The 243,562-nt window shown below is 38.4% G+C and overlaps 2 protein-coding genes and 1 long non-coding RNA gene across 9 annotated transcripts in view; 2 read left to right on the top strand and 1 right to left on the bottom strand.

The window, feature by feature from the left end:
• Positions 1 to 4,273, top strand: part of LOC140500862 (uncharacterized) — a 17,877-nt gene extending 13,604 nt beyond the window's left edge. Inside the window, exon 2 of the long non-coding RNA XR_011965917.1 lies at positions 1 to 4,273. This exon is cut by the window's left edge and continues 5,298 nt beyond it. This is a non-coding gene — a long non-coding RNA (uncharacterized lncRNA).
• Positions 4,274 to 53,745: 49,472 nt separating this feature from the next.
• Positions 53,746 to 178,897, bottom strand: RNF182 (ring finger protein 182). 5 transcript variants are annotated; one of them, XM_072603883.1, is made up of 5 exons: positions 135,431 to 135,542; positions 126,658 to 126,738; positions 94,606 to 94,683; positions 62,845 to 62,974; positions 53,746 to 57,179 (listed from the first exon to the last, which is right to left on the bottom strand). In XM_072603883.1, the coding sequence occupies exon 5, from the start codon at positions 57,015 to 57,017 to the stop codon at positions 56,274 to 56,276; it is 744 nt and encodes a 247-aa protein (XP_072459984.1). In that variant the 5' UTR covers positions 57,018 to 57,179; positions 62,845 to 62,974; positions 94,606 to 94,683; positions 126,658 to 126,738; positions 135,431 to 135,542; the 3' UTR covers positions 53,746 to 56,273. The 5 variants fall into 5 exon arrangements, with proteins under 5 accessions (XP_072459984.1, XP_072459986.1, XP_072459983.1 ...); XM_072603885.1 differs by lacking the exons at positions 126,658 to 126,738; positions 135,431 to 135,542 and adding an exon at positions 178,745 to 178,897; XM_072603882.1 differs by lacking the exon at positions 126,658 to 126,738 and having other exon boundaries at positions 135,431 to 135,568.
• A 43,078-nt stretch (positions 178,898 to 221,975) lies between these two features.
• Positions 221,976 to 239,080, top strand: MCUR1 (mitochondrial calcium uniporter regulator 1). 3 transcript variants are annotated; one of them, XM_072603880.1, is made up of 9 exons: positions 221,981 to 222,731; positions 225,366 to 225,485; positions 228,427 to 228,530; positions 230,969 to 231,070; positions 232,190 to 232,231; positions 234,138 to 234,209; positions 235,132 to 235,185; positions 237,623 to 237,734; positions 238,205 to 239,080. In XM_072603880.1, the coding sequence occupies exons 1-9, from the start codon at positions 222,179 to 222,181 to the stop codon at positions 238,258 to 238,260; spliced, it is 1,215 nt and encodes a 404-aa protein (XP_072459981.1). In that variant the 5' UTR covers positions 221,981 to 222,178; the 3' UTR covers positions 238,261 to 239,080. The 3 variants fall into 3 exon arrangements, with proteins under 3 accessions (XP_072459982.1, XP_072459981.1, XP_072459980.1); XM_072603879.1 differs by having other exon boundaries at positions 221,994 to 222,731; positions 237,620 to 237,734; XM_072603881.1 differs by lacking the exon at positions 235,132 to 235,185 and having other exon boundaries at positions 221,976 to 222,731; positions 237,620 to 237,734.
• Positions 239,081 to 243,562: the final 4,482 nt, after the last annotated feature.

The raw sequence follows: 243,562 nt of genomic DNA, 5'->3' as shown, positions 1-243,562 counted from the left end.
AGAAGCAGAGGAAGGGAGAGGGAGAGAGAGAGAGAGAGAGAGAGAGAGAAAGAGAGAGAGAGAGAGAGAGAGAGGAAGGGAGGGAGGAAGGAGGGAGGGAAAGGTAAAGAAAGAGGGAGAGGGCCCACCCACAGGAAAGGAAGAGCAGAGGTGAGGCCTACAAGAAGGGCTGAGAAGACCTGCATACCCTAATATACTGAAAGTATGTATGTCCAATCTTTTAGTTCATGTGCAACTGACTTCCTTTTTCACTAAAATCTCTACAGCTTGGTCCTTAACAAGGTAGCACAGTGGACAGAGCACTGACCTGGAGTCATGAAGCCCTGAGTTGAAATCTAGCCTCAGACACTTAAAACTGTGTAATTCTTGGCAAGTCACTAAACCTCTGTCTGTTTCCTCAGCTGTGAAATGGGAATATTAATAAGTAATAATAATATTAGCTTGTGCATCCCAGAGTTGTGAGGATCCAACGAGATTGTAAAGTGCTTATTAGCACAGGTTTTTGAACATAATCAGTACTGAAATGCCTGCTTGTTTCCTTCCCTGCCTTTCCCTTCCTCATCATCCTTCGAGGATGAGAGAAAAAAATCATACATTTAACATATCAGATCAAAAAGTCACCATTGGGATTTTGTCCTTTTTTAAGTAATAAGTCAGTTTTGAATCAAGTAGGTCCAATCTACTAACATCAGAAAGCCACCTCCTTAATTCAGTCACATGACTCATTACTGCACTGCTTTGTTATGGTGTTGCCATGGGTAGCTAAACAGACAAGTTCTTCACATGGGAAAAGGGAAGGGTAAAGAGTAAAAGATAATATCGAGAGAATAAGGGAACATGGTGGCCTATGTCCTTCTTAATTTGGAGGAAACAGCTCTTATTCCCTAAGGTTGACCTTGACCAGAGACTCCAATAAGTTGTAAATTCCCTTTTTATTTAACAATCAGAGTAACAAATTTGTTTGCTCATTTTTCCCTTTTTTTGAGTGGGTCCAATAAGTATTTTGTTCATGTAAATGATCATAGAAATAAATTGGGGCTAATTTTTTTTTCATCCACTGTCTTGTGAGTGGGTCAGAGGACTTCATTCTCTGAGGCTGCCATCCAAAAGGTCACAAAAACCTCGATTTTACTGTCACAAGCTCACCACTTTCCCTTTTCATTTTCTTTTTAACATGTGAGCTAAGAAAATCCCCTAAAGGCTAATTAAATGGTTTATTTTCTGCCCTCCAGTGTATTGTGCTAAATATATTTGCTACTTTGGATGTCAACAGCAACAGATACTTCTGAAAAGCTTATGCAACATTAAAGATTAAGGAAAAGAGGAGGGAAAAACACTAAACACTTTGGTTAAATATGTTGGGTTATACTAAGCTCTAAGAAAGAAAAAAAATATTCTACTATTGTGTGATAAATATTCCATTTAATATTTCCAGGGAGAATATAGGAGATTGCTACTTAATCAAAGAATTTTAATGGTTTAAGAAAATATTTATCATTTTATTTGGTGTTGTGGAAGAAAGGAAGGAAGGAGGAAAGCAAAGGAGAGATAGAGGGGAAGGAAGGAAGGAAGGAAGGAAGGAAGGAAGGAAGGAAGGAAGGAAGGAAGGAAGGAAGGAAGGAAGGAAGGAAGGAAGGAAGGAAGGAAGGAAGGAAGGAAGGAAAGAGGAGAGAAAGGAAATTTTCAGAAATCAGAGGACCTGAACTTATCTCCTGTCTTGAATAAATACAATCACTGTGACCTTGGTCAAATTATCCTCAACTGTAAAAAGAGTGGCTGTCCTCTGATGTTCTCCTAGTTGCCCATCTATGATCCTCTGACTGTCTCAAGTACTGTCATGTGGAAGAGAGTTTGCCTTGATTTATCTAGTCCCAGCAGAGAGAACTAATACCAATGGGTAGACTTTGAAGGAAGAAAGATTTTTGACTCAACTTTAGTAAAAGCTTCTTGATGACTACAGCTGTACCGAAATGGAATAGCTGCCCCAAGAGACAATGAATGACCTGTTAAGTGTTTAAGTGGAGGCTAGATGGTCACTTGTCAGGGATGTTACAGATGAGATTCATGATGGGAGGAGGTATTGAGCCCTTGCAAATCTAAGCCTCTAGGATTTGACATTTCCTTGCTCCACAGCACTAATGTGAGAGGTGCCAAAACTACCCAGGGAACAGGGTGACTTCCTGAAGGTTCAGAGGAAATGTGCTTCTCCAGGTAGCCTTGTCAAGCTGACTGGAAAGGGAAAATTATCAGTTCCCATTCAACCCATTCTATTAAACAGCGTGTGTGTGTGTGTGTGTGTGAGTGTGTGAGTGTGTGTGTGTGAGTGTGTGTGTGTGAGTGTGTGTGTGTGTTAGTACAGAACTTAATCACTTGCCAGAATTCTGACTCTAGCATTCTATCCACTGCACCACCTAGTTGCCCCATAAAAATAAATCTAATAGCATTAATTAAGCAACTGCTACATGCCAGGTACTATGCTAAGTAGTAGTACTTTACAAATATTACCTCATTTGTTCTTCACAACAGCCCTGGAAGGTAAATATTATTATTATCCCTATTTTACAATTGGAGAAACTGAGGCAGACACAGGTTAAGTGATTTGCCCAGGGTCACACAACTAGTAAGTATCTGAGGTGAGATCTGAACTCAGATCTTTCTGACTCCAAGGCCCAGTGCTCCACCCACTCCTCTACCTTAAAAAAAATTTACAATATTTCCTTTAAACAACACTGGTATAATTTCTAGCTTACGAGATGGTCCTGTCAAAGCTCATTTTGATCCTCATTCCCAGTTTTTAAGGAAATATCTCAAACTAATTGGAACTCTTAGCTTATTCTAGCAATATTAGCAAGTCTTAAGGGAACTTTCATGGGAACTTTGAGGTATTTTCTGAAAACTCTTCGTCTCGTAGACTCTCAATGATTATGAAGCATCAGAACCTTTTAGAAATAATACAAATATTATTGACTTTTGTCCTTTGATTTCATGGTTATTGTAGGTAAAGAGATCAGGGAGTAGCAGTATAGCCACCCTGCCTAGGTGGGTTTCATTAGCCACACCATCCTTTAGGCCCTTACCACTGCAGTCCTTGGTCAAATGGAGGACTTCCAGACTTTACCATATCCATCATGTTCACTGCCTTGACGACCTAAAGACCCCCACCTCATTCCCATCTTAGCTGAAACCATCCCTCAGAACTATAATCAAGGGAGGGAGGTGGGGACTTCATCCCAGGGTGCCGAAATTTAAAAGGCATTGATGGTCCTTGTGCGCCTTTAACAGACAGAGACAACTAATCTTAGAACCTAATTAGCAAGAATAAGTACTTAAAACAGAAACTTAAAACAATCAAAAAAGAAAAAAAGTTTTAAAAGAAACTTAAAACCCTTCTCCCTCCCTCCCACGGAAGCCCTGTTTCTTCCCTGGCCTACTCCTTTTCCTTCAGTAGTAGCCTACACATCACTCTTGCAACATGAATGACTTCCTGTTCTTATCAGGGCCATTGGCTTGTCCCAGATACAGCTCATAAGTGTCATAACTAAAGAATCTATGTTCTCCGACTCTAAAGCCAATACTCCATCCATCCTACCTAATTATGCACTTAAATATTTTGCAATAGAAAGAAAGTCCCTACATAAAAATAGTTATAATAACAAAGAACTGGAAACAAAATAGATGCCCATCAATAGGGAATGATTAAACAAATTGTGGTACCTGAGTGTGACAGGGTATTACTGACATGTTAAAAAAAAAAAAGTGTATATAAAGACTTGAGAAAGAAGATTTCTATTAACTGAGGAAATATGAAGTAAGCAGAACAAGGGAAACAACCAGCACAATCCTAATAATGCAAATGAGAACAAGAAAAAATAAAAATTGAACACTGTGTGGCTATTCCATGCTGATCACGCCTCACTCCAACGAAGAGCTGTTCAATCTTCCTTCTCTTCTTCTCAGAAATGGGGGGCTGTGGATGTGGAATTACAATATGTATTGCTGGATTTGATGATTGTTTTCATTACTTTTGCTGAGTTGGTTTTTTGCCCGTTCTCTTTCTCTTTTACAAGAAATAGCTCTCTGGGTAGATGGGGGAGGGGTGTCTGTGGGTGCATGCACATATACTGTATGTATATAAACGTATGCATATACTTACATATACATATATCTATACATATACACATATACTTATATTGTGTGTTTATGCATATATACTGATATCTACAGGTGATACAAAAACAAAATTTATCAATAAAATCATTTGTAAAGATTTAAATATGTTGGGTTGTGTTTTGTTTATATAGACATACTTTTTTCCTTGGAAATCCTGAACAGACTGTAACCAATGCCTATGCATAGGTGCATATATATATATATACATATGTATGTATGTATGTATACACACACACACACAGCTCTCACGTTTCCATTCTATAACCACTGCTAAACGCATTTGACTCCAATCCTCTTGGCATTTCATACACCATGACCTGAGTCCTAAGTACACATACATTAGTCCCTCATGTTGATTTCATTAATTCCTGGCCACAATGCTGGGGAAGATGCAATTAATAGAAAGGCTATCAGTGGAGCAGGGGCTTATCCAGGATATAGAATATCTCCTTGGCCCAGGGAAAGGTTCTTATGTTACCGTGTTGGGGCAGAGTGACTCAGGGAGAGAGTCAGAAGGGATCTGGAAATGTCTTCTATCATCTTGAGTTCTAAAAGACCTGGAGTTCATATTGCATCCCTTATATCCCCATCCCAAACCACCTTCGCTGAGTTTAAATCCTGCTATTATGTGATATATTTTATTCACCAGGCAACAGGGTGGTGCAGAGGATAGAATATTGGGCCTAGAATAAGGAAGACCTGAGTTCAAATCCAACTTCAGACATATACGGTGTGGCCCTAGACAAATCTCAACCTCTTTGCCTTGATTTCCTCAATTATAAAGTGCAAATAGTAATAGCACTTGCCTCACAAGGTTACTGTGAAAATCAAAGGGCAGAGTGCCTAGCACATAGTAGGTGCAATTTAATATTTATTCCCTTTGTCTTCTCTCCCCACCACCCACTCCATCAAACAGCAAAACTAACTTGTTTCTTGATCCTGTTTATTAATGAAGCTGTCAATCCCAACCTCAGGGTAGTGATTGAAGATTCCATGGACCACACCACATAAGAGGTAGGTACTTGGGGTTGTCACCAAGTCCTATGTCTCCCTCTCTCCCCTTAGCTGGGCTTCTTTTGTGGGTGGCAAGATTTGTCTCCTAAGTCTAGGTGTTTACTGTAGTTTTATCTAGTCAGATTCTTGACTCTACTCCCACCCATTTGGGAAACTCTACCCTTTATCCCCTCCTCTGGGGCATGTCAATGGAACTCACAAAGGCATACATATGGTTCTTTCATCATTCTTTTTTTATTACAAAGGAATAAAACAAAAACATTACCTCTTCCAGGCTTATTATACACTATACATTCTTGTACACTCATTAAACTAGCCTGTGCACAGTTCATATGCTTGTTTACCTATCTCCCACTTCCGTGCTTTTGCCCTCTCTCATTCCCCCAACCAGCATGCATTCCCTCCTCACTTTTGCTTCTCAGAATCCCTAATTTCCTTCAAAATTCAGCTCAAGGGCACCTTGTATATGAATCCTTTCCTAATTCCATCGCTCCCCAACCACCCCAGCTATTCAGTTCTTCTCTCTCTCATCCCCCAATGAAATTGCATTCATTTTGCACATACTTTTACAAGCACATGTTGTCTCCCATAATAGAACATAAGTCCTTTGAGAGCAGGAATGGTTTTGTTTTTGTCTTTGTATCCCCAGAACCTAGCTTAGTACCTGGCGCCTAGTAGCTGCTTAATAAACACTTGCTGATTTCTTGATGGATTGAAAGCAGCTATGAGGAATCCTCTCATATCAAGCAGCATCAAACTTTCTTTTATCTTCAGACAAGCCAAAATCCTAAGGCCCAAAGAAGCTTGGCTTCTGGCCCTAGGCCTGCCTCATATACAAGGAACACACAACTTCACTACAAAATCAGTATTAAATCTTATACAATGAAAGTTTCTGGAGGGTAAGACTCAGACTGACTCTGTGCCAATCTCCAGATTTTTGTCATGTTCCCTCTTGCCTCCATCTGGCTCATGTCTGATGCCCGTGTCTGATCCACAACCCCTCCCCAAAGCCCTCCTCTGCCTTCTTGGCCAGAAAAACATCCTCTGGATTCATTTCCTTCTCATCCTTTCCTCCCAGACTCCTGCTTATACAGTCAAGGGTATGTCTCTGCCCTGTTTTAGGCATAGCAAAGAAGCCATGTCAGAGGCAACTGGTAGCATTGTAGATAGAGCACTGGGCCTGGAGTCAGGAAGACCTGAGTTGGTCTGACTTCAGACACTAGCTATGTGAACCTGGGAAAGCCACTTAACTGCTGACTACCTCAGTTTCCTCAACTGTTAAAAGTTAATAGTAGCACCTACCTCACAGGATGTCTGTGAGGGTCAAAAGAGATAATATTTGTAGCAATGCCTAACTAGGTACCTTGCACATAGTAGGCACTTAATAAATGTTTCTTGCCCTTTCCTTTCCCTGCCCTATCCCTTGTTATAAGAGGACTGGAACAGCCTTCATTAAGACTAAATGAAAACCCATATCCATTCTGAAAGCAAAGTTGAATATATTTCTGATTTCTCATTTTTAAACTGCCAGCTTTCCTCCTAACTTTGCTTTCATTAGCATATAAAAATGGTAGATTAGGGGAGGGGGCAGGTAGAAGTACCATGGCCATGCTGGGCTGGACTCATGGCCACTGCAGAGATATAAATGGTGAGAGTGGTTATAAGACTGATAAAAAAAAAATGAAAGAAACCTCGCTATTCATTTGTAAAGTTCTACTGCATTATTAAATATACTGGAATTTACAATATAAGCCAGTAGGAAAAAACAATCCCTTTTATCTAATAAGCTCAGAGTGGTTTATTTTGCCACTAATCCTCAGAACAGCTCTCAGGGTTAGAGAAATAGATATTGTCAGAGCCATTTTGTGGATGGTGAAACTGAACCCCAAAGTTCCACCCTTGTTCCCCATGGGTGAACACCAGATGGTACCCCACCCAGTGTCCGATGCAGATGAATTGTTAATGATTCTGTTAATAATGAAAACACAAGTTGTTAGCTTCCAGGTCAGGGCCCTGTCTGATTACCTGCACAATCTTTTTCTTACCTAACTTCTACTCAGCTGTAGCCACAAGGAAGGTAGACTTGTCAGTGGATGAGAAACGGACACAAGTCAGGCGAAACAGCTATTGTCCAGTCACTTGCTATTTTTAGAATCATAAAACGGGAAAAGACCTCAAATACCACATAGTCTAACTCTCCTATTGTATAGAAAGAGAAACTGAGGTTCAGAGACATTTAATCATCTGCCAATGATCACACCGCCAGTTTAATGCTACAACTGGAAATAAAAGCCTAAGCTTCTAAAAAAAAAAACAGTCCTATGGTTTTGGCTTTGTTTTTCTATCAGAACACATGGTCTCTCTTTTTTGAAAATGACACGGTTTATTTTATGCCCCCTCCCAACATGCTCCAGGGGGGAAACATTCCTTCTTGACAGGAAATAGACAGTTGAGACTAGTTTCCTATTTTGGTATAGTCTGTGGTAATTGAACAGACTCTGCAAGGAGATAGTCTCAATGACATTGTGATTTTTCAAATGTCAAAACACGCAAAGATCACCAAGTTAAATTTAAATCTCAGGTGGCTTGGAGAAAATTGTCAAGTTAAAACAACAGCAACGTCTTGTTTTATCCAGCAGTAAAGCATGTGTTATTGTGTTATTTTCATTTTCTGTGATCCTGAATACTCTCTTTCTTCTCCTTGGCTGGATCATCACCTCTCTCCTGCCCCCTAACCAGGGGTACTCTCCAAGATGCTGTCCTGGGTTCTCTTCTCCGCCATCTCTGTTGTCTTTCTCTTTTTGGCTCAGCTCGCTTAGGTTCAATAACCATCTCTAGACAGATGATTCTATAAATCCAACCTTAATCTCTCTCCTGAAGTACAGACCTGCGTCACCAACTGTCTGCTCCATCTAGATGTCTCATCTGCATTTCAAATACAATGCCTCCAAAATGGAGCTCATTATCTTTTCCCTCTAAGCATACAACTCCTCCAAATTTCCCTTTTTAATTCCAAGGGTACCACTATGCTTCCAGTGCTCCAGGTCAGCAACCTCAAAGTCAGGTTTCACTCTTTCTTCTTCCTCACCCTTCTTTGAATATTTTTTTTCTTTCCTGACATTAGAGAATAATGGGTATGTGTGTGCATGTGAGTATGTATGTGTGTGTGTGTGTGTATGTGTGTGTAAGGACTTGCCAAGCCCTTTTCAGAGCTGTTCATCCACCTTTGGTGTCCACCTGGCACTCAACTCTCACCTGTGACTCCAAGAAGCTGTAGAATGTGCAGTGGCCACACTCTAGTAAAACCATGTCAGCAGATGGGCCAGACCAGGCTGAGTATAACTGACAGGCCTCCAACCCGGAGGTGAGTTAGGGGAATGTCTACCTCAAGCACGTGAATGAGAACAATTGATTCCCATGGCCATAAACACAGTTGAAGCAGATATTGGGGAGTGCTTAGAATTTGATCAGACTCTGAAGATGCCAAGGTCATCCACTGTATTGTGGACCATTGCTTATCATCTTAACTTTTTTTGCCTTGCCACTTGACTTCCATCACTCTAGAAGAGAGAGTGAGGTTGCCTACTCTGTGCAACTCTGACTCACTCAAATCCAGTTCATACACTAGTGAAGTCATCAACCATGAGGTCATTGGTCTTCTTCAAAAACAAAGGACAAACAACAAAGAGCATGTGGGTGTATCCAGTTGTTAAATATTGTCACTTCTAATCCAGCCCATCTGACCCATCCATCCCCTTTTCTCCATTCACATTCACAAGTATAGAGCCTTGCTACAGCTTCCTCAGACTATTGTAATATCCTCCTAGCAATTCTTTTCACTTCCAGTCTTTCTTCTCTTCAATCCATCTACAACATAGGACAAAAATAAGTTTTCTAAAAATCATGTTACTCCCTTGTCAGTCAATAAACATTTATTAAGCACGTACTATGTGCTAAGCACTAGAAGGTACAAAGAAAAGCACAAGATAGTCCCTGCCCTCAAGGAGTTCACAATTTAATCAAAAAGATAACACATATAAAGGTGAATTATATATATGCATAATTATATATGTTATATATCTTTAATATATAAATGTATAATATATTACATATATACATGCATACACATATATTCAGTATATATATACACTATATATTTATATATATAACAACATATATCTGTATATACACATACACATATGTATATAGGTATATCTATATGCATGTCTAAATAAAGATTATGTAAAAACAAAATACATCAATATCATTTATAAAATTTAAATATGTCAGATTGTGTTTCGTTTATATGTACAAACTCTATTCTTTGGGAATTCTGAAGAGCAAAGTGTCATCAATGCCCATGCATGGGTGTGTATATACAGCCATGTGTTTCTTCTCTTTTTTTTTCTTTTTTTGGAGGGGAGAAGATAAGACAGTTGGGGTTAAGTGACCTACCCAAGGTCACACAGCTAGTAAGTATCAAGTTTTTGAAGCTGGATTTAAACTCAGGTCCTCCTGACTCCAGGGCTGGTGTGTTCTATTCACTAAACTGCTACTAACTACTACTAATGTGTTTCTATTGATAACCTCCACTAGAAATGTTTGACTCCATTTCTCTTGGCATGTCATAGACCATGACCCTACTCTCTGTCTCTCTGATCCAGGCACATTCTGCCCACTGCCCTAACTGCCTGTGTGCTTCTCATCTCCATAAGTATTACTCAGGTGGGCCCTGGGCCTGGCTCATATCCAAAGAACATACAACTTCACTATGAAATCTAACATCACAAAAGTGGCTGGAGGATAAGACTCAGACTGACTCTGTACCAATTTCCATTTTTTTGTCCTGTGCCCTCTTGCCTTCATCTGACCTACATCTGATAAGCTCATAGTCATGTCTGATCCACTCCCTCCAAAAGGATTACAAACTTATTCTCTTTTGGGCACACTGGTGATGAGAGTCTCCAGGTCTTCATAAATTTTTTCTATGACCTCATCAGGGTTCATCATGATGAGAGTATATGCACTGATGGTGGTGGTGTGGGGCTTTCCTGCAAGTGACAATTACATTGTTATGAGCCTGTCCCTCACTCCTTTTGGGGAGGTATACAAGCTTGTTGATTAATTTAGTTTAGATTGCAAAACCTATGCCAGCTCCCTGGAGCTCCCCCTCATTGTGGCCATTCCAGAAAAGCACATTTTTAGCTCTGATTTTGGTAACTGTTCTTCATTTGCCAGCCTTGTTTCACTTGAGGCTGCTATTTGGATGTGATGTACCTGCTGAGTATTCTCACAACAAGACCTGTTGGTTTTTCAGGTCAACTGGATTTCAGGTTATCCATAAAAATACCCATATTCCATCTACCTATGGTAAGTAGAATCATCTTTACAAAAGTTTTTGTACATTTTTCTGTGTTTTGGCCACTGGATAGGATCTTTGCCCGCCATGGTAAGCAAGCTAGGATTGGGTGAAGCAGACACTTTTTAGGGCACCTTTTCTAGCCCCTTCCCCACACCAGGAGATGATCAATGCATTCCTTAAAAAAAGCCACTCAGACACCCAGGAGGCTGTCAAATCCCACTTCCGCTTCAGTCTAGAAAAAAGACAATCCTATAGCCTGGGCCAACTGTATGCAGAGTTGTGACCACAGCTCCCAGTGTATCCACAGCTGGTGCATTGTCATTTACGGACTTTGAGATAGGTAAAAATGACAAAATGGTATGGGTGATATCTTTTGACTCACGCATAAATCGGATTTAAGTGAGACAAAGTTGCTCAAAGTCATGGACCTCACTCTGTCTTCCAGAGTCATCAAAGTTCAGTGGCAAAAAAAAAGTCATGACAATTGGCCATGGCCCAGGATGCAGTGGATGACCTTGGCGTCATCAATGTCCAACCAAGCTCTAAGCACTCTGCAGCACTTGCTTCAGATGCCTTCATGGTAATTGGAATAAACTATTCTCATCGGCCCATTCCACCTAAGGAAGTCCTCACATGCTTGGGGTACACACACCCCAATTCACCAATAGGTTTGAGCCCATAGGTTATTCTTAACCTGGTTTACCCATCTGCCAAAATGGTTTACCAGAGTATGACCATTATGCATGCTACAGACAGATGAGAGTTGGAGAATCAAGTGGACACCAAAGGTGGAAAACAGCCCTGCAAAGGCTTGGGAGCCCTCGTGCCACAGTTACCAATCTTCCCTGAATGCCCCCACATCCCAAAAAGTCTCAAAAGTTCTATAGTACCAAAAAGAACTTTGGGAATACATAAAGAATGAAAGTGAGGAAATACTGGCTTAAAAGAAAACACATGATTTTTAGAAGCTGCTGGAAAAGGGAGAATATTTGCAATGAAAGTAATGGCACTAAGAAAATTTTAATGAATAAATGTCTTAGCCTCCCATTCTCACAAAAGAGCCTATGAATTCTACTGAGTTTTTATTCTTCAAAAAAAAAATCTTCCTAGCCTTAGTAACCTCAATGATATATTGAAAGCACCTTCCAAAATCATCCAATTTATCTTCATAGCAGTTTTTAGGCAAGCAAAGGTCATGGACTCATTAATTATTAAGAAGTCATCACTTTTTGATTTAAAAAAATAGCTTATTTATGTAGCAATGTACAAAGCTTTTTCCTCGTTTTCTTCATCTTGTAAAGTAATATGCAAGAATCTTTCACACCCTAAACATATTACATGCTTTATTTAGGTGGGGTTTTTTTATTGAATTATGCCCATTTTACAGATTAGGAAAATAAGCTTCAAAAGAGGTTAAATGCCTCATCTATAATTATATATCTAGAGATACATGAACATTTGTGATAGAATAATAAACCATGACTAGCAAGTATATATAAAAAGGAAAGAATGTAGAAAAAAGACAAAGGTAAGACCCAGATCACTTCTTCTAGCTCTTTTGTACATGCTCTTAAATTTATTTGAGCGTCAATCAGGAAAGATTATGGGAACTGAAAAAGTCTCATTACTCCAGCACTCAAACAGTTCTTGTAAGATTTTGTTGAGTGGACAACCTAAAATGAGTTTTGTGGATATAGACAACTAATCAGGGATTTGACAAAAATTAAAAGGAATTTTCTAGCCCAAAACAACATACTTGGCTGGAGTCAAGAAATTTAAGCTGGCATAAGAAAAAAAGATCAATAATAAAAATAACCTGAGGCTTCTACTGGCTTTTGCTTAAGTGTTTGTGACTTTTAGCTCTCAGCTTTGCACTAAAACAGTTTTAGCTCTCTGTTGCCAAGGGAGGCTTACTAGGCACTACACTACAGCAGATGCTCCTGAAAAGACTGAATAGCTGAAGAACAGCATATGATAGTAAACAGCAGCTCCACAACTAGGCTACTGATAAAGAAACCCAGAAGACATGACATGATGAACAGAGGTGATACAACACCTGGCAGAGAACAGAGAGAAGCACAGTGACAACACCAGAAGATATTAGCAGCCCTACAGTGTCACAGGTATCATAAGTTGTCCCAGACACATATTTTCCTAGTACATGTAGGCAAGTAATTGTTATGGGGAGCCATGTATGGCTCCTACATGTATTACATATTGTGTACTCTATGTGTATGTGATGTGATCCATGTATTTCACTGTCATTCATGTATACCCTCCCCCACTGGTGATATAGTATTTTATGGAAGAATGTGAATATGTCTCAATGGTACAAGAATAGTATCTTTTCATATCAGTTTGGTGCTGTTTGACCAAATGTTTTTAGCTTTGAGTTAATGTGTCCTCTGGTCTTATAAAAGTGAACCTATTTTTGGAAGATCATCAGCTATGGTTCTGAGTACAAATTAACTCAGAAAGAAACTTGAATCCATAGTCACTTTCTGTGGCCCCATGTATGATAGAGGTTCCAGGTGCAATACAAATATTGGAGACAAGATAGGAGCTCAGGTCCTGACATTGAGTTCAATGTTCTTTCCTCTAGACCTCCATCACCATCATCATCATCTTGACAAACTGGTAATTAAATGTGAGCCTAGTCTTCAGTTTTCACTTTGCATCAATTACATCACATTTTTTGAAATTCCAAATGGAAATGGAAATTTCAAGTTAAAGTTGCCATTATGGCTACCCAAATGGGTGACTAGAATAGACACTTATTCTGGTTATACCATAATGTTGAGGGGGAAGAGAAAAGGAGTAAAGAAGGAGAAACCAAGGACAAAATTCTGCTCTTTAATGAACATGACCAGAGCTATTGCTAATTAGCCACCCATCATTAACTCAAATCAGTGTAAAAACAGAAAAACAAAAAAGTCCAATGATGGAAAATTTCCATTTAGGTGGAAAATATGCAGATTCGAATCAAATAAAGACTTTAAAGACTTCAAATACAACTTAAGGGATGAAGATTGTTGGCCAGAAGTTTCAAATTACTGTCTCTGCCTGAGTTCAAGTTGCAGTTCAAGATGTAGTAACAGCAATCTGATGGACTTCTTATATGAAGAAAGACACAGTACCTTTTGACACTTGGTGTTAAAGGGACATTGACAAGCTGGTTGATCCCATGGAGTTTTGCCTCCACAAGGGAAGTCCATGTAAGCAAGAGAAGTACCCCATTTTGTTTGTAATGTATCTTTCCCAATATTTATTCAATAACCTCTCATGAAATGTCTACTGTATTTAAAGCCCTGTGTTTTACCCGGAGAGATACAAATAAAACTTCACCCATTATATAAGCATCAGAAGCCTTTTCTCCTTGTAGCAGGAAAGCTGTTTTATTAGTACTCAACATGGAATTTTGAGGACCTCAGAGAGTCCAGGCTACCACTAACAAGGACATATGTGCAATTCCCTAAGCACAGTCCCAAAATTTGATTAGGGGATTGTCATAAGATATCAAACTATGCTAATTCTCAGAAGCATTTTGGCAAGTCAATATCTAACTAGCACGACATTTGGTAGGAAGCACTTCCATTTTGTAGGTTCTTGGGACATTTTATGTTTGCTCTTTTTCTTCAACATAGAAAAGATCAGCCGCTTTTTATAAGAAAGGCTCTATCTGCCAGTTAGTGGCTTTCTGAAAGCATTCAGCCTCATCATCATTATTCACTGCCCGAGAAGCCCTTGTCTCAGGACAAACATTCTTGTTGCTATGGATATTCACAATCAGCTGAACAAGAGTTCCCATTGACTCACAGTTCAGCCCCGGAATCTGAAACAAGGAAACCAGTCATGACCTGATCCTCAATTATCTGCCATTTAGAGGCGTGTAGAAAGAATAAGACATCACGTAAGAAAGACATCCAAGCTGACGCTTGACTATCCTCCCCCTTCTCTCCAAGTCTCTAGGATTTTCATCCAGATGTTATGGGATTGGATGGTCACAGAGCTAAAGTCGTTTGGGCATCTGACAACACCTCAGGAAATTTTGAAAAAAGAATATCTGCCTTAATTGATCATTATTAGAATCTTAAAGTCTTGGGATTCTCAAAACAGTTCAGACATGTCATGGTTACAGATGCCCAAATGGTTATTGCAATCTCCTCTTTTACCAGTTTTTAGAGACATCAACAACATGGTATAATGGAAACAGAAATGGATTTTCAGTCAAAGTCCTAGCTTCAAATTTTGGCTCTTTTGCTTATGACCTATGTAATCTAGGGCAGGTTACTTAGCTTCTCTGAGACTTAGTCTCCTTATTAGTAAGATGAGGAAGGTGGATGATCTGCATAGCCCCTTTCAGCTCTAAATCCTGCCTGGCCCATAATAAGGCCATATGAATGTTAGCTGTTATTGTAGCTGTGGTGTTTTACTACTGCTATCATCACCATCATTAGCCACAACCCTAAGTTTCCATTTGCAGCAGTCACTGGGAACCTGGGAATACCTAAATCTTCCATATGATGGTCATGTGTCCAGAAGGATGACAGCTCTAGAATTCAATAAAAAAAAAAATTCCATTGCCAAAGTCACATTCCTCAATGTTCATTAAACTATCATTTAGTAAGCACCTGTGATACGCAGAGCTCTGCTCTGAAGGGGAATGAAGCATTAATCCGTGTCCCTGCCTTGGAGAAAAATCACATACTTGATATCTCTTTTATCTATTATTTTGGCCATATTGGGCTGTGGTGAAATTGCCTTTTCTCTCTGTTTTAAAGTCTTGTAGAAATCCATTTCAATGCATCTTGAGAAGCCATGTTCTGGTAGAGCTGAGATTTTGTAACTCCAAGTTCAGTCAGATGCAAATTTGTATACAGTCATGTATGTGACAGCTATTAGGGGTCCCTTCAAAATAAAATAAGGAACAATGAGAACACTAACCTCAAAGCCCAAAGAACTAAGGCTGATGGGGGAAATGACAGCATTCTAATTGGAAAAAGACAATTCGAGCTTCATGTTGTCATCATAGGGACACACTATTTTTTTTTACTTGTCTTTTTGCTTCTGTCCATAAGTCAAGTCAAAATAACACACTTTTATTAATCAATTAATAACAACTTATCAAGCAGTAGGTGTGCCAGGCATTTTGCTAAGCACTACAATTACCAAAAGAGGTAAAAGTAGCTCCTGGCCTCAATGAACGCCTAATCTAATGAGGGAAACAATATATACAAAACAAGCTACATACAGGATAAAGATGAGATAATAAATGGAGGGAAGGCTGTAGAATGAAGAGGGATAGCGAAGGCTTCCTGTAGAAGGTGAGATTTTAGTTGGGACTTTGGGAAGCCCAGGCAGTCCATAGTCAGAGCAGATGAGGGAGAGTGTTATAGAGAGGCAGCCAGAGAGAATGCTGTTTGCGGAACAGCCAGAAATCAAAGAGTATGTCTTGAGGAGTAAGGTGAAAGAAGACTGGAAAGGCAGGAAGGGGCTAGCATATTAAGGGCTTTGAATGCCAGACAGAGCACTTTGTATTTGATCCTGAAGGGAATAGGAACAGTTCAGAAGAAATTTAATATTTCATTTCAAAGTAGTCTTGCTTATCTGGGTTTCCTTCCATTCTCTTTGGTGAATTTTTAAAGTGCTTCAATGACCCTCTTTTCTTTTGTCTTTTTTTTCAATATTAACTCTCCTCTCTCCCTCCTTTATCTGCCTCTCTTCCAAACATAAAAAGAAAAAAAATCCCTGTAACAAACAGTCAAGCAAAGCAAATTCACAATCTGCCGTGTGCAAAAAGTATGTTTCACCTTGATTTCATCACCTCTGTGTCAGGTGGTAGATAACATGCTTCATCATCAGTCCTCCAGAGTCACAATTGGTCACTACAAAGATCAAAGTTCTTCAGTTTTTAAAACCAGTCTCCTCATTTTACAGATATAGAAACTGAGGCCTAGTGAGATTAAACATAGATGCCCAAGTAGATGCCACTTACACATGGTAAGTGGCAGAAGTAGCTTTAGAACCCAAGTCCTTAGATTCCACTCTTTCTATTCCATCACATTAATGTCTTCTCAGACCCTGCTGAGATAATTCCTGCCTCCATTTATAATTAGCCTCTGGCTTTTTCAGTTCCAGACAGACTCATCGGTCTTGGCTTTGATCTCTGTTTGAATTACAATATTGACCTCCTGCCCACACAGTAAAAGACTCTAACACATCTCATCCTTAGTGTAGGTGACCCCAAACTTACTGTTCCCAGTCCCTCAAACTATAAGAGTACCCACAGTGATGGGGCTGAAGGGGACAATAGATGTGCATTTGTCATTTCAGAGATCCATAGCACTTGTCATGGAATAAGATTTCTGTTCCAAGGATGGATTACTGTACCATATTTGGGGAAAGTCTATATTGTAATATGATCACAGTCTTCCACCATGGAAATCTGTGAGCATAGATTATAATACCACAGGAAATCTACAGGGAATTAAACATGACTTATGGGAAGTAAATCTGACAATAAAACAAGCTAGTCTCCAAGGGCAGCTAGGTGGTTCAGTGAATAAAACACCAGACTCGAAGCTAGGAAGACCAGAGTTCAAATCTGGCTTTAGATACTTACTAGCTATGGGATCTTGGGCAAGTCACTTAACCCTGTTTGCCTCAGTTTCCTCATCTGTAAAATGAGCTGGAGAAGGAAATGGCAAACTACTCCAGTATCTGCCCTTGAGTTGCTTACATGGTTGAGGGAAAGGGGTAAAGAATACATTTACACACACAGTAATTGGGGATAATGAGAACATTATCTCTTAGAGGCATCAAAATGGGATTCTACAGATGATTCTGTGTGAGCTAAGTTTTGGAGGAAACTAGGAATTCTAAGAGACAGGTAAGAAGGGAGTGCATTCCAGGTATGAGAGAAAATTGGTTCAGAGACACAGAGATAAGGCCTTTCTGATTTCTTTAGCTACATTAATCTCTGTCTTGTCTGGGCACCTACCATATGTGTGTGTGTGTGTGTGTGTGTGTGTGTGTGTGTGTGTGTGTGTGTGTGTGTGTGTGTGTGTGTGGTATATAAACACATATAGTCTCTACAGACATGGTCTCTTATTGCTTTGTATGCATTATTCTTTCCCAACTACCAGGCAGACAGTGTTTAGGCTTCTCTTGTTTCTCCCACAGTGAAGGGTACATCTTAACAAAAGATGGTCAAACCTGGAAAAGATCTTTAGGATCATCTAGACCACACTGCTATTTTGAATTTAATAACAGTAACACATTTATATGGTGCTTTGAAGTTCAGCAAGCACTTTCCCAACAATTAATACCCAAAAAAGGAGATCAAAGAGGATGCCAAGAACTGTTGCCCTGTATGTGTACCTTCTCATCTTTAGAAAACCTTTATGAGAATGACCTATGCATATGCTGTACTAGACTAAGGACAGCCTAAATAAAAATATAAGAGGGAGATAATCAGGCTTTCACAACTTCATACAGCAGGCCACCTCTTGGAAGTCACCTGCGACTGAGAAATCACAGGATCCGTCATTCAGTCATATCCTACTCCTTGTGACCCCCATAGACCACAGCACACCAAGTCCTTCTATCCTCTGCTATCTCTCAAAGTCTGTCCAAGTTCATGTTTGTTGTTTCTATTACACTATCTATCCATCTTATCCTCCACCAGCCCCTTTTCCTTTTGCCTTCATTTTTCCCAATATGAGGGTCTGTCCCAATGAGTTCTGTCTTCTTATTCTGTGGCCAAAGTACCTAGGCTTCAGTATTTGTCCTTCCAATAAATAGTCTGAATTAATTTCTTTTAAGAATTGACTGATTTGATCTCCTTACAATTCATGGGACTCTCAAAAGTTTTCTCTATTGCCACAATTCCGAAGTGTTGATATCGCAGTGCTCATTTTTCCTTATGGTTCAACTCTCGTGGCGTGGAAAAACGATAACTTTGACTATACAGACCTTTGTCAGCAAAGTGATATCTCTGCTTTTTAGTATGCTGTCCAGATTTACCATAGCTTTCCTTCCAAGGAAATTTTAATTTCATGGCTGTAGTTGCTATCTGCAGTGATCTTTGAGCCCAAAAATATAAACCTGACACTGTTTCCATTTCTTCTCCTTCTATCTCTCAAGAAATAATGGGGCTAGTTGCCCTTTAGAGGTCATCTAATTCAATTCCCTCTCTTACAGATGAGGAAACTGAGACCCAGAGAGAGTAAATGACTTGCCCACAGATAGTGAAATAAGATTTATACCCAAGTCTTCTGTCTCTACATTCAATGTTTTCTCCACCATTCCAAAGATTTCACTGGAATATTTATTACAAAAAGGACCTGATTCCATATGACAAAATGTAGCCTTAATGGTTCCCTTCTAATGAGGGGTTTCTCATGCATGTTTTTGCCAGGCCTAGAGGCCTGAGGGCTACCCGAGTCTTCTTACCTCTATCCCGAGGTCTTCGGTTGGCCAAACCGGATGCTCGTATGAGAGAAAGGACGTTCCAGAGTCGAACAAGGGTTGAGCTTTATTTCAGGGTCTAGTTACAAGTGCAGGGGAATTCTTCCTTAGGAGGGAGCGAAGAATCTCCCAAGGAGGCAAAGATCTTACAATAAGAGATTGGAAGTAGAAGTATAAGTGGGGAGAGAGGGGGAAGGGAGAGAAGAGAGAGGAAAAGCGGAGCCTTGTTGTCCTCACACGTGGCCCCTCCACCCAAGAGCACTTTCAGGCTTTCCTGATCCTACTTAAACCCTCCAGCAGCATAGTTTGCATCTGAATACCGTGCTGTTAGATAACAATAGTGTGCCCAGATCCGGGACAATCTCGAGGGCGGGGAGAGCTCTCTCCCATCACGTTTCTCATGGGAAGAGGCGGAAATACACGAGATAGCTCGGTTCACCTCTATTCCCAGTCGTTTCCTGGGGGGTCTCGTGAGAACTCTAAGATTTAGAAGTTCCCACCTTTACCCGCCCGAGACTGTCCACCTGGAATTGAGCTTCCATTCCCAACATGTTTTAAGATCATACAAGACTCTGTAATAAATGCAACCACAGATATAATTGTTTAGCAGCACTATGATTATTGTTAAACAAGACATGATTCTAGGAGACATATCCTCACCCAGAAGAACCATGGAAAATGTCCTACGTAAGGTCCAAATGTCCAAAGGATTCCCTACACCTCAGGAGGACCTGAATATTCTCCTGTTTGGGGATGATATTGTGCTGATGGCATCAAGCCCCAGAACATTGGAGGACTTATTCAATGAAATCTATGATTATTTCAAAAGAAATTATCTTAACCATACATACAGTGAAAACCAAGTAGATAAAAAATGTTTCTGTCTAGAATAGGGCCAATTCGTTGAGTCAGAACATCAGAATATATATTTTGGAAAGGCATTTCATATGTATAATGAGTTGAGCTCAGAAATGAATAGGATGATGAGATCTAGTGCTTGATGGCACTTGGGAAATTGAATGGAGCATTTAATTATCCCAAGCTGCTCCCAGACACAAAAATCCATCTTTTTAATACAAATGTTCTCCTGAAAATGTCGTATGGTTGTGAGACTTGCAGTGTCAGTTTTGGGGGGAAAAATGAATTTGTGGGTAATCAAAAGGGAATGGAGTGATTAATAAGCTCAAATACCATTTTCTACAGGCTTTTTTCCTGCATTCCCAACTGCTAGTGCCCTTCTATCACAGGTTACCTTCTGTCTGCTCTGTAGGTATCTTGTGTAAAACTATATTTGTACCTGTTGCTTCCCCCATTAGAATGTAAAGCTACTTGAGGGCAGAAAGTGTTTTTGCTTTTTCTTTGTAATCTTTGTAATTTAGTACAGATATATAATGAGCTTTAAATTGTTGTTTGTTCATCAGTCATGAAGAAGACCATCATATCAGGGAGGTAATGTCATGACATGCAAGCGAATTGGATTTAAGAGAGGCAGGGCTGTGCAAAGTCACCAGCCTCACTTTCTCCTTTGGAGCCATCCGGTTCCAGTGGCTAGTTATAGAGCAGAACCATGGGAAATGGCCCAGGATGAGTGAACCCTAAATAAATGTTTGTTGGTTGACTAACTGATTGATGGTAGCTACAAGAGGAAGGAAATGCTGAATTGTCAGCACACTTATCATCCCCAATCAGAAATATATCCAAGTTCTCTCGATATGTAGGTAATCCTTCTAAGATTTTGACCTTATATGGGACGTATTTCCACTAAGAAGATATACATAAATGGAGTTAAGAGATATAACCAACAAAATGTATGACCAAAAATGGAGGTGGGCTTCTCATGTGGCAAGAGGGGGAGACATAAGAGATGGGAAGTCTGAGTATTAAACTTGTACCCACCAAATATAAAAAACATCTAGATGAAAGCACAATGGGTAGCTTCTCCAAGAAGGACCTGTGACATATCATGGAAGACAAAGGAAGAGGATTATATAGCATAAGAAAGTAAGGATGGGTTACAATTTGTACTGAGAGAAGAAATACCCATAGCAATAAGCTCACAGATCTATGCTTCATAGCCATTGTATAAAGTATTGTTGGCAGTATAGAGTCATCTACTAGTACACCTGGGTCTGTCTAGCACAAGAATCTCTCCACCTGTACTGTCGATGCGTTTCTTGTCCCCACTAGGAACAGAATGCTCTAGACCAGAGGTGTCAAACTGACAGTCCTGCAAGCCCCTTGACCTTCAAGTGGGCATCAACACTCTTCTAGACCAGAGCACCTGAGACCTCCTCATCCCCACCTAATCCATTCAGTTTGGGAGCCCTGTCCTGGGACTAGGCTAGAATCAGTAGATAATTAAATGAAATTAAAGAAAATCCATTCTATTCTGCCATCACCAGGATACTAGGTCTAACCCTGCCATCAGCCCTGCCACCCACAAATATTTAATTACTCAGACAACAATAATCAAATCAGTATTGCCATTGCTTCTAGAAAGGAAGTAAAAACATATTGCCCCACGGCTCCACTTACAATGTGATCAAAACTCATTCGCCCAGTCACCACCCACCATGTGTCTTGAACCTACTATTAAATGTAATTAACTTGAGATTCACTTTTTAATTTACATCCCCATTTCTTAACACCTTATCTGGCCCATTTTGTTGTTGTTTAGTCATTTTTCATATGATGTTCTACTCTTTGTGACCTTATTTGGGGGTTTTCTTGGGCAAAGGTATTGTAGTGGTTTGCCATTTCCTTCTTTAGTTCATTTTACAGAAAAGGAAACTGAGGCAAACTGATTCCAGGCCTGGCATTCTATCCACCGAGCCACCTAGCTGCCCCATCTGGCCCATAGCAGGTGCTTAATAAATGTTGCTTGATTAATTGATTTCACAGAGATGAAGTTAATTTCTCAAGGACACACAACTGATAAGTGACACTAGGTCTTCTGATGCTCTTTCCACCCCACTATCCTGTGAGTCACCAAAAATAACAACCCACCACTAAATGCTGCCGCTGTTCAGTTGTATCAGTTATGTCTGACTCTGTGATCTCATTTGGGGTTTTCTTGGCAAAGACACTGGAGGGGTCTGCCATTTTCTTCTCTGGTTCATTTTACAGATGAGAAAACTGAGACAGACGGGATTAAGTGACTTGCCCAGGCTCACACAGTTTTTAAGTGCCTAAAACCAGATTTAGACTCAGGTCTTCCTGATTTCAGGCCCTTCCCTCTCTCCGCTGTACCACCTAGCTGCCCATTATAGTTAAATAACACTTAGGTAGGATGAGTATTGTTATACCCCTGAAACCTTCCTCTAGTGAAAATGAAATGTCTCTCCTTGGATTTCACGCAGCAAGTAACCCAGATTTCTCATTTGCATTTATCCTACTCCACTTCATATCAGTTCTTTGCACACTCATCCTTCTCATTAGATTGCAAACTGCTTGAGAGCATAATCTATGTCATATCTAGTTCTGTATTCCCAGAATCTACCACGGTGCTTGGCACATAGTAGGCACTTAATGTTTGCTGAACTGAATTTTGAAGAACTGAATTTTACAAATGAAGAAACTGAGACTGTGATTGCCTAAAATCCCAGTCTAGTTAAGTGTCAAGAGCCAGGACTCCAACTTAGGTCCACGGGAAGGCAGCATTGTTGTACGGTGGAGATCACACTGGCTCTGAATTAAGAATATTTGAGATTAAATTCTGCCTTGGGACAGTCACAGTCTCCCTGGCCTCACTTTCCTTATCTGTTAAATTAGGAGGGGTAGATGATCACTTTCTACATCTGTGGTCCTACATCCAGTACTCTTTCTACAATTATTTCAAAGAAACTATAGATCTTTGACCTAAAGCAAGGCATCCCCATGATTACAGCATCCAAAGTCATAATGAATAAACATCTTTGTTCACCTTGCAATCCATTTTAAATCAGTATTTTGATGGTGGTAACTTAGTATATAATTTAAAGCATAAGGGAAAAAAACTAGATTTGGGATAAAAATGCCAGAGTTCAAGTCCCAGCTTGGCCATTTACTAGCTGTATGGCCCTGGGCCATGGGCAAATCAATGAGCCTCTTTGAGGCATCAGTTGCTCATCAACAAAATAGCAGTAATATTTGCTTACATAGGGTGAGTTTTGAGAAAAGCACTTTGTAAATCTTTGAAGTACTATATGAAAGGGAGATACCATTTGGTGGGGCAAGAGGTCTCAAACTGCAATGTCACCGGAGAGGGAAATTTCTGATGGGGCAGCTCCCTGCATTTGGGGAGATCAGCAGCTCATCTGTAGCTGGTGATCTTAAAGCACTAAGGGGTTACATGACTTGCCCGTGGTCCTTAAGCCAGTATGTGTCAGAGACAAGATTTGAACCCACCTTCCTGACTCCAAGGCTGACTCTCTATCCATTATACTTTGATGCCTCTGTATGTAATTTATAATTACAGTCATAGCAACAAACAATAAGTGCTCCACGAATGTGAGCTATTTCTACTCAATACTTGAAAAAATAGGTCCTAACTAATTGCAGCAAGTACAGTTTTTAAGCCCATTTTCATATTCATTCATTCATTCATTCATTCAACAAGCATTTATTAAGAACCTAGTATATTCCTGGCACTATGCAAGGCCCCAAGGTAAAAAAAGAAAAATGAAATATTTAGGGTCAATCAAAATCTGGCTTATTACAGGCCCCCATACGAGTCACTTCCATGACCTCTCAGACTCATCAAGCAGATTTCTCTGTTCACCAGAGGGCATCATGACATCCGAGCATTTCATCTCTTCTCCATGGTCTCAGTGGCTGTTTTGTAAAAAGGATGACAAGCAGCTTGCCCTCTCAGTCTCAGAGGCTGCGGGCCCATTAAAATGAAGCTGGAACTGGGGAGAAAGAAAGGCACTGTTGTCTATTTGCAAACCTATTATCCAAAGTACAACAACCATTCTGTCAAGTACCACCCTACTGAATTCTCGGAAGTGTTCCTTAACTGGTCTCATTATCTTGATGTATCAAACAGCATTATCAAAAAGAAAAAGAAAAAAAATAGAAGGTACTTTTTGGAATTGTTTTGTTTTTACCCAAGACAATGGCCAACATGGAATCTAATCTTTGGAGATCGAGAGGTCAGACTCATGATTTGAGTTCCAATGTGGCTTAGATTTCCTTGAAAGCTCAGCTGTTGCCTCATTTTTGTATATTTATTATACAGTAGGAAGTTCTTCCACTACAATCCAAATCCAATGAGTCATTTGGCTCAGAGGCCCTTCTGGATTTTCCAAGGATTTGTAAACAAGGAACCTGGCTTCAAATCCTGGTTCTAATTGTCTAACCTATTACCTGTGGAACCTGGAGGGAATTAACTTCTCTGAAGAGTCTCTACCTTAACTTTATAGCATCATTTTTTAAAAACGACTGATTTTTTCCCTATTTACAGTTTCCTCTATTCAAGTCGTAGATATATAAGAATGAGCAAGCATCTTTCTTTCCCCCATATTCTATAATTAATTCAAAAAGCCTTTGCTAAGAGCTCATTATAAAATACTTTTATGTAGCAGTTTAAGGTTTGCAATGTGTTTTAAACATACATTTCCTCATGTGATCCTCAAACCAGCCCTGTGAGGCTGGTACAATTATTATCCCTATTTTACATAGGAGGAAATGGAGGCCTGGTGAAGGTAAGTGACATACTCAGGGTCACCCAGCTAGTAAGGATCTGAGGCAGTATTCAAATTAGCACAATGAAAAGGGCCATGAAAAAAAAAAAAGGTTGAAAATATGTTTTGCCCTCAGTTGGGAAACCCTGAAACAATGAGAGAAATGTACTATGATAGTACCAAATATTATAAGGGATCAGATTTCTTGCCATCTTGGAGAGGGAGGGAGACAAATTTGGAATTCAAAATTGGATAAAAAATGAATGTTGAAAATTGTCTTCACATGTAATTGGAAAAAATAAAATACTATTTGCAAAAAAAAAAAAGAGAGAGAGAGAGGATAATATAAGAACCAACAAGTGAATGCAACCTACAGACAAAAACACATTATCATGTCTGCTTAATGATGGCAAATTCTTGGAGATGAGTGTTTAGCAGAACCTTGAAAAAAAGGTAGAAGTAGCCTTAGCAGAAAGGCATTGAAAGCAGTGAGAATGGCTTGACCAAAAGAATGTAGGCTGAAGTGAGCAGGACACATACAGAGACTGGTAAGGAATGTAGCCAAAATGAATCACGTAGATGGCTGTGCTGGTCAAATAGTGAAATGAGGATATTGGATGGGTCTAGTGGAGTCAATCAAGAGGACCTTGAATGTGTGCAGGCCAATATTATCTGTTCATTTTATAACACAATTGGTTTTTTGAGGTAAGGTTTAATTGTGAAAAAAAAGTATATTTGTTATAAGGATATAAAAGTAAGGACCATAAAAGTTCCCGAGCTTTTATACCATTTAAGATTAAAGTAAAACCAGAGAATGTTGCTGTTAAAAGGTGCTGGGGAGCAATTGATAAATGGTCAAAGGATATGAACAGGCAGTTTTCAGAGGAAGAAATGAAAACTATAGTCATATGAAAAAATGCTCCAAATCACTATTGATTAGAAAGATACAAATTAAAACAACTCTGAGGTACCACATGACATCTATCAGACTGGATAACATGATGAAACAGAAAGATGATAAATGTTGGAGAAGATGTGGGAGAGTTGGAACACTAATTCATTGTTGGTGGAGCTGTGAGCTGATCCAGCCATTCTGGAGAGCAATTTGGAACTATGCCCAAAGAGCTACAAAAATGTGCATACCCTTTGACCCAGCCATATTGCTTCTAGGGTTGTATCCCAAAGAGATCATAAAAATAGGAAAAGGTCCCATTTACAAAAATATTAATAGCAGCTCTTTTTGTGGTGGCCAAGAACTGGAAATCGGGGGAATGCCCATCCATTGGGGAATGGCTGAACAAGTTACGGTATATGAATGTAATGGAATACCATTGTACAATAAGAAATGACTAACAATCAGACTTCAGAAAAACCTGAAAAGACTTATACGAACTAATGCTGAGTGAAATGAGTAGAACAAGGAGAATATTATACACACTGAGAGCCACAATGTGGAAGGACTGTTTCTGATAGACTTAGCCCTTCACAGCAATGTAAGCACCTAAAACATTCCCAAAGGACTCGAGGTAAAATGCCATCCACATCAAGAGAAAGAACTATGGAATCAGAATGCAGAATGAATCAGATTATTTTCTCCCATGTTTTGTGTTGTTTTGGTTTTTCTCATGGTTTCTCCCATTCATTTTAATTCTTCTATGAAAACATAACTAATGTGAAAATGTGTTTAATAAGAATATATATGTACAACCCATATAAGATTGCAAGCATTCTGAGGGAGGGAGGAAGTAGGGAGGGGAGAAAATTTTAAACTTATAGAAGTGACTGTTGAAAACTGAAAACAAATAAATTAATTTTTTTTAAAAAAAAAAGCTGTTGGGGGAAGTGAGATGGAGGGATGCTAGATTTGGAGTCAGAGGACTTCGGTGAGAATTCTAGCTCAGCTACCACCTGCTACCTGGATGACTTTGGGTAAGTCCTTTCGTTTTTCTAGGCTCTTATTTCCTCATTTATAAAATGAAAAGATTGGACTATATGATCTTTGTGGTTTCTTCCAGTTCTAAATCTGTGATACTAGTATAATCTCAGCATATTCAAACCAAGGAGTACAGGACCAGAAAAGGAAAACTGGACTCCAAAATATTTCATGATTTCCCCCACCCCTTTACCATAAGCTGATCAGGTTTATCTTCATATGTACCTAAATAAATACAACCCAGTACAATGGAAAGAATATCAGACCATGAGATCAGGAGAACTGCTATCTCTCTCAGTGAGCCCAGGTAAATCTTTTCACTTCTCAGTTTCTACATCTGTAAAATGAGAGAGTTGGTCTAGGTTATCTCTAACGTCCCTTCCAGGTCTAATATTTTTTGATTCCATGAGAAAGTAACTGTCCATCAAAGTCCTTCGTGTCACTTGTGGTATAGGCACATGAAAGAGCAGAAAGAAAGGTTGGGTCACATTTCATGTACCAAACAGCAAATATCCATCAGATTCCTACTGTGTGTGCTGCAGTCCACCCTCCACTCAGCTGCCCAAGTCATTTTTCTAAAGCACAGGTGTGACTACATCACCCCTTACTAAACTCTAGGGGCTCCCTATCACCTCCAGGATTAAATGCAAAATGCTTTGTTTGACATTCAAAGCCCTTCATAACTTAGCCCCCTCTCACCTTTTCAGTCTTCCTCCCCATTACTCATCAACACATGCTCTTCAACCCAGTAACATTCATCTCCTGGCTGTTACTCCAACAAGATACTTCAACTCCCAAATCCAGGAATTTTCATCAACTGGAATGTTCTCCCTTCTCATCTATCCCTCCTGGCTTCCCTAGTTTCCTTTAAACTTTAATTCCACCTTCTAAAGGAAACCTTTCCCAAGCCCACTAAATTCCAGTGCCTTCCCACTGTTAATATTTCTTATTTGCCCTGTACATAACTTGCTTTGTACATAATTGTTTCCTCCATTAAATTATAAGCTCCTCAAGGTAGGAACCATCTTTTGTCTGTCTTTGTATCCCCATTGCTTAACACAGTGCCTAGCACTTCATAGTAGGCACTTAATAAACACTTGTTGACTGATTGTTGTATTGTCAGTTGAGGAAACTTTCTAAAAGTATGAGACAAAATCTTTATATGCCTGAAGCTGACAATTGACTTAGAGACATAGGATTGTGTGTGTGTGTGTGTGTGTGTGTGTGCGTGTGTGTGAAATCAGATCTGCAATTTCATCAGTATAGAGAACTCTATTCCCCACCACCACTTCCTTCACCACCTTCTACCACCACCATCATAGAGATCAGTGACTCATTTTCAAGTTAAATTCTTAAAGAGTTGCCTAGGGCACTGAGAAGTAGCTGGGATCAACATAACATGAACTTGTCATGTGTGCATGTGTACACACACATATGTGTGTGAAATAAAACAGAGACAAAGAGAGACAGAGAAACAGAAGTTTGAATTGGTCTAGAGAGGCCATTCACAGAGCATAGTCACAGTTACATCAGTGCTGGAGTCAGGACAAAGAACTTAAGCTTTCAGATGACAGAGTCCCTTAATAAGCTGCTGAACCAGAGGACCTGATGACTCAGTGCATGTGCAAAGGGGATTGACAGCCACTTGGCCTCTTTGAGATTTCAAGTCATGTAAGATAGATGTTTTCAAGTTGTGTTGGAAGAGGGTAGGAGGAGGTAAGAGGAGAGGGTAGCTGCTTCCATGTGGCTGTGACCCTTTACAGGTCAGTTCATCCTCATTACATATATAATGTGTAACAGAACTGACTCATTAGCAGATTATAGCAATATGATTCACTCATGTGAATTCTTCACATGAAAGAGCCTGAGAAGCCTGCTTCTGGTAGAATCATAATAACTTGTAATAGAAGTGCCTTAGAGAGACTTGAGCATGCGTAGACATTGTGTAATAGGTTCTGATTGATTAACTACAAGATTGACTGCCTTGCCAGAATCAGGGGCATCTCCAAAAAGGCTTAAGTCAGCATTGGCCTTGTCTCTTTTGGCTACACCCTTAGTGAATATTTTTGACTCCTCCACTCATGCTATCAGGAAAGAAAAGCGCTATAAAGGGAGAGAGCTTAGATCTTCTCTATGAAGGGTGGTGACCCTTGAATACAGTCCTGGTTTCTAGGTCTGCCTTGGTGTTTGTTATTTAATTTTTTGCAAAGGGAGAATGGAGTCCTGGCATCCCTATATCTGGGTTTCTGCAGTAAGTGCAGGAATGATTCTCCAAGGAACAAGAAGCAATCTTTCGTAGTTACCATCAGGACTTATCCCAGAAGCAATCTTTGGTTGTTATTTTTAGGACTCATCCAGAAGTAATGCCACATCTGGCCATAAACTTGGTGGGACCAATGTAAGTTTGAGCTTACTGTCTCCAGAAACCAAGGTGGTGCAAGGGAGAATGTGCCTCGGAGGTGTTGCAGAGAAATGTTTGTACCCTGTTATTGCTGCATCTTTCCTTCCTACGACTCCCTGCCAAGTCTGAGAGTCTGAGTGTAATCTAGCATGAAAGTCACCCAGAATTATGAGCTTGTCCTCTTTCGGCACGTTGATGATAAGGGTCTCGGGTCTTTATAAAACTTTTCTTTAATCTCATCAGGATTCATCATGGTGGAAGCATAGGCAGTGATGATGGTGGTGAGACACTTTCCTGCAAGTGGCAATCGCATTGACATGAGCCTGTCATTCACTCCTTTTGGCAGGTATACCAGCTTGTTGGCCAGATTAGCTTTGATTGCAAAACCTACACCAGCTTCATGGAGCTCCCTTTCACTGTGGCCACTTCAGAAAAATGTGTATCCACCTCCAACTTCAGTAAACTGGCCTTCATTTGCTAGCTCTGTTTCACTCAATGAATGGAATGAAATGAGGCTGTGTGCCTGCTTCCATGCACTTTAGCATGATGTTTTCAGCCATGTTGTTAAATGCTTTCAATGAATATGGCATCAAGGTCAATGGTAAACTCTTCGATTTGAAAAGGCTACAAGCCAAGACCAAAGTGGAGGGGATGCTGGTGCATCATTTTCTGTTTTCAGACAATTATACACTCAATGCAGCCTCTGAAGCTGAGATGCAACAAAGTATGAATCAATTCTCTATTGCTTGTGCTAATTTTGGTCTAACAATTAACACCAAGAAAACACAGGTGCTCCATCAGCCTTCATCACACCATCCATATGTGGAACCATCAGTTACAGCAAATGGAGAAGTTTTGAATGCTGTGGATAAACTCACTTACTTGGTGGTGTACTTTTGATAATGAGGTTGATGTGCACATTGCCAGAGCTGGCTCAGTGTTTGGGAGGCTCCGAAGGAAAGTACGGGAGAGAAGAGGTATTAGACTGACTACCAAACTGAAGGTCTACAGAACCATTGTGCTGACTTCATTGTTGTATGCCTGTGAAACATGGACAGTCTACCAGGGCCATGCCAGGAAACTGAATCACTTCCATTTGAATTGTCTTAGAAAGATTTTGAAGATCACCTAGCAAGATAAGGTACCAGACAATGAGGTCCTTACTAGAACTAAACCAGTAACCATTCAAACTATGCTTCAGAGAGTGTAACTCTGATGGACTGGCTACATTGTTCAAATGCAAAACATATACTTGCCAAAAGATTATTTAATGCAGAGCTTACACAGGGTAGGTGATCACATAGTGGTCAGAAGAAGCAATACAAGGACACTCTCAAGGTCTCTCTCAAGAACTTTGGAATTGATTCTGTGATATGGAAGATACTAGCACAGGACCACTAAGCATGGTGTGCCCACATCAGAAAGGGTGCTGTGCTCTATGAGTAAAGCAGAATTGAAACAGCTCAAAGGAAACACAGGATGCACCAGTTTGGAGTATCCACCCCAAATGTTCACATGGACTATCTCTGCCCAATCTGTGGTGGAACATTCCGATCTCATATTGCTCTGATCAGCCACAGTCAGACACATTGAAACTTGACTTTATCATAGTGAGTCAACCATGATCTTTGAATGAAATAATTCCTTTGTAAAGTTAATTGATGTTAAGAAGTTAAATGGAAATGGGGTGATAGTCATTAGCACCTAACAGTGGAGAGAAACATAATAGGTAGGGCTCCAGCCAGTGGCATTAAAGACAACCTCCCAATCCCTCAGGGTACCCTAGAACATTGAGGGGGATAATGTCACTTTCCTGGCTCTAGGAGAGTGAGCCAAAACATATTCACTACATACATGTGTAAGAAAGATTGATTGGGGGGACAGTGCTGTTAGTCTTATACATTTGATGAGTTTCCCAATTCATTTGAAGGGCACATTCATAGAGAAAGACATGAAACCCTAACCCCTTCCAGAGACCAATTACAGATCTTCTCTAATAAGTCACTACTGAGTATGGCTACATACAATTTGATTTGTGACCATCAAGTAGAGAGGATTCTTGTCAGAAGAACTGTCTTTTCCTCTGTTCTCTGAAGTTTGGCCCTTACTTTCTTTCCCTAGGTCTTGGGCTGGAGATTTGCTTCACTCCATCATTCTGTGTGTTCTGCAGCTCCAGAATTTGTTTAGAGCCATTTTTTACAGGTATTTGAGTGGGCTTGGGGGCAGCGCTCCAGAAAGTGCATGCTGTTATTCCGCCATCTTGGCTCCACCCCTCCTCTTCTTTTTTTTTTCATACTAAAGACGCAAAATCTAGTGGTAACTAAACAACCTCTTTGCTGTTACTGGCATGTACTGTCCTAAAGAACTGGGAAGGGAAGGATGAGGGTCATTTGGTAGACATCCCATTTTTTAACAAGTATTTATTAAGCAATTTCTATCCTAAGTGCATTGTGCATTCAAGCAGGTGTTTATTACCCTTCTTGTATTTTCTCTATTAACCCAAGATGATCATAGCTGAAACAGACTTCAGGGGCTTATAATCAACCTTTTTATTTTACAGATGGGAAAACTGAGGTCAAGTTGTTTAGGATCTCACATTGGAATGTAAACTCCTTGAGAACAGGGACTTTTTTGCTTTTCTTTATATCCTTAGCATTTAGCATAGTGCCTAACACTTAATGTTTGATGATTTCTTGTTAACTGACTTAACCCAGGTCATGAAAGTAGTAAATGGCAACGGTTAGATTTGATCCCAAGTGCTTTGATTCTACCAAGGGTTCTCTTTTTGTCTCATGGACTCCTTTGGCAGTCTGGTGAGACTTATGGACCCCTTCTCTAAATAATGTTTTACAATGTATAACATAATAATGATAACAATAGCTAACAGTCATATAGCATTTCTTATGTGCCAGGTACCATGCTTTACAACTCATGTCATCTGATCCTCACAACAACTCTGAAAGGTAGGTGCTATTGTTTATCCCATTTTACAAATGAGCAAACTGAGGTAGACAGAGGTTGAGGGACTTGCCTCAAGGTCACACCGCTAGTATCAGAGGTGTGATCTGACCTTAGGTCTTCCCAACTCCAGGTCCAGCTCTCTAACCGCTGCACCACGCAGCAGACAAATGCCAAATACATAGTATTACAAAGGAAACAAAGGCTAGTGGAACTAATGATATAATTTTTTTTCCATCCAAGTTTTTGAACCACCAAAAATCTATCCAGAGACCCCATTGGAGTTCATGGACCTTAGATTAAGAACTCCTGATCACCAACCAAGGCCCTTTCCATTAAGACATATCAGGGGACAAATGGTCTCAATGACTCTGAATTCTTTAGTAAACAGTGCTGAGCTCTATTCACTTGATCTGATTGCTAGTCATGTCAATTTTCAGTTAGCACCTACTATGTGTCAGGCATTGCCACACTGGTTCCTTCTCATTTGAACCACACCCTCTGTGTGTCTGTCCTTCGTTGCTGAAGACCATGCCATCAGAGAAATGATGACATGACTTGCACTTGACTTTGTTTTGAGTGAGAGAGGGCTGTGCAGGTCACCAGCCTCACTTCTCCTTCAGAGCCACCTGAATGCAGTGATCAGATATTCATCAGGATGACTGCAGATGGCCCAGCAAGAGGCAGTTAGGGTTAAATGACTTGCCCAATGTCACACAGCTAGTGAGTGTCAAGTGTCTGAGGTGAGATTTGAACTCAGGTCCTCCTGACTCCTGCACTGGTACTCTATCCACTGCACCACATAGCTGCCCTTGAACCACAGCAAACATCATCAAAAGGAAAGCACCTAGCTGGTCAGCCTCCTAGCAATATACTGCATGCCTTTATTGGATGAGCAGAGTCATTTCCTACTTCTTAAGAAACTAAGTGATCTAGAATTGAAATGTCCAGAATTTTCTTCAGTCTTATTATTCTATTAATTGTTGCAAAGCTTATAGGAGGAAAAAACCCTGAAATACAGCCACATAAAAGTTGGGCATAATTTAAATAAATATAGGACATAAGTTTCTGGTCATGACAAATAAAAACACTTAGGATTGGTTCCTCTTCCTTATACTCAAGATAGGGCAACTTACCCATCTAGGAGATGGGAGTAGGGAGGAAGAGGAGAGAAGTTACGCTTCACCTCCGTCTGGGTCTGATACTGTAGCTAGTCATAAGGGGGACCTCTAAAAACCTCCTCCATACATTCAGCAACCAATGGAAGAGCAGCTGAGTATTGTAGCAGAGCTCAAGAGGAAGACCTCCAGAGCTATGTATTTTTCATCTTTATCCCTTCCTCTCTCTCAAGCTGTACATAATGCTTCTCAGTCAGGACTGGGGCAGGAGAGCTTTTCATCCTGGAAGATAGAAAGTAGGACTTGACTGACCTTTTTTGGTTCATTGTAATTCATAAACCCAAAGTAACCTGAAATACACAGGCAGTCTCTTTGTTACCAGACAGAATTGCCTGCCTTACATTTTGTCATGGTTTCAACGTACATCGCCTGGGCTTTTACAATGTAGTCTTCAGCACTAATTGGTTAATGGAGTCATGTCAAATACCTGCACAGCCAGCAAACTCCTTCTGTCTCAATTTTACCTGCATAATTGGAAACAAATGAAGCCAAGTAGATGTTCAATTATTTCTGAATTTCATATCAGAACCAAGTTCAGTATATCATTGTGAAAGGGGTTTTGATAAATAACTTGGCTACGAAGAACCCTTTAAAAGAAAATACTGACTCTGATATTCCCGAGATCTGTGGATTATGGGATCATTAATCATTCCTGTATGTTAGCGTCTCATCTCAGCTGGAATGAGTTTCTCTCTCATGATCTTGACATGTCCTTTAAACCTTGATCTAAAAAAAGATATTAAAACATATATTACAATTTACATTTTTGCGTAATTTCTAAAATATCAGGAAGTATATTACATTTTGAAAACAATGCTTTTTTAAAAAACTTAACAAAAATTCATTGTCTCCTCTATTTTTCTTCTTAAACAACATAGTATGTATTCCATTTTTCTGCTTCTACTTTTGTTGCTTTGGCTATTTCATGAAGATCCTTCCTGATTTCTTTGCGTTCTTCATACTTGTCAGTCTTAATTGCATTATAATTTTTTATTACATTAATTAGAGTGCTGTTGTTGTTGAGTTGTTTTTCAGTCATGTCTGACTCTTCATGACCCCATTTGAGATTTTCTTAAAAGAAATATCAGAGTGTTTTGCCATTTCCTTCCCCAGTTCATTTTATACATAAAGAACTGAGGCAAACAGGGTTAAGTGACTAGCCCAGGTCCACACAGCCAGTAACTATCTGAGTGAACATTTGGACTCATAAACATAAATCTTCCTGATTCTAAGACCAATGCTCCATCCACTGCACCAGTACCACAATCAATTTAACCACTCCCCTAATGATGGGCATTTAAGTTTCTTTCAATCTTTGCAATTATGCTATAATGCTGCAACGAAAATCTGAACAGGTAGTTCTTTTTTGTTTGTTTATTTGTGTTATATTTTCAGTGTATATTACAAGGACTATTTTTCAATCACCCCTTAAAAGTGGGAATTGTTACAATAGTTATCCTTGAGGTGAAAAGTCAATTTTACTTCTCTACACTTTTTATTCCCTAATATATTGAGGTAGCATTAATGATATATAGGCTAACTAACTCTCCAGTGATATGACAGCAGTCATTACTGATCCTTTGGAGTATTTGAACTATAGGTATACTGACTGGCAACCTAGATCAATCATGCTCTTGTTTGATCATCAAATATCTCACAGCATCTTGCCCACCCTGGACTCTACAATTATCACAGTCTCCCTGTATCATTTATGTAGCAAAGCAGAGTGAGTTTGAGTGAGCCAACAGAAGTCATCCTGGGTGAGCAGGCTCAGAGTTGTCATTTATCGTTCCATTTCAAGGACTCCATAGGCCAGTTCATCACAGGGACAGCTAAGTGGTAAAACACATAGAGCACTGGGCTTGAACTGAAGAAGACCTAAGTTCATATCTAGCCTCACAAACTTCCTAACTCTGTGACACTGGACAAGTCTCTTGATCTCTATTTTCCTTTATCTCTTTAACTGTAAGTTGGGAATAATAATAGCACCTACATTTCTCAGTGTTGTTGTATTTTTTAAGCATTTAGCATATAGTAGGTGCCACGTAAATGCTAGTTATTATCATTATTAGTAACCTCACTATACTTTTATACATGTAGTTAGTTCCCTGTAGCCTACAATGGACCGTGTCTTCACTCATGCATAGGTTAAGATAACACAAAATTCTCTGACAGATATCATCTCGGGGCTAATCAGAGGATCCCTGAATAAAGTTGCCAGCATCAAGTGAAGCATAATTCAGGGAGGATGTCCAACTCAAAGACCAAATGGAAGGGAAACGCACTCTCCATGGAGATATTGTTCACATGCTCCTATCTGCGAGCTGCATTGTGTTGACTGAATCAAGCTTTAGCCATTTTGGAGATCCATAACCGCTCCATAGTCTCAGAAATCTTCTAAAGACAAGGCAAATGGATAAAGAATATCTATTACCCAGTCTGTGGCATGAAGCTGAGTAGCACATGGAGCTGGTTCATCAGTACACCCCTCCAAGACAGGCGCTGAAGATAGATGATGAGTTGGTTCATCAGTACATCCCTTCAAGATGGGCACTGAAGATAGATGATGAGTTGGTTCATCAGTACATCCGTCCAAGATGGGCACTAAAAATGGATGATGAACTGGCGCCAGAGGTAAAGAGGAAGAAGACAATAGGCTGAACTTTATTTGGAAATTTTTGTAGAGGTTTCACCATTCCCAGTATGGGGAAGATGAGTGAGTTGCTCTGTTCAGAAAGAAGGCAATTCAGTGCTGAATTATGGTCACCAAAATATGCTAATGTACCTAGGTCATATGTGAATTCCCAAAGTTCTCCTGAGTCCAAATCCAGCATATTTCCCATTGTGCCTTAATTGCTCTTGTTTTCTGGTGAGGCTCTTGGCCTTGGAAATCTGTTCATGGGCCAACTTTGTAAATCAGTATCATTAAAGAACCATTTCCTACAAAGCATGTCTTTTGTTTTTGGTTTGTTTGGTTTTTTTGTCTCATTTGGCTTTCAATTATTACACTATCTTTTATTTCTTCAATGTGGTGCTTTTTTTGAGGCAGTAAAAAAAAAATATCTATCTTTTAAAAATGAATGCTCTTCCAATCAATGATTCATGGCTATGAATCTTTGAATATCACAGACTATAAAGAATTAAATTTGGAAGTGACCCAAAGGTTTAAAATAGATAGAAGTCAGCTATAACCTATTAACAGTAGAGGCTTGACCACAATGTCCAAGGGATAGTATTATCTAGGAAATATAGCCAGAAAAGGGAGTAGATAGTCTTGTCATGAGATGACATAATAAATGTACTTCTTCAATTACCAGAACTATACTTGTATACAAGGAATGTTAAAAACAAAAGAATGGCCTCCAGTACATTAAGTAGATACATTTTTGAGGATCTTTTTTCTTCATTTAAAACAATTTTGTTTATATCTTTGTTTTTATATCATCTATATTCCCAAACATACCCTTCCCTTCTCCGTTAAAGAGATATTCTATATAATAAAGAATTTAAAAGTGGGGGGGAAAATTAGCTCAGCAAAACTAACCAAGATATTAATCAAGTTCAATGTGGCAAGAAGTACTCTATACCCATAGTCCCCCACCCCTACTAAGCAAGGATATGGCAGTGTCATATCTCTTCTTTGGGGCCAACTTTGCATAACTTTTCATTTATTCACTCATTTTCAATTCATTATAATGCAAGCCTCTGTTGTTCTGAATCATACACATAATTTGAATTACTTCTTACAATTTCCTTGTAAAATTTATGTTTTAGGTCTTATCCTTTTTAATGCTTCACTTGAACATTGTGTTTGAAAGTCAGATTTTCTATTCAGCTCTGCTCTTTTCATCAGGAATGCCTGAAAATCCTCTATTTTGTTAAATACTCAGTTTTGCTAGGTAGGTTAATCTTAGTTGTAATTTTAATTCCTTTGCCTTCTAGAATATCATATTCCAAGCCCTCCACCCTTTTGATATGGAAGTGCTAAATCTTCTGTGATCCTGACTGTGGTGCCACAACATTTGAATTGTTTCTTTCTGGCCGCTTGAAGTATTTTCTCTTTGACCTGGGAGCTCTGTAATTTGGCTGTAATATTCCTGGGAGTTTTCATTTTGGGATGTCTTTCAAGAGGTGATTGGTAGATTTTTTTTCAATTTCTATTTTACCCTGAGGATTTAAGATATCAAAGCAGTTTTCTTTTATAATTTCCTGAAATATAATGTTTAGACTTTTTCTTTGATCATGGCTTTCAGGTAGTCCAATAATTCTTAAATTATCTCCGTGATCTATTTTCCAGACCAGTTGTTTTTCCAATAAGATATTTCACATTTTTAAATTTTTTATTCTGCGTTTTATTGTTTCTTGATCTCTCCTGGTGTATTTAGCTTCCACTTGCCCAATTTTAGTTTTTAGGGAATTTTGGTTTCAGTGATATTTTATACCTCTTTTTCTACTTGGCCAATTCTGGTTTTTTAAGTGTTATTTTCTTCAGTATTTTTTCTGCTTCTTTAACCAAGCTACTAATTCTTTTTTTCTGATTAGGCAGCTAGGTGGTGCAGTGGATAGAGTACCAGTGCAGAAGTCAGGAGGACCTGAGTTCAAATCTCACCTCAGACACTTGGCACTCATTAACAGTGTGACCTTGGGCAAGTCACTTAACCCCAATTGCCTCATCCTGGGTCATCTCCAGTCATCCTGATGCATATCTGGTCATTGGATTCAGATGGCTCTGGAGAAGAAGTGAGAATGGTGACCTGCACAGCCCTCCCTCACTCAAAACAAAGTCAAGTGCAAGTCATGTCATCATTTCTCTGATGGTATGGTCTTCTTCAGCAACAAAGGACAAACACACAATTCTCTTTTCATAATTTTCTCACATCACTGTTATTTCTTTCCCCAATTTTTCCTCTATCACTCTTTATCTCTTTCTTTAATTCTTCCAGGAATTCTTGTTGAGCTTGGGTACAATTAGGATTCTTCTTGAAGGCTTTGGTGGTAATTGTTTTCACATTGTTGTTTTCTTCTGAGTTTATGTCTTGGTCTTCCCTGCCACCACAGTAACTTCTTATAATCAAGTTGTTTGTGTTTTATTTGCTCATTTTTCCAGTCTATTTCTTGACTTTGAGCTTTATGTTAAAGTTGGGCTCTGGTCATCAGTGGGGTGGGGAGGCATAATCTCAAGCTTCAGGCTTTTTATGCTGCTATTTTCAGAGGTAGGTCTGGAGGTCTGCAAGTTTTTGGTGTTTCCAAGGAGATGTATGGTGGCTGATCTCCTGCTCTATTCTCTGGTCTTTACCCAGAAAGGGTTTGTGAGTGGCATAGCCACACATTCTAGCATTCTTTTTGCCTTGGAATTGCAACCAGGGCCCCTGCTCCCTTGTGGTCAGCTCCCAGTACTTTTCTCTTCCACTGCCACTGCCAACTGCAACCCAAAACTGCACATGGGCAGTTGAGTTGCCAATCAGTGCCAGCAGTACCCAGTGCCAGGAAAGAATCTCCTCTAACTTCTTTCAGATCATTTGTCCAACCCCCTTGCCACCTGTGGGCTGAGAGCTCCTAAAGCTACTGCTGCTGCTCTGGCTGCTATTGCTGCTACCATGTGTGGGCTCCAGACCCACAGACCTCTTCTGCAGATCTCCTAAATTTTGTTAGACCAGGAAAATGTCTCATACTGACCTTTTGTTGGTTCTACTGCTCCAAAATTTGATTTGAGGTATTATTTTAAAGTTTTTTGAGAGAGAAATATTGAGGAATATTAAGGGAGTTCCACTGGGTTGTTTCTAAATCTGCCACACTATCACCTTCTTTCACCTTCCAAGATCTTTAAGAGATCACATCCAAGAGTTGAACAGGATGAGAAAGAATGTATGGTTTGCAATTGTTATCAACAGGAAACACCTACATCAATGGGACACTGGAGTTGGGGTCAGGAGGAGCCTGGTTCAAATCCGATCTTAGCTGTTTGCTGATTGTGTGGCCCTCAGCAAGTCATTTAATATTTATGTTCCTCAGTTGCCTTATCTATAAAATGAAACAGTTGGACTTGATAACTTCTATGGGTCTTTCTAACCCTGAATCCATAATCTCATATTCCGACATTTTAATTATCTTCAGTGTATACTCCTTGAAAATAGGATCAATATGCTAGCTATCTGCATCATTTGTTCCTAAAATAATGTCTTCCACATGGTAGGCATTTAATAAGTAATTGTGGAATTGAAGTCTCTTGAATCTTTAAAATGCCACATGTATCATTTTTCTTTATTTTAAAATTCACCCAACTTTTCAAGAAAAATTAATATGCATCAACTTGTCATCTAACTGGAATTTGGGGGAGATCCTCTATTATTTAAAAAAATGTTTTTAGGTTTAGAGAAAATTGTTTTGATCTATACTACACAAGAAAATTTCCTTGTAAGCTTAGCAATGTCATGATTATAAATCTGTTGAAACCCAGAAAAGTGCCTAAAGAATAGATCTAATAACATAAATTATGGTTTTAATATTTGTATTTTGAAAAATTATTTTCCCAGAGCCCTACAGATCTACAGAAAAAAACTATAGGAATGAATCCTTTGAATCTATTGTCTTCATCATTTTTGTCACTTAATAATAACCCATTATGTTCAAAAACCATAATTTGTTCATCCATTCCCCAACTAGGGAGTACCTACTTTGTTTCCAGTTCTTTGCTATAATACTGAAGTGTTGATAAAAGTCAATTCAGTCATTAAAGCAACATGAGACTGAAAAATGGAAAAAAACAAAGATCAGCAACTAAGTATAAATTATGGAGAAATCCGCAAGGACACTGATTCACAAAATTGCTACATGGGCAGCTTTCTTTTTAGAGTATTAGTTTCATGAGAAAATGTGAACAAATGTGGCATAGTGAAAAGAATTCTGGACATGGAGTCAGGAGGGTCCTGGGTCCTCATATACCTTAAATATATTAGAATGTTTTTATATAGTTGGTGACCATATAAAATTTAGCAATCATGCCTGCTTTGTTCTTGCTGACCAGATGAACTCATTCACCCTCCTCATGATGTTGGCAGAATATCATAGATGTGCTAGACTCAGCTGTATTCAGCATTCCCAGCTCTGCACAAAAGTAGTCAGAGACGCATGAAGATTAAATTCAAAGCAAACACTGGCACTGCTTCTGGTAACAATGTGAAAACAATGAAAGCTAGTAAAAATCCATACTGATGAAATCATAGGCTCAGATGTAAAACAAAACAAAAGGTCAATGGTAACCTGATGAATCTTGTAATGTTGTGTCTTTAAAGTCCGATTTTGGGTTCCGCGCCACAGAAGATTAGAAATGGACTCCGTTTGTTTTGCTGCAGGTTGGAACTGCTTATCTTCATGGGACTAGCCTGGCCAACAAAGTGAGTTCCTCTTCGATATGATTGGGAGGGGCAGGGTACCATGGTGTGCCATGTGGAGAGCTGGGCTGCATTCCTATCCTACTTTTCACACATACTACCTGGAACATCCTTGTCAAGGCATAGCTTCTCATGGCAACTTCTAAGGCTATAGATTGCCTGTGTGCACACCAGGAGATGAATTTTCATGCAAGGAGTTCCTAATATTGATGAAATCCCAGATCTAGCCTTTAAAAAAAATGAACAAACAGTCACAATAGCTCACACTTGTCTAATGTTTTAACATTTCAAAAGCACGTTATCATCACATTCCTTTAAAGTAGCACAACATCTTCATTTTATATGCCAAGATGTATTTGGGGGGTTCAGGGAGGACACACACCTCTGGTGTGAGGTTTATCTAGCCCTTTTCAGGGCTGCTCATCTACTTTTGGGGTCCATCTTAACCCAGCTCTCACCTGCAGCTCTAAGATATATAGCATGTGCAACAACCATACCTTGATAAAACCACCTTCATAGATGAGCTAAACCAGGTTGAGGGTATCCAACAGGCATCAAACCTGCTGGTAAGTTAGGAATATGTCTACCCCAAGCACGTAAAGATGTCCCCCAGCAGAATGGGCAGGTGAGAACAATTTGTTCCAACAGCCATGAAGGCAGCTGAAGTAGGCACTGTGGAGTGTTTACAGCTTGCTCAGACACCAAGATTATCTACTGCATTCTGAGCCATTACCAATTGTCTTCACTTTTGTCTTGCCACTGGATTTCAGTTGACGTTGGAGAGAGTGAGGATGATGACTTTGTGCAAATCTGCCTCACTTAAATCCAATTTATGTACAAGTCAAGACATCATCCAGGACATCGTTGGTCCTTTTAAAAAATGAAGAATGAACAACAATATTCCAGGAAATTTGGACACAGAGTGGTAAAGTGAATGAGCAATGGTCCTACAGTAAGTTTCAAAGCTAAAGTTTGAAACCAGATTTCCTAATATCAAGTCCAGTTCTTTCTTATACCTGCAGTTAATCTAGATGTGAGCTTTCATTTATTCATGCCACTGAAATGTGCTTCACTTGGATCAATGGCTTCTTTCCAATTTGGATTCTATGAAATTTCTACATCAAATTCTTGTTGTTCATTTTTTGTTCTGGAAAAGGACCAGTGACATCAGGAGGGTGATGTCTTCACGTGCAAGTGACTTGGATGTAGGTGAGGCAGAGCCGTGCAAAGTCCATCAGTCTTGTTCTCTCTTACAGTCATTGAAGTCCAAGGGTAAGACAAAGACCAAGATGACTGGTGATGGCCCCAGATACAGTGGGAGACCTTGGCCTTTCTAAGCTTCTTGTTGTTGTGTTTGTCCTTCGTTCTCAAAGAGGACCATGACATCAAGATGAAGGCCTTTCCCAGGTCTCAGTTTGTCTGAGGCAATGCCCATTCAGTAATTAAAGGCTCGGTAAGAACTGAGGCAAAAGATGGCCTAGTTTGCCTTCATGAAAGAATCAGTCTGGTAGGGGAAGACCCTCAGAGTTTCTGGCCTGAACGGAAACAATTGCTAGTTACACTCATTCTCAGCCATCAAAACTCAAACAATGAGCAAGTGAGGCTTGGGTTGAGATCTATTACTGTCCATTCAGTGAAAGCCAGAGTGATTTGATTTTAAAGGCATAGTCAAGTAGGTTCATTTGAATCACAATAGGTTTTAACAAAGCCTAGTTTTTCAGAGTTATATTTCAAGAAATCATGAATGAAAACTACATGAAACAAGAGCTGATTTCCCGGTTTTGGGGGAGGAGAGAAACAATGATAGAATAAATTTATAGGGGAGAAAAAATCTACCCCTCAAGTCCCAAGATACCTTTCAAAGCATAACCATTCAAAATCTATATTCCTTTGGATGGAGCACGCACATGTAAGTTATGATCCCCAACATGGATAGGAAAACAAAGAGGAGAAGGGATAGGAGGAAGGCAGTTAATGAATGAATGATGTTTTTTTACATCTTTCTGTTTCCATTTTGGATATTTTTCTGCTTATTTCTTGTACACAATGAGGGACTGTTTGGAATACTCAGACAAATCAACCCATTTCAGTTTTTTAAAGTGTCATGAGTCAGAAATGAATCAGAACAAGCAATAGGGCTTTGCTCTAGGGTATCTAAGATCTGGGAAACATGACCCCAACCCTATAATTCTCCTACACCCCTCAGGCCTACAAAGGTCCTGTACTATGGCCTTTAACATCTACAACACAACCATCTCACATCTTCACCTACCACTGGGCTATCATCTCTCATTCAGTGGTTTCATATCCTTATGTTCCTCTCACAGGGCCACTGGCTAGCCTGCTATGCTTGTTCTCTGTAAAGATGTTCTCATAGCATCCCATGATAGAGGAAGTTGACCACTGCTCCTCCTTCCTACACCACTGTAGACCTCACCAGTGACCATCAGCTACCTTCCCCTTTCTCCTGGAACTTTTAGGGAATGGGGGTTGGGGCTGCTTAGTGACTTAGGCCCTCTTAGATCCTCTGGGGACAGGTCTTCTCTCCTCTCCACCTAATGCAATTGCACCCAAACAAGGATGAGTGACCTCTAAGCCCTGACCACAATGAAAGTTCAGAAGGCCCATTCTGAGGGCTAGCTAAGGTAGAGTCCTGGGGTCTTCCTTCTTTCTAGCTGATCTCTACCTTCTCCAGACCTTGGCCACACTGTTGTTGTGCAAGTTAGCCAAGAAATGACTGCTCAGAGATTAGCAATGATTCCAGGGTGTCCTGGGTGCTCTGCTGACCTCCACATAAATAAGGACATGTTACAGGGTCTTTCCCTACCAAAGTCTTATATCCTAAGGAGTTCTTTCCTATAATCTATGCATTTGCCCCAGAAACCAGAAATTCTAGTGATGACTTAATAAAGAAGGTGGTTCAAACTACTGGCTAAAATTAGATTTTGGTATCATTACCGAAAGTTTAATTATCCATGATATAGGCAATTCCCATCTACTACAAATTTAATTTGCCAAATGGCCATTCTACCCATTCCATACTACCTAATTAAAACTCAAAGTTCATTTCTCATTACCTTCATGCTGTGAGAGACAAAGACAACAATGAATATACAGTAAGATTCAGTTGAAAGCCAGTTTTAATAACTCAACTCAGTAAGCATTTATGAAGTACCTCCTATGTCCCAGGAACTAGGCTAAGTACTGAGGACAAAGAGACATAAATGAACATGGAACCAGCCTTCAAGGACTTTACACATTATAGTGGTAGAAAAGGAGAAATCAACATGCACAGGGATAAGTAAATTTTTAAAAATATGTAAAGTAACTTTGGCTGAGAGAGATGGAAAAAGGTTTCCATCCCACTGGAAGCTGTACCTTAGCTGACTCTTAGCCATATCTAGGGATTCGTGAGGCAAAGGTAAAGAAAAAGAACAATGCTGGCATGGGGGACAGACTTTACAGAGACATAGAGGCGAGAACAGAATGATGCCGAGAGAGGAATGATTTGTTAGTGTTTTTAATTGTCTTTTTTTAAAGTCCATGCTAATGAGCTGATAGTGCAGCTAGGTGGCACAGAGGATAAAGTGCTGTGCCTGGAGTCAGGAATACTCATTTTCATGAGTTCAAATCCAGCCTCAGCAGCGTGACCCTGGGCAAGTCACATAACCCTGTTGGCCTTAATTTCCTCATCTGTAAAGTGAGCTGCAGAAGGAAATGGAAAACTTCTCCAGTATCTTTACCAAGAAAACCCCAACTGGGGTCAGTCACAATTGAACAACAACAACGATCTAGTACGTGTTGTTTTGTTAAGGAAATAACACAAAATGGGTCCCCCACAGAACAGCTCATTCCATTACTGGGTGACCCTAATTGTTAGGAAAGTTTTGTGGTTGTTTTTTACATTCATGTAAAATCTACTTCTGTGCGGCTTCCAAACTCTGATCCTAATTTAGCCCTCTGGCACTTGTACATCCCTTCAGATACATGAAAATAGGTTGCAAAGATGACCTCTAACATCTCTTTTGATCTATATAAGGTCCTACGTCTACACTAAGTTTTCTCTTTTCCAGACTATACATTCCCAAGTCCTTCAGCCAAACTTCATGTGGCATAGCCTCCAATCTCCATTGCGGTCACCCTCTTCTGAACACTCTCCAGCCTAATAGTCTGCCTAAAATGTCACCCTCAGAACTAAACACAGTGCTCCAGCATCTAACCAGAACAGAGTACAGAAGGACTCTTCACCATCTGTTTTATAAACCCTATGCTTCTCCTCATGTATCCTCAAATAACATTTTTTTTTGGCTGCAAACGTTTCATATCCAACTTGAAGTTCATGAAAAACATCTACATCTTTTTCCCATGAAGTTTTGCCTAAACATGCCTCCCTGATTCTGTAATTGTGAAGCTGGGTTGTTTGTTTCTTCAGCTCGTGTAGGATTTTACATTTATCCTTGTTGACTTTCATCTTCTGAGATTCAATCTATTATGCCAACCTATCAAAATGTGGGTCCTATCATTCAATATGTTAGTTGTCCCTCCCAGCTTTGTGTCATCTGCAAATTTTATAAGCATGACATCTATCCCTTTATCCAAATCAAAAAATGTTTTAACATGGGGACAAGGAGAGATCCCTGGGCACTCTAGAAGAGTTCTCCCTCCGAGATGAAATAGATACATGACAATAACATTCATTTATTGAATACATACAACTTTGAGGTAAGCTCTAAAAGTCAATTTTAATGTTTCAACTTGTTATGGAGAAATCTACCCAAAGAAGGCATCTGTTCAAACATCTCCAAACAGTTGTTTAAACCTGGGCTATCAATTCTAAGACAGTAAGCCACAATCGTTGCGAGTGAAGCTCATTCCTGGCTTACTAGCTCTTCATTTCAAGTCTGTGATATGATAGATTTGCATTTTAGAGTGCAAACTTTGAAATATATGAGACCCTATCAAATAATCAACGTGTTAACTAACTTTATTTTCAAGTCTATTTTATGACATAAAGCATCACAGTACTATTTTCCATCACTATGTACATATATATATACATATGTATATATACATATATGTCATGCATATAAAATTTGAGAAATACAAAATCTGACAAAAAATAGACAAAAGTTCATGTGAAAAAGATATAGATGTTTTTCGTGAACTTCATATATAAGTGCATGTATATGTGTATATACATACACATATGTACACATTATCCACACACACATTATATAAATATATATATATATACATTAGCTATTTGATACCAAGTCCTTGGTAAATAATGCTACCTCCAATTATACCAATATTCCTAAGAGAAAATATTTTATACCTTATAGTGATCTCCTTGGCAGCACAATTTTTGAGAAAACACTGTGAGGGGAAAGCAGGAACTGTCCAGATTCCTGTTTTCCATTACCACAGATGATTGAGTTGCCTGTATATGACTCATTATCCAGGTTTGGAAATTGCAGTGGCCAGGTCCCTACCAACACGACTCGCTGGAGTATGCAATTACAGTGGAAGAATAGGGCGGGCACAGTGAAAGTGTGTTCTACCTCCCAGCATTCCAAGGACAGAGAAGAGTGCAGACAAAGGCAAGAGTGCTCCCAGTTCAGGGATTCATTTTATAATGTTTTAAGTGTCTACTATGTACAGCACATTATGCTATGTACTGCTGAGATGAAAAAAATCTTACCTTGGAGTATCTAGAAGATAAAATAAGTTCACAAATGACTATAATAATAAAAAATGGTGGGAGAGGGTTGCTATGGACTTCTGATTTATCAATAATTATGATAGGTTGATAGTAATTGCGAAAAATTTTTATCAGTATGGATCAGAAAAATCAGAATTAATCTGTTTTGTTGTTGAATGGAGAAAATAAGTAGAATTTTAATGAAGTCTGTGTGAATGCATTTATATCTGTGTGTGGTATCATTTATATTTGTCAGTCTATGGGAAACTGTTAAAATGACCCAAGAAAAAACTTACTGAAGAGATAACAATCCATCATCAAAGACAGCCCATCTACGCTGAGGCATCATTCAGTGCTGGGCCAGATAATCAAGAGGAGACTGATGGACTTAAGCCAAATAGTGGCACCAAGCTAAGAAGAAAGAGGTTTTAAAATAATACAAGCATGCTTCATTGTATTGCACTTGGCAGATATTGCTTTTTTTTTTTTTTTAAACAAATTGAAGGCTTATGGCAACCCTCCACCAAGGAAATCTATTGGAGCTGTTTTTCCAACAGAGTATGTTCTCCTCATGTCTATGTCACATTTTGGTAATTCTCACAATATTTCAAACTTTTTCATTATTATTATAACTGCTATGGTGATCTGTGATCAGTGATCTTTGACGTTACTATTGTATTGTTTTGGGGTGCCACAAACCACTCCCATATAAGACTGGGAACTTAATCGATAAATCTTGTGTATTCTAACTGTTCCACCAATCAGCCATTCTGTCTTGCTCCATCTCCTCAGACCTCCCTGTTCCCTGAGATACAATAATATTTAAATTAAGCCAATTAATAACCCTACAACGGCATCCAAGTGTCAAGGGAAAGGAAGAGTCAATTGATGCGGCAAATTTCATTGATGTCTTATTTTAAGAAATTTTCTCAGTCAACTCATCCTTCAGCAACCACCATCTTAATCAATCAGCAGCCAACAACATCCAGGCAAGACCCTCCACCATAAAAAGATTATGACTTTCTGAAGGCTCAGATGATGGTTAGTATTTTTAGTAATAAAGTATTTTAAGGTATATACATTATTTTCTTAGACATAATACTCATATATATAGACTATAGTACATTTTAAACATAACTTTTATATGTACTAGGTAAACCAAAAATTTCGTGTGACTTCCTTTATTGTGATACCTGCTTTATTGTGTTGGTCTGGAATTGAACTCCCACTCTCTCCAAGATATGCCTGTATAGAAAATGTTCAGCTAAAAGGGGCTATGCAAATCCCCTCTGAATTTCTGTAAGAAAGCAAAGAAATAAGAGACATTGCATAAAAACTGCAATGACTCCTCTTCTTTGTGACACCATCAGGAACTTGGTTACCCCTTCATGTTTTAGCTATCTATAGGCAGATATGGATTGTGTGAGAATGTATAGAAACATGTGGAGGGGGAGAAGAGGAGGAATGAATTGGGAACTGAGAGAAAGAGTATATGAATGAGTTTTAGGGTAAATCAAATTTTATGATCAATAAATCTTTGAACAGCAGAACTCTGTGTTTGTTGTTTTGTCCTAAATCTGCTCTCCACCGTTCTCACACTTTGTCCTTGGCAGCATTACGTGAAAGCCTGTCTATCTTTCAAGACACACAGAATTTCAACAGGGGGAGATGGTCACACCCCAGTCCTATTCTCACATACTGAGAGCAGAGCCATTGCATGGACTCAAAGGACATCACCTGACCCCTTTAAGTGGGTGACTAAAGTTGGTTCTGGAAAATAACTTTAAATTTTGTGGTTGCTTTTTTTTACTCTTGCTTCTTCTACATGCAAAAAAAAAAAAATCTATACCAACAAATCAATTGGACTTTAGAATAGCATTAAAAGCTGAACTAAATTAAAAATCATGCTAAATGAAAGTGATCCCAGCAAATTATATTATTAAACAGCTGATTTCTTTTTTAGGGCATCATCTCTAATTGCTTAGTGATGTGGCTTACTGTAAAAGTTAGTAGATTCCTGATGAAATTACTGGCTGAAGTCATTATTATATGACCAAAAGAAGAAGAGGACAACGACAACGAAGACAAAAAGAAGCATAATATTTCTCAGATGGTGCTCTAATCAGCAATTACCACCTGACTGGGGAAAGCAAGGGTTCTCTTTTACAAATATGTCTTTCATAAAAATTTAATGTTGGCTTTGGAGGGGAAAATTTTAGTAAACAATATCAGAAAATTCAGAGAGAATGGAAAGAAAGGGATATTGTGGCATTTTGGCTGTCTTTAACAAAGCCAGCTGCTCAGCTATTGACTAATGATGTTGCTTGGCATTAACATGACATTTTCATTGACAAACAAGTTATTTTAATTTCTTTAATACCTCCGGGAAGAAGATAAGATTTATTATCTCCAGTTTATGAGGCAAAGGACTAAACTTGGGAAACAGAAAGGTTAATTGACATGCCAAACTGTTACGGTAGAATTTGTGAACAACAAAACCAGAGTTCAGAAATATCTACCCTGAATAAAATGTTTGGGCCATTTTCATTCATTCATTCATTCATCAAAATAAATATTAGCTGCCTTCTCAGTGCCATATTGGGGGAAGGGAGTAAAATGTAAGGTTTAACTAAAATATATTTCCTACCTTATAGCAGGCAGATAAAAGACAAACATAGATTAATATACAATGTCATAAGAGTCACAAGACATAATGATGTGCAAGTTGCAAAGAAGAAGGTCCTTACCTGATGGAAATTGGGAGTGGAGTCAGGGACTATATTTGAGTTAAGCTTTACAGTATGGGTAGACATTCAAAAGGTAAAGAAAGACCTTTTCAATCATTGAAAATAGCATGGGCCAAGGTAGAGAGACAGCTACAATGTTAGAATTCTTTGGGGTACAGAGAGTAATTGAATTTTACTGGAGCATAGAGTGCCTAGAAAGAATATGAGATAAGGATACATGAGTGGGGCTGGCTTCAGATTGTTAAGAGCCTTGAATGTCAGGTAATGGAGTTTGACATTTACTCAATAGGTAGTAGAAAGTTGCTGAAGATTTCTTGGTATAAAGACAGAACCAGATCTATTTTGGCGTTATTGTGTAGGATGAACTGAAAAGGGAAGAGATATGAATCGTTGTTATAAGGCAAACTATAATAGTCCAATGCAGGTGATGACGAGAATGGTGGAAGTGGGGATAAAAAGAGGGTACAGGGCTAAAATTCCACCTTCTAAAAGAGGTTTTCCCCAGCCCCTCTTAAGTCTCATGCCTTCCCCCTGTTAATTATTTCCTATTTATCCTGGATATAGCTTGATTTGTATATATTTGCTTGCATGTTACCTCTTCCATTAGAGCTCCTTGAAGGCAAAAATTATATTTTGCCTCTTCTCATATACCCAGCACTTAGCACAGTGCCTGGCATCAGGCCACTGGATCCAGATGGCTCAGGAGCAGAAAGTGAGGTTGGTGACCTCGCACAGCCCTCTCTTACTCAAATCAAAGTCATGTCATCATCTTGATGTCATGGTCCTCTTCAAGAATGAAGGACAAACACAACACAACAAGTAGACACTTTTAAAATGTTGACTGATTGATATGAGAAATAAGAGATAGAGAAGAGTCAAACAAGTAGAGTATTGACTGAGAAGGGACCCTAATAAGACTAGTGAAGTCAGAAGGAAGACTAGATTTAGGGGTAAAGATGACCATTCCTATACAGAGAATGAGTTTGATGTGATAATGAGAGATCTAAGTAGATTTCTGTAAGCAGCTGGAGATATGGTCCTGGAACTCAGGACATGAGACATGGAATTAAGAGTCATCTACATCATTGACACTATGAGAATAACTAAGATTGCTGAATACGAGAGCAGAGAAGACAAACAGATAATGTGGTTGACAAATAACTACATTAACTTATTAGCAAGAAGACCAAGACAGAGAAGAGTCTATTGAAGAAGAACCATGAATATGTTGTCTCTGCAGCCAAGAGGGGAAAGGGTTTTGAGTAGGTAGAATAGCAGCTCCCTGCCCCAGAGACTTAGCCTTGCCTCCAGCCCCAACCCAGAGACCTTCGTCTGGGAAGCTGATCATTCCTAGATGGGACCTGGCAACTGCCTCTGAAGGGGGTTGCAGCCCTGCTACCTTGGCTCCTGTGAAGACACAAAGTACTCACCACCAAAGTCCTTCACACTGTTAAATAGTTAAATAAACACCCCAGAAAGAGGTAGGGTTTTAGTAATGGAAATGACAAGAAAGAAGATGCACTACCATCCATCTGCCTCACCCCTCTATCCTAAGGGTCCCTAAGTAGCCAAAACCTACTATCTATACTGTTTATCTCCCCATTACAATGTGGGCTCATTGAGAGGAGAAACTGTCTTCTATTTGCATCTGCCAGTATACAGAGTGTATAATGGTTTTTTGGTTGGTTGGTTTTTTTTTTATTCATGTCATTACAAGGAAAGAGGACAGTGCATAGTGAAGATGTGGAGGCATCAAGTAAAGAAAGTTTTCAAGAAATTTAGCAGCGGTGGAAATGGAAGAGATGAGCTAGTATCAGAGTCAAGGAATAGAGAAGGGTGATCAGAGGGAGAAAGTGAACTTCTGCAAAAGAGATGACCAAGGAGCAAGGTAAGTCACTAGGTTCCATGTTCCCTGGGACTGTGCATCCTCATCTTCACTCTACTCCCTCCTTTACTATCTCTTTCTCTGTAATCAAATCAGTACCATCATTGCCTTGGAAAAGTGTACCAGCAAAATGCCCTATTGTTTCTTTCAACATTTTCAACTTCATTCTCATGTCCTGAGCTCCAGGACCGTACCTCCAGCTGCCTACAGAAATCTACTTAGATCTCTCAGTAGCACATCCAACTCAGTGTCTCTAAAGAAATGGCTATCATCTTTATCCCTAAATCTAATCTTCCTTCTGACTTCACTATTCCAATTTAGGGTCCCCTCTCAGTCTCCAATACTGATTCCCCAAATTATAACCCCCTTCCCTGGCCACCATCCCCTCTACGTATGGTCTCCCCTATTGGGATGTAAGCTGTCTGAGGACAGGGACCATCATGCTTTTGTACTTCTATCTCCAGCACTTAGCATAGTGCTTGGCACATGGTGTTTATTTTCATTCATTCACACAAAGAAATGGGATCAACAACACTGGAAGAGGAATTCACTTTAGCGATGGATAGGAACATCTCTCCTGCGATCAGAAAGAAGGAAATAGTAGGCTTGATGTTTCTCCCAGCTTTACCTGCAAATAGGATAAATGTGTCATCCACAACCTAGTCTAAATCATTGATAATAAGGTTGACCTAAAGAGGAGCAGACACCATCTAGAGTGCAACATGTAGGAGGCTAAGCAAGAATCCTTTCATAAATCTTACAATGTGAGCTCCTCAAGAGCAAAAACTGTCTTTTCTATTTGTATTCACCAGAAGATGTAATATATATATTTTTTATTCATACCATTGCCAAGAAAGAAGAGTTTTATTTTATAAGCACATTTTAATCTAGAAATCTTTGTAGAAACCAAGTCTTTGTTTTATGATAAATCACTTGTATTATGGAGAAAGGATTTGACCTTTCTCAGCTAGGTGGTCCAGTGGTTGGTCTCGGACTTGGAGTCAGAAAGAACTGAGTTCAAATCTAACCTTAGATATTTACTGGCTGTGTAGCCATAGGCAAGTGACAACCTCTGTTTCCCCATCTATAAAATGGGGATAATAATAGCAACTACTTCACAAGGTTGTTGAGGATAAAATGAGATACTTAAAAAGCTTTTTGCTTTATATTTGCAATTATATATTTGCAAATCTCAAAGTGCCAAAAAGTGCTGGCTATTATTATTATTAAAAGGAAAAACAGAAGTCCAATTCTCAAATCAAGCCCAAGGTGCCTTATCATAGCTCTAGACTTGATAGGGCTCTCCTAAAGAATTCCATTTTGTCTGCAAGAGTATCATATGAAATTCAGTCAGATCTCTTGCTGAAAACCAGTCCAGTGAAAAGCAGACGAGGTTAACCTACACTAGCTTGGATGCTGTCATGCTTTTTCTAGGTGCTTACAAACCATTCTAGAATTCTGCAGGTAGGGAGATTTGTTTTCTAGTACCTCTGTTTGCTACGATTCCTCAAAGATTATCATCATGCTTTACTGACCACATCCTCGGCTTCTTTGAGCACTTCAGTTTAATTCTTTCAGGCCAGAAGGTGAAGCACTTAAGCTATTTATTTTAATTTAACATATTTTCTAAGCACAGCTTAGCACAAAGTTCTTTGCTAAGCACCAAGGACAAAGCCCTAAAGGAACTTTTATTTGACAATTCCACTGGGATTAGGGAGCAGTTACGTGGCACAGTTGATAGAGTACTTGACCTAGAGTCAGGATGACCTGAGTTCAAATCAGACTTCAGGCTTACCAGCTGCATGAGCCTGTGCAAGTCACTTTGCCTCAGTTTTCTCATCTGTAAAAAAATGAGCTGGAGAAGGAAATGGCAACCACTCCAGTACCTTTGCCAAGAAAACCTCAAGTGGGGTCATGGAGAGTCAGACAGCAAAAACAAATCAGAAATACTGGGATTAGGAACTGTCTTGAAATCTTGACTATTTGAGGATTCATTGATTCCTAATCATGTCATTTTTATTCTTAACAGATTGAAAATCACTCCTATTGAGGAAAAAAATTAGTTTAAATGAGAGTGGGTTTTCTTATCTCTATTTTTATCTCTTGGCATTTCACTATCTCCTCCAGGCAGTGAACCTTATACTTTCTTTTAGCTCTGAAAATGGCAGGGGGGGGGGGGGGGGGAGAAAAGGGAGAGAACAGGAGGGGAGAAAAAGAGAGGAGAGATTTTTTTCTTAGCATTCTTCTCAAACCTTATTGAAAGCAGAAATTCAGGCTGTTTGTCTCCCACAAGCTCTCTCTGATTCTTAGTCTCAAAATGGTGCTTTCCTTGAGTAAAGGTTTCCATTAATACTTAAGAGTTTACCGTAATTTATCACCCCCGCACTTTAAAAACAATTTAAAGTAACACAATTAACTGACTCTTTGCTACTTTTATGCCAAGAAATATCATATGTCTGTCACTATTTGTAATCATTAGGTATTGATTAGCATATGTTCCTAGCCTAATTTGCATAAAGAGTACACTAATTATATACTCCCTAGTTGTCTTTTTTTCTCTATGGGTAATCCTATTTTGCTGAATGAGGATTTTAGCTACTGCCCAGCAGCCCCAACCGAGATGGATTCTATGCTGTTTGGCATCTCAGCAAAATTAGGCAAATTAACTAAACAGCAAAAGAAATGCTTCTTCTGTCCCCTCACCTTTGGTTTCCTTCTACAAGAGAACCTTCTAAGGAATCCTATCCAACAAATCCTAACTTATAGGAGGATGTGATGTTCTGAAAATGCACGTGCTTGCATCAACCTAATTTTATACAGTTCCAAAATAAACACAGGACTTCATCTTTGAATCACAGAAAACAAGCATCCAGTTTGGGAATAACAGTGATTTAATGACAAAACAAAACTGTATCACAGTGATCATACTATTGAAGCATCGTCCTTTCTTTTTTATTTAACAACATGGAGAAGTTATTATTGTTATCCATTTAATAGGTTTTCAAAGTATTGGTAAAATTGACTTCTGAACCAAAGTTAATTCACTGGTCACTTAAAAAAAAAAAGACCACCATTTTGCATGAGGATACATAAATTGAGCACTGCTGACACATTATTTACACAAAGAAGCTAAACAGATAGTTCAAATTTCCCAAACTTTCTAGAATCCCATCAATGTATATAACTCCACCTATCTACTGGATGTTACACTTCAGACCAAATAAATATTTTTTTAAAACCCTTATAGCTATGAAAATTCCAACATAACATCTTCTAAACATGACAATTACTTCAGGAACAAATAGTTTTCTGGGAGTTGCACTCACATTGAACTTTTATCTAAACTAGATTTTTATGGATTCATAAATTTATTTAGCTATACATACATACATATATATGTATATATAACTCATGATAAATTCACTAGGCCAGATTCCACATATTCTATCTGGCCAAACTGACCTTGGCATAAATAGTCTGAAAGTTAACGATTATATAATTAAATGATAACAGCTATTCTGGAAATAACCATTTGTTTTAGCTGACTAAAGAAATGGAATAGGGCCCACTGTAGCTACCACCTCACGACAAAGATCTCATCACAAACTAGAATAAGTAGTATCTTAGTAATACTCCTTCAAAAAAAGAATATGCAGACATGGTAATGCTAATTGTCATCAGGGGGTTTTAAAAAGGTTTCTGTTTTCCACTGGGTACACCTAGTTGTGGTTGACAATGCACTTTAAAACCTAAAATCTGCCAAACAATTCTTCTCAGAAGTATATGGTCAACTTCCTCTAATTCAAGGAAAATGGTCCCTTCACTCAGGTCACATGAACTCATGTCTTTCATTGAAATAATTTGTGTAAGAACTTGGTCACACTATAAATCAGACTGCTCCGATTTTAGAATATCAGGGAAAGCAACCAATGAGGTCACAGATGCCGGCCTCCAGTTCTATGACCATTGTTTGAGTTCTTTCTAGTATATACCTCGCAAAGCCTTCTGTTCTGCATCTAGCTTGTTCTTTATCCCATGCCTATCCACGGATAACACACAGCAGTCATATATATGTATGCATGTATGTATGTGTGTATATGTATGTATGTATGTAAACCTAAAGCCTTCACACTTTATTGCTACTCAGTACAGCAAAATAGAACATGCATATTCTCAATTCTACAAACAACGAGCTGGAGTATTTCATTCTCCATCTCCAAAACCTGAAAATTAAATAAGTCAGTGTCCTTTGACAATGTCGTGGTAAGACATGGGGGGAGGAAGGCAAGGGGATCCAAGTTTTGTTTGGTAAGTCACCCTTTCTCCTCGCTTAATGGGAACTGATGGGAAAGGAGCCCTGTTTTCTCATGACAGGAAATAAAGGCTGAAGGAGGAATGGAGTAAAAGATCAAATATATTGAAGCAAAAGAAAAAAAGGTCTCTGGTACCTCTCACAGAAGGGTGGAGGTTCAAAAACTCTGTCTTCAAAACATGGCCAAATTCTCCTAGGGTTCAAACTTCTCATTGTTTTCAAAGAGAACTCTGGAGTGGAGGAGAGCAGCTCAGCAAAATGAGTCCAGGGCAAGGGTGGGGAACCTGCAGCCTCCAGGCCACATGTGGCCCTCTAGGTTCTCAAGTGAGGCTCTTTGGCTGTCTCACTTTCACAGATGATAAATCCTTTTATTGAGGATTTTTATTTTTATTTTATTAAGGGGATTTGGTCTGTGAAGTCTGGATTCAAAGGGCTGCATTTGAGGATCTAGAGAGACATGCATCCTCAAGATCGCAGGCTACCCACCCCTAGTCGGAGGGGCTTTAGAATGCATATTAAATGGTAGAGCATGACTTTAAGAGAAAAGAAAGAAAAGTGGGGTGGATGAATTGAAGGAAGGCGGCAATAGAACTGTCAAAGGTAAATGCACATTTCAAAAGTGGTGAAACTTATGCCCTCCTTCCATAAACATAACAGTGATGATTATGCAGAGAAGCCTGTTCATCTTTAACTTATGGCAAAAATCTCTGCTACTATACAGTGGAGGTATACTGTCCTGCCATTAGGGTGTCTGTGTGACAATACTGCCTGAAATGCTGCTCTGTTCTTCCTCTAGGTAGACACCATTCCCTTTGAGCTCCAAGAAGGCTTAATTTGGACACATCTGTCTCTTTCTTAAAGGCCAAACCCCCAAGTTGAAGTATCAGATTTTACTATCAGTATTAAGAAAAAAAATAATAAATAAACCAAAGGATACAGGCTGATGAGGAAAACAGACCATTAAAATGTAATTCATGTGTCTGGTAACATTAGAGACACAAATCCTAAATAAGAACACTAAAAAAATTTAAATGAACTAAGCTACAAACATGGCAAAGCATATTAAACTTCTGATTTTTGTAGTATCTATTATGAAGGCGATGACATACAGTCTAAAAATTCATGGCATACACACTGGCAAAAACCGTACACCATAAGAATAACAAGGCTGGATGGAACAAGGCTGACAAAGACAACCCCAAGGGTGACTTTCTTAGAGACCAATAAGTAGATCCCCAAGGGCAGGGAACTGAAATAGAGCAACCCTAGCAACCAAACTAACACTCTGATGGATGTCTGGAAGAGCAGAGAGGTACAATTCCACACTGTCCAGTTATGAGACACGGTAGCGACAGAGTCAAAGCTGGTGGGCCTGTAAAACTCCACCACGGGGGTCGAGCTCATAGACTGCGGGCTCTCTCTTTGTACTTCCATAATGGTGATCACCAGGCAGTTGGAGGAAGTGTGGGTAGGACTGACAAGGGAGGCCAGCCTCTTGGGGGTCAGTAACAACTCCGTGGGATTGTCCGGCAGGCATTTCTTCCCCTTTCCTCCACAAGTCAAGTTCACAAGGATGTTGTTGTCATCGGGGAGGCTGTTAACCTCGTCATCGGGCAGGCAGGTCTCAAACCTACAGAAAGGACACACGATGACACCCTGAGGGGAGTCTCCAAAGTCGATGATCTTGTAAAGGCATTTGGCACAGACACGGTGACAGCATTCCAGGACTTTGGGTTTCCTCTGCCTCAGGTTGTAACGGTTATAGCAGATCTTACACTCAAGCTCGTCCGAGACAGGAGACTCGGCCGTATCCTCTGGAGGCTGGCTGGCCATCTCTGGGCTGTCTTTGGTGGCCTCCTCGACCAGCAGGGTCTTTCTAGGCAATCCCCGAGGGCATCATACCATTCAGATCAAGCAAGATTCACATGTTCATCCTCAGCTTCTGCAGGCGATTTTGTTGCCTAGAATTATGTGGAAAAAGGCAACGTGAAGATTCTGTGAAGGAAAGAAAGATTCTGACAGTAAACAAAATATTAACAAATAAGTTTGAGTTTTTTTTCAAATTTACATGCAAAGTAGGTACTTCAATTTATTAAATTTATTTATTTAAAGGAGCAACGAGGTAGCATGGTGGATAGCGTGCTGGACCTGAAGACAGGAAGACTCATCCTTCTGAGGTCAAATCTGGCTTCAGACACTTACTAGCTCTGTGATCCTGGTCAAGTCACTTAACCCTGTTTGCCTCAGTTTCCCCACCTGTAAAATGAGCTAGAGGAGGAAATGGCAAGCTACTTCGGTATCTTTGCCAAAAAAACCCCAAATGAATTGGACATGACTACAAAACGACTGAACAACAACCAAGTGCTTAAAAGGACGCCTTCTAGGCTTTGATAGACAGAATCGATTTCCTTCAAACACTAAACTTCTTTAGTGTGCAACACATCCTTGGCCCCAGGACAGCAAAGATTCTATATTTGAAAAGCTCTCTTTGGAGGAAGCTCAGATGTATTCCAATCAATGACTACATGCTGGTGGATGAATTGTTAAATGCCATATAGCAATAAAAAAAAAAAAAGAAAAGAAAAGATGAGAGGAAACTGTCCCAGAAAGTTAAAAAAAAAAAACAAAAAACAAAAACTCTGGCTTTGTTTGAAAAATGTCAAGGGACCTGAATCAAAGATGTAATTTACTTAGGATGATGTCAGTAACTCAAGAGTCAGAAGTACACACAGTAGGAGCTTAAATTAAGTGTTTATTGACTGACTGATTGATCGTGGTCCAAATAGTCTCCTATAGGGTTTGACAGCCCACAAAGGAAAGGGCTCTTTCAGGTAATGCCTAGAGAAAGTTAAAGGGTGCTACGATGAAACAGAGAGCCAGCAAGGTAGTGCAGCAATAGAGCACTGGGTCTGGAGTCAGGAAAACATGAGTTCTAATCTGGCCTAAGACACTTACTAGCTGTATGATATTCATTTATTATTATTCTTTATATGTTTTATTGGGGCATCTAGGAGGTACAGTGGATAGAGTACTGGGTCTGGAGTCAGACAGACCAGAGATCAAATGTGACCTTAGCTGTGTGACCCTGGCCAAGTCACTTAACTAACCCTATATAAGTGCGTAAGACTGGAGAAAAAGATGGCAGACCACTCCAGTATCTTTGCCAAGAAAACCCCCCTGGATAGCTGGTCCACAGGGTCATAAGCAGCTGGACATGACTGAACAACCACCACAGATATGCTTTGTATTGAGAGGAGAAAAATCCTAGGCAAGTCACTTCATCCTGTTTGCCTCAGTTTCCTCATCTCTAAAATGAACTGAAGAAGGATATGGTAAAATACTCCAGTATCTTTGCCAAAAAACCCAATGGAGTCACAAGGAGATGGACATGACTAAAAATGACTGAACAGCAACAGGATGAAATGGAAGTGAAAACCAAGCACCAGAAAACTGTACGGAACAGGCTGTTCTTTGTGTATCAGCACAAAGTAATTGGGCATTCAGTTGGAAATCTGACACTGGATGGAACATCCTTAAACACCTACCTGGCTGTGTACTCATTCACCTAGTCAAGAAGGGAACAGGATGTCCCTGTTGTGAACAAGGAAAGCTTAAGTCTAGAGAACCAGAGTCTGGCGAAGAAGACAGTAGTTTCATTTTTAAAAAGGGGAAAAAATACAAACACACACAGAGACACACATAGACACATACAGACATACACAGACACACATACACAGACGCATACACACACACAAACACAGATGCACACAGACGCACGCACACACACACACACACACACACACACACACACCCTATGTATAAGGGTAGAGTGGTAGCCAGAGTTGGCCTCAGAATCAGGAAGACCTGGATTCAAGTGTTGCCTCTTGTCACACACTGGCTATAACCAACCCCAGAACAGGTTCCTTAACCTCTCATTATCCCAGGAAATTCTCCATGATTACAAATTATAGAGAAAGTGTTCATCTGAACTGACAGAAGAATTTTTCTCCTCCCAATATAAACCATATTTGTTGCTGCTGCTCAGTCATGTCCAACTCTTCATGACCCCGTGGACCAACTGTCCAGGGGGATTTTCTTGGCAAAGATACTGAAGTAGTTTGCCATTTTCTTATCCAGTCTCATGCAGGAAGAGTTAGTTAAGTGACTTGGCCAGGGTCACACAGCTAAGGTAATATCTGAACTCTGGTCTTTCTGACTCCAGGTTCTATGCATTGCACCACATAGATGCCCCAATAAAACATATAAGGAATAATAAATATTCAGTTATGATAATAAAAAAATAAATCAAGTTTCCCTATCCCAATGAAATCACAAGTCTACCCTTATCCTCTCCTAAGAAGTCACAGCTTAGCCACACACAGAAGATATGTAGCATATCATAGTCGAAAGAACATGGGCCTATATGAGCCTTGGTACCACCATTTACTACCTGTGGGATAGTAATAAAATTATGCAATCTTTCTGGTTTTTAGTATCATTTTCTTTTAAAAACAGGGGACTGAACTAGATGATACCCAAAGTTACTTCCAGTTTTAAATCCTAAAATCTTCTCCTAGTTAGGTAGCCTTATGTTATACATATTAAAAAATGAATAAAATAAAAATGTTCCCTATAGGTCTTCCATTATCACTACTGACCTTGGAGAGATGGTTATGTGCACAAGTTCAAACAGATAGTCATCTCACAATTATCTTTAGTAACAGAAGGGTACAAAGAGGTGAGATGGGGGAGAGCTGGGATGAAGCAATTTCTATCTGGCCTTGGGATATTCTTATTTTGGCAGCAGATTTAGCCTTTTAATGATGTGTTGTTTAGGCAAATATAACAATTCATTTGTATACACCAAGACATAATAGTGAAGGGCTGCCAGAACCCTGCTGGATAGCAGTGGGCAGTCAATATGGAATGAAAAGCTTTCCATGGATCATTAGGGAGGCAGAGAAGTACAGTGGGAGGAGTCCTTGCTCTGAAGTCAGTGCTCCTGGCTTCAAATCCTTCCTCTGAAATCTATGTGACCTTGAGTAAGTCATTTATCCCCTCTGGGCCTTCCTTTCCTCATCTGTAAAATGATGGGATTGGACTAAGACGCCCCTTTGAGCTATAGGTCAATGATCCCCATCATGGGCATTAAAGGAAAGCGGCTAATCCAAAAGTAACTGTAGAATCCGAAAATCATGTATGTTTGGCTTTGTAATCCATGACATTATTTTTATAGAACCTGCTTATTTACTTTTGTCTTGGGTTGACATTAAAATAGAAATTGTATTCACTAAGCATGTAACAGATGGCTAGCTGGAGATGTGCTCAGGAGAATTAGTGTCATTCTGAAATTTTTAAATTTTTGGCTCATTAAAAGAAAAAGGACAGATACAATCTGCAAACAAAGGAAACAGAGGAATGACAGAGTCTGTGTATGTATATATGTATGCATATATATGTGTGTATATAAGCACATATATGTGGGTATACACACAGGTGTGTGTGTGTATATAATTTACTACCTTGCAAGTAGTACTCATTCATGAATTAGCCACTGACCATATGGTGACTAACAACACAGACCCTCTCCCTTGTTCTAGTGGGCCACCATCAATTCCAGTCTTCCATACACCCTCCTGATCCTGATCCTGTACCTATTCTACATGACATCAGAATCTGGCAGAAGGATGCCAAATACCATTGTCCATTTTCCACAGCATTCTCGGGAGATTAGGCTTCCTAGAGTTCATGGGTAGGGGACAAGAAGCAGCAGTCCATCCCCACTGCCACTCTCAGCCATGATACATCAGTAACACACACTGTGATCCAAGTGTGTAGGGTATCTCTCTTATCCTCTCCCCACTGATGGCTGAACACCACCCATTTCCCTTCTCTCCTCTGGTTCTGTCACTCTTCTCTGGCAGGTCTTCATCACCTCACACCCTGATGACTGCAATAGCCTGCTGGTGAATCTACCTGCCTCAAGTCACTCATCACTCCAATCCATCCTCCATTCAGCCATCAAAGTGATTCTTCTAAAGCCTGGGTCTGACCACATCATTCCTGTGCTCCATAAACTACAGTGGCTCCCTATCACCCTCGGGATCAAATACAAAATCCTCCATTTCATGTTCAAAGCCCTTCATATCATGTTCCCTTTCTAGCCTTCAATCTTCTTACATCTCATTCCCTGTTACATGGCCTTCAATCCAGGGGCTTCCTTGCTTTTCTACAAACAAGACACACCATCTGGCTCAGATTCCAGCTTTTTCTCTGGCTGGCCTACATACCCACAACGCTCTCCCTCATCTCCACCTCCTGGCTTCCTGTAAGTCCCAAATGAAATCTCACTTTCTACAAGAAGGCTTTCCCAATCCCTGCCTTTCCTCTGTTAATTATTTCCTATTTATCCTGCACACACATAGCTTGTTGTGCATAATTTTCACTCGTTACCTCCTTCATTAGATTGTGTGTTCACTGGAGGCAGGGACTGTCTTTTGCCCTTTTTTGTATGCCCCATGCTTATTTAGCACAGTGCCAGGCACACAGAAGGTGAATACTAAGTGGTTACTGACTTCTCCAAAGAACATGAACACAGATCCTAATCCACCACATGATCTTACTGCTTCTGACCCAACTTTCCCTTTCCAAAAGTTTAAATTCCCTCCCAAATCAGACCTAGATTAGCAGAATTTAAAATAGCAGCAGTTTCCCGTATTATAGGCAAAACTGAGTGAATCAGAAGAGAGGTAGGGGTTTATGGGAGAAAGCATGACAAAATGTGTGGATGTGTGGGCGTAAAGGCACAAGAGAGAATGTGCCTAAGTGTGTATTCAACAACTTGTGTGTGTGAGTGTATGTGCATGGGAGAGAGTGTGTATGAGAGAGAGAAAAATATGAGTAGATATATAGGGTAACTACAAGATTTAAAACAGGAAGATCTTTAAGACTTTGGAGGATACCCTGTATAGACATATGTACATAAATACATACATACATACATACATATATCCTACATATTTGTATGTGAAATATGTGGGTCCCAGCATATTCACAATTGTCTTAGTGGTATGTAGCTAACCCTTCTATGGTACTCTAAGGTTTGCTAGGTGCTTTACAAGTATCACCTCATTCTCTCCTCACAATAACCCTAAGAAGTAGGTGTTATTAGTATGCCCATTTTAAAGATAAGAAAACTGAGGCAGAAAATAGTTAAGTGATTTGTCCAGGGTCATACAACTAGTAAGTGTCTGATGCTGGATTTGAACTCAGGTCTTCCTTAATTCTAGGCTCAGAGCTCTCTACCCATTGTCCCACCACCTAGATCCTGCACGTGACAGCTCAACTTTTGTGTTAAACTTCCTACCATCAAAAAGTTTTAAGTTCAGCTTAATAGCACTGGTAATATCTTGGACTGGATTATCCATATCTTTCTGCCTAAAGAGCTGTTACCATTAGTGACTATTCATCTTTTTCTTACTGAAATACTATAAATACCACACTACCATGGTATAGGGTGGTTATGTTTATTATTGTTTCACATATCCAAAACATTTCAGAGAGGGGACTGCTAATTAGATGGGAAGATGTTTTACAATATTCAGATACCTAACATGAAATTATCTCATTTAGTTAACAGATCAGTGTCTGTCATACTTACCGTGTTCTTTTGAAACACTCCATGGAGAAGGGTCTCTGACAGTGCTGCTTCCAGCAGTGAAAGACCAAGGGCCTTGTCTGTCCAGAGCTTCAATGGCATGCCCAAAAATTTAGCCGTTTACAAACACCTCCTGGAACAACACAAAAACCTAGAATCAGGACACCTCTGAGAGGGAAAGAATCTAAGAAAGCAATGGGGCCAACTCATGACTAATTCAGAATCCCTTCTCCCCAGTAAGTCAACATCTTGCCTTTCCTTCACAACCTCCAGTGAGGGAGAGGGAAGGCATTACTCCCACTTTTTAAACTCTTTACTTGTTAGGAAGTTCTTCCTTCAATCAAGCTAAATCTGCCTCTTTACAACTTCTAAGTGTTAAAATAATAGCTTGATTTCTGAATTTGGAATCAGGAAAGATACAGAGTCAAATCCTTCCTCTCATACTTTTTGTGACATCATTGACAAGTCACTTGACTTACCTTTGCCTCCATTCCTTTATTTGTAAAATGAGAATAATGTATCTGTAGTACTTACCACTACCCAGAGTTATTGGGAGACTTACAGGAGATGAAAATCACAGAGAGTTCTATAAATGTCAGTTATTATTACAACTGCTCTGAATTCCACCTTCTGAGGCAAACAGAACGTTCTTACCCATAAAAGTCCTTCAGATATGGAAGACGACTATCCTTTCCCCACCTAAGTCCCCTTCTCCAGTCTAAACATTCCCAGTTTTGTCAACTGATTCTCAGTATCTCAATATCTTTCACAAACCTGATCATCTTCCTCCTTAAAATTTGGCATCCACAACTGAACAAAACATGCCAGATGTGGCCTAACCAGCACAGAGGGAAAACGGGATATTTCCTTTGCGAAGGTTAGCCAAGCAGATAGGTTCCTTCAAAAATAAATTGTTCCAAAGAATTAGAAAGGTGGAGTGGGGGTGCCCCAAAATTGAAGAATGGTTGAAGGAACTGTAATATGTAAATGTGATAGGCTACTGTAAGAACTGATAAAAAGAATGGTTTTGGAGAAACCTGGAAAGATATGTATGAACTAATAAAAGTTAAGCAAGCAAAATCAGAATAATTAATAAGGTGGTAACACCAACATTATAAAGACAAACAGCTCTAAAGATTTAAAAACTCTGATCAATGAATGCAATGACCTACTACAATTAACCATGACACTTACGCCTCCTGACAGAAAAGTGAAAGACTCAAGTTTCAAAGTGATATCTATCTATCTATATACATACACATACATAAGGTTCAAAGTGAGATATATACATACACATATACACACATATATGTGTGCATACTTATATGTATGTGTGTATACACACATACATATACATACATCCATGACATATGTACATACACATACACATATATTCATATATATAACAAGGCCAATGTTGGAATTTGTTTTAATATGCACATTTGTCAAAGCAGTTTTGAGGTTTCTATCCCTTTTTTGGTAATTGAGAAGAGGAGAAAGGAAAATTTTGTTAATTTAAAAATAATAAAACAAACTTTTCATGCCCCAACATTTACTTCACTAGGGACAGGTATGGTCAGAATGTTAATTAAGACTACAAAATATATTGATTTTAGACTTCTAGGAGCAGAGCAAAGATCATGGAGTAAAAGCAGCTGAACTCTCCCAACATTCTCCTCCAAACAACTTTAAAATAATTCCTCAAATTGAATTCTGGAGTGGCTGAGCCAACAAAAGGTCAGTGTGAGACATTTTTCCAGCCCAAGGCAACTTAGGAGGTTGGAAGGAGAAATCTATAAGAACAAGGAGTGGAGAGGCTGGTCCAATGCCCACATGGATGAAACATCAGTGGTGGAGCTAGGTGGTAGCAACAGGGGAGGCAGCAGCTTCAGGAGTTCTCAAGCCAGAGACGGTAAGGGAATTTGGCACAGGGTATTTCTGTGCTAGGACTAGACCCCAGGTCCAGATGCTATTTGGCAAATCCGTTCCCTATACCCACTTCTGGGTCATAGTTCAAGGTTGAAGAGGAGCATTTTCAGGCAAGAAGAAGCAAGGGCTATTAGGAGCAGTATCATTTTTGATCCCAAGGGAGCAGGGGTCTTTCCTAGGTAAGGATCAGAACATGGACCAGGAGAGTAGTGACCACACCTCTCCCCTGATCACATTACTTTGGAAACACCAAAAACTCCAAACCTCCAGAACTACTTTTGGGACTCCTCCTCTTACCCCATGCTGGGAACAGAAACCAATTTTAACATAAAGCTTAAAATCAAGATACAGGGTTGAAAAACGAGCAGAAATAAAAGAGCTTGACCATAAAAAGCTACTACGGTAACAGGAAGATCAAGACACAAATTCAGAAGAAGACAATGATGTTAAAACAGCCAAGCCTCAAAGAAAAATGTGCCATTAGACACAAGCTGAACAAAAATTCCTGGAAAGCAAAAAAAACCAAGTATTTGCAAAATCAAAGTGGTAGAAATAATCAAGTAAAGAAATGAGAACAAAGGAAGAAAATTATGAAAAAACAATTAATTGCTTGGTAAAAGAGGCACAAAAAATGCTGACAATACAATACCCTAAAAAAGAGAATTAGCCAAAATAAAAAAAAGGTACAAAAATTCACTGAAGAAAATAATTTCTTAAAAATTAGAATTGAGCAAGTGGGAGCTAATAACCTCATAAGATATCAAGAAACAAAGTCAAAAGAATGAAAAAAAAGAAGAAAAGGTCAACTATCCCATGGAAAAACTGACTTGGAGAATAGATCAAGGAGAGACAACTTAAGAATTATTGGACTATCTGAAAGCCATGATCAAAGAAAGAGCCTAGACATCATATTTCATGAAATTACAAAGGAAAATTGCCCCTATATTCTAGAACCAGAAGGTAAAATGGAAACTGAAAGAGTCAACTGATCACCTCCTGAAATGGATCCCAAAATAACAACTCCCAAGAATATTATAACCAAATTCCATATACATACACAATTCCACGCATATATAAGTTCCCTCCCCCGTTTTATCTCTTTGGGATACAGACCTAGTAGTGGTCAAAAGAGAACACTGTACATAAAAACAGCAATATTGTACAATGATCAACTGTGAAGGACTTAGCTATTCTGATCACTACAATGACCTACAGCAATTCTAAAAGATTTAGGATGAAAAATGGACAGTTAGATGGCACAGCAGACAGAGTATATCATGATTCAGGAAGTCAGGAAGACTCATCTTCCTGAGTTCAAATCTGGCCTCAGATACTTAAGAGCTGTGTGATCATGGGCAAATCACTTAACCCCATTTGCCTCAATTTCCTCATCTATAAAATAACATGAAGGAGGAAATGGCAAACTGCTCCACTATCTCTGCCAAGAAAAACCCAAATGGGGTCACAAAGAGTCAGACACAACTGAAAAATGACTCAACCACTACCACTATGATGAAAAAAGCTATCCAGCTCCAGAGAAAGAACTGACGGAGCCGAATGCAAATCAAAGCATACATTTTTTTTACTTTATTTTTCCTGTGAGGTTTTTCACTTGGTCTGCATTTGCTTGTGCAACACGGCTAACATGGAAATATGTTCTGCACAGCTTTCCATGTATAATCTATATTAAATTACTTGCCTTCTCAAGGAGAGGCAAGAGGCAAGAAGGGAGAATTGAAAAAAAGAATGTTAAAAAAAATTACATGCAATTGAGAACAAAATAGGACAAAAAAGGAATGTTAACTTTAGCAATGAGACAAGGAAAATAACTGGACAAACAAAAATAGGCAATGAGGAAACAAAACTGTCACTCTTTGCAGATGATATAATGGTACACTTAGAGAGCCCTAGAGATTCAACTCAAACGCTTGTTGAAACAATGAAGAACTTTAGCAAAGCTGTACGATATAAAATAAATCCTCATAAATCAACAGTATTTCTATGTATTACCAACACAACCCAGCAGGAAGAGATAGAAAGAAAAATTCCATTTAAAATAACTGCAGATGATGTAAAATACTTGGGGTATCTACCTGCCAGGATAAATCCAAGAATTATATGAACACAATTACAGAACACTCTTCACTCAAAGACAGATCTAAACAACTGGAGAAATGTTAACTGTTCATGGGTAGGCTAAGCCAAAGGAATAAAAATGACAATTCTACCCAAGCCAATTGACTTATTTGATGCCATACCAATCAAACTTCCAAAGAATTATTTTATAGACCTAGAAAAAATAGTAACAGAATTTATCTGAAAGAATAAAAGGTCAAGAACATTAAAGTAATCAATGAAAAAAATGTGAAGGAAGGAAGCCTAGTAGCACCATATTTCAGACTCTATTACAAAGTGCTAATCATCAAAACAATCTGGTACTGGCTAAGAAACAGTGGTAGATCAGTGAAATACTCAATTACACAGCAGTAAATAAATACAGTAAACTAGTGTTTGATAAATTCAAAGATCCAAGTTTTGGGGTAAAAACTCACATTTGACAAAAATTGTTGGGAAAACTGGAAAGAAGTTTGGAAGAAACTAGGCATTGATCAATATTTCATACCACATATAAGATAAATGATTTAGACTTAAAGGATGACATCATAAGTAAATTGAAAAAGCAAGGGGAAATGTCATATCTATGGATAAGGGGAAGAGGTTATGACCAAACAAGGGACAGAGAAATCATGGGAAGTGAAATGGATAATTCTGATTACAGGAAATTAAAAAGGTTTTACATAAGCAAACCTAAAATTAGAAGGAAAACAGGAAACTAGGGAAAAAAATTTACAGCAAATTTCTCAAATATATGGCAAATTGAGTCAAATTTATAAAAATGCAAGTCTTCCCCAGTTGATAAATAGTCAAAGGATACACATAGGCAGTTTTCAGAAGAAAAAATTGGAGGTCTCATAGTCACGTGAGAAAATACTCTAACTACTGATTAGAGAAAGGCAAATTAAAGCACATCACACCTATCAAGTTGGCTAAAAACAGAAAAAGAAAAACGACAAATGCTGAAAGGAATGCAGAAATACTGCGATACTAATGAACTGTTGGTGGAGTTTGAACTGATGCAACCATTCTGGAGAACAATTTGAAACTATGCCCAAAGGGCTATAAAATTGTACATATGCTTTAATACACAATAGTGCCACTAGTAGGTCTATATCCCTAAAAGATCAAAGAAAAGAGGAAAGATTTATTTGTTCAAAAATATTTATAGCAGTTCTTTTTGTGGTAGCGAAGAAATGGAAATTGAGGGGATGGCTCAACATTAGAATTAAATGGGGAATGGCTGAACAGGGCATATGATTGTGATAGAATACTTTTGTGCTATATAAGAAATGATGAGCAGGATGGTTTTAGGAAAACCTGAGAAGACTTATATTAACTGAAGTAAAGTGAAGTAAGCAGATCCAGGAGAACACTGCACACAGCAACAGCAACGTTGTAATGATCAACTATAAAAGATTTAGCTACTATGATAAGGAAATGATCCAAGACAGTTCCAAAGGACCTAGGTTGAAAAATGCTATCCATCTCCAGAGGGTAATCTGATGAACTCTGAATGCAGATGGAAGCATACTTTATTTTTCTTGTTTTTTGAGTGTGTATTTTTTTGCAACACAAATATGGAAACATGTTTTACATGACTTCACATGTATAATCAATATCAAATTGCTTGCCTTCTCAATGGGGAAAAGGAGGGGTAGGAAGAAGGAACAGAATTTAGAACTCAAATTTTTAAAAAAGCATTTAGTAGTATTTCTTTTTTTTCCAGTTACATGTAAAGATAGTTTTCAGCATTCATTTTTGTAAGATTTTGAGTTCCAAATGTTTCTCCCTCCCCCTTCCACAAGACAGCAAGCAATAAATCTGATGTAGCTTATATATGTACAATCATGTTAAACACTTTTCCACATTAGGCATGTTGTGAAAGAAGAATCAGAATAGAAGGAAAAAAACACAAGAAAGAAAGAAAAAACAAAAAACAGTGAAAATAATATGCTTTGGTCTGCATTCAGACTCCACAGTTCTTTCTCTGGTTGTGGATGGCATTTTCCATCACAAGTCTTTCAGAATTGTTTTAGATCATTGTATTGCTGAGAAGAGCTATGTCTATCATACTTACCATCGCACAATGTTGCTGTTACTGTGCACAGTGTTCTCTCCCTGTTCTGCTCGTTTCTCTTTACGTAAGTTCAAGGTTTTTCTGAAGTGCACTTGCTTATCATTTCTTATAATACAATAGTATTCTATTACATTCATATAACACAAATTGTTCAGCCATTCCCCAATTAATGGGTATCCTCTCAATTTCCAATTCTTGGGGGGGCAGAGTCAAGATGGCGGAGTAGAAAGACACACACATGCTAGCTCTGAACCCACAGGCCATAAAATATCTGTAAAAAAGAACTCCCAACAAATTCTGGAGCAGCAGAAGCCACAGAACAATGGAGCAGACGAGATTTCTGTTCCAGAGAGCCTGAAAACCTCTCGCAAAAGATTCTTCGTGCCCCAGACCTGGGGCCGAGCCCAGCCCTACCTTGGCCGCGTGGCACCAAGAGGAGCAGATCCGAGCAGGCTTCAGGGATGGAATCTCCAGCAGCCACGCAGGTCCCTCCACCCACAGGTGACAAGGGTCAGTGAGAGGGTCTCTTTGGCTGGTTGAGAGGGGAGTGGGGTCCCCCCATAACTCAGGCCCCCTCGGGAGGCAGCAGCGGGGGCTGTGGCAGACAGGGGCTCCCCAAGCAGACAGGAGCTCGGATCCATTGTTGAAGGTCTCTGCATAAACCCCCTGAGGGAACTGAGCCTGTGAGGGGGCCCTGCCCCCACCTGAGCACCTGAACTTGATCTCACACTGAATAGCAGCCCTGCCCCTGCCCAAAGCCCTGAGGCTGGGAAGCAGCATTTGAATCTCAGGCCCCAAGCACTGGCTGGGAGGATCTGGAGGCGAAGTGGGTATGAAGAGAATATTCAGAAGTCTTGTCACTGGCTGGGAAAATGCCCAGAAAAGGGAAAAAAAATAAGACTATAGAAGGTTACTTTCTTGGTGAACAGGTATTTCCTCCCTTCCTTTCTGATGAGGAAGAACAAGGCTTACCATCAGGGAAAGCCACAGAAGTCAAGGCTTCTGTATCCCAGCCCACCCAATAGGCTCAGGCCATGGAAGAGCTCAATTTCCAATTCTTTGCTACCACAAAAAAAGGTGCCATAAATATTTTGTACGTATAGGTTCTTTTCCCATTTTTATGATCTCTTTGAGATATGGACTGGATAGTAGTGATATTGCTGGATTAGGGGGTATGCACAGTTTTATAGTCCTTTAGGCATAATGAAACGCAATTTTTTTAAAATAAAGGTGAAAAAATTAGCACATAATTGGTACTTAAGAAATAAGTTGAAATAAAATATTAACAAAATAAACTAAAATATATGCACATATATTTATACACGTATGTATTTCCTTCTCCCTTTCTCTCTAACCAAATACTGTAATCAAGTATCTCCACTATTTTTCTCAACCTCCCCGAGATCATTAGTAAATGTTCTGAAGCCATTTCATCATTTTTTTCTCTCTAATTAGTTTTGCAAGATTCAAATATAGGTCCTTCATTTGTCCACTGCTCTTTAACCTTCAATATTGCTCATCAATAATCCTGGTATTATTGCAAATCAATATTTAACCTGAATGGAATACCTCCAAATCTCTTATCCAATAATTATTTTGATGAGTACAAGGAATACTGACAGAGGAAGAATTCACTTTTTAAAAAACAAACACCACCAAGTAATATTAAAATCACCCCACAGTCAAACACAAAATGTTGACCATCCTAGAAAAAGATTTTAACTTTCAAAGCATAGAGAAACATCTAACTAAGCCATGTTACTACTAATCACTTGCCCAAAGTTATTCTCCTGAACAATTGGCAAAGTAGTCATTTCCTTTTCCCTGAATTATTCTGACATTCACTTTTTGATTACAAATCTAGCAGCTAATTTTGAAATGTCATTCTAAACATTTTAACTAATTTAAATAACTCAAATCTGCTTTAACTACTGTCTTCCATTAGTTTATGCCTCTGTTCCACTCCTCATCTGATCAAACTTGACAATCATGATTCCATATTTCTATAACTGCTGCCATGTCCAATTATTATAAAAGAGTTCAACTATCCAGTAAATAGTAATTCTCTAAGTTTCTTAATGTTCATCCAGGAGAAAAAGGTAGAAATTTGAAATAACTTTAAAATGTGGAGGAGGCTAGTGTTGTGGGGGCAATTAATAGTCCCAATAATGCTCAGTTGCAATTAGGTAAGTAAGTCATGCAACAAATGGATATTCAGCTAAATTCAGTGTTTCTTCAAATAATTCAACCCACGTGACCTTTTTCCTTATTCTTCCATTTGTTTCCACAGCAAAGAATGGGAGGACAAAATAAGATAATATTTGTAAAGCACTTAGCACAGTGATGGACACTTAATAGGTGCTTAATAAATGTTTATATCCTTCCCCAATCCTAACCTGGAAATCAATATGCATTTCAAATACAAGTATACGATCTTTTTTTTTCTGGTTATTCTCCTCAAACAGTTAAAAATCTTTCTTTTCTTCAGTTGGAAGAATTATTTCCAGATCAATAATCAGCCAGTCAATGTATCTCACTGATTCCAACCATGTCATCAAGTAAGAATTATCCAGTAACTTCCTTGATGAGTAATAAGGAGTGCTAAAAAAAAAAAAAAAAAAAAAGCTCCCAACCCAGGATAACAGAAGAATTCACTGTTTAAATACTCTTTACCCATTTTTATCTCACATAATCAGTCTATGGCACAATTTTTATAATCTTTAAGTGAGTTGTTTGATTTTTGTTAATAATTCTATTTCCAAGAGAAAATTTGTGAGAGCACTTTCCCTGTGCAATTCCGTTCGTCTTTATGAATATCAAAGCAGAACAATCTTGATCATAATATCCTGGATCTTAAAAGATCTTAATAAACCACTTAGCCTAGAATCTTTTATTGTGGCTCCAACCATACTACTTTAAGCCCTCCTTATGGATAAACCATCTTTACCCAGATTCTATCCCTTAGTTTTTCACAAGAGAATCATCCCTTTTCAGAGTCTTTCATAGATATTTCCAAGTTTTCTGCACTTTTGGTCCTTGAGACGCATGTAATCATATATTCCAATTCAATATAGAGCAGGTGGTGTATTCAACTTAACCTCCATCCCCTAAATTTACACATCACTGTATAAATTTCAGTGCTTCCTGTGTTACCATTTTACTGCTTAGAAAGAGAGTCTCTCGACAGGGCTCAAAGTGCATTAGATGACACTACATAATCTCCACAAGAGTGAGGTATAAAGGTAGCTATTACTCCAAATCATCGATGAAAAAACTGACATGGAGAGATAAAGTGGCCCACTGGAGATTATACAGTGAGCTAGTGAGAGCCAGGTCAAGGACACTGGCAGCATTATAAAACTCCCATTGTCATCATGAATCTTGGATATCCAGTCTACTGCTCCATTCTCAAAACTAGATCACTTATTCCTTTATGACTTCATGTCTAAATGTCTTGAGCATTTTACTTTCCTAAAGAATTCTTCAGAGCAGCTAGTATGTAGACTTCAATTAGCCCAAGTCACAGTTATATAGCCCACCAGCTTCTTCAATTTTATTAATGAGAAGTAATTTATCTCACTAATGTGGACCAACAGTGACTGTCAAGCTCCTATTTATCCTCTTATTTCATAGATTCCTCCTTAGTTTTCACTCTGAAAAATGGTCATTATACCAACTGACCTGTAGTACATTTATTGGCAGTGCCTGCTTTTAGAGAGATTGTCTAAGATTCAGCGCTCTCTCTCTCTCTCTCTCTCTCTCTCTCTCTCTCTCTCTCTCTCTCTCTCTCTCTCTCTCTCTCTCTCCTTTTTGTGCAAACCTGGAGCTACAATCTTCAAACATTTTCATTTCTTGGCCATCAGTTCTTGTGACATTCTAAATTCCCTGACTAATCATTCTGTCTCCAAAAGGAAATTTATGAGAGCAGTTGCCATTTGTAACCCTATCCTTCTTTGTGAACAATCTCTCCTTTCCAGCCATCCACTCTTGCTATCCATAAATCACAACTATTCACCATCTCTCAGATACCCTACCATCCCCTTCATGGACTTTGTGCTTCTCATGTCCTTGTATTTTAAAAAATTATTTATGGAACTTGGATCTTAAACAAAGGTACAACGAAAGATGTGGCATTTTCCTCCATGGGAGGTCCTATTTTTCCACTGAGATTCACAAATAGGATGTGAAAGTGTAAAGAGGAACTGAGAGATCATCAAGTCATCAATAACAGGCTGATCATCATGCAGATCACATAATCTATTAATACTCTATTATTAACAACAATTGAACTTCAGCATATTGTGAGATGTGGTCCCAGGACCAAGGTTTCTGCTGTGACTTCTCATTAAAGCAGATATTTAGTGTTATAGCAGCAGGTCCCAGCTTAGTAACAAAGATGAGAATAAGCTCAACAGGATGCCAAGCATTTGTCCTTAAGAGATCAACAGCAGACACTAAAGGAATTCATCCTGCATCACCAATCAAATTGACTGGTTGCCTGGCAGCAGAAGGACCAATTCCAAGACAGCTTTCCTCAGAGAGACACATTCTCATAAACACTCCTGCACTTGGCCAATCAATTCAATTTGGTGGGAAATCATAATCTACTCATTAGGTTATAGCCAAGGAAATACCCTAAAGGTTTAGTTTGTTAAATCTGGATATAAAGCCAGGAACAATTACTGTTACATTGTTTGCCAAAAGCCTTTCACTGATTAAATTAAGATTTGGAGCTACAACTCCGTAGTAGAGAAATACTGAGGGGGTCAACTAGATCTGCTCCTAGAGTTGGTTGCCAGGCTTGTACAATCTATATATCAATACCCCATACACACCCTTTGGACACAGAATATGCCATAGTTTAGGATCAAAGCAGCCAGAAATATCAAAATGATATCTTAGCACCCTATATCATAAGAGTATAAATAGCTACAGACTCAAGGAGATTTTGAGTTGCATTTGATCAGACAAAAATATATAGAAAGTTGTAGTCTTTTATCAAGTAAAGCAGAATCTAAACACAGCTTTATTTCTGAAACTAGGAACTAATTTCTTGAACACCAAAGGGTTCAAGATTTCCTCTAACTCAAGGGTTAGTAACCGGTTTTTGTCTCATGGACCCCTTTGGCAGTCTGGGAAACCTAACCCTTCTCAGAATAATATTTCCAAATGCATAAAATACATAAAATTAAAAATAAAATCAATTATACTGAAACATAGTTATTAAAAAATATTTTTTTGGGAAAAACATTCACAGAACCCACGTTAGGCACCTGAATTTTATTTCATTCCACTTAGATAAGAAATAATATACAACATGCAAGAGGTTCTTGGGTTGCTGGTTCAGAGCCCTTCTTTGCCTCCACCATGAAAACAATATCCAGAATGAGATGTAATTTATAAAAAGTCTGATGGCAATCAAATTAGGATCTTTTGCTATTTTTGTTTTACTAAAAGTGCCTCTGACTGAATAATGTGATGAAGGAAGATCTTCCCTACCCATTGATTGGCCTACCCATTGAAGGAAGCTTGATTAGAGGAGTTGTTTTGTAGGAGAGTCCCAAGTACCTTTTGTTTTTTCTACTGAGGCACTATGTCAGAGGGTTATGCCCTCTGGCTCTGAAAAGTGTATAAATACTCTGGGGATGAGGTTTTACTTTGGGGATTATTGGAAGTGTTAGTTTGGCCAGAGGAGGACTCTGGAAAGCTTCTAAGGAGTCTTCCCCCACCCCAAGTACCCCCACTTAGAAAACCCAGATGTTGGTGCTCCCTCTGTGGTAACTACGTTCATACAGTTGGACCTGTCTGTTGATGGTCAGGCAGAGGAAGCCATATCTGTTGATCTTTGATTCCTCTGCATTTTTTTTGAAGTTCAGGGTGCTGACTCCCTTGAACTAAGTGAATGATATATGTGCTTGGTTAAAGTAATGATAGATGTGCTTGATTAAAGTGATAGTTAGCCACTCAAAAGTTGCCATTCCTTTTATGAATGCAGATCTAAAAACCTGTGGTAGCAGACCCCGCTGTGTATGTTGGAGTGCTTAATGTTACAAAAGGTTAGTACATGAGATGCAAGTGGAAGATAGACAGTGATGACTTTATTTCTTAAAACTGATCCATTTTCTTTTGACTCATCATACAAAACTCCAGCATTCAATTGCATCAAGGAGAAACAAAATATTAAAAGAACTGACAATTTTTAGGTAGCACAGTAGATAAAGGGCCTAGAGTCAAGAAGACCTGAGTTCAAATCAAGCCTCAGACACTTACTAGCTGTGTGACCTGTTTGCCTCATTTCCTCATAATGGAAATGACAAACTATTCCAGTATCACTGCCATGAAAACCCCAAATGGGGTCATGAAAAGTTGGACATGACTGAAACAATGAACAATGTACAATTTCCAAAATGACAGTCTAATCCACTTTCCCCCTCCTGTTCAATTCTCAACCCAGTTCATAGACCATATGCATTGTCTATCAAGGTACAGATACAGATATATATGTGTATATATTTGTGCAATACATATGCATACATGCATACACACACATACATACATATAGATGGACCATTTCTATGGGCTTTCTCTCCAAATACATATCATGCTTCAGACAAGATGCAATCTTTGTATAGTTGTCTTTTCCAGTTTGGGAGGTTAAGCCAAACTCCTTTGAATGGTTATGGACTTTATTTTAAAAACTCTGCAATGTTCCTGGGCTTGCTGGCAAGAGATTTGGACCTTGTGAATTGCTCTGAAAGTATAAACCTATCATGAATGTGAAATACACATTCAGCAGTCCTACAAAGTTGTCTTTACCTGCCAGGAGAGTATGCTACAAATTATCTTTAATATATCACACATTTGTTAATGCATACTTACGAGTTTTTGTGTTTTGTGCTTCTTTTGTGGTAGAAGAAATAAATAGCTGTCCTAGGCCTAACATTTACTTTGTATATTGACTATCTTTTCTACAACAGATCCTGTGAATCACTTTCAGAAGAAACCCTAAACATGAACCATACCAAAGTCTTATTTTATTATTTTACATGTTTTGCCCAGAACCCTAGGATATGATCAATAAGTGAAGAGTGTGAGAAAAAAAAATCTCTTCTTTTTAGGATTAAGTTCCCCCAAGACTGAGCACAGGTCCACTCGTGACCAGAGTTGGAACCCCCCACAGGAAAAAAGTCTCCTCATCCATGGGTGACATACATATATATTCATTTTTTACAGACTTAAATGAGCATAGGTTTTCTTCCTTATAGAAATCAATTTTCTTGAGGGCCAGAATTACTTAATTTTTCTCTTAATATCCCTAACATCTAGCACTGATACTTAATAAGTGGCTATGGACTGATACAATCAATACAATGTCATCTACAATTAGAATCATCTATAGGGAACTCCTCTTCCATTTGCACTAATGACAAGTATATATATCTCCCTGTTTTATTACTTGCTTAATATTAATAATCAGAAAGTCATCAAACAAAGTTGCCTCTGTTTCACTATATCTATCATAGAATCCTGGATGTCTCTGATGTGGATAGGGGACATGTTGTTGAAGAAGAGCCCATATGGCAGTGCTTTGCTCTACCAATTCAAATACTTGTATAATAAATAGTATTTACTAACCATATATAGTAAACAGCAAGTACAATGAGATCTTACATTCTTTACCTCTTAGTAAATTTTCTGTTACTAAGATGTGGTCTGCTATAGAACATCATTTGAAAAAGCCTATCTGTTCCTTTCTCACATTTTCATTAAAGAAATCCTCACTGATGTGTAGGCAAATCTCATAAAAATTCTGTAGAAATGGAAAAGTAGGCATGGTGGGCTGTGCCTGATCAAAATAATTTCCTAACAAGCTTAGATCCAAAATTGGAATGAAATGAGATACCCACAGGTCATTCACTAATTAACAAATGGAAATTTACTTAGAGCACAGAAGAAATGACTAACAAGAATACTCAACTCAGAGAGACGTGGTCCCTCTCATTTTCCTGTGGAAATGTGTCTGGTAGCTACAATAAGATAGAGTGACTCATAAGGCCCGGGAACATCCACCAAGTCCGAAGAGCCTCAGTTCTAAGGGGGTGGGGCTTTTATGTCATTAGTTAAACAGAAAGCCAAATCAATAAGGCCTGGGTACACCAGGATATCATGGCAGCTTGAGCCTTAGTCTCATGGGACAAACAAGTCTCAGGAAGAGCTTCCCTAGATTCTAGGGAAAGAATTAACAACTTACAGGGAAGGGGCAGGGAAGCAGGGACTCTCGCCTACCACAGTAGCTGAATAGGTTGACAGTATTGATATTTCCTTGGTAACTTTTTTAAATAAGATTTTTATTTTATTATTAACGTATGTAGTTGTAGCAATTGTGCATAACGTGTGTTCCAATTCTTTTTTTCTCACTGTATCACCTCATACAAGTCTTCTGATATTTAAAAAAAAATTCTTCCTATCCATCATTCATTATGGCATATCTTTATACACCACAATTTGTTCAGCCTTTCATCAAACAACAAGGACATGATTCTATTGCAACTTTTTGCTATTACAAATAATTATGAATATTTATATCAATAGGCTTTTTCTTTTTTCAACAGGTTTCACTGGATCAAAGGATATAAACAATTTTGGAACTTTTCTCACATAATTCCAAACTGTTTTCTAAAATAGTTGGACTGATTCACATCTCTACTAGCAGAATATCAGTATGCCTATTTTCTTGCATCTCTAACACTGAATTTTTTTTCTTTCTTTCCTTGACAGTTTTATGGGAGCTATTAGCTGAGAATTTTTGCAATTTGCAAAATTTGATTATTAGCAATTTTGAGAACTTCTATGATGGTTGCTAATTTCACTTTTTTTAAAAAAGTTTTTTCATACCATTTAATTATTCTTTACAGGAGGATAGCTCTTAATATTATAGACCTGTGTCCATTCCCTGTATATATTTTATGTCAGCCTTTATATCAGAAACATTTCATGCAATTTTTTCCTTGTATTTGTTTCTTCTTATTCCTGTTGCATTCATTGTATTTGGGTAAAATTTTTATTTTTGTAATACTGAAATAATGTTTTTTATTTTATGATAGTCTATATTTTGTTACTGGTTAAAATCATACCCTATACACAGTTGTGAGACATTAACTTTTTCTATAACTTTTATAGTGAAACTTTTTATATTTGTTTCATTTATTGTGGCATTAACCTATTTTCCATTAAAATGATACACATATTTACCAGAAATTTTTACCGAATAGAGAGGTTTTTTGTCAGGTTCTTTGTGTGCTTGAGTTTACTGAAAAATACACCATTGTGCATATTTCTACACCTATCCTATTACACTCATGAACTTTTCTTTTTCTAAATTTAGTCTCCAATAGTTTTGATAATTACTGGTTTTACAAGTCAATAAGCTTTTATTAAGCACCTAACTATATGTCCGATATTGTGTTAAACACTGATGAGAGGAATATAAGCAGAAAAGACAGTTCCTACCCAAGGAGCTAGCATTCTAAAGGGAGAAAAGAAGACATCAAAGTTTAGGGGTAGGGGAGGCACAAGGGACTTGGGAGAGAAAGCTAGAGTCAGGAGTAGAAGCCAGAGAGGAAAATATAATTACAATCTAATTCGGCGATGCCAGGCACCTCATTCCTACTTTTTTCTTATTGTTTCCTTAGACATATTTGACCTTTTCACCCCCGCACATGAATTTCAGTGGCAGAAAGGAAGGATATTGATTGGTATAATTCTTTAAACTACATCTTTGGCAATTTGTCTGGAACAGCATCAAATCTATCAATTAATTTATCTAAGATCATCCTTTTCACTATATTGGCATGGCCTATCCATAAACAATGAACACATCTCTACTTATTTAGGTTCCTTTAATGTTATAAAAATTGCTTTGTATTTATAACTTAATTTATAATATTAATTTATTATTTATTAATTTATTATTAATTTATTATTTGTTAATTTATAATATTGATTTATTATTTATTAATTTATAATTAATTTATTATTTATTAATTTATAATATTGATTTATTATTTATTAAATTATAATATTAATTTATTATTTATTAATTTATGATATTGATTTATTATTTATTAATTTATGATATTAATTTATTAATTTATAATTAATTTATTATTTATTAATTTATAATATTAATTTATTATTTATTAATTTACAATATTAATTTATTATGTAAGGGTATGTGTGATTGAGTAGGTCAAGGCCGAGATATTTAGTGCATTTTATTATTTAAAGTGGTCTTTGTCTGTCCTGAGTTTTGCTAATAACATATAGGTATGCTGACACTTTTCATGTATTTATTTGGGTTTTTGCTACCTTGTTGAAGCAATTAACAGTCTCAATTTTTTATCATTCAAGTGTTCTATGTAAGCCAATTTCTATTAAAACCATTAAAATTCAATTGGATCTGTTATCTCCCTAATGAAGGTACTTTTCCTAGTGATGTCAGCTACATCCTATCTATGCCTTCCCATTCTATACAGCACTTGCCTATGTCCCCCTGCAAATTAGTCCCAAGGACTGCCTTTCTCACTTTCTTTTGAAATAGTTAGTAAACCAATGGAGCACATGGACTTATCTCTTAACACATGCATAAGCCACCTTTTTTATTCATACTTCTGAAAATAGCATCTTTTATACCTATTCTTTGTAATTCTTTGTAAAGGGCTCCACTGCCCTTTGGATGACTCTCAATTTGAATTTTTCTAAGACTGTAGTATTCCATGAGTCACAGTAATGCAACAATACTGGAAGAATACTGGTATTAAAAAGATGAACTTTTCTTTCATGAAGAAACTTGGGGTCATTTTAAAAACTGCAGTTTCCCAAAGACAATTCACTTCCTCTTGTTTAATTACAGATCCAATTCACTGCCCATTTGGAGTGCCTGTCTAAGATATATACACTGCTGAACAAGTTCTAGAAGTCATCTATTCCACTATAAATGCAAAGTAGATCTTTCCAGCTTTATTATATACTATATCTCTTTACATGCTCTACAGCCCAGTCAGTCAGCCAGTCAATAAGTATTTATTAAGAACCTACTATGTGCCACACACTGTATTGTATTCTGAGGATACAAAGAAATACAAAAGGCCTTTACTGCTCTCAATGAGCTCAATCTATTGAGGGAGAAAACATGAAAATAACTATATATAAAGAAGGTGTATGTATGTATATATAAATATATATATATAGGATAAATTGGAGATACTCAACAGAAGGAAGGAACTAAAGAGGACTGGTAAAGATTTCTCCTCATGGAAGGTAGGATTTTACTCAAGAGCTGAAAGAAGTCAGGAGGTAGAGGTGTGGAGGGAAAGCATTCCACGTTTGTGGGACAGCCAGGGAAAGTGCTCAGAGTTGGAAGATGGAATGTCTTGTTCTAGGAACATCAAGGAAGCTGGTGTCACTGGTTTACAGAGTACTGGGTTGAGGTTGGGGAGAATATAAGGTGTAAGAAGACTGGGGGTAGGTTGTAAATGGCTTTGAGCATCCAACAGATAATTTTATATTTGATATTGGAGGTAGAAGGAGTAAGAAATAATGGAGTTTATGACACTGAAGTTTATAGGGAAATTACACGTGTTCTTCAGGAAGATTAATTTGACAGTGGAGTGAATGATGGACTGGAATTAGGAGAGATTTGAAGCAAGGATACCAATTAGGAGGCTACTGCAACACAACAGGTTTGCAATGACAGAAGAACCTGCACCAGGGTGATGGCAGTTGTCAGAAGAAAGAAACAGTCATATGCAAGAGATATTTAGAGGGTAAAATAAACAGGACCTAGCAACAGATTAGATGTGAGGTATTAGAGAGAGTAAGGAATTAAGAGTTACACCTAGGTTGTGACTGGGAAGATGGTGGGACCCTTGATGGTGAGAGGGAAGTTTGGAAAGAGAGAAGGTTTGGGGAGAAATATGAGTTTGGCTTTGGACATGCTGATTTTATGACGTCAACCAGACATCCAGTTTCAGAGAGGCCAAAGACATTTAAAGATACAAGTCTGGACATTAGAAGAAATGTTTGTCTAGACCTGGACATCTGAGAAGCAATAGTGCAGAGATGGTAATTAAGTTCATAGCAGATGATAAGATTACCAAGTGATGTAGACTAGAGAGAGAAGAGAACCCAGGACAGAACCCTTGCAATACCCACATTCTCAGTGTGCATGACCTGGATGAAGATCTAAGAAAGGACACAGAAGAGTAGTCAGATAAGGAGGAGGAGAACTAGGAGAAAATGGGGTCCTGAAAACTGAGAGAAAAGAGAGGAGAAGAGGGTGATATATAGTGTCAAAGGCTGCCAAAATATCAAGAAGAATGAGGATAGGGAAAAAGCCATTGGATTTCCCTTCTTACTGCTCCTCCTTTCAAAGGCTGTCCTTTCAAAGGCTGTCCTTTCAAAGCCTGGAATGCAGTCTCTTCTACCTCTGCTTTCTGAACTCCTCAGTTTCCCTCAGGGATCAGTTCAGACATCACTTTCTACATGAGGACTTTCTTGATACACACTTTATCCTCAAAGACATTAATGATGTTCCCCCAAAAATGACCTTATTTTTTTAAATATTTTGTATGTGTTTATTTGTGTCTATCCTGATGAGATTTTTGCCTTTGTATCTTCAATACCTACCCTAATACCTGATTGGCAGTTAAGTGGCACAGTGGACAAAGCACCAGGCCTGGAGTCAAAATGACCTGAGTTCAAATCCTGCCTCCAACACTTACTGTCTGACTTTGAGCAAGTAATTTCTGTCTACCCCAGTTTACTCGTATGTAAAATGGGGATAATACTACCTACCTCCCAGGGTGGTTGTGAAAATCAAATGAGATAATAATTACAAAATGCTTAATATAGTGCATAATAAACACTATATAAATGTTACCTATCATTATTATCATCATCACCATCATCATTATTACTATAGAGTAGGTGTTGAAAAATTACTTATTGATGGAGATATCTTACCTAATTTTGACATATGCCCTGGAGACACTTTGGTGGGAAAAGTCTTTTACGTACTATTTTGTTCTACTGATTCAAGTACTTTAACAAATAATAAGCATAGTGGGACCCTCTATTCTCTATGTCTTTCACACAATTATGTGATGGTAAAGAAAGATTTATCTGAACTATCACATCCACACATAATGATAATTTTAGCTTATTCTGCCAAGGTTTATTCATTTAATTTCTTTTTTTGTCTTATTGCTATAGCTACTATTTCTTTTACTGTGCCAAATGATGGGCATCTTTATCTCATTCCTTATATTATTATGAAAACTTTCAGCATTTCTTAATTACAAATAATTCTAGGTTGTGGTTTTACATTAGGTCATTTGATCACACTAATGGTCCTTCCATCACAACATCTTTTAGTGTTTTTAAGATAAGTGAGTAATGTATTTTAGCAAAAGCTTCCTTGTATCTACTAAAATAATTGCATGGCCTTCCTTGTTTTTCTTATGAGTGTAAATCAATTATTCTAATTATTTTCTTAACATTGAATTGTTTCTCATATAAATTCAACATTGTCAAAATGAATAATTTAAGATAAAATGTCATAATTCCTTTGCCAATATTTTATGTAATATTATTGGGTTAACATTCATTAAGGTACAGATGGTCTATAGTTTTCTTTCTCTATTTTATCCCTACTCCATTTCTGAATCAGGATTATATTTATCACAAAAAAAGAGTTCCAAAGTTGTGGCAATCTTATTCTTTCTTTCTAGAGATTTCTCCTTGCTTTTTTTCTTAATCCCATAGAGTATATATATCAAAATGGAGCCTTCTTTTCTTCAGTCTTTCTATTTTTCTTCTTGCAAGGTAGTTACTATGAGAGTTTGTTTCCTTAGCTCTTTGTTTTTGTCGTTCTTTGGGTTATTTGATAATGTTCTGAGGTGGCAGGTATAGGGAACATGGTGTAGTCACAATTCTTCATTCAATTATCATTGAATTATTGAAATATCATTATCTGGCCAAAACTCCAGTAACTTCACTATTGAAATGACCATCCAACTATTCTCACATTCATTTAACTCCTTCCTATAATACCTATTTTTCTTTCCATACTGTTCTCTTGGATTTCCATTTAACAAAATTCTCTAACCATATAAATAAAGTTTCCAAGGAAACTAACAATACAATCTCTGAGAACTGATTTCTAAATTTTAGATGTAAACATGAAGATGATTAACTTATGTATACCTAGAAGAATGAAAAAGAACAAGTAACAGTACACGCTTTCTTCAAAAGCAATAGGAGATTCTCTAACTTTGGCTACCTTCTGGTCACAAATTAACACTGTTAGAACACTGTTCTAGAACCCATGACTAGAAGTACTATTCTATCACAATTTTAATGATGCATGTACCATCATGTACTGTATCATGTACTGTCAAACTAATTTAAAAGTATCACAACTGGCAAGCTGCTTCTTGTGGTAATAATAACTCAGCTCATTGACCGCTATTTTACTTGGAAGTATCCAGGCAGAAGTTAGATGACTACCTTTCTGGGATGTTGTAGAGGGGGATAGAAGCACTGTACATTAAGAGCACGCATTAATAATGCAAGGAAATTCCAAAAATCAGATACAGGAAGGAAGAAGGAGCAGGAGGAGAAGGCACTGTGCTAAGCACTGGGAATACATACACAAGAGGCTTATGTTGTAATGGCAGAAGGCAGCCCATAAAAGCTGAAAAGGGGAATGAGTCTAAGTCTTCTGGGGCAGAATGATCTTCTAGAGTAAGAAAGCTGCTGGATCATGGTGGAGAATGAAGATCAGGATCAGGAGTGGAGCCCCGAGAGAAAAGAAGTGAATATGGAATATTCACTTAATATGAATTAATATGGAATTTCTGGGATGAACAGGCAAAATTGAAGAAGGGACTCTTTGGCAGAGTGCTGGATCATGGTAGAGAAAAAAGTCTGGAGATTAGAATACGAGCCCAGAAAATAATGAAGGAGTGTGCTGACTGCAAAATAATTCTAATCATATAGGGGAATTTATGGCACCCTTAAAGGAAAAGGGCTTCTCTATGTTATATTCTAACAGAGAAGGAAAGGAAAGTTGGGCGTAATCTGATTTGCCCTCTAGATATGGGAAGAGGATATTTCAGAGGGTGAAAAAAAGAATAAGTATGGCCTTAAATTCTATAGGGGGATGCCACCCAAAAAAGAATGAAGAGCTCTCAAGAATGAAATTCTGAAGATACCAACGATTCCAGTACAGAAGAAGAGGGATAATGGTCCAGAGACCAATGTGGATGCACAGAAAACTCATCAACCAATTTAGATTTTTAAAGCCCCATATAGGAGATAAGAAGCAAATAAACGTAACTAAGGATAAACAGAGAGAAGACAAAAACAACTGAATTATTATTTTGCTTGATTTCTCTACCAAGAAAGGTCTTCAGACTAAGAAGACTAAGAAGAAAAGTCTTCAGACTAAGAAGAAAAGAATTAGAGCAAAGTGTTGCAAACCAAGATGAGTGAGGAGATGGCAAGAGAGCTCAAAGAGCCAAAAATATTAAACACAGTCAACAACATCCTATAAACTGACAACTGATTGATGTGTTACTAAACCCCTTCAGGTAACCTTTGCAAAGTAGTGGAGAGAGGGAGAATTGCTGTAGAATTGGAGATGATAGGCAAAGGTCCTTATTTCCAAATAAGGAAAGAAAATGGAGTCTGCCAATCTAAGTAGGTAGGGTAGAAGAGTGAGACTTGGAATTGGGAGTCAGCAAGAACTGCACTCAGAGCCTTCCTCTGATGCTTGTGAGCTATGTGTTCCTAGTCAAGTCACTTAACCTCTCTCAGGCTCAGTCTCCTCATGTATAACTGAAAAGGTTAGCAAGCCTCTAAGATCCCTTTCAGCTACCAACCTATGATCCAGTAATCAAGAATCCTAAGAATTTTACATGGATTCTTAACAAAGATATAGAATGTTGTAGAGGATTTCCCATATTGGTGAAGGTTGGTATAGAAAAATTCTGAGATCCCTTTTAATTCTGTGATTCTTGAAATAAAATTAAAGGGATTGGCAAGTACTTAAAAATTAAGTAAGTGATCAGTAAGAGCAAGCATGGATTCATCAAGAACATTCTGGTCACTTAAGAGAAAATGAGAAAATGTGTCAAATGAGAAAAAAATTTATCAGAAAAATCTGACAAAAGTCTGAGATCCAAGATATATACAAAATCAATACAAAATTTTACATAAAGAGCTATTCTTCAATAGATCATAAAAGAATATAAACGGTATTCAAAGTAATTGCAAGCTACAAATGACTCATTTAAAAACAGGCTCCAAATCACAAATAATAAGGAAATGATAATTAAAGCAACTTTGAGGTTTGACTTCACAAGTAGGCAAATGAGCAAGCACGACAACGAACAGAAACAGTTGATGAAAGTAGGGCTGTGGAAAGAGCTATGAACTGGTCCAACCATTCCAGATACCACTTTGGAATTATTCAAGAAAAGGGATTAAAGTTTCCACTTCTGTTGACACAGTGGAATGGACCCTCCCCAATCTAGCTTTGCACCTCATCACTCAGCTGGAACTTGGTAGACATATAACCATAGGAGGTCAGACAGAAACAAAGGCCCAACATTTACCAAAACAGCCATAACAGTACTCTTGGTGCTAGTAAGGAACTGGAAATGTTTCCTCATCTTCCTTAAATCTAATGACCTATTCCTTCACTCCCACTCAACCAAACACAAGGATGGTCACACAATGAATCTAGTCCTTGTCCACAAGTGTTCTGCTTTCCTAATTAGAAACTGGAATTCTCCTAAATAACCACATTCTCCTATTCATGCCATCTCTCCCTATCCTACACCTGTTCTTTACCCTCTTCTATGACCTCCATTCCCTCTACCCCACAGTACTTTCTCAAGTTTGTACCCCTGCTTAGACTTCCTTTTCCAACCTCAAGCCAGAAAGTAGCTGTTTCAATTTGTGGCATAGTGGACAGAGTGCTGGGCCTGCGGTCAGGAAGACCTAAGTTCAAATCCATCCTCACCCACTTAGTAGCTGTATGATCCTGGTCAACTCACTTGACTTCTGCCTCAGATCCTTCTCCCCATTCTGTAAAATCAACATCACCAACTAAACGTCAACTAAAATTGCTTTCTCTGTAAAATGGAGATTATAATTACACCTACCTCAAAGGGCTGTGACAAAGATCAAATGAGATAATAATAAGGAGGAGGAAGAAGAGGATGATCTGTAAAAGTGCTTAGCATGGTGTTTGATATGCAGTAAGTGATATATAAATGCTTATTCCCTTCCCCTTCCTTTGCCACCACTAACACTTTCTCTTCAATTCTACACTGTCCTCTACTCTTAAATCCCTTGGTGTCTTATCATATTGCCACTCTTCTCGACAAACCTCACTTTGAGATTAGCTACCATTCACATCCTCCACTCTGATTCATGAGGCTGGAGGAAATCTCAAAATTTTGCTGACTTAGGTATATTACAAATTCATGTCAGATAATCTCAACTGGACTCTCATTGCAGCAAGGTATGCCTTTGATTTGTCCCCAGATGATTCCCATTTCATTCCTCAGAGGAGGTATTCAAAACTTTCTCTCCCATCCTCAAACTTCTTCCCTACTCTCAGCTGAGGAACATGACTCATATTATTGAACAAACTGAGGCCCTTTGACATGAACTCCCTTTTCTTTCATTTTCTTAAAACTTAAAACTTCCTTGACATCATCTCTCACTCTCTCCTCTGACAAAGGAGGGTGGCCTTTCTTTTTGCCAGGGCTGACTCACATGTGTACTTGATCTCATGCTCTCTCATCTTCTCCAGCAGACTGTATGTTCAATCAGGCCCTCCTCTCTCAAATTTTCAGTGTTTCCTCATTGGCTCCTTCCCCACTATCTTCAAATTTGGCCAAGTCTCCCTTATTCTTAACAAACTTTATCTAGATCCTACCCTATCCTCAAGTTATCATCCAGTGTCTCTTCTCTCTTTCTCAGGCAAAGTTCTTTAAAAAGTTATCTACACATTTCCAAAGGATTCATGATGAAAAATGCTATCCACATCCAGAGAAAGAACTAAAGGAGTCTGAATGCAGAATGAAGCAGACTATTTTCACTTTCTTTATCTTTTTCGTGGATTTTTTTCATTTTGGTCTGTTTCTTCTTTCACAACATGACTAATATGGAAATATATTTTACATGATTGCACATATAAAACCTATTAAAAATTCTTACCAGGGGCAGAGCCAAGATGGAGGAGTAGAAGGATGGACCTGTAAAAGCTCTCCCTTATAAGCCATAAAATACCTGTAAAAATGACTCTAAACAAATTCTAGAGCAGCAGAAGTCACAAAACAACAGAGTGAAAGAGATTTCCAGCCCAAGACAGCCTGGAAGGCTGACAGGAAAAGTCTATCGCACCAGGCGTGGAGCAGAGCACAGCCCAGCCATGGCCATGTGGCAGGGACAGGACCAGAGCAGGCTTCAGGATGCCATTATTATCTGCAGCAGTTCCCAGATTGCTCAACCCACAAATGCCAAAGACAGTTTCAAAGGTCAGTGAGAAAGCTCTTTCACCTTGGTGAGAAGGGAACATGGTCTAGCCCCACCAGCAGCAGCCACTATAGTGGCAGCATCCATTATTGGAGCCCTCAGCTTAAAGACCCTGGGGGATTTGAGCAGCTGATGTGGGTCTCAGCCCTGAGTTACGATCCTTGGGTGAGGAGGAGCACTAGCTGGTGGAGCTAGTGGAGGCTTTGGAGAGGGAATTCTACTCAGATCCTGGGCAGAAGAGTGCTTGTGGTTGCTGTCAGACCAGAGTGCAGGCCAAGAGAGGAGTAAACTCCTCTTCCTTGATTGTGCCACCTTGGAGGAACTGAGAACTTACAGGTCCCTAGGGTATACCCTCCTCTTGACAAAGGACTCAAAAGTCAAGTAACTGGCTGAGAAAATGCCCAGAAAAGGGGAAAAAACAAGACTATAGAAGGGTATTTTCTTGATGAACAGGTATTTTCGTCCAAACTTTTGGATGAGGAAGAACAATGCATACCATCAAAGGAAGACCTAAAAGTCAAGGCTTCTGCAACCAAAACCTCCAAAATAAATATATAATGGTTTCAGACCATAGAAGAGTTCAAAATGAATTTTGAAAATCAAGTAAGAGGGGTGGAGGAGAGATGGGGAAGAGAAATGAGAGTAATGCAAGAAAATCATGAAAAGTGAATCAACAGCTCACTAAAGAAGACCCAAAAAATGCTGAAGAAAATAACACCTTTAAAAATAGCCTAACTCAGCTGGGAAAAGACGTCCAAAAAGGCAATGAGGAGAAGAATGCTTTAAAAAGCAGAATTAGCCAAATGGAAAAGGAAGTTCAAAAGCTCACTAAAGAAAATAGCTCTTTAAAAATCAGAACAGAGCAGATGGAAGCTAATGACTTCATGAGAAATCAAGAAATTACAAAACAAAACCAAAAGAATGAAAAAATAGAAGATAATGCAAAATATCTCATGGGAAAAACAACTGACCTGGAAAACAGATCCATGAGAGACAATTTTAAAATTATGGGACTACCTGAAAGCCATGATCAAAAAAAGAGCCTAGACATCACCTTTTATGAAATTATCAAGGAAAACTGCCCTGATATTCTAGAACCAGAGGATAAAATAAATATTGAAATATCCACTGATCACCTCTGTGAAGAGATCTGAAAAGAGAAACTCCTAGGAATATTGTAGCCAAATTCCACAGTTCCCAGGTCAAGGAGAAAATATTGCAAGCAAACCAAACAGAAAGAAAGGATTTGAGTATTGTGGAAATACAATCAGGATAACACAAGATCTAGCAGCTTCTACATTAAGGGATCAAAGGCCGTGGAAAATGGTATTCTGGAAGTCAAAGGAACTAGGATTAAAACCAAGAATCACCTACCCAACAAAACTGAGTATAATACTCCAGGGGAAAAACTGGTCATTCAATAAAATGCAGGACTTTTAAGCATTCTTGATGAAAAGGCCAGAGCTGAATAGAAAATTTGACTTTCAAGCACAAGAATCAAGAGAAGCATGAAAAGGTAAACAGGAAAGAGAAATCACAAGGGACTTACTAAAGCTGAACTGTTTACATTCCTACATGAAAAGATAACATTAGTAACTCTTAAAACTTTTCTCAGTATTTGGGTAGTTGGAGGGATTATACACACACACACACACACACACACACACACACACACATACACACATATAGACAGAGAGCACAGGATGAGTTCAATAGGAAGGGATGATATCTTAAAAAATAAAATTAAGGGGTGAAGGAGGAATATATTGGGAGGAGAAAGGGAGAAATGGAATGGGGCAAGTTATCTCCCATGAAAGCAGCAAGAAAAAGTTTTTTCAATGGAGGGGAAAAAGGTGGAGGTGAGAGGGGAAAAGTGAAGCTTACTCTCATTACATTTGGCTTAAGGTGGGAATAACACATTCAATTTTGTATGAAAATCTATCTTACACTACAGGAAAGCAGAGGAGAAAGGGACAAGTGGGGTGGAGGAGGATGACAGAAGGGAGGGCAAATGGGAGAAGGGAATAAGGGACAAGGGACAAGGTCAAAAGAGAGATAGAATAAGTGGAGGGCAGGATAGGATGGAGGGAAATATAGTTAGTTTTATACAACATGAGTATTATGGAAGTCTTTTATATATATATAGCCTGTATTGAATTGCTTGCCTTCTCAGTGGGGATGGATGGGGAGGGAGGAAGGGAGAGAAGTTGGAACTCAAAGTTTTAGGAACGAATGTTGAGAATTGTTTTGCATGCAACTGGGAAATAAGAAATACAGGTAATGGGGTATAGAAATCTATCTTGCCCTACAAGAGGGAAGATGGGGATAAAGTAAGGGAGGGTGTGATAGAAGGGCGGGCAGATTGGGGGAAAGGGTAATCAGAATGCATGGCATTTGGGGGTGGGGAGGGAGAGATGGGGAGAAAATTTGGAACTCCAAATTTTGTGGAAATGAATGTTGAAAACTAAAAAAGAAAAAAATAAAATAAAATAAAATTCTTACTTTTGGGGGGAGGGAGGAGTAAGATAAAAATTTAGAACTCAAAAATTTTTTAATAAATGTCAAAAATTGTTTTTATGTGTAATTGGAGAAAATAAAATACTATTTTAGAAAGTTGTCTACACCCTCTGCTTCTACTTCCTGCTCTCTCTCTCTTATTCCTCTCTCATTTACAATCTGGCTTTCCACATCACCAACTAAATGTCAATGAAAACTGCTCTCTTAATTGCCCATCTTTACTTTGAGCTTTAGTCTACATCACCAGCTGCCAATCTGACATCTCAGACCAGATGACCTTAAAATCAACATGTCCAAAACTTCATTTCTTCTCTTTTCCTAAAAGCCTCTCTCCATTCCATTCTTTCTTATATACTTCTACCAAAGTAATTTTCTTTAAGTGCAGGACCATGTGACTCCTCTAATTCCAGTAGGTAGCCCTTGCCTGTAGGACAAAATATTAACTCTACTTTTTAGCTTTTAAAGCCCTACACAGCCAGGCCCAAATCTATCTCTCTAGACTCACTGGACAGTACTTCCCCTCCCTCACTCTGGGATTTAGCCAAACTACGCTTCTCTAATCCTCATGCATAACGCTACATCTCCCTGCAATGTCCCTTTGTTCTCACTATCCCCCTTAGCTGAAATGCACTCCCTCTTTACCTCTACCTCATACAGTCTCTCCCTTTAAGATTCAGTTCCGATACCATCCTCTTCATAAAGGTTTTCCTGACTCTCCCTAAAAACTAGTAACTTCCCTCCCAAACTACCTTATATCTAGTGATTTTGTATATATTTATATTTATCATCTTTATGTTTATGCTGTACACACACACACACACACACACACACACACACACACACACACACACACGATGTCTCTATCACTGGAATATAAACTTAAGTCCAGTAGGGATTGTCTCATTCTTTGTTTCCTCAGTACCTATCACAGTGCCTGGAACATATCAGGCATTTAATAAACACTTGTGGATTGACATCGAATAAAGTGGGTACCCATCAAGTGGAGAACAGCTAAGAAAGCTGTAGTATATGAATATGCAATAGAGGACTGTTGAGCAGACATCAGCATTCTAGGCTAATGTAATCCCCCATGTGGAGAGGCGCAGTGATGTATAATGGAAGATCCCTGAGTTGGCTTAGACATTCTGTAACTGATTCTGCTCTGCTAACCAATGATAAAGAGATGGACAACTGAGTGGTTCTTGGATAGAACTGGGGAGCATTGCACAGATGTTTATCAGCTAGGGCCAGTCACTTTGTCTGACTCCTTCCTACCTACTTATATCCTGGTTAGAGACAATATAAGAGGAGAGAGCTTGGGCCTCAGTTCTTTGCCTCTGTTTTTTCATGTTTTAGGTGAAGGAGGATGGAGAAAGCTTTGACCTGGTAAGCTTTGAAAGGTCAGGAGGGAAAGCCACTAGGAGATGAAAGAGTTTAGAAGCCAGGCAGTCCAGCTCCAAGTCCCTCAGAAATGACCATCAGGATCCAGCAGTAGCTGATACACAGACACATCCTACTACTATGCATCATATGAACATGAGCTTGGCAGGACCAACATTTTGTAGACACTGCATTAAGTCTGAGCCCGACCTCCCTAGAGAGGTAGTACCTATAAGAGTGTGCTCAAAGGTGTTGAAAGGAAATGTTTGTACATCTGTTCTTGCAAAGTGGTAAATACGCTTTTATCAAAATTAATCGACTGAGTTAGCTAAAAAGAACAGGGAAATTAAATTTTTTCTCCTTTCCTCCCCTCTGTTCTCCCCAAAACAGCAAGCAATCTGATACACGTTATACTATACACATACAATCATATTAAACACACTTTCACATTAGTCGTGTTGTGAAAGAAGAATCAGAACAAAAGGGAAAAACCACTAGAAAGAAAAAAAGGAGAAAATAGAATGCTTCGATCTGTATTCAGACTCCACAGTACTTTGTCTGGATATGGACAGCATTTTCCATCATAAAATCTTTTGGGATTGTCTTACATCACTGCATTTTTGAGAGAGCTATGTTGCTGTTACTATGTACGTAATGAAATACTATTGTGCTATAAGAAATGATAAGCAGGCAGATTTCAGAAAACCTGGAAAGACTTACATACATGGATGCTGAGTAAAGTGAACTGAACCAGGAAAACACCGTACAGAGTAAAAGTAACACTGTGCGACGATCAACTGTAATAGACTTAGCTCTTCTCAGAAATACAATGATCTAAGACAATTCCAAAATACCATGATGGAAAATGCTCTCCACATCCAGAGAAAAAAACCATGGAGTCTGAATCCAAATCAAAGAATGTTGTTTCCATGTTTTGTTTTTGTTTTGTTTTTTCTTTCTTGTGGTTTTTCCCTTTTGTTCTGATTCTTCTTTCACAACATGCCTAATGTTGAAATATATTCAACATAGTTGTACATGTATAACCTATATATAACAGATTGCTGTCTCTCAGGGAGGGGGGAAGGAGAAAAATTTGGACCTCAAAATCTTACCAAAATGAATGTTGAAAACTATCTTTACATGTAATTGGAAATAAGATAAAATACTATTAAGAGGAAGAAAAGAAATGACTGATATAATGATAAAAGGCATATATAGAACATTTTTTTAAAATAACAAGTCATAAAAAATTAACTTAATTTCTTTTTCTGGCAGGATTATCAGATAAGTAGAAAAAGAGAATGTGGTAGGCATAGTATACTCAGGTTTTAGAGTAATTTAATGAAGTTTCATGGTATTCTTGTGAACAAGCTAGTGAGAGATAGACTATACCATTAGTACATGTGGAACTGAATTTGGTATCTAACTCAAAAGAGTAGCAATCTGTGTATCAGTAATCTAACCTTGGCCCAATTTATCAATGAATTAAGTAAAAGCATAGATGACATGCTTATCAAAGCTGTGAATGGCACAAAATTAGGGAGGTTTCCTAACAAACTGTATGACCCAATCAAGATCCAAAAGGAGGCTGTAAGGTTAGAACAATGGACTGAATTAACAAAAGTGAAACTTAATAACAACAAAGTCCTTCATTTTGGTTTAAAAAAACAGTTGCCTAAAACTAGAATGGGGAAACCATGGTCAGATAAGGATTCTTTAAGAAAGCGTATGACTTTTTATGGACTGCAGGTTCACTACATTAACAATATAACTTGGCAGCCAAAAGAGCTAACATGGTCTAGGTTAAATTAAGAGAAAAGAGACCCATAATGACAGAGTTCCATGGTACTCTAGTCATATCCCATCTGGGGCATTTTGTTCAGGATTGACAGCACATTTTAAAAGAGCATTGACAAAGTGGAACATCGTTGGAGGGTGAACAGGATAGGACTGAAAAACATATGGGATGAGTCCTGGTTAAAGACTAGGGAATGTATAGTCTGGATAAAAGAATCCTTAGACTTAGATATGATATTTTCAAGTTTCTGAAGAACAGTTATGAGAAAAAGAGACTCAATTTTTCTGCTTTGCCCCAGAAAACAGAAAAAGAAACATCTAATATTAAACTGAAATGAGGAAGATTATAATTCAAAGTAGGGAAAAAATTCCTATCAGATCTATCAAAAAATGCCTGAAGTATCAGTGAGTTTTCTATCACTGGATGGCTTCAAATGGAAACTGGATGGCTACTTGTTACAGATGTTAAAGAGAATATTCCCAGTTGAGCTATATGAGTCTCTGAAGTGCTCTCCAACTTGTAGATTTTGTGAACACAGGATTTAGTGAGCTATAAAAACATTTCCAACTCTAAGACTCAGATTCCATTATCTATGCATTCCATAGTCTTTCATATGTAATAAAAACCATGTCTTGATTTTCCTGAATGTCAGTTTCATAAAGCTGTATTTTAAAATCACAATCCATACCATCTAAAACAATGATACACACAGATGTACTTTGCAAGAGTCTTTAGAAAATAAGACACATCAATAAACACACAAATTATATTCATTGTCTTTAATCATTTAGCGTTCCTAACTCTACCATATACTTGTCTACAATGAGTAACAGATGCTTATTTAATTCTTAATACTTAATTCTATGTAAAACACAGAATTCTCAGAACTCATTTACTATTGTCTCTCTTTAAAAAATTTCTATACCTTAATCTGAAATGACATACTTTTTCCTTAGAACTTTTATAATTCCCTAGTGTCCCTTAAATATTTTGAAAAATGGCTATCAACATTATCTCTCAGTGCTTCCATTAACTCCTTCAGAATGACAAATAATTCTTTCTAGAGAAGAAAGAAAAACATAAATTATTCATCAAGGTAGCTGCACCAAAACAAAGGCAAGAAAAAATCAAAATATTCTTATTTCAAATAGTAAAATGTTTTGGCCAGTTTTCACCTTCTTAAAATATATACATATATATCTGTATTATGTATATTGTTTGTATACACATATACACATATACATATATATTATTGTATGTAAATATACATGCATAAATAAAAATCACTGATATTCATAAAGTTGCTCCCAAACAATGGTAGATTTATACTCACCAAAATGCAACTCTGCTCTGATTTGTCAAGTAATGAGCAACCCTGCTAATGAATTGTTCCAGTCAGTAGCATATAGATCTGGGGAAGGAAAGAAAACAGAATAAGAAATAAATCTGCTGTGCTAAATCTTTCAAATTTATATACAAACGTCCAAACTTCAGGGAAAAGAGATACTCATCTACCGTATTTATTGACTCTGGGAAGTTTTTCTTAATGGGCATACTGATGTCAATTTTTAATCCCTTTTTCACTTTGTACCAAAGCTGCAGGATGTGATATATTGACTGGCATATATTCAATTGTGTGGGCTAGAACTGAAGTTAAAACTCCCAGTATATTCTTAATATGATAAAAATGATACTTATTAGGAAGGAAGGATACTAAAATGTTAGGGAGGAGAGATGGAAGTTACTCTTCAAGGCTTTCTCTGCAGTTATCTAATAAGCAGAGAAACTTAACAATCTACCCTGCTTCTAATATGTAAGGGTTGTTTTATTCTTAACGCTAAGGTGAAATATAAGAGTCAGACCCCCTAGGTTCCAAGGCTAGAAAGGAAACGTTCTTTTTGCCTAAAGCAACTAGAAGCATAATAAGAAATGAGAGAAGATAAATACCCGGAAATCAGTTGGTAAGAGGGAGTTAAGGTTCATTTCACTCTATTTTCAACAAGTTTCTTTTTCAGGGAACAACAGTATCTCCAGGAAAAAGTTTTTTTATATGTGATGGGAAATATGGAACTGAAGGAGCTGGAGATGTGGCTCTAAGAAGCCTTCAGCACATGGTCAATAATTAAAGACATGAAAATAAAATAGGATTGTCCTGGGCTTTTTAAGACAAGAATGCAAGGAGAAATACTAGGTGCCTAGAATGTAGACTTGGGGGGTGGGACACACAGAATAAAAATGCACCCCCTGAGAAGTAATTTAAGGGATGTGAAGAGGAAAGAGGGGACAAAAGAAGTCAGCACAAGAAAGTAATCTAAGAAATGGGAAAAGAACAAGATTAATTGAATTATCTCTGAAACCAGGATCAAAAAAAAAATCTCAAAGGAAAAGGAGATGGTCAACACTTTCCAAAGCAGCAGGCAGCCCAAGAGGGATAAAAATGATGGAGAGTTTCTAGATTTGGCCCAAAGGAACTCCTTGGTAAAAATAACAGATGCTATCAGGAGGATATAAAGCAGATTATAAAAGATCAAGTTGGGAACTGATGGAAAAGAAATGGTGGCAATGAATACAGCAAGCATGATGGTTTGAGTTTAAAGGGAAGAAGAGAGAAAGAGAAACAAGGTGAGGAGCTAGAATGGTCAGTGAGGTCAAGGAACCACCATGATAAACACAGGGGGGTTTTCAGTTCTGAATGTTCACTTTTAATTGCAGGCTCCATAAATATTATTGATCATTTGTTTCAAGCAAATAGGACCTGAGTTCAAATCTGACCTCGAAAGACTTACTAGTTGTGTGGCCCTGGGCAAGTCACTTATCCCTATCTGCCTCAATTTCTTCATCTGTAAAATGAGCTGGAGAATGACAAACCACTCCAGTATCTTTGCCAAGAAAACTCTAAAATGGGGTCACAAAGAGTTGGAAAATACTGAAACAAGTGAACAACAAAAGCCTATAGTCTAAGTGAGAAGATGATTCATGTACACAAATACCTGTGATATCATCAGTATTAGGAACTCCAGGAGGAGGGAATGTCCTCTACCAATGCAGGTCAGCACCTTCTCTGCAGGTTTAAAAAGCTACCTGGGCACTGGAACACAGAGCTACTATGTGTCGAGTACATGGTCTTGACTCTCTGTCAGTAGTAGGTACTGATACCCTCCTCCAATTAAATAGTAAGGGCATGTGGTCATTCAACCTGTCAGTTTTGCCTTACAAAATAAATCTGTACCAAAGACACTGAGCTAAAAGAAACACTGTTTAACACCAAAGATCCACAAAGACTTGCAAGAGAGAGAAAACAATTTCCAGGTCTGGTGATTCAGATTTTTCTTTTTAAAAACATAATGCAGGGGCCGCTAAGTGGCACAAGGGATAGAGCACCAGCTCCGAAGTCAGGAGGACCTGAGTTTAAATTCAGTCTCAGATCAGACACTTGACATTTACTAGCTGTGTGACTCTGGGCAAGTCACTTAATCCCAAATGCCTCATCCAAAAAAAAAAAAAAAAAGAACTTGTTGGAACTATATAATCAGACACACTTTGGGGCAATGAAACAAAACTGCTATATAATTAATAGGTACATAAATCACAGAACCAGCTCTAATACATTTCAATAAACATTAACCATGGATACCCTCCCACCTCTATTAACAGATCCTGAGTCCAAGCCAACAGGCTCCATGTTTTCTTATCCCAAATGAATGTGAGGGAAGAGAAACACCAAACTGCCTCATAACTCTTGTTGAAACTGCTAAAACAATACTGAAAAGTTAACAAAAAAGGACATCCTTAGAGAACTCCTTAAAAATAAGAGCACTAGACTTAAAGTCAGAAAACTAGACTTTTTTGTTCACCTTTGCCTTGCTACAAACAAGCTCTGTGATCTTCAGCAAGGCACTTTTCTCATTGCAAGTACTGACTACATAGGTACTATATGTAAGGTACTGTGGGGGATAGAGAAATCAATAAGTTAGAACTGTTGCTCTTACCTAGCTTATACAGTCTCTAAGTGGTGAAGTGGATACAGTGTTGAACTTGGAGTCAGGATGACCTGAGTTCAAATCTAACCTCAGAGACTTACTAGCTGCGTTACCCTGGACAAGTTACTTAACCCAATTTATCTCAGTTTCCTCATCTGTAAAATGAGCTGGAGAAGGAAATAACAAACTACTCTAGTAGCTTTGCCAAGAAAACCCTAAAATGGAGTCACAGAGAGTCAGATAAGACTGAAACAGCTGAACTACAACGAAAACCTACAGTCTAAGGGAGGAGATGATTGATGTACACAAATACCTAATGTGACAAGTAACATGAGAGATGACAGAATTACAGAATCTAGAACTGAAAGGGACTTTGGAGGCCAGCTGGTCCAATCCACTTCTAAACAAGAATCTTCCTTACAACATACCTGACAAGTGGTCAGATCATCCAGCCTTTGCTTGCGGGTTTTTATGAGAATCCACTACACACCATGGTTCTTTTGTACTGTTCTCTTTGCTAAGCAGCTTTTCCTTAAAGCAAATCTAACTTTGCAACTCTGCAATTTCTACCCATTGCTCATCTTTGATAAACTGCAAGTCTTATCTCTCTCCCACATGAGAGTTCTTAAAATACTTGGTCAGCTATCGTGTCCCTAAATTCTTGTCTTCTGCAGGGTAAATATCCAACTGATCCTTACATAGCACAGATCCAAGGTCCACCATCAATACGGACTGTCCTCCTCTGGATACTCAAGATTATCAATGTCTTTCCTAAAATGTGGTGACCAGGATTTTTAATCCAAAAGTAAGACATTTGTTTATCCTTTTGAAGTTCATCTTATTAGAATAGGTTCAATAACATGTCCTCTCAAGGTATTTTTTTTAATTGTAACTCTGGCATCCAGTGTGTTAACTACCCTCTTCCAGTTTTGGGTCAACTCCAGATTTAATAAATATGCACCTCTACCTTTATACAGTCATTCCTACAAAAATACATACATTAAATAGCACAGGCTCAAGCACAGAGCTCTGGGACACTCCTTTAGAGCCCTCTTCCAAATAAAATAAACCATTAATGAATACTCTTTGGGTATAGCCATTCAATCAGAGTTGAATCCACTTAATTGGTGGGGCCAATATCTCTCCATCTTGACCATAAGAATAGCAGGAGACTTTGTCAAATACTTTGCTAAAATCTAGGGAAGCTACATCTAAGAACGTTCTCCTTATCTACCCTGACTAAAAGGAAAAAAGATTAATCCAATGTGAACAGCTCTTGATGAAGCCATGTTCATTCTTTGTTATCATGATTTTCTCTTTAATAATACGTACTATAATTTTGCAAGGAATCAAAAGTTAAGTTCACTGGTCTAAAATTTAGACTCTACTCTCTTTCCTTTTTTTGAAAATTGTGAAAACATTTGCCAGTTTTCAATTCTCTGATACTTCTTTCATTCTCCAATATATTTCAGAGATCACTGACAGTGGTACAGCCAACAACCATATCAGTTCTACTTAAGGCTGCAGTTCATGGGGGCCAAATGACTCAATCTTATCAAGGATAAGTGGGCACTCTCTAACTTTTTCTTTATCTATCTTTAGCATACTCCCTCAAATATTTTTGTTCTGTTTCTTCTAGGCCAAAGACCAAGAGAAAACAGAAGTAAAATAAAAGTTGAGCATCTCTGACCTATCTACGTCAATTAATCAACCAATCAACCAAGCTTTTATCAAATAATTATCATGTACTAGGCATTAGAGATACAAAAGAAAAAATAAATTAGTCTCTGCAACCAGAGAGATCACACTCTACTTAGGAAGTCAACACACAGGGGGACAAATATAAAATGTAGATAACAAAGACAAGGCATTCACACCTGGTCTCTTGTTATTTTGTTTTTGTTCTAGAAGCACAGGTGTGAATGAAATAGGCCTAGACCTCAAAGAATTTACTTACTACTGAGAGGATACAGCACAGACATCCTGGAAACAGGGTGTGTATGCCTAAGCCTGCAGTATTTTGTACTCAAGCATAGGAAGCACAGTACTTACTACACTTCTTCTAAAGTCCAGTAGATAAAAATTCCAATAAATAAAACATTAAGTGAAGGGACAATATTTTATATTAATAACTGACTTTAAATATCTAGCTTTCCTTGTAGGTTTAAAATATGGCTTAGTTAATCATTTGTTTATTCACAGCTTTTTTAAAGAGACTGGAACGCAGACTGATGCACTTGCATTCTGATCAAGGAGAATATATGGTCTCACCTCCTGACTTCTCATCTTACTCATTTGATCATAAGAATTTTTTACATGACAATAGCATAAAACCAGTGTTTGTCCTTAGCTACATCAGAAGAGAAGGAAGGACCGTAAGAGAAAACAGCATGAAAAATGTTAATCTCATAAACTAAAGTAGAGAATAATATTTGTTGAAAAAAAGGAGATTGGGTGTATGTGAAGTTTTATATCCCCCAAGTAAGAAAACATTATGGAGCATTATTTATTGATCAGTAAATTGCAAAAGAGATAGTGACTGCAAGACATAACAGAGAAAAGCAGGCAACATCCACTATAGTGGAGTTCTGGTGTGAAGTCAATAACTCCTCCAGTCTGTGGCTCAATGACTGGATTGTTCTCACATCAAAATAGCAGGCCATCGAATTCATTGCTTGACAGCTTAATTCACATCGAGTACAGGTGCCAATAAATAGGTTTGCACAGAGAATATACAGTCTACCCAGAAAGAAATAGGGAAGGGAATCACATATCAAAGAATTTTACAGCTAGATAGAACCTTAGAGGAGAGTCTTAATGGGGAATCCTAGGACCTGGGACAATTGAGCTGCCTTACTTGAGAAAAACTGTAAAGTATGACTAGTCCAGGGAGTAGCTAAGGAAATATGCGATAATTGTTATAGGAATTGGGGAGGTCAGGAAAATGGGACAAGAGAGGAAGCTTGTGAGCCAGGTAGAGAATTTACTGGGGAAAATGGAAAGTGACCTGTTGGACCGCAGATGACAGTATGAAAAATCTGAACAGAATGGAATGCAATTTAAATGGAAAAAAAAAGTGTTTACTGAGTGATGGTGGCAGAGGGAGGATCTGAAAGTGGTTTTAGGGTTCTCTCAGAAGGACCCAAGAGCCCACAGCTGGAAGAGTCTCATCTTCCCATAGACCCTGCACTTTCCCTCACATATCTCAGTCCCTTGTTCTCAGGCCCACCATGTGCTATTTGAAGATGAAGATCTCATCATTTGAGGATTTCAAGCAATAGGTGTATGGGAAAACATGCCATATGATAAATCAGGCTGGTGATTTAACAAACTTGAAAAATCTTAGTAAATTAGCCTCTCAATACAAGGAGGACATCAATAACTATTTGACAGATACTGTTGATGATGAATTTCAGAAACAAAATCAGAACCATGCTGAGGATCCCATCTCTGAGCAACTGAAGTTGAGGCATAAAATGAAGAATTTTGACAGCTCTTCTGACGAGCCAGTAACTGGAGATACAATACAAGGCCCTGTCCAACTGGGGTGTGGCTTCTGTAGCAAAGATAGTGCATCATGTATGGAACTGGTTGGTGAATATGTTTTAATTTCCCCCCAAAGCAGAAAGAGTCACATGTCACAGGCACCTTGTAAGGCTCCCAGATTTATGGTAATTTTAATTTTTTTAAATTATAAATTTCACCAAAAAAAGGGGGGGTGGAGGAGGATTTCCATGCACACAGCAGAATACCAAAAGAAGATCCTAGTTGTAAACCTAAATTTCTATTTCATACCATTTGTTTAAAAAAAAGTATCCATTACGTTGAGATCTCTCTTGACTATATGTATTTCCTTCTGATTTCTTCTATAATTTAAAAAAAAGTGTCAATAAAAAAGAAAGTGGTCTTGGGGAACCGACCAATTGCTTCTCCTGAACTCTTTCTATTAGGGGGTACAAGAGCAGAGACAGCCAGCCTTGAAGGAGACGTCAAGAGGTGTGGTATCTTTAGAACGAAGCCAGGATTCAGTGAGCATCAAAAGACGCAAGGAAAAGATCAAGGAAGAAGGAAGTTTAATCATAAGGAAAGGATCTTATAGTCACTATGGAAAGGGAAAGTAGAGGAGGAAAGGTTGGAGAGCTCTAGGGCTCAGTTTACTACTGGGGGGTAGGGTGTAGCAACTGGAGGGAATAATGGCGGCCAGTGTGCAAAGCCATCACCACTGATATCTCCTGGACATCCAGCATGGTTGGGGTGCCCAGGCTAGATGGAACTGAGAGGCAGTGCCTCTTGATGGGTAGGCAGGACCCAGTGAGGGATGCAAAATCCTGGGAGATGACAATCTGGAAAGTAGATGAGAGACCATGCTGATTGGGTCATCAGCATTTAAGCCAAGTTATCAACTAGGACAAAAATGTGGTCACTCTATTCTAGCTCCACTCTATATTCACCTAATCCAATACTTTTACTTTAAAAATGGGGCAACAACCCACAGACCACACAGTTAACTAGTGATAATGCCAAAACCTGAACCAAAATATCATGACTCCTACTACAGTGCTCTTTGGTCCTTTGTTTTTAGAAGTTCTCCTTCCTTAGGAGCCAGTTACACATAGTGAAGGCTGTCACCTACAAATAGCATGAGGGTATTATTGTGTGATTCAAAGAAAGGAAGAGAAGCCATCTCCAGCCTCTTTTCCTCCCACCCTTCTCCAAGGGAGACTTCATTTCCTGCCAAGAAAGGAAAAAAGAGGTTGGAGCCAGAAGTTCGACAACTCTATTTTCCTCTAAGAGGAGGCACTGGGCTACAATTATATCTATCTGCTCCCTTAAATATTATCAGTCTAGGGGAATGTAGTTTTCATGTTTCAGCTAAACTTCTGACTGCTGTCCAATAATGGGAAAAGTCCTATATCAAAGGCTTGACTCCCATTCTACCAAATACCAGTTCCACAATGAATACATATAATGAGTAGCAAAGAAATCCATTTATCCAAGTCAACAGCAAAACAGTAATCAGTAAAGTATCCATTATATATATATATATATCTGATAATACCGAGTGAAGTAGCTCTCCCTTTGGGAGCGAAGGTTACTCATCCAACAGAGAGAGTGCCTGATCTCATCCAAGGGAAAATTCCCTGAAGGGGAAGAGCAAAGGGAATGGGTAAAGAAAGAAAAGGGAAGAATGTGGCAAGGTAAACATAGGGACATGACAGAGACTACTAGCTTTTCTCATGTCAGCTTTTTCCCAGAGTCCTATTCTCCCTTCAGCAACCTGAAACGAAGTTGGCATTGTCCATCTCTCTCAAAGCTGGAAGCCGAAAGGTCTTGAAGTGACTGACTGCAGAATACAAAACGATTCGAGCTCACAGCAAGAAAAGAGACCAAACTAAAGCTTTCTTCTTTCTTGCTCTTGCCAATTCTGTTCTGCCCCCCTCATGAAGGCACAGGGCATTAATCTCCACCAGTGGAGATAGGGTCCCATGCCAATGGTCTTTGGGACTCAAGTTATATGCAAGAGTGAGCAATCATAACAAAAAAAAAGTGGTACACAGTTGGGTACATAATGATGGCATTTGTTAAATGTTTTATTAGATTGAATCATATGCTATACAAGGGAATTAAATACACATTTAATTTTTGTGTGTGTGCAGAGCATGCCACTGGGAGAATTTCTGCTATCTCAAATCAAAACTTTACACTTTTAATTTGTCATTTTTTGGCTGGGAATTACATATTGCTAACAGTCTTCATTTCCATTGATGTTACTTTAATGTAGTTTTCAGACACAATAAAACAGAATGTCTAGATCCCAGAAACATATCTGGCAACTATAAATTGCCTGTCTCTTGACTTCCTCAAAATAATTCCTTGCCTTAGTGAGATTCCCAAGTTGTTAGGAAGAAAAGAACCCTGCACAGCTGGAAAAAGAGAAAGGGGCTGTCAAAATACAGGGAAGTAAAAGACCTGGACTTTGTTTTCTTCTATTTGTGTGAGCCATTCAAAAAGTATAAGTCTGATGGAAAGGTGATTGTTAAAGAGATTATTATCATTTTCATTTCACAGCTGAGGAAACTGAGGCAAACAGAGATTAAGTGACTTGTCCAGGGTCACCAAGCTAGCAAATGTCTAAGACAGGCTTTGAATTCAAGTCGTCTTTATTCCATGTGGAGTCAAGAATATGAGATAATTTGGGATAAGAGATACTAGCAATTGAGGAAATCAGAAAAGTCTTCACATACAAGATGGTGTTTGAGCTGCAACTTTAAGTAAATCAGCAGAGTTGTAAAACTTTCTTCTCCAGTGATATTCAGCAGCTAATGAGTGGGATCAAAAGAACTGTGCAGTAGGAATAATCCAGGGCTGAGGCACAGCAACTAATGAGTTGTAATAGAACAAGGGGGCAGCAGATTCAAGAGCAGAGGACAATGGAGTTGCAATAGCTAATTACTGTATTAATGTTTGAGAGGGAAGAAAGTGAAATCAGAGAAGAGGTCATCGCTGGAGCTAGTAAGTACTAAGAGTGTGGAGGAATTAGAGGCATGGATAGGAGCACAGAATAGGTTTAGGAAGGATTATGGGCAGTTAGATGAATGCCAGTTTCTAAACAAGGAACATTTGTGGAAAATGGCAAGATACAATGTGTAACCATCTCTAGGTATAGATGAGGTAGAACGAAGGTGTAGGTCATGGGATTTAAGGAGGGTGAGAAATGGTGTATAAGGGCAGGAGTTTCAGAGAAAAGGAAGATAGTAAGCCAGTTACTGAACTTTTTGAAAAAAGAGCAAGAATGGCTTGGGGGTGACTTATAGTTGCCATAATTGGGAATGAATGGAAAATTTCAATTGAGTATACTTCGAAGGAGAGGATGCCAAGTAATAAAGGTAAAGGGAAAGCCTGGAAGTAAGAGTGGGACACAAGGACCAGTATGGCAGGGGTATGACAGAAGAGAACTTAACAGTCAATGCCCCCCATTGACTGCATTTCTTTTATCTGCCAACTTCGTACCTTGCTAGTTCCCTTGCTTTGGCAAAGCAGCATTTTGGGGTTTCCTTACAGTCCTTGTAAAGTACCTTTCAGCCTCCATGCTTATGATGACCTCCCTAAGAGGCCTTATGATGTAATGGAAAGGACATAGAGCCATTGGACCTGGATTCAAATCCTGGTTCTATTGTTTTTTACCATTTGTGCAATCTTGAGCAAATCTCAACTTTCCAGGATCCCAGATTTCTCATCTATAACATGAGAGAGCATATGATCTAGGTATAAAGACTGATACTATAAAAAAAATTAGGGAAGCAAGGAATAGTATATTTGTCAGATTTATGGAAAATGGGAAGTTTTTGACTAAACAAGAGATAGAGAACATTATGAAGTGCAAAATGGATAATTCTGACTACAGTAAATTGAAAAGTTTTTGCCCAAACAAACCCAATGCAACCAAGATTAGGAGGGAAGCAGAAAACTGGGAAAGAATTTTTAAACTAGTGTCTATGATAAAGGCCTTATTTCTAAAACATACAGAGAACTGAGTCAAATGTAAAATAATACAAGTCATTCCCCAATTGATGAATGGTCAAAGGATATGAACAGACAGTTTTCAAAGGAAGAAATTAAAGTTACTTACAGTCATATGAAAAAATACTTTAAATCACTACTGATTAGAGAGATGCAAATCACAACAATTCTGAGGTACCACATCACACCTATCAGATTGGCTAACATGACAAAACAGAAAGATGATAAATGTTGGAGAAGATGTGGGAAAGCTGGAACAGTAATTCATTGTTGGAGGAGCTGTGATCTGATCCAACCATTCTGGAGAGCAATTTGAAACTATGCCCAAAGGACTACAAAAATGTGCATGCCCTTTGATCCAGCAATATCACTTCTAGGAATGTATCCCAAAGAGATCATAAAAATGGGAAAAGGTCCCACGTGTACAAAAATATTTACAGCAGCTCTCTTTGTGGTGGCCAAGAACTGGAAATTGAGGGGATGCCCATAAATTGGGGAATGGCTGAACAAACTGTGGTATATGAATGTAATGGAATACTCTTGTGCTATAAGAAATGATGAACAGGAAGACTTCAGAGAGGCCTAGAGGACTTATATGAACTGACGGCGAGTGAAAGGAGCAGAACCAGGAGAACTCTGTACACAGCAACGACCACAGTGTGTGAGGAATTTTTCTGGTAGACTTAGCCCTTCCCAGCAATGCAAGGACCTAAAAAATTCCCAATGGACTCAAGGCAAAATGCCTTCCCCATCCAGAGAAAGAACTATGGAACTGAACCACAAAATGAAGTAGACCATTTTCTCTTGTGTTGTTTTGTTTTGTTTTCATGGTTTCATTCATTTTAATTCTTCTATGCAACATGACTAAGGTGAAAATGTATTTAATAAGAATGTATGTGTAGAACCTATGTAACATTGCACACCATCTCAGGGAAGGAGGGGGAAAGGAGGAGAGAAGGTGGGAGAAAGAGGGGGAAAAAATCTAAGATATATGGAAGTGACTGTAGAAAAGTGAAAACAAATAAAATAAAATGAGAGAGCTAGGTTAGAGGATCTCTAAGATCCTTCCCAACTCAAAATTTTGATTCCTACCTGACACGACCTTATCAATGCACTTGGAGCACTTTATTTAAGACCAAACTGAAGACACTCCGAGGGGCCTTCCTGGGCTCACCCACATCCCACTGTTCACTCATGTCCTCACACTGCATTCCCTAAGTGCTTTCATATGATTGGCACCTATTTTTTTTACAGTTGTATTATTTAGCTGTAGAGTGTGAGTATGTCTCTCCAACCAAATTGTAAATTTCACAAAAGCAAGAATCATTTCCTCAACTTGCTTTTATATCCATTTACTCAATGTTGTGCACCTGTTGAGGAGTCAGTGTATGACCAACTAAATGAAAGATACGATGCCAGGGCCACACAACATTTCCACAACAAAGATTATACAAAGGCATAGAAAAATGGCCAGATTTTAATAAAGACTGCTGTACAGACAACAAAATTTCCTATACATTTATGCCTACTAGCACTGGGAGGCAATTTTAGGCACAGTGCCACACACATTTAGAGAAATTATGATTATCACAGATATACCTATTGGGTACAATGAATGTCAGTTGCCACTGGTCTTCCTCTTACCCTCCAGTGAAGTTAAATGGCTACCCTGGGATGTTCCATCACACTAGGCACACCCTCTAGGTCTGCCTGTGGTGATTATACTCCTTGTTTCTCTAGGTGAGTTTAATACTTCAAGTTTGCCTTGTTTTGCTGTTTGGTCATTTCAATAACATCTGACTCTTCATGACCCCATTTGGTTTTCTTGGCAAATGTACTGGAGTACTTTGCCATTTCCTTCTCCGGCTCATTTACAGATGAGGAAACTGAGGTAAAACAGGGTTAAATGAGTTGCCCAGGGTCACACAGCCAGTAAGTGTGGCAAAATTTGAACTCAGAAAAGAGTCTTCCTGACTCCAGGCCCAGTGCCACTGCATCACCTAGTCGTCCTTCCCTTGTTTTACATATGTGGAAATGATCTCAAGATACAGAGATTACTACTAACTCTATTATTTTTATCTGAAAATTCTTCTTATCTTTGAAATAGAATTCTGATAGAAACAGCCTGGAATGACTCACTAACCTACACTTCTTTTATACTTCATGCTTTATTGATTATATATACAAATAGATTAAAATAACTCCTGTTTTGTTAAGTAAAAGTACTGAGATCTAAATCCATCTTCTATAAGCTCACTGAAATCCTTGGTACAATAGTAGCAGCAGACAGGGCGACAGGAATGATACGTACCTCAGCCTGTTCGCTTTTGATTCTGATTTTCTCTGCTGTAATCTCCTTCAGATTTTTCATCGTGTAAGCTGGAGATTAGGAGTATTTGATAAGGAGATGCTGAGTTCAAAATATTGTTCTTGAGGTTTTTTTATGTGTCAATGTGATATCTAGGCAACTGTGGGCAAAAGTCTGAAAGTCTGTGAGATAAAGCTTTGGCTTACTGTTTGAGTTCTCCAGGATATTGTGAGGTCTGTATAATTAGTGCTATTATTGATGATACTGATAAATAGTATTGAGGATAATAAAATCTGAAGGTGAGTGTCAAAATTAATTCACAGGGCTTTTCTGGTAAATTATAAATGTTTTTCCATATTTATAATTATAACAATAATTTCTATGAAGATTGCTAATAACCTAGAGATACAAAAAAAATTTATGCTTCATCTACTGGTATTAGAATCTTGCTTCCTCAATCTCTCTCTCTCTCTCTCTCTCTCTCTCTCTCCCTCTCTCTCTCCCTCTCTCTAATTTCCACTAAAACAAACAAAATTTAATCAATGTAAATTAATTTCCATGCCAGAGAGACAGAAAATGGTTGGTGACTCTATCAGTGAGCAAACCCTTGCCGAGGATAGAGACGTGTTAAGCAAGGTTAACTTGGGTTCAGAATATAAACTTGTTTCTAAAATCTCATGGAGGATCAAAAATGATGAATAATATTGCTCATAAATGGAAGTTATCTGACTAGCAGCTAAAATCTTCTGTACGGGTTGCCCCTTCCATTTGAAAGTGAGCTCCTTCTCATGATAAAAAATACTCTCCAACCCCAGAGAGAGAACCGATGAACCTTGAGTGCATATTGAAATATAATTTTTTCATTTTCTTTATTTCTCATTTTTCTTTTTTTTTTTTTACAACACAGCTAATATAGAAATATGGCTTGCATGATTTCACATGATTCACATGATATAACACTTGTTTTCTCAATGGATGGGGGAGAGGGGAAGGGGAAGAAGACAATTTAGAACATTTTAAAAACTGGAAATTTTTTGGAAAATTAATGCTAAAATAAATAAATAATAGTTTTGTAGGAGAAAAAAAAGATTAAAAAGAAATGTGAACTCCTTGAGAGCAGGGACAGTTTTATTTTTCTAATTGCATTCCCAGTACTTAGCACAGTACTTTAGGTACCATAAATGCTTGATAGATGCTTCATTGATTCATTCATTTCTTTAAAACACATCCTAGCTCCCTGTTGCCTAATTTAAGAATTCAATAGACACTAAATGCTGCAAATTGATAGAACAACTGAGAAAACTGTACTGATGGTTTCGTCCTAACATTATCTGACTGTCTGAACTTGAGATTTCCACAACTATTCTCACCCTTCTCTACCTTATTTCTAAATTAATCTCCTCTTCCTGCACCCAAGCACATTTACTCCTCACCTCTATGTGATATCAATCCCTTCTTCTCCAGTTTGAACCTTGCTACATCTTTTTTTTCTTTGTTCTGACCTTTGCATTTTTGCCTATATAAATGATTCTATCTTAAACCTTAGGCATCCCCTTTATAGGCAGTGCCCAGATCAATACAACATACATTGAGGCACTCACAATAAATGCTTCTTCACAACGATACTATCATTTTATCACATTTTACAAAGATCATAGAAATCATGATAAATGCAAAAAAATGTATCTGATCAGGACCAAATACTAAATTCATTAAATATTTAAATACCTTTGACAGTTTATTTTGTCTAGTGAATGTGCACTTCTGACAAAAACAAATTACAGGACAGGGTTTTCATTCATGTGTTCCAAGAAACCACTATTCAGTTTCCTTTTGTTTTAACTATCTACTGGTAGACTATAAATTAAATCTCTCCAGTATTATAACTCCTTCCTTAAAATAGGAAAGGGCTCAGCTTGCTTCCTAATGACAATGCAGATTATACAAACTAAAGTCACTGAAGATTTAAGTCACAGAACACAGAATCATAGAAGTATAAATCTTGATAGAGCCAGGTGAGCCCTCAGAGGCTCTCTGATTATACAGATGATGAAACTAAGGCACTAGGTAACTAAGTGGCTTGCCCAAGGTCACACAGGTAGCTAATTATCAAAGATGGGATAAAAAAAAATATGCTTTATCAGAGAAGAGGTAGTTTACCTTCCTAATGATATTTATAGATTTCACACATCCTAAGTTGAAGTCAAGGACTCTGATTTTGTTTTTCCAAGAAAAAAAATTTTTTTTCAGTAACAACGATTAGTGAAAGTAAGTAAATGAAATTTTCTGTAGGCCTAATGATTTTTTAAATTATTTGTAAGGACACACTCTATTTCCAAGAGTAAACAAGAATAGTGGAACGCACCATCTATCAGACTTATGATATATTTATGAAGTGTTTATAAGTCTGAATACTGTTTTTTAATAAACAAGAGACAGAGAGCATTGTGAAGTATAAAATGGATAATTTCAATTACATGAAATTTAAAAAGTTTTAAACAGTGACAATTAAAAGATTAATCATTCCACGCACCTTTAATATAAATGTAAGAAAATGGCTCCATTTTTATTGATTTATTTAATTTATTGATTTCATTTATTGATTCATTTAATTTTGAAGCATTGTTTCCTTTTTAAAAGAATAAAGTCACAGACTGTAAAATATCCTAAGAATAAAAAATAAAGCAATAGACAAAAAATACTATGAAATTTCTTTATCTATCGTAAAAAAGGCTTCTAATGTAAGAAAAGAATAGAAAAACCATGGTGGGAAGAGCCAAAAAAATCAATATTATGTTTGTGTAAACTGTTTCCCGTATGGTAATAGCTGCATTGAAAACTTGAAGACAAGCTATTCCTATAATCACATTAGATAATCTACAAACATACACACATACACACACACTTGCAAGCCTTACAGCACTATATAAATATTTTCTATGTTCATAATTATGAGCTATATGTGCAAAGTTTAAGTGTTCAGCTATCCTGAAGTTAGTTGCTAGTGAATGTTACTTTTAAAGACACTTTCTGGATGAAAAATATTTCACCCAGGACAATCTACAGAGTTCATAATTTAGTCACTCTGCTTGTAATACAAAGTATTCACACACATTTAGAGGAATTTTTAAAAATATAATCATACATACTGATCATCTTTTTAATCATGTATATATAATTATCCTAATTACAAAGAGCTCTTGGATTATATATCAAGAAGAGAGTTTATTTTAGAATAGAATATTTTATGCTACCTATAAGGCTTTTCTTATTTCCTGCAGTTAGGCAAGATAAAATAAGAGGCACTAGAGAATGCTACTGCTAACAATATTTTTTATTCAAATTTCATGCCATAAATTTCACATGATAAATGTGACTGAGCAATCAGGTAAAGAGGTTATTTACTTTTGGAAATGGTATATGGTATTAAGTCTGCAGAACCTTTAAATATCATTACTTTCTCCTCCACAACAAAAATACTTTCATATTAACTGTCTCTCTATGTGAGCACACAACTGTTACTTTTAAAGATCATATTCTGTGGCTGAAAGAGCTTTCAAAAATCATGATCTGGAATTAATAATTAAGTAATTTTAATTGATTTTAGCCCAAAAAATGACAAAACTAGGGAGAAGCTATCTCTTTCAGTTAATAATCTAGCTATTATCATGCAGACCTGGAAACAGACAACTATCTCTTCTCAATCCCAAGCCCCACTGCCACCATCATGGGGAAGTATTTTAATGCTGGCCTGGGTACATTCCATGCAACAGAAGTAGCTGAGACTCAATATCCAAAGCCAGAAGGAGAGATCATAATTCTTCTGGGGTTAAATTCTCACAAAAGATGTGTTAGGGATACAGAGTTGGTGACTTGATGGTAGGAAAAATAGACAGAAGAGGGATGTGGGGCAGAGTTCAATTATATAAATGGAATTGAAAATAGTTATCTCTATTACTGATGAGCATGGGGATCTGGGTCTCACCAAGCTATACAGAGAATAATTCAAAGTAATGACTTAATCTTATTTTGCTTAACTATAACCCCAAACTCTGACAATAATCTACGTGGACCATGCTTTTTTTAACCCTTCAAAAACTTTTTCTTGTGTATACACTCTTTTTTCTGAAATATTTTAGCCTGTTTCAAATTACATGTCTCGTCTTTGAAAGCAAAAAATAGTGAACGGTTCAAACTTTGCTTTGATCTGTAAACGGGGCGAAGGTTAGGAAGAAAAAATGTTTATGATTTTTTTTCAGACCTTTGTCAAAAGAAATTATGAACATAAGTGGTAGGGCAGTCTGAAGCATATCTTACGTGGCTTACAAGATCTCTACTATTTAAAAACTTCAATTTTAAACCATATTTTGTGCACAATAAACAGTTATACTGAGTAACCTTTCTACCCACACCACTATCATCATTAACAGAGTAAAAAGCTTTCAATAGTTCCACTGAGATCCCATGGCTACAAGGCCCCCACACCTAACGTGCTACCCCTGTTAAAACAGCATGGGATACCTAGATGTGCCAACAAGTCTTCTGGGGAAACATCTTCTATTTAGGAATGTGTGGCTTGTAGTAGTTCTGCTGGCAGTGCATCAAGTACAAAAGGACTTCCAAATCAAATGCCAAGTATGTGAATGGAGGCTTTGATTCTCGGGCTTTGAAAATTTCCTACTGATAACTGGAACAGCTTCTCTGTATGGAACTATGTCAAATAATGTACAATTCAACTAGATAACTTCTAGAAATCTCACTGCTCAGGAAAGATGAAGAGGAATCAGGAGTCTAATGCAAAGTCAAAAATAAATCCCTAAAAAACATTTCATTTTCATAAATTCACAGGGTTGGACCATATGACAACACCAATAAAACAAGAAACTATTCTGATCTTAAAGATTCTTGTGGACCTTCTATAACCATTTTAAATGTTCCATCTAAATGTATACTATGAGAAAATTACATTTTTCCTTCCTGATATCTGGCTTAAATGTCACTTTTCATCTTGTATGATTCTCCATAGTAATAGACCACTATCTTCCATGTTATCTCCTTCACACTGAGAAAACTCGCTAGGCAAAAATTCAAATCTGCAAAAGACATAATTGAGTGAGTGACTATTTGCATTGCAAAATAATGAACCTCAGGGATCTTTCTTTTAACTAGTGAACATCCCTAGTGATTTTGGAATATGATTCAATTTATGAAGTTTAATTGACATATAACTTTTCAGGAAAACATCCATTCTGCAAAGTGAAATAGACCTCTACTAAAAACCTATTGCCATTTCTCATCCTTCTTTGCCTCTGGCTATATAATCCCAATCTTTTAACCTTTCAGTATGGCTCCAATTTCTTGTGAATAATTAAGAAGAATATTGAGAGGGAAATTATAAAGTTCTCTATGTCACTTTAGTTGTAGAGGTCAGACTCAGACACTAACTACCCAGGTATAATCATAAGGAAGACATCATGGTTTTTATATATGAGGAACAACCAAATTTCCACAGAGGAATTCAGGTGACTCCTCTACAGACAAAAGTGTGACTTCTTAAAGTAGGAGGCAGTCTAACAATGGCACAGCATCCCAGTGAGCAAAACAAAGCAGGGTACAGGATGAGGGGATCAGAGGAACAAAGTTCAGGTAAGGATCACCATGTGAGATAATAAACAGAAGATAAAACACAGACCCTGGCCTGCTACATATTTCCCCAGGTTTCAAATTCAGTTCTAAGGTATAATGGTAACACTTCTGATATAGACCTGTCTCTCAAAGGTTGTGTCTAGGTTTACCTGCACTCTCTAGCAATATTTCCTGAAGTCACCAACAGAACAAGAACCAGGTCCTCTGATACCATGTTTAGTGATCTCTCTGCTCCCAACTGCCTCCCTGGAGCTCTGTAATGCTTCCATTCCCTGATGTTCCAAATACAGGTCAATGAGTAGCTGGGGTTCTTAGCCAAACTCTGTAAAGCCTATAGCATTACTCCTGCTAGTATTATAAGCACATAGTAGATACACTAAATGTTGGCTCCACTCAGCTTTCTGCTCTTGTCCCAGAATCCAAGCCACAGAATTTCAGTCAGACCATCCTTAGCACATTAAATAAGGTCCAATTAAAATGTGGTGGTTACAGATCTCCTTAGGGATGGGAAGGCACCATTCTAGACTTCATACTTCCTGTTAGACCAAAAACCTTCTTAAATAACTTGTCTTCAAAATCTCAACCCTGTTAAGAATGAATACTAAAAGGGAAGCTACATACTGAGGAATATTTTGTCCATAACACCATGGTTACCAAGTAAGCTGTGAGTAGGCCTACTAATTCCAGGTCATGAGTTGTCAGTCACCAGTAAGCTTATGACCAGAGTCTCACAAATCCTCTCTAGGACTTTGCTGTTGCTAGTGTTTTTTTTTAAATAACCAATTCACATTGGCAGTGCTTTCTTTTAAATGGTCCTGATGCGTGTCTCGCATTTCTTCATACGTTGGCTGCCATTCAGGGTCAGTCAAAATCTATTCTACATGAGATCCATAAACTTTTCTTGACTAAGCATCCAAAATAATCATGGAAGGTTTTCATGGGTAAGGATTGGTTGGTTTGGGGTACCTCACCTGGGGTCTTTTACTGTACAATATAATGCTCAGTTCAGCTACTCTCCCAAAAGTAGTATGGCTTGAGATGAGCTAGGCCTGATTGATGAACACATGCCTTTTTCTTAGTCAGCATCTGTAAGTAAGGTGGATTTTAGTTATTCTTTCTTACAGTTACTTCCCAGGAACCATGATCATGGTTCAAAACGTCTCCACCACGCTTGAGCATCATTATACAATGATAAATAATATAAGCATCTGTGCTTAAATTGTAAATATCCGCTGTGACTGCGCAGTGAGGTATACGGATGAGGTAATATATAATTGTGAATCTGTTGTTGGCAATATGCTTTCTTTGTCTATTGCCCTGTAAAGCAGGTGGGCACTGGTCAGTAACTGGAGAACACTTAGGGTTGAATGTACAAGCTAGAAAGCTGTGCGTGCCTTGATCAGCCTCCATCAAGGATTAGGGACAGTCTGTGTTTGCTTCAACCAGCCCCCATTGAGGTTTCAGGGGATTTAGGGGAGTGCACAAGGCGTGCTTGTCTCAAGTGACCCCATCTAGATATAGGGGCAATTGCCCCCACTTTACTCTGGCCCCTGCGAGAAGGGTGATTAAGGAATGCTGTAGGAGCTGGTGCTCCCATTATCAGCAACTCCCTTTGAGAAGACCAGACTAGAATAAGGTAAAGCTTATTATTTAACCCCTCTAAAGCTGTCTTCCTGTCTGACCAAATTAAGAGGGAACCTGCTAGTGGGAGAGGTACTAGAAGCCCTCCTGTGTTTCCTACTTAAGAAATGGCATCACAACTTGTATGTCCTTATCCTGCATCTGAGCTCAATGCCAATCATTTCTGTTCAAAAGGCTGAGGGCATTGATGACATACTCTATGAAGGAAGACCCAAATACCCTCTAATGAACTTTTCTGTGACTCCCTTCCATTTACAGATTGATCTTTCTGTATTCTCTCCCCCGATCTCCCTGCCCTGACACAAAGAAATCACCCTGGCCTCTGCTGGACAATACTTTCATGGGACCTCTTCCTGACCTATAATATTCACTAAACAGATAATTAGGGCACCTTCCAATATCTGGCTGATGTGACACCGCATGACACCTTTCAGAAGTTCAACGAACTATTGTCCATCCATACCCGAACTATATATGATTTCCCATACACACAGTCTCTGAATTTTTCAGCATTAAAGATGAGAGCTCCAACTTGTGGGTTCAATAATGGCTTTCACAGTCAGTCAGCTGTCAAATTCAATGGGCTTCTAGTAGCCAGAATCTCTCCTGATACAAGACTACCCTTGAACCATCTAGGTTGGCATCAAAGTGTAATGCAAAAAGTTTACTTGTATTCACAAATGCCAACACGAGCACTAGGCATGTACTCAATTTGATAAAATGAAGAAGGCTTCTTCACATCCACCTTTGGTATGGAGATCTGTCAGTAATCCACTGAACTGCCTGGCAGATAATCCAGGGAATGCTGATTTGATATCAGGAGTTTTGAATCTGGAGTTCGATAATTATTTTTTCTAATATTTTGATCGTATTTTTAATATAATCAGTAGCTAATTAATATAATTGGTTGCAATCCTATGTATTTTATTTAGTGAATTTAACAAATATATTCTGAGAAGAGGTCCACAAGTTTTATCAGGCCATCGAAAGGGGTCCATGCCACCACAAAAGTAAGAGCCTTTATTTTATATCTTAGGATTTAAGCTCTTTGAGGTCTCTTTTTATATTTGCATCCCTAACGCTCAGGATAGTACCTGACAAATACTAAATACTTAATATTGTTTTTTCATCCATTACTTCATTCATCCTGAAATAATGACTTTCTGTACTGATTCACCTTAGTTCTTTATTCAGGGTTCAAGAGTCCACATATATCCTAATCTTCCCCGTCTTTTGTCATATCACTGCTATGGATGATGGATATGAACAATGGGACTCGGTAAAAAACACCATGGACAAAAAAGTTATTTTCAGTGATTCCTTAGGTTCTTCATCTCTGGTAGAATGATTTTCCAGAACTCTTAGACAAGTCAGGAGTAATGGATATTAAAACATCCCAGTTCCAGTGTTGAGTGTCTTCCCAGAATGATCTTTCCATTCCTCATGCATCAGGTAGTTTCTAACCTCCAAATCTCTCAGAGACCCTGCTGAAATTGAGGGTTTAAGAAGCAACCTGGGAGAGTTGGGATGAAGCAAATCTCTGTGCTCCCCTGCCAGCACTATCTTGTATCCTCCTGTGAGCATTTGGTCAAGGTTTTCAAATTCTAGTCCACTGCTTACAATCTACAGGAATTAGTGAGTGCTTTAATTACACTGGACCTGTTCCCAGTCAAAGCAAAGACTCAAGAAATGGAAGAATTGGTTTAATGACTCAACCCAAAGAGTCATTAATGGTTCAATGTCAACCCAAAAGGAGATCTTCAGTAGCCTGTTCCAGGGATCTGTGCTCAGTTCTGTGCTGTTTAATGTTTCTAACAGTGATAAATTAGGTACAAGAAAACAACCTCAGAGGTATAAGATGGGGGTAATGAGGCTAGAAAAAAAAAGACCTAGAGATTTTAGTAGACTACAATATGAGTCAACGGTATGAAATGGTAGCCAAGAAAGCAGGTAGGCTCTTAAAGTGTCTTGAGAGGCATAGCTTCCAGAAATAAAGAGTTGATAATTCCACTATACTCTGCCCTGGTCAAATCACAGCTAGTGAGTTATTCAGCACTATTAAGTTCTGGCACCACATTTTAGGAAACATAATGCGCTAGAAAATTTCCACAGGAAGATACCTAGGATGCTGAAGAACAACAAATTCATGTCCTGTGAGCTTCAAATAAAGGAACTGCAGATGTTTAGTCTGGAAAAGGGAAGATTCATTGTTACAAAAGAGAATTATATTGGGGTAAAGGTGGGGTGGAGAGTTATTAGGAAGTTACAATATTTTTAAAGTGCATCAATAAAACATTAATTTAACAAAATTAATGGAAGAAAAAGAAGAAATGGATGGTGGGGTAACATTATAATTATTTTGAAGTATCTAGATTAATCGGTTTTGACTATTTTTTCTTTTTCCTCTTAATTTTTTTCTTGAAAAAATTCTTTGTTAAAATTAGTAGTTCTTTGGGAGACTCAGGAGAAGGGAGAGAAAATTGAGACAATGATTCAAGAAAGTAATTTGGAACTATGCCCAAAAGTTACTAAACTGCACAACTCTGTTACCCTAATGATACCACTATTAGGCCTATGCACCACAAAAGAAGCCAGACCTGAACTCATGAAGAGGTGCCTTCCTGACTCTAGATCTAGCACTCTATCCATTGTGCCACTTACCTGCCCAATAAAAAGGAATACTATTATCCTATAAGAAATGACAAAAAGAAAGGTTTCGGAAAAACCTGGGAAGACATGTATGAATTAATGCAGAGTGAAGTGAACAGAACCCGAAGAATTTATACTAAAACAGCATAAAAATTAACAATTCTAATAAAAATAATGATCAATCATGATTCCAGAGGACCCATGATAAAACATGCTAATACACAGAATGAGACAAACATTTTTTAATATGGCCAATATGGAAATATGTTTTGCTTGGTTATGCCTATCTGTTACCAGGCTTTTGTTTTTCTTTTTCCTGGGAGGAAGAGAGGAAAGGAATAGGGGGAAAGGAGAGAAAACAAAACTTCGTTAATTTTTTTTAAATTTTAATTTAAAAAATAAATGTAAGTAATATCAAGAAAAGATAGAAATAAAAATTTATTTTTCAAAAGAATACCTAGAAGAAAGAATACACAAAGACAGTTTAAATTGGTCATAAAACACCAAAAGGCAAGAAATCATACAAGAAAACAGGCCAAACAAAATTTGCAAATGACTGGAAAAAAGACCTTTAATTATAAAGGAAAGAAAATTCAAGTAAACATAAGACTATTTCACACTCATTAGTAAATGCAAAAGCAATTGGAATAATACACTAAACAGCAAAGACTTTCAAGCTAAAATCCAAAATGACAAACCCTATAAACTTGAATCTAATCAGAGAGGTGGGAGGAGTGACCTGGGGTGCAGTAAGAGACCACTTTCTTTGAGAAAGTGTTAGGCTTCCATGAATAGCATTCTGTCCCAAGAGACGGGATATGCAAGTTCCTAAGGTCAGCTGGCATCCAGATGGGTAGGGGAGACATGGATGAGAAGGCACAGCCAATGGGATGGAGAACAGTCACAGGCAGGGTAGACTGTAGAATCGATCAAGTGCTTTAAGACACAAGGTAATTTCTTCAATGGAATACTACTTCTAACTGCATTACCTGCCTCATGAATTGATACTTTTAAGAAAAAAGAACAACAGGAAAGAGAGACAATGGAAGAAGCAAAATTTGTAAAGCGAATAACCCAGGAATTGATTAAAACAGAGTCTTTGATGTAGTGCTTCAGAAGCTTTAACCTCCTGAGGAACAAAAGGAGGGTGAAGAAGGAATGAATAAAAATATAAATATAAATATAAAACATGAGTAAAGAAATAAGCTTTCGGAAAAGGGAAGGAAATTAATGAAGAAAATAAAGCCAATAGAATCTTCTTATAACAAGGTATAGAAAAAAACTAACAAACATAAAAAGTTGGAAAGGCGAGGTGAGTTTAAACTAACGATAGAAATTAGAGAGGAAAAATAAGTGGGAAATAGAGGGGGAAATAGATAACTAAACAAGTGAAAGAAAAAACAATAATTTAAAAAGACCACAAAATTGGAGAGAAAGATGACAAATGAGAGTGGAAAGTGAAGGAGAAAAGAGAGCCTATGAAACTTGAGCAGTATCAGAGTAACATAAGTAAAATTAATTATAGGGACAAATTATTGACTTGCCAGAAAAAAATTAAATGTTAAAACTAGAACTACAAATAGAGGAAAACACAAACTTCACCCATAACTTTAAAAGTGACAGAATCACCAAGAAAAGAAAACTCCACAATCTATTGCTTACAAGAGGATAATCATAAAAAAAGCAGGAGCTGAATTCATGTTACCAGACAAATCAAAAATAAAAATTCACAATAGCAATAGCAATAAACAAATAGAAATAAACAAAAAATTATATTATACTTAAAAGAACTATCAACAATGAACCAACATCACTACTAACTGTATAAGCACCACGTAGCAAAGCATCTGCATTCACTGTAAAAAATAAATGAATTATAAAAAGACACACAAAGTAATACAATAAAAATAGGAGACATACTGTTCTTGCCTTCGAGCTGGACAAATCTAACTGAAAGTTTTTTTAAAGGGAAAATATACTGAAAAACAGTTGAATTTAGAGTGAAAAGATTTATGATATCTCTTTTGAATGGGACCACTAAGGAAGAGAGATAGACAGAGACAGGAGCAGAGAGAGACAGAGACACAGAGAGAGAGAGGGAGGGAAGGAGGGAGAGTAAGAGAGAGAAAAGGGAGAGAGAGACAGAGAGAGAAAGAGAGAGAGAGAGAGAGAGGAGGGAGAGAGAGACAGAGAGAGAGAAAGAGAGAGAAAGGAGGGAGAGAAAGGAGAGAGAGAGAAGAGGGAGAGAGAGGGAGAGAGAGAGAGAGAGAGAGCGAGAGAGAGGGAGAGAGAGAGAGAGTGAGAGAGAGAGAGAGAGAGCGAGAGAGAGAGAAAGGGGGGAGGACAGAGAGGGAGAGAAGAGGAGATAGAAAGAGGTAGCCTAGCACCACATGACATTTTTACAAAACTAGAGCACTACTACGGCACAAAGAAATAGCAATCAAATGTAAAAAAGCAGAAATATTAAACACATCTTTTATGGACCATGATGCAATAAAAATACATCAATAAAGGAAACATAATCCAAAGCAGATCTAGATGGAGTCCTAAACAATGAGTATGTCAAAGAACAAATCATAAAAGTAATTAATAACTATTTGAAAGATAAATGATGAGACAACATGCCAAAATGTCTGGAAAGCAGATAAATCAGTCTTCACAGGAAAAAGTATATCCCTAAAAATATACATTAACAAGATTTAAAGCTAGGATAGACCTAGTCCAACTCTGTCATTTTATAAATCAAAAAATGAAACTCAAAGAGGTTATAAGCAACTGGTCTGAGATCACAGTGGCAGAAACAGGCTTCAGATTCAGACTCTCTAATTCCAAATCTACCACTCTTTCTACAGCACCAAAGCAGACACATAAGAGTATCCTCTGCTGATAACAAATAAATCAATTAACTACGGCCAACTTGGTTTATAGTTAATCCGAGAAAAAACTGCTTTCAGCTTCATAGACAAGACCTTAATTATCTCATTTATTAGCATTTGTCTCTTTCCTACTTATTCCTATTTTTCCATGCAGCTTGCTTGAGGAAATACCAAGTGTGATCAAATACTAAATCACTCTGTTCCAAAGAATTTAAACGTGCAGGAGGAAAAAAGCACATTCCAAAGAAAAACATATGTAAATTGTTTCTATTTCCAGTTGGGAAAACTAAGAGCAATGTTATTCTATCTCAAGTAACTAAGTAGTGAGAAATTTGGCCAATCACCAGTTATTCCAAAAGCACAGAAAACAGATCAACATTTAAGCTTTTAAAATTTTATATATATATATAAGGGCACGAGCCTTTCAGGGTTCTATTTGCATAGAAAAGGATCAGAAGCTAGATGATTACCAGAGACAACAGATTAGCCCCTGGGTGTATATAACCTTAGTCAGAGTTAAATCCAGTTGGGAGTAGCGGGGAGGGCAGTGAGGGTGGTATAACCAGGAACCAACCCTAAGGATGTTCAAAGAGTAAGAGTTTGGCACCCGATGAGGACCCTGATACTCAAAAGATGGCAAGCCCCAGAGCTAAGATACTGAGGGAACAGATGTGGAGACTTCCCATTCATCCTGTGGCAAGGGCTCTGTTGCTGTCCAAAAGAGACTAGCAGGGTCTTAGTAGAGGATTTCAGTTCAGTCAGCTGGAAGCTGCAGAAACCATAACCAAGCAGCTGAACAATATACTCTGCCAAAAGCACACACACACACACACACACCCTCCCCAAGATGCCATGGAGAAGCAGTAATCACAAGAGGACATCTCTGGCCTTGCAGCATTGGACGTCTAAGCTGCCCATCTGCACTGCCTCCTGGATCTCTCTGCACTTGCTTACTATCCCCATTGACAGTAGGCAGGGGTGCAGGAGAGTGTACCCTAAGTTTATGGGTAGAAACATTCTTTTGTAAATCTATTAACTGAGCTCTTCCAGGAAGTGTCTTTGTTCTGAGCTAACTAACTGAAAGGTAAACTTGTTGAAGGAAACAGCTCAAAGGAAATTACCCCCAAGGGAGTCTACCAATGACTTGATGGGGGAGGAGGGAAGGATAGTGCAAAGAGGTGCTACATATTCAAAACAACCACACAACTGGGCCATAGTAGGAATATGTTTCACTCTCTTAGCTCAGAGTCTAATGATAACTTATTACTAGGTGTCCCGGATAGGGGTTTTGAGATATATATACACATATATACATATACATATATGTGCAGGTCTGTGTGTGGCATTTGTACATATATATAATTATTATTATATTATATGTATTATATATTATATCATATTATATATGTATATTACATTATGTTATTATGTATATTATATTATTAATATGTATTATATTATATGTGTATATATTATATATGTATTATATATTAATATATCATATTATATATGTATAATTTTTATTTAACCTGTGATTTTATTGATATAGGGAATTCCCACTGATGTAACTCCCTCTACAAGGCAGATGCAAAATATCTCTTTTGCTACTTAGACTCTTAGAGAGTTAAAGTCTTAGGGCACTGAGTTTGGAGTCAGAAAGACGAGTTCAAATCCACTTACTTGTTGTGTGACCTTGTTTGACTCACTTAACCTTTGTTTGCCTCAATTTCCTCAGCCCTAAATTGGGAATAATAATAGCACCTACTTCTCAGGGTTATTGTGAGAATCGAGTGAGATATTATTAGTAAAGTGTTTAACTCAGCATCAAGCACATAGCTATAGTGATGGTCATCATCGCCACCATCATTATCATCATCATCCTCATAGTTGCCTGGGATGTCTAGAAGATAAGTTAACTTACCCAAGACTAGTTAGTATAGTTCAGAGGTAGGTCTAAAATTTAGGTTATCCTGAATGGGTCTCCCTCCACTATATCACAATCTCTCTTCACATTTATCCACACCACAGCAAATATTTCTCTTTCTCTCCTCGGGACAATGTTTCCAACTTGGGTAAGGTTTAGATGTGTGTAAACGGGAAGGAGAGAAGAAAGGAAGAAAGAAATCACATTTTAAAAAGTTTTACGATTACTATTGATGTTTAACATTGAAAAGTAAGCTTTTTACATGTAATGAAATGCATTTGTATGTTATCTATTTGGATCAAAATCTGTCTGTTCCTTTAATGTATTATTTGAGATGCTTTGATTTAACTTTTATTATCTTTTGTTTTATATTACCTTCACTTGAAAATATATCCCTCTTCCCTCCTTTACATAGAGGGTCATCCTTTGTAACAAACAAAAGAGGACAAAAAAGCATTTCAGCAAGACTAATCTATACATCAAATCTGACAATATGTACAATGCTCCAACACCCAAAATTCCCCACCTGTTTAAAAAAAAAGTAAGATGGGAAGTCAGACATGTCAATTTTCAAAAGCCAGTCCAAGCTTTGTCATCCTAGATAACTCTGATTCATTTGTTCTCATGAATCCTATACAAGAGGTCCACTCAATATATAGGGGCCTTCCTAAAGATTTCCTTACTAATATATATCACTCACTTCTTTTTCTGGTCCCACAGTTCTTTAGTATCTTTTACACCACTTTCCCTGAGGAACATTCCATTGATAATATATTCCAACCTGTTCACTTCCACCCATCAATCTCTTCGTCTCTGAGTGACTTGAATTTTTCAGAAGTGTTGCATTTTTATAGCCATACAGCATCACCAGAGTCATATCAATATTTAAAGAACATACCTTTATTTCAGGAGGAAATCTGGAGTCTTTAAAAGCACTGAATAATTTCCAAAATTCAAACCAACCAGGTCTTCTCTTCCTATCAAATTCTGGACCATGGTCATTGTCCTTATATAGGTAACTAGACAAGATATCAATACTAATGGACTTGTTCTGTGCTTATCATAGTCTGGACAATACAATGATGACTAAGATAAAATTTAAAAGTGCATCATTTGCATTCAAAGAGTCAAAGGTACAAATCCAAGAGGGAGGAAGTGTGAACAGACAATAGTTCTTATAAGAATCTTAGTTTACTCCAAGCTCAATTTAAGGCTACAATGTGGGATAAAGCAGATACAAAAGTTAATGTGGTCTTATTGCATTGAGAAGCCTATAAAGAAGCAACGTGTCCAGAATAAAAGAGAAGATAGTTCCATTATATTCTGCCCTGATCAAATCAAATCAGGAGTATTGCATTCCATTCTGATCACCACATTACAAGAAAGATTGATGAATTAGAGAATATCTAGCAGCAGGTAACCAAGACATTAAGTTAGACTAGAAAATATGGGACAGCTAGATGGTTCAGTGCATCAGATCTGGAGTCAGGAAGATTCATCTTCTTGAGTTCAAATCTGGTCTCAGACATCTACTAGCTGTGTGACCCTGGGTGAATCACTTAATCTTGTTTGCCTCAGTTTCCTCATCTATAAAATGAGCTGAAGAAGAAAATAGCAAACCACCCTAGTACTTTTGCCAAGAAAACGCCAAAGGGAGTCACAAAAAGTCAGACAAGTCTAAACAACTAACAATAATAGAAAATATGACAAAAAAGAATTACATAAAAGGAATTTGGTGATGCATGAAAAGACAGAATTATACATTAATTGCCCTCAAGTATGTGAATAGTTGTGGAAGGCAAAATCAGGTTTGGTCTATTTGACCCCACAGAGTAGAACTAGACATAATGGGTGAGTTTTTCAGAAAAGCAGATATAGACTTAATATTAGGAGAAACTAAACAATATTATCTAAAGGGTTCTCCTCTCACTTCAGATCTTCAGGCAGAGGCTGGACCAATCAAGACATTGTTATTAAGTGTTTATCTACTATATGCCAAGTATTACACCAAGCGCTGGATGGGGATAGAAGGAAAAGAGGAGGAGGGGGAGGACGACGATGACAATGACACCACCAACCCTTAGAGAACTTATATTATAAGGGAGGGAATATATGACCACTTTTCATGGATTTGCAGACTGGATTCTTGTTCAAGTCCAGTTTCAATCAATTAATCATTCAACAAGAATTTATTAAGGATCTAGTATGTGCTAGCCTTTGCTAAGTGCTAGGGATGAGAATGGATTAAATGGTCTCAAAGGCTCCTTCAAACTCATTCTACATTGATTCTACATTGCTGACAGATTCTATAATCTTAAAACAAGCCAAACAAAAATAATAACTTAAAAAAGTAACATTACAAAAAAGAAAAAAGGGGGGGTCGGAAGTCTCAGTGACTGAAACTGCAAAAATCTATATCATGGAAAGAAAATACGCAAGAGAAAGCAGGTGGCACCAACACAGAGGAATGTCTTTTATTTTAAATTTACTATTTAATAATTTGAAAAGACATTTATACTTCAACATAGCTGTACACAATTACGCACACATTAGCAGTTAAATTGTGTGAAATTATATGTTTCCTTTGAAAAATTACGGCTATGTTGGTGAGAAGAACCCCAAGATTGAATACAACTTCAAATTAAATATTCATTTCAAAGCTGTCTGACAACCAAGTATTTGATTTAAAGACCCATTACTAATTAGTTTATTTCACATTTCTTTTCAACTATTTCAGAATATATTACTTACTCATGCCAAGTGGGAAAGACTTGAAACATGAAGCCATTGATAGACTGCATGAATGTCCTCTAAGAACCATACTAGCTAAATCCAGAAGCATTCATCAACTAACATGCGATAAAACTTTTCACAGAAATCTAAAGACTAGCTACTCAGGGATATTGGGGTTGTGGACTGCATTGGTGAAGGGAATACCCACACCAATGGAACCACAGATGCTGTATTGAAGTTAAGCATATATTCACTGAGGAATTCCTCTAACTGAGGCTGAATTGTGCCTTCAAATATAGTTGTGCATGTTAACAATCATTGTGATTCCGAAACGGCTCAAATATTTTTGTCTAAGTGGAAAGGAAACTGTGTTACCTGTACCAGCCTCTGAAAGGGTCAACCTATATAAAGTGGCAAGATACCTTTCCTGGGGCTACAAAAATGTGCATACACTTTGACCCAGCAATACTGCTTCTAGGACTGTAAACCCAAGAGATCATAAAAATGGGAAATGGTCCCAACAAGGGACAAAACAAGTACAAGTACAAAAATATTTATAGCAGCTCTCTTTATGGTGGCCAAAAACTGGAAATCAAGGGGATGCCCATCAATTGGGGAATGGATGAATAAATTGTGGTATATGAATGTAATGAAACTATTGTGCTATAAGAAATGATGAACAGGAAGACTTTAGAGAGGCCTGGAAAGACTTATCTGATCTGATGTTGAGTGAAAGGAGCAGAACCAGGAGAACTGTGTACACAGCAACAACCACAGTGTATGAGGATTTTTTCTGGTAGACTTAGAACTTCATTGTAATGCAAGGACTTAAAAAATTCCCAATGGTCTTTTAAGGCAAAATGCCTTCCACATCCAGAGAAAGAACTGAATTATGGAATTCAATCGCAGAATGTAGCACATCATTTTTTTTTGTATTACATTTTGGTTTGTTATGTAATTTCTCCCATTCATTTTAATTCTTCTATACAACATGAATATGGTGAAAATGTATTTAATAGGAATGTATGTGTAGAACCTATATCAAATTTTATGCCATCTCGGGGAAAGAGGACAGAGGTGGGGGGGAGGGAGAGGGAAGGAAAGAAAAAAGCTAGGTTGTATGGCAGTGATTGTGGAACACTGGAAATAAATAAATAGATAAGCAAACAAATAAATAAATGAATGAATGAATGAAAAGAATGGTCGCAAGACAAAAAAAAAAGATACATTTCCTGGTTAATTGCTTCAAGGATCAGAGCTCTACATGGTGTTTAAAAGTGAGATTAACCTTTCTAGAACCCTTCTCCCTAAAAAATTAAAGAAAGTATGTCTATGATAAGCATAATTAATCTTGGACTTCATTACAGTCTCTGCCTCCTGTTCTCTGGTTTCTTGGATATGCCTTATGCCCATCAGGAGAGACAGGATCCCAGAGATTTTAAGGAAAACCTTCATTTCAATAAGAAGAAAATCCCCATGTACACCACAATACTCATAGCAACACTGTTGGTGAGAGCAAAGAATTGGAAGCAAAGGAGATGCCCATTGACTGGAGAATGGCTAAAGAAACTGTGATACAAGAACATAATGGAATATTTATTATGCTGTAAAAAAGGATGTGGGATGAATACCGAGAAGCACAGAAAGATCTATATGAACTGATGAACAGTAAAGTAAGCAGAGTCAAGAAAACAATATGCAAAATAACTACAACAAATATAAATGGAAAGAACTACACCCCCAAAATTCAAAAGTGAAGGAAAAAAATACAAACACCAAGCAGGACTTGAATGAAATTACGTGAGAAGACACTCCCAATCCACTACTTTATGAAGGTGGGAGGCCCACAAGAGTTATGCATTACATATGTTTTCAAACTTTATTTAATGTATTGATCACTTATGCTGATTTTTTTTCATTTTTCTTTCAAAAAAATTGCTTTTTAAAAATGCTATTTGTTATGTGAGATGGCCTTCTTGGAAGAAGGGAGAGGGATATTTGAAATAATTATACTGATGTAAGAAACAGAAGACATTGGGGAGGAGCCAAGATGGCGGAGTAGAAAGACACACATATGCTAGCTCCTAACCCACAGCCCATAAAATACCTGTAAAGAAGAACTCCCAACAAATTCTGGAGCAGTGGAAGCCACAGAACAACGGAGTGGAGATTTCTGTTCCAGAGAGACCTGAAAAACCAACACCAAAGATCCGTCACGCACCAGACCCAGAGCAGAGCCCAACCCTGCCTTGGCTGCGGGGCACCGAGAGGAGCAGATCCGAGCAGCTTCAGGGACAGAATCTCCAGCAGCCACACAGGTCCCTCCACCCACAGGCGCTAAAGGTCAGTGAGACAGTCTTTTTGGCTCGCTGAGAGGGGAGTGGGGTATCCCAACTCAGGGCCCCTTGGGAGGCAGCAGCAGAGGCAGCAGCACACAAGGGCTCCCAAAGCAGGCAGGAGCTCAGATCCATTGTTGAAGGTCTCTGCATAAACCCCCTGAGGGAACTGAGCCCCCTGTGGTGACCCTGCCCCCACCTGAGCAGTTGAACTTAATCTCACACTGAATAGCAGCCCTGCCCCTGCCCAAAGCCCTGAGGCTGGGAAGCAGCATTTGAATCTCAGACCCCAAGTGCTGGCTGGGTGGATCTGGAGGCGAGGTGGGTGTGGAAAGGAAACTCAGAAGTCAAGTCACTGGCTGGGAAAATGCCCAGAAAAGGGGAAAAAAATAAGACCATAGAAGGTTACTTTCTTGGTGAACAGATATCTCCTCCCATCCTTTCAGATGAGGAAGAACAAGGCTTACCATCAGGGAAAGCCACAGAAGTCAAGGCTTCTGTATCCCAAACATCCAGAATAAATATTCAATGGGCTCAGGCCATGGAAGAGCTCAAAAAGGATTTTGAAAATCAAGTGAGAGAGGTGGAGGAAAAACTGGGAAGAGAAATGAGAGAGATTCAAGAAAAGCATGAAAAGCAGGTCAACACCTTTCTAAAGGAGACCCAACAAAATGCTGAAGAAAATAACACCCTGAAAAATAGGCTAACTCAATTGGCAAAAGAGGGTCAAAAAGCCAATGAGGAGAAGAATGCTTTCAAAAGCAGAATTAGCCAAATAGAAAAGGAGATTCAAAAGCTCACTCAAGAAAATCGTTCTTTCAAAATTAGAATGGAACAGATGGAGGCTAATGACTTTATGAGAAACCAAGAAATCACAAAACAAAACCAAAAGAATGAAAAAATGGAAGATAATATGAAATATCTCATTGGAAAAACAACTGACCTGGAAAAATAGATCCAGGAGAGAGAATTTTAAAATTATGGGACTACCTGAAAGCCATGATCAAAAAAAGAGCCTAGACATCATCTTTCATGAAATTATCAAGGAAAACTGCCCTGAGATTCTAGAACCAGAGGGCAAAATAAGTATTCAAGGAATCCACCGATCACCACCTGAAAGAGATCCAAAAAGAGAAACTCCTAGGAACATTGTGGCCCAATTCCAGAGTTCCCTGGTCAAGAAGAAAATATTGCAAGCAGCTAGAAAGAAACAATTCAAGTATTGTGAAATATAATCAGGATAACACAAGATCTAGCAGCTTCTACATTAAGGGATTGAAGGGCATGGAATATGATATTCTAGAAGTCAAAGGAACTAGGACTAAAACCAAGAATCATCTACCAAGCAAAACTGAGTATAACACTTCAAGGGAAAAAATGGTCTTTCAATGAAATCAAGGACTTTCAAGCACTCTTGATGAAAAGACCAGAGCTGAAAAGAAAATTTGACTTTCAAACACAAGAATGAAGAGAAGCATGAAAAGGTGAACAGCAAAGAGAAGTCATAAGGGACTTACTAAAGTTGAACTGTTTACATTCCTACATGGAAAGACAATATTTGTAACTCTTGAAACTTTTCAGTATCTGGGTAGTTGGTGGGATTACACACACACACACACACACACACACACACACACACACATACATGCACACACAGAGACAAAGAGCACAGAGTGAATTGAATAGGATGGGATCATATCTTAAAAAAATGAAATTAACCACTGAGAGAGAAATATATTGGAAGGAGAAAGGGAGAAATGGAATGGGGCAAATTATCTCTCATAAAAGAGACAAGCAAAAGACTTTTTAGTGGAGGGGGAAAAAGGGGAGGTGAGAGAAAAACATGAAGTTTACTCTCATCACATTCGACTAAAGGAAGGAATAAAATGCACACTCATTTTGGTATGAAAACCTATCTTACAATACAGGAAAGTGGGGGATAAGGGGATAAGCAGGGTGGGGGGGATGATGGAAGGAAGGGCAATGGGAGGAGGGAGCAATTTGAAGTCAACACTCTTGGGGAGGGACAGGATCAAAAGAGAGAATAGAAGCAATGGGGGGGCAGGATAGGATGGAGGGAAATATAGTTAGTCTTACACAACACAACTATTATGGAAGTCATTTGCAAAACTACACAGATATGGCCTATATTGAATTGCTTGCCTTCCCAGAGGGAATGGGTGGGGAGGGAGGGATGAAGAGAAGTTGGAACTCAAAGTTTTAGGAACAACTGTCGAGTACTGTTCTTGCTACTAGGGAACAAGAAATACAGGTCATGGAGTATAGAAAGTTATCTGGCCCTACAGGACAAAAGAGAAGATAGGGACAAGGGAAGGGAGGGATGATAGAAGAGAGGGCAGATTGGTGATAGGGGCAATTAGAATGCTTGGTGTTTGGGGGTGGGGGGAGGGGACAAATGGGGAGAAAATTTGGAACCCAAAATTTTGTGAAAATGAATGTTAAAAGTCAAATAAATAAATTTAAAAAAAAAGAAACAGAAGACATCAACAAACAAAAACTGTTTTTAAATTATATTAGGGAGTTGTGACTAATTAGGGGTATTCTCAGATTGGCATAGTCACAGGATCTCTAGAATGAAACCCTTTAAATGACAGATTTGCTCTATATTTTGAACTCTAATAGACCAACAGCATAGCTTAACCTATTTGCTAGCTACCATTTTCTGTTTGGAAAAATAGAATGCTAATATGAGTCATTTATGTGTGGAATAATATCATAGTTCTAGACCTTTCTAAATTACACTTTGATACATGTGTAATTACATTACAATTTCCAAATTACATTTATACATATATATTCTATTACATTCTTTATAGAAATTTTTGTATCACTTTAATAATCGATTGGTCATCTATTCCCTATATGACAACGAGTTTCTTATAGTCTCTGATGACTTGGAGTTCTGGACCTCTTGCCATTTTTCCGGTTCAGTGTATCTGTTTTCACTACAGCAAGGTCCCCATTAACGTAAATAATGAATTCCCCAAGGCAGCTGCATTATTCGAATTAGCACTGCAAATTTCCATTGGACTGTAACCAATTACCACTGTATTTTACATAATTATAACTTCATACAAGACAAATTCTAATATATGCAATCACTTTGGGGGAGTAATTGTTTGCATGGTATAAACCTTGGCTCAAGCACCACCTAGTATACTGTATATTATCTGACCATGGAAGAGACACATAAATCACATAGTGTAAAAAAAAAAAAAAAAAGCATATTTAACTAGAAATTAAACACACACAATGTGAAAAACAAATAATAAAATCATTCTCTGTCCAATACATACATGAGTTTGACCTTCCAAGTTTGGGGACAAAATAGAAAGCTGGTCAAGGGAATAAGGAAACTCATAAGGAGCTCATCACATAAGCAAACAAAGTGAGAAAGCTGTAAATCAGGCCCCCATCTCTTTCACCTCTCAGCAAGGCTGGAGATCTACAATGCCTTTCAGCTGGACACAGACTCAGAGAACACAAAAGTAGCCTTGATCCATGGGTGCCCTTCTGTCCCCTATCCCCTGCCTCTGTCCCCAAGGCTCTTCCTTCTCTTCTCTTCTTTTCCCTTATTCATGCTACCTTACACCAGTTTTCATCCTGTCACCAACCTCTCAGGATTATAATATGCTAGACTTTCTCCAAGGAAAAGCAGCACCCGTAACTCTAGGTCTGAAACTGCATTGGAAATCTTCCATTAAGGGCAGCACTGGGAAAATGGCTGGCTGAATATTGAGGAGCAAGAAACATATTGAGGTCTCATATGTAGTAGACTGTATATAAAATATTAGACATAGTCATCTCTTGAGAATAATGAAAATTTATCCCAGAGATTCACGTACACCACTGTTATAAAACTGGCACATTCTCAACCACAGTAGCACAAAGGCTTTATATAAGAAAAGCTCTATCTCCCATAGCACCTAGCACAATGTTGAGCAAGTGGTAAGGACGTAATACTCGTGGGCTAAATATGGCCAAAGCTACTTAATTTAAGTCTTGTTAAAAAGAAATGTAATCATTATTTTAATTGAAATGCTTAATGCTGGCCAAATTACAAACTAGTATATATTTTCCCAAAGAAACCAAAGTGAAAATACAAATACACACACACACACACACACACACACTCACACACACTTTAAATCACTATTATGGATAACCATATCACCAAGCACCTCTTGCCTGTCACAACAGCCCATGTATCTCATGGACCTTTTTCCAGGCAGGGTAGTTATCAACACCTACCATGCATAGCAAGTCAGTTAACAATCTCTTGTAGTTAGAGCATTTTTCCCCAAGGAATCAAAACACTTTGTGTCACTGATATGGTATGTTCCCAGGCCACAAATCAGTATTAACCCAGACCAACCTGGTAATGGAGAATTTATTTAAGGACTATCACATTTTTAAACAGTGTTTTCATAGATATCACAGCATATACCACGCCACATGCTACATTACTAACTACACAGCGATCATTTTAACATTGTACCTTTAGAAATTACAAGAAAACGATGCCCCAGAAACATCTGATCAAGGTATCAGTGGCCGTCTTCAGCCAGAGTTTAACCCACATGGCTACAAACAACTGACGATGAACCACAGGATTGTATTATAAATCATTACTTAAATAAGAAGCTTTTATGGACAGTTTTGTGTCTTTTCATGCTCAGTTAACAATAAATTAAATTATAAAATTGCCTGCTGAAAAACATGATGGGCCATAATGATCAGAATGCCATATTGTTTGTACAGCTGATATCATAAAGATCATGAAGAGAGTAGTTTTATTCCAAAATGGGAAGTCTTATGTATTAGGATAGCTGTGGAAGGATTAAACTCCTATAAAGCAATGCCCATGACAACTGATATTTCACACCTAAGACTGCACAATGTTGTTGGCTACCATTGCTCATCTTAATCAAGAGCCAGGATGCTCATTTCTGCTTGTATATTCTAACAGTGATAATATAAATATAAAAGAAATTTTTCTCACTCTTTGAGCATGCACATATGCTGTCTTAGAGCCCTATTTACACAAACAAATTTACACAGAGTGTTTTTCATTTCATGGCCACAAGCTACATTTCATGCTTCAGTAGATGTAGAAATAAAACATTAAAATATAGACTTAAAATAGGCAGTGTATAGTTCACTGTATACTGAAATGTTGATTTCTAATGTTTATCAACATTGTTTTTCCTCCATTATGGAGGGAGATAGAACTGATGCTCCCCCCAAAACTAGATTAGATCTCATACATGATCTAGAGGTCAAAGCATAAATATGAGATCTCACTGTGCCAAGTTAATATCCTATCTCTCTATTCCAAAGGTATAAACCAACAGCCCCAATCATACTTTAAGGCAATAGATCTCATCATCAGAACTAATGGGGGTTTAAGCTGCCTGAAAACTTTCATATCAGGTGCAGACAATATGCACTTGGATTTTATGTAACACTAAGAAAGGTTTCAAGAGGGGAATGTTTTTGGATTCCTTGAGAAATAAAACAAATGCTTTTATATACAAAATATGACTATATTCTGTATCTGCAAACTATTTCCCTAAGATTTTAGCCTCAATATTCAAACACTTTTCATTGCCTTTCAAGTTTAAATGAGAAAAAACTAATTTTTCACTCTACATTACCTTCCTAAAAATGTACCTCTCTAATTTATTCAACATAGTATTTCACTGCCATCACTGAAAGGAATCTATCAGAACACCTGTGGGTATGTATACTGCTATGTTAGAGACAGTTCAAGTTGGTTTTTCTCAAGCCTAAACACAATTCTGAACTAAGTTTTAACTTGGCTTGTGACTTGATTTCTTTATTCTCCAACATTCTCTTCTGAAGTGAAGTTCCTTAAACTGATGGACAACATAAGTCATCTCATAGGTTCATAAACCCAGTAAGCTAACAGGTATTAAAATCCCAGAAGAGAGCAAAAGAATATCAGATAATAGCTCCATACCCAAAATTGCCTATAGTTGCAAAACCTGTAATTCTGATAAGTTTACCTGTCATTCAGAATTATTATGACACAGGCTTCTTTTCACCAAGAGTCACTGTGGAAAAAATACAATTTCTCATATTTCTATTTAATTCTGCTTTCAGTAGCTCTGCTCTGACTTTCAAATTGTTTTTCCTAAACTACAGTTACATGCCTGATTTTGCCAGTCACATATTCTTTTCCAATATAGCTCTTCTTAATCAAATGAAATTTATATTACTTCACCTATCATGTCCTTGTGACTGGAAAGATTACCTGTTGTTCCTGAAACAAGACACTATTTTTATTTCTCATCCGTTGCATGATGTATACTATTAGTTCTAAATGGCTGTTAATATAAAACTTTGACAATAACGTAAAACCAATTCCAACTGAAATATTCCTGTTAATTAAGCAAACAGAAAAGACACCACATTAATTTTTTTAAATTAATAATATGCAGTATCAAACAATGAAAAAGAAGGGGCACCCAGCCTAATCACCTATTCAGTTCCATTTTGCACTCTTATCCCTAACTATTTAAGTGTATAGCACACAGCTCTCTGCCTCAAAAAGATGGTCGGAATTAGTTCTTTTTAAAAAATCCATTAAAACGTTATTTACTTGCATAGAGGAGTGGTATTTTATGCAATAAGGATGATCACAGTAATAATGACCAAGTTTTACAACTGTTTTATGACACTTGCCTTTCTGTCACCTCTTTCTGGTAATGAAAAGTGATCCTGGCAATTTGCTCACTGCTTAGAAAAATCCTAGTTATATCTCTCTAGTATGCATGTGAACCAAATCTTGGAGTTAGTTGATAATTCTATTTCATTCAAGTCCTTCTAAAATGGAGAGAATTAAACCTAAAATTCATATCGATTTCACAAGCAAAATCAAGATGGGTAAGAATGAGAATTATAGGTTGGTTGTTTATGCAACGCAATTTTTGACATTTTTTCCCCATATTCCCTTCACGTTATTTTTTAGCTCTCTTGGCCTCAGTTGCCTCAACTGCAAAATGAAGAAGCATTGGACTCGATGATCTCTAAGGCCTTTTCCAGTTTTAGATCCTGCAATCCTTCTTTATCCCCTTCCTTTTCCCTTCATCTACTAGGAACGTGCAAAAACTAAATTCATCCATGCTAGTCCTCTAACAAGGCTGACTGTCACAATGAAACACGATATTCCCCATCTCGCCGGAAAGAAAAACAAAATGAGCCTAGCACCGACTGACAGTCTAATCTGCCTCACAAGGATATCATCTAAGTAGTTGGCAGAGTGTGAACAGCCTGTCAGACTGGGGAAGCGACCGTCGGGGTCCGGCAGCAGCTGGAGATGCGCAGTCTGGGAGAGAATGAACCCCTTCAATAGATGGAACCCAAACCCTGCAAGTCCCTTTCTCACATACCTGAGGGAACCATACAAACTTTCTGACACACATAGCAGTGCGCTTAGCAGCCTGGACTTTCACCAGAATGCCAGGTCCCTTTCACGGGAAAACTAGCTCACTCGTTGTCTGTCTGTCTCTGTCTCTCTCCCTCCCTCCCTCCCTCTCTGTCTCTCTCTCTGTCTCTCTCCCTCTCTGTCTCCCTCTGTGTCTCTCTCCCTCTCTGTCTCCCCTCTCTGTCTCTCTCCCCTCCCTCCCTCTCTGTCTCTCTCTCTGTCTCTCTCCCTCTCTGTCTCCCTCTCTGTCTCTCTCTCTGTCTCTCTCCCTCCCTCCCTCTCTGTCTCTCTCTCTCTCTCTGTCTCTCTCTCTCTCTCTCTCCCTCCCTCCCTCTCTGTCTCTCTCTCTGTCTCTCTCTCTGTCTCTCTCCCCTCCTTCCCCTCCCTCCCTCCCTCCCTCTCTGTCTCTCTCTCTGTCTCTCTCCCTCCTCTCTCTCTCTCTCTCTCTCTCTCTCTCTCTCTCTCTCTCTCTCTCTCTCTCTCTCTCTCTCTCTCTCTCTCTCTCTCTCTCTCTCTGTCTCTCTCTCTCTCCCTTCCTTCCCCCTCCCTTCGCTCCCCCCGCCCCATGCGTTTCTGTCCCTTGGTCAGTCGCTGTCTCTCAGGTCTCTGTCTGTCTCCCACGCACATCCGCTTTCCCTTTCACTCTTTCTTTCTTTCGGGGAAGAAAAGCGGGGCATCCCTCGCAGCCACCCGAACTCAGCCCCTCATCCCGAGGGAGGAGAGTGCGTGTGCGCGCCGTGTGTAAACTTGGGTGTGTGGTTCCAGCGTCTGATCCGAGGAGCTCGTTTGTTTGTTGGTTGCTAGAGCCCAGGAGGAGGAGGAGGAGAAGGAGGGAGGTTAGCAGCCGGCGCCCCTGCGCTCCCAGCCAGGGATGCTCCTTTTGGGTCGCACTTTGGTGCAGTCCTCAAGCCCGAGAAGCCGTCATAGACCGCGATGCACACATTCACACATCCACACACGTCCCCACGAGCGCGCGCGAGCGCACAGACACACACACACGCTCCCCCTGTGGCCCAAAGCACCCCTCCCCTTGCCCCGATGCCCAGCCCGGCCGGGGGCGCGAGCCGCCTTACCTCGCTCGGGCGGCCGTGGTCACCGTGGTGGCCGTGGTGGCCGTGGCCGTGGGGACGCCGCGGCGGCAGCCCGAGGAGCCCGGTGCCTGCTCCAGCCGCGGCAGTCGGGAGCTGGGGGGTGGAGGTGGAGGCAGGAGGCGAGGCGGAGCCCTGGAGAGGAGGAGAAGCAGTCGGCTTTGTTACTCCCGCGAGCAGCCGATCCGATCCGGCCGTCACCATGACAACCGGAGGAGCGCTCTGCGCCCGTCCCCAACGCCTGGCCAGCGCTCCGTCCGTCCGTCCGTCCGTCCGTCCGTCCCCCCCACACGCCGCGGCACTCTTTCCGTCCTCCCGCCCGCCGTGCACCCGAGTCTTCGGGGGCCTGGGTCCCCCCGCCGCCTTACGCTTCCTCTGTCTCCTTTGGAATGAACTCTGCAGCAAAGTCAGGGCCGCGGAGACCACCCCCCAACCCAGGAGTCACTTCTCCCACGCCAAAATTAAGGACTGAGAATGCACTTATTAAAAGCCTGCAGTGTGCAAGAAGACATCACGCGAGGCGCCGTGCAAGAAGTCCCTTTCCCCCGAGGCGCTGGACCCCTCCCTGTATCCCTGGAAATCCATCCCTTGCTACCCCAAGCTGGACATTCCAGACAGAGAGCCCCACCGCCAACCGCCCTTTTCTAAAGATCTCAGGGACCGGTGGCCCCGCCCTCCGCCTCAGCGGCCACAAATGGCAACCCGCTAGATTTCTTCGGAGACCTGGGAGCCCTTGGGGGTGAGGGAGACAGCTGAGAAGCTGGCTTAGCGCTCGGGTTAGCACGGCCACAAGGCAGGAGGCTGCCAAAGAGCACCCCGACCCTCTTTGCCTGCACTTTTGTAACGGGCCGACGGTGCCTCCTTGACTATGTTCTTATTCTCATCCAAGTCTTGTCTTTACCCAACTAACAAATGACCTTGAGAGATACCCTTTCCTGGACTCCTGGAGAGGAAGAAAAGGTAGCTTTATTTCTAATTTTGCACCGAGAGCACATGTCACCGCATTCACTGTGATACAACTTTGAGACTACATTGTACATCTCAGCTGATGATACTGGCTGTGACTACTAAGTATCTGCCTTGAGCACTGGCCGGATCCCTTGCCAAGAACTGACGGGAGTGCTGCAACAAGAGGAGAAGAGAAGGACGACGCTAGCTGCCCCGCACTTGGCCAGACACCCTCCCTCCAAAAAAAAAAAAAAAAAATCCTTAGTGAGTGAAAAGAACTAGGAACCCCTCTATAAAACAATCCTAAAAGGACAGTGGCCCTAGGGTGAGTGAATCATCCTCTTTGCTAACTCTATTTTCTTGAAAGAGATCAGTTCCTGAGTCCAAATCTACAATGTATCATCAGTTCACTCCAATTTAGACCCTGGGTGGCATGGAATTTCTTTTCTAACATCAATGAATCACCCTGAGATGGCAGAAAGGAATATTAATAACATGCAAAAAGCCCTCCGAGGAGCTGATTTTTTCTTGAGACGTTGCTGCCCATCTGAGAATCTATGGGATATCATCTTTGCCTTGTTACAAAAACCATTTAAGTTGGAATATATTAGTATACTATATCCTATCTGTTGTGATAACTTACACTTATATATTGTCTTAACATTTTAGTACACATTTTCTTTTTCCTGATTTTCAGATGAAGAAACTGAGACGTTCTGTCCCTTACTCAGGGTTGCTCAGTTGAAGCTTAGCTCCAATTGCAGATCTTTTTTCCATTACAGTTCAGTTTTAAAGATATACTTGTGCATCTTTATCTTTTACCCTCGATTTTAGCTTACCACCTGAAGTGTGCAAGATTTGAATAATAGTAAAGATGTAAAAAACGTCCAAAGAGAGCCCTGGTTTTAGAAAGCCCCTACTATGAAAAAAGAGGGTACAGTGAATAGACTGGCCTCAGACACTTACTAGTTGTGTGAGCCTGGGCAAGTCATTTAACCCTGTTTGCCTCAGTTTCCTCATCTGTAAAATGAGCTGGAGAAGGAAATGGCAAACTGCTCTAGTATTTTTACCAAGAAAAACCCAAATGGGGTCATGAAGAGTCAGACATTACTGAACAACAAGAAAGAAGCATTGTGGATACAAAGACATGGAAAAACAATCCTTGCCTCCATACATAAAAACATTTTTGAAGAGGGAGAGATTGTTTACCATATGAGTGAATTAGAAAATTAGCGAGTCCAGGGAAAATCTAGGAAAGACTTGTGTTGTAATCTTACAATTTGGCACTGTAATAATCTCCACTTAAAAAAGACCAGACTTCATTCTATCAAATTTTCTGCCTTCAAATGAAACAATCCTTCATCTGTAAAGTTTAACCAATTGCTTCACAATAGGAAAAATAGTATATACTGGTCCAAATAAACAAAATTAACAATTTGCCTTAAATCGAATCAGATTTTGATTAGTGGCTTCAGTTACCATATCTGACTAATCCTTCTCCCCTTGTCTCTCTGCCCCGCAACCTCCCCACATACACTTACCAGTGATATTTTCATTCTGAAACAGGTCTGGGTGGAGAGGGAGTTATGAAATCTTCTACATCTTGATCAGAAGCTGTGCTCATCCAACCCTTTATTAATCTTTGATATTTTTACCTCATCTACTAAAAAACACTGGCTAATAATAATAGCTAGCATTTATATAATATTACATGCCAGGTACTATGCTAAATGCTTTATAATTATTATCTCATTTAATCTTCACAACAACCCTGGGAGGCAGGGGCTATAATTAGCCCCATTTTACAAAGAAACTGAGGCAGATAGAGTATAAGTAACTTGTCCAGTCACATAGCTAGTATGCACCTAAGGTGGATTTGAACTCAGAACTTCCTAACTCCAGGCCTAGCAATCTATCTACTATGGCACCTACTTGCCACAAGCAACATAATAATCAGTTGTAGTTATTTGGAAGAGCAGCTAGGGTGGCCCAGTGGATAGAGTGCCTGGCCTGAAGTCAGGAATACTTATCTTCCTGAGGTCAAATCTGGCCTCAGACACTTATTAGCTGTGTGACTCTGTGTAAGTCACATAACCTTGTGTACCTCAGTTTCCTCATCTGTAAAATGAGCTGGAAAATGAAATGGCAAAACACTCCAGTATCTTTGCCAAGAAAATTCGAGACAGGACTGAACAACAACAAAGCAATTATGTAAAATCTAAATCTAGCATTTCTCCATTGTTTTGTCTCAGAGGAGTTGAGATGAAAAAGCCTTTAGCAAGTAATCAAAATCAAAACTTAAAATTAAAGATGTCCAAAGTGGAATGAGTTCCCTCAAGAAGTATTTTCCCATCACTAAAGATCATCACTTACAGGGAAATATTGGGAAGTGTCATAGAGTAGATTCTTGCTCAGGAATTGGTTGCATTACATAACTTCTAAGGTCCCTTCCAGCACTGAGATTCTATGACTCTGAGATCTTTAATCTTTAAAACAACCTCTGAGGTTTACATATAATTTTCTCATTTGATCCTCACAACAACCCTATAGAGATGAGATAGAATAAGAAATTTCCTACTTTGCCAATAATCTTCTGAGAAGTTAAGTGCTTTACAGCTTGTAAGAGTGAGGGATGTGATCTGAAGTTTTCTGATTTCAAATTCAATACTATTCTACAGAACCATTCCATCTCTCTGTTATAAGCTAATTGAAATGATGCCTTCTAGCTGATAAAAATTTAATAATTTTCATAGAGAGTGAAGTTGAGGGTTGATAAGGGTAGACCCTGATTAATCTAAGAACTCTGGCCCATCAGCTTGATGAGATTACTTTGACCTTTGTCAGAAGGGCTGTCTCCCATGGAGGTGGACAGGTGTCCCAACCACTTGCTGAGTGTGCACAGGAAACTTCTCTGATTGGTCTCCACGGTCTGGAGACACTTCATGATGGGTGGATGGCCGAAATTCAGAAATTCCTGTAGTGAGAGGAACCATCCCCTATAAAATGAGCTGTAAAACTGCCCAGGACTTTTCACATTTTCTTTTGTATATTTTATCTTAATTGAACTTCTAGACAGGGGAGAAAGGAAGGAGAAAGATTTAGGGAAGGGGAAGAAGTATTTGTGGTAAAACATAAAGAAAGCCAAAATTAGACATGTTTTTACTGTAATAGAAAGAAATCCACTTATCTCATTTCTTGTTTTATTAATTATTATTAACTTATATTTTTAATAATATAATTAATAATTTATTAATAATGTACACAACATGTTTTCAATTTCTCACACAAACGTGCATACATAGGTCCTCCACATTTTATAAAGTTTCTGGATATTGTGCCACATTAGTTTCAGTTGCAATTTTAAGGCATTAAGTATTGTCATATTTGTTATTAATTGAGTTAATCCATAATCCTGCTAGTAGTCTTTTTAATAGCTTTTTTAATTTCTAAAACTTAAATACACACTAAGAAAAGGGGGGAAAAAGCATCGCCACATGCAACTGTTAGTCTTTAGGCAAGAAAGGTGGTAATGAAATGGATAGAGCACCAGACTTGGAATCAGGAAGACTTGAGTTGTAATCTAACCTCAGACATTTATCAGCTGTGTGACCCTAGGCAAATCACTTAATCTCTGCCTCAGTTTCTTCATCTGCAAAAGGGAGACAATAATACTACCCACTTCCCAAGGTGGTTGTTATAATAATTGTAAAGCACTTATTATTATTATTAAGAAACAGAGATCAGACTTGTGATTTCATTGCTACATAATAAATTTGGTTTTAATCTTCAAGACTGCATCATAAATCCAGATTTTAAAGGTACCCTCAGAGGCCATGTAGTCCAGTCCTCTTGTTTTACATGAGATTCACAGAGGACTTAACAAACGTTAGGCAGTTAAGGAAATATCAGAGACTAGATTTGAATCCAGGACTTTCTATTCTAGTTACTGTTCTTCACACTCCAGTATTATGTTTTTCAGTCAAAATTTACAGCTCTTCAGATGAATATGAAATTGTCAAATTTAAAGAAAAATTCCACTTTATTCAATGAAGAAATAATAATAACTGACACATGGCATGTTAAAAGTCTGCAAAGCCCTTTATGAACATTAGCTGCTTTGAACCTCACAACAACCCTGTGAGATAGATACTGCAAGCGTTATCATCCCTATTTTATGGATGAGTAAATTGTTGCTCAGTCTGCTTAACTGGCTTACCTATAGTCAACAGAGCTGCCAAGTATCAGAAGCAGGATTTAAATCAAGGTCTTCCTCCCACCCAAGTCCAACAGACTGTCCACCATACCATGCAACTGCCCAAAAAGTCAAATACCAGAACATCTAGATAAAATACTTTTCCATTGTGTCCTCAGTCAGTTCACATTCCTCTCTATTTGCCACAGTGATAGTACACCCAGGAGTGTGCTGGTTAATACATAATAACCTGCTGGGGAAGGGGAATGTACCCACAACACACTTTTAAGTTTAATCTGCATTATTAAGTCTAGACAATCAACAAAATCAAGCCCCATCTGTACAACCTTTGTCACTGAGGGGTATAGATGACCTCACCAAAAACTGAACAGTGGTTCTAGAAAGTTAGTTGTATCTGACTTCATCACACCCCTGTCTGATATTCTTAGTTGGGAAAGCTGGTTGCTAGAATGTAGAAGCTGCTCAGCTCAAGAACAAGCTGAAGAAGTTAAAGGTTCTTCTGTCATTTGTACTTAACTTTCAAAAAGGGGGAATGGAGCAGCTATGGAAGCAACAAAAAAGAAATCTCTTGAAAACTATTTGAAAACATCAGCTCCTCAAGTGTGTTTCATCCTACTAAGCGATGTATGCTGGATTAGATGGGGAAATGCAATTTGCAATGTCCTTTCATTATAACCTCATTAAACCACAATTCTATCTACCCCTGACTTTTAGCTGTGGTCTAACACTGCTTAATGAGGTGATAACAAGAAACCCAAAACAAATTAGAACATACTTCGGTTGCCTATTTCTTTAAACACTTTTTCACTGGATTTTTTTTTTTTAAGATGGTTGCAAAGCCCAGCTGAGAATGTACAACTGCCCTAGAACATCAGAGCCAATTACTCAAATGAATTTATGCAAACTGGGGATTCATGAGTCACAGATTCTATTTCCTATTCTACTGATAAGCCACTTAGGGATACTAGGAAAGGAAGTTCTAAGAAAGAAAGCCAGGGGCACATCCACAAATACTCTGAGGATCGATGAGCCAACCTGAGGAGAGACTAACACAGCTCCCAATTTGTCTGATTTGGTAGTTAGGTCCTAGGAGCTGCCTTGGGTATATAGATGTGAAGTCTCTTGCCCAGGATGTAAAAACTAGTTTCAGATGCAAGATTTGTACACATACCTTCCAGACTCCAAGTCTAGCATGCTGTTACACTGTGCTACTTCTGTTTATTTTATGAATATATACCAAATATTATGTTCTGTCCCATCAGCCTTGTTAGTGGAGAAGAATAAACACTTACATACTACTTCCAAGATAGTTGCTAGGATGCCTGCCTACAGCTAATGGGCTTATTTACATTCCTGTATGAGGCAAGTGAGTGATAGACTCTTTCAGCCTTTTTTGTACTTGTAAGGGTCATCTCCGGGAGGTCCTTTCCTACTTACCTTAATTTCTATGTCAAACTATGCCATTTATTGATGTACAGCAGAAGGTTCAACTCTCAAAATTATCAGTAATAATAATAACCTTAACTAACTTTCAGCTCAACTATGAACTATTTAGTTACTTGTGAGCACCTAGAAAAAGCAACAGTGATCAATACAAACCAAGGTGGGGCATTATAGGAAGTATGGTGATCAGAATCATGGTGATCAGATCTTGTGATTCCAAGGTCAACCAACTTTCTCCTATACCATAGAAATATGAAGGCACTGGAGTGTTTAGCAGGAGAAATGGAAGATTTAAGGGGAACATGATAGCTACCTTCAAGTATTTACAAGGATTGTCATGTGGAAGGAAGATTCAGTTTGTTTTGTCTGACCTCACAGGAAAAAGTAGGAGCAATGAGTAGAAATAGCAGAGAGGTAGTTTTCAGTTTGTTATTTAAAAAAAAAAGTTCTTAACCAAACCATTAGAGCTACTCAGAAAGAAACCTGGACAAGTCTCAATTTGTCTGAGTCTTAGTTTCCGTATCTGAGATAATACCTGCCCTCACAGCAAGTATTATTTATGAGAATCAGGTGAGATAATCTATGCAGAGTACTTTGTTCCAAATGCTGTTGATCCATGTCAGCTATTATTAAGAACAAGTTATGCCAGACTAACTTCATTTCTTCCTGAGACAAGATTATTGGACTATTAGAACAGATGGCTGTTGTTGAATCATTTCAGTCAGGGCCAACTCTTTGTGACCCCATTTGGGGTTCTTTTGGCAAAGATACTGAAGTGGTTTGCCCTTTCCTTCTTTAACTCACTTTACAGAAAGGTAAACTGAGGCAAGTGTGGTTAAGTGACTTGCCTGGAGTCACAAATCCAGATAAGAGTCTAAGGTCAAATTTGAACTCAGGTCTTCCTGACCCTAAGCCAGGTTCACTTTCCTCATCTCCACCTAACTGCCTTACTGCCCCACCTAGCTGGCCTAATGCCAGGAACACCATCTATCAGACTTTCATCAAATATTTGACAAAATCTCTTAGTTTTCCCAGTGGGGGAAATGGAAACATGTTGATCAGGCTAGTAAGTGAGGTGGGTTATGAATACTCTTGAGCCAATGTCAACTGGAACACTGGAGTGTCCTCAGGGTTCTGACTCTGATCTGATTCTATCCATCAATTTTATCAGTGATTTGGATAATGGAAAATAGAAAAGAAGGACTCACACTGATAATAGTGCTTCCCTCATACCAACCTTACAAGATAATGTTAACATTTCATGTAGCACTTACCATGTGCCCAGTACTGAGCAAAATGCTTTACAGTTACAATCTCATTTGATCCTCACAACAACCTTTCGAGGTTAGTGCTATTATTGTCCCCATTTTACAGGTAAAGAAACTGAGGCAAACAGTGGTTAAGTGATTTGCTCAGAATCTCACAGCTACTAAGCATCTAAGGCTGGATTGGAATTCAGGTCTTCCTGACTCCTGGTCCAGAGCCCTTCCCACCACATCACCTAAGTGCCTTAGGTAGATATTGCAAATGTAATCCCCATTTAACCAAAACAAGGAAACTGTGGTTCAGAGAGGATTCATGACTTGTCCAGAACATTGTAGGTGCTTAATAACTGTTTTTTTTACTGATTGCCCAAAGATATCAAACTATTCAAATATGTAGATAACATAAAGCTGAGAGAGGTAGCCAATGGATTGGATAAGAGAATCAGGACCTAAAAATCTCTCAATAGACTGAAATGGTATACTGACCCTAAAAAGATGAACTTGATAGGCTTGAGTCCTATGCTTGAATTTAGAAAATCAATAGCACAAGTACAGGTCTAGCAAGACTTGGCTAGAAAGTGCTTCATGTAAAAATGATTTGGGGGATCTGATGAACTCAAAGTTTGCTAGGAGTTAATAGTTTGTCAAAGCAGCACCCCCCCCCAAAAAAAAGTTAAAGTGACCTCTGGCTGGAATTAGGGTGTCCAAGACATGGGACATGATAACCTCATTCAACTCTGCCACAGTCAGACCACATCTGAACAATGTGTTCTGGAAGGACCTTGACAGACTGAATTGCATCAAGAGGAGGGGTCATGAGGATGGTGAGAAGCCAGGAAATCAGTTATAGGACTAGAGCCATAGATAAAGCCCATCCATCCACTTGAGGCAAGCTTTGTTCTGAATAATAACTAAGCATAAAATGAATTTTTATAAATAGAATGTTGTTATAAATACCATAAGAGAGGTCAATAGTAAGTGAACCATGTGGTGAAACTATTAAAGGGCACATATAATAACCTCTCAATACACCTAGTTTATAAGCCCAAGTTGTCGTGTAATTGATTTGCTTTGAGCAAGGCATGCTTCTACATGTGCTATAAAGTGTTCAGATGATCATTAATTTATGGTTAAAGGAGCCTTAGAGGTCATCAAGTTCAACCCTCTCTTTTTAAAGATAGGGAAACCAAGTTACAGAGTGGTTAAATGATTTATACAATGTCACCCAAGTGGTAAGAAGAAAAATGGGTCTTCAGACTTAAAAATCCAGTGATCTTTTCACTAGTGTCTCATCTACCTGCTCTTCTTGTGACCTAAATTGAGAGGAAGCAGAGTGCAGACAAGGTTGCAAATCTTACTACTTTGCCTGTACCTGATAATCTCTAGTAAAGATGATAATAAGTAAGGGTTTTTAAATTGAGAGTAGAGATGTTGGCAAAAACATAATTGAGAGACAGATGCATGGATGGATGGAAGCATGGATGCATGAATGGGTGCTTCATTAGGTGGACAGATAGACAGACAGACAAACAGATAGATGTTCTATTGATTCATTTCAGTTGTGTCCAACCTTTCATGACCCAATTTGCTGTTTTCTTGGCAAAGATACAGAAGCGGTTTGATATTTCCTTCTCCATCTTATTTTATAGATGAGAAACTGAGGCAAATAGGGTTAAGAGAATTGCCTGAAGTCACACAGCTATTAAGTATCTGAGACTAGGCTTGAATTCAGGAAGATGAGTCTCCCTGATTTCAGCCCTGACACTAATATCCCACTAGCTCACCTAGCTGTGACAGATTAATGGACAGAAACAAACAAAGAAACAAACAACAATAAAAAAAACCCAGCTCAAACATCTTCTACATAAAGCCTTTCCTGATTTTCACAACTGTCAGTATCCTCCTTTCTAAACTATCTTTTATTAAGCTACCTCCTGTTTATTTTATATTTATTCTCTATGTATATATTCTGTACATACTTATATATTTACATGTTGTGTCCCTGAATGAAAATTCTTGAGGGCAGGACCTGTTTCATTCTTCATATTTGCTTCCTCAGTGCCTAGCACAGAGCTAGGCACATAGTATATACTCAATAAGTGTTTGTCAATTGATTAACCTATTGACAGATTGATTATAACATAAAAGTGGCTCTGGGTTCTAAAAAGGTATTTCAATGAAGGACAAGTTCTAGTAGGTCTTCCCATGATGAGAAGGCTTCATTCATAGGCCAGGCAAAAGATTGACATCCAAGGATTCCCTAGCTAAGTTCAAAGGCTCATCCCTAGAGGGTTGACCATCAGGAAATGAATTGGTTTTGGTCACAACAATCCACAAAATATCCTACTGAGAGGTGGAAAGGGCTACAATCTATGGGGGGGCGGGGGAACCAAGTCTATTTTGAAGTATTGAAGTAACCAATAGCTCTCTAGAAAACCATCACTTGGTTCTACCCTTAGTCTCTTCCCTGTAGTCAGAGAGACCCAGAGCTGAGCATGGATCATATATCAATATCTTCCTTTTTCTGCATCCCTACTTCTTTCCCTTCCTCCACATCCTTTCTCAGATACTCTTTCATATTACTTAATAGACTGACTTGGAGGGAATTTGGCAAAGCTAGATGCAGTTAAGAATTAAATGCATTGAAATGTTAAAAGAATTGCTGGTCATGGTCCAGGTTCCCATGGACAAACATCCAGTAGCACCAAACCAACACCATTCATTGTCAACACTGTCAGTGGCAGCTGCATGAAAAAGGGAAACTACTAGTTATTACCCATCAGAAGTAGCCTACGCTAGAGACCTTGAACTCATAAGGATTTGGGATTATGTCTTCTACAAACACACCATTAAATAGTTTAACGCACAAACCATGTAATAATAATAGCAGACACTTGGGATAATATATGGTACTTTAAGGTAAAGAAAACACTGCACATACATTCTCTCATCTTGGTCTCATAACCATCCCATGAGTTATTATGAGTTATTATGAGCTACTATTACCATCCCCAATTTATAGATGGGGAAACTGAAGCTGAGCAAGAGCTTAAATGACTTACTTGGGGTTACAAGCTAGTACCTTAGCCGTGATTTGAAGGAAGGTCTTCCCAATTCTAGGACCAGCACTGTACCACCTAAATGCATAGTCTTACCTCCTCCTCCTCCTCACATTACAAGTGAAAACAAACTGCACCCAGGACTCTAGAGCAAAGATGAAACTCTTGGACAATCTATCCTTTCAATGACTGGGTACCAGGTGCACAGCAAAGGCTTTTTTTTCCCTTTCTTTCTTTCTTTTTTTTTTTTTTTTGTTGGCAAGGGTAGATAGAGAGGAGGAGGGGATATTCTTTGCCCCCTTGGCTGCTGAGCCAGGAACTCAAGCTGATGCCAGAGCTCAAAAGCATCCCTTCATTGGTATGAAAGCAATGTGTTGAACTTGGCATCCCGAGTTTCCTTTGCAGGATTCTTGATTATTTTGTGTATATGTTTTCTTTTGCAATAGTTGTGTGTCAGTTTTCTTGGCTTGTTGCCCTGTTTTACAGTCCTAAACACATTATTGCTAGAGGCACATTTATTCAGTCAGCCTTTTATCTAAATGGTGCTGGGAGTGTGTGGCTGCCTAAGAGACCTTTTCGTTTGGTTTTGGTTTCTCCCCAGATCCTTTGTTTGGACAATGTGTGTTTGGAATCATTTGATGGGTAAATAACACAAACTCAACTAGTGATTGTCATGTACCATACTGCACTACATACACATGTATGTAGATAGTTTCTAAGATTTGAAGGATAAAATATTCAATTTAAAGTATCATATCCTTTCTGGGGCAACTAGGTGGCACGGAGGCTAGGACACTGTGCCTGGAGTCGGGAAGACTCATCTCTAAGTATACTAGCTGTGTGACTCCAGGCAAGTCATTTAACCCTGTCTGTTTCAGTTTCCTCATCTGTAAAAGGAGCTGGAGAAGGAAATAGAAAACCGCTCCAATATATATGGCAAGAAAATCCCAAATGGGGTCACAAAGAGTTGGATGTGACTAAACAACAGCTGAACTAAATATCCTTTCTAGTATAAAACTAGCTAGAGACCTTATAGGTATTCAATTAGGTATTTGTTGAATAAATGAAAAAGTGAGGATACCCTCTACCCCAGGTTAATCCAAATAAAACACTATGTGGAAAGTGTGAGTAATGTTTTCAGACAGCAGTAGTGGACTCAATCTGAGATTCTGATTTTTATCTAAGTTAAATATTGACTTGAATCATTGAATCAGTCTTGTATAATAGAAAGAACATTGTATTTGGCATCAAGAGAGGCCTGAGTTCAAATCCCATTTCAGAAACCTAATTAAATGTGAAACCCTGCACAAGACAGTTGATCTCTCCAAGACTCTTTTTATAACTTGGGTCCAATAATACTTAATACCAATCTTGCAGAATAGTTGCAAAATTGAAATGGCACCTAGGTGACCTATGCCAGGCCTGAACTCAGGAAGACCTAAGTCCAAAACCAATCTCTGACATATATTAGGTGCTATATACATGCTAGCTATTAGTATTAGGGACAGCTACATAGAACAGTGGCTTAGAGGTCTGAACCTGGAGTCAGGAGGACTTGAGGTCAATTCTGGCCTCAGATACTTGCTAGCTGTTTGATCCTGGGCAAATCACTTAAACTCTGAAGACTTCAGTTTCCTCATCTGTAGAATGGGGATAATAATGACACCCATTTCTGAAGGTTGTTGTGAGGATTCAATGAAATAATGGTTGTAAAGCACTTAGCATAGTGCCTAGAACATAGTAAGCACTATATAAATGTTAGCTATCATGTTACTAAATGAGATATTTTATGAAAAACATTATACAAAGCTTAAAGTCTGTATAAATGCCAACTGTTTTATTCATTCTCTCTACACAATGGTCTCTCACCTACTGCTCTTCCCTTCACTTCATTTACATAGATATATCCTTAGTTCAGACCCTCCTCATTTCTCATCTGAAATTTATAGCCTCCTTCCTAATTTACCTCCCTGCATTTTTTCAGCATGTGCTTTCCAGTTCATCTCTCATAAAGCTGACAAAATATCATTCGAAAGCAGTAAATAGTCTGACCATATCACTCTCCTGCTCAAAACCCACCAGTGGTTCCCCACTGCCAAAGGATAAAATACACATGTAGCCTGGTGTTCAAGGCCCTCCACAATCTGAACCCCACTTACCTTTTCAGCCTTGTTTCATACTACTCTTTCTTCTCAAACTCTACATTCCAATCAAACTAGACTACTAACCATTTCCCAAATTTGATATTCCATGTTCTGTCTTCAAACATTAACTATTCTTCACCTCTGAAATGTACTCTGTCTTCACTTCCATATTCAGAATCTTTGTCTTCCTTAAAGCCTCAGCTTAAGTGCTTACAACTCCCTGAAGTTGCCAGTGGTCTCTCTCTCTCTCTCTCTACTCAATTTTCCATGTATTATACTTATTTGATTCAAGATTCCCTGAAAGATATAACAGTGATAGTCTTGTTTAATGACCCTCTAATCATAAATATCACATGAGGCTTAAAGCAATTAAGAGTATGCTTGCAACGGATGAGACCTAGGGGGAAAAAAAAGTCCAGGCTGAAGAGAAGGTTCTTATAGATGATGAGATGCTCCAGAATTGGCATTTGTTTATAGATGACATTATTCTAAGCTCTAGTATACTGCAGATTCTACTGGAAAAGACATGTAACCACTCAAAAGCAGTTGCATAACCAGCCACAATGGAACACGCAAGTAGATCAACAATGTCCATTGACCAGATTATGACATACATTTAACATCATGTAGTATATTTTGTATTTAGTATATTTTGGACAGTCAATGCAATTGGACAGCAAATGGAACCCGGAATTAAACATAAGGAGATGAGAGAAATGATTATCAATAACTAATGATTTGAGGAGATCCAGAGTTCCCTTCTTTTTCTAAAGTCCTGGTTTTAAAAGTTCAGTTTCTTGAAGGACATTACTGATAATGAGGTTGGATTAACTTTCTTCACAATGGTGGGGAAGCCATTGTGCTTAGAGGGGATAAATTCTTTGAATAGATTGCAAGATGGTAAAACCAGGGGTGGGCTGGGTGTCGGGATAAACTGTCTCTGACTTGATGTCACTCCAAGATGTTCATTATAATATAGTCTAACCTCTCATTGTAATATTCATTTTCTCATTAATTGTTAACCAATCACAGTTGATTGCCATTTTCAGGAATACCCACTCTTCCAAGAGCATATAAACTCTGAGCTCACCACCATGAGGTTTGTGAGGATGTCTTTAGGTCTAAGACAGAGATGGCCAAATGACCACCCTTTTATTAATAAACATGCTGACATTGTTAATAAAATTATTACGCAGAAATTATGTCTCTTGAACTTTTTAAGTGTCACAGAGAAGAGTAAATTAGATCACTTTCAGGAAATTGCAAAATTGTTTAAAATCCTAAAAATTTCCCCATCTTTTTAATATTTCTTGAGGTGGGGAAAATCCAGCATATATCCCAAGTTGAAGAGGAATTCCCTATTGATGATGACATCCTCTCAATGCTCCTGTTTAAAGTAAATATTGTACTCATCATATATAAATCCCAAAAGATTGCAGAGCCTTGTAAAAGAGGAGACGAAGGAGTAAGGAGAGAAGGAAAAAGTGACAGAAAACAAAAAGCAAAGGCATGTGAAAAAGGTGAAAAGATCTATTTTAGGTGTCTTAGCAAGCAACATCTAATGACAGATCATCTCATCCCAGTACAAAGAATTGTCCCACATTGAAAAATCTATTTTAGATAAGCATGGTGAGCTTGACCTCAGCATGTTCCAAAAAAAAGGCAAAGTGGATAATAAATGTCTGTTGCCCAGACTATGACAATAATAGACAACCAAGATAAGCTTGTCCATCAGTATGTAAATCTGGGATAAACAGTACAAATAGATGAGCTGGACCCAGAATTAAACAGGAAAAGAAGAGCAGGCTGTATTGCCTTCAGGACATGGTAATACTCCTTTAATGATCTCAAGCTTCTGTTCAAAGCAAAGTCCAGTTCTTTTAATATTCACATTCTACTAGCATTGTTGAATATCTGTGAAATATGAAACAAAGTCTCTGAAGACCTGCAAATTAATATTACACAGAGAAGCAATACGGGTGTGAACCTTCTTTATCCAATTAATGGGAGGACAAGGACATCAATGGCACAAGATGGGGAGGTATGGATGGGTTGCCATCCGCATCGTTAGAAGAAGTATCCCAATCAATAAGATCCCAGATCCATTCAAATATGTGGACATTCCACTAGTGTTGGACAACTCTGTGAGTCATGGAAAATTATTATTGCCAATAAATTTAAAATCATTTTTAATAAGAGGACAATAGAGTGGCGTATGGCGAGTGTGTGCAGGAGGATACCATACATAAGAAACTACAAAAAAGAACTAAAAAAAAAAAAAAAAAAAGAATCTCAACAAAGACATATATGACCAGAAAAGAAGATGAGCTATCATAGATAGAGTGGGCAGACCATATGCTCCCCTTGGATCCCTGTGATAAAATCATGGAAAGACATGAGCACAAAAGGCAAGGCGCCAATGAGCTGCTTTCTGTATTGTCAAAGGCATCGTCTACATTGAAAATACCACAGATCCATTTCAGTATACTTATTACTGTATATAAATAAAGACACCAACAAGTGTATATATCTATACATATATACACACACATACATATATATGAATATATTCAGTATACTTATTGGTGTGTGTATATATGTGCATATATTTACATATATATACATATACCTATATGTGCATATTAGTGAGTATATTTATTATTTCATTCTGCCAGTAGAATATAAAGTCCTTGAAAACAGGACCTATTTCACTTTTGTCTTTTGTAACAGCAAGGACACGGGCATGCGCAGGAAGGCCTGCTGCACAGGTTCTGCTTTTCTAAAAGGAAAGCAACTTTTGAGGGGTCAATAATCACTTTAATCAAACACATATACCAACAGAGAAAATACAAACAGAAAAATAAAGAGCAATAGACAGGACTTCCAACTGTCTGACCATAAACAACACATACATCACAGATCAACAGACAGACCAAACTGCTTGACCATTACATACACACATAGTTACCAGATAGAGAAGCACCAATATCTATCTGGGTTTTCAAAACCAGGGGACTCCTTAGCCGCTACCCAAAGTCTCATCTGGTCAAACAAACACTTCCAATGAGTAAGCCCCAAAGTAAAATCTCACCTCAGAGTATTTATACACTTTTCAGAGTAGGGTGCACAACCCTCTGACCCTGCCTCAGTAGAAATTAACAAAAGGTATTGAGGCCTATTAATGGGCAAGGAAGATCTTTAACTCTTCCACCTACCCACAATTAAGATCACATCTTCGTTCACACAAAAACCTAATACAGTGCTTTGAACTTGGTAATGGTGTTCAGTCATTTCAATAGTGTTCAACTCTTCTTGATCCCATTTGGAATTTTCTTGGGAAAGATATTATAGTGGTTTTCCATTTCCTTCTACAGCTGATTTTACAGATAAGGAAACTGAGGCAAACAGGTTTAAGTGACTTGCCCAGGGTCACACAGCTAATAAGTGTCAGCAGCTAGATTTGAACACTCTTGTCTTCCTCACTCTGAGCCCAGTGCTCTACCTACTGAGCCACCTAGCCACCCTTGGAGCATGGTAGACAATAAATGACTGAAAATGAATTTTGTTTAAGTTGTTGCCAGTAGACCTTACAGAAACTAATTGGTTGATGGAATGCAAGCCTATCTTTGTGACAGTCAGAGAAAGGAAGCATTTCTTCCTTTCCATAGGAATACTTTTCAATGCATTTGTCGCCATGACTTTTTGTTGTTGTTTATCGCTGCTCAAATCAAACCCCTCAAATGTTGTCACCCTGTGCCCTCTTAGCCTATTGACCACTGTTCCTCAGCTATTAATCATACTATGCTTCCTTTGAGGCAACTAGCTGCTTTAGTGGATAGAGAGCTGGGCCTGAAGTCACAAAGACTTGAGTTTAAATCCAGCCTCAGACACTCACTATGTGACCCTGGGCAAGTCATTTAACCTCTGGCTCCCTAATCCACTGGAAAAGAAAATAGCAAACCACTCTCTGGCATCTTTGTCAAGAAAACACCAAATGGGGTCACAAAGAGTCAGACGCAACTGAGCAGCAGCAGTGCTTCCTTATCCCCTTTATTTTCTTCACTCACCTGCCCGTATTTATCGCCACTCTTTTGCACAGGATTTCCTTCCTTTCCCGCATCTTGTATCCATAACATTTTACTGCAGAAGCTCTCTACAGCATGTTGCCACATATCATGGCACATGAAGATCTCAGATCTCCCTAGAGAAACCTCCCAGTAATAAATCAAATGTAAGAACGCTCTTTGATGGCCCTGCTCCATTTGGAGTCATTCAGGAGACAGCAGGGGGAATGAACAGAACGAGTGAGTAATTTCAGGTGTGATAGCTAAAATACTTGGTAGCAGAAAGATAGCCCTGGCCCTACAGAAAAATAGCAGGAGATCTGGGCGAGAGTTGGTTATTGGCTAATTCACCTTGTTTCTAAAGGAAAAATAAAGTTCAGATATGTGGAGCAAACTGAATTGCAGACTGGAAAGATACTATATGAGTTAGAAAAACTATTGGATTTCTGACTTAGAAGACAGATTTAAGGAAGAGAACGCTGGGCAAAGAAGATGAGGAAATATGGTGAGAAATTTAACCATCTGCCTATGTGGACTTTTAGGATAATAGTTGGAGTGGAGTGGGGGGACGTATTTTACTCCTCCAGGCAGCTTCAAATTGTCCTTCATTTTCCAAGCCCATTCTCAAACTATATTCAAGGATGGGAAAGAAGAGGGGAACAGGAAGAGAAAGGGGAAAAAGGTGGAGAAAGGGGGGGAGAAAGGAGAAGCAAGAGAGAGAAAATCTTTATTGGATCTTTCTCAAATGAAAAATGTTCTCTCAGGTGAAAGATAGTAATCATAGGAAGAAAGGAAATTAAAATTTATACTCATCATATATAAATTTGGAGTTGCTGGCAGGAACTTCTGAAGTTAGAGGAGTAGGCAAGTTTCAATGAGTGGCAGGAGAAGGAAAGGGGACTTTACAGAAAGAAATTAAAAAAGCTCCTAATCAGATGTTTTTGCAAGAAGAACTGGGTTTTTTGCAACACAGGGAAAACTCTGGAGGTCAAGGGATTTAACTTTCTTGGTACACCTAGGAGAAAGCCACTCCTTAGGGCAAGACAGAGTCCCATGATAGGTCCCTACTGTAAGGCACTGTTTATTAGGGAAAAAAAAGAACTTTAATAGGACTTTCGGGAAAAAAAAAAAAAAAGCAATACCTAATAACTGGGAGTTTAACTAAGCGATGTCACAGATCCCAGAGAACAACTCCTCTTTTCTGGGCTATAAATGACTGAAATTTTACATATATTGGGGGTGGGGGAGAGATAATAATATTCTGTTCATTTCCAAGGATTGCTTCTGGAATTCTCTTTTGTTTTCTTCCCTCTTTTAATAAAATTCTACTCTTTTTAATCTATGAATTTCATTTACATTCTTATTAACTTTCAAATGGTAAGTCTATTTTATTCTACTAGTGGTATTGTTTATACTTTGTTTCCAAAGAAGACTAATACATCATAGATGGTGTCTTGATTTGTGTGTGCATTGGGGTTTAAGTGGGGTAGAGTTGCACAGAGTCATCAACCTCCCTCTCTCCCAGAGTCATCAAAGTTCAGTGGCAGGAAAAAAGTTAGATGACTGGTGATGGCCCAGGATGTAGAGGATGACCTTAGCATCTTTGAAGTCTGACCAAGCTCTAAGCACTCCACAGCACCTGCTTCAGCCACCTTCATGGTCATTGCACCAAATTGTTCTCATCTGGTCATTCCCCTGGGGGCAGTCATCACCATGCTTGAGACAGACGTTCCCATAATTCATTAAAGGGTTTGATACACGAATATTAACATAAAAACATATACATATATATATACACACACACACACACATATATATAGGTTGTACATCTATACACATGTAAACATATATCTATATGACAGAGATTCTACTAGAAAGGTTTCAAATAAGGGACTACTTTGTTTTTCTTCTCTTTCTACCCCTACTTAGTATAGCATAGGCAAGATGAGGTGGTGAAAAGGCTGCTATATTGGTTGATAGGAGTCTAGTTTTCTACCAAGAACTGAAAGAAGGGTGGAATGACTAAGACTTTCCCCAAAGCATAAAAATTTAGAAGGCACTAATATAGCACATGTACTCTGGCATCATAGAAATAACTGAGTTTAACACCTTGATATCAAGAATAATCAGTTAAAATAGGACACTACCAAATGTTCACAATAGATTTAGAGTTGGAAAAAATCTTAGAGGCCATAAAGTCCAACACCCTCAGTTTATATATGAGGAAACTGAGAACCAGAGAGGTGACTTGCTCAAGGTCACATAGGTAGCATGTACTACCCTCACAATGCTAAACTCTACCCAGTGAAATCTTCCTACTCCATTCTGCAACATCACATTCTCCCTTCCTTGGAAATACCCTCAAGGTGTTCCCAGGTCTTGATTTCTCCTATTTTCCTACCAGGCAGTGTCCTGGGACCTCTCCTTAAACTCCTAAATAACTCAGCTACCTTAGATACCAGAGTTACAGGTCTTCTCTCATGCGTGCGACAAACAACAAAGCACTCCATCTCCCTCTATCTCAGTTTCCTCATGTGTAAAATGAAAAGTCTGGACAAGGTAACCTCTATGGTCTCCTCCAATTCTAATGTCCTATAATTCTATAAAACTAAGGAATCCTGATTAAGCATTTATTAGTGCTGATGCTTTGGCATTTCCTCTGCCACTATAAGTACCATTAAAAAAAGAGATATATAAAGTGGAAGGAAATATGAGAAAACATAGGAAAGGCACAGCAGAGAACAAAAGAAAACCTAGCAGGAAACATAGAAAACCCGGACAGCTTGGAAACAGTGTAGGATGGATTTTATGAAGTAGAATTTATGTTTTATATCAAATCCTCTTTTATGTTCTGCTGTGCACATGAAAAGGGTTTTTTTTCTTTTCTCATTTTATATTTAAGTTTAAAATGAATTTAAAAATTTTTAACATAAGAAAACACAGGAACACCATTATCTGGGGTCCTGTGGTAAGGGAGGATTCAATTCATCCCTATGTGCAGATACTAGCCATGTCCTTAATAACCAAGGAAACATTAAAAAGAGGACATTATGTCTCAATCTTAACTGGGGCTTTAGGTAATCAGGCTTTATTCTCTTTATTTCTATGCAAGATTTTTCTCTCATTTCCATTTCATTCATTTTGTACCATTCCCTCAACCCATATGCCCAGATACCATTATTTGTGTTTTATTTAGGTTCCTGTTGTATTCTTATATCTTTTAATTTCCTCAAGAATAAAGAACTTTTAAATTTCACCCAGGCAGTTAGGTGGTACAGCTAAGCCTGGGAGTCAGAAGACGTGAGTTCAAATCCAGCCTCAGATATTTACTAGTTGTGTGTCCTGGATGATTCACTTTGCCTTAGTTTACTCAACAAATGGGAATATGGATGTATGTGATGATCAAATGAGATAATATTTGTAAAGCAGTTAGCACAGTGCCTGGCACATATACATAGTAGGTGTTCAGTAAAGGGGGTTTACTTACTAACCCAAAAAGCAAAACTTCTCACAATGCTAAGCTCTACCTTTCTTTCCAAAGATGGCCCCCTCATTAGGCAGCTCTGTGGTGCAACAGACACCATGCACCTCACTTACTTTGCCATGTAAGCCTGGGCATGTCTTTTCATCTACCTCAGCCTCTGTAGTCTCATCTATAAAATGGGGACAATACCAACACCTACCTCACAAGCTTGTTGTCAGGATCAAATGAGATAATATATGCAAAGTGGTTTTGCAAACTACAAAGTACTATAAAAATGCTAACTTTTATTATTATACTAAAAAAAGTCAAATTAGCTAAAGCCCACCCTAAGCCAATGCACATTAAAGTTCTTCAGCTAAAGGTTTCGTTTATTTTTTTTTTCTAGCTTTGAATTGGAAACAATGAACAAGTAGGACCTGAAATGGTGGGGAGGCGATTGCCTAATGATACTGCTTTTGGGGGGACAAGGTATACATTCATAGCATCATAGGTTTGTGGAACTAGATGGTATCAGAGACCTCACAAAGTCCAATTCTTTAATTTTACAAATGAAGAAACTGAGATCAATGGCTTGCCCATAGTTACATAAGTAGTAAGTGCTAGAGCCAGCCTCACCGATGAAGAACTAGACGGGAACTCAGAATCTGGTCCAACATCCAAAACAAGGTAACACAGGTGGTAGATGGCAAAGCCAGGAACTGAACTCAGGTCCTCTAATTCCAAATCTAGACCTCTTTCCTTCCATGGCATCATGATGGTTCTAGGCTTTGATCTCGGGTTTTCTGACTTCAAATCCAATGCTTTTTTGCAGATGAAAAAAACAGAGTCCAGGATTCCAAGGCACCCTAATGGAAAAACCTGAAATGCTAGGGTGATTCCCAGTGCAAAGGATGGGGAAGAACCTTTGACAAAGGCCTAGGGTCTAGGCTCCAGGTGCCCTGCCCTATACTTCTGCCATGTCACCTGGCTGCCTGAAGTTAAGCTTTCCACAAGCCTTCTTCATTCCAGTGCCTTCCCTCTGTCAATATTTTTTTTTGTCTATCTAGCTTATATATAGCTTGCTTTGCATGTATGCGTATATAAATCTCTCACTAGATTATAAACTCCTTGAGAGCAGGGGTTATATTTTGCTTCTTGTGGTATTCCCAGCGCTTGGCATAGACAGTGTCTAGCACACTGTAGGCACTTGATAAATGTGTATTGATTGATTGACTTCACAGTAGAGCGATCAAAGCAGGAATGAATTTCTCCATAGGATCTGCCCCAAGTCTTCTGGGATCCCTTAAATGTACATAATGCCAATCCCCCAACGGCTGAATAAAGCATACACCAATTACTATGATCTATAGTTTCCAATAGCCTTCATTCAAGCACGCCTTTTAAAACAGATGAGCTTGATTCTGGCTTGCAGTGGGAATTGGTTTACAGATAGCGATAGATTCACAGAGCATAGTTATCGGCTGCTGCCATCTCTTGGTGAAATGCTGAATTACACTAAGGAAAAGACAAATCAGGATCAGGGATTTCTCCAAAGAAAACACAACACATACACCTTATTACTAACTGTATTTTAAAATGTTAGGACTTGAGAGAAATGATTATTTACAATTAAAAAATCAGTCTCACTGAGCTCATAAGGGGAAAAAGTGACGATATATTGTTGAGCTAAAGGATTAAAATTTCTTTGAGTTTCCTTATAACAATATTTAAAGTAGAAGCTAGTCTGAGAAGCAGAGATTACATTAGGAGGGTTAGGTTAGTGTTGAGGTTAAAAATAAGAACTTCAGAATTTTGTTAAAATAAGAATTTTAATTTATTTAAAGGAACTATAGATTTGGAATTGAAAGGGGCCTCAGAGACCAGCTAATCCAAAGGTTCATAAACTGGAATCTATGGATTGACTTCAGTGGGTGCATGAATTTGGAGAGGAAAATACAGCTAGTTTCTGAGGTCTCATCCCAAAAAATCCCCTTACTAATTTAATCTCTGCTATATTGATGACGAGGCAGCTAGATGTCACAGAGGATAGAGTGCCAAGCCTGGAGTCAGAAAGACTCATTTTCCTGAGTTCAAATCTGGCCTCAGACACTTAGTAGCTGTGTGATCCTGGGCAAGTCACTTAACTTTGCCTCAGGGTCCTCATCTTTAAAATGTGCTAGAGAAAGAAATGGCAAACCATTCCAGTATCTCTGTCAAGAAAACTCCAAATGGGGTCATGAAGAGTCAACTACAATAATAATGGTTGACATTTATATTCTACATAGTAGCTTACAAAGAATTATTTACTATTTCACGAGTCTCCCAACAACACTGTAAGCAGGCATAATCACCCTCCTTTACAAATGAGGAAACTGAGACCCAAAGAAGATTAAGTCTAGGTTTCTCTCACAACAAATAATATTTGTCAAAACTAAACTTTTACATTACAAAATAGCTTTTTTCTCATTGTGAACCAAGCAAAATCTCACAAAACTAAACTTTTCCTGGCTACCAACTTTTTAAAGGTAATTCTTCTTGATAGCTAGGTATTTTGAGTACAGCAAGTATAAAAGGTGTGGCATGTTTATAACCAATAACAAATAACATCAGCCTTGCATACAAGCAAAAGAAAAGGGAAACAAAGACGTTTCATTATTCTATCAAAATGAGATGAATTTATGGGGTCACGTTTAAGGGAGGAGGAGTAGAAATAGTAACTTCTAGGAGACAGAAAGAATAGTTGTTACAGAAAAACTTTGGGCAAGGATGAATTCTATCCATCAAGAAGAATGGTATCTGATCAGACAAGTAAATTCATGAAAGGATGGTGGAATTAGACAGTGGCTTAGATTAATGGTTAGGTGGGATACATGAATCTGAGCTGCAGAGAAACCTTAACTCAGATAACTTAGGTGGGTTTGCCTGCCTCAAGTTTTTCTCCATTCCAATCCATCCTCCATGCAGCCACCAAAGCGATTTTCCTACAGCAAGGGTCCAATCATGTTACCTCCCTACTCAGTAAACTCTAGTGGCTCCCTGTTCCCTCCAGGATCAAAGCCAAAATGCTGTTTGGCATTCAAAGCCCTTCATAACCTTGCCCCCTACTACCTTTCCAATCTTCTTATACTTTGCTCCCCAACACCTATTCTTCAATCCATTGACACTGGCCTCCTGGCTCTCCCATGAACACCATGAACAAAACACTCTATCACTCTACTCTGGGCATTTTCTGTGACTGTCCCCCATACCTAGAATGTTCTTTCTCCTCACTCTGCTTACTAACTTCACTGTCTTCCTTTAAGTCCTAACTAAAATCCCATCTTTTACTAGAATCCTTCCCCTATACTTAATTCCAATGCCTTCCCTCTGCTAATCTCCTGTTTATCCTGTATATAACTAGATTTGTATTTATTTGTTTGCATGTCTTAATTCCAGTGCCTTCCCTTGGCTAATTATTTCCTATTTATCCTGTATATAGCTTGTTTTGTCTATTTTTGTTTACATGTCTTAATTCTAGTTCCTTCCCTCTGCTAATTATTTCCTACATATCCTATATATAGTTTGTTTTGTACTTATTGTTTGTATGTCTTAGTTCCAGTGCCTTCCCTCTTTTAATCATTTTCAATTATCCTGTACACAGTTTGCTTTTTATTCATTTGTTTGCATGTAATCTCCTCCATTAGATTGTAAGGTCCTCTAGGGGAGGAACTATCTTCTGCCTTTTTTGTATCCCCAGCACTTACCACAGTGCCTGGCACATAGAAGGTACTTAATAAATGATTTTGAATAATTGTAGGAGAGAAATAAGGTGAGGCTGTTGAGGAGGGATCTAAAGGGATTTGAAGTTGAATGAGACCGGTGCTGGTAGTTCTTTCCAGTGTCTGGTCCCAAACTACTTATGCAGCCTGATCTCACAGTATTCCCTTTCACTTATCCTTTCTCTAGCCAAGTGGTGCACAAGTGGTTGCATTCCCCAAATATGGTCTTATATTTTCCTATATCCACTCATGTTCATATGTTCATAACATCCACTCTGCTTAGAATGGTCCACCCACTATTTCTGTCTGTTGAAATACTGATGAAAGGCAGAGCACAGAAGGCCTTGAATTCCAGGTTAATTAGTTTGGACTAAACTTAATTCAAGTTGAGAAAAGAAGGGTATGAACTCCAGTTTTCCAGAGAAGGGGATTTAACTGTATCTTGTACCTAGTATTGCTTAATTAAGATTTATCATTATCTAGAAATGAGTGCTTAGGCCATGTGCAGGGGTGAGCATGGAACATGGGCTAGATGTGCCAGTACAATCTGAAGGGGCATTACCATTGACCCTTTCTCTGAGAGTTGATGGGCCAATGGGAATGCTCCTTAGGTTGGGCTAGGATAACCTGGCCCATACTTTATGTACCATTTGATGCATGTAGGAAATGTAGATGGACAGCATCTCACCCCAAAAATCAGCAAGCATGCAAGTGGAACTGATAAAGGAACAGCATTCTTTCTTCTTTATCAGATACACATTTATTAATCTTTGGTAAATATAGGTAGAGACTGAATGACTTCCCCAATGTAATTTCATTTCATGCCCAATTCAATGATCTGTTCTTTCTCTCTTTTATTGATGAATGTGTTTGTTTCCAAAGTTTTTCAAATTGCTTTTCTCTATAATATCATGGTATTAATTGTTGTCCTAACTCTACCTTACCTTCTTACTAGATTATCTTTTGATTAGAATTGTCTATGTCTGAAATAAACATATTGAGTTTCCCTGCTATTAAAATTTTACTGTCTATTTCTCCCTCTAACTTTTCATTTCAAAGTGTATATGCTATTGCATTTGGTGCATATCTATTAAGTATTTCTATAAATTCCTTATCTATGTTATCTTCAGGCGCAATTTAATTTCCCTGTTTAATCTCTTTTAATTATTGTTATCTTGTCTGGGATAATAATTGCTGCCTCCTCTCTTTTTTAGTTCACCTGAAGAGAAGGGAATAATCATTTATTAAGTGCTTAGAATGTGCCAGACACTATTCTAAGCACTTTACAAATATTATTCCATTTGATCCTCACAACAGCCTTGGTACATAGGTCATTATTTTCCCCATTTTACAGTTGAGGAAACTGAGGCAAACAGAGATCTGATTTGTTTGAGGTTACACAGCTAGTAAATGTCTCAAGTAAAACTCAAGTTTTCTTGACTTCAGGGCCAGTGTAGTATCCACTGCACCACCTAGCTGCCTCATGAAACATAATAAACTTTGCTCCAACACATTATTTTTAAAATCTATGCAAATATTTGTGTTTCAAGAATATTTCTTACAAATAATATATTGCTAGAGTCTATTTTCTAACCCATTCTGCTACCCTCCTTCATTTTATGGGTGAATTCATTCTATTCACACTCTGTTGAGATTATTGTATATAAACTTCCCTACTTCCCTTTTCCATTTTTCCTTCACTTTGTCCCTTGAGCCTCTCTTTTCAAAAGAAGAAAAAAAATATATTGAGAGAGGGGCGTGCTCAACATTAATCACTATATGTGGTACCATTTGTTTCCCTTCCAACACTCCTCTTCTCTTTTTCCAGTCTCTAATTACAGATTCTTACACTTTCTTTCTTTCCTTTTATTCCCTATTTAACCCTCTGAATATGAAGTAATCAATTTTGCTTATGACTAATTTCTTCTTGAACCTATCCTCCCTTTTAATTATCCTTTTCCTCTCCTTGCCTAATTCCCTGTTGAATTTAACTTATTTCTACACCAAACTCTATGAGTGTGTGTGTGTATGTGTGTGTGTGTGTGTGTGTGTGTGTTCAATCATCCTTAGGTTCAAATGACTGTGAGGATCATGTGCAGACCATTATCTTCACTTCTTGCTCCATGTTTTATAGTCTTCTTCTCATTCACTTGAATTATGTAAGGTAGTGTGTTGTACCTCTTTACTCTGTCTTTTTTTCCTAACATACTGTTTTGTCCTTACTTTTTTTTTTTAATCTTAAGAACATCAAAACATAATAAAATACAGCAAAAAAAACACCTGACTTTCAATTTTATTAATTGCCTTTATGACCTATAAAGACATTAGAGTTTTGAGGGAACCTTGTTTCTTCTCCAAATATGAATAGAACAAGATAGAATTAAATGGAATAAAAAAAATTTTTTTAATTTCATTGTCAAATAGTTCCAACTGCTCAAATATATGTACTTTTCTATATTTTTCTTGACTTTACTCATTCAGTTCTAAGTAATTGTACCCACTTAGTACCCACCCTAGTCTCTTCATCAGGAAGACTTGGAAATCTTCTGTTTCATTAAAAATCCATTTTTCCCTCTTTAGATTACACTTAGCATTGACAGGTTATTCTTAATCATAATCTTTTATCTTTTTTTCCTTCTAGAGCATTATACTCTCCTCTCCTTTAGAGTGGAGGCCAACAGGTCTTATGTAACCCTTGCTATGGTTATTTGGCACTTAACTCTTTCCAACCATTTGCTGTATTTTTTCTTTGACCTGGAAGCTCTAGATTTTAGCTATGACATTCATGGGAGCTTTCACATTGAAAGTTTCTTTCAGGAGGCACTCAGGGAATTATTTTCATTCTGATCTCTCATTCTAACAGGTCTGAGGTAGTTTTCATTCATGATTCCTTAAAACATTTTTGGTCAATGTTTTCAGTAATCTGATGACTCTAAAATTCTCTTTCCTTGAACTACTTTCCAAGTTAATTATTTTTGATAGGTATTTTACATTTTCTAATATCTCTTCAGTCTTGATTTTGTTCTAGAATTTCTTATTTTTTTATGGAGTCATTGATATTTATCTGATCCAATCTAATTTTCAAGAAGTCTGTTACTTGAGTAAGGTTTTTCACCTCGTATAGTAAACTATTCTCCTTCCAATTCTGTCCTCTAGAGTTCTCCTTTGTCTTCATATTCTTGCCTCTAGAACTTTTTTCCCTTTCCCATTCTTTTTCTCTAGAGTTTTCATCCAATTTATATGATCATTTTAAAAGTCTTACTTCATTTCTTCCTCGTACTCAAGTAGCATTTCTGGCAAATCTGTGCTCTTCTTTGAGGATTTGTTTGTAGATCATATGAGTTATTCTCATCTGGGTTTATGTCTTGAGAATCTCTGGCTCTACAACATCTATTTACCATCATTGTTTCTTGGGTTTACTTATTTTTCCATTCTTACTTATTAAACTGGGGACCTTGTATTGGGACAAGTTTCTGATACTACTAGAAGGAATGGTAGAGTCTTCTTTGGTACTGATCTCTCTCATATACATTCCAGGTAATGAGTCTTGCGTTCTTCAGGGAACTCAGGAGCAGCGTCAGCCAACCTACTGTACTGGGGTGATCTATTCAGTTGAAGGAGCTGATGGTGCAAGATTATTCCAGAATTGATGAGTGGTACCCTGGCTAAGAGGTCAACAAAAGGTGGTCTCTGGGGAAACTGATTCTAATAAAGCAAACCCTTATTATTGCTCCTTTCCTCCAGTCCTAGCACCCCAGACTTCTGAACTCTGTTCTGGGACAGAATGAGACAGTAACAAGTTTCCATGTGTCATTGGACCAGAGTTCTCTCTGTCTACCCCATACTCTGCTGCAGATTGCAGATCCCTACCCCCACTTCCGCCGTATGTGCTGGAATGCTTCAATGAGCTATACTCCCTGGTCAGACTTTTATAGCAACATCCTTTCTCTAATGCCCACAGATTTCTGTCTGTCTTTGTGCAAACCTGGGCTGGCATAATACTTTTGCTACAGTTTTTCCTTGGATTTCTTGATCAGTACAATGCTGTTTTATTTTTTATTTTGCTTTAATAGTTTTCAGAAAACCATCTTGAAGACAGATATCCCAAGGTCATTTAACAGGCTCCAATCAGAACCCATATTTTATACTTTTAAGTCCTGAACTCCAGAACACAGACCAAACAATGTCTTGTTAACACTAAGAAAAGAAACCATAGTGAATCCAAATTTTGGCTGTGCCTTTGTTTCAGTGTCTTGTTCCTTTACCTTTCCTGCATTCTAGCTGAAGTTTTCCATTATAATCATAGACTTACACAACCATATAAATAGCCTTGTTCTTCCATCTGCTCAGTGCCATCATGGCCCATGTACAAAGAATTCCAATTGGAGAGCTTTATTTTCCATCTGGTATAAGTAGATTCATTCTTGCGGCAAGATCTACTATAAAGTAATGAGAAAAGGTCTGGCTGTATTGGAATGGATTCCATTTTAAGTTGATAGTAATATATTTTAAAATGCATGTTCATAGGCACTAGGAGGAATCTGTTCCATACATGACTTTTGAAGTCAGATTTTCACAGGAGAAAATTCTTCTTAAACTACGGCTCATTGCAAAAGGTCAGAAAGGCAACAGAACAGAAATGAAGAAAGAGACATCATCATTATTTGTTCTTTGTGTAAAGGACTTGTTTACTCATTTCTACCAGCAAAAGACTAGAAACAAAATACTGTGAAAATAGCATCCCTTCTCTAATATGCTTTTTCCACACCAAAAGAAAAAGCTCACCCAAACCCTTCAACCTTAAAATAAATTGCTATGAATTTAGTTTTTTTAGAATCTTTGTCCTTCAAACCAAATTCATAAAGACAATGAATATATTCATTTCTCTACTTTTACGAACTGGTGAAGAATGAGGTGAGCAGAATCAGAGAAGAATTTATATAGGAATAGCAATATAGGCAAGCAATTGTTAAAGTTAGAAGAACTATAATCAATAATAATCATTACTAATTCCAGAGGATGAAATATGCTGTCCACCTCCTGAGAGAAGATAGATTTAGAGTGCATAATTACACACACACACACACACACACACACACACACTCATATTTTCATATACAGTAAATAAGGGAATTTGTTTCACTTGACTATTCATATGCATTATGAGAAATTTGTTTTTTTTTATCTTTTTTATCAGTTGGGTAGGCTGGGAGGGAGAGAAATAGATTTCTGTTATTTTTTAAAATTTTAAATAGACAGATGTGGAATGTTGCATGTATTTTCAGATGAAGTCACTAGACTTAGTTTTCCTTCATTGTTTTACTTTGAGACACTTCTTAACAAATTGGGGGCAATTTGGAAATGTTTGTAATGAAAAACAAAAGGTCAATAAAACAAACATAAAACAACTAATCTAACAAAGTTTTTTTCTTTTTTTAACAATATTCTAATCTCAGATAATAAAAAAGATGGCAGAAAAGGAAGGAGAGAGGAATAACGAGAAAAGAATGTGTTCATAATTGGAAGAGGTCAAACACCTGAGAATCTTTTCTATTCCAAGTTTTCCAAATCATTATTTTTAGTAATAGGTTTGAATTCTGACAGGTGAATAGATCAAACCAAGTAGTTAAGGGTAAAGATCGATAAGAAAGAACTTTTTTTGATTAAATATTTTCCCTTCAAGTGATCAGTGTAAGAACCATATTATAAATTAGCACAGAACATTTTCCCCTGAGAGATGAGTGACACTTGAGACTATCATTAGACACTTTACCCCAGTACAATCAATATAAAACAGAAATTAGATGAACGGAAAATAGAGACTGGATCAATGCAAATTTGAGGAACTCTAACCACAGGAAAATTAAGTAAAAGTTATATTGTAATCAGAGAATAATCATTGTATGTTAGGGCTGGAAAGGAACCTTAGAAATCATGTAATCCAATCCCTTTATTTTACAGAGAAAGAAACTTAGGTTTATCAGTAAATTATAGAGCTAGAGTTAGGATCCTCAGTCCCCTAGTTTCCAACCCATTGCTTTTTCCATATTATACCATTTTCAAAAGACAATGAAAATCAAAAGGCTTGTGTAGCAACTTGGAACACAGAAAGACACCAGAGACAAAGAAATCTGTGTGATTCCAAATGCCGTTTAAACATAAGAGTACCCAGGGCAGTGCTATAAGCATAGGCTCTAGACAGATATATTCCTTGGAATGTTCAGCTGGTTAACCCAGTTATTCAGGGCATTTTGCTAATGAAGATGAGGTCATGAGCACAATCTCCATATGCTCCAGTTAGCTTTGTACCATTCCATAACTACAGACTTTATTCCAACCCTTAGCCAACCATCTTATAAAAAGCCCACTGGATATATAAAGGGGAATTCACAAAAGAGTCAAGATGCAAATAAAACTTCTTTGTAAACTTTTTTTTATTTAAATTTAATTTTTTAAATTCTAACTCTCTTGAGAGTGGGTTAGAAGTATTATCTCTGAATATGAAAAACAGAACTTTCAACAAATATCATCTAGAGGGGAAGGGCAATTTGTCAGATAACAGAACCCCAGAAAACAGAATCATAGCATCTTAAGAGTTAGAAGGAGCTATAGGGATCATCTAATCCTTTAGAAAGGCAAAGGAAGTTTTGGAAGAGATTTATCCTTTGCCACTGAAGGAAGAAATCTAAGCGTTGCCACTTCATTTGGTTTAATCCAGGTCCCATGGAGCCCATTATTTACAAACTCAAGTAGCCAACTTGAATTCTTGTCATCTGCATCTCTGGTTCCCCTGTATTTGATATAGGTGGAGGATATGTTGTAGCTCTAGAGCTGTGTCTTAGTCTGCTGGGACTTGTCAGTACCACCTCTATATTCTTTCTGCCACTGTCCTTACTTCCTGCTCACCATCCATGATGAACACTTTGCAACTTTGAGCTACTATCATCAGCCCCAAGACTTGAGTTGGGAGCTGGGAGCAAAAAGAAGCATTTCCTGAATTTCTACAAGTCCCCTTATCCCCCTCCCCAATTGTTACTGCACTCCCTTCCATAGTACCTCATAGTTCATGACTGTGTGTGTAGACATTAACTTTGTATTTATGCTATGTAAATTTTTATATGTGCTTATTGTCTCCCCCATTGCAATATAAGCTCTTTGTAGTAAGGATTGTTTTATTCTTTGCACTTGTATTTCCAGCACGGATGGCTAGTTGGTACAATGGATAGAGTGCCAGACCTAGAATCAGGAAGACTCATCTGCCTGAGTTCAAATCTGGCCTCGGATGTTTAATAGCTATGCAGCCCTGGGCAAGTCATTTAACCTTATTTGCCTCAGTTTCCACATTCATAAAATGAACTAGAGAAAGAAATGCAAACCACTCTTGTGTCTTTGCCAAGAAAACCCCAAAAGGGGTCTCAAAGAGTCAGATACAACTGAAAACAATTAAACAACAATCCCCAGCATCCTGTCCAGGGCCTGATACATAGCTATGCACTTAATGAATACTTATTGATTGATTGACTAAAAAGGTTGTAAGGAAAAGAAATTCTGTGAAGACCCCTGGCAGCCTTTGCCATTGGTATTCTTGCCTCCTTATTACACAGCCTTTTGGAACACCGTTTTGTTCTATAGAACAAAAAGGTCATCTACTCCACCTCAGATAATGTACTATCTGACATTATTATCTGTGGAAAAGGAACTCAGTCGACCCTCTATTATCCCCTGGTCCAAGAGGATGAGGAAGAAGAAATACAGCCTCAGTCACCATGGTCCCAGCTCTCCTATGGACTGTAGTCATAAGCAATGAAGAAGGAGAGTGACTTCTTACACCACACAACCCTCCACATTACTGGGCCAGCATCAGGTCCTGGCAAGGTTTGTGATAAAGAGTGGTACACTGGAAAGAGCCCTTCTGTTGGAATCTGAGGACCAGAGTTCAAATCACACCTCTGTCACTCATTACCTGTGTGTCTTTGGGTAAGTCATTTAACTTCTCTGGCCCTGTTGGACTAGATAACCAACTCTGTGTCTCTTCCAAATCTAGATCTATGATCCTGGGAGATTATGAATAAAATGGCTGTCCCTACACTAAGACATACTGCCCAGAATTGGTAGCCTTCATCATGACACAAACTATATTGCTGCCAACCATGCTGTGATGCTTCTCAAACAATTAAGTCCTCCAAACAATCCTAATCTATAACTTCTACTTCCTGCTCTGATAAAATCCCTTTCACCTGCCTCAACTTCTTATCTCTATCAGACTGAGCTTTACTTCTCCTCAGCATCAAGTCTTCTTTAATCATACCCTATAGAAACTCTACAACCTCCCTTTCATTCTAGATTTCACTATGCCCATCTTCTGGTACTCTCAGAAACATGTATTTTTCTACAGAGGTTCAAAACCCTGAGTCCATGAAATTTTTTGAAAAATATTGTGATAACCATATTTTAATATAATTGGTTTTCTTTGTAATCCTTTGTATTTTATTTTTGCATTTAACAACATTATTCACAAAAAGGGTCCATATAGGTTTTACCAGACTTTCAAAGAGGCCCATGACACTTGCAAAAAAAAAAAAGTTAAGAACCTCTGTTTTACTGTGAATTGGTCTGGCTATTCTGGAAAGCAATTTGGCACTATGCTCAAAAACCTATAAACATTTGCATATCCTTTGACCCAGTGATACTAGGTCTATACTCCAAAGGCATCAAAGAAAGGGGAAAAGGATCTATATGTACAAAAATATTTATAATAGCTCCTTTTGTGATGGCAAAGAATTAGAAACTTTGGGGATAACCATCAGTTGGGGAATGGGTAAACATTTTATGGCATGTGAATGTGTTCTAAAAAAATTATGAAGAGGATGATTTCAGAGAAATATAAGAGTTGTATGAACTGACGGAAAGTGAAGAGAGCAGAACTAGGAGAACTATTTATATAATAACAACAATATTGTAAAAATAAACAACTTTGGAAGAATTAGGGATGCTGATCAACACAATTACCATCCACAAAAATTCCAGAGGACTCATGCTACCCCCTCTCGAGATAGAGAGGTGACAATGAATGAAGATTTTTTTTTTTTGATATGGTCAGTGTAGAAATTTATTTTGCTTGACTGTGCAAGTTTATAACAGGTTTTGTTTTTCTTGCTTTCACAGTGAAGACATGGAATGGATGGGGTGAAAAATTCAGTCCTGAAAATAAAATGAAATTGAAAAACAAGCAAAAAAACAAACAAAATAATTCTTGTTCTAGTAAATCATTTCTTACTACCTCATCCAGTATTGGTTATGCCTTTTCTCTGATCCCAGGACACTCCCCCAGAAAAAGCAATCAACATAAACTTTGTTCTCCATGCCAATTCTAAAACCATCTTTTTTGCTACCATCTTCCATCAGTCTCTCTGGCTTTGAAGTTCTATTCTACTGATATCAATCTCTGTCCAGATACTCAGAGCCATTCAGGCAAATTTTGGTGTCTAGAGCAAGGGTTACAAAATGTAAAAAGGTAAGAAGCATAAAATCCACCTTTAATTCAACATTTTAAGATAAATTTGAATGCAATGTAGTGCAATATATGTATTTTAATGTAATGTAATGTATTTTGTATGTAATGAATGTAATGAATTTGTATTGTAATTTGAATGTAATGAAGACAAAACCCCCAGCACACTTGCATATGGTGGGAGGAGAGGTAGGGCCTAGGGTGCAACTACCATAAAGGAATAAATTTGGTAACTTCTTACTTTAACTAACTATTCCTACTAAATAACAAGCTCAGTTAATTCTACCACCGAAGGAATTTAAATGCTATAAGTGCCTGATGAAAGTTTTCAAGGGCAAAGCTCCAGTTACATTGCCCAAGTCATGGCTCTGTAGGATCTTGTTGCTGTCATCTGCTAGCCTCCAGGTGACTCTTCCTCCTTTGTTAAGGGAAAGGGAGCTCTATTCCTGAATCATAGTCTTTCTCTCCATCCCTCTCTCTCCAATTTCTCCCTTAATATTTTGGAACTTTTCTTCACATTGATGTTCCCTGGAATACTTTATCAACTGGTTCATCAACTTCTTCAAGTTCTATAACCTACATTTCCATTCTACCTCAGTTACCCACGAGGGTAGTGATACATTTATTAGGCTAGGACATAGGTAACTTAGATATATCCTGGGTTTAAACAATAGGACAAGGCTGAGATCTTCAGCCTGAAACAGGGTGTTAGGGTTTGGGGAATGTTTTTTGTTTTTGTTTTTTGACATGAAAGCGTTAATTGATTGATAGATTAAATAAATTAATTTACTTATTTTTAGTTTTCAACATTCACTTCCATGAGTTTTAATTTTTTCTCCCCCTTCCTTCCCTTCCCCCCTCCCCAAGTCAGCATGCAATCCAATATAGGCTATGCATATACATCCTTATTAAACACATTTTTCGCATTAGTCATGTTATATTAGAATAATTAGAATGTATGGGAGGAATCATGAGAAAGAAAAAGCAAAACAAAAAAAAAGGCAAATTGTATGCTTCAATCTGCATTCAGACGCCATATTTCTTTGTCTGGATGTGGATGGTATTTTCCATCATGAGTCTTTTGGAGTTGTTTTAGGTCCTTGCATTGCTGTGAAGAATTAAGTCTACCAAAGTCAGTCATTTCATGTATCAATAAATACTCCCAACATACACGGGGTGGAGGGGGTGGGGGTTGCTATCACAGATTCTTTGATCTGCTTTTCTAAAAGGAAAGGCAACTTTTGAGGGATCAATAATCATTTATATCAAGCACATGTATAATTTCTTTAATCAAGCACATACATCATTCACCAAGTTCAGGGGAATCAGCACCCTGAACTTCAAAGATAATACAGAGAAATGAAAGATCAACAGACATGGCTTCCTCTGTCTATATCACAATGTAACAGACAGGTCCAACTGTCTGACTGTAATTACCAGAGAGGGAAGCACCAACATTTGGGTTTCAAAACCAGGGTGGGGGTTTGGGGGGGGGGGGGGAGTACTGTTTAGTGGCTTCCCAGATTCTCATCTGGCACACAGGCCTTCTTCCAAAAACTAAGCCCCAAAGCAAAATGGCACCTCAGAGTCTTTATACACTTTTTAGAGTCAGAGGGCATCACATCCCCAGAGAACCAGTGCCTCATTAACAAAAGGTGTGAACCTTCCTACAAATCTTCCCAGGCCCAACAATAGGTGGGAAAGATCCTCCTTAATCACATTATTCAGAGGCATTATACTTCTTGGTATAAACAAAAACAGCAAAAGATCCTACTTTGCTTGCCCTCACATCTCACAATTTGACTCTTACTATATACAATGTTTTCCTAGTTCTGCTCACTTCACTCAGTATCAGTTCATCTAAGTCTTTCCAGTTTTTTCTGAAGTCAGCCTGTATTTTGTTTTAATGGAACACATGATCTAACAAAGGCAATCAACAATTTGCATTAATTTGCCCTGGTGTTTACTGTTTATGAAAAACCTCATTTGAAAGTTACCTACACACACACAAAAAAAGAAGCCTGAAACATAATACAGATAAATGATATGCCCTCATTGGGTAGAAAAATACATCTTCTAAAAGAAATTTTACCTGGTATATAAGGTACATACCTGGTATGTAGGACTAGATTCAGCCTATGCTGCAACAAAAAAAGGGATGGGAAGAGGGTCAGGTAAGGGACCAGAGAGGGAGAAGTATCTAAAGTTTCTGGGAGCCATCTAACATTTTCGTAGGTCCCAAGAGAATTGAACATAATCTCTTGTCCCTCTATTCTTCCCTCTGCCTTTTAAGTCTCTTCTTTTTCTTCATTGCAACGTCTTATGAGGAACAAGGAAATGAGACATTCCTATCTGTCCTTCTCTTCTGTCTTCCTCCTAGTCCTGACTTTCCTAAGAGTTGCAGAGGGTCTTGAGTATACCTCTAGTAACTCTGTGCAATGGACTTTTTTGGCAGTCAGTAATCCTTCTTACCATGCCCATCCCACTGCCATTTTTTTAGTAATTGAGTCTGAGCTCCAAGATTGGGCAAGAGTCAAGAAGGAAGCTCTCCTTTGAATTCCTATACTTTCAACCAAGATCTCCTTAGCTATAAAAATTAAAATTTTCAAATAAAACTAATGTAGCCAAGATCAGAAGGAAAGCAGAAAACTGGAAGGAGGGGGAGTATTTTATATCCAGTTTCTCAGATAAAAGTTTCATATCATCTCAAATATATAAAGAACTGAGTCAAATTCATAAGAATACAAGTCATTCCCCAATTGATAAATGGTCAAAAGACATGAACAAGCAGTTTATAGAAGGAGAAATTAAAACTACCTATAGTCATATGTGTAATGGTAATTTAAATGGGAAGATCTTTCCCACTCTTTAATAGGTCCATGTGACCTGTCTGGGTCACATGGAAGCCTGAGCCACATGAGTCTGAGTCATGGAGCCTGTGGTGGGAGGAGGAGGAGTTCGCTGAACAGATGAAACAGGAAGAGACAGAGCCAGAGCAGAGCTGAGAGCAAATTGGTCAGCACCTAGTCAGAGCTGAGAAGGATGCAGGTGAGCAGACAGCTGGCTAGCGTGAGTGAGAGAGCTTGTTTGTGATTTGTTTAATGGAGCTAGTTTGTGGGAAACCCAGCAGGGGATAGTGTTGTTCTCTGCATTGTTATTGTGTATCGATTTTTATTCCTATGATAGATTTGGCTTTCTGATGTCTGAATAAATGCTTTGGTTCTATCTTCCACATGGAGAGTCTGTTGTATTTCACGATTCAGAATTGTGCCAGGATATTCATGGCTGCTGTATGCGCTGTGAATATTGCGTTGGCACTACAGTATGAAAAAATGCTCTAAGTCATTATTGATTAGAGAAATAAAAATTAAAGCAATTTGAAGTACCATCTCACACCTATCAGAATGACCAAAATAGAAGAGGAAAATGGTAAATGTTGGAGGGGATGTGGAAAATTGGGATACTAATACACTATTGGTGGAACCGTGAATAGATCCAACCATTTTGGAGAGCAATTTGGAATTATGCCCAAAGAATTCTAAAACTAAATAAACCCTTTGACCCAGCAATACCACTATTAGATCTGTTGCCCAAGGTTATCAGAGAAAAAGGAAAAGAGCCTAGATTTTCTAAAATTTTTATAGCAGGTCTATCTGTGGCGACAAAAAACTGGAAAGTGAGGGGATGCCATCAATTGGGGAATGGCTGAATAAGTTGTAATATATGATTGTGATAGAATACTATTGTGCTGTAAGAAATGATGAGCAGGTTGGTTTTAGAAAAACATGGAAAGACTTGCATGAAATAATGAGTGAAATGATCGGAACCAAGAGAATATTGTACACAGGTAACAGCAATATTGCTTGAAGAGTAACTGTGAATGACCAAGCTATTTGGAGTAAATGTGATCATTCAAAATAACTACAAAGGACTTAAGAAGAAAAATGCTATCTACCTCCAGAGAAAGAACTGATATATGGAAGTCTGTATTGTATGGTTCCACATATATATCTGTGTCAAATCTTGGCTTTCTTTAGTGAGGGGATGGGAGGGAGGGAGGAAGATGACTCTGAACTCAAAATGTAAGCAAGAAAAATTAAATTTTAAAAAATAAATCAGCAAATGCTACCGATTAAGGCTTGATTGTTGATTATCTAAAGTAAGTGATGGAAAAAATGTTAATGATACAGATTAAACTTTAATACATGTACCGTACAAAGAAAACTAAAATGTTCCACCCAAGAGTGGAGGGACCCAGAGTAGTTTTGATTCTGCTAACGCTGGGGACCCCTAAACACTGGGAATTTTTGGTTACATACATGTTATCCATAAAAAATTCAGTACTAACTCCTGAAAACCTAAAGAGGAAGTAGGAGATCATATACTATGAATAATGAAACCAAAGAGGAAACAACAGGATCTTTTTTTCACATGTAAAAAACTTAAGCAGAGTGTATAGAATACATTCTTCCTCCTTTGACCTAAATAAGCATGTAATATAAAGCATATGTTTAGTAATCTGTTCAAGATCTGTTTCTACGGGCAGCTTGTACTACTCTGGTTTCAGTCCTCATTCTTTACCCAAATGACACTTGAATTATGTTTCCAGACCATGGCATGTGTAGATAAGGCCAAAATATTTGGTGGATTCAATTAGTGATAGCCCATCCCCATGGTTTGGTGAGTGTCTCAGATTGATATTATTAACAGACCCCAATTTTCATAGCATTATGGAGATAATACCAGTCTTGCAATCTAGGAGAACTGGGGACTACTTGCCTGATATATTATGAGGAATGACGGGCAGGGCCCCCTCCAATGACTAAAAAGTACTTTTCTTACCACTTATGTCCATATTTACATTGTTAAGAGGATCTTAATTAAAATGAAAATAACCAGTTAAAGTCCTGACCCAGCTCATCAAAATGACTCAATTCATGGCCTCTTTGAACAATCTGTAGAGATTTGGGTTGGTTTGGTTTGTTTTTTTTCTTCCAACCAGAGAATAAAAAAGCTAAACCCTTCACCAAAACCCTGGGAAAACATTTCAACAATGGAAAAAAAAATATCTCCAGTTGAATCAATTGATCTACTTCCTAAAAACGTCCTGAGTTATTTTGACAAACTATGCTGCAAATAGTAATTGGATACTGTAAAAGTTGCCCAAGTAACCTGAGATAATATGGACTTAAACCAGAACACATAGCAACTGAAGAGTTCAAGTGTGATGGGAAATGTTTATTTTACCTCTTAAGGAGCAGTACTACCAAGAATGTACTTAATCAGACAAAGAGGCAACACAACAGGGAGTCTGCAGGAAAGGGAGGTCTAATGGGAAAATAAATTCCACATATTGTTCTTAGCAACAGGGTGACTCCAAACAGTGCATGAATAAGTAAAGAAATGGGTTTGAAAATAAATTTAATTTGCTAATATTATATTGTGCTTCCATCTAAGATATTTGTTTACAATAGTTTTTTTAAACAAATAAGAGTTGTACAAATATCACTTCAAGTGAGATAAAATATTTAAATATCATGATGACCATTAGATATGGGGCTGAGGCTTGAGTTCTGGGTCATATTTAATATAAGCATTTCCTAAATTGGGCCTTTTAAATGAGACTTCTTTGTCCAGCAATTAATGAGTTGATACAGTTTGGGAGAATCCATATCTATACTGACATTGTCCCTAAAAGTTAAATCAGAAGCCATAAGGAAGTTACAGCTAAATATAAGGATGGCTGCTAATCTATCCTCAGAGAGTCAACTAAAAGAGGGAGGGAGGGAGGGAAGGAAGAAGAAAGAAAAGAAGGAAGGAAGGAAGGAAGGAAGGAAGGAAGGAAGGAAGGAAGGAAGGAAGGAAGGAAGGAAGGAAGGAAGGAAGGAAGGAAGGAAGGAAGGAAGGAAGGGAAACGAAAAGAAAGCCTTCAATACATAGCCACATAGTCTGGCAAAAACATATTCCTACATGGGTCATGTCTAAAAATGTATACCTTTCTGCATTTTAAGTTCATCATCTCTCTGGAGTGTTTCATCTTTATTGTTTTGGATTCATGATTTATCATTGTATTGATCAGAGTTCTAAAGCCTTTAAAAGCTGTTTCAGACAGTCCTGTTCTCAGATAATATTGTGCTGACTGCATTGGGACCTGGAACACAAAGGGATTCTCAACCTTTCAAAAGTCACTGACCTAGTGATTCACATAGTTGAAACCCAATGGATATTGCCCAGGACATGACACGCCCTTTTGATGGGAAGCCCATTGAATTGATCTACCTGCATATTTTGAACAATCACCGTAGATAAATAATTATCTGGGCATAAAATTGGACAGGAGAAGAGACAGCTAGATTACATCTGGGAAATTATATACCTCCAATGATCCCAAGCTGCTCCTGGGCACAAAATAATATATTTTAATATCAATATTCTCCTGGAGATGCTGTACAGCTACAAGTTATAAAACACCACTATTATAAAAGAATCAAAATCATAGGTGACCCTAATGGCATTGGAAAAAACTCATGGTGGATTACTAAGGCTGCAAGATATTAGCAGTGAAGGCACTCCAGAAGTGAAATACAAGATACCATTAATCAAAAACATGTATATCAGGCAAAGGAGGTAGGCAAGTCATCTTTTGTGAGTTACAGCACTTATATTGGTATTGACCTCAAATTATAAGCTCTAGTTGCATTCATGCAACCCCTTCTTCATCCACCCCACCACACCCCACCACATACATACATACACACACACACACACACACACACACACACACTCACACACATACACAATTTTTCTTTTTTTCTTCCACCTTGCAGAAACTGTGAAGGCTCAGAACTGTGATACTAGGATACAGCATCTTCTAGGACTCTTACAGACATCTGACTTCACAAAACTTTGCTGAGGTTCAAGAACATACTGTTCTCCTCCATATTCCAGTATGATTTAGTCACCAACATGAGGTTCTGACACAATGATTTCCAAACCACATGTTTTTGCTCCCCTAGGTACTCAGACATTGATCAGCCTTAGTAAACTCCCACTAGTCTGGGAGTTTAATTAAAAAGTCCAAAGTTTCTAATCATGTCTGATGTGCCAATGACTTCCTGAGATAACTAGATGGGATCATTAAAATTTTTCCAAGCTTGTACCAGACAAACCTAACAGAGAGGGGAGAGGAAGACAGGGAGAACCTCTAGAACACAGGCCACTAAGAGAGGGGAGAAGAAGGGCGAAAAAAGGAATGTTGTGGGCCCCCACTTCTCCCCTTACTAGTGAATGCTTACTACTACTACACACACAGAATTATACTAAGTAATGGGGAGTAGAGGAGGGGAGAGAGAGAAACAGGTATTTGATACAAAAAGAGAGTAAAACTTGGGTTTTATCCACAAAGAGTAGATGAGACATAAGTATAGAAATATACCACACTGGGAGACTCCTTGCAGGGATTTTACAGCAGTGGTTAAAACACCAAATTTTCCCACAGATTCCAATTCAAGATTTCCAATCATTAGCTAAGCCACACTTCCACTTCATTCAGCAATTAGAACATTTGGCTTACTGTGGTGAAGGCCTGATGTTTTACAAGTAGAGCATGTACCTCAAGTTTGGAAGGACACCTCTGTTAATAGAAATTTTTTTTCCTTCTTAAACCTCAGGGTCTGATTTTTTTTTCCTCTTTTATAGCTGAGATGATTGCATTTTCATTTTAGATTAAGACTCATACTCAATTATGTAACACTTTCAGTTGCAAATTAGGAGAAGAAATATGGCCATGTTTCCTGGCACAATATCATTGGAGATAGATGTTAACATGTTGGAAAAAACCCAAAGAAGAGCACTTAAGATGAGAAGGGAACTAAACAAATTATAATACTAATAAGTATTGTTTCCAAGAGTTGAAAACAAGCTTTTCAGTCATGAAGGGAAAAGACAACATGGTGAATCTAGAAAGAAATACAATAAATTATGTATATGCAAAAGATGCTCTAAAGGAAAAGAGGAAATTATTTTTATTAATCAAATTTAAACCTCTTGATTTTAGCCACAAAATGATTTTGAGTTATAAAGTAGTATATTTGTAAGTATGGGCTAAAAACAGGTAGCCAAGAACAGCCTGTGTCACCTGAAACAGTCAGCATGATCAGAGTCAAATCTTGCCAGTGGCAAAAGATTTGGCATCTTTAATGCATCATAAAATAGTGTAGTATTTTAAAACCAAGAGTCACTAGTCTAAATACCCCACTTTATAAATGAAGGAATTGAGGTCCAGAGGAAGTTACTTGGCCAAAATCATATAAGTTATTCATTCAACAAACAAAGTACAGTGCTAAACCATAGGGGAGATAGGAAGTTAATTAAAATATGATCTAAACTGAACACCTTGTCCTAGAGGCAGCTAAGTGGTACAGTAGATAGAGGTCTGGGCCTGGAGTCAGGAAGACCTGAGTTCAAATCCAGCCTCAAATACTTAACAACTGCCAGGTTCCCATGGAGGCTCTGCCAGACATGGAGGTCTGGGGGCCTCTTACTTTCCCTGGACTACATCTATAAGGGCCTGAATTTCCTGGAGACTATGGCCTGAAACTTCCCACTTAGGGATGTCCAATTCTCTTGCTCTCCAATACAGGGTGCCTGGCATGGATGCCAATTTCTTGTTCTCTTTCTGGAGGGCCCCTGCTTGCCTATTGCCTGCTCCAGCTTGGGACTTGGGCCTCTCATCAGTATCCCCTTTATTATTATTTCACTTATCTCCCCCATCTACCATCCCCATTCCCTTGGGTGGCAAATACCTGAGATATGGGCTCCCTTTGATGTCTTTCCACAGTACACAAGGCACAGGTACAGGTTGTCGTTGCCTGCCATGATGGGAAGGAGGATGACAGAGAGGAACACAGCCTTCGCTTCCTCATGTAGTTGGGCATGCTCCAGTCCCTTCTGGAGCTCCTCCAGAAAATGTACATTAGTAGTATGATAAACCTACTATAGGCACCTACAGTGCCTGTAACCTGGGCCAAAGCCCAGCCTTCCCCTGAAGTAGTCTACCAGGCCTGTGCTTCAGCTATGATGGATGACAGTGAGGTATATATAGCCCTCCAGGCCCAGAAAACCCATTAAAGCAAAGTAGTGAGGGACTTTCTCCTCTGAGAATTGGTTTAATTACTTTCAAAAGTTCCCCAGGGTTTTTTTAGATAAATGGTCACTCTGGCACCCCTACAAATAGATGCCAACTGTCTTTATCAAGTCCTCACTGATATAATCTAAACATTCATGCCCAGTTTTTTCATCTGACTCTAGTCAAAGATCTAACTTCATCCTGCAACTCTACCTCTGTATTACAGCTCCCTTTTCAGTCCTTCCAGTGGTTACAGGGAAAGCTTTGCTTGTGGGGTGGGCAGGGAGGGGACTGGGTTCCTTACCTCTTAGATGTTCATCTAATTCCTCAATTCTGTCTGCCTGGAGGACGTGTTAGGGTGAAGCTAAGATGGATTTTCAGTTTAGCTGCCTGGGAATTCTCCAGATATTCTCTACCATTGTGACAAGTAGTGACCGGGAGACTCCAGGATATTTCCCTTGTACCCCAACAGGTGTCTAGAATCATGGTGATTTCTCAGGGACCATGCAGGATCTAGAGATTTCTTCTTGCTCAAATTTCTGAGCAAAACTCGGGCTGGGATATTCCGGAGATTCGGCAGAGACCAGAATCAGTTCGGACTAGGAAAGCATTCCCTGCAACATCAGAATCGTCCAACGATACTTCCTTGTAAAGCAGGCTCACCTTCCTTCCCACTCCATCAAGGATGATAGCATGATGTTAGCTGCTGGGTTAATCAGAGCGGTGATAAGGACCTCAGAGCTCCCAACACGGGAGGGAGAGAGGGTGGGGCTTCTATCTGTCGGCTAAGACCTCAGACGTGCTTTGTGCGCATACCTTCTCAAAGATACCTGGCGCTGGCCGTCCCTTGCCACTGCTGCCCTCCTAGCAAAGCAGTGCCAGCTTGCTCACCGTAACTGCTTTCTGGACGTCTCTACCTTCCCAAGCTGTTTTTTAGCTGAAAAGCAGCCTGGAATTCATGACCTCCATGAGCCCCCGCCCTTTTTCTCGAGACATTAAACTATGGGAGCCCAGAAACGCCCCCTTTTCCTAGTCTAAAAGGTCCATTCTTTAACCAGTATTTCTGTCCTAGTTCCCGTGGAGGTGGAGAGGGGGGAAGGGGCAGCGCAGCCTTCAGACCAGGTGGTGTTGGGCCAGTTCCTCTGGGGAAGAGGGGTTAGAAATAGGGGGAAGGATTGGGGGGGAAGAGGCCCCCACAGACAAGGGGAACGGTGGAGTGGCAGCTCAAGGGGTGAGGCAGCTGCTTGCTACAGACGTGAAGGCTCCTGAAGCAATGAATGGGAAGGGAAGGGAGGGGCTTAGTCTCCGAAGCAAGAGAAAGGGAGGAATACATTTGCTGGGAGTAAGCCCTAAGACGCTCTCTCCTCAGAAAGGGGGGACTGGAGGGGAGCGCCCAGAGAGAAGAAGCTGTCGGTCCCAGACACTCCCCGAAAGGCAGGGGCAGGGGGAGAGTGTGGACAGGATGGGGTAGAAGGCTGGAACGTGACACCAGTTCATGAAAGGGGCGGGGGGGGAGGGGGCGGTTCAATTACCTGGCAACAGCTTTAACCCGTTATACAAACTTCAATTCAGAGGGACCAAACAGCGGAGATTTGCCCTCCGTTGGGGAAGAGTAAGCCCTAGTGCTCTCAAAAAACATAGTTGGGCAAGATCCCTCTGAATAGTTACTAGGTAAAGAACGGGATTGTGAGCCCTTCCCTACTGCTCTTGGCTGAAATTCCAAATAGTTTGACAGCAAAAGCTGTTTCCCTTAGGAGTACCTTGTTTGCTGTGCCAGCTGAATTGATAATTAATGAAATTATGAAATGAGGGCAAGCACTCCCGGTTCTTTGGGTCCTCGTCAGGAAAAACCACGTTGGCAGAGAGAAATGGGACAGTAATCACTCTTTAATAATCACAGAGGGTGAGGGGACAAACTGCATAGAACATACAGAGACAAGCAGTGAAATGGGTACGTGGCAGATGGTGTGGGGAGAGGAAAAGTGTGAGGAAGAAGAAGAGGAGGGGGCCAGGCAGAGAGTCCCACTTAGGTACCCATGAATTAGAGTTGGGGACCCTCAGTAGCGTGGACCCAATGGAGTGCTGGGAGTAGTGTTGGGAGTCGGACTGGGGGCAGTAGTTTGAGGTCTCTTTTTTATAGGTTTAATGGGGAAGGAACAGATTAACTCTTATATGTGACATCTTGGAGTTAGTTGGTTAACATATCCAAGTCATCTTAAAGTTGTCAGTTAAACCTTAAAGTTAACATCCACATCATCTCAATATTATCAGCACCATCTAATCTTTACCATGAAGGTCTGTAATTTTGTATTTACATACCAAAAGGCCTTGACAGCATTCTCTAGATGACTTCCCCTGCTGTTCAGCCCTGTTAGACTCTTTTTGACCCCATTTGGGGTTTTCTTGGCAGAAATACTGAAGTAATTTGCCATTTCCTTCTCTCGCCCATTTTAAAGATGAGGAAACTGAAGCAAACTGGGTTAAGTGACTTACCCAAAGTCATAGAGCTAGTAAGTGGCTGAAGTTGTATTTGAACTTAGGAAAATGAATCTTCTTGACTCTAGGCCTGGAGCTCTATCCACTTGCCATCTAGCTGCCCCTGCATCACCAGGCTTCCCCTGATTCCACACATTTTACCAGGATGTGAATTACATGATACAACATATAAATTATACTCCTTTGATCTTTGGGGTGCTTGTAGGTGACTTCTAGGTTTCCCTTAGAAATCTTACTTCCTGCTACTGCACCCTTATACTGGCTACTTATAAACTTACTATATGGAGGGAGCACAAGGGGACCAGAATAAGATGCAATTTTAACATAACTGGTGCAGTCCCAGCCCGCACAATGCAGGTATTCATTCTAAGGTTTAACTCACCTATAGACTGGACACTGCCATTCTCCCTGGACATTTTCTTGCAGTGGTACAGAGTTAAGTTTACTGGATCTCTCCCCTTATGTCTCATCACTCCCCTCAGAAAAGACCCTGATTTCAGCAATCCAGACTACCCCAAAGTCTTGCCCCACGGAAGACAGGGCATCATCCTATTCATGTCATGTCAGTTCTGTCAAATCTATATTGAAGTTCAAGCCCTAAGTGACTTGACGCTTTAGCTCTGAGTGCAAAACTTTTTGTGTGTCTGAGACACCAGCCTGACTGTGGATAGGGGAGCAGGGTGAGAAGGAGAACCATCCCTATCCTCTTTTGCTGATCGCATCTGTCCCTCTCCCATGTTTGTCACCCCTTGGTGGTATCACTCTTTAGGAGTAATCCCTTCCCCTTTTGCTCTGAAAGTCTTGCTTTTATAATTTCCTCTTAAATAATGGGGAATGGGATATGCAAGCCTGATGAACTCTCAATGACTTAGAAATGACTCCATGAACATAGGCACAGGGAAAAGCACTTGGGAGCTCAAAGTCTAGGTCATTATCTGTGAAACATGGATCTAGGTGACCTTGTTTTCTACACAGTGAGACCTACTTACAGAGTATGGAAGCTACATGAATTCTTTCAGGCCATTAGTGCCTAAAACAGGACTTTATAGTCTTTGGACATTCTATAAATACTTTTTGTCTGTAATAGGATCTACCAAGGTCACTTCCCCTCCTCCTCCAACATAACTTAGGTTAAGATTGCATGCCATATTGGGGAGGGGGGCAAATTTTAGAACTCAGAATCTTATAAAAGTGATTAATTAATTTGTTTTTAAAAACATAGCTTAGGTTAGATTTTTCCCTGTAAAGTAACCAACCTGTCCCCTCTCAAGGAACTGGCTCAAGAGTTCAAGGTTCAACTTTGCCATAACTCCCCATTAATCTCTGATTATATTGATGTGGCTTCCTAGTCATCTAAGGGTCCCCATAAAAAAGACCAAGTCACATAGAGTCATGGCCTTTCAGAGTTGTCACATGCCCTAACACCACCTGAGTTGCCATACCCTACGCTGCTGACCAGATGCATTTCCATATGGAGAAAAGGGAAGGACTGGCATTTACTCAAGCTAAATGCCTGAGTATCCTTGTTGAAAATGCTTTCTATGATGTGGTCAAGCAAACTTCCTTTTCTTAGCTGTTAAATGGCCTACAAATGCTTCATTTTATTCCATCATTGAAACTGATCTTGGCCTGAATCAGACCCACTTCTAATATAGCATCTTAAATAAGAGGAAGATTGTGTAGTGTAAAGAGCCCTGAGCATTGGGTCAGGAAACCCTACATGATTATTGTGAGCCCTTAGTAAAGTAATTGCTTGTAAAGTGTTTTGCAAACTCTTAAGTGATATTTAAATGTCAATTAGAACTGACTAGCTGTGTAACCACAGGTGAGTTTGATTAAATCATATATTTAGAGCTAGCAGAGTCCTTATAAATTCATCATCTAGTCCAATGTCCCAGTCATTCTGAGCTTGGATTTCCTCCAGTATAAAATAAGGAATAATAACATTTATAATACCTCATAGACTTCTTATGAGGTTCAAATTAGACAATGTGTCTAAAATGCTTTTAAAATATTAAAATCCTATATGATGTCAGCTCGTCCACAAATTCTTGTTCCAATGCCTCATCATAACATAGTGGTGACCCTGGGTTCCCAGAGACTATGCCAGTGAAAAAAATAGCTCTGCTATATCCTACCAGTCTAAACATGTTTTTTTTGAGTATGGCCCCAGAATCAGACTTTGTCTAAGAACCAGCCCAGCTAAGTATGGAGAAGCTGAATTCTTTGATTGTGGCAACTCCTAAAGCAAAGATAAATACAAAATGGCCCTTCACATTGTGCTTCTGCAGCGACAGGGGCAAAGTGGAGAACAAAGGGCTAGAAACTGCTATAGAGCTGGTTTATAAGAAGATGAACCATCTATAAGGGGACTGAAACTACCTCCCACATTTTAACCTTTATACTTTAAATAGATGAGAACATGTCTCAGTCAATCAACTCCTCTCAGGCCACATGTGACCCTCTAGGTCCTCAAGTGTGGCCCTTTGAGGTCAGTCCCCATCCCACCCCTGGGCTAGGCCAAGGATACTTGACCACCACTCAAGGATTGTCTAAAATTTGTCAAGGGAGTTGAAAAAGAATTGAATTCCAAACATTAGATCAAGTGTGACTTTCCAGAACATCACTGAAGAAGAACCACCTGGAGAGAAAAGAGAGGCCTTGGCTTTGGCCCTGGCCAGGTATTCTTCTCCCCCCCCCCCACCCCCCACCATCCTTTTCACCTTTCTGCCCTTTGCCAGGTGATATAGTGAATAGAGTACAAGACTTGGAGTAGGGAAGATTGAGTTCAAATCCAGCTGTGTGATCCTGGGAAAGTCACTTAACTTCTATCTGCCTCAATTTCCTCATGTGTAAAATGAGGATAAGAATAATTATCCCCATTAATAACTTTACAGACTTGTGAGAATCAAATGAGATAATGTTTGCAAAGTACTTTGCAAAGCTTAGAGTGATATATGAATTTCAGTGGCTATTGTCATTTTTATCACCGTTGTCATTATTAGACTAGACAGGGACCTCATGAGCTTCAAAAGGTCCAAAGATTTTAGACTTCCCATAAGTGTCCTAGATATATCAGAAGGAAGGATAGAGGGGCAAGGATCCTTTAAGCTTAAAGGAAGCTTCTTGAGCACATCACAAATGAGAGAAAGGGACTTCTAGCAACCAAAAGCTGTTTATTTCTATTACCAAATGTACTCTCTAACCTTGGGCACTTTCCCTTGGACCCTATATGTACTTGTGAGAGGACGTATAACAGTCTTGGGGGGCAGGGGTTGAGGGAATGTTATTTTGTACCGACTGTCACTATTTTACCACTTAGTAAATATGCCTTTCTAAAAGTAACTTAAGACTAACTGACTGAAATGATTCTCAATTGATAATCTTTGGGGGAAGGACATTGGTTGTGGTTTGAATCTATGATATAAGGCTCACTCCTGACTCTACAAGGATTATCCTTAATGTCCTGAGGAGGAAAGCCAGCTAAACTTAAGGGACCCAATACAGTAAAGGGGAATGGGATTAAGGATAAGAATCCCTGGACCACAATATACATTCATTTATCTGTTCAGTGAATAATCAGCCAGACAACAAGCATTTATTAAGCACCAACCAAGTTCCAGGCACTGGATCATAGGTTTTAGAGAGACAAAAATAAAAATACCTCAAATATATAACAACAACAGAAGTACAAATATTTTCCACCAATTCCTTGCATATACCACCTCAGTCTCGGGAAAGGTTGGGTTGAAACTTAGTAAAATTTCTATGTACCATCAGTCCTACAAAATTTACATCCAGATGCAGTAGGACTAACAGATGAAGCCTCATCTCAACTACCTCTGATAACTCTTTAAAGTAACTTCTTGTCCCCTGGGGCACTGAAGTTGGACAGGCTACAAGACACAGCATGAACTCACACTTCCAGAAGCTCCCTCTCCTTTCCTCTCAAAACTCACAAGGTTAGAGGCTCCAGATGAACCTCCTAAAATGGAACACAACAATGAGGCAAAAGGACCAAGGATCATTTCCACAGTCATATGTTGGCCTCAAAGGGGAGAATGCCCAAGACCTTTCCCCTTACAGCATTGTCCCTCACCAGATGAACTCAGAACAGCCAAGGAGAGTGGCGTAGGTTCTGGTCCACTACCCTCAGGGGCAGCTAGGTGGCTTTGTCGATAGAATACTGGTCCTGAACTTAAGAAGACCTGAGTTCAAATCCAGCCTCAGACACTACTAGTTGTGTGACTCTGGGCAAGTAGAAGCTCCAATGTTTCTTCATTACATGGAGTCTCTCAACTCTCCTGGTTCTTACATGGGGATATGTGGTCTACACATGTGACAATCCATGCATGTATGTGTATATATATTACATGTATCTAATATATACACATAGAAATATTTTTCAGTCAATTGTGTGATGATAAAGATGTGTTCTTCTTAAGAAAATAAAAACTTGTCTTTCATCAGTGTATCCTCCTGTAATATGCACAACATGGATGTTGATGAATATATAGATTACTCACAATAATTTCATATAGATAGGAAAGTAGGCATAAGAGTTAGTAGTTATTGATGTTATCACCTTTTTTGTTAAAAATGTCTCAGATTTTTCCCAGGCCTTCTTTTAGTGTCTTCCCCTCTTTCAGAATCCCTGAGGAAAATTGTGTCACCTCCAACATGGACCTCCTCTGTATATACTTGATCCAGTTCAACTGTTTTTTTTTTTAATCTTAGTTGTTTTAGAGTCATTTTACTTCCTCAATAAAAAAAAATATTGATACTGCTGTTAAGGTTCAAATGTAGCATGGCTCCACTGTTCCGAATGGTGAAAAGAGTTTGTTACCAAAAAAAAAAAATCTTTACAGATATTTTCCAGTTTTGTCTCAATACCCTTGGGAAGACTTTGGTTGGTTGGATCTCATGCTAAACGTTTTTTAAACCTTGTTTTTCCTTTCACTGTTTCTTAGTGCTTTATAATGCTGTTCATAATCTTCCCCCATTCTAAGATATGATAGCTCTGTTGTCAGGTAACCGTTTGTTAGACTGAGCCAAAATCTGTCTCAACATAATTTAGGGAATCATAGATTTGAATCTGGAAGGAATCTTAGAGGTCAATTAATTCAACTCATTAACAGATGAGGGAACTGAGGCCCACAGAAGGGAAGTTACTTGAGCAAGGTTACAAAGGCAGTAAGTAACAATAATTGATCTTCATCCTACCCTTTGGGGCCATGTAGAACAAGCTGAATTCCTTTTCTACATGACAGCCCTTCAGATATTTGAAGATAGCTCTCAGTTACCCCCTTGCCACTTCTAAGTCATCTCCTTTCTAGGCAAAATATCAACCTTTCTCATATGATATGGTTTAAAATCTCTTTCTACTATCCTGCTCGTCCTCCCTTTAATACAAGTTCCAATTTACCCACTCCCTTAATAAAATGTGGTGCATAGAACTGCTAGAAATCAAAAAGGGAGTGAGTGTGGAGGTAGCTGAGTCTCCTAATCAAGCCACATTCTTGGCAGGAGGCTTTAGCCCACCTCCTCATTAGGAAAGTCCTCATTGATTGTTAACCAATCAGGGTTGATATCTACCTTTCAGGGCCACCCACTTTTCCAAAAGTATTTAAGTGTTCAATGATCTCCATGGTCTTTGTTTTTGGTTACCAAGAGAGACCGCTGACCATCAATTTATTAATTATTTACCAGCCTAATTAATAGATTGATTACAAATTACCCAGAAACTCTGTCCTCAAAGCATTAGGTTTATGCCCCTGAAACCCCCAAATTATTCAGCTTAAATGATGTGGGTAGAGATGAATTCTCTCATCCAGAGTGCTAGAGGCAGCTGATTCTCATGATAAAGTCTCTCATCAGAACAAAATATGCCACCATCAATATGACCAGAGTACAGGGCAAATATCCTGTCAATGTTTCCTTCAGGGCATTATCCTTCCACTTGCGCAACCTAAAGCATGAATCTTGATGTTTGGTGTAATTTAGCACTTTTGATTCACATTGAGCTTACTATTCATTAAATCTGTCAAATTTTTTCTGGACACACTTAAAAAAAATAAATAAAAGCACTGACCATTAAATTCCTTTAAAAAGTGACTGTCTCATGTGCATTTAAATATAGTTTAGAGGACAAGAATGCAGTCACACACAGCTTACCAGGAATTCAGCTATTGCTTCAAGTGAGCCAAGGCTACATAGAGCAGAAAACTTTATGGGTTTACTAAGTCTATGGAATCTGTGTGTTTCTGAAGAGTTCTACATAAATAAAGCATCTACAGAGGCTCCTTCATTTTCTAGCTATCCTGTAACTGGTCTCTAACAGTTTGTTTCCTTTTTGCTTTTTTCAAGTAGCTAATGATTTGTAGCAAATAATCCTTTATACTAGGGCTGCCAGGTAGTTAAAGGATCCTTGGGATGAAAGCTACTTGATTTAATCTCACACTGATAATTGAGGCACATGATTCCTAATTGCCTAAATGTAGAGCTATGCAAGTGTTATGGAGTTAAAGGTTAACAGGAAGGACTTTACTATCAGGTTTCATTCATACCACAGAGAATTCTTTTTTTTTTCAAATTTATTAATTTATTTGTTTTTAGTTTTCAACAATCACTTCCATAAATTTCAAATTTTCTCCCTCTCCTTCCCCAAACGACATGCAATCTTATATGAACTCTATACGTACACTTCTATTAAACACATTAATCATGTTGCATAAAAGAATTAAAATGAATGGGAGAAACCATGAGAAAAACAAAACATATCAAAGGAGAAAATAGTCATTTCATTCTGTATTCCAACTCTATAGCTCTTTCTCTGGATGTGGATGGCATTTTGCATCATGAGTCCTTTGGAAATATTTAGGTCCTTACTTTGCTGTGAAGGGCTTAGTCTATCAAACACAGTTCTAGCATACTGTGGCTGTTACTATGTACAATGTTTTCCTAGTTCTGCTCTCTTCGCTCAGCATCAATTCATTTAAGACTTTCCGGTTTTTCTGAAGTCCTCCTGCACACCATTTCTTATAGCACAATAGTATTCCATTACATTCAACAACTTGTTCAGTCATTCCCCAATTGGTGGGCATCCCCTCAGTTTCCAGTTCTTAGTCACCACAAAAAGCTGCTATAAATATTTTTGTACATGTGGATCTTTTCCCATTTTTATGATCTCTTTGACATATACCCTAGGAGTGGTATTGCTGGATCAAAGAGTATGCACATTTTTGTAACCTTTTGAGCATAGTTTCAAATTGCTCTCCAGAATGGCTGGATCAGCTCACAGATCCACCAACAATGAATTAGTATTCCAACTCTCCCACATCTTCTCCAACATTTATCATTTTCCTGTTTTGTCATTTTAGCCAATCTGATAGGTGTGATGTCATACCACAGAAAAATCTTTTGTAAAGTGGAGTCTTTTTGCAATGTGAATAACTACTCACTAATTTATGGCTTGTCTTTTTTTTTATTTTGATATTGTAATAGGACTAAGGCAATGCCCCCAGAAAAGTCTCCCAGACTACTTTTGTTACCTGATAACTTTCTGCTTCCACAACCACAAGAAGAGACTAGACTAGCCAAAATCAAATATTCTTTTCACTACATGACATTAATCCTCAGAGCTGGGAGGGAACTCAAAAGTCAATATCTGAAAATGGGCATTCCCTGTACATCCAACAAAGGCTGCAAGCATTCTTGGGAAGACCTCCAGTGAGGGGAGAATCCATGACCCTTTGGGGTACTACTTTCTACTTTGAGACAACTCTGTTAGGAAATTTTTTTTCTGATATCAAATCTATATTTGCCTCTTTGTAACTTCTATCTACTGCTCCCTGTTCAGTTCTTTGGGGGTAAGCAGAACAAATCCAATCCTTCAATAGGATGATACCCTTCAAACATTTAAAAGTAGTCAACTCATTTTTTTAAGATAAAATCATATTTTAAATGTAACCTCGGATCTTTCTCAAAGGGATCATCCTATAAAGAACTCTTTTTGAGAAGAAAAGGAAGTTCCTTCACAATTCTTTGTTATAAATCTGCATTTTCACATACATTATTAGGTTTTCCTCAACTAGAATACCTCTAAATTAAAGTTTACATCCCTGGGAGGCCAGCTGAGTCTGAGAAAGCATCACTGACTCGTTCAAGTTGGCAGCAAAACTTGAACAGCAATGCTTCTTTCTCTGGGGAAAGAGAATGGAAGCTGCCTTTACAAATGGTTCTCACTCATCACCAGTGTTGTGTGAGGCATTTCTGGCTCCTGTTGTCAGACTCTCCAACTGGGAAAAGCTGCTGCATTTTTTTCTCCCAACAGACTTCAGGCAGTTCTGAAGTACAGTTACTAAAGATGCCTCAGTTATCACAAAAATAATGATTGACTTGACTTTACCTATATAATGAATATTGTATTTCTTGCCTTCTTAATAAATGGGGGAGGGGTGGAAGGAAAGAGAATTTAGAACTGAAAATTAAAATTGCAAAAATAAATTTTAATTAATGGTTGACTGCATGCTATAGTTTAATGTTAACTCTGAGGAATATCTGCTAAAAGTGGTGTAATCAGAATTCCATGGTCTAGGAATGAGGAACCTGCAGCCTTGAGGTCACATGTGGCCCTCTAGGTCCTTGGAGACAGCCTTTTGACTGAATCCAAGTTTTACAGAACAAATCTTTTTTATTAAGGGAATTTGTTCTATGAAGTTTAGATTCAATCAAAAGGTCACACTTGAGGACCTAGAGGGCCACATGTGCCTTGAGACCACAGGTTCCCCACCCTGGCTAGGACCATCAATGGTAAACAAGATTATTTATGTTGCTGCTTTCCACCCAGACAAAATTAACTCCCCAAAGTTTATTTCAGATTACATATACCATATTAGTGCAAATGTAGGTAACTCCCAAATATAGGTTACACTTTTAAAAGTAAACAGCTTCGAAAGGATAATATTGTGCATGAATACTAAATACCAAAAATAATAACAAGGATATGTTTATATAAGCCAGATTTGAGAACCAAAGTGCAACACATACTCAGAACAATATAATGCTAAGTTATTTTTATAATGTGTTTTCGATGCAACCAATACCAAAATGTCTCTGAGTTCAAAGATAACTATTAGCTATCAAAACACAGAAAGAGAGAGAGGGAGAGAGACAGAGAGAGAGGGAGAGAGAATTCTAAATAAATTCTAAATAAAGATTGAAAATTTCTTTAAGGCAGACCATCTTTGTAACCTGGTGACCAGTAGGATTGACTGCACATAGTAAGCATTTGATAAATGTTTACTGGATACTGATGAATAAAGTACAATTCATTCTTTTTCTGTAAAACCAGATTAGAACTATCAAAGTACATGTATTTCTGGGATAGGACATTAATGCTGCAACATCTGGACATGTTTTAGACGAAGGAGACTACTTCTAAAATGAACTGTTTTGCTATAACTACCTCATGAGCGATAATCTGGAGACCAGTGACCAAACCATAATCATAACTTAAAAACTTACTAGGTCAGCAATGCAAAGGTGTAATGAAGGCAGCTATTTGTTGTTGTTTAGTCATGCCAACTATCTGTGACCCCATTTGGGGCTTTCTTGGTAGAGATACTGGAGTGGTTTGCCATTTCCATTCCAGTTCATTTTATAGATGAGGAAACTGAAGCAAACAGGGTTACGTGACTTGCCCAAGGTCATACAGCTAGTAAGTGTTTGAGGTCATATTTGAACTCGGGTCTTCTTGACTCCAGGTCTGGCATTCTATCCACTGTTCCACCTAGCTACCTAATAAAGGCAATTAGAAGCCAGTAAATACTAAAGCCCAGGTCTGACCATTCACTTCCAATTCATAATTCCAGTCTCTCCCTATCAGGAACAAATAGAAAATCTTCTGTTTGGTCTTCAAAGCCCTTCACATAACCTAGTCCAAGGGTGAGAACCTGCAGCCCTGAGGCCACATTCAGCCCTCTAGGTTCTCAAGTGCAGCCTTTTAACTGACTCCAAACTTCACAGTGAAGTCACATTATAGCCTTAAGTTCTAAGGTTCCCCACCCCATATCTTAGCCCCTTCCTATCTTTCCAGGCTTCTTATATCTTGCACACATATCTCCTTCCCTCCTTCCCCTCCTGTGATCCAGTGACACTGACCTCCTAGCTATTTCTCCCAGAGGACACACCCACCTTATCATTTTTGCTCGTTGTCCCAAATACCTGGAATTATCTCCCTCCTCTTCTCTGCCTACAGGCTTCCATGAATTCCCTTAATACTAGTATTTTCCCTCTGTTGATTATTCCTATGTTATGCTGTATACATCTCATTTGTACATGATTATCATGTTGTCTCCCCCACTAAAATGTGAGCTCCTGGAGAGCAGAGACTTTTTTTTTTTTCTTTTTTGCATCCCTGGAACTTAGCACAGTGTCTGACACATAGTAAATGTTTAATAAATAAACACTTGTTAACCAAGTCCTGGAACAATTGAGATGTGTGTTTGTCCTTCGTTGCTGAAGACCATGCCATCAGAGAAATGATGACATGACTTGCACTTGACTTTGTTTTTTTTGAGTGAGGGAGGGCTGTGCAGGTCACCAGCCTCATTTCTCCTCCAGAGCCATCTGAATCCAGTGAACAGATATTCATCAGGGTGACTGGAGATGACCCAGGATGAGGCAACTGGGGTTAAGTGACATATCCAAGGTCACACAGCTAGTGAGTATCAAGTGTCTGAGGTAAGATTTGAACCCAGGTCCTCCTGACTTCTGCACTGGTGCTCTATCCACTGCACCACCTAGCTGCCCCAACTGAGATACTAAAACAAAAGAGGAAGCAGTGAGTGATAAGGACAGAATGGAGAAAAAAGCCTTGAAATGCTCTGGCAGGTATTGTTCTCCTGAGGTTCTACCCTTTCATCCCTCTTTCTGAGGACATGGTGTAAGCAACTAAGTTTATATTGCATAGTTTTTCTATGTATCCCCAGACGCTGGGTGCAGACACTGTAGTGTTATCCAGTATGAAGCCTTTATAAAATTATTTGGCTATGTGATAGCACATCTGGAGGAATAGTTAGTCATCTCTGGAGTAAACCCAATAAGCCCATCTCAGATTTCAGTCTTAAGCAAATGAAACAGCATCTGAATACCAAAAGGAAAGTAACATCTCAAAGAATCTCAGAATCTTACCATCTGCAAGGTAGAAGGGAAACCACACCAGTGGGGGCTCACAAGCATCAGTACTAGAAGGGCACACAAAGCATTTATCAAGCACTTACTGTGTGTCAGGCACTGTCCAAAGTGCTGGTGATACAAATAAAAGCAAGCAACAGCCCCTGTCTTCAATGAACTTATATACTACAACCATCTGTTAATAATTGATAAAAATGAGATTTTTCTGGGAATGTGTTTTGTAGGGATATTTATTTTTTTATTTGAATGTCAGTTGGGAAGTATTTGACATGTCAAAACAAAATGTGCAAATAATTCAAAAGAAAAATGAAGACAGGTGGAAAAGAAAAAACTAAATCAGAAAGAATTTAAGTGTCTAACATGCCAAGCATTATTTTTGAACTGGGAATACAAGGACAAAAAGTCCTAGAACAGAACTTTCATTCTACTGTGGGAGGAAGAGGGATGTACATGTATAAATATTTACAGAATAACTAAAATGAATGCAAAATAAATAAAAAGTAGTCAAATTTGAAGAAGTTAAAGCCCTAGCAACTGGGAGATGAGGAGACTTCATATAGATGTTGATCCGAGCCTTGAAGGAAACTAGCAATTCTGAGAGACAAAGGTGAGAAGAAGGGATGGCCAAGGCAAAGACAGGGAGAAAGGAAACGGAGAACCTTACTTGAAAAATGAAAAGAAAGCTGTAGAGGGCCAAAGGAGAGGAATGGTTGTTGTCCTTCATCTTCGAAGAAGACCAAAAGGAGAGTAATATATGATGAAGCTAGGAGGATAGGATGGGCTCAGCCTTTCAAAGACTTTAGAAGCCAAGTAGAGTTAATACTTTACCCTAGAAACAATATAGACATACTGGAGTTTATTGAGTAGGGAGCTTAACATTTAGATCCTTGTTTAGGGGAAATCACTTTGGCAGCTATGTGGAGAATAGATTAAGGTAGAGAGAGACTGTAGAGAGAGGCCAATTAAAAAACTGGGGTAATAGGTAATGAGGTTCTGAATGAAGGTGGTATCTATGTGTGGAGAGAGAAGGGATTTGATGTAAAGGAAGGAAGAGCAAGATTAATACAGTAGGAAGAGGAGTGAGGAGTCAAGCATAACACCAAGGAATGATGGTGCCATTAGGAAATGAGGAAGCTTATTTCAGGGCTGGATTTGGGAGAAAGATAGTTCCTTTTGGAGAGGTCAAATTAAAGAATTTGAATTTGGACTTCCAGTTTGAAATGTCCAATAGGCAATGTTTGATGCAGGACTGGGATGGGATAGGAAGAAAAAAAAAGGGAAGAGAGAAGAAGGAAGGGAGGAAGGAAGGAAAAAAGGAAGGAAAGAAAGAAGGAAGGAAAAAGGAAGAAAAGAAGGAAGGAAAGAAGGAAGTCAACAAGCATTTATCAAGTGCCTATGATGTGTCAGGTAGTATTCTAAACACTAAAGACACGAAGTAAGGCAAAAACAGTCCCTGTCATAAAGGAAGAAAGAAAGATCACCTCTGACACTTATTACTTGGGAATCTGAAACTTTGGCATAGTGCAGAGGTCTTCAAACTTTTTTGATCATGCACCCTCATCAGAAAAAAAAAAATTTGAACACATTCCCTCAATATGTTTATATTTACTTATTTATAAATTATGCACATGTACTAGAATACTAACAATATGTATGTTATAAAACTTAAACCAAAAATAATTTTGAAGAGATGAAGTAAAAATAAAATAGTATCTGATCCTAGAGTCAATAGACCCACTAGAATGTATTGAGTAGATATGTAAGATAAATCTACCCCTGGAATCTGTTAAGTCTTGGCTTCTCTGGAAGTTTGCTGATGATAAGTGCCAGCCATGTGGCATCCGTGTGTCTCAGACTTGGTGAGTGCCTAAGACCCTACCAGTTGCCATTCCCTGAAAACTACTGACCAGAGAGCCTAGTCTAGAGAGGCAAAGTACCACCTTATCCTTGCGGCATGTTCTCACTATGGTAGGGCAACATAAATCAACTTTATTAAATATCCAATTACTTTCAAGTGCTTCACTTCATCCCAACCTCGGACCTGAATTAAGAAAGTGCTTGCATTAGACGTAGTGGGCAGGAAAGGGTGAGCCTTGGGGCTCACATCATGGTTGAGTTGGGGGAGAGCTGTACAAATAATGGAGGAGAGTAGGCTGATAGGATAGAGGGACACTACATAGCTCAGTCACCAGAACCCTCCTACTTGTGTCTGAGTCTTTTCTGTGGGACAGGGAGCAGGCTCCTTCTGAGGCTAAAGGATTAGAGTAGGTCAGCACATTCAGTCACTTAAAACAAAACTCAGCCAGTGGCAGCTAATGGAATCAGTGTCCTCACAAGTGAAGGGATCTTTTTGACGGAGGAAGGGACTGAGTGACCCCAGGAATGTACCCTATGATCTCTGATCTTCCTACTGAGATCAGAGTCATGAGATGGGAGAAGGGAAGCAGGACTTGGGGCGGAGACTGGGGAACTCCCACTGGCGGTAAGAAAGCTCCAGGCTTATCCCTTCACTGCTCCCAGGAGGGGGGAGGTGACTCCCAACCCTGAGGGAATAGGCTATATAGGTAGAAAGTAGGAGACAGATACAAAAGATACAGATGTAGAAATGACAAAACTTAGCAAATAATTGGATATATGGGGTAAAGGAAAGTAAGGAGTCAACGATTAATGAGGTCTGCAATTTATCACAAAAGGGCAGGTAGGTGGTACAGTAGATAGAATACTGGGTATGGAATCAGGAAGACTCTTCCTCCTGAGTTTAAATCTGGCTTCAGACACTTATAAACTATGTGACCCTGGACAAATCACTTAAACCTGTTTGCCTCAGTTTCCTCATCTGTAAAATAAGCTGGAGAAGAAAATGGCTAATCACTCTAGTATCTCTGCAAAGATAACCCCAAATGGAATCACAAAGAATTGGAAATGACCAAACAACAAAATTTATCACAACCCATCCATCTCCGCTCATTCTATGTGACACATTCTGTGCCACTCTAAGCAAAAAAAAAAAGAGAAGCCGGACCCTTATTCAGTGCACTACCTGCACAGGGCCCAACCTCCACAGGATAAAGGATACCAGTCAAAACCAAAAAAGCTGTGGGAAGACCAATTTTCCAGTGGGTACTCAGGTAGCAATTAAGTTTTAACAACTCTGAGAACCTGTTTTCCACCTCAGAAGAGAAATCCTGTGAGCTTGCAATGTGGAATCAGAGAGGGAAGGGAATGGGACAGTATTAGAGAGTAAGAGTAGTTGTGGTTGTGTTGGAGACAAGCACCATGATTGGCTGGTATAGGGAGGTTTGGATATAGCCCATTTGTCTCCCCTCTAATTGTTAATCACAGACTCTTTGAAGTAAGCCATGGGGTCCTGGGGATCTCAGTGCCAACTCTGGAATCCACTGGCAAAATAGAAAGATTGTTGGACTTGGCTTCTGACAGACCTGGATCCCAACCCTAATTCATTTACTTGCTGTGTGATTCTGAATAAGACAATGTCTTGGAGCTTCAGTTTCTTTATCTATAAAATGGGGATAATACCTACCTCATAACATTGCTTTCAAAGAATATATGCAAAGTACCTTGTGAACCTCAAGGCCCTATAACAGTGCCATGTCTACTGCATGCATATGTGTTCATGTGCATTTGTTTTATTTTATTCTCATTTATATAATTTTTATTATATTGTATATTGTAAAGAAATTTTATATATCATATATATTTATATTAATTATTCATTTATATTATTTATTTTAATTTATACTGACGGTTAGTTACTTATGACACCAGAAAAATCATCTTTGTTGTTTCAAAGCTCTAACGTATATGTTTATATTATGTAGTTACAAGTTTCAGATTTGGCCCAGTTGATCTTTGAAAGAGATTACAGGAAGTTTCAGCCGAAGGGGAAAATGTAATCCACATCCCAAAAGACCACTGGTATGGGACTGTCTCCTCACTGGTAGAGATCAGTGCCCCATATCTGCATGAGGGACAGGGTGAAGTTGTTGAGGGTAGGAGAGAAGAAAGCTCATGTCTTTTCAGTTTCTTGAGTTCTGTCATCAATTTGGGCACTTCTGGCTTCCAGCTTAGAGAGATGAATGATGCCAATTTCACTTCAGAGTGCTAAAGGGAAAATGAGATTCTGGGAAAAAGCCAACACAAGAGGAGCTGGCAGTCTCCATCATGTGCCTATCCCCAACTTGCTATACTTCAGGGAAGTTGCCTTTGGGTGAGATCTCAGACTCTCTCTCTCTCACTCTCTCTCTCATCCTCCCTCTCTCTCTCTCTCACCCTCCCTCTCTCTCTAGTTGAATTATTTCTCTCCCAATGGGAGAGCTCCTTAACTTTGTATTGTCTGGCATATATCCTCCTATGTATACTTTCCCTGATTTGTTTTACTGTCGACTTGGATAAACGGGTTTCTTTGCTTTAAAAAAGGCACTATATAAATACAAACTATTATTGTTATTATGCTGCCTCCTCTACCATATACACAGTATAATACAATGGGAAAAGAACTGAACTAGGAATTAAGAAACCTGGGTTCTAGTGTCATCCTGGCACTTACTATGATGATTATATGACCTTTGGTATGTCACTGAGTGTCATTTTTTTTGATAGATAAAATATGGATGATAATAACATCTGTCTTGCTAACCTAAAAAGGATTACTGTAAAGTACAAATGAGATAATGTATGTGAAAGAACACTGGAAAAACTACAAATCTTTATACAAATGTAAGAAAGTATTATTACTCAATCTCAAGTTCCTCAGGATAAAGGCATTTTATAGACTTGAAGTATTATGTCCTGTTGTTAGAACACCAATAAGTTTGTTCACTCAGAAAAACACAACAAGATGTATTGGCCAATTATATTAAAAATAACCTATTGGCTAGGAAATAAATCTCCTATTTATGAGCGTGAATTATTACCACAACATGGTAAATCTCTGGTTCCCTGAGATGTTCAAGTAGTATACACCAAACTACTCTGTTTGCCGAGATTATAACTGACTTAATTTTATAGATTTATTTTTCTCCTTCATCTCCCATAACCAGACAGCCTCAAAATTCTGCCAATTTTTTTAAAAAATATTTTTCATACCTGTCATTTTCATTTCTTTTCCACTGATACCACTCTAGTAAACCTTAAATGTTAAACAAATATGAGTTAGCTTCCTCTTCATCGTTATTATTCATCTGGGCAGCTAGGTGGTGCAGTGGATAAGAGCACCAGTGCAGGAGTCAAGAGGACCTGAGTTCAAATCTCACCTCAGACACTTGACACTCACCAGCTGTGTGACCTTGGGCAAGTCACTTAACCCCAATTGCCTCATCCTGAGTCATCTCCAGTCATCCTGATGAATCTGGTCACTGGATCCAGATGGCTCAGGAGGAGAAGTGAGGCTGGTGACCTGCACAGCCCTCCCTCACTCAAAACAAAGTCAAGTTCAAGTCATGTCATCATTTCTCTGATGGCAAAGTCTTCTTTGGCAATGAAGGACGAACACACATTATTCATCTAAGACCCTCGCCACACCTCAAGACTCTGTCTGAAACGGGATCATAGCTAACTTCAATCCTTCTTTTCTTCCACTGCCAGACTCATCTTCAAAACTTTTATTCTGTCATTTCCCTGCTCCAAAAACTTTCAGTGACTTCCTATTTCCTAGTATATTGAGTTTCAACTACTTTGCCTTCGCTTCCAATTCTCCCTTAACATTTTTATCCAAACATTTCCCACTATTCTTCCAAGGTCCAGCTTAAGTCCCATTTTTGCCATGTGTTCCCCAATTATTCTAACCTTTATTGATTTCCTCTTTGTAGCCTCCAGAAATATGCTATATCCAAATTTATACTACGCAATTTAGCACATAATCGTAACTTAACATTATTTGTTACTGTTTCATATGGATTGTTGTTATCCAAAAAAAAAGGTGTTCCTTGAGATCAGAAACCATCTCTTACTCTTTCTGTACCCCCATCCTAAACAGCACAGGAATAAACACATTGTCAAAGCCCAAATTATATCATGATTCATCATAATTTATTATGGCCAGTCAAAATGCCACAATTTTCATTTAAAACTAAACACAGAATTGTTTTTCCCTGTGCTACTTAGTAGCTCTCAAACCTTTAAACAGTTCAGAAGCAACTTCATATCACTATGGTCTTTGTGGGTTTTATTTCACTCTTTAAGATGAATATACTTTTCTCAGAGAGAAAGAAATTATGAAAATCAAGCTTCTGGTATTATAGTTGAGTGAATTTTCACTTATTATATTTATATAGTGCCTTTCCCTCAGAGAAAAAGTCAAAATGGAATAGTTAAATGCACTAACAATAGTATGACTATATTAATTAAAATTATGCATCTCCTAATGAATTAATTTGAGTCTTTACTCTAGAATTGGTTAGAGCAGATAATCCATACATATTCATTTAGAGATATAAACATGTGTGTGTGTAAAGGCAAAGTACTTTGTTTAATGCTCATATTATGTTATGTAAATTACATTTAAATGTTGTACCACTATGATGGGGATATCATTTGCCTGTTTGCCAGGAGTAGTTAGGTAATCAGAAAATGAAGTTTTCAAAGTGCCCTCATCTTAGTCACACGCATAAGACTTTATGGAACAAATAAAAGGCAAGGGGGGAATAAACCCTTTATTCCACTATCTTATTCTTCATACTCAGAAGAATCTATCCCAAAATATAACATTTGTGTCCAAGACTATCTCAGGATACAAAGGGGAAGGATTCATATAAACTTTGGAGGAATTTTCTCATTCTATTGGATCATACTTCCTACCCAGGAAACTTGAGAAAATATAAATATTTTACCATTAAATACACAAAGACCAACATCCCACTTGCAAGCATGCAGTTTACAATTTTACAGAAGAAAATTTCATAAAAGGAAGAAAAACAGCATGTTCTTTTGCATAAGCAACCATTATTCCTAAAGTTGAATAGGAATCCCCAGGATTTTACAGCATAAACTAGGGTATGCTAAACAACTCCTCAATAAAGATTTTTAAATGAGTATTGGATGAAGCAATGATCAACAAAACCAAACAGAAACATCAGTATATTCCTCCCTCCAGTCCAAGGCTATAAATTTCTACTTCTGCTATAAGCTATCATCATTAATATTATTAACACAAGAAGAAAGCCAGAATCTTGTGGGCTTTGTAGTTGGGGGCTCATCAGGTGGTGAACAGGATCTGAAGCCAGTAAGATCTCAGTCAGCCTACAGGAGCGACAGCAAGGGGCAAGGCCAGCTCCCAGGAGGTAACTATACAAAGAAATGACACAGAAGGACAAAGATACTGTCCATCTATCCTTGGACATTCCAGAAAGCCAGCAGCCAACTGATCGGGGTTGATCCTGCTGCATCGTACTCCCCTTCTCATGACCCAGTAACTGTGCTCTCCTAGTTGGTCCTTTCGTAAGATACTCCATCACCCCATTCCAGGTATTTTCACTAACTGTCCCTTAGGTCTGAGATTCTCTGCTTCCTGGGTTCCCTGGCTTCCTTCGAGTCCCAGCTAACATCCCACCTTCTGCAAGAAGACTTGCCCAGTCCTCTTCAGTGCTATTGCCTTCCTTATATATACATGGGGGGGGGCTGTACATACACATATCTTATTTGTACATAGTTGTCTGCAGGGTATTTGTCCCATTAGACTGTAAGGACCTTGAGGATAGGACTTATTTTTCCTTTCTTTATATCCCTGGCACTTAACACAGTATCTGGAACATAGTAGATGTTTAATAAATGCTTATGGGTTTGACATTACATAAACTGTTTTTAGGAATTGAGGAAGAAGGTATCCTTCTAAACTCCCTCTGAGACAAATAAGGTTCTGATGCCCAAACTGTCAAGAAAACAATTTGGAATTATACCCAGAAAGTCACTAAATTATTCATATTGTTCAATTCAGCAATATTACTATTATGCATATACCCCAAAGATATCAAGGATAGAAGGAAAGAGCATAGATATACAAAAACAATTATAACTGCATTTTTATCAAAGAATTGGAAACTAAGTACCCATCAATGGAAATATAGCTGAACAGGCTGGAGAAGGGAAGGGAAAGGAGGATGGGAATAAGTACTTATATAACACCTTATGTGCAAGTCACTGTGCTAAGTTCTTTTTTACAATATTATTTCATTTGATCTTCATAACAATGCTGAGAGGTAAATGCAAGTAGTATCCCCATTTTACCAATAGGGAAATTGAGGTTAAGGGACTTGTCCAAGGTCACACACCCAGTAAGTGACTGAAGTCAGACTTGAATTCAGATCTTTCCATCTACAGGTCTAGTGTTCTATCCACTGTGCCACCAGTTGCCTTTGCAACTGCTTCTTGCACCATAAAAAATGATGAATATGAAATATTCTGAGAAATTTAGGAAAACTAGGATAAACATATTCCAAGTGAAATAAACAGAACTGGAAGAAAATTTAATAAATTTAGTAATATCACAACAACTTAAAGGTAAACAACTTTGAAAGATTTCAGGATTTTGATCAATGCAGTGACCAGTCATGCTCTCAGAAGACTGATGATCAAGCCTGCCACCCACTGCTTATCAGAGAGAAGGATGATGCACTCAAAGAGCAGAATGAAATATTTGTCAAATGTGACCAAAGTAGTGATTTGTTTTGCTCAACCATACTTATGTGTTATAAATGGAAGGCTTCTATTGGAAAGATGAGGGAAAACTAGTGGATAGTGATAGCGATGCAGAGAAAAAATAGACAGGAACATCAATAAAACATTAGAAAACACATAGTGTAGATAAATGAGTGCAGAAGGAAACAAAAAATTTCAGAAGGGGATATAAACAGAGCTATTCTGTTACTACCATGCTAAATCTAACATATGTTTTAGATACAGTTCTTTTTGCTTCTTTGTATGCTGAAATGTTCATGTGTCTGATGATTGTTAAATTCATAATAAAAAAAGAAAATTTAAAAAACTAAATAACAACAACAAATCTCTGGGCCACAAATATCATGGAATTATTCTCAACTATAGTATAAAAACTCAAAAGTTTTTAAGAGGCATTGTAGTAGGATAGAAAAGGCTCGGGCTTTGGAGTCCAAGGACCTGCGTTCAAATTCTGTCAGTGTCACTTCTTGTATTACTTTGAACAAATCACTTTTCTCTGGGATTCAGTTTCTTCAACTGCAAACTGAGGTTGGAGTAGATGGCCTCTAAAGTCTCTTCCAACTCTATAAATAACACCAAATTGCCTAAGCTTTAATAACCTAGGAAAGTACAAATCTTATGGAGTATTTCATTGTTTATACTTGCATTAAATCACCATCTTACCCAGAGCAGAAGACTCCTCCAGCAGGTCCCATTAAGACATCACAACTCTGTCTCTTCTGAGTTCAAAAGACTTGTGCCTCTCTCCCCGAGACATTCCAAGAAGCAGTCCAGAGCCTGGGAGCAGACAGAGCCCTGAAGGCCAGAAATGCAAAGGACTAGAGTCTGTGTGGGTGAAATATTGCTCCCTTATGCAGAGCATCTGAGGTGGACCAATACAGGATTGTGTTGCATACTTACCTGGGATTTCCAAAACATTCAGACATTTCTATAATTGATCCCCAGATCCTAAACTTTTGGTACTGTGGGCTGCATCTCTTGGTTACTCAGAGCCAATGCTTTAAAAAGAATTTCCATTTACTTCTTCCTCTCTCCAGCCTCCTCATTGGAATATCTGATACCATTTTAAATCTCTGATGTGTGTGTGTTCTTGGGGGAGAGGAAAGGAAGGAAGGAAGGAAGGAAGGAAGGAAGGAAGGAAGGAAGGAAGGAAGGAAGGAAGGAAGGAAGGAAGGAAGGAAGAAAGAGAGAAAGAGAGAGAGAGAGAGAGAAAGAAAGAAAGAAAGAAAGAAAGAAAGAAAGAAAGAAAGAAAGAAAGAAAGAAAGAAAGAAAAAGAAAAAGAAAGAGAAGGAAAGGAGGAAGGGAGGGAGGGAGAAAGGAAGGAAGGAAGGAAGGAAGGAAGGAAGGAAGGAAGGAAGGAAGGAAGGAAGGAAGGAAGGAAGGAAGGAAGGAAGGAAAGAAAAGAGAAAGGTACAAGCTTCTTACCACTATAAGAGAGTCAGAGTACTACTAACAGGTTTCTTGTAATGTTTTTGACCAATAAAACTCAGGGGGTGGGAGCAAACACGAGAACTAGTTGAGTCTGTTTTGTGATCCAAGTGTGTATAGGTGATACAGTGACCAAACTTCAGGGTCTTATTCACAATTTTTGTGATTATAGATTTCAATCAGTGTAATTATCTGTTGTACAAGATATCTTATAGTTGAGGCATGCATTGTGATGGAAATAAACAGAAAAGTGATTTGTAATGTGTACCTTGAAACACAACACCAAATTTAAAGCCAACACACATTCTTATTATTAAAACACGTTCTACCTTGAAACTTCTAGGGAGAGGTAACAATTAGAGCAGTTCCAAATACTGGCCTTTCTCAGATTCTTTTCTGCCCTTTGAAAAGGAAAGCAACTTAATCCATCACTAACCAAAGAAAGCACATCCTTCTATTCTACTCAAATTTCTTCTTTCCTTCAAATAATCTGTGATATCATTAGTATGAGTACTTCTTCAACCAACTCAAATCAAAAGATACTGTTTCTTTTGCTCCAGAAGAGCTTCATGCTTCAGAAGATAGTTTCATGCTTTGTTCTGGCTGAAAAACTCATCATCTGGTGGCCAACCTTCTGTTAACTCATTCATTCAACAAGGAACAAGGCAAATAGGTGATGGAATGGATAGAGCGCTAGCCCTAGTCACAAAGATGTGACTTCAAATCTAGTCTCAGATTCTTACTAGCTGTGTGACCCTGGGCAAGTCAGCTAACCTCTCAGTTTCCTCATTGTAAAAGGGAGATAATAATAGCACCTACCTCCCAGGGTTTTGCAATCAATTTAGGTGATATTTGTAAAGCACTTTGTAAACCTTAAAGGTTCTATATAAGGTCTAGCTATTATTATTATTATTATACCTATACTAAGTTCCAAGAATTGTGTGAGATGTGGAGGACACAAAGGCCAAAAAGAAGTAGTCTCACATCCTCAAGGAGCTTCATTCTGTTGAGGAGAAACATTAAACATAACCAATTAAGTACAAACTGCATACAAAGTAATGAACTGGGCTAGGCTGGTCCTCAAATGATAGGCATTGTCTGGCACCAGGTCTAGATGCTCAAAGCCTTTCCAGCTTGGTAGGCTCTGTCAGAATATACCCTTTGCTGGTAGAGCCTTTAAGAACCCAAGGGTCATCTTTATGCTAAGACGAAGAAAGATTTAGATACCTACCTACACAAAATACCTTTGCTACAATAAGCCTTTCCAAGGCATTCTATCACAGTCAAGACATTTTACACGTTGTAAAAATAATTTTGGAAACAAATTTCTATTCAAACAATCACAAGGACACAGGAAAGGACTACTTCCTGTTTCAAAGCTGTATTTTGTCTTTGAAGTTAGTAATTTTCGTACTAAAGTGCATCTAACCTTGATGGTCATCTCAGTTCAGCCTAGTGATTCACTGGGAAGTGCCATTAAATGACAAGAAGATGGAAGAGAAAGAACCTTATCCCTTTAGTTCCTTTCCACAGTGCCCTTTGAAAACCTAAAATAGGGAATAACGGCATCTTGGATACCAGAGAATTCCCTTTTCCTCCTGCTGCAAGTCTTCTGTCTTAAAAAATCAGATGGCTCAATACCATAACTGCAGAAAAAAAGCCTATGTACTAATTAATGCCTTAGGCATGGGCATATTGGGCTTGTGAACTAACCTATGTTAGAGACATTACTCAGACAAGTAAATGAATAAATCACTAAGTTAGTAGTCAATACAAACAAGCATTTATTAAATGCTTACTATATTCTAGCCACTGCGCTGAGCACCGTAGATAGAAAGAAGCAAAAACCATCTTTGCTCTCAAGGAGCTCACATTCTAATGAGGGAGAGAACTTGAAAACAAACGGGTACTACAAGATACATACAAAGTAGATGGAAGGTCATCTTAGGGGGAAGGAGTACAATAGTATCTCTACTTATTTTTCAGCCCTCTCATGACAAAATTTACAGTTATTATAAATAGTGATAGAAATGTTAAAAAGAGAAAGAACATGAGTGAAATATTAACAAATATACAGAAGAAAAAAGAGTTCAGAAGGGTACCCAAGCAGCCTGAATTTGTTACTATTGGGTTAAATTTAACAGATTTAGAGTGGGAAGGGACATAAGAGGAAAAGAGACCTAGAAAGACTAAATATGCTTTGCCCAAGGTCACACAGGTAAGAAGTAATAGAGACAGCATTCAAACCCAAGTCATCTGACTCTAAGTCCTGCATTCTGTTTTAACTGCATCTAGCTGCCTATTCAATCACTCCAGACTAACCCTATTCCCCAAATTCATTGTGCTTTTTAAATTTTGCACCTTTTCTCAGTATGTTTCCTCTGCTCTAAAACTACCTGTGGAAATCCTACCCATCCTTCAAAGTACAAATTAAGTGTAACATTCTCCATGATATCTTTCCTAATTTCTCCCAACTATAAGTGATCTGTCCATTCCAAGCAGTTCTATAGCACTAGTTTTCACCACTCACATAATGTAGAAATATATTGCCTATATTAAGGATATTTTTATACATTTTATCTCCTTCACTAGACTGTAAGTTCCCTGAAGTCAGAAATTGTCTTATCCAACTTTATATCTTTCATAGTGCCTACAGTGCCTGACACGTAGTAGAAATTCAATATTTGACAAATTAATATTCTGATTGTTATGGGGGAAGGCAATTGGATTAAGTGATCTGCCCAGTGTCACACAACTACTAAGTGTCTGAGGTCACATTTGAACTCAGGTCCTCTTGACTCCAGGGCCAGTGCCCTATCGTCTATCCTACCTAGTTACCCCTGAATTAATATTCTTTTTATCTGGTAAGAGTATTACCAGACATCAGAACCAAGTAAGAACATAAAATAGCTCCAAACATAGTATTGCCTTTATTTTAGACAATGGATTAGATTTTAGAAGTCAAGTATCTGACGCCGTAAATTTTACCAAAACAAATTCCTAGTACAAAAATTGTACTAAGAAGTTCTTTGCTTCCAAGGAGATGTTACATGGCCAGATACTACAGGGATTGTGAACAAACAGTTCTTTCTCCATTCACTAAAGGTTTAACTAAAAAAAAAATTAAGATCAGGTATCAGAATTTTTTTGAATACAGAGCAGACAGTTGTATATTAAAGGAAATTATCAAGTGAAGCTGTGAAATACTCTTTCCTAAGAATTTTTGAGAATAGAACTGATAACTACATGTTTCTGGAAATAAATTCAGTGCTATCCAGAACCAGGAGGATGAATCATTAAGAAGCTCTTCAATTTCTTCTCAGCATCAAAATTCTGTGATTTTCTCGGAAGCAGTTTAAAGCCCACAAGTCCACTCTGTACACTATGTTCCAACTCACTCCCTTTATTAGAAACAGGTCATTAAAAAGGAGTTAAAGCTGTCCTAGGTACATTTCTGAAGACTATCATAGACAAAAACACTCCCAGAAAATTTCTTTTAGGGCCAATCAGAAAAAGAAAGGTCAGAGTAGCCTGAACTGGTATATCAATTCTTACTTTCTTAAGGTTTTTTTGTAAACATCTGTGTAATCCAAAGAGCTTTACTGGGTAACATCCTGCCATTTGGTTTGTAGTTTAGTCCTCTAATTAACAACGTCTGACCATCAATTTTATCTTATTTTTAGCTTTTATTTCTAAATGTTTTAATGATCTCTTTTGTTTTTTACCTCACAGTCATTTTCAGATAGAACCATCCCAACACTCCCACTACCATCCTTTCCACCTTCCTCCAATGAACTTTAGCTTATAACAAAGACAAGATGGTTTTAAGCTAATAATAGAGTTGATTAAGCAAAACCAACCAAAACAGCAACCACCTTTGACAACATATACAAAGTTCTGTACCCATAGCCACCCACCTCTCCAGTGAAAGGAAGGTTGACCATCAAGTTTAAAAGGTGCTTTAAAAGGATTTTGTTGTATCTGTAGAGACTATATCAGATTGCACTCCATCTTGGGGAAGGGGGAGGGGAGAGAGGTGAAGAAAATTTAAAACTTTTGGAAGTGAATGCTGAAAATTAAAGATAAAAAATAAATAATTTTTTAAAACAACGACAACAACAAAAAAAGAATGTTGCTCTGGAACTTCCAATTTATGATTTCTGGTTCTAATGCCAAATCATTGTCTCTTTTCTCTTTTGTTTTAGTATAATAGTGATAGCCAACATTGATAGAATACATTAAGGCTAATGAAGTGCTTTGCATAAATGCAACATCTCTTTTGATCCTCATAACCACCCTAGTACAAATATTATTATCACCATTTTACAGATGAGGAAACTGAGACTCGGAGAAATACAGTGGTGTTTCCTAAGTTGTTGATGTTCAGTTGTTTTAGTCGTATCTGACTCTTCATGACCCCATTTGGGGATTTTCTTGGCAAAGATAATGGAGTGTTTTGCCATTTCCTTATACAGCTCATTTTACAGATGAGGAAACTGAGGCAAACAGGGTGAAGCGACTTGCTCAGGGTCACACAGCTAGTAAGTGTCTAAGTCCAGATTTGAGCTCATGAAGGTGAGTCTTCCTAGCTCTAGGCCTGGCACTCTACCCACTGTGCCACCTTGCTTCCCCCTAAAAGAATAAGGGAACAAATACTAGCTGGGGTAGTTTTACTTCTATTCATTCCTATAAATATCAGTATCTGAAACCAAGGTCTTAAAAGACTATTTAGTGTATTGTTAATATCAGTTAACTGGAATGTTGCACAACCTTTACTATAAGTGCCTAAAATTTTTGCAACCTGGCAAAGGAAAAGAAAACTATGATAAGACAAAATCACTAATGTAAACAGGCTTTGTTAACTACACCAACAGCAGCTGAGAAATACTTTCCACTTAATTAGTTCTAACTATCAATACACCGGTAAATGTTTCACAACTGGCTCTCCAGGGGGAAAAGTACTCTAACCATTAGAATTTTATGTTTATTGAATAACCTATAAGCAGTGTTGTACTAGTGAACATTTAGCAGTTGACTCTCTGGAGGAAAAATGTACTCACTGCATACTTTTAAATTTAATCTCCATTATTAACATTTTCTCTATCAAGTAAAAAAAATAAGTTATTTTCCCAGTTATGTAGAGAAATAATTTTTAGCACTCATTTTTTACAAGATTTTGAGTTCCAAACTTTTCCCTTCCCTCTCCTTATGTCTTACAAAAATGGTAAGCAATTTGATATAGTTATATATGCACAATCATGTAAAACATATTTCTATATAAGTCACAATTGTAAAAGAACAGAGACCAAAAGGGGAAAAAATGAAAAAAATAAAGTGAAAATAGTATGTTTCAATCTGCATTCAGACTCCATCAGTTCTTTATCTGGGTATGGATAGCATTTTCCATCATGAGTCTTTTGTAATTGTCTTGGATCATTTTATTGCTGAAAAGAGCTAAGTCATTCACGGTTGATCATCACACAGTGTTGCTGTTACTATATACAATGTTTTCCTGGTTCTTCTTGTCTCACTCTGCATCAGTTCATACAAATCTTTTCAGGTTTTTCTGAAATCTACCTGCTTATCATTTCTTATTGCACAGTAGTATTTCATTACATTCATATACCACAAGTTGTTCAGCCATTCCTCATTTGATGGGTATCCCCCTCAATTTCCAATTTTTTGCCACCATATCCATCATTTTCTTAAGTCTAGACAATCAACAAACCCAATAAAGTTCTGATTTGTAGCATTTTCTGATTTTCAAGGTAACAAATGTTAACACTAAAAAAGTGAATGATTGGTTCTTCAAACCAGTTAAGTTGGCTCCAGTATACTTTTTCTTATAGGGACTAATAAACACTACTCTGACTTGAAACTAGGAAGAAAAGTTAACTTTTGTCAGTGAATCTTTGATCTCACCAAGGTGATTATTGATCAGTATAGATTGCAGTCCAACCAAGATCTTTTCATCCTGAATAGCTATTGTTCACATCCTTCTATATTCTCCACAGAGATCTATCCAACATTCTGAAAGACTTCATTTAGGTCTTTCACATTACATAGGCACACCACTTGGGTATTAATCCTTTATCCTTCAATTAGCTAGCATGTACATGGATGCTACAAACCTCCTATCCTAAACATTCACTTTCTGGATGATATTTTAGACCACTTCTTGCACAAAAGCAATTGTTGGTAATACACTGCTTAAAATGTATTACGTATTTCTACGTTGGTTTTGGGGTTAGCCACAATTTGGATTCTACAAAAATTGAGGTGTTCCTTTGTTTACAGACTGATAATATCAATAAAAGAATATCAGTGTTTGGGGGGAAAAAAAAGGTGAGGAAGATAGGAGTGTTTTAACAGAGTGCAGCTTGGGATCACAGGAAAAACTATATAATATCCCAAATGCAATCTAGTTTGTTTTCTTCCTTGTAGACACTTCTTGTCCTAACTCAATCTGTCCATCTGCAGTAAATATCCAATATTTATGTACTGATGGACTAATTCAATGGACTGCCTATTCAACTTCATGTCTAGAGAACAGGTATTCTTCATCCATTCGATTTTTCCTCTATGGGTGATTAGTCCTATTTTTGAGTGCATCTCATTGAGAAGGCCCCTCATTTTCTGGGGTTTGGTGCAATCAGTGCTATGTTAACCAAAAAGAGAAGCATCTGGAGTACTTCGTCACCTATAGGACATCCTTCTTTCACTTGGACTCTGTGTTGGACATACTATATGACACTGGTAAACACCTATAGTATGTACAAGTCTCTTTTATGACTTATTTGATGTTGACAATCAGAGGTTGGCTGAAAAAAAGATATGACTAAAGTTGTCAAGGAACTTTGTATAATCTTAACATATTCATATAAGAAAATTTGTTGGAGTTATGCCTAAGTGGCACTTCCAAATCAAATGCTTTCATAAAATAATTGTCAAATAATATAGTGGAATATACTGCACCTTTCAGCTAATTATGTGAGTAAAGATTTGGTCTCTAGAAAATTATTTAGAAATCATTAGAAAATCATTTGTGAAACCCTACCTATTTCTTTCTCATATTTTCATACCCTTTAGATATATGAAGATGATTCTCATTAAGATTTTATGAAGATGATAAATTAGTCATGTTGGTCAAAAAATATAGATGTCCTAATTGTGAATTTTTAGTAATGATAGAATTCGTCATTTTAAAAATAACTTTAGATATCTTGACAGCTTTCAGATATTAAAATTTGATTCTCTAATACTTTATAAATCTTGTCACATCCGGAAGGTTATCTTCTACATGCTTTTGATCTAATCCAGTCACTTTCTTCAGCTTCATTTCTTCAAGTGCCATTTCAGCTTAGTTATATAGCAATCAGAAACCAGTGTTAAATTCTAAATTTGTTTCATAGTCATTTATGACAAAAATTGATGCTTCTAGGAATATTGGTATATTTATTCCATACTTTCCTCTGTTTGTTCACCTTCTTGTTTCATCTGTAAATTTTTGGGGGATGATCATTTATTTGGATGTCTTGCAAAACTTTCTGCATATTCATTTCCCCCCTCATTTCTCTACACAGTGAGTGAAGCAATATTTTCTGTAAGCTTCAATCAACAGATTTCTATACGCCATTATCTGTATTTCTTATTTCCCAGTTGCATGCAAAAACAATTCTCAACATCATTCCTAAAACTTTGAGTTCCAACTCCTCTCCCTTCCTCCCTCCCCACCCACTCCCACTAAGAAGGCAAGCAATTCAATATAGGCTATACATGTGTAATTATGCAAAAGATGTCCATAATACTCATGTTGTGAAAGACTAACTATATTTTCCTCCACCCTATCCTGCCCCCTATTTATTCTATTCTCTTTTGACCCTGTCCCTCCCAAAAAAGTGTTTACTTCTAATTACTCTCTCCTCCCATTTGCCCTACCTTCTATCATCCCCCCCACTCCACTGATCTCCTTCTCCCCTACTTTTCTGTATTGTAAGATGGATTTTCATACCAAATTGAGTGTGTGTTATTCCCTCCTTAAGCCAAATGTGATAAGAGTAAGGTTTACTTATCCCCTCTCACCTCCCCCCTTTCCCCCTCCATTAAGAAAGCTTTTTCTTGCCTTTTTTATGAGATAATTTGCCCCATTCCATTTCTCCCTTTCTCCTCCCAATATATTCCTCTCTCATCCCTTAATTTTACTTTTTTAGATATCATTCCATCCTATTTAACTCACCTTGTACCCTCTGTCCATATGTATATAATCCCTTCAACTACCCAAATACTGGGAAAAATCTCAAGAGTTACAAATATTATCTTTCCATGTAGGAATGTAAATAGTTCCACTTTAGTAAGTCCCTTATGATTTCTCTTTCCTGTTAACCTTTTCATGCTTCTCTTGATTCTTGTGTTTGAAAGTCAGATTTTCTAGTCAGCTCTGGTCTTTTCATCAAAAATGCTTGAAAGTCCTCTATTTCACTGAATGACCACTTTTTCCCCTGAAGTATTATACTCAGTTTTGCTGGGTAGGTGATTCTTGGTCTTAATCCTAGTTCCTTTAACTTCTGAAATATCATATTCCAAGCCCTTTGATCCCTTAATGTAGAAGTTGCTAGATCTTGTGTTACCCTGATTGTATTTCCACAATACTGAATTGTTTCTTTCTAGCTGCTTGCAATATTTTATCCTTCACCTGGGAACTCTGGAATTTGGCTACAATATTCCTAGAAGTTTTTCTTTTTGGATCTCTTTCAGGAGATAATTGGTGGCATTCTTCCAATATTTATTTTACCTTCTGGTTCTAGAATATCAGGGCAGTTTTCCTTGATAATTTCATGAAAGATGATGTCTAGGCTCTTTCCTTGATCATGGCTTTCAGGTAGCTCCATAATTTTTAAAATGTCTCTCCTGGATCTATTTTCCAGGTCAGCTGTTTTTCCAATGAGATATTTCACATTGTCTTCTATTTTTTCATTCTTTTGGCTTTGTTTCATAATTTCTTGGTGTCTCATAAAGTCAATAGCTTCCATCTGCTTCATTCTAATTTTTAAGAACTATTTTCTTCAGTGAGCTTTTGAATCTTCTTTTCCATTTGACTAATTCTGGTTTTTAAAGCATTCTTCTTCTCATTGGCTTTTTGGATCTCTTTTGCCATTTGGGTTAGTCTATTTTTAAAGGTATTATTTTCTTCAGCATTTTTGGGGGTCTCCTTTAGCAAGCTGTTGACTCACTTTTCATGATTTTCTTGCATTGCTCTCATTTCTCTTCCCAATTTTTCCTCCACCTCTCTTACTTGATTTTCAAAATCCTTTTTGAGCCCTTTCATGGCTTGAGACCATTGCATATTTATTTTGGAGATCTGGGATGTAGCAGTCTTGACTTCTATGTCTTCCTCTGATGGTATGCTTTGTTCTTCCTCATCTGAAAGGATAGAAGAAAATACCTGTTCACCAAGAAAGTAACCTTCTATAGTCTTATTTTTTCCCCTTTTTTGGGTATTTTCCCAGCCAATTACTTGACTTTTGAGTTCTTTGTCAAGTGGAGGGTATACTCTAGGGACCCGTAAGTTCTCAGTTCTTCCAAGGTGGCACAATCAAGGGAGAGGAGTTTATTCCTCTCTTGTCCTGTACTCTGGTCTGGAAGCAACACAAGTTTTTCCACCCAGGATCTTTGAGTAGGATTCCCTCTCTATCATCACCACCAGCTCCACCACACCAGCACTCCTCCTCACCCCGGGACAGTCACTCAGGGCTGAGACCCAGATCAGCTGCTTGATTCCCCCAAGGTCTTTAGGCCCAGGGTTCCAAAAGGCGATGCTGCTGCAGTGACTTTCACTGCCCTGGAGCTGGGGCTAGGGCCTGACCCTGCTCCCTTCTCACTCAGGTTAAAGAGCTTTCTCACTGACCTTTGAAGCTGTCTTTGCCATTCATGGGTTGAAAAATCTGGGAACTGCAGCTGCTGCCTATGATTCCATGCCCTGAAGCCTGCTCCAGACCTGTCCCTGCCACACCATATGACCAAAGCTAGGCTGTGCTCTGCTCTGAGACTGGTGTGATAGACCTTTCCTGTAGGCCTTCCTGGCTGTTTTGAGCTGGAAATCTTTTATTCTGTCGTTTTGTGGCTTCTGCTGCTCTAGAATTTGTTTAGAGTCATTTTTTGCAGGTATTTTAAGGGCTGTGGGGGGAGAGCTACAGCAGGTCCATCTTTTTACTCCACCATCTTGGCTCTGCCCCTTCTGTTTAGTTTTTAAAGCCTTATACAATCTGACCTCATCCTATTTTTCCACATTCATAGATTATTTCCCCTATGACAGTTAGGCTGCAATTCAGTCAAAACTGGCCTCTCCTCATCGTTCTTCATCTCACATCTATGCCATTGCAGTAAACGTCCCCTTACATGAAATGCACTCCAACCTCACCTTTGCCTCATTAAGTGTTTCTTTCCCTTTAAGATTTAGCTTAAGCACATGTCCTAAGCTCAGACTGATTAAGTGACTTAAAGGAACATAGAATTTAGAGCTGGAAGGGACTTTAGACATAACCACCTCAAACACTACTGCTCTCCCTCCCAAATTATCTTGGATTGACCTGCTTTGTACATACTTGGTTTTGTTCACTTTCTATTTATAAAATATAATTGATTTTATGTTGCATATATTTGTAAATGTACTTGTCATCTCCTGCCCCCATTAAAATGTAAGTTCCTTGTCAATAAAGATTATTTCATTCTTTGGACTTGTTTCCCTAGCATCTAGCACAGAGTCTAGGATAGCAGGCTTTTAAAATACTTGTGGATTGATTGATACCAATCAGTTGCCTTGGTGTGAAGGATTTTGTTAAGCTCTGCATAGAATTTGTTCATTCTTGGCAATAGATGTTGGTACAAAAGCTGCAATTATGTTTGGGGAGGTCTTTGTGTTTATGCCCCTCAAGAATCCTGCAAGATGACACAGACCCACAAAAACGCACATTTTTTCATTTGTTGCTAGCAACAATGAGCCTCATCTATCTTAACTAGGTGGGTCTTGAACAACAGATACTTCCTGCCATCAGGACCTCCACAAAAAAGTCTGCTGTGATGCTTCACTGTGGTAGATGACACTAGTTTATTTAATGTTATACCAATGAAGTACAGGTTTTGGCAGATTCTTTCAAGTTTAAAACACTTTGAGTATGGTCCTGACAACAGACTAACTTCAGTTAGCATATAAAAAATAAAGTATGCTTAACTATATTTAAAATACTAAAAAAGTCTAATAGAAGTTGGTATCTTTGCATAAGAGATTTAGAACAAAAATATAAGCAACAGGAAGTTGCCTCTAACAAATTATTTCACAATACAACCATATCCTACCATCAAGTCATGAAATCCCACTACAGTATCATTATGTTTACAACAGTTATGACACCTTTCCTATGGAATGAATTATCCCCAAAATGTTGTGTCACTATTATTGCAGTTTCCTGGAACTAGTTAATAACACTAGGTAGGGTATGCCTTTAATTGATTGGAAGACTGACAACAGAAACGGTAATATTCCCAGAAGGAGCTAGGGGTACTTGGGACAAGAGAGCAAAAAAGGGACAGACATCTGTAACCATGGGTTTTAGGGGACATGACTCCCCACAATTCCACAGACCTATTTAAGAGTGTCAGAATGTATTACCAGGGTTGATATTAGCAACTTTATTTCCTTTTTTTTTGGCAGGATTACTAAAACTAGTAGATGAGGGGAATGTTGTTAAGAATGTTAAGGGGAATGTCTAGTTAAGAACAACTTAACTAGATTTTATCAAAGCATCTGATAATGTATCCCATATTATTTTTGTGGGGAAGATAGAAAAATGTGTACTATGTGATAATAAAATTAGATGGATTTGGAACAGAATGAAGAATAAGATTCAAAATAGGATCTGTTTAATAGTTCAACATCTACATCATCACAGAATCATCAGTATTAACATTTCTGTCATATCATGTTGGGTATCATTTATTGATATTGGTGGTATATTGATTATATATTCATAAAATTTCCAGAAGTGGATATACATGGTCATGAATCTGAATTAGAACAGACTAACCAAGATACTCAAGTACTCCTATCACTGAAACAGAATGGCCTAGAGAAGCAGAGGCAGAGAAAGTGCCTGACAAGGAGGAGGCTGAGAAAGAGCCACTGAAGCTGGGCTGCAGGAGGAAGGGCCATTTGATTGTGGTATGGTGATGATGAGAAGGGTGATATAACAGGAATTCTGAGCATGAGCTCTGGACTAAAGCTAATGCTGCTGACCAAATAGGTGGGAACCACATGAGACAAGTGTTGGCTAGTCAATTCTTTCACTGGTAGTTTCTATCTTCCCACTGAGGCTTTTTCGAATTACAGCTGAGTTTGAAAGTTTGGGGTTTTTTTCCTAAATGGTTACTTTTATTATAAAGTCACTTAAACTAGGATAAAACTTGTGGTGCAACAAATCTGAGCTTTTTGGTCTAGTGACTGAGAAGATATCTAGAGAAAGGGGGAAATCTTATTTCTTAAAGAGATCCAAGATCCCCTCCCAGTCACTTTTTTTTGGTTCACTGAAGCTACACTGGAGCCAGAGCTGAAAGCACAAAGCCATAGACAAAGTATCATTATTACAAAGGTAATGGTGACTAATAGATATCCCTAGAGCTTCTGAGATGAGAAAGTATAAAGGGCTAAGAGAAAACAGCTGCTTTTAGTCTGAAAAGCTAAAAATAAAAGGGGGTATCTGGCTTCCTTCACTGACTGCAGAGCTATGGAACTAAAGTCAGTCAACCTAGTCTCAGAGCAGAGGGAGAGTTGGGATGAGGAAGCAACAGACCTCTAAGCCGAGCCTAAGATTTTCAGGGTTTAAAGTAGTCAGTGTCCTCAGGCTGGGGTCCTCTGCCTTGGTCATAAGCTCCCTCAGTGGTTACAATAAAAAATGCTTTTCTATGTGAAAAACTCACACATGAAGAAATTTCTTGAGAAAATTTCTTCATTTTTAATACTGTAGTATTCCAATTTGTCATTTATTTTCATTTTTTGTGGCAAGATTAAACATATAAACATATCATCCAACACTTTGTGGGGAATAATCTTCCCCATATCACCTCAATCAACTACAGGAGGAAGAAGGAATTTAGCTTACATCTTGGCTTGGTCCCTACATAGAATTGGTCCCACCAAGTTTCAAAGCTAGTATCTCCAGATTCTGCTAGCTGGAGTTCTGAGACTCTGACTCCTCAAGTATTGCTGCTGGACTGGTTGTAGTACCCAGCCCAGATTTCTGTGTTCTCAGATCCCTAAGGCTTGAGCTCCTGGGCCAGATCAGATACAATGAGAATGGAAAAGAATGAATACAAAGGCCAAAGACCCAGGCCAGGTAGCCTGAGAGCAGTCCTTCCTTACTATATGATGTGAGTGAAGGAATCACTTCACTTCGCCCTTAGACTATCCCCAATAAATAGGAGTATATTTTAAACACACTATGCATGTCCCTAATCCAGAACCATCCTCTGTGGTCCTTATGTGGGGAAGCATAAGCATTGTCCTTTCACTTGCTTCCCCCATGCTATACAAAAAAGTCTAAAGAGCCAAGGTGACACAGTCTTGTACAATCCTATACATACAAGCAAAAATCACAATTGTCCTCATTTTCTCAGATTCAGCAAAAATGTCACAGTTTACCAAAGACTGATGCTTGCTTAGTACTCAACAAGTACCTAATGCAGTATTAGCATGACCTTCCTCCACCTACAAACAAAAAGCAAGGGCAAAGAAAATCAGTTTCCTATCTTGCACAGAAAATCTGATCTATAAGGAGTTTTCCAGGCCACATGGAGCTCTGCCAATAGGGACATAGAACTTGGGGTCAACTAGGCATCACTTCCTCACTCCCAGATAAGAAAACTGCCCTCAGTACAAACTCTTCCATGATTCCCTCAGGGAATAAGGTGATCCAATAGGGCAAAAAAATTTTCACCTGTCCCTTTTTACACAGAGCACACCAAATTTTCTTTTCCCCACACCATACCATCTCCCATAGGTAGTAGGTTTAGGCTAACTTCCCATGAATCCTTATTCCCAACTTTCCCCAACAGATCACTGCCACTGTAACAGCACTTTCTCCCCAGCCCAAAGACACAATCTGCTCCAGCAAAACTTTTATCTCTTTTCCTGATACAGTATCCTGCTGCACCTATAGAACATATTAGTCTGAACCAGCTGTGTACTGCCTGAACAGACTGTGTACTAGGTCATAATGACATTTACTACTCACTGACCAATCATAAGTATCTTACACTTAGACATATGTACATTCCTTTACATTTATCTTGTCTAACAAGACATTGATGAGAGCAGCCTGGTATTCCTTAGTCAGTCCTGACCACTAGTTGACCTAGTGACGTTTCAGACCTAAAACTACACCTCCATGGAGACTCTCCTTGGGCTATTTCCCGATAAACTCTGGGTAAAATGCCTGAGCTGTAGATACCAAAAGTGCATGCTCCTTTAAGAACCACTCACTAATCCTGCCCTGAATCACATAATTAGCATATTTGGCAACTGTTTTACTATAGAATATCCTATATAAACTTTACCTGTACCCCTCTAAAGTTGTAGGTTCCCTAAGAACTCTTGCCTGCTGAAAAGCATAATAAATCGTTACCACCTTGACCGCAACAATGCTTGAGTCCTCAAATTCTTTTCCAGATGACCCACGCAGGCAACTCCAGTCTTGGAGTTCCTGTACCTCCATCTCCCCAGCCCTCATCACTGGGTATGATAGCAAACTACTATAGTTTATTGAGAGAGTGACATGGTTAAATCTGCACTTTAGGAAGATCACTTTAATAGGAGAGTGGAAAGTAGACTGGAATTGGGAGAGACCTGTGGCAGGGAGACCAACCAGCAGATTATTTCAATAGTCTAGGCATGAGATAAAGGCCTCTACCAGGGTACCAGGGTATCGAAAGAAAGAAGAGGATGTATTTGAGAGATGTTGTAAGAGTAAAACTGACAGACCTTGGCAACAGATTGGATATGGAGAGTAGGGTTGAGTGTGGAAATAGTAAGAAGTCAAGGACGTACCTATCCTGGGTCACTGATAGTGCACTTGACAGCAACAGGGAATAGGGAGGGCAAGTGTCAAGAAGACAATGAGTTCAGTTTTAGACATGTTGAGTTTAAGTATTTTACAAGACATCTAGTTCAAGGTGTCCAATAGGCAGCTGGAGATGAGAGAAATAATTATTTCTTTCTTATATTAATGACCAATTACTGAATCAGGATTAAAAGGTTTTCTATTTCCTTATTCATTGTAGGAAATCTTAGAAAAAATTTATCTAACCAGAACGAGAGAATTGGTGAATTCCTATTCTTTGTATTTGGTCTTTCAGGTCTGGGGTAAAAGTGGGTTCCCTCTTTGATATGTATACTGACAAGTCTCTTTGACCAAGATGTGATCAAAGTCACATACCCCTAAGACTTTAATTAGAAAGAACCCACATCTCACTATAATATTCATTTTCTCATTAACTGTCACCCTCAGGAACACCCATTTTTCCAAGGGCATATAAACTACAAGCCTACCACCATGAAGGTCTTTGGTATTTGAAAGTACCACTGATCTTTTTTATTAATAATATGCTAGCATTGTTAATAAAATGATTAGTTGCCCAGAAACCATGTCTCTCAAACCTTTTAAAAGTCACAGAGATGCCAGACTGGAGGTCAGAAGAGAGGTTAGGACTAGATAAATATCTTTGAGAATCATCTGCAGAGATAACTGAATCCATAGGAATGGATGATATCAAGTGTAATAGTATGAAGAAGCGTCCTTTCAGCATTAGTGGCATGACCTGGACAGGAAGAAACAAGGGAGATTGAGTACTCAGTAGGTAGGAGAACATGGAAAGAATTGTGATTGAGTACTCAGTAGGTAGGAGAACATGGAAAGAATTGTTTCTAGGGGGAAAAAAAGAGAAGCCAGTATCAAGGAGAGGGTGATCAACAGTGATAAATGTTACAGAAAGGTTAAGAAGGAAGAGGACTGATAAAAGATCATTAGATTTGGCAATTAAGAGATTATTAGTAACTTTGGAAATAGTATAAGTCAAATGTGATTGAAAGTCAGACTATAGCTAGTACAGAGAGTAAAAGGAAAGAAGTAGAGACACCTATTATAGATGACTTCAGGAGTTTAGCTACAAAAAGGAGAGATATGTGGCAATAATTATTGGGGGTGGATGGGATCAAGTGAAGGTGTTTTGAGGGTGGGGGAGACACAGGTATGTTTGTAGGTAGTAGAGAAATGGTCAGTAGACAGGGAGAGATTGAAGAGAAGTTAAGGTGGGGATGATAGAGGGGATGATGCTGAAAGAGACAAAATAGAATGGGATTGCTTATGCAGGTAGAGGGCAAAGAGTGAGACCCTTCCCTTCATTTGAGATGGGATGGGGAAAGTGTGATGTGACATGATGAGGGAGAAAGATGGAGCTTTCAGTAAATGTCATTAGTTTTTTCAGTAAAATGTGAGGCAAGGTTCTTAGCTGAGAAGATGACGTGGGGCGGGGGGAGACACCATAAGAGGTCTGAGGATGGAAGAAAAGGTTTGGAAGAAGTTGTAGGGAGTGGGATAGTGAATTAGGAAAATGTAAAGGGATTGTCTTGCAACAATGAGGGTCCAGTAGAGATCATATAACAAATTTGTAGTGGATACAGTCTGCACAGTTTAGTGATTTTATCCAGCTTTATTCAGCAGCATATGTGAAGAAGCAGTGGCATTGAATGGTCAGAGTTACTCAAGGCTGAGGATTGGCAGGGAATAATTGGTGGTATCTTAAAGAGGCCAGGGACTCAAGAGAAGACTGCATAGAGCTGCACTGATTCACCAAAGGGTCAAGATCAGAAAAGGAAGAGAGTGCAGCTAGTGCAGGGGGGGATAACCTGGGATCAAGAACTGAGGGTCAAGGGATCTGAAGTCAGTGTGGAGGAAAAACAGGGTTTGGCATTGCAAAAGCAGAGGGAGAGGTAAAATGACATTAGATTGTGATCAGAAATGGGAATCTAAGAGTTCACGAACACAGAAGTAGAATATTTATCATGGCAAGATTACAACAATTTTTCTGTGTGATTAAGGTGGGATGGAATAACACATGATATGAAATGAATGTTAGTGACCTGTGAGGTTAGGGTACTTGAAGGAAAATCAATATATAAGCTTATATCCCCTGATATTAGGAAAGAAGTTGGAGAGGAAAGAAAAGAAAGACTAAGCCAGACACAACTCATTGAGAAAGCAGAGTGTCTTAGTAGTAGAGAATTTTGAGTACTAGATATGGATTGAATGAAGTTCAAAGGAGGAAAGGTTACAGAGCGATAATGGTGGAAGGAGAGCCAGGAAGCAGCAATAAGAAGCAAAGACCAACTTCCGCACCTGGACCAGGGAAAAAGTTTTAAGTATAGTCATTGCTGGAAAAGGTGACCAACGGAGGTTGTATCCCAGGAGGGCGCAGGGTCTCACTGAGAGACACTAGATGGAAAGAGTGGGAAAGAAAAAGATTTAAATGGAAAGGAAGCTTGTTGTCTATGGAAGAGGCATTCCAGAATGCATAGTAAAAGGGGTGGCTTTCAAGTTGGGATAGCAGAATTTGAACAGAATGGGAATTAGGGATTAGGGGATGACATCTGAATAAAAAGCTCTGGAAATTCAGAATCACTAGAATGGGGAAGGTAGGAACATGGAGGAGTTTGCTAATTATTGAAGAAAGAATTTAGATGGATTTTCATTACTGTCTATTGTGGTTTGGCATCAAAGTAGAGTTCTCTCAGAGCCTTATGAAATACAGGGAAGGAACTCAGTACTTAGAGTCAAAGGAATGGTGTTATTCCCCTTCCTCCAAGACATAAGACTAGGCTGGAGATTTGATGGGATGAATGAATGGGATTGAATGGGATTTGAGTCCTTGGAAAGGAGTCAGGGACTAATGGAATGGCTTTTCCTCTTTAGGAAGGAGGTTATAGAGAGGGAGGTGTACGTGTGTGTGTGTGTGTGTGTGTTCTATGTCTGTGTGATGAAATTCCAAGAAGTCAGGAGATTTGCCCAGGGCAACATAGCCAATTATATGTCAGAAGAAGGATTTGAATCCTGATCTTTCAGATTCCATGGCCAGCTCTCTATCCACTGACATGATACCACTATATATATAGCAAATGATAAAATTTTACTAATAAAATGAAATTAAAATGAAAATTAAATCTCTAAGCCAGATCCAGACTTGGATGAGACATCTGGCAATTCTGGTGAATGTCAGAGGGACCTATGTAGTACAGTATCTCTACCCACTCCTACTTTTTTTTGGGGGGGGGGGAAATATGAGGGAGACTGTGCTGGTTAGCTGGTGGGCTTATAATGCAAGAATTTATTTTTAGCCTAGTTTGTCCTTAAGTCATAGATGGAAAAGAAATTCCATTTATTTGATAAAAACATCCAGAACCCCCAAATTTCTCAAAATAGAAACTTGAAACAATAAAGGCAACATTATATTTCTTTTGTACTATACCTGTACTCTTTATCAAACCTTACCTGTCTGTGCAGCAGACTTCTGTATATTCTCATGGTCTTACCATACTTGGCCCTTTCCTGGCTACAAGGAGACTGAAATTTATCAGTCAAAGACATCCACAGACCCAGAATCTTGAGGCATCATATTCACTTCCGATACAAACTGAAAACTCCATAGTAGCAATTCCCGCTATATGGTACTAGCTACTACCGTGTTGTTTTTTTATTTTGTCCCTAAACTGGGAATGCTGATGAGCATACAGCCCCAATAATCTCTAATAAACACCAGAGGTGATTTCAAGTACCCTTCTTGCTTTAAATTGGGTTTCCAATTGGTTTGCTATGCTCCAAGTTGTCCCATTTTCATTGCTGTGCTGCTTTAAGCCCAAGAACAACAAAAGTTATAGCATGTTCAGTGCCATCCTCAAACTTGGGGACACGAATCCCAACCTTGGTTTATTTGTAGGATCAAAGGATTAGAGCTGGAAGAGACCTAGGAGGTCATATAGTTCAATACCTGCAGTCAAGAGGTTGCCGGGTTTTTGTGCTGAAAAGGAAAAATGAAACTAGAGAAAGGAGTAGCTGCAGAGCTACCTGTGGACTTTAAAAAAACTTCATCATCAAACTCATATATTTCAATATAAAGCACCCAAAAAAAGGATAGCATGTAAAACTTTAATGTTGCTACGTAGTCTGGCTTTTTAAAATGTAATTTACCAAAGTAGTAACAAAGTTGCCCAGTTCATGTCTCCTTCTGCACTTTGTTTCCTTGAGTATTTTTAAAGTTTGATCCTCTCTCTCTCTCTCCCTCTCCCCTCCCATGCCACCCCGCAAAATCTCTCCCCAGCAACAAATAAGAATACTCAAAGCAAGCCAAATGACCCCATTGGCCAGTTGAACTTCTCACTACCCTCGGTAATACAGACGTCGTTTCCCCGGAAGGCTGCGGTGCTTCCTAACGCTGACAGCAGCAGCCAATTCTCCTTCTCTGCCCTAGCTCACAGCTCAGGTGACCCAACTCTCTCACCCTGCCTTGGGATGCTGGGGACCGAGGGAAGAGTCCAGGAAGCCTCGGCCTCCCCGGTTCTAGCTGGAGAAGAGGAACAAGGACCTGGCGCGGGAGAGAGCGACGCCCCGCCCACTCCCCGCCCCCGCGCGGTCCAGGCCACACCCCGTCGCCTGGCTGCGGGGCACGCCCAGAGCCCGAGCCTAGGCCCCGCCCCCGCAGGAAAGGGCGGGACCTCCTCGCCCAGCGCCTGACTGTTGCTGTCTCCCCGCTCCCCAAGGCTAGAGGGACGGGGCCGTCGGCGGGCGAGGGATGAAGGCGAGCTGGGACCAGTGAGCGAGCGCGTTAGCGATGTCCGGGGCAGTCGTCCCCGAGGTCGGACCGAACGGAGCCCCGCAGGCCCGCCGGCGGCGGAGGCTGGTGCTGCTGCTGCTGCCCGGGAGGCGCTGGGGGACCTTTGGCACTGATTGTTTCCGGAACCTCCGAGGGCTGTCCGCCTCCCCGGAGGGTTTCCGACGGCTGCCCCCTGGCTCCTCGGTAGGCCTCGGCAGCCTGTCGCGCGCCTCCCCGCTGCTGTTCCTCTTCCTCTTGCCCTCCCCTCGGCTCGCGGCCGCCGCAACCCCGCGCCGTCACCTAGGAGACTGGGAGCGCTCGCGCTGGAGGCGTCGGGAGACGACCGGGAGCCGGAGCCGGAGCCGCAGCCGCAGCCCGGCGGAGGAGCCCGGCGCACGCGTGCCGCCTCGCCCGCCGGCGCCGGCCGCTCCCGGCGCCCTGGAGCCGCCCCCCTCGGGCACGGGGCTGGGCGGCGGCGGCCGGAGGCTCTGGTGCAAGTCGTGCCTCGTCCCCCGCGTCGCCGGCCCCCTTCACCCGCGCAGCTTCCCGGTGCTGGCTCCTGCCAGGAGAGGTGAGGGAGAGGAGGGGACGGGACGGGGGGGCGGCTGAATGGGGGAGGCCCGGAGCCCCGGCCGCCGGGAAGCACGCGGATGCCGCCGCCGCAGTCGGAAGCCTCGGGGAAGGAGGAGGAGGAGGACGGGGTCGGCTGAGTTCGTCGCTCTTCCCCGAGGAGAGAGAGAGAGAGAGGAGCGCGCGAGCGAGCCAAGGGCCCTGCTCGTCACGGAAAGGCTGCGCCGACCCCGGTGGTCAGGCCCCCCGCCGAGAAGAGCTTGTATTTACTGCGGTTGCCGTGCGCCCAGGGTGGGTGTGGCTTTAGTCTTTAATGGGCGGGGCATGGGGTCTGGAACCTGGACTTGGGCTGGTGGTGCCCGGGCACCTTGCCCTGCCATCGCCGCCTCCCTTAGAAGCGAAATGAGCTTTCTCTTTCTTTTTAAAAACAGGATGGAGGGGGGTGGCCTTCTAGGACGAAAACGAAGAGAGTTTCTTCCACTTGACTTGACATTTTGGAGTGCTGGCGTTGACTTAATAAGATGCAGAAGTTTAAATAGCCCTAAGTCTACTGAATTGCTTCTGGTTGTCGACAGGGGTTAGAGTTGCCAGAGATCAGCCGGAGTGATGGCTTTCGGAGAGATGATGGGGGGACCTTCGTCCCGTTTGTGGTTCGGCAGTCACAGGTCCCGAGGTCACCCAGCTATTCTGAGCCCGAAGTATTTGGTCTTAATAGTCTTATAATTTAATTACATACTCACGCGTGTTGGTGCCCCGCTGAGAGTCCCTGGAGAAAATCTGATTTGTGTAACGTTCATAATCTGTGTGTTCTGGGTTCTCCCAGTGATCTGCCAGCTTTCTTGTTGTTCTTAACAATGTACCATTATCAAGGCCATTAATCACATAACTTTTTTCTGCCTTCAGGCATGTCCCCCTTAAACTGACTCGATTTTCCCTTAATGACCAGTAAATAAATTCCAAGAGATGGAGGAAGACAAAACAAAGGATTCCAGCAAGGAAATAGTCAGAAAGTCCGCGCATAGTAATAGATGAATGGATTAAAGCCTCTGTTCTCTGTTCACTGGTTTATTTGCTGTTTTTTTATTAGTGTAAATAATGTATGTATTGTATTATATATTATATAAATATGTTTATTTTTATTATTCTTTTTTTTTCAAGAACGTATGTTTTGAAAATGTAAAGTTAAATGGGTCATAGACCTAGAGTTGGAAGGAGATTTAAGAAGCTGTGTAATCCAGCCCTCCTATTTTAGAGGTGGAAACCCATGGAAATGTCCAAGGAAATTAATTGACTGTCCAAGGTCACATAGGCAGTGTTTGGTAGAATTTGAAGCCGGTTCCCTCTATCTCTAGAGCCAGTGCTCTTTCCGTTGCTTACTTTTCTTTGTTTTGAAAAGATATTCAAAATATTTCTCCTAATATATTAAGAGCTGCTTGAGAAGAACTAAATAGACTGAGCCTTTTTGAAACTTTAATTCAATGAAATCTATTCATTTACAGTTGATTGACAAAATCTTCTATCTCCATCCTCCATGAAGAAAAATTGGTATCCCAATTACTAAATGTGTTGCCATTAGGAATATGGTTGATAAAGTCAAAGCAGTTTATACCTCTAATCTATGATAGTAGATTAGTGCCAAATGGAACAAATATTTAACATTTCATAAAATGGTATTCATTTTAATGTTCACGGACCAAGTAGTCTTTATTATAATCTGTAGTCCAACACCTACAAGCACTATTCAGATCATTTTTTGCCTAAAAGGCATTTGCAGTTTAAGTCCTCATGGATGATTATCATATTATCAGTCATCCTGATGAATATCTGGTCACTGGATTCAGATGGCTCTGGAGGAGAAGTGAGGCTGGTGACCTGCACAGCCCTCCCTCACTCCAAACAAAGTCAAGTGCAAGTCATGTCATCATTTCTCTGATGGCATGGTCTTCTTTGGCAAGGAAGGATGAACACACACGTTAGCAGTTGAAATTGGAATAATCTAGTGCCAAAGATCTGTTGATATTCGCAAACTCCTTCACCTCTTAGGGGGAAGAAACATCAGTTGTAATAAGTGAAAGATGAGAGAGACAGAAAGTTTCAACTGGAGGCTAGACCCAAGTCTAGACGTGAGAGTAAAGTGAAATGATGAAGTACCAACTTAGTGTTAGATTTTAGGGAATTTAGATAGAAAGGAGATGGGAGAGTATCATTGTATCTTTTGTATTATTTGCATTTTCATAGAATCATAAAATCTTATAATATGAAAGAAACATTAGAGATCATCTGTTCCAGCATCCCAAGAATTCCCAGAGGTAACATCCCTGATAGATTCTGAGTTTTCTTTTGCAGTATTTAGGGGATAAAGATAGTTTCAGAGGTATCTTTTCCAGAGCTGCTTGGATGATTTCTGTGGCTGAAGATTCTAGGACCTTTAAACTTAAGATCTGAGATTAATTTAAGTTAATAAATGATTCATCTGTGTATTAATAGTATTTTTTAAAGCATATAGGCTATTTAATAGTATCTTTCTAAGTAATGCATTTTTATAAATGCTTCAGAATTTCACATTATTATGTTATTTCTGCTTGATATTAAATGTGTTCTGTTTTTTGGCTTTGCGTTTTCCTTTCCTTCCTAGATCTGAGCACTTCTGCTAGATCACAGCAACAAGCAAACAAGTTACCTCCTTTCACCTCTTCAGGGAGTAAGAAGCTCTACTTTGACACCCATGCTGTGGTGCTTCTTCTGGAGGAAAAGGGTAATTCTCTTAGATATTGATTGTTCAGAAATAAAGCATTATAACAAAATTTCATTTACTTTCTCAGCTAAGCCATTAAATTTGTTCTGTTATTACTCTGTAATTCTTAAGTCTGAATTCTAAAAATACTATTTTGTAACTAAGAAACATACAGAAAAAATGCCACTGGCTTGAAAATATAAACTGCAACTGGGAATTAGGAAGAAACATCAATCAGTTCAGGCAAGTTTTACCTTAAGTGCTTTCAGCACATCTGCTTAGAAAAGTTCTCTGTAACCCCTACCTGTGTAGGAACCTAGCAACAAAGAAAATAGGAGCCTTACAACCTTGCTAACTCTGATATGACTGATAGTTATATTAATGTCAGAAAAATTCAAGGTTCCCATAGCAACACTGTCCTTAGGGCAGCTTGGGCAGTGGTTTTATTATAGCCTATATTTGCTTTTAAAAGTTTACATTAAAATGTTGTTGGGCTACAGAAGAGTTGCCTGTAGTGGGGATCATACAAAATGACACATATTATATATATATAATTGATTATGTAGCAGTGCTTTTTTTTAAATAAAAGGAAGTAAGCATAATTTAATGGAAAATAAATGAACAAGTTTAAGATGGACACATCTTTTTCAAAATAAATGCAGCTTTGACTTTATTTCATTGTGTAGTTATTTAACCAGTTGTGTACATATGTAGAAAACTGCTCTTTAAGCATGCCTAAAAAGAGATGAAAAAATGAAGGAAAATGTTATAAATCAAATATAAGTTTGATTGGTCAAACAGCTCCCATACTTTGTATTTTTCAGAGAGGTGGCCAAAGTCAGAGAATTAAGGAATTTTCTGCTCCCATCCATCCCATCTACTCCACCCCACATAGCTACCACCTTATTTCAGACCTACCTAGCCTCTTCCTTGAGTTATTACACTAACTTGATTCTCACCTTTACTCCTAAGTGTTCAGCTTAATCGAAAATTTACATTCCTGTGCTTGGCCATAACTTCCTATCATTTCACGTCTTCTGTATTTCCAATCACTACCCTATTAACTCTGTAATCAATCAGCAAGTATTTACAAAGTGCTTACTACGTGTCAGGAACTATATTAGATGCTGAAAATACAAATATAGTGAATAAACAGTTCCTCTTAGCAAGGCATTTATCATCTATTCAAATGTAGAAGAAAATGTAGAGTTGACTCACTATACATTCATGATTGGAGAGGGATGTAAGTTAAGTCTGAGCAGGGATAAAGGAATGAGGAATGAAAAGATTGGAGCTATTGATGAGGACAGAGAAGTTTAGGAGAGGTGAGGCAAAGGGATTAATGAAGTGATAAGAGAGATTTCCCCATTCTCTGCCTCAGCTTCAGCTTTACAGTGATTGCCATTTGCTTGGTGGACATTTCAAACTAGATTTGAAGACATTTCAAAGTCAGCACGTCCAAAACAGAATTCATTCTCTTTCTCCCAAAACCTAGTTGTCTTCCAAACTTTGCTGTTACTGTTGAAGGCACCACCACTCTTCCAGTCCCCCAGGTTGATAATCTCTCATGTCTGACCGTTTTGCTATTCACACTTCCACCCCGTTAGTTTAGGTCTTTATCACCTCTTGCTCACATTATTTTTGGTAGCTTCCTAATTGGTCTTTTTGCCTCAAGTCCCCTCCCATCTTCCATTCTGCTGAAATGCCTGTCTGATTATTTCTCTCCTCTACTTGGTAAACTCAACCTCTCTTTTTTTGCTTTTGAAGCCCAACCTATCTTTTCAGCCTCACTGTACATCCTACCCTCTGTGACCTATCACCTCCATTTCTCATCTCCTTACCTGTGCATTGGCCACCCCCTATTCCTACAGCGCACCTGCTCTTCATCTGTGCTTCATAGACCCCTCACTTCCTTAGGACACATTTCAGAAACTTTTCATGATCTCCCCAACTGCTGATCCCCTCCCTCATACCATGTAATTAACTACTCTGTATTGATTTGTATTGGCTTTATATTTATTCTGTATCTATTTGCATATATTTATTATTTCCCCGTTGAAATGTAAGCTTAGGTTACCTACAGCACATAGCACAATGCCTGGCACATAGTAGGCACTTAATTGTTGATTTATTGAATAACTTTTTGGGTACTCTTCCTAAAGTCTCCCTTGCTAATCCATTCTCCACATAGCTGGCAACTTGATATTCCTAAACAAAGAGTCTGACTTGGTTTTCTTTTACAGTATTTAGGGGATAAAGACAGTTTCTGAGGTATCTTTTCCATCTGTTTGGATGATAATGACCATTGTCATTATCTTACTCAAAAAGCCCTAGTGGTTCCCTATTTATTATGTCTAAAATAAAATACAAATTCCTGGCATTTAAAACCCATCACAGTCTGCCTCCTGCCCACCTTTAGCTTCTATTTACTTTAATGAGTATATGCTGTTTCCCCAGATAGAATGTAAACTCCTCATAATATGGTAAAAAGCATTGGTACTAGGATTCAAATTCCACCTTTTATGCTTGCTACCTGTGTAACCGGAGGCAAGTCCCTTAACCTTCCCTGTCCTTTGTTTCCTAATCTTTAAAATGAGATTTTAGGCTGTATCTTTTCAGATTCCCTTTTCTGCTCTAGATTTATGATTTTTGAGAACAGAGACTCTTTTGATTTTGTTTATTTATTTATTTGGTCTTTGTATCCCCCAGTGCCTAGCACATAAGTGTTTCATAACAGCCTGTTCTTTCTTCCCATTCTTCTACATTGCCTGTGTATTTCTTCTACCCACAGAAATGTTTTCTTGTGACTATTGGCATAGCCACATATTGATTATGCTACTACAAAAAAATAAAGCCTTTGCTGTAAGATATCTCCTTTTTATAGTTTTTTAATTGAATATTTCTTTGAAGGTTTTATCCAAGGCATAGAATTTTCCTGAATGTAGTTGTTTTATTTACTTAGGGTTTACCACTCAACAAGCAGAAATCATTGTCTCCGCATTAGTGAAGATCATGAACAACAACATGGAGGCTGTCAGCCAGGATATGGTCACCAAGGTGCATCAGGTTAGATGAGAGGAAATCTTCTAACTTTGTGGGTATTTTATGCATTTTAGAATAAGTAAATTAGTATATGCATATGTGTATCAGTGTCCTACATTGTGTTTTGAACCCAGCATTCGTTGGGTACCTGTGTTCAAAGAAAAGTGCTGCGCGGTCATCTCTGACGTCCTCAGGATAAAGAAGTTCAATGCTATGAATATTCAGCTATTGCAAACAAAAACAACTGTTTTTCCCATAGTCGCTATGGTGTGGTGTGGTATGGTTTGGGGAGCAAGGAGGGAAAATAGATACATTTTCTCTAAAGCTTTCCTACCAATACTTAATAGCTAAGCATGTATATAACACTTTAAGATTTGAAAAGCATATTACATATGTTTGATAATGTTTCTTAATCTAAACATATGGTCTTTAAACTCGGTATCCAAAAGATTATTGCTCAGACAATTACTTTCTAGAGCTGGATAAAATAATATCAAAATTCATTTGGAAAAACAAAAGGTCCAGAATATCAAAGGGACTAATGAAAAGAAAAGCTTGGGAAGGTGGCCTAGCGCTACCAGACCTCAAACTGTACTATAAAGCAGCAATTATCAAAACCACTTGGTATTGGCTAAGAAACAGAGAGGTAGACAAGTGGAATAGACTTGGCACTCAAGATGCAGTAGGCAAGGAATATAGCAACCTTCTGTTTGATAAACCCAAGGACCCCAGCTGCTGGGATAAGAACTCATTGTTTGACAAAAATTGCTGGGAAAACTGGATAACAGTGTGGCGGAAATTAGGCATAGACCCATACCTGACACTGTACACAAGAATAAAGTCCAAATGGGTACATGATTTAGGTATAAAGATTCATACCATGAATAAACTGGAGAAGCAAGGAATAGTGTATCTATGGAGAAGGGAAGAATTTTTTACTAAAGGAGAGATAGAAAGCATTATGAAATGCAAAATGGATAACTTTGATTACATTAAACTGAGAAGTTTTTGCACAACCAAACCCAATGCAACCAAAATCCGGAGGGATGTAGTAAATTGGGAAAAAATTTTTACAGCTAAGCTCGGGGATAAAGGCCTCATTTCTAGAATATATAGAGAACTGACCCAAATGTATAATCATACAAGTCATTCCCCAATTGACAAATGGTCAAAGGATATGAACAGGCAATTTTCAGAGGAAGAAATTAAAGCTATCTATAATCATATGAAAAAATGCTCTAAATCACTATTGGTTAGAGAGATGCAAATCAAAACAACTCTGAGGTACCACATCACACCTATAAGATTGGCAAACATGACAGAACAAGAAAATCATAAATGCTGGAGAGGATGTGGGAGAGTTGGAACACTAATTCATTGTTGGTGGAGCTGCGAGCGCATCCAACCATTCTGGAGAGCAATTTGGAACTATGCCCAAAGGGCTACAAAAATGTGCATACCCTTTGACCCAGCAATATCGCTACTAGGACTGTATCCCCAAGAGATCATAAAAATGGGAAAGGGTCCCACATGTACAAAAATATTTATAGCAGCACTCTATGTAGTTGCCAAAAACTGGAAGTCAAGGGGATGTCCATCAATTGGGGAATGGCTGAATAAATTGTGGTATATGAATGTAATGGAGTACTATTGTGCCATAAGAAATGATGAACAAGAAGACTTCAGAGAGGCCTGGAGGGACTTATATGACCTGATGCTGAGTGAAAGGAGCAGAACCAGGAGAACTTTATGCACAGCAATGACCACAGTGTGTGAGTTTTTTCTGGTAGACTTAGAATTTTGTAATAACACAAGAACTTCTTACAAAAAAAAAAAAATCCCAATGGTGGTTCTCAAGGCAAAATGCCTTCCACACTCAGAGAGAGAAATAATGGAAGTCACTCACATAATGTAGCAGATCATGTCTGTGTATGTGTATGTGTTTGTGTATCATGTTTTGATTTGTTATACGATTTCTTTCATTCATCTTAGTCTGACTACATAGCATGACTATAGTGAAAATATACTCAATAGGAAAGTATATGTAGAATCTATACAGAATTGTATGCAGTCATGGGGAGGGAGCGGGGTAGTGGGGGGGATAAAATCACAATTGTATGGGAGTGATTGTTAAACATTAAAAAAGAAAAAAAAAAAAGAAAAAAAAATAAATTTTTTTTAGAAGTTTGAATTAACTTTAAAAAAAAAAAAGATTATTGCTCGTCTTAATAAATTTAGAAGTGACCAAAAATCAAGTATTTGTACTTAAAAACGTAACTAGACATAATTTTCAGTTTCACAATTTTAATTATCCCCTTGATGGTTAACAGCTGGCATGTTAAATTCAGCCTCTCTAGAGATGGGTAAAAAGTATCTACTTTGCATTTGATCACAACTCCAGAGAGGTTAAGTTGCACATTCTGAGTAATATATGAATTATGTATGGGCTTTTCTTTTCCTAGGAGATCACCGTACAGCAGATAATGTCTCAGATTGCTGGAGTCAAAAAGGATATGATCATTTTAGAAAAGAGTGAATTTTCAACCCTCAGAGCAGAAAATGAGGTAAACCTATAGAACTTTTCCTACTTTATAAAAAATCTTTTACCTCAAGGTTTGCTGTCAAATTGAATTGTTAATGTAAGTTTTAAAATTCCTTATGCAGTGAAAATATAAATCTCATAATACTCTAAAGCACAGGTTCTTAACCTTTTCTATGTGATGGACCCCTTAAGCAGTCTGGTAAAGCCTATGAACACTTCAGAATACTGTTTTACAACTCATAAAATACATAAGATTACAAACAAAACCAATTCTATTGAAATATAGTTGTCAGTTTTCTTTAAGTTCATCAGGTTAAGGACTCCTGCTCTAGAGGGTTTGAAGTCCAGCTTCTTTCACAGTTGTTGTTTGTTGTTCAGTCATACTGACTCTTGACCCCATTTGGGGTTTTCTTGGCTAAGATACTGGAGTAGTTTGCCATTTCCTTCTCCAGCTCATTTTACAGCTAAGGAAACTAAGGCAAATGGTTAAGGGACTTGCCCAGGGTCACACAGCTAGTAAGTGTCTGAGACTATATTTGAACTCACAAAGATGAATCTTCCTGATTCCCGGACTGTTTGATAATTACTAGTTTATAAGTTTATAATTTGCCATTTAACTGAAAATGTTCTGTATATACTGTTATTCCTCTTCAAAAAAATATCTAAAAAAGACTATTTCCTTTAGTCTCAGCCTCAGAGTTAATCTTCTCCTTTTGACCAAATGATGGGACTTATTAAAGCTATTGAAAAAGCATCTTTGAAAGCTAAAATTTGAGATTACATCTTGGGCTAGAGTAGTTGAAAAAAATTTGAATGAGATACTCAAAAAGAGGAAGGCTCAGCCTTAGAGGCAAATTCCCACAAAAAACAGCTAAACATTTTTTGACTTAATATTTATTAGTACACATCTTCAAGAAACATTGTATAATTCATGTAGTAGTATGATTGTTAATACCTTAGATTGAGGGGAATCTTGACATAAGTGAGTTGTCCTGAACAAATCTCAAATTCATAAAATTGGAGGAGAAAGAAAGAAAGGATTCTGATCCAGGAGAAAAATTAAATTTTATCTTTTTTTCTTTTTTCATAAATCTTTTAGTTTATTATTGTATTTGACTTGTTTCTTTTTTGATGCTTTTAGAAATTAATACTTGAACTCCACCAGTTAAAACAGCAAATAATGGTAAGATGTTCTTTATGAGTAGTCTTTAATGAATATACTTTTAAAAGTACTTGTTATTACACTAGACGGTCTAGAATTTAAGAATACATCAAAAGACCAAGATGCATCAGTTGATACAATGCAATTTTTTTTAACCCATGAGGGAAAGAAAATAAGGATAGTAGTATGAATGTTTTTTATTTCAAAGTTTAAGTCAAATATTTTTACAGCAATTAACCTGCCTGATCCTTCTGGTGTTTAGTTTGTTTAAAACTAACTGACCTCAGCAGTAGGAATTGGGAACCTGTGCTAGAAAAACAACCAGTGGCTAGTCTCACTCAACTTTTTCTTCATCAGGATTTTGTACTTTTACTAATACTTGAAAATTTCTTATAAAGCATGATGACTTCAAAGACATGACCTTTTATGTTAGAAGCATTGTAGCTTGACATAGCTAAACCAATTTGTTTACTGGGTGCTGCCCAAACCTCTGTCCTCTTTTCTTCTCCTTCCATACTAGCTTGATGATCTCATCTGCTCCCATGGATTCAGCTATCTCCTATATACAAACAGTTCCCAGATCTATGTATCCAGTCCTAACCTCTCTCCTGAGCACCAGTCTCACATCACCAACTGTCTTTTGGACATCTTGAACTGGACATCCAATAGACATCTCAAATTCAGCATGTCGGAAACTGAAGTCATCCTTCGCTCAGTTACTCCTGTCTTCTCAATTTTCCTGTTACTGTTAAAGGCACCATCATTCTCAGTAAACAGACCTGCAACTTCTAAGATATCCTCTACTTCTCACTCCCCCACATATCTAATCTGTTGCCAAGTCTTAACATTTCTACCCTCAGAACGTTTTCCTTATAAGTTGCCTTATCTCCAGTCATGCTGATACCACCATAGTGCAGGTCCTTGTCACTTCACACCTGGACTGTTGTAATAACCTGCTGTTTGGTCTCCCTACTTTGGGTCTCCTCACTCCAGTCCACTCTTGGCTCAGCTGCCAAAATGATTTTTCCTAAAATATAAGTCTGACCATGTCACCCTCCCTGCTTAGTAATTCAGTGGCTCCCTATTTTCTTCAGGATTAAATATATTCTATGTTTATATTTATGTTTACAACCTGGCTCCTTCCTATGTTTCCAGTCCTTTATGCATTCTGTGATCTAGCCAAACCAGCTTACTTGCTTTTCTCCATATTCAATACTCACTCCATATCCTACCGTTAACAGCTGGCTATATCCCATACCTCACTTCTGCCTTCTAGCTTCCTTGGCTTCCTTCAAGACTCAGCCCAAAACCTTCTGCAGGAAGCTCCTCCTAATTCCTGTACCACCCCAGATTTCCCCTACTCTCCTTCCATGGCGAATGCCTTTCCCCTGAAATAGATACATAGATCATCAATTAAGAGCTTACCATATGTTGGGCATTGTGCTAATAAGTGCTGAAAATACAAATACAAGTGAAAAAGAAAGACGGATGTTGCCCTAAAGAAGCGTACAGTCCAGTGGGAGAAGATAATACTTAAATGGAGTGGAAGGAGGGGATTCTTATTAAATGGTGTCCACCTGGGAGCCAACTCGAAAAAGTTATTTTTCATAATACTACTTTGATCTCTCTCCAGCAGTAACTCAAATTCTTATAGACAGAACACTCCTTAGAGAGAAGAGATATGCTTTTGAGCAATATATTCTTTTGTATTTTAAAAAAATATTTACCATGCTTCCTATTTGGCTTCTAAATAGTGAGCATTTCTTTGGAAAAGAACAAAGGAGTTTGTCTTCATAGATAGAAGAATTAATTAATATTCTAGTTAAATAGAATTGAGTAACATCCATCTTTTGATTCCGTCTTTTCTCTGATGTTTTATTTTGTTTGTTTTTTTCTCCACCTCTCTTTTCTCTCACTTGCCTTCCAGGATGAAATACTTAAAGTTCGGTCAGATAATAAATTGGATTTCAATGTAGAAAAGAGCAGAGTAAAAGAATTGGTATGTCACACTCAATTTAATGTCTTACCCTACTGGAAAGTAGAGGGGAAGGGGATAAGAGGGTGTGGGAATGATAGAAGGGAGGGCAGATTGGGGAGGATGTAGTCAGAAGCAAACATTTTTGAAAAAGGACAAGGTCAAAGGAGAAGACAGAATAAAAGGGGGTGGGATAGGATGGAGGAAAATATAGTTAATCTTTCAAACATGACTATTGTGGAGATTTTTGCATAACTACACATGTATAATATATATTAAATTGCTTGCCTTCTCAATGAGGGTGGGTGGGGAAGGAAGAAGAAAGAGAATTTGGAACTCAAAGTTTTAAAAACAAATGTTAAAAATTATTTTTACTTGGATTGTTCTTCCCCACCTTTTTCATTGTCCCCCAAAATTAAATCCTTAGAGGAGAAATGAAAGTAAATATAGCAGTGAGAGTTAGAGAAAAAGATTCCAGAGTATTAGGATGCTGAATCTGGAGGATTAGGTCTCTCATTTACAGTTAAATGTGCATCCCTAGATAAAAAGCAATATGTTGTTCCTTCACCCTCAGGTGATTCTAAAATGCTTTGTTGTTGTTTTCAGTTGTGCCTGACTCTTTGTGACCTTCTGTGTGCCTTCTGTGACTTAAGTCTGAGCAGATAATAAATTGGAAAACTTAAGGGTTTTCTTGGCAAAGAGACTGGAATGGTTTGCCATTTCCTTCTCCAGCTCATTTTGCATATGAGAAACTGAGGTATAGAGGGTTAAGTGACTTGTCCAGGGTCACGCAGCTAGTAAGTATCTGAGGCCAGATTTGAATTCAGGAAGATGTCATCCTAACTCCAAGCCCAACACTCTATCACAAAATTAGTTATGATACCAGAGCAAAACTTAAACAGGAATGAAGTTATAGTCTAACACAAGTTAAATTTTATCTTTTCAGTATTCATTGAATGAAAGGAAGCTACTTGAAATGAGATCAGAAGTATTAACATTGGTAAGAAGTGAAACTGAGCATTGCTCTGTTATATCTTAAATTCACCTTTGCCTCCTGTTCTGACTAATATGTTAATGGATAATAACCAGTGTGTCTGTGATAAAACTATGAACTCTCAGATTCATGATGGTAGAATTAGATCCCAAAGATGCAAAATCCCTTCTTAACTAGTAGCAAACATTAGGTACCTTTTGTACTGGTTTATATAAAAAGAATCATCAAGAGATTCTCCCAGCTTTTCTTCCTTTCCATGATGTCTCCCAGTACGTCTTGTAGAATCAAATTCCAAAGTGAAGTTCATGAGGATTATAGAGCCTCAGAATTTGAAAATGACTTTATTGGCTAAAATAACTCAAAAGCAAAGATATATGAATCCTGTTGGGCATATAACCATGTCTCCTTATAAATGAAGCATGAAACAATAGGATGTGATTAATATTATTGTTTTTACTTAGTTGTAAGTTTATCAAAGAGAGTTCTCCACTTCTAAAATAACTAATGAATTAATGTGTTGAATCATAATGAACCAATAAAACAACTTTTTTTTTTAAGGAAAGGAATTGACTAGTTAAAATCTGTTTCTATGAATTATTTTTAAGCTGACACTTACCAATCTTGCATGAACATGTAATCTTACATGAACATGGGTGAGGAAAATGGCTGGCTAAAGTTGCTTTTATGTTACAGAAAACTGCATAGGGATAGGTACTAGATTTGTAATTTCATTGGAAAGCCAGTCATTAATTATTGCCTTTTTGATTTCCCCGTGGAGGTTTTGGGAGGATAATTATTGGGGTTTGTTGATACAAAGAGCCTTATTTTTTTGTTTCACTTTTTAATCCTATTAGTTGTTTTCTTATACCTTTTTATTTTCATATTTAGCTGGTCCTTGCTGAGAACTTTAAAGTCTAGGGGTGATATGTCCTAGTATACGTCCTAATAATATTAATCACATCCTATTGTTCATTCTTCATGTCCTGATAACATTCAAATGATAAATGAATAATCCCTATACTCCACCTGAACCATTGAGACGCTAATATTTAAATAATAATTGGTGGTAAGTATCAGGGACAAACTTCCTTTTCTGAAAGATAATTATTCTGTTTCCGAAAGTCAGCTTCCCTCTCCTTCCACTTCCAGATCCTGATTTTTTTATTTTTTCATTTTAAAAATGTGACCGTGAAAGAAAGAATTATGATTTTAAACTTATTAATTCAAGTGGAGTTGACCCCGACTTCCTCAACCCCCCACCAGAGCACAATCAAGTTTACTTGTTTTATATATATATTACTTGTTTGTTGACTGCTAGATGGAGTAATGGGTAGCACTAGACTTGACTTCAGGAAAATCTGAGTTCAGAACCTGCCCCAGACACTTACTATGTGTGTGCCCTAAGCAGGATACTTAACCTCCTTCAGAGCCAGTTTCCTTAACTTAGGTGCTGTGATAACATTTACTTCCCGGGGTTGTTGGTAGATCAAATGAAATAACATTTCAAGTGCTTTTACAAATCTTAAACTACAGTTATATTATTTTAGTTTTGAATCTGAATGCCCGTTTTGGAACAAAAGGAGTTTTTTTAGGTTCATATGAAGAAATTGTGGTATATTAATGCCTATTAGAAAATTGCTTATCCAGATTTTCTTTATTTTCTGTCAGAAGAGTAGCATTATAAAACTGCTCACCAACCATCACCATTTTTAAAAATTTATTTTCATTATGAATAAGTAAATAGAGTAGAAATGTAGTATTACTATGAGGACCATGACTAACCTTTATGGGTTACTTTGTAATCAAGCTTAATTTTCAGTATATCTCTGTGTACACAAACCACATAATCACCAGCCGTATAGATTATGCTGTTTTTATATAGGTTTATATATAAATAACATTAGAAAATTTGAGAAGACAATAACAGGAATAGTGCCTTTGCTTTCAAGAGTATTCTGAGTTGCCTCTGCTGTGGCCATTAGTGTAGGGACTGGTTTTTTTGTTTTTGTTTTTTTTTTAAGCTGAAGACATGGTCCTTGCCCTTATTAAATTCATAGTCTAATTAAGAAATAAAGGTTTGTAGATCAGATAGATTGAAGTATATTCAAAAATGTAGTAGAACCAGACATGACCTCTGGGAGGATTGTAAAAAGTTTTTAAAGTAGTGTTTGTGTATTCTCTCATTTGTACTCTGTAACATCTCTGGAGATAATCTCTCAAGTAAAGAAACTGAGGCTCAGAGTGTTGGTAACGTAGTGTTAGAGACAAGGGTCAGAAGGCAGGTCATCCTCACTCCCAAGGTCACACTCTTGTCTGTTATGACATGCTGCTTCCTACAGCGTAGTAGAGTTAGGTCGAGCTTCTTAAATCAGGTGTGTGAGTTCAATGGGACCTGATAATCTGTAGTTATATAATGTTTATGTATCTCTTTGTTTTAAAGCAGGCAGAACAACTCCGGGCTCTTACTCAGACAGACAGAAAGATAGACACTGAAGTTGCTGGTCTGAAAACTATGCTTGAATCACACAAGCTTGATAATATTAAATATTTAGCAGGTAAGATGTTCTGCATTTAGCTATTAGAAATAAATTGAAGATAAGTCCTGAAAACAAAACTGCAGAGAAAAAATAGCAGTGATTTAGGATTTTTATTTCTTATAAAGCCTTCATTATCTTAAAATTTAACCACTTAGAAACAAAATGTTTGCTTTCTCTACTGCAAGCCTGCTATAACTTATGCTATACTAATTTTTACACACTGGATTTGGTGTTTCAAGGGCTTTCTCTTTTAAAAAAAAATACATTGCTTTATATTTTGAAGGTTACAACTGGTGTTATTTTTGAGCAGCTTACATTTGAGCAGCTGTCGTTTCATATTATGAACAAACATTTCATGGAATATAGCAGATCATTGAACTGCTAGTTTTCTAGTGGAAAAAGGGAAAGGTTATATGTGTGTACTTAAACATTCCTTAAATTAGGTGTTAAAAGAACTAATAGTTTTTCTCCTTTTTTTTTTTAAACAGGTTCTGTATTTACATGCCTAACTGTAGCTCTGGGATTTTATCGTCTATGGATTTAAATGCCTCCTTAAAAGGACCTGTATTGTCTTGCCTTAAGAATATGTTATTACTTTTTTCTTGTTTCAAGTTTTAACCCTGAATTTGATTTTATTTATTTTTTATGCAAATTATGATGTATAATCTACTTTAAAATGTTAGGAAATCCATTTTGTGGCTCTTTATCTTTTTGATATCCTTTGATTTCACTACTATATTTGTGAGGAAGATACCATTGGCTGACGTACTGAAGAACTCACTTACCTTGACTAGGGTGATGATCACTTTTCATATGCTTACTGTTGGAGGAATTTACTGCTAAAAAGTCATGGTGGCTTTATGAGTGACAAAGAATCACATACTAATCCAAGACCACAAAAATTTCTTTCCCTCTTGACCCAAGCTTCTAGCAGCAAATGGCTAGTGCATTGTACCAGTATACTTTTATTTCAGTGCATTTTGTTGAAACCTGGATTGATTGCTGTGTTCACTAAACAACTAAATTATTGTAGTGTTTGCTGTTTGTGACATCCAGTCAGAAAATCATGTTGTCTGACAAAATGTGTTGGCATAGTAAGGAATCACTTCTATCTCTTGAAGTATTCTGGGGTTATCTTTTTTTTCTTCTTTCCCTATCAGTGGAGTGACTTGGGAACCAATACTCTGTCATTTTCTAATGACCTTGGAAACTTGCTAGTGACAAACATGATAATGTTGTATTTCACTTTTATATGATATAGTCTGTTTCTTCCAGACTTTCATCCACTTTGTACAATGGAGATATTTGGTTTTATTTCCATGGTGACATATGCACACTTAGTAGAAATAAAACTGATCATTTAATGATTGTGTTGTCATCTATCACCAACTCAGTCTTGAGCTCTTAAGCCCAGAGACTCTTTCTACCCAAATATCATCTTAGCACAGACATTTCATCTATTTTAGTGTCTCTTCATTAATGATTTTTTAAAAAACCCATCTTAGGTTTTGAAATGTAATTCTACTTGTATCATTTTTTTCAAGGGTGTGTGTAGTTTTTCTTTTTATAAAAACATTAGAAAAACTTTCTGTATCCAATTCAACCAAAATCCTAGTTTTAGAAAGTATTTTCTTCTCATCTCAGTTTTAATTCTTTGTGTACAGAATAAGCATTTTAATTTAAGTGAATTTTTATATTAATGTAACAGTTCAGTACAAGTGCCATGATTGGGTTAAAAAAAGGCTAAGACTTAGTCGGATTGTTAGCTATATGTTGGAATTTTGCATTTAATATAATCAGTGATAGTTCCTAATTGTTAGAGTATAATTAGTATGACCTTTCCAGAACAGAATTGGATTGTGAAAAAATCCCAAGACTGCTGCCCCCCACCCCCACCCCCAAATAAACATGAAAGCTCAGTTTTCTCTTCCCTTCTCCCATCCTTGGATTTGTTTGTGACTTTAGCAACCAAGTGACACCATAATAATTTAATGTATTTGTTAAATATGGTCAATTTAAATCCTCAGCATTAAATCTAATATTTAATGTTTCTTTCTTCCGGTTGAGTGAAACATCTTTATTTTTTTCCCCTTTTGGAAAAGACTTTCCAGAAAGGATTAAATATTCAGCAAATGTAGCAATAATGATAGATTCACTTAATCTGCTGTCCCAGCTGAGAAATTTTTGTTTAAATACATAGTCAAAGATTCCTTGTTGGTATTTAGTCTTCACAGCTTCTTGGTGGGGAGGAGAAGAAAGATGTCTGTGAGACCATATATATGAGAGAACTGCTGATTGACATTCCTCTTAATGATAACAATGTATTTTTGATATGACTTTATAATTCATTTATTTGGTGCTTTAATGTAAATATAAGATCATTTGCAAGGACTTTTCTATCCTAACTTGGAACTTTCTTATTCCAATATTTTTTCCTTTCTATTAGGTGTTTTGCCCCTACATCTGAGGATTAGGAAGGATTGGAATATTTTACATCCCTTATTTCATTTTTAAGCTTTTTCTAGCCAAAGTATCCGGCAAAATCTTTTCTACTGTAAGCTCAGGAAGCTATAGGCTGTATAAGTGTGTGACTATCAAAAGGACAGAACCCTGCCCTACGTAGAAAAAAAATGAGTTGTCATAATTTCAGAGAGTGGAGATGGGGAGGTGGCAGAAAGAGTAGAGTAACATTGTAGCACCTCTCTAAACTGCAGCGTCTGGCCTGTCCACATGAAAAATCCTGCTCTGATTACATGTTGGAAAACAGCAACAAAGATGGTCTCTAGAATAAAACCAAACACCTAAAATGGACATCAGCTAAACAGTCAGGTTTTGCTTCCTTTTTGATGTGGGATGTGTTTGTGTAGACATTTCAGTCTTCATTGGGGTGGGAGGGTGGGAAGGTGCTTTTCCAGTCATGCTTTTAAAAATAGAGATATAGCATGGTAGCCAAAAACCATTCCTTGCTCTTTTAATCCTCTGCTAATGTCACCTGTTGGTATATTTTATAGTATTTCTGCTTTGGAAGCAGTGTTTCAGTTTAAATTACTGTGCTCTTTTTATTACCACAGCTGGGTTTCTACTTTACTATCTAGTAAAGGAGTCTGAATGTATCCGTGGTTTCCCTCAAGTGTTTTAAATACCTCTTTTGACAAACAACAAGTCAGAGGGAGAGGGATTTTACAGAAACTTAAAAGTGTGGTTGGAATCTGGCACTGAAGATTTAATAAAAGTAAAATCCTGAATGCTTTTTCTGAGCATTAGTGAGTATCTCCAACTTTAACCTGGCTGCTGTCTCTTACTACTGAAGATGTTCTTTGCTTCTTGTTTCTATACTTTGATAATTTCACAAATCTGTTATTTCATTGCTGTGAGCTCACACTCCACCAATGACGTAAATGAACGTTTCTTATCTAAAATTTGTATCTCACCTAGCAGTGTACTCTAATATACAGGAGGTGCTTAGTAAATGTTGGTTGAATTTAGTTTTGTCATGATGTATAGCAGATATCTTCCTCAGTTTTCTAGTGTCCTTTACCCCCCAGCACTTCTGCTTTATAATTAACCTCATCTGTATTGACCAACACCCACCATTATTACTACTTTAAGTCACATGGAGTGCTAAGGATTTCTGCCATCTTATTTTTAAAACATCTAAAATATTCTACTCAGGACCCCCTGGAGTTAGGTCTTAGATTGATCAAGCCTTTAAATAATTTAATACAAAATATTCTTGGTGATACCAGAACAAAAGTATATTTTTGGAAATAACTTTTTCATCATGTATATGTATATATCTGAGAATGTTTGGGGTCCCCTTTACGTATTCTGTTTGAAACATTATCTTTTTCCATTTCTAAATCATTTCTTAGCTATATTATTCAGTGATGTTAAATTAAATTTAACTATATAAAGAGGGAAAACAGCCTTTGTAATAAAGGGCATGAAATATTTTTAATATTTAAAATAAAGTACATTGAGAGCATTATGTGACTATTGTATGTTTTTCTAATCAGAACAGTCAAGAATCAGAACTACTCTCTGCCCTGTTCCTCAAACCCTCTGATCTAATGACTTACCTTCCTTAAACTTATGACCAATTCCTTCACTCTACCTCAGCCATACAGGAATGGTCACATACTAAACTTCACTATTACCCACAAATATCACTTCCCTAAGTAGAAACTCTGACATCTATCTCACCATCATCTCTTATCATTCTGCCCCTCCCTATCCTTCCTAAACTTTATTGTTCTTTGCTTGCATAAAGATTTCTAATCCATTCACCTGCAATACTAGACTTTTCAATCTCTCCTTATTGGTTTCTTCTCCATTGGCTTCAAACATACTTAAGAGTCTACCATCCTTAAGAAACCTCTTGACTTTATCATCCCCTCATGCTGACATACTGTATCTCTCCTCCTTTCTCAGATAACCTCCCTTGAGAAAGCTGTCTGTAATTGTTGCCTTCAATTTGCCTCCTCTCCTTAAGCCTTTGCATTCTGTCAATTGGTCTCATTCCTCAATTGGAACTGCTCTCTCCCAAGTTAAGTGACTTCTGAATTGCTAGATGTTATGTTCTGTTCTCAGTCCTTATCCTACTTGAAGTATTTGCTCCACCCTCTGCTAGAGACTCCTTCCCCTTGGGTTTTTGTGGTCGTCCTTTCCTGGTTAGCTTCTCATCTGTCTGATCTTTTCCTTTCAGTCACCTTTGCTAACTCATCATCCATAACATGCTCCACAAATGTGCATGTTGCTTAGTATTCTATCCTAGGCCCTCTTTTCCTTTCAGTAAACTCAAAGTTAACTTTCATATCTATGCCACTGATTCAGATCTGTATACCCAGCCTGAGTCTTTCTCCAAGGACATTTCAAATTGTATTTCCATGGAGATATCTCAAATTCAACATGTTCAAAATAATTACTGATTCCCCCATGCCCTCAACCTTCCAAACATAAATATTTTTGTTAAAGACAGCACCATCCATCCAGTCTCTCAGGTTCATAACCTCAGTATTATCTTCAACTCCTCACTTTCCATCAGCTCATATCCATTCCATTGCCAGTCTTGCCATTTCTACCTCTACAACATCTCTTCCATCTAACCCCTTCTTTCTACTCACCTTAATCCATGCTAACTTCTCACCCATATTATTGTAAAAACTTCCTAATTGGGCTCTCACCACTCCATCCTACACATTGCTATATACTACACATAGTAATTCTCCTTAAGCACAGATCTGATGATTGTACTACCCAACCTGGCCCTAACCTGTCTTTCCAGCTTCATATTCCCCCCCATGCTGTGCAATAAGCCAAACTAGCCTTTTTTCTGTCACCTCTCCGTTCCCTTTCTCTGTGCCTTTGTGCTGATCGTCTTACGTGCTCAGTACTTCTTTTTCTTCATTGTGCAACTCAAGTCCTAACTTGTGCTCAAAACCCTTTCTGATGCCCCAGCTGTCTTTGCTGTCCCCAAACTATCTTGTATTGAACTACTTTGTACGCTGTTGTGTTTATGTACTTCATGTTGTATGTGTTTATATATGTACTTGGCTCCCCCATTACAATAAAAGCTCCTTGTCAGAGGCGTTGTTTTATTCTTTGTAGGAGTCCTCAGCACCTAGTATATAGGCTGGCAGGGGTAGACAATAAATGATTGATTCAAAATAGCACTCCATTCAAATAGCATATTCAGCGTACTATTTGGTAAACTTGAGAACACCGGCTAATGGGGTAAGAAATTATTTTTTGACAAAAACTGCTGTGAAAGTTGGAAAGAAAAGTTTGACTTAGAAATTAAGCTTAGATCAAAGTATACACCACCGTATACTACAGTAAGCTCCAAA

This window comes from Notamacropus eugenii, chromosome 4 (genome assembly GCF_028372415.1).
Source record: "Notamacropus eugenii isolate mMacEug1 chromosome 4, mMacEug1.pri_v2, whole genome shotgun sequence".
In the NCBI taxonomy this organism is placed as follows: Eukaryota; Metazoa; Chordata; class Mammalia; order Diprotodontia; family Macropodidae; genus Notamacropus; species Notamacropus eugenii.
Note: the sequence above shows the minus strand (reverse complement) of the source record. Positions and strands in the feature narration are given on the sequence as shown.

Bases quoted from the DNA above. Each gene is read 5' to 3' on its own strand.
- MCUR1 (XM_072603879.1), top strand. From the start codon at position 222,179: ATGTCCGGGGCAGTCGTCCCCGAGGTCGGACCGAACGGAGCCCCGCAG. The intron at 222,732-225,365 runs GTGAGGGAGAGG...TTTCCTTCCTAG, and splicing joins GCTGGCTCCTGCCAGGAGAG to ATCTGAGCACTTCTGCTAGA. The intron at 235,186-237,619 runs GTAAGAAGTGAA...TTTGTTTTAAAG, and splicing joins GATCAGAAGTATTAACATTG to CAGGCAGAACAACTCCGGGC.
- RNF182 (XM_072603885.1), bottom strand. From the start codon at position 57,017: ATGGCCAGCCAGCCTCCAGAGGATACGGCCGAGTCTCCTGTCTCGGAC.